The sequence below is a fragment of the Calypte anna genome, chromosome 3, assembly GCF_003957555.1.
Source record: "Calypte anna isolate BGI_N300 chromosome 3, bCalAnn1_v1.p, whole genome shotgun sequence".
NCBI classification, from domain to species: domain Eukaryota; kingdom Metazoa; phylum Chordata; class Aves; order Apodiformes; family Trochilidae; genus Calypte; species Calypte anna.
The window spans coordinates 38,781,876-39,070,233 of record NC_044246.1 but is presented as its reverse complement, the minus strand read 5'-3'; the positions used below and the strand labels follow the sequence as shown (position 1 = coordinate 39,070,233).

Sequence of the window (288,358 nt, the reverse complement as noted above, 5' to 3'; positions counted from 1 at the left end):
AGCTAAAGGAGGATAAGAAGTTAGGAGTTCACTCGTTACCTCACAAACTAAAAATAACTAAGGTGCAAAAAAAAAAGGATAACGTGGTTGGTAGCCAAAGGCTGCTGCAAAGCCAACATTTGATATAAATGTCAAAGCTGAGAGGCTTTTTTTAGGAAAAACTGGAACATCGGTGAGAAGCTCTTTTTTTAACAGGTTCCAAAGTTGTGAAATTCTTAACAGCTCAACAAGGCACACAGCTAAATACTGAGGGATGTGTCCTAGGTGCCCATCTTGATGGCTCCATCCCTCCAAGTGATCTAACAGTGCTGTATGTGCAGGTGCTACTCTGTTATTTATATATACATTATGTAGGAACGAGATCCTTGTATTTAGTTACCAGAGATAAGTATCAGTTTAATTTCCTTTTCTTTGTGTCACTCATTAGCCAGATTGATTTTAGGCCGGGGCCAAAAATGCAATTATTGCCTTAAATACAATTAAAGGTAAGGGATTTCTCAGGAGCTGACATTTCCTTTAACCACAGAGCTGTTTTTCCTTGATCACGTCTGCTTTTCATTGATTTGGCTGCTAATTTCCTGGTCTGTGCTCAGAGATGTTTTAAACAAGTGGCTTTAGGCCCAGCTGGTACCAACTGAGCCTCCACTCACTCACCCCGCACTGTGGGACAGGGAGGAGAAAATCCACCTCAAGGCTATGGTAACAGGCAAAAAACAGATGGGTTCAACTTTAGAAGAAAAAAAAAAAAAACAAACTAATGTAATCTACAAGGAGAAAGAGAAAACACAGCCAGATCTTAATACCTTCCTTCTTCTTCCTGGGCCCAAATTCCCACACTGCCGCCTCCCCCTCAGGGCACAGGGCGGGGGGGGGTTTAGGGTCAGTTCCCCACACGGTGTTTCTGCCACTCCTTCCTCCTCAGGGGGAAGACGCCTCACAGCCTTCCCCTGCTCCAGTGTGGGATCCCTCTCATGGCAGAGAGTCCTTCAGGAACCCCTGGGACATGAGTCCCTCCCACAGGTGCAGTCCCTCAGGAACTGCTCCAGCCTGGGCTGCACACACAGTCAGGGCTGCTGCGGAAGCAGTCACCTCCTCTGGCAAGGGGTCCTACATGGCTGCAGATCCACATCTGACCCTTTCTGTGATCCTGCACAGGCTGCTGCTTCACATCTGCCCCACCTGTGACACTTCAGGGGCTACAAATCAACATTTACGCCACCATGGTCCTTCTGGGACTGCTCCACCGTGCTCCTCCATAGGCTGCAGAGGGACAGCTGCCACCTCACGATGGGGCACTCTCTGCTCAGGCACCTTCCCCCTCCTTCTTCACTGATATTGGTGTCTTTTCTCTGGAATTTCTCTCCCATTTCATCCATCTGCTCTGAAAGTCCTATTTTATATATATTTGTGCAGTTTCTTTTTCCCTTTCTCAAATAAGTTCCTCATAGAGACTCATCCAGCTTCCCATTTCTGCTCAGCCTTGGGCAGAGGCAGGACAGGAAGGAGCTTCCAGCAGCTTCTCACAAGAGCCATCCCTGTGCCCACCCATCTGTGCTTCCAAAACACCACTGCACTAACCCAAGACAACAAGTGATGCTGACACTCTCCAGTTTATCATGGTGAGTGCTTTACCCACTTTGCTTGTAATAATAAAACCAATGCATAGAATCATAGAATTATAGAAAGTTAGGGGGTGGAGGGGACCTTGAAAGATCATCAAGTCCAACCCCCCCTGCCAGAGCAGGGTCACCTACAGCAGGTGACACAGGAACACATCCAGGTGGGTTTTGAATGTCTCCAAGGAAGGACACTCCACAACCTCCCTGGGCAGCCTGCTCTGGTGCCATTTAGTGTAGACTTCACTTTTTGCGGAATTGCTGCAGACTAAGAGCATAAATTGCAAACCTGCAAGATCTGTGTAAGAAAATGTGCAACATGAGAGGGCTAAAGTGATTTTTCTCAGGGCTTTCAGATGACTTCAAGGCACCTGTTACTTCCTTACCTTGCCCTGAGAGTCTGTGGACACCATTATTTAACTTCAGAAGGAGAAAGCTATAGGATTCATGCGCAATGTAGCTTGAGTAAAAGGCTCCGACACTGTTTGCAGAGCATTTAACATTTGCATGGAGCCCATCTCTCTAGCCTTTAGAGACCATATGTTTGTGTCCAGATTTTTGTCTGTGTCCTGATGTGCTTATGATCTTCTTGCTTTAAAACAGAATAGAAGGTCCTGAAGGTGACAGTAAATTGTATAAAGTGAGCACAGCCCTTGCTCCATTCACGTACCTGATAAGCAGATGGAGCTACAATAGCAGGACAAAGTTTCAACCTGGTTGGGATGATCATCCTGTCGTGAAAGACCACAGACTTGTGAGTTTTGACCTTTTTGTGTGATGAGATGGATATGAATGCCACTGCATGTCAAGAAACCAACTGCTTCTGGGCAGGAACCCAGAAGACAGGATTTCTCCAACACCACTGGCCAGTTGACATCTTGACCAAAAAATGGGCTGGCTCCTGCAGCCCCTGCTTCACCTTGCTTTGGGGCAGCAAAGCATTTGCCCCCATCTCTGCCTTGCCTGTATTTCATGGTACAGTTTATCCTCCTTCTCAACACCCAAAGCACTTGCTGCTGCTCATTCAGGGTCTTGTGCTGGAGGTCCATGATACCTCCTGGACCCCCAAGGCTGTGGCACATATCTGTGGTAAAATTTCTTCCCAGGTCTTGCTCTGTGAGTGTTGCAATGCCCCAGACTTGGGATCAGCATCCAAAACTGCATGAAAATTTCATCCTCTTCTGTCATCTTGGACCCAAGCAAAGCCTTAGTTCCTGCCACCTGAAGTAATGACATTCTCCCAGGAGGAATACTGGGAAGCAGGTCATAAGACTCTGGGCAAAACACAGTTTGCTGCAACACTACAATATCCCCCCACAGATCGCCCTAGATTCCTCCTAGGGTAACAAGTGGTTGCAGAGGGAAAGCCAAGTGGGATGTTGGGTCCTTTCCAAACACCAGTGGGATAGGCTGGTGGGACACATTATTAAAGCAAAATCTGAGAGAGTGACCAGCACTGAGATGCAGGATGTCTCAGCCATGGTGTAAAGAGGTAACAGGGAGTGGAGGGGGCTGCCTAGGGAGGTTTTGCACCTTTCCAGCATCCTAGAAACCCAGAAGGCTGCATGGGACAATTACCTGAAGCAACCCAAAATATTGTCCCTGTCTTTCTCACAACTAACCTGTGGGAGTCTTGGTTAGACCAAATAACACCGAACAAGAGCTGCTGGTCCTTACACCACTTCTGACCACCCTCCCCCCACAGAGGATGCCCCTGGTCCCCTGGGAAGCACAACCAGTTGTGCCAACACATAGTTGGCTCCTGCCACAGCTAGAAAGGAGATATGTGACTGGAAAACAGTATTGCTCAAATAAAATAAAACAAAACCACCAAGAAGGCCAAATATAGCACCTAAGTTGCAGCCTTCTGTGGTTTAGCCCATGTGGGCAGCCTAAGATCCTATTTTATCCCCATGTGGAGTGGAGAGAGGATCCTTGAGCACATCCCACACCACTTCACCCCACTGCTGAGGCCAGAAAACAAAAATCTCTGCTCTTTTTTTTTTTTATTATTATTGCCTCCAGGGTGACTTTTCTTGCTACTTCAACATAACAGCTTGTGGCAACCTTTGCCTGGCGTGTCTGTGTCCAGGCAGGAATGCTCTTGCAACAAAGAAAGAAGGTGACATTTGCCAAAATAGGTGTAGATAGTTATGAACTTTATATATGGTTGACATGCTTCTGAGAGGGATGGAGCAGCCATAGCCCCAGCCGGCCCAGAGCAGCCATGCAGTTTCCAGCTTAAAAAACACAGGCAAGGAGCCCTTCACGGGCTGCAGCTGGAAATCAAGGGAGGGCTCTACAAAGTTATTTTTCAATTTCATTTTTTTAAAAAACTGTTTTTTACTGTTTTTCAACTGAACTATTTTTTTTAACTCCTTTTTCAGCTGGCCCAGCCTTTGTGGCAGATGCAACATCAGTGGGAAGCTGGGCCAACACAGAGAGAACCCACAAGCAAGGTGGTGCTGCCACTGCCTCCCAAACATCCCCAGAGTTGTTATTTTCCTTGGACAGAAATAACCCCTGCTCCCATTTGCAACAGTCTGCGATGAAGACGCAAACCTGAACAACAGGGCCATCGATTAATCTCCTGTGTCAATGCTGGTTATTCCTCCAGCTGCTTAATTATCCCAGACCAGCTTAGGGCTGGCCCCAAGATGGAAAGGCCCCCTGAGCAAACTAGGTGAGTTCCCAAAAAAATGTGGGCTGGTGGGGACTTTCCCAGACAGGGAGGTCAGAGCAGCCCTTCTGTGAGCTGAGGAGGGCTGGTCCCAAATCATTACCTTCCCCTACAGGGAAAATGCTGCTTTTGTTCCCCATGGTCTGGGGAATAAAATGGAAAAAAACAAATAAACAAATAAAAAACAAAACCAAAACACAACAAAAAAACAATGGGGAAAAAATAGAAAAGGATAAAAGGGGGGAAAGGTAAAAAGGAAAGAATGGGGAGAAAAAAAGAGTAAGGAAGAAAAAAGATAAGAAAAAAGGAAAGAAGGAAAAAGAAAAATAAAAAAAGAAGGAAAAATGAAGGAAAGAATGAAAAAAAAGAAAGGGAAAGAAGAAAAGAAAAAAGAATAGGAAAAAGGGAAAAGGAGAAAAGGGGGAAAGGAGGAGGAGAAGAAGAAGGAGGAAAAAAGGGAGAGCTAAAAAATAAAAAGGCAGGTAAATGATAAAAAAAAAAAAAAAGAAAAGGAAAAAAAAAAAAAAAAGGAAAAGGTAAAGCAAAGATTAAAACCAGTATGCTTCTAAGTCTGTCTGGTAGGAATATACCGGTTTTTCTAGCTGCAAATTCACCCTGGCTTTCCTCCCAGCCGGGCCAGCACTAGAGGTAAAAACATACCATGATTACCAAATACTCTTCTCCTCTCAGGGTATTAGTGCCCAGTTAATGAGTAACCTCAGAAATTCACCACCCTGGTTACTGGCTGGAGGCACATGCCCCTTGCCACCTCACCTCCTGAAGGAGTTGTTTTCCCTCCCATGTTGGGATTAGGGCTTTCCTGGAGGAGCAGTTCCACTGGAGGTTTGGGAAACATCAACATCCTCATCCCTCCCCAGTCAGCAATTTCTGTGCCCGTGGCTGAGTTCAGGTGATGATCAGCCTGCCCAGTCCTGCTATGTGCGCGTTTCACTCAGGCTGGTGGCCAAGGCCAAGAGCAGCCATCACTCTGCCCTGATGGCAGCAAAGAAAGGAAAAAGAAGAGATTTCCAGCTTTTTCAGCTGAAAGTAATGGAATGTGATGGAAAATGAGCTGCACTCTAGAGCACATTGTAAAGCACGTTTTAAAAGAGATGATGGAACTAAATACCTACAGAAATCCTTTTCAACAAAACAGTTTTTAAATGGAGGAGATTATGCCTACCATACCTAGAACCTGTGAGCTGCTGCTTTTTTTTCACTCACTTAATTCAGCATTACTCTGATGAACTATTTTCAAAAAAAAAGAGGAATTCTTCCCTTGTGTCCAGTTCTGGAGCCCCTATTAAAAGAAAGACATGGACATACTGGAGTGTATCCAGAGAAGGGCCACGAGGATGCTCAGAGGGCTGGAGCACCTCTCCTTTGAGGACAGACTGAGAGAGTTGGGGTTATTCAGTCTGGAGAGGAGAAGGCTCCAAGGAGCCCTCATTGTGGCCTTCCAGTATCTGAAGGGGCCTACAAGAAAGCTGGTGAGGGACTTTTTAGGATGTCATGTAGTGCTAGGACTAGGGGGAATGGATTCCATCTAGAGGAGGGTAGATTTAGATTAGATGTTAAGAATAAGTTCTCCACCATGAGGGTGGTGAGACACTGGAACAGGTTGCTCAGGGAGATTGTGGAAGCCCCATCCCTGGAAGTTTTTAAGTCCAGGCTGGATGGGGCTCTGAGCAACCTGATCTAGTGGGAGGTGTCCCTGCCCATGGCAGAGGGGATGGAACTGGACGATCTTAAAGGTCCCTTCCAACCCTGAAAATGCTATGATTCTTTCATCCTATGATATCTCTACTAATACCTCCCAAAGCCAGTTTTCCATTGGGAACAAAGGTTAATAAGTGTTCACAATGATACACAGGGAAACAGACTCTGAAGGAAATCCCAAGAGATGGAGAAAATGGATCCCTCACCCTGCCTCAGCAGATGGAGGCCATCTCCCCTCCTTGCTCATAGGCCCATCTTTTAGTTATAAGCCCAACACAACTCTGTGAGCCTTTCCTCTTCTGGCCACAGACTTTGGGATGTTGGTGGGTGAGAGGGTTGGTGGCCATCTCTTCAGTATCAGGAAGGTTCTCAAGCCAGGCCCAGCTTGGGTGAAACAGCTGTGGAAGACCTGGGAGGACTCACATCCAGGCAGGCTCATCCCATTCCCAGCACAGGTCCCACCTTCTGCCCATCCTGAGCAGGAGGAAGAAGAAAAAAGGTAAAAGAAAACCCTCACAGCAATGATGCCCTGGCCACTGACCCAGGCACCCCAACAAGCTGTTCATTCTGGTAGGAAGAAACCCAGGCTGCAGGCAGCTTTGTGTTCTGCAAACCACTGCAAAAGTGATTTATATTAAAAATAAAGAGCACACAATACCAAAGTATTTGGGGTTTGTCTATTAATCTCTCAGCAGTCAGCTGCAAACCTAACAAATCCCCTGAAACAGCAGCGGGGAGCAGAGGCCTAGCTCATTCCTCCCTGCCCCCTTTTACAGCTAAAAATAATCAATAACAACTGTCCAAAACAAGGAGACCAAAACAGTTTTACAGGCTGTGGGACTATGACTCATATTTTCACTCGTGTGCTGGCTGGGCACAGGAATAAAAAAAACCCAACCCACGGGGCTGTGTTTCCCAGCGGGCAAGGTGGAAAATCACCTGCAAAGCACCAGAGACCCAGATAGAGGGGCTGGAGGGGCTGCTGCTCTTGGAAAGAGCTCCTGCATCCCTTCCATTTGCCAGGATCCTGCCGTGATGCTTTGCAGGGAAGAGATGAAAATAAGAAACGATGTAGCTGGGTTGAGAGCAGCCTTATTCCCTCTGCTTTATGCAAACGAGGGCTAATTGAGCCTCCAGGGAGCAAAGAGCCCCGAGGAGGCAGTGGTTGTTATTTTACTGGTAATTGGTGTTTTCAACCACTATAGGCAGTGGTTGAAAAGGCAGCAGAAGGGACTTGCTCAAGGCTTCCTGGGGTGGCAACAGTGCTGGAGAAGATTTCTGTCTGAAACCCCATCCCAAAAGGGCCAGCCTTCTCCTTGGGCAGTCACCCTGCTCGGGTGGGTCTGCCCTCCCTCTGCCAGGGCTGCCTGCAGACTTTTTACCTCGAGAAGCAACAGCATCACCGAAGGAGACACTGTCAACAGCCAAACCACAACCCTTTTCCTCTGTGGCAACCGTGCTTCAAGAGCTGGTAAAAAAAATTAGTGTTTCCCACCCTTCTCACTGCCATGAGGAGTTGGCCGTGGAGGGCAAGATGCAGCCTCACATCTCTGCATTGACCTCACCAACCCAGAAAAAGCCCAGTGCCTTGGGGTGTTCCCCAGCCTTACATATATTTAGCTATACTGCTCCTTTTTGCCACAAAATAGCCTGCCCTGGGCTTGGAAATGGTGGTGGTGTGATGCCAGCACAGTATTGAGCAAATAACAGATTAGCTCCTTAACAGGTTAGCAAACTTTCTGGATGACTGTACCTAGGTCTGTGTGCTGAGAAACAAGTGACTTCTGCAGTTGTTCCCCCTCACCCTTACCACATTTTCCTTCCCCATCACACCCTTGCAGCAATACTCATGGGTGTGAGGTACCCACCACCCTTTCCCATTCTTCTTTGTGTAGGTTCTTTATTGCAAAGCTGAGGGGCAAAAAAAGTCATGATCCCACCATTAAAAAGTTAAAACATCTGAAAAAAAGAAAAAAATTTAAAATAGAGGCTAAAAAGGCAGTGACCAAATGGGTATGATTTGCTTCCTGCCTACTCAGGAATGAGTTCCAAGGGGCTGCACAGGTCCATCCTGACCTCAGCACTCATTACAAAGAGGGATGGGGGACTTTGGCCTGAGGGTGCCTCGTTTCAAGCCAGCATGGCTGGAGCAATGTGCTGGTCTGCACAAAGACCAACCCAGTGCAGCTACAGATAGGACTGGCAATCCTGGCTGGTGTCAGAGCAAACCATCCCATGAAGACAGGGCTCTAGGGGAGATATTTCCCTGAAGCTCTGGATGAACCTGCACAGACCTGGTCAGGCAAGATCCCATCTGCCCTCAGTTACCTTGCATCCCATCATCTCTTGAGGGGGTCTTACACACAGAATCACAGAATCATCTGGGTTTGAAAGGACCTCTGATCTCTGAGATCATCAAGTCCAACCCTTAGTCCACTACCACTGTGGTTACCAGATCACAGCACTGAGTGCCACATCAGTCTCTTCCTAAAAACCTCTAGGGATGGAGAATCCACCACTTCCCTGGGCAGCCCATTCCAATGCCTGATCTGTAAAGAATTTCTTCCTAATATCCAACCTAAACCTCTCCTGACAGAGCTTAAGACCATGCCCTCTTGTCTTACTGAAAGCTGCCTAGGAGAAGAGACCAACCCCCCCCTGGCTACACCCTCCTTTCAGGGGGTTGTAGAGAGTGATGAGGTCTCCCCTGAGCCTCCTCTTCTTCAGGCTGAACACCCCCAGCTCCTTCAGCCCTTCCTCATAGGACTTGTGCTGGATCCCTTCACAGCCTCCTTGCTCTTCTCTGGACCTGCTCCAGCACCTCAATCTCCTTCCTGAACTGAGGGGCCCAGAACTGGACACAGGACTCAAGCTGTGGCCTCACCAGCGCTGAGTACAGGGGAAGAATCCTTTCCCTGGACCTGCTGGCCACACTGTTCTTGATACAGGCCAGGATGCCATTGGCCTTCTTGGCCACCTGGGCACACTGCTGGCTCATGTTCAGCTTCCTGTCAATCCAGACTCCCAGGTCCCTTTCTGCCTGGCTGCTCTCAGCCACTCTGTGCCCAGCCTGGAGCTCCCCATGGGGTTGTTGTGGCCAAAGTGCAGGACCCGGCACTTGGCCGTGTTGAACCTGAGAGTTCACACATTCTTGCTTCTGATGCTCAGGGCAGGTAGGCAGGGACAGGGGACACATCACTGAAATCTTGAGCAGATGAGTGCACCAAGCTGGTGTTGGTGAGCAAGGGCTGGCTGTGGTCTCTGCAGGCAATGCCATTACCTTGCACACAGACATGCAAGGCCAAAGAGTTTTGAAGGCAGAGGCAGTGACAGGATGCACAGCACCAACCTCTACCAGATGCATTCAAATATGCTGTATTGAGGCTCTCCCAATAATCTCTCCCTCTTCCTGCCTCCTTTGGTCCCACCACAGTCAGCAGCTACTCCAAGAATCACCTTGTGACTCTGCATGGGGAAAAGTTTCATTTCATACCTCCTGCTGCTGTTGCTGCCACCAGCATCCCTGGGCACGTAGTGAAGTTGAGACTGGAAGATGCTGGAGGAAGGAGCAGGGGTTGCTGGCTTGCGAAAAGCTTCCATGATGCTAGCAAAGAAACCAGCACTTTGAGGGTATTGTTGCAGTCAGGAAGTGGTTTAAGAAATAATGCAAAAGTTCAAACCTAGAACACATCATCACTTTTTAATTTAACACCTCTAACTTCACACAGTTCAGGGGAATGATGTTATTCCTGGTACTGAGCTACTGCTTCCTGCTCTTGCTGAAGATTCTGGCATGGAGAAGAAGTGAAGTTGCATTGAAAATGTAACAAACAAATCATAAAATGAAGACAAAGCCAAACTCTGAAAGGCTGCAGGAAACACTGCTCCATAATCCCGTGTGATGGAACCACCAAGGGACAGCAGCAGCAAGGCCAATAAGAGATATGAAACCTTCTTATTGCTCCACAGAGACGGCAAATGGCTCCCAAATTTCACATCTGACATCATCAAGGTATGAGCCATCACGCTTCCAGCTTCAGCCAGAAATGGGGTAATATTTTGTTGGAAATCCCCTGAGGAAGGGGCTGCTCAAAAGCAGCCCCGTTGTGCATGCACAGATGGTGGTCAATGAAGCCAGCAGAAAAAACTCTGCTTGATTTCAAGGCAGACATGAGCTCACCCTGAGAAGTCTAAATTGCAGATTTTCTCTGTGTGCTTGCAGAGGTCATGATGGGGTCTGCACTGGCAGCAGCCACCACCCTCAGCATCAGAAAAATCAGAAGCATATCCAATTCCTTCAGCAGGACGTTCAAATGACTATGCCAGCAATGTGAACATCCTCAAGCAGCAGACTGGAAGAGCTACCAAAGGGGCTTCAGCCTGAAGTCTCTGTTACTTTTGCTGATGACGTCATATGAAGAAACCTAGATGTTAAAAATGGCAGCTGGTGTGTAACCTTCTCCATTCTCCTGGCCAGCTGGGCTGTGAAGGAGCCCAGAAGCAAAGGCTCAATGAAACCACAGCTTGCATTAGCCAAACGACTGCCAGCAGTAACACTGGTTCCTCAACCAAAAAGAAAAATCCCACCTGGGGCAAATCAAGATGGTGGTTGGTTAAAAAAAAGGACAGGCTGAAAAAACATCAAAGCCCTTTGTGGCTTTGAAAATTAAATTTAAAAAAAAAAAAAAACCAAAAAAACAAACAAAAAGCCACTAAGATGCATGTTTGGAAAGGGTATTTGCAAAATGGTAACTTGACCCCCACTTCTTTGGGGCTCTGTTCAAAGCACTTGGGCTGTGAGTGCCTGCTCTGCTGCAGGGGAGGAAGCTTCCATCAGCCATCTACGATGGGCTAGGGAAGAACTTGAGCACGAGATAACTCTACAGGAGTCAATTCATCTGATAACACATATATATGTATTCTTAACAAAGAGTTCTGTTTGCAGAGGAACAGGACCTTCCATTCACTGCTGAGGCTGGATGGTGTCTATTGGCCACTAACACCCATCCAAAAAATCCCCATTTTGGGGTATTTGTGCCCAGCTGAATGTTGTTGGGCTCGTACAACCTCAAGACTTTTGAGGTCTTCAGCTTGGTTGAAAACAGCTCACCCACCACCACCACTCTCAGCCCAGCAGTGTGCTTGCCATGGAGTAGAAGGGCTGTGAGAATTGTCCACATTCTTAAAATACAGAAGTATTTCAACAGCCAGGATTATGGCAAATGATCCTAATGAAAAGCAGCTGCCTCGTGCCTGTAAATAGGATTTTGCCCTACTAGAGTAAAACCAGAACATGGGAATTATATATATATACATATACACACACACACATATATATAAAGACTTGCAATCTCAAATCTAAATGTCACTGACAGGGCAGCACCATTGGTTGGAGGGAAAAGGTTTAGAGATGATCATTTACTGAAATATTTTACTCAATTGTGTTTACTAAAAGCTGAAGCCCACCTGAGGCTTTGCTCTGCCCACATGCCCCTGGCTTTGAGGGGGGTCCAAGCATGCAGTGTCTGCTCCAGTCCATCCAAAACATCTCAGCCCCCCCAGCTCCACTGTGCTGGGAGCTGCCAGGCTGCAATTTCACCAGCATCTGGGGACAACAGCCTTCAGTCAGGGTAATGGTGTTTCAGAAGATGACCTGCATCTGAATGCCCTGGCCTCTGCAAAAACTCAACACAGAACTGTCAAGGGACCTCAAACAGCCTTAGATATCTTCCCCCGCTTCCAACCACTTTGTAAATCCCTCTGGCAAGCAAGAGACACTTTAGACCACACAAACCTCTTCAGTCCCAGATGTCCCCCCCTCTCCCAAGCTGGTTTCTCTGCCAGGACCTTCCTCATGGGCCTCCCTGAGCTCTGGCTGGTGGCTCAGCCCCAGCTGGGTTTGTATCATGCAGCCATGGAGAAATCCTTCCTCACTATGCAGTCACTCATCCCAGTAAAAACTCATCCCCAAGGCAAAGTCAGAGTAAGCTGGGGCTGTAGTGTCTGCCCAAGGCCAATTCATCTCCATCCAGGACAACAGTGGGTGGGTATGGACATGGATGGATAGAGCAGCAAAAGCCTGTGGGAGAAGCAAGGAATGTTGCTGTGGGGCAAGAGTTTGCCCATCCCATCCCATCTTTCCAGGCACTGGGGCAAACCACCTACCAATTTCCAAGTGGCCTTTCCTCCCCAGGCAATTACAGAGCCAGCAACACCAGCTGAGAAATAACATTTACTGTTTTCTCCAAGGGTATGGTATCCTGCAAAAGGAATGAGCAAGAACCAAAGCATTACTAACAGAAACCTCAAGTATTAGCTTAATAGTAGACACGTGAGCAATGAGAACAGCTACCACAGAGTGACACCAGCTGCTTCTCTTTCTTCACTCACTTCTTGCTCAAGAAGGTGGAAAGTTGTCTGCAGAGCTAGAGATACTCTTGCTACAAAAGCTTGAACTTTAGGGCTGCTCTTCTGGGGACCATCATCAAAATGAAAACAACAAAGTAAATGAGCACTGCCTACATGAAATGGCTTGTTGGGAAAATGAGGAAAATAATTATCTTCTGAGTTATTACAGAGTTGGTGTTCTTGCATGTTACACTGCTCATAATTACCAAGAATTTTGTATATTAAGAAAAAAAAAATGACTTTTTGGGCTGGGTTCCGACAACACTGCTGAACATGAACATAGGAACCAGCACCAGTTCAAGCCACCCAGATCCATCCAGCCCCGCCTTCACCTCCAACAGCAGCCATGAGCAAATGGCCAGAGAAGAGTAAGAACAAAACAAACATAATTTGCCCCAAAGTGCTCTTCTGCCTTCAGCTGGTTCCAGCTCAGATATCTACTAAGACCCTTGCTTCTTGCTTTTCTAGACTATTCATTATTTTGTAGCCCTCTGTCATGCCCCTCTTTGGTCATGTCTTTCTGAACCCAAGACTCATACTTCACATAGACTGAAGATGCTCAGTGTGGATCCTGGTTGTTTCCTTCTGTCCTTTCAGCAGTTCTCCTCTGTCCTTTTTAAGTGAGGAAACATAACCACGTGCATTACTGAAGGTATGGAGGGACTGTGGACTTACAAAGTGCCATAAAGACATACCTGTCACTTTCCTTGCTGTGTTCAGTGTGCGACTGGCTTTGACCACTTCACACCACTACCTACAGCAGCCCCCAGACCCTGCCCCATAGTGGCAGCACGTTACACTACCTTTCCCCCCTACTGTGTCATCTTCCACCTACCTTACTTTACATTTTTTAAGCTACTTGCCCTCCTACAGCCCTTCTGAACTCTCCCCCAGGGCTGCCCATGTCCTCATAACCACCACCCTCAGAAACTGCACCCCATGAGCAAGATGTCCCATCCCTCTCCTCACTTCCATTTTAGCATGGATACATTAAAGATCATCTTGGTTCCTGTAAGAAACTGTTTCATATTCACCTGCCTAGGACCAGAGATGGTGAGTGAGAAGGATGGTCCAAATTTCTGTTACAGACTGTTTAGCTCTTCTCCAGAATGGGCCTCTGCCAAATCCTTTAGTCTCAGAGCAGGGCCCAGGATGAGCTCAAAATGTTAGGGAAAAAAAAAAAGGTATTCACTGAATTTTTGCCCATACTTATGAAGCACATCTCAATTTATCTTTTCAACAGTAGCTCCGTGAGTCAGTGTGGAAGCATCCTGGAGCTGAGTTTCAGAAGTTATCCTTTTTCCCCAAAAAATGTCAGCCCAGGAGGATATAAAACATCTGGTAAAAGCACCGAGCTCTTCTAACCCTTTATCCTGGTTCTTAAATACCAGACTATTTTCCCTCCAAGGGTGTGTTTATAAGGATTTTCAAATCTTAACATGAACTAAATTTCCCCAGAGTAGAGGCTGGCATCACGCCACACTTCATATTGTTATAAAAGACCAATTCCAGACTCTGGGATATTAAGAACAGGCCAGAAAGAAAAGGAAGAAACCCAGGGGGAATTTAAAGAGATGCTGGTTGGAGGGATGCTTAATATAATGTTATAGCAGCTCTCGTGTGTTTCAGTGAACACCTGGTGACCAAATGAAATGCCAGTCCTAGCATTCCCCTTTTGCACGGTTTGGGCCCTTTCATTCCCCAGCTCTCCCTTCTGGGAATGGAAACAATAATGTCAGCCTCAAAGCACCGAGTTTATCTGCTCACCCCCACAGAACAAAAGCCACATGGGTATTCTGGCAGTTGTTGAGCCCCTGGAGACTTGCAAGGTGTAAAGATACACTGTATCTAGAAACAAACTATCTACAGGGCTTTTGAAACCATTCTGCTTCACCAGAAATCACAGAAGAGATCCAGACCCAGGGAGGGGAAAAAAAGCCACTCAGATATTTCTGTGCATCAATTGTCATTGATTTATTTAAGTTGGAAAAAAACCTCTAGGATCATCAAGTCCAACTCTCAACTCACCACCAGCAGCCAAATAAACCATGTCTTCAAGTGCTATGTCCACACATTTTTGAACACCTCCAGGGATGGTGACTCCATTGCTTCCCCCGGGCAGCAAGTTCCAATGCCTGACTGCTCCTTCCATAAAGAAATTTTTCCTAATATCCCATCTGAACCTCCTTTAGTGCAGCTTGAGTCCCTTTCCTGTCATCCTATCACCAGTTACATAGGAGAAGAGACTAACCCCTATCTCACTAAAATTCACTAAAGCCACAGCTTTCTCTGTGGAAAGGTGAAGCTGCAGCAGGTTCCCTTGCTTCTCCTGGCAGGAGGCACAGGGATGCTGGGAGTTACACAACACCAAATAAACAGGGAATTCATTTCATCAAGTGCACTCGTTCTTTGGAGGAAAGGATGGCAAAGTACTGAATCATAGAGGTGGGAATGCAGAACTCTTCTAATTATTAAGTACCATTAAAAAATGTCAGTGCAAAACTCATCTGTGTAATTAGGTCAGTATTAATTACCCTGACTAAATGGTCCTGGCACTAAACACCAGTTACATACCACAAATGCCCTAAAACAGGGAAAATCCAAAACAGAACACCTGAGAACAAGCAAAAACAAAGCAGGGGAAAGGATATTAAACTCTAAACCACCCAACTCCGAGCAGAGGAGGCCCAGCTTCTTGTGTGCCCTAAAACTCACTGAAGAGTAGGGGAAAAGCACAGGCACACATGAGAGGACCCTCACATGTGCTGGAACCACCTGGAAAGTGGCATGAAAGACCAGGAATCATCTGAGAATTACTGCACTGGGCCCATGCCAGTTCCTTCTCCCAAGGGAAACTTTCTAGCAGGCAGCTGCAGCTACCTCACATACTATGGCTCAGGAAACACAACAAGAGAGCTGGAAAATACGACAGATTTTGGCATATGCAGATGCAACTGCGGTGTAGCAAATAATGGCAAGTCAGTTCCAATGTTCGAACAAATGTCAATATTTTTAAGATTTTAAATTTTTAAAAATTCAAGATGCCTCCCTTAGAGGTCCAAAGACATAACACCCCTACTGTGGCACTCGCTTTCCAGCAGCCCTCAACCAAATTTTCTCACAATTAGCACTCTTTCACTTGTAGCTAAAATGGCTTCCAACTTGCTCCCTGTGAGGAAGAAAGAACGGGAACTAAAAAGCAGCAAGCTAGAGAAGGATAAATGAATAATCAGCCACAGAGGAGAAAAAGCTCTGTTAAATGCATCATGATTACATGATAACTACAAAGTTTTCATTTTCCCTGTTATAACTTGTTACTAAAACATAAGAAGGGCATTAGCTTTAAGTTACCAACATCCACTGAGGATGGTGGAGGGGTTCATTCTGAAAAGATACAGATAGATACTAAAATAAAGATACCCCTGACACTAAATTCACATGCCTGGTGAATTCTTAGAGGGCAACACCTCCCTCAGTGGATGTTTCCATGCTGAAAGGGCTTCAGCAGAATGGTGAGGCTTCCACTGAGTAGGGAAGCTTTTAGATTTCAAGCTTTTTAGATTTTCAAGCTTTTAGATTTCTGGCTTTGATTCAGGAGGGTTAGTACTTGTGTTCACTCCCAGTTGCAAGGGAAGGAGGAGACAGGTGACTAATGATTTTCTCATTCTTGGAGTTACAGATACTCAATTGTCATACGGCACATAATTATTATCTTTGCCAGAGCATGCACTGAAGAAAAATAATAATAATTAAAAAAAATGCCTGGAAGCTATTTAGATATTTTTGTTGCTCATCACTAGCCACCATGGTCTAGAAAAGCAACTTCTAATCATCATTAAAGGCCTTCCCAAGCTACCAGAAGCATTTTGTGCTTCCTCTGAGGGGCCTGAAGGACTAATCTAGCCCCAGTTTGGCCCAAAATAGCTCTTCCTAGAGTTTAAGAAAGAACAGTTCAGGTTATACTTATACAGAGAAAAAATGATTGAGCAACTTATTCTTTGAGCAACCTGGTCTAGTGGGAGGTGTCCCCATGCAGGAGGGTTGGAACGAGATGATTTCTAAGGTCCCTTCCAATTCAAACCATTCTGTGATTCTATAGCAGCTCTAATAACAAGAATAAACTCTCAGACAAGTTTGATTGAGGAACCTCTCTCAAATCTGAAGGGCATAAGCAAAGACAGGTTGTGTAGCTCACTTCTCTTGAAACTCATCTCACCTCTAGATGTCTTACAGCATGGCTAAGCTTTCAACTCTTGATAATTATATTAACCATTATCTTCACTTACATACCATTAGTATTTTTGCTAAGCAGTTGGAATTTTATCAAAACCATGTAGGATATATTGAAGCCAAACACAATTCACTGGCCTCTCTGGCATTTATTTTCACATAAGCAAAGTTGTCAACAACTAACAAGAGGATAAAATTCTCGCTCTCAAGTCTGTTGGGCAGCTGCCAAACCTACGTCTAAAGCAGAAGTCTGTTTCCTCCCATACCAGAAAGACTGAAGGGAAAGGAAAATAGACTAATTCCTTTGGGTTTACATCTTAAAAAAAAATTTCCTCACGCTTCACCCTGTGAATAGGTCCATCTTAGCAAGGAGTCATTTGTTCTTTCAGCTTAGCCTGGTATTTCCTACTCTGGCTATTGCTTATCTGAAAGCCTTTGCAGTGTCTGTAGTGTGGATTTTTGTCCTATCCCATCATCGTGTGTGTGTCCCCATTTTTTAATTATTTATATATGCATGAATATTGGACAATAATAAATGAAAGCAGTAATGTAGATTTCGGAAAAACAAATTAAAACACAAGTGGTCTTTAGGTACACAAATGTGCTTCTATTTTCTTCAAGAACTTCACTGAAGAATATTTCAAATCTCAGTAGAACTTTGGTCTAAAATTGGCTATTTTAAATCTTGCCTCTTCTCACACAGTGAGCTCTCAGGTTTGATTTCTGTAGAGCTGACAAACACCTGCCTCCCTGCTTGGCTGAGTAGTTATATAGGCTGAACATAAAACCCACCACTGTTTCCAGCTTCACCACAACAGGTAACAATTTGATGCTCACAGAATCACAGCATTACCTTGGTTGGAAAAGACCTTCAAGATCACCAAGTCCAACTGCTAACGTAACACTGACAAATCCTTAACTAAACCATAACCCTAAGTGTTATGTCTCTATGATTTTTAAATACTTGCGGGGGTGTTATAGGATACCAGGAAAATAAGACCACAAAAGAGAATAAAAACATTAAGAAACTGTGTGGCTCTACGAGTAAGAAAGCAGGAAAGAGAAGACTTGAAGGATGACACTGATTTCTGAAGTTACAGCTCAATTTTATTCTACAAGTGAAAAGCTTGTCCTGCTAAAAAGAAGACACAGGTTTTAGGGAGGGCTTTCAAACACTCATTGCACACCCATTCTGGCTGATCTGTCAGCATAACTTACGTGTGGTGTACCTGCCAAAAAGGACAAAATTCAGACCATCATGAGATAACTGGCTTTCCAGGAGAAGGAGAAGCAGTGGCAGTGGTAGCAGGAGCAGGGAAAAAACAGATGACAGATTTCAACCACATGAGGAAACACAAATGAATGAGTCATGTACACATCCCCCTTGTGAAGCAGGAACAGCAAAAAGCAGGATTCAGTCACAATTTAGCCAGAAGGATAGAGGAAGGGAGGAAAAGGACTCAAAAATACAGCTGCAACAAATATTAAGCTGCAGCTCTTGGCTTTAAAAACTTAACAGGGGATATTTAGGCATTATTTCTAACCCTTGTAGAAACTCCCTCGAAGTCTGCCCAAAGCAGTTTTGTTTAAAGAAATGGCAATGGCAGCGACAGTAGAAAAGCTACCTTCAAAATCAGAAAATTTATAGTTCCATTTGGAGATCAGCACTTTAACCCCCCCACTTGGTTCACTGAAAAGGTTTCAAGCAGGCTCTGATACAAGTCAGAGATTTTTTTTGTTTTTAAAAGGCTGAATTTCCAGTGAACACTGTCCAAACTGTCTCTTTCCCCCATACCCCAAGGATCTGCCACTGAACATGAAGCCACAAAAATCAGATACCTTAAATTCAGACCTAAGGAACTAGAATCCATCTGCTAGAGAGGGGAAATATTAATCCATTCCTGTGAATCCAAAGAGGTGTTTCTGTTTCTCAGTGAGCTCCCAAGTCTACTGGAGAAGAAAGCACTTTATCTTCACCAACAGCTGAGGAAGCAGGGGATAGAGGGGACAAAGACATACCAACAAGGTAAGAAGGATTGGATGCATTTAGGTAGGGGCCTCAGGAACAAAGACTGTCAGAAGAGTGATGCAGGTCACTTGAAGAAGCACAGGTAAGTCAAGGACCCCAGAAATCAGAGAACTGATTGGGAATTTTCTGTACAAAAATTGAGATTGTCCAAACTTGATAAATCTTTGGCATAAGATTCAGTTTGTACTCCTAGGAATCCCCACTAGGGTAAGACAGAGAGATAAGTGCCTGACTTAAGATCAGTAACTTTACAGAACTCAACCAACAGCAACAGGAGACATCTCAAAAGCAGAGACCTTATTTCTTCCTTGTTCTTCAGGACTGGATGAATTCCCTTTCCACCATTACAAACCTGACAACCCAGTACTCCTAAGGTCAGAACCGAGTGACACTTATCAGGCCTCTGCAACAGCCATCACACACCAGACAAGCTATTGCTGACCTGAGCACAAATTTTGAGCTGCAAACTTAACACAGGCAAGTTCTGAGGCCTCCCTCTGCAGTTCTTGAGGTGCTGCATGCTGCCAAGTGCATCAGTCCCTGCAGCAGGAAAGGAGCCGAGTTATGGGCATGTAACTCACAGTCTTAGGTCCTTAGGCCTGAAGGTGATAAATAAATAAATCAGTAGCTGTAATAACAAAATATAAAAACCAGCAAAATTCAAGATCACACAGATGTGCTCTGTACTTACGTAAGTGTAGACACTGAAAATAAGGCTGACACACACACACACACAGAGCAGCTTAGGTTCAATTCACCTTGTTCAGTCAGATGCTAGACAGGGCACAAATGTTTTCATTAACACATGAAGCCAGACTGTAAATCAGAGAATTGTTTTACTTGGAGAAGATCTCTAACATCATCAAGTCAAATGATTCCATCTTTTGAAAAGGTTAGCACGCAACTACCACAAGGTGCTGTTCAGCCATCCTTCAGTGGAGTAAGGCCACAGTTGTTCAAACACTACTTTTGAGCAGGCTGGTCCAATACAAATATTATAAAGTTTGATTAGCAACCAGAGACCTGGTCTGAGCACAAAAATAAATTCAGAAAAAGGAAAAAAAAAAAAAAAGAAAAAAGAAAAGAAAAGAAAGAAAGAAAAAAAAAATAAAAAAATGTAACCCGTTCAGTATTTCATCACTCCTGACATTTAGAAAATTTGCTTAAATCTCTCAACATGTACTTTGAAATGTGAAGTAGAGCTACAGGAAAACAAAACAAAAACGTTCCTGTGAGGTTAAGGTAAAGACTGGCTCTATCTTTTCTGAACTTTCCTTCTTGGGAAAACCATTAGCACTTCTCTCCTTGCGTAGCATGAGGCTTTTTAGCCATAAGCTGGCTTCTAGCATTGTGCTTGCTTGGAGAGTTCCCACTCCCACTCCTCATCTTCATCCAGCAAGGAACAGGGCAACACCTTTAGAAAGCATCAGGAAGGGGCTGAAAAGAATTCCAAGTGATGTTTCTGAGCACACGGGGATTGCCACCCCTCCTTTCAGAGCACCTCCATGCATTAATGTCTCTAAAAGGGATCCATCAAGCAGTTCTCTCAGCCCTTTTTGCTTCCTAAGTTGGTTTCGTGAGTATTACCAGAGGAAGAAATAGTTGAGTGTAGACATGAACTCATTTGGATTGGTGCCCTTGGACAAACACAACCGAGCCCAGAAGGGAAGGGAGGTCAGATTTCAGGGAGCAAACTGCTTTACCAAGCCCGACCAGCACAACAGGGGCACCAGATTAAGAGCTAGATTGCTCTTTCCCACATCACAAAGCTCAAAATTAAGAACTACTTGCATGTGGAGCCTTGTAGAATTGCAGACCTAGCACTGAAATTTTACTAAATTCTAGTCTGTGTCTTCCGGGTATTCTGCAGCCAGAACTCCTTTCAGTTTTGACACTCAGTGCTTCCAGCACTGAAAAAGCAGACAGGATTGTCAGGAATTCTGTCATCACCAGTCTTGTCAAGTTCACTGAAGTCTACGTTGGAAAATCAAACTGGGTGGGAGAAGAAGGGATCCAAGTCTGAGCACATAGAGTCCAAGTAACCAACCAGCAGAAGTCTATTTAGAAAATAAAAAAAAAAAAAAAAAAAGGGACTCCATCCTCTAGAAGATAAACACTGTAATTTGTACATTAATTATAGCTCATTTACCTTTCTTATCCAAAGGCTTGTATTTCCTCCTCCCACCTGGATTTAGAAGCAAAGGTCTGAGCCTTTATACACACAGGCTAATGGATTCTAATGACTTACCCTGATGCAATGTCATTTAATCACAACAACACTTAATTTTCCCTGCTCCATTCAGAAAAAAAAAAAAATTAAAAAGCCACATCTATTTAACTGTCTTCTCTAAATACATTCCATTTCAGTTTTCAAATTCCATTATTCCCATTATTCTCACTGTAGTCAAATTTTTTCATGCTTTCATCTTGCCCTTAGATTTAAGAAGAAAAATAATTCATCTCTAGTTCCCTGGACTTCTCACATCACTTTTCACCAAGTAATTCCAAAAAAAGCCATTTCATGTATTTATTTTACAGTAGTTCCCAGTTTTGTTCATTTTTTCCCTCAACTCTAAATATGCTTCATTGGAAGTTAGTCCAGATTAAAAATTTTTTTAAAAATAGTCATTCCTGATTCAATTAAGCTACTTTCACTTTTCATTTGAAGTACCTAGTACTCAAGTAATGCTCAAAAAAACCAGAAACTGGCAACCAAAAAAAACCCCACAGAACCCAACCCAGATACAAATTAATGCTATATCCACTTTTTAAGGATTTTCCGTCTTCCATTTCCAGCTGTTCCCAAATCCTGTTCCTGCCACATGATGTTTCTTCTGGTTGCATTCCACTTCCTTATCTCTGTTTTAATTTATTTCACTCACTCTTTACTCCACACACTCAATTCCTTTTTCATGGGAGTTGACTGGATACCCAGTCAGACCATACAGTCACCAGTGCTTCTCCACACCCAGAGCAAACAAAGACTGCTCTGTTCCATTTCTCCTCCAGTACCTTTGCCCCATTTAGCCCACTGGAGCCACTTGCCAAGACTTTTCCTCTTTTCTCCAGTAATTTCATAAGGCAGGCAGATGCATTCTCCTTGGCACTGGCACTTCCCCTTGGAAAGTACCACTCAGCTTGGCCTTCCTATTCTCAGCTATGTCCTAACCAGCAGCCTGTTTTTAATCTCATGGTTAAAGGAAGGGTGTAAAGTAAATAATTAATGCTGCCACTCCACCAATCCCACCCATTTCACCAACAGGTTGGTATCACGTGTGCACTCCACCCCATCTTACTCATAACAATGTAATTCTCATTTCTTGTCCCTTTGTTTCTGCAAGACACCCTTTGTGTTTGATCCTTTCCTATAACTCAACTCAACCTTCAGTGCTCACCATCCTCTCCTCTGTCCCTTTCCTCCTCCAAGTCTTTGCTCACCTACAGTACCCTCCTTTTCCTCTAACCAATGTCAGTTATTAATTGAAATAAGTAGCAAGATCTCCAGTCCACAAACACTCTTTTAACATCACATCTTAACATGCATTCTTCATCATAAGCCTATCTTTCTTCACGCTTGGCCCAAACTCTTGACAAAAATCCCACTAACATTTAGAAAGAAACAAGGTGCTTAGTGTGGCTATGAGGAACACAGTAGGAAGCAACACACACACACATACACACACACACACACACACACACACACACACACACACACACAGAGTCAAACCTGCAGCTCTTTCAGAAAAGTGTAATTTCTCATGAGGAATGAAAAGCCACAGGGGCCAAACCACATGATCAATACCACAGTTTGTCTTGAATTAATCTGCCCTGGGGCAGACAGTGAGTATCTGCAGAACTGTGAGATGGAAGTCCCAACCAGCTCTCTCCAAGTTAAAAAAAAACACAAACAAAACACTACATGTTTTTAAAGGTAAATGAAAGAACAAGCAAGCAGAAGAACAAGAAGCCAAAGAATTGTAGCTGCAAAGTTACTTCAAACAAAAACTGAAGTGCCAGCCACGCAATCCACTCCTTTACTCCCTTCAGTGTGTTACTGTACAGGTAATTATTTGTGTACAGAGTGTTTTTCCTAGGGCACTTAATGTTCCCTTGCTTTTGCCTGAGTTCTCCATCTATTACAGCTTCCAACAAATCTATGCACAAGTGTGAGTCCATTTTGCTGATAGACTCCTGCATATGCATGAGGGTCTGAACTTAAGAAACTTGTTACCAAATGCCAAGCAGTAGAACACAGCTGCTCTGCAGGTCAACACCGAGTGTCAGATCAAGCATTACAAGAAATATTCAAATCACATTTTATTTTTCAAATTCAAAAATAACAATTAGCTTTATTTAACATGTTACACATCTCACAGATTTAAAATACCATGCTCTATTTAAATATCTGAGTGACAACACTATACAAATAAAATGTTACACAAAATATATTTAAGAAAATGTTTTGGTCTTCAATCTGAACAATAAATAGACAGGCACTTCTACATATACAAAGGAAGCAACCACTATTTAGAATAACTCTTATAAGCAAGATGTGGAAATACAGAAGAGAATTTTGAGTTTTGAGAACATGTTTAACTCTACATGAGGCATCATGCAACTTCAAAGTGTGTTTCAAGATTTGAAACTCTTAGGATCTGCACAATTCTAGATTTGCTACTGCTTGATAGGAGAGCCAAACCACGCTCTCGTAAGCAATGTGCAATTTCAGTTATTTGCATCAAATTAAGCTACCTGATCACATTTAGTGCCAAAACAAAAAAAACAAGGACTGACCAGAGTAGCTTTTCACATAAACAACATGAGTAACAAAGTCAGCTTTACCCCACACAAGCCTGGTTTAGGGGGCAGACCTAACTAAACCTACTGCCCAGCCCAAAACAAGATTTCTTCTTTCTCCTTATATATTCAGCTCTTTTATGTGATGTTTCAAGGAGTATTATGTTTGGGTTTTTTTTTTTTTTTTTTTTTTTTTTTGGTTTGTTTTTTTTTTTTTTTTTTTGGGTAGAAAAAAGCATCTAGTTAATAAAAGGGTAAATCCTTTAGACATAGGCACGCTTTGCACAAAAGGGAAGGATAAAATACTGTTCCAGGGTGCAAAAAACCTGAAAACTATAAATTAAATAATTCAATAGTTAAAGTCTTATGAGAGTGTTTCATAAAGTAAAACTACATTCCTCCAATTTGTGAATTTTCAATTTACAGTGGTTTCCACACACAAACACTACTCAAGGAAAAAAATTTATCTTCCACCATCACAATTAATGAAAGATGCATTGTAGTAGGTAATCCCTGTTTCCAATACAGCTAACCAGTCACTGACAGCTAGTTACATACTTGAAGTCCTTTGTAAAATTAAGACAAATATTGAAACATAATGACCACCAGAGCAGTGGAAAAGTCAGGACCAAGTCTTCAAGCCATCCCCTCAAATTTTACTATTATACTCATTTTCAGAAGTATGGAAAAAAGTTTCCAGATAAAATTAAACAGAGCTTCAGTGGTCCACCCAGAAAGTCAGACCCCAACTTGGAAGCTTATTTTGACTTATGACATTTATGCACATTACTTCAACAACTTAAGTGTGGATCTTGCAAGCGTGTCCAAATCTTAATCATTTCTTGAGGTTTTCTACTGTGTACTAACATTAAGTTTGTGTAGGAACATATGTTATTTCTGTATTTCTCTTCGATGTCAAATGTTTTGAAGCCTTTGTGTTTTTCCGGAGCAAGCCCAAGCTTCTGAAGGCACATTCCAGTATAAACATCATCAATAGGGTAAAGGAGTACCTGGTCTGATGCATTGTTCAGTCTTAATGCCAGATCACCAGAGTACAGAAACCCACCACCCCCTGCGTATGGAGGATACGAACCTTCATAAACACTTTCTGGGATGTAGTACTTCAATTTTTTTTCTCTATGAGGTCCAGCATCTTTGATCACATCACCTATAAATAAGTCTTTGGCTTTTTCCTTTGATAAGCTCTTCAAGTAATCCAGGATCTGATTGGTATTCACAAAAACATCATCATCGCCCTTAAAAATAAACTGGACATCTGCACAACTGCTGCTGACCCACTTGAGAAACAGCACCTCTTTCAGAGTTAAGTTGAAGAAAGTGTCTCGGTAGTTCCAGAGGAGAATGTCTTGGTGGGTTTCACTCTCAAATTTTATCATGCCTGAAAGATCAGGGAAATTATCCTCTGGTGGGGTCTGTCCAAGTAAGAAGACCCTTTTGACTGTCACATCCCCTGATTGTATTTCCTTCCCCCAGGATTCCCTAATTGCTTGCCTTCTATCAAAATGGGGTGTAAGCGACTTAATAGCCAGCAGCAGAAATGGTTTATGTTTGCACTTGTTTGGCTGATCCATTAATAATGAGTAATTTCTACACCTCAAATAAAGTAGAAAGTCTTTGAATCTGTCTGGCAAGGTTGCAAAGTCACTAACCTCTGAATGTACCCATGGGTCAGGATCACAGGAACTGAGAACACTCGAGTTAGAAACCAAGTTCTCTTCCACAGTCATATTGGAGAGCAAGGTCAGAATAGGGTTGTACAGCAGCTCAAGTTTCTGTTGCTGTCTGTTCCAATAAGCTTTGTGAGGAGTGTATTTTCTCCAGAATTTGCTGCGTGGTATAATAACACGGCCTTTCGCATTCTTCTCTTGGCTGCTGCTTTTTGAGACTTCCACAATCACATAAATAAAAATGTTTACCATCATCAGAATTCCCAGCAGTTTTAATCTTCTGCGTCCAACACTCATTTCTCATATCTGAAAAGAGGAAAAAAAAAAAAAGGGCAGATCTTTAGCATTCTTCCTATCAAGTTCTTCATCTCATAAAAATGCAGACTAAGAATGTGCAAGTCAGTAGCCTAAAAACAGAGGTTTGCTAAATGCCCAGAAAAGCAAAAACTAATCTAATACACGCACTCCCTATAGCTAGTAGGGGTTTGGGATTTCATCAGCAAAAGAGAAGCTGATGCTTCTCTTTTGTAGGAAGGTGCAAATTCCATTTGCTATTTAGGAATTTTACATAGCATTTCACAGCACATTTAAATTAGCCAGCGGTTCTTGCTCCTCATTTAAGCCTAATTCAAACACTGTATAACAATTGGAATCTTAGCTCTCAGCCTGGCAAAGGCAGGCAGAGAAAATTTTTTTCTACCAGTAAGGTGAGCTTAAGGTTATAGAATAAATGGCTATAAAAAAAGGTCAGCTATTTTTACGTTGTTTCAAGCTTTTAAACCTGTGCTCTTATACCTCCTATGTAGTAGGCAGAGCTTAATTTTAAAGCATACAATTAATTTCTGTCCATTTTACTTGGCTGTTCCTTGGGAGGGGGGATGACAACACTGGTCAGCTGCATAGCTGGTATTCACATCTTTGCAAACACAAGAGAACATGAATTTTGCTAATGTTTTGTTGTTGTTGGCTTTTTTTTTCACCCCCAACTGGAAAAGGAAATGAGCAGCAGCAGAAGGTGAAGTGTAATTATTTCTAGGAAGGAAAAAGAAACTGAAGAGAAATAAAAAAAAGAGAGGCTTTCCATATTTGTAAGACCAGGAATAGTATGTGTATGTCTCTTTGTTACAGGAAAGGTTATTCTGTGACCAATCTCTAGTTTTTACTGAGAGAAAATGGATCAGTCCCTCTTTCTTCCACAGCTGACAGAATGAAAGTTGTGAAGTACAAGCAGCAAAATGAAAACAGCATGTTCCTCTGAACTAAGGAGTACCAAGCTACTTACTAGCCATGGAGGATGTTAGTGTCCAAACTACACAAAATTTAACAAGCCATTCTAAACCAGGAAGTCAGACTAGAAAATAATTCAGAATCAAGAAAGTTAGTGAGACTACATTCAAGTCAGATACAGAATTCATTACTGAAGACGCTTTCATTTGACAAGAATACAAATGATTACTGGAAGCACAGAAAAAACTAATGAAATGAAAGACTTGTAATAACTGTTTAAAACCAAGCTGTTTAAAACTCACAGAGCAACAGCAGCCAGGAAGGTACACTTGAGAAGCACTGTTTGTACTTGCTCTTTTTTTCACTGTATTTCCATCCATTACCAGAAACCCAAGGAAGACTGACCTTTGGTCTGTTCTGGTTTGACTAATCTTTTAGTTGTTTACTACTCAGCAACCTAAACACAAAAGTCAGTAAGAAAGAAGCAGGTAAATAATCACTGAACTTTTTTTCCTCAATTGACCCCTAGAGACTTCATCAAACCGAAAAGGGGGCTATTTTTGAATTTAAATAAAGAGCTACTTCTAGAAACAATGGACTACTCAAAGAGAAAAACCCCTACTCTTCCTTCACTTGACTTCATGTACTATCCACATGTTTATCTTTGTACACCCTCAGGCCAGATCTACTTTAGCAGCTTCCACTAAAAACAGATCATTACATGCTATTTTTCTTCAGTTCCCTTTCAGTACACATAAAAACACTGTCTTGTGTTTTGTACTATTCCACACAGTTCAGCACACACATCTCTGCTTACCTACCTGCTTCTTCCTCAGCACCTCTCAGTAGAACAACAAACAGTGTGATATTTGACCTGTGATCCCAGGACACCAGGGTGAGAAGCTCCTCTCCAGGAAAAGCCAACATACACAGAACTGCCAAGAGCTCATCCGGGGCCTGATATTCAGCACATGTAGCACCACACAGCTCACCTGTTCAAAACCCCAGCTACTCAACAGCTCGGGTAAGTCGTCTGAATGCTTGGCACGAGATTGCTCTGAACATGAGGCACCACTTGCAAAGACTTTATTTCAGTCACCTAACAAAATCTATCAAATCTCTTAATTCCTTAACTACAAGATCTTCCTTAATCCTTCTGTTTTCCACTTGTAGCCTTGCAGCTCCCTACACCAAATGAGACACACAAATCTCCACGAAATGTTAGGCCTAAGAGAACTTTCCATCAGCAAAAGTACCAATCTGTCAAGATGATAAATGGCTCCACCACACAACGTACAGAAAACGCATTCAGTCCCACATGTAAATACTTCCAGTATAATTTTCAGTCTCCTTTTTAAAAAGCTATCCAATATTGGTCAAAAAAAATAATATTCTCAGAAAAGAAAGAGGTAACAAGTGACATTCTGTATCAATAGAAGAAACAGTTTTATAAGTTATAACATCCCACCTAAAATTTCTTTCATGGAAGCATTCTCTTCTGTAATCAAAAGCTATCTATGCAAGTTGTTTTCAAATTGTTAAAAATATATCTCATTAGGAATATCAAACCAAAACTAAGGGATAACAAGGAAATAAGGATCAAAACTGCTCTATTAAAAAAAAAAGTGCTCTTTTTCTAGACTAGACAAATTGTATTAAACATGTTCACAGCATTATATTGAGGTTACTGAACTAAAAGCAAATAGTAAACAACCAGGGTTCAGAAAGGCTTTTGCTGTGAACCGAAATAGAAGCCTCAATTTTGCAATTAATATGTATTAGCTTTAATCATAACACCTGAAAATGGAAATCGATAGAAGCATGCCAGTTCGGCAAATTCATATCAAGTGAATTAGTTTCATCACAAAACACAGTATCACAGCCCTCACCACGATGGCAGACTGGTTGTTGCATTTGTAACACTGTTGCTAGTGGGGATTTTGGCAGTCTTTTTTTTGTTTCAGGTTGTTTGTTTTGTTTTGTCTTTTTTTAAGTAAACACAGACCATGCCTCAAGGTAAATCTAATTATTTTTTTTTAATCTGCTTTGCTGACACTGCAGTGATTGACCACCGTGCCAGCATCACTGAGATTCTGTGTGCTGGGCAGCTTGCTACAGAGCACAGCCTGAGACAGCACCCATTTCCTACTTACTGCTTTGTAACAGAGATCCAGACAGATCACAAGAACGTTCCCCTGTTCCAGGAACAGCTTCTTCTAGCAGCATTAATATTACAAAAATTCCCAGCTGCCCCTTTGACTGCTGAGAACATAAGATCTGGTAGGGAAACCAAAACTGAACTGAAAGACATCTGGTCCGTATTTAAACTTATCTGATGAATTTTTACATGGGTTTTGTTGAAGAACTGAGATCAGCACTACAAAGCAATACTCTCTGAAAAAAATCCTGCTGCTTTAGGTGTTAAAAAAGAGCAGGGCAAAGCAGAACACAAAAGTAAATGCTATATGCTGGTAAAGCAAATTGCAGTACACAAAGAACACCTCAGTAACAAAAAATATTGCAGAAATTTATTCTAACTTAGTGGATAAGAGTTACCTATGCTCAAAGGTGATCTGACACGCTGCTTCCCAAAGCCTGTTTTCAACTTCTCAGCTACACTGATACAAATACCCTTTTAGCTATCATTTCAAGATTGTACAAATCACATTTCTGCTTATGCAACTTCCAGCTGCACGCTTGTGTGTCAACATCACTGCATCCCTGAAGTCCAGCAGTTCAAAACCTTTTGAAAACATCCACGTGGCTAGAAAGAGGGTTAACGTTAATCATACCTGAAATAAACCAAGGTTTTGCTACAGATACAGTCTTTAGAAAGACTGATTCTACATAACTGAGGGAGGAAAAGGGAGGAGTTGCCCTCTTCAGTGCCAGTCCACTCTCACACTTCACTGCAGTTGAAATTAATGTATTGACAGAAGGGAAAAGACTTGTGAAGCCACAAAAGCAGCACTGAGATCAAGAGATGGGTGGAAAAGACACACCAGCAGAACTTGTCAAGAAAACAGCTTCACTGTGAGGGCAGGCAGACATCAATAAAACAAGATGAACCACAAAAAAACACAAAAAAAACCCACACAAAAAAAAAACCAACAAAAAAACCAAACAAAAAACCAAATCCAAACAAACAAAAAAACCCCACAACAAAAAAAACACCAAAAACAAAAAACAACCAACAGGTATTACAAAGAAGCCATAAGTTTCAAGAAAATAGTCCCAACACTCAAAAAAGCTTTAAGTCCAAATAACATTAATACAAAATGGTGAGAAACTTCACATGTTGTTTTTCAACAGTGTAATTTTATGCTTTACCTCAAGAGTGAACGTACTAAGAAATCCTGTAAGGAACCTATTCAAAAGTCTGGAAGAGGTGGTATGGGATGAGAAACACAGAATCACTCTCCTGAGCTACAAGGAGAGTCAATGAGGATCACTGAACTCAAGTCCCGACTACCTACAGGGCAATCTTAGAGTTAAACAATATATCCAGGACCATGTTCTTTAGTAATGAGAATACTCACCTGTTCCAGGAATCAATTGTACGAGGCACTCTTTTCTGGAAACAGTAATTTACAGAAACATGGCCCATGATGTCCCTGACCAAATACAGGGCTACATTTGGAAGAGGCCGAGCTCAAGGTCAAAACCAAGAGTAACTAAGGGCACATGTGATACATCAGTTTGAACTTCTGATTAGCCCTGTTACAGCATTTGATTTTTCTGAAATGATTTCACAAAATTAGTATTTGAAACATGTGATGACAGGTTTTTGGGTTGGTTTGTTTGGTTTTTTGTTTTTGGTTTCTTTAACTGATGCTCATAAGATTTTGCTATCCACAAAAAGGAGCCTAAACCTCTACTGGTGTTCAGCTGTAGCAGACAAAATGGCAAGAGGAAGAGGCAGATGTTGAAAAGAAGTGGCTAAAAAAAATAAAAGTATATTTAGAAGTTCAGAAAAAGCAATTCTTTCTAGGACAGAGGCAATGAAAAGCAGTATATTATGACAGTACACTAACTAGTCTTCTAGAGCAAGATGTCAAAAATAAAGATTGGCAGTCACTGAGTACAGCCCCATATAATCAATCCAAAAAAAAGTAATTCTGAAGCCTTGTAACTTGCTTCAACATCCAGATTTTGACAGATGCTGGACATCACCCTGAACTGTGAAGCAGTTTTTCTTTCCTGCAGTTTTTAAGCAAGGCACTATTTCATTTGAGTTTTGAGATGTTACTATACATGGTAAAACCTTCAAGGTAGGACTGGCAGGTGCTCTTTTAGATCATAGAACGGGCTGGGTTGGAAGGGACCTCAGAGATCATCAAGTCCAACCCTTGAACCACCGTTGCGGTTGCTAGATATATCATTCAAAAAAAGGAAGGGCACTGACGAGTATGAAAGCAAGGAGCAAACAGATAAATTTTGACTGTCAATCCTACCATGATTTTACCAATGAAGCAACAAAAAAAAAACCAAACTTCTTTCCTGAAAAGTCAAAGTCTGTATCTAACTTACTTCATTCTGCTTATATTCAACAAAACACACACTGGATGTTTAAAATACCAGAGGATTAACTGCTTGCTTACACATTAGCCAAGATATCTTAAGACAACTTCAGGAACAACACTTTCCTAAATGAGTAGAACTTTTTTATTCCAGGTTTCTACTTAGCAACCTGATTATCAAAGAACAATATATTCATACACCAAATATTTATCATAGTTGTTGACTGTTACTAATGTTTAAATTCCTGTCCAGTGGAACCTTCTACTAAGGAGGCCAAACTGTTACATACTGTAGCTTCTTCTGCAGCACTTTACACAGCCTCAGTCTCTGCAGAGATGGATACCCCATTCCAAGCTACCCTGTGCAATTCACCAACAGCACACTGATAGCATGAAGCTGAAGAACAAGCCTTTAGAAGAGAGCTACAAAAGGAATAGCAGCTGTTAACTCATGTGTCTTAATACTGATGGTAAAGTCACCTTGGTATTCAGCACTGAAGCCCAGAATGAATTATGCAGAGAGATTGCTGGCGAGTATTAAAGCTTAACACCTAAAAAGGTCTGATTTGTTATCACAGGAGGGCTCCATCATTTCCCTTTCAAATAAAGTGCTAAATTTTAATAAAAACACCACTGGGCACGATGCAATGCAACACTACTTGGCAAGGAACTTTAAAAGCAGTTTCAGGTCAGGGGATGGGGAGGTTCACAATGCACAACCCTGAAGAGTGCAGAGGTGCAAGCTTTGCCTTCAAAAAGCAGGGGAGCCTGCAGCAGCACTGTGACCCATGCTGCATTCCACTGCACAGCACAGGCACACCTACAAACTCTTCTAGCAGGATGAAGAAAAGACAGTATTCCTCTTTATTACAGAAAGCTAGTTTCAGGGAGCAAAAGACTGGTAAGACAACATCCATTTTCAAGGTTAGAGTTCTACTTGAAAATAAGTTTAAATGGTGTTTCTAAATGTAACAAGCATCAATTTCTTCACTCCAAGAGTAGTAATTTGATATTAAAACATTCTTTATGCTTTTATTCATCACTAACGTCAAGTCTCAACATGAAAGCTCAGCAGCAGGAGAAGTGAACTGTGACTACCAGCAAGCAGTCTCAACAGCAGTGTATCACATAGATTTACAGCTAAGCAAACCACCCAAAGCAGAACTCCCTCAGAGCATCTCAAAAATTTAGTATTGACAGTTAACAACTCCCCTGAGAAAGTCAGGCCAGATAACCTAATGCAGACTACCTCAGATGATGTTCCTTCCCACACAGCATGCACCTGCGCAAACATTCTTGCACCAGCTAAGTGCTCTGCAAGAGAAGCAGCCATAGTAGCAAATACAGACTTCAAGGCACTAAACTAAACCATGCACGCTCGTGCAACCCCAGAACAAAGGAAAAAAATATGTTTAACCAGACTACCTGCCTCACTTGCCTCCTGCAGCAGTTCCAGGCCCTGGATCCACAAGCAGCTGAACCGATAATAGCCACCTGACCCTTCCTTTTTATGAAGACTCTCTCCTCCTCCCTTTCTGACTCCAAGAACTCAGGCCCAGTCCCTCCCTCCCTCCCACTGGCTCTGGTGTTCTGCCAGGCCTCTCTGTAAATCAGCAGAAAACTAACAATGACAAGAGATGCACACCAGATAAGCACCAGTGCAGCTACAGCGACAGCACAGAGCAGAAAGATGGGGAGCAGACACATCTCCCCTCACAGGCAGGCATCACAACACACAACAAGGAACTGAGCCTTGGCTCTGGATCCATAATCTCTTGCACCCTCTAGCAACAAAGCTAGCTAGCATCACAGCAATGATAACATTATACCTCTACCCTGATACAAAGAGTCATGCAACACCAGCCTTTGAACAGATCATAGACACAGGGTGAAACTGCTAGCTTTTTCTCCTCCTTCAAGTCCCACAGAAGCCACGACCTTTAACTGCAAATACTTGTACCTTCTACTGAAGACAGGAGTTATGCAGTATTTTCTTAGTGGGCTGAGTAACCTGTCTATACTACTTGACTGCCAAACCCAGGTTCATTTACTTACTGGGGCTGACAAAAGATTAAACAATCCTTGCTATCTGCAGGTATGACACCTGCCACTCTACTGGTTAAAGACTAAACTATCAGGAATATGTCAAAACAAAGCCAGTACTCAGGTTTTAAATAATTACCACCTTTCTCCCTTTGCAGAGACTGGTATCTAGATCTTACCATGTGCCTTAATTTTGAAGCCTGACATCCCTTACAGCAGTTGGTACATGCAGCACAACTTCTGGTAGTGCTAGCAACAGTGCATGAAATTGCAGCATTATGGTTCTGAATAGAATTTTTTTTTAGCTACTGCTATTACTAGACACATCACAAGCCATATTCAGTCCCTCTAACCTCCTCTGAGATGCATCAGTTCTTCTAATACCTCAGTTCTGTCCAGTGAGTCAAAAGGAGATCCCTGGATTGATCAACAACAGTTTCAGAGCATGAACATGTTGTTAAGAGCCCCAGGCTGGTGTAACAAGTCTGTGCTATTTCCAGCTTCACAGAACTTGAATACTTTGTTTATTTTTCTAACTACACACAACCCTATCGCTTTTTCCCCTCAAAGAACTTCACACAAGTCCACTTTTACACAATAGTAATTAAGAACATCTTAAGAACTGGCAAATATTCAACAGATAGCAGCATTCTGCTTCTGCACAAGCATGTCACAACATGGTGGTTACCACAGAGCCAATCTTTTCCCTGTTCTTCAGACACCACAGACAGTCTGAAACAACGATCCAGTTGGAGTAAAGTTACCAAGGTAACAACACATTACCCAAAGCATCAAAGTGTGCAAGAAAGCTCAGAGTAGTTTATGTTTATTTTAACATTATTTTTAATTTATTGCATATACTTCTTTTGAGCCACCTTTCAGCATATCGTTTAGTTTTGGAAGAAATTCAACTCTCACAATATTTTTACACCAGAAGACACCAGTGCAATGTGGGCACGGAATTTCAAGGTCCAAGTAAGTAGCAAGACTAGGAAGGATGTGTTTGTATTTTTTTTTTTTTTCAAAAAATGCAGCCTAGGACATAAAGAAGTATAAAACATCTGAAAAAAGGCCAATCTAACTTCATGTTGTTTCCCAGTAGTTATATTTAGCACATTTTGCTAAAAAAAAAAAAAAAAAAAAAAACAAAAAAAACAACAAAAAACACAACAACAAATAATACCTCAAGCCCAATAAGAAAGAAAAACAAAAACAAACAAATAAGCAGAACAACAATAAAAAGCAGACAAAAAACCCCAACATCCAAAAAAAACCACTGGTACAGGGAAGTATTTCTCTAGTAAGGTATGAGAGGGCCAGGAACTGCCTTTGAACCAAGTTTAATTACTGGTATTGAACCTAATGTCACTTTGTCCAGTTCTTCTTTGAATCTGTATTTTCAACTTTTATGAATTCTGCTGGTGATTTATTCTGCAATTTGTCACATAGAATGACAAATTGAACGTACTTGCTTTTGTATTACCTGACAAGAGGGGAACCCTCAGAAAATAAAAATAAAAAGAAAAAATGGCACTATTTCTCTATGTAGACTTGCCTTATCAGGTATGGACTGAACCTTTATCTGTCCTCTCTTCCTTTATTGCCATGAGAAAAGTCCTAGTAATTTCATTTCCAGAACTATTTTGCACTTCCAACTATCTTTGTCTTTTTTTCCACTCACTTACTTCTATTAGGCAATTTTAGATATGGCATAAAACACAGTCACTTAATACCTAAAGCTCACAGGTGTTTGTGAAGACTTTTTTAGAACTACGTTATCAATGGGGCTTGGTATAAGGTGCAAGCCAGACAGTATACTCAGTCTCAGTATATATAAGGAGAATAACTCCAAAATAACCCCAAATTTTGAACAAGAGCTCTTCCCCCATTATCTCAGCATCTATCCATTAGCTTAGAAAGCTTTCTCATTTGAAGCATCCCCACATGTAACTGGTTATTCAAAACCCTTATGGCAGGTACATAGTGCTGAGCTTTTGGCATTTCAATTTTCAGGAAAGCCATCAGCTTGTGACCCATATGAAGCTGGGTCTTCCCAATTCAGTTTCCAGCACCCATAAATTTTAACACTAAAATTATCACTAATGGATATTAATTTTGGTTGCTTAGTGTAAAGATTAACTAGACCAGAAGCTTCAGTGTTCCTGATAATACACTTAACTGAACCAGTTACTCCCAGACCTGACTCTGTAATTTAAGGGCATGAAGCATACACTGCACAGAATCATAGACAGTTCTGTGATACATTTTTAAAAATTACTTTGCTTATCTTACCCATGCCATTACTCCTTTCCCAGATTCTGCTCCTCTCTCAGTTCTGAGATGGACTGATGAAAACAAGTAGTAAGATCCCCATCAGTATTAAAATCAATCTGCAACTGCCCCTGTGAGAGAGGATTCTTAGTTGCCAGTCTCCCAAGGGAACAAGCATTTTTGAGGTCATCTGCTCAATTCTCCCTTTGCCTTCAAGGAACTGCTTCCTTGTTACTCACCATTTTCCACAAGCCCTTAACCCTGATCCATGCACAGATCTGGTTTACAAAGTAGCTTTACAGTAGGTATACAATAAACTCAGGCTTTCAGCAGCTCTGCTACTGGTGTATCTTGTAGAAATTTAACTAGCACACTACCTTTTTGAGGTCTGAAAGAGGTACAGAAGGACAGAAGCTTCTTAAAGAAAATTATGTCACAACTTAAAGCATTGGAGCTATTTATCCTATGCATAATAAAGAAGCTCTAGCCACTGCCCCTCCTTTTCTGACAGGCCCTTCATAGCCTTATTCCTCCAGAGGGGTTTTCAAATATGCTCCCCTCTTGTTGTGTTTTCAGAAAGTTCCCTTTCCAATTACAACAAAAACTTCTGCAGCAGTAGCAATGCTGGAGCTACCTACAGACTTCAGGAAATCATTGCACCATTCACTCTCAATGCATCTGGCACATCACATTTGCAGTCACAGGGATAAGAGCTTAGGCCCAGCTTCTAAAAATATGCTGAAGAAAACATATGTTCGTACACAGATGGGTGAAATAACATCCTTTGCAACTGAAATAGTGTTTAAAAAGGGAAAGATATACTGTTGCAATTTGCCCCCACAGAAAATGTCTCAATCCAGGAGGCACTTAATCCAGTATTCTACAGAAACTTCTTTTTTTCTTTAGTGATTAATATACTGAAGTAAAACAGGCTGATGTGAGAATATTATATGTTCATCAGCCCACTGGTGATTTAACTGTCTTGGATAAAAACCTTTAAAATGTTGTAACACAGCACTCACAAGGTTCGTTGTTTTCATCATCAAAACAAAGCTCAGAAACCATTTTCACCAACCTGAATTTTGCTATTATCTAAGGAAAATACACAGTGAAGATAAAAGAATGTTTCTATAGTCTGTATATGAACAGTTTTGGGTTTTTTTTCATTTACTCCTATAAGAGCTACCATACTATAAAGGTGATATTCCAAGAAGCCTATCTGAATATGTTTCCCATAGTGGATTGAATGCAGCAATGAAGGAACCACCTCAAAAGCACATAAGGTGGTAATTCACATAGCCTTTCTATCCATTACTACATAAATAAAAATTATTTTATATATATAAAAAGTTTATTAAGGTTACTATACAACCTATGAAACTGAGAAATGCAGGAAAACATAACTTCATGCTTTACATAATTTTAAATGCAGCAGTCCATACAAACCATGGCATTTTCTCTCAATACAACCTAGAATTGTAACTCACAGCTCACTTTTGTGAACCACCACTGGCTTACAGAAGTTACTACTTGACCTACAGAAGAGATACGTATCTTTTTCCACATGGGGTGAATAGTGACTGCCATCTGGCACCATGTAAATGCACCCAAAATAGCTTTGTTATGTTAGTTATACCACCTCATGTTTCCTATGATCCATAGAACAACTTCCAAATATTCCAGTCTGATGCTTCCAGAAAATCTGAGCAAGTAATATAGAAGGAAGGCACAAAGACAATACAGTCATTATGCACCCCACACAAACTGTGTGAAGTTAAAGAACAAACACAAGACTCCACTTGCACCCTCTCAAACCTCACCCAAGTCATAACCACAACAACGTGGGGAAAACAAGTTCCAACAAGGTTGCTCTTACAGCAAAAACCAGATTTGACTATACTCTTTTCACCAGGTCTCACTAAGACTCCAAACCACATGGATCATGAGTCAGTCTTCTTTAGGCAAGAACACCATCCTACAAGCTTGCCAGCAGACAGCTGATCATTGAAGCTGACTCTCCCCTGGCTGCAAGTCAGACAGACCCTGCAGCTATCTCAAGGGATTTGCAAGCACTACAAACATTTAAATTTCTTCAACTACTACTACCTAATGTCAGCAGGGTTCTTCTCTCCAGCCTTGCTTCTCCAAGCATACAGATAACGCACATTTAAAAGGCACTGCTCTAAGCAGGTATGATGAAACTCAAGAACTTGTCAGAAGCTGCTACAAAAAGGTAAATGCCTACTTAGAATCCAAAACTCCCTATCTGTAATATCCTTCTTGACTGCTGTTCTGAGACTATTGACGTCAGCTTCTGACTGTGGTGAAAAGACTCAATCGTCCTTTCATTCACTACTGAATGGTAAAGTTCTGAATATCTGAATCCCCAAACCTTCAGAGTACATTACACTACTGCTTTGTTTCCTGTGACCATTTTGACTTAGTCCAGGTGCTTCCCTCCCTCTACCTCCTCCAGTAGGAAAGAGAAGTTACCAGAATGACATTTTTTAAGGTACTCTAGAGAAGTTAATGACTGTGAAACAAAACTTGTCTTGACTTCATATTGCTTTATATTCTACGGGATACTGCAGCAACATCCACGAAGCTTGCATCAAATTATCTTTACAAAATAATTCATGGCAGTAAAAACTTATTTTTAACTTCATTAAGAGTAGTTTATGTGAAATTCCTGCCTGACAGCACACTTACAGATAGAAGAGATACCACCAGATTTCCACCATCTCAAACTGAACACTTCCAGCCTTGAATCAAACTGATAAACCACAAAACCTTCAAGTGGAGAGTAATCTATTTTTCATCCATTTTTAATTAGAAAGTCAGCTACTTGTTGTCACATACCAACTGGTGGACAACCCAGGGAGACCCAGGCAGGACAACCCAGTGAGACTCAGAGTGGACTCCTTCATAGAGAGAACCCAAGGTACAGTTGGATCCAGTCCTCCTGTCCCTCTCAGCTCAGGGGTAGATAACCTTTTCTAACTGCCCTTTCTAACTGCAGGGTTATCCCTCTCTTAGTTGATCACTCTAAGCAACCCATTCAGCAAGAATAACCTCTGGAATTCTCTGCACAGTACTCTAAGAGTAAGACCACTGCCCAGGCTTACACAGCTTAACTTAAAATTGGGTAAGGTTATGAAGCTTGTCAAGAAGCACACAACAATATTACTCTCAAGGCAACGGGTTACAACTAGCAGAAGTTATCACTGTAGTGCTCTCAAACAACAGGTGTGTCAATCAGCAAAAACTTAGCAAACTTAGAAATGTTACCCTTTTGTGCAGAGAATAAGGCTAGAAACAAGAAAGAGACAGAGGGAGAAGGAGAGAAAGAGATGAAGAACAAGGGGACAGAAAAGATACCACCACCCTTGGATCCAGTGATGACCTCAGCATGACACTGTGGTCCTTGGATGGCAGGCAGGTATGCACCCAGCATTTCAAATCTGCCTCTTGTATACTACCTGGCCCCACCTCTCCTGGGTGAGGCTCAGCATGCTTTGCACAGACTCAGTGTTGGGTTCCAGAATGTTCTGGAAATGAGTTGGTGAGCACGGGGGTCCAGGTGGTTACTTGACCTCCCCCCATTAGGTTGACTGAGTAGTGACCCTCACGTCTGCACATGCTCCCTGTTCAGCAGCCTCACATGGGATTATCACCAGAAGGTGCTTTGCCTCTTCAAGACCCCACTTGCTGAATGCTGTTCCTTATCAAATAAGGACAGTGTCCTGCTTATCAGGATGGCCACTGAATAAGGGGCTCCTCTTGGAAGAGTGGTGTACAGGTGGCTTATCAAATGAAGACCCCACACGAGCACAATGTGAAGTATGTCAGGATGCCTGTTTTGAGACAGTAATTTCAGAACTCTACACCTGTAAATCACTCAGATCATCCCAACTCTTTGTATATTTTTAAGTTATTATGGGTGTGTATCATAAAAGGTCAGGATTTAATTAAAAAGATACTATTTTATACCTATTCAGTGCAAACTAGACCAATTTTTTTTCCTGTTAAAATTACATCCTTGAATAGGTTGAAAGAAAGTTCAGTTCATGCTTGAATTGTCTCAAGCATTCCTATAGGAAGATCAAGTTATATGCAAGCAAAGCAGTATGGTCATGATGAAAAGTTTTCCATATACTCAGTCCTGGGTTTAATGTCTATTTAATGTCTGTTTAATGTCTGTTCCAATTTCTCTATGAATATAAACACAAAGAGTTTGGCCACTATTTTCTACAGGGATAAAAAAAGCAGCAGAGATCCACATGTACACAACATCTACATATGGCAAATGAAATCATAGCAGTGCCCCTATAAATTAGTACCCTGTGCTAATACTACCATTCTATAGTGGCATACCTGCAGCCACACCAAGTATCTATGGTGTTCCTAACTGCATGTGCAAAATAACTTGTGATAAAACAAGTCTGGTTTCTTTATTTAAGAGTAAAAAGGGTCTGCATTGTTTCGTCTGATGGGTTTGTTTTGTTTTGTGTTTTTTTTTTTAGCAAACTTAGATTTCACACTTGACAACTAAGGGGAAGATCTCAACTTCTTATAAAAACTTGTAGATGTTAATACCTCAGTATTTGAAGGCCTACGGTAGTGACCTGTTTTTCCTGATCTAATAAACAAACAACAAAAAAAACGTGTCATTTTAAGGCCAGTTCAAGCTTTGGAATTATGGCATTGTGTAATTTGATATGAATAACTCAGAGCTGCCAGTTTCTGATTTATGAACTTCAGGTCTTAGGTACCTCTGAGAAGGTTTCAGCTTGAAAGAATAGTAAATTATAAAGAAATCAAGAATCAAGACAAGAGTTTTAACTGGATGGCAGCAAAGAAATATTTCTTGGCAGGGAATTGTCATTCATCACATCCATTACAAGTCAGGAGGTAAAGTTCCACGTCAGTTTTGAAGTTTCAGTCATGACTAACACATTCCTGTAATTTACTCCTTCCCCTATAAACTGCAGAGCCCCATCCCACCATTGCACTGAGCTGACTTAGTTCAGGAGAGCTAAGGAGGATGACAGAGAACCTAAGCCATAAAGCAGCAATTAGTTTTCAGCTGGGTCACCTCAGCAGATGTGCTGCACAAACAGCAGCAGTGCAGAAGAGACAAGATTTACAAAGCCAAGGCCACAGGAGATGCCACTTTCAGTCACCTTAAGCTTTCACATACCAGCAAACTGGCACTGCGGTCTGACTCTACCCATCTTGTTGCCACCTTTATCCACAGAGCTCCAACTGGCAGGGCCAGACAACCACAAGCACTAGTCCACCAGAAGCAGCTAGCCTTTGGGCAACCTCAGCCATAACAAGACACACCCTGGGATTTGAATTTCTCTAACTCTTTTGGTAATCCAGTCAGCAGGTTAGCTATTGAACTGGCATGACCCACCACTCCCACTGCTCCTACTGTCGTCTGCTTATTTCAGTGTCACCTTGCCAGTGTTATTTTCCTGTAATTAGCAAAAAGCTGAGGAAGAAGATAATGAACTACTTTCCTCCCAGATACTTAGCATATGGATCAATGCTAACTCTGGCAGGTAAAAAAATGAAGAATGGGTAACATGTTGAAAGCATTAGCTGGGTTTGCAATGGACATTTAGAAATTTAAAGCCTGGTGGAGAGGCACTGGTTTTTTTTTATTTTTAAGGTGTATATGAAGTAAAAAAGGTGATTTAGTATGCCCATTCAAGATGCAGGCAACGGTAACTTCCACTTAACAAAGAATTCATCTCCTCCTGGCATCTCTTCCAGCTTTATCTTAAAACCAGTGATTACTACTGTGTTAATCATATTCCAACCACCTTCATGTCTGCATAAAGAGCATTCACTGTTTAGTCAATGCATTAAACCACCCCTTGCAGCACCATACTTCAAGTCATCAAATTTTACCTTTGCTTTGACTTCTTGGCCATCTTAGACATAAGTCACACTACTACAAAGTATGTTTCAAAAGTAAGGACACTGACTTGATACATTTGATGAGGCTACTGCCCCCAGTGACCACCCCATTTTGGGTTAGAAGTAAAAAGACACTGGTTTTCAATTTGATTTTCACGAGATGCCTCCATTGCAGGCAGTGGCTGGGTGATGGGATATACAGGATGATCACTTTCCTGGTCATCTCCAGTCATATTTCCCTGCAAGTGCTACGCAGTGAGTCAACCAAAAGCCAATTCAAATCAAATATATACTGTGAATATTCAAGTCAGAACTGAGACATGGCTCTGGTTTTACAATACTGAGCCAAATGAAAAGTTTAAGAACACAAATCCTACATTTTAAAATGCAAATACATGAAAAGATTTTCACTTTTAATTACTTTATGGTAATTAACAAGTAAAGGGAAAAAAAAATGCAGGCTTCATCTTTCTGAACAATTCATTTAAAGTTCAGCAAACCAGTGGAATTGTAAGCAGGGAAATTAAGTTTTGCTCCTTCAAACTTGTAAAATGGAAGAACAGATCTCACTCCAGCTTACAAAGTTTAAGGAAAAACCTCCCCAGCAGCTGAAGATACATTTAAGTATCAGAAGGATTTTGTAAAAGATTTGTAACCAAGTTAAACAGCTAGCTCCCATTTTTGTTAATTACAGATAAGCACCTAACCCGATTAGAGACTTCTAAATCCAAGCAAGAGCCTCTTCCATACCTGTTACTTGCACACCAATGCAAAGTAGGAGTCAGGAGGAGTTTGAATAATCCAGGAATGGTCTGAGTAATCAACTTTGAGCCATTATCCATGTCTTTCAACTTTTTATTCAAAAGCAATTCAACAGTAAGTATGCAATAGCACACTCCACCTTAAAGACAACATGCCATTACCACCTTGAAACACCCAAGTTATCAGACTTGAAAATATCATTTCTCAAGTAAGATGAAATAGCACTAAATTCAGGGTAAAGTCTGACATTCAGCCACCCCACTCCTTAAACTGAATGTAAAAAATCCCACCCTTCCCAAGCCCATGAATTCCCCTATTTGTACAGCTTGCTGAATTACATTACGTATTACCCCCAAGTCAAGCAAACAGCAAGGTTATTTCTCAACCCTTCTGGTTCCTCAATCCAGCTCAAAACACAGCTGCACAAACAGCTACACCAGCAGAGCAGACTGGGGGCTGCTGTACCTCCAAACTGCAGCAGCCCACAGAAAGGATGCTACCAGCAGGAAACCCAGTGCTGGGGCAATGGCAGGTGCCTGCAGCAGGAAGCTGTGCATCCCACAGGCACACACACACCCTGGCAGGGCACAAAAAATACCACACTGCTACTGTACAGGTAATACAACTGTGCACATAAACTATGCAGAATGAATGTTTTACAGAAAAGTAATATAATTAGGCATGCACAGCCCCCCACCCCCACCTCGCCCCCCAGTACCAAGATTCCTTGCTCATTTGATTTAGATAGATGATCTACAAATTGTGGTATAATTGATTCACTCTCAAGAGCAACTCTTTTGTAAGTTTATGATGAAGCAGATGCTTAATTTACAAGTTATTTACAAAGATGAGCAAAAAACTAGTTCCAAGTTAAATGATTTTCAACTCTTACTACTGTGTTTCTCTCCAACAACACAGCTTTCTTAACCAACTGCTGATGAAATTGTTTCATCAATTCTCCCTTTAAAAATCTCTGCACCACACCCATCACACACTGAGATTCTCTTCCTTATTTAAATGCTAATTGCTTCTCATGAGACATCAATTCAATTACTCTTTTGCAGAGTTCATCACAAGATGTTTTAATGATCCAGCCTTTTCGCTGGGTTTTTACATGACTGATGGAGACTTGGGGAGATTTACTTACTCTTCTTTCAAGTCCTGAAAAGATCCAATGAAATCAGTGAAAAGGATACAAGAGAAATGCAGGATCAAGCCCGAGATACCTCTCAGTTCTTCCTGTATAAAAAGCAAAATCTGCCTGAACAGATCAGGAATAATCCCCAACTTTCTGCTTGGGACTTGTTCGTTCTCTACTAAAATAATGGGAAGAGACTGTATTTCACTCTATCGTCATCAACTTTTTCTTGGCTATTTTTTGCTGATTTTTAAGCACATAAGGATTGTGCAATGCAGCTGTTAAGTAGCAGCAGACTGACAAAAACATCTATGTATTTGTGAGGTCAAAACATGGCCTAACAGAACGATTACATTAGTAATTTTTGTGAACTGCACCCACAGGCATAAAAATCTCTAAATCACATGAGGCATTTGCCTGAATATAGCCTAGGACAAACCAGAAACATTATGTGCTAACTCATCCAGTGATTTCTCATGCACACAGCCATAATGACTGTACCTTCTTCCTAAACTAATTCTTAACACTTTGGCTAAAAATGCTATTTTACAAACAATCACTAGGGATTAAAATTGGGTATGTCAGAAAAATATTATAAAAATTTAAGTCTGAAAAGCAAATAGATACCTAGTTGCTTAAAAATTAGCTATGTACTACTGCATAGTAATACAAAATACAATATATAGGCATACTAGGAAAAAAAAACCCTCAGATCTACAGCCTGTGAAAGATGGTTTAACTCTTTTGGAAGGCAATCAATTCTAAAGGCCTTCCAGAAACATTAACATGAAAACCAGACACATTAAAAAGCTCATTTTTTTAAAAAATAAGCTTCATCTTCTATCTGTATTCTGGGCTTTCTACAAAAACAAAAACCCCAAAACAGTAAGTAAAACAGATTAAGACCCTGTTGCCACAGTAAGCAAACTTGTCAGCATCTTTCCCCTACCCCCTCTTCTTCCTACTTTTGGCAAGTTTTAGAACTCTACAGTTTAATAAACTGCAAGTGTGTGACCCATACCTAAGAGAAAGCTATAAGGCTCTACTATCCAGAGTGCAAATGTTTTTTTTTTTTTCTTCCTACAAAAGAATAAACTACTGGGATTTTTTACAGCAGGAAGCATAATACAATCCAATAAAAAAAACACAGACATGGAACATCAGCCCTCGATGCACTTCTGACAGATCTGCTCAGTCACTATCCATCAAAACCCACAAGCTTGACAGCAAACAAAAAAAGCTCATCAAGTAACTAACTTTATGAAGCTTCACAAGCTGTCCACTTTGAAGTAAAGATTTTACAAGATAATTTGACACATACCTATCAAAAATGAAGTCAGCTGCTGAAAGAAAACACGTTACCAAAGAAGTTGGCTGCGGATTTTAATTGATACTGCTAAATCTTTTCTTCTCCTTCAGTTAATTTGGCAAAATACAACACAGATTCCAGTCAAGTACACTTATCAACGAGAACCCACCCCTGCTTCTTGAATGTTATGATAACGACAATATTGGCTGTGGTAGGAGACATATGACTATGTCACATGTTTCAACACCATCAGCACTGATACAGACTTGTCTGTTTTACACCAGCATTTGCTCTCCTTCAAGTAAGTGGTTTAACACAGCCGACAGCAAAAATCAGTAGGAGAGCTTGTCTGTCTACTAAAATAACTGCACCAGGTGGCAGTAAAATGACAATTGCTAAGGCCTTGGCATCCTCAATTACCACGGAGGACCACTTCTCTGAAAGACTTCATCCTCCAAGGAGCCTGATGGCAGTAACTTATTCACACAGGCAATTGCACATATTTTTCAGCACCGAAACAAAACCACTTCATCCACTTCCCATTTCTCATCTCAAGCCTTTCTGAGCAAGCTCTACTTTTACTCTCATCTCAGCAGCATCTTCGTTACCCAGAAGTATTTAAAAAGAACTTTGGAGGATCTTACAGGAAACAGGAATAAAATTTTGGAGCACATTGTGTTCATTAGGAACTACCTCTAGGGAGATTAGTGACCTGTATCTGTTATGACACATGCTAGCTAGCAGTCCCACTCATCTAAAACATGACCTTCAACACAAGTCCCTTCAGCAGAGTTACCTTGCTGCTGCACGTCGTTCTCCTCGTCTATTTATAGTACATAAGAAACAAGCAAAAATCCAAGCAAAACCAGTTTACAGAAGACAAAATTGCTCACAGCATACTGTAATTTTTGATCTCTTTAACTGGTGTGTCCATAGCTTCCTTATAGCCACACCAGTATCAGATATCTCAGGCTGAAAGTCAGGCATTCAGAGCAAGAAGCAAAGAAAGAGCTTACTTTAAGCCAAAACCTTTTCTTCTAACTGACAGCGTATTCTTAAATACATAACAAAATATTCTGCATTTTAATTCCTGCCCACTGCCAATACTGCTCTTTTAAGGAGCCTGTTTCTTTTTCCAGTTGTTCACAGCACCCGGGAAAAAAAACCCTTGGAAATTACATGTGCTGAACGAGAAAAGCCTATTCTCCTACCTCCACGCATTTGGCAATAACTCGGAGCTACTCCAACACCTCCGATGGTTCCAACAGGCATTAGGCTGGGTCACTAAAGGTGACAAGGTAGCCGCTGCCAGCAGCCAGTTCCTCCGCTCCTCATCTGAACAAAGCACCGACTGTCCCACTCACCGGAGTGTCATCTGCTCCCCCTTCCCCCCGCACACACACCCCTCCGTGACAGCACGAAAATCTGACGCAAAAGCGGAACTGCAAGACGAACACGAATCCGCTTTTAAGCGACTGTAAAACGGAGCTGAGCTCCAGGCTGTCGCTCTTCAGTGCGGAGCAGGAATAATTAACCAGAAATTTCCCCAAAGGGGAACGCTATAATCACGTTTCCTCAGCAACGTTCGGATTATTTAGGGTGTCATTTTATGCATACGTCCTTCCACACCCGGAATAAACTTTTCTTTGCCCAAACTCGCTATGTCGAAACTAATTATATTTAAAACAAAACAGAGAAGAAAGCAACGGAACCGAGTAAACTCTTAATTTGCAGTTACAACTAAACATCAGTGTTTAATGATCAACTCCAACAGCACTGTACATTTCGGGAGGTCGAGCTAAAAGGGTTACTCAAGTAACTTTCACCATAAATTTTTGCAAGATGACTAATGAATTGTGAGCTGCAGCTTGGCCACAAATCACAGAGTAACCTGAAGTCCCCTCCTGATGTGGTACAGTATGTCTCAGGAAGTTTTTAAGGGGGGGGGGAAAAAAAAAGCAGTATCTAGTGAAGGCACACCTATATTCAAGGCCACCTCTAGAGAAAATACCATCGTCCCGCTTTCAGGTTCACTGAAGTCCACGCTTTGGAACCACCACCTCAACACTCTACTGTAACAGCGAAATCCTAACGCTGCGCAGATATTAATGATTAACTCACAGCCGGCTAATAATGAGCACGAACTCTGCGTCTCTCCGCCACCACCCCGAAAAGAAAACCCGTGCCGTGCCCTCCCCTCTCTCTCCTCCAGCCAAGGAGAGGATTGCAGCAGCACCCAGCACTGCAGCAACCTCGCGTCTCAGCTTTTCTCTGGGAGAAAAGCTCACCGTTTCAGCATTAACTCCTCCTCCCCACGCTAAAAAAATAAAATTAAATAAAAAATAAGAAAGCGATGATAAACATACGGTCACTGAACTGGAGCTGCGCTGGCCTAAGTTTCATCCATGCCAAGAGACTGCGCCTCTGCCTTCCTCTCACCGAGTTTGTTGCAACATGTGCCGGCTGCCGATGCTCCTGTGAGCCAGAGGAGAGATTTCGCCTCCGCGTTTTAACCCCACCCTTTCCACCGCCTGTCACCTCCCCCATCAGGGGAGGAGGGGTGGGAAGATTTAAAAAAAAAAAAAAAAAAAAACAAAACAAAGCAACAAAAACCCAACCAGAAAAACATCCCCCAAAATCTCGCATAAATATTTACGTCCCCGACCATTCGCCTCCCCCCCTCCCCTCCCCTTCCCGGCCATTAGTTGTCAGTACACAAATAAGGTAGGGGCTCCGGGAAGAAAAACCTTCCGATGTGGAAAGAGGGACGAGGTAAAAATTAAGTTTAAAAATAATTATTCCCCTCCGCGTCCTTCTCCGGCCCCTTTCGCAGCGCCGTGGAGGCGCTGGCGGGGTCGGCAGCCGAGCCCCCGCCCGCACGTACCTTGCCAGGCTGCCGCAGGTCTCCGCCGGTGTTCTTCCTGACGCCGCCTTCACATCCACCATGCTTTTGTCCGGCGGCGGGCTGCCTCCACGCGGTGGGGGTCCTTCCCTCCCGGCCCCCCCGGCGCCGGCCTGACGCCCTACCACGGCCCCAGACGCCGGCGGGGCTCCATGCCGCCGTGCTTCGCCAGCCCCCGCAACGGGCGGGGACTCCGCACCTGAGGGCGATACCGGGGCGGCGCCGAGGAGGCCACGGAGGGCTCGTCCCTCCCGTCCCACCGCCTCCACACGGGACGGCGTTCGCCGGCGATCTCTCCTCAGGGTCGGCCGCGCCCGCCCCGGTAGAGCTGCGAGCCCGCGGCGGCCCCAGCAGGGCTGGGAATGAGAGGAGAAGGGATGCGGGGAGGTGGTGGTCGGGGGGGTGGAGAGGGGAGGGAAGTGAGAAAGAAAAACAACCCCAAACGCAGCGCTGGGCTCCAGCAGCGGGGGCGGGGGAGCTGGGCTGGGCCGGGCCGGGTTGGGTTGGTTTGGGTTGGGCCGTGCTATTTGGGGGGTGGGATGGGATGGGGGTGGGATAGGATGGGATGGGGAAGGGGGGGGAAGCGCCTCACTTGTTGCCCTGTGGCAGAGCCCCGCGCCCGCCTTCCCGCACCAGCCTGGGCGCGCGCGCGCCGGCGCGCGCTCCCCGCCACAGCCTACCGAGCCGAGCGCCGCACCGCGCGCTGCCGCGGGAGGGAGCGAGGGAGGGAGGGAGGGGATGGTGAGAGAGGAGGGGGGAATGAAGGGGGGGCGGGGGGCCGGGAACGGGGTAAAGCCCCGCCCCCTCCGCGCCGGCGGAGCAGCGGATTGGCGGGGCGGGCGGGGCACGGGGCGTGTGGGCGGGGCCTCGGGGGGTTGGGGGCGCAGGGTCCTTTGAGCTTGGGTCGTCCCCATGGCTGTGGGATTCTCGCGTATCTGCGGGCGGGTTGAAGGGGGAGGACTGGCACAGCCGCTTCGTGGTTCCCTTCCCTAGCTGGATATAGCGTCCCACACTGTCCTCCGCTGCCCCCCGGCTTGCAGGCAGCACCCTTCCTCGCCACGTTGGCCCGCGGGGCCGCCCATCCCGGCGTCACGACCCCGCTGCCGCCACACCCGCCCTCAGCCCCGCCTCCCGGCCGCCATGTTCTCCCTCGACGCCTCAGCCATTTCCTGACGTAAAATTAACCCCCGAAAGGTGGAATTAGTGTCTCTTGGGTGTCCGCAGGCACCCGCAGCTCACGGCAGAACACACCGGTGCTGACTGTCGGTGGCACCAGGACCGTCCCTCCAAGGAGAGCATATGGCTTGGAGCCCCCCGTTTTCCTGGAGGGGGAGCAATGCTTGACCCGGCAGAAAAGCAAAAACCAGCACACTTTTGTCTCTTGGCTTCATGGGCAGGAGCTGTTGAGGTGGTGTCTGCTTCACTCCCTCCTGCAATAACAAAACCACATTTTCTGAAGTGAATAGTTTTATGGGCTGGTGGCCTTGACAGTCACAGAGGCAGCTAGTCAGGGCTACACAACATCTTTCCTTTTTTTTTTTTTTTTTTCCCGTGTGGCATCAAGCAAAGAGGAAAACCCTCAGCCATGCTGAAAAATGCTGTTTCACATAATTTCTTTCCTCCTTTTTAAAGCAAAGTGATTTCAGCTAGCTCAGTTTTACGCAGTGCTTCTCAAAGCTTTTGTTACTGAATCCAGGGGGGAGAAGAAAAGGGCTGGTTTAGGCTGACGGTACTTCCCTTAGTAAATAGGTTTCTGGGAGTTTCAGATTTTGGAAAATTGCCCTCCAGAGCTGATACTAATCACGCATGACTCACTCATTAGTAACCCACTTTTTGTTGTTGTTGTTTGCTTACTTGCTAAGTTGATGAGACTACAAATGCTGACCAAATGTCCCTATTAAAATAAACTAGAGAAATCTCCAAGACCCAGAATGCTTACTGGCTCTTGGAGCGTGCTGTTAAACCAAGGACTGCAGTCTTCAGTCTCATTGTGGCCAGATCAGTAGCAACCAGCAGACAGATTTACAGTTCCCATGGACTGTGAACCTCATAGCTTTTTGTCCTATACAGGAAGAAAATGAATACATGCCATTTGTTTCTATTTTTAGCACCTACATTCTCAAACCAGTATAAGGAGAGGCCCAACCAAAGCAATTATCTTCATGTTACCTAGCACGGTCATTTAAAAAATGTTTTCACTGCAAAGGGAGAGGTAAGCGTATTTCCATGATTCATGAAAATACACATTTATGCACTTCCATTTTACAGTGCTTGTTTTCACAAAGACTTGGCAGCTGATGTGCAGAGCCATAGACATGACTGGCTTGGTAAACAGTGTGTGTCTCCACAGGACATACCAAGCTCCCATACCCTCTGTTATTAAATATTGGAAGCCCATAGAACACCCGCAGCGAGTCTCCTGGAGCTGCTCCAAAATCTTGTTCAGGAGTCTGGAAGGAATGTCCCCATCTATGATGCACTGGGAAGGACATTGCATATTTCTTCCCTTTCAAAATACTTATGTATGTACTTCATGTTTGAGTAAAGCTGTCCTTTTCATCAAAGTGGAAAGATAAAAGCAAAGGGAGGAATTACCCTAAATCAGTTGCTATCTTTGTCCATGAAGTAACCCAAGGCACAAAAGGAGAGAACTAAGAACCTGGCAGCCAGAAGCTTCCCTCCACTTCACAGGAGATTTCATAACAATATGTTTAGGGATCGATTAAAAATTACAACAATAAAAAAAATAATTAGAGCCGTGTGCCACAGAACACTGGGTGCTAAGGAGCCTGGCAAAACACATGCAAGTGGAAAAGCTTGGCCAACAGTGAAAGGGTTTGCTGTCTTTGGGGGAAAGATGTTTGTCCCTCCCCCTGGTCCCACAACCATGGCCGTGCCTGCTCCTCTGTCATCACACCGACTCAACTGGTCACGGGGCTGCGTTGTGAAACCTTAACGGTGGGGAGGTGTTTTCATCCAAATGTATTCCCAGATCCAATTGGCAACTGACCCTCAAAAATCATCCGAAAGGGAGAGAGGGGGAGAAAGACCTAAAACTGAGATTGCCACTAAGCATGGTGGATTCTCAAAGCACTGCCAAGCTGCGATGCCTCCGCTGTGTTTGGCTCAGCTACACCCTAAAAACCTCAGTAAGGGATAAGGCAGGAGCTCACTTTCAACCCCAAGTTCCCCTAAGTGCAGTCAACTTGACCTTCCCTGAATCCATCCATCACACCAGCCAAAGTGCTAAGCCTGGGGAGGTTTCTTACCTGATGCCACCAATTATCTGGTCCCCAGTACTCATAACAGTGGATGTAGGACCACCCCAGGACAGGGGCTGCAGGGATTCAGTGCACCTCAGACTGCTACAACAGTGTGAAAACTGCTCTAGCTTGAAACTCAGATCACCTCTGTCAGTCGTCAGGTTTAATAAAGTTTCATTAGCACAAAATAATTCCATGAGGCAGCTCCCCTTTTCTGTCCCTGCCACGTCCTGTACCAAGGTGACAATCCTCCCTTTAGGCTTCACTCCAAAGCAGACTTCTTCCCTCCACACCTCCTCATATGTCCCTATCCCCTTCAGGGTTTAAGAAAGGGATCTTGTTTAAAAGCACATTGGTCACATTCAGATTTATTTGTGTTTTATTTATATCTCTTTCTCCCTTTTCAGCAGGCCCTGTTGCTTACAGCCACTGAGATAAGAGGAAACAATGCTGTCAAGCAAGGATGCGATACCAGCTGGTGTCCTGCCATCCTGTGTCATGACCTGATACTACCTTATACATTAATTAATGGGAACTGGTTCTTACCAGCACCCAGACGTGCTGTTCCCAGGATTTTGCTGTTGTTGTTGTTGCATTGACAGGGCCTGTTGGGAAAGAGGGTTTTGCATACTGCGGTTGAGACAGGTAGTGGGGTGCCAGAGTAAGGGGTACTCTCATAAAAATACACTTTATGAAGCACTAGTCATGGACCTGATGGTCACTGTCAGGGAGTACAGTCCCTGATCCACCTCCAGCATCCGTAGTAAGGATGAAGCAGGACATGAGGGACCACATCTAAACATCTATGTGCAACTGCTCCTGGATGGCTGGTTGTGCCTGGGTAAAATTCAGGAAGCCCTGTTACAGTTGTTCTGCAGTTCCCGAGAAAAGAAGCAGGATTTTCATGTTCCAGGTCTGTCAGGCTGAGCTTTGCTACAGACACAGCAGTGAACTGATTTGTTTTGTTTTGTTTTCTCCCAAGAAAAAGAGCAAATGCTTTTGATTGCAGCTGTTGCCCGTGGCACATGCTCACTAATTTGGTCTGAATCTGGATAACTTTGTTGCCTGTATATTCAAAAATACCACCTTCACTGCATCATGATGGAAATTAGGAGACCCAGTTTACAGCCCTTGCCAGTGAGCACCAAATCTCTTCAGTAGCTGTAACAAGGGAAGTTAGGTCATTCCGGCCATTGGTGTCATGCCAGTTGGTGACATGAATTCTTCTTGCCTGAGCTTTTCCATCATTAGGGTGACAGGCACAACAGCCAAGAAAGGGAGTCTTTTCAAAAGATTCAGCTCTCATTTTTTTTTATCCAAGTAATTTCTATTTTTTCCAAACTATTTATTCATTACTGTAATAGCAATTGGGTTCGGTGGAATGAAAGCTGGTTGGGGGACAACTGCATTTAGAGCTATGGAAATGAGCTGTGTACATTGGCCTTTTCTCTAGTGTCGGACTGTTAATTAATAATTGGTACCTTGCCAGGAGCAAAGGAGAAGTACACATGAATCCTGGGTCATAAAAATCTTCAAGGTTATCTTGCTTGCTCGCCCTGTTATCACAGCAGCAAAGCAACAGTGGGCAGTCAGACACAGCCAGGTTGCAGTGAGACAGGGCCCAGCTGGGGGGTGCTCACCCCTGGGGCTATGGACTGCTCTCCGGGGCACATCCCACCCTACAGCACATCCCACCCTACCACATCTCCCAGTCATATCCTGCCACATCATTGCCCAGCCTTACCAGGGCAGGCACACCCTCCCCCACCTACCAGAAAGCAGCAGGCACTGGATTTTCCTTTGAACCTCTGTATTTCCTGGGATTCCCAGGTGGCTTGCGGCCACCCTAGTGAACATGTGCACATCAGTGCCTTCTCCCTGGCAAGCAGCTTGCAGTGAGTGTCCAGCCCCTGTCCCACCAAATCACTGACTGGCTCCTTTCCAGAGGGAGTACCTTGTAAGTCCAGCACAGCTGTTGGTCATTTACCCAAAGGAAGTGCTTCACCCAGACCCCTCACACACCTTATAATATTAATGAAACCTATTAGCACTTACAGCCCCTGCTCCAAAGCATGTACCTGCTACCTAGGCCAAAAATGCTGCTGGCTGCAGGCTGCTGGCTGAAGCATTACCCAACCTCCCTCTTGTAAACACCCACCTAATTCTCCTGGGTCAGATACTCCCATATGGCCAGTGCAGCTGGAGTACATTTTCTGTGATGGACCAAAGCTTATCCAGTACACAAGTCTGTCTGATGTTTGCAGACAGACTGGTGTGGCCTGGAAAGCATGGGACTAACCTAAGTGTGCTTCTGAGAACAAGGTAGATAAGAACACAAGATAAGAGGTGAAAATTTAAATAACAGAGCCTAGAGATTGCTCCTGTGGCATGTGAGCACTTCAGCTGGCAGCCCTGACTTTCAAACACTGAAGATAAGAAAAAAGCAAAAATGCAAAGATGACATGCAAATGGAGCTGAAGCATCTCAGTTCCTTCAGGAATGAGCCCAGTTTTCCCCACCTCAACATGTGAGCCTGGAATTCAGCCAGACCAAAGAATCTCTCCCTGGGTAGGCGAGGTTTGTCAGTGTCATGAAAACAGCATTTCAGTGGTCTCCTCACGCTGTAGTTTCCTTCACTTTCCTCCCCTCAGCATATGCATGCAAACCAGCACAGCAAGAGCAACACCTGCAGAGATGTTTGCTCCATTTCCCTTTGCTTTTGTGCCTTGGTGAGATGGGGAGATGCAAGTGCTGTGTTCTGCTTTGGCAAAACCCCTCGAGTTGAAGAGACTGCCACATGAACTATGTCTCCCAAAGCACTACTTTTTCTTTTTTTTTTTTTTTTTTTTTTTTTTTTTTTTTTTTTTTTTTTTTTTTTCTTTTTCTTTTTCTTTTTTCTTTTTCTTTTTTTTTTTCTTTTTTCTTTTTCTTTTTTTTTTTTTTCCTCTGGAGCGTTGCAGCTGGTAGGCAAAGCAGGGCAGGATAGTGACAAGAAACTCACCCCTGCTACGGTGTGTGCCCTCATTTGCAAGCTGTGGGTAGAGCTACACTGTGTCATTTTGATTCACCTTTGCCAAGAATAATTACACCCTGAGGTGCTTGGATTAAAGTCCGTGTTTCCCTGCTCTAGAAGGACATACCTGCCTTTTTCAGCCAAAGGCTGCAGGGACTAATAGCATTTTCTTCCCAGCGAGGCTTCTTTTCCTTGCAGACAGAAGGCATAGCAGTGCAGGCAAGAGGACGGAGAAGAATCCACTTGAAATTAAACTTCTGTATCAATAATAATTATTTCACAAACAACAGAAAGCATCTTCTATGTACAAAACACCTTTTCAGTGTGTCCAGGAAACTGGAAACCCTTATGCCTCTCCTTACCACAGCATTTTACAGCATTTTACAGCAAGACCTGAAAAGCTGTGAAAATGAAACCTGCCAGGCAGCAGAGGCTGCAGCCAAATCTCTTTGAAGGTGAGAAAACTGTTTACACTTAGGAAAAAATATACTGGACCCACTTCAGATGAACCTCTTTTTAAATTTTTTTTCTTAATTATTTTTAATTTTTTTCCTAGCAGATGCAGTTTTAAGCACCACCAAAGCCCCCAGCAGTGGGAAAATCATCAGTCCTTACATGTAACTTAGATTTTTGAAGCCATATTGACTTCAGGCATCTCCTGGCTGAGGCTCTGCTGCATAATTTCAGTCTCTTGTGGTGCAAGCTGGTAAGGTGACTCCAATTAAAACCAGTGCTGTACTTGGAAGGGTGCTGATGTCCAAGCTGGCTGTTTCTGGGTGGCAGAGGAAACTAAGCCAACACCGTGCATAGGAGGTTTTTAAAGACACTCCCAACAGTTTGGCAAAGTGCTTGCAACCACCCCTGGGGTGAAATCTTGCTCAGCCCAAAGGATTTAACGTGTGAGTGTTTCATCACAGGGGCTTGGGGCTGGCACCCCTCACTGAGGGCTCCTCCTTGCAAGACATGAGCAGAGGGGGCTCCAAAACCAGGAGAATGGCCCTGTCTCATGGAGGGCAGTGGTGGATGGCTCCTAGGGTTTCAAGGTTGGTGTGGGACCAAGCTGGGCCATTTGCAAGCTTCCTCCGAGGCATTCACCAGGTCTTATCCAGAGGGAGTTGCAGGGCATCCTCATTTTTCATGCCATCTCTCTGAGGACCATGGCAGAACAGTGGTTACAAGCCCTGGTTCTGGCCCTGCTGCTCCCCACCTCCTCCTCTGTGGTTGTCCCCGGGTGCAGACACCCATCCTGCACCTTGGACGCCCAGTTCACGGAGTACTCAGGGGCTTTCTTCCAGCTGGGAAACTCCTGCCCTGCCCCATCCAGCTGTTGATGGCTTCTCAGGGCTCATCTGGTTTTCCCCCGGAAAACCAGATCCCTGTGGTAACCTGGTAGATCCCTGGTAACCTTTTTACATGCATTTATGCTTGTAAAAGCCACCTCAAAGGCCACAGGCTGTTTGTTGTGCTGCATTGCTCAGTTACACACACCCATTACCACCCAAACCTCACTGCAGTGAGCAGAAGCCAGTGGTAGCACCCGGGGTGCAGGATGTGGCCCCCAAAGTATCAGAATTACAGTATATCAAAGAAGGAGATCAGAAAACTTTTATCTTGCTGTTGTAGGATCTGCTGATAAATGTCAGAAATCAAAACCAGGGCAAACGGAAATGAAATAATCCACAGATCTAGTTTTAATATCCAGCCTCATACCTACAGGTTACTGAAAAATGACCTGGAGGGAAGATACCTCCTGCATTAGGGACTCAGATCAGCAACATAATAACAGCAAATGAAGGGTTTTTTTCATGCCACTCAATGGAGAAGTCTTTCTGACATGGATGTGCTCACTATAAATAAATAAAACTTCAGAACCAGCACACAGCACAGATGTGATGTAGCCTCATAAATTAGTGAAACACTGCCCCATGTACGAAATCACTGCAGGTATTGTGCTTGTTCTTGAACATATTTAACCTCCCCCACATAAACAGTCCTCCGAAGTGAAGGGAGCTGTACTAATTTGCAGTGGCTGAGGATTAAGCTGACAGGGTTAAGCCTTTCTGTTGGCTCTGATTACAGCACATTGTGGTTACACAGCTGATGGATGACTCGGAGATGCTCCTGCTCTGGAAAAGAAACATCCATGGCCCTCACACTGTGCCACCAGTGGCCCCATCAGGGTCTCCCTTCAGAGTCAGTGTCCTCAGACAGAGAAATCCCACTCCTGCCCTTCAGAGGAAGGTGCAGACATTCTGTTGGGCACTGCAATGCAAAGCTGGTTTCTCTCTCATTCTCACTGGGGACGTGCCAATGTTTTCCAGAGACCGTTTCATTACTATTATGCTGCTTGCAAGCATCTTAATTTAAATTACATTGTAGATGCACCAAGGCAAAATAATCTATCCCCAGCCTAAATAATAAGCTCAAGTGAAAACATCCTTGGGCTGTGAGAGGCTGGAGCAAGCACTAATTGAAATGTATAAACTTACATAACATTATTTATAGAAAGGAGCCCGATTGTCAAAGGCCCTGAGAGAGCTGGAACATGGGAATGTTTGTTCTCCCCACAAAGAAAAATTAATTATGTAAGTTTATAAATTCCAGTTGCTTTGTTTGCTAGTCTCCTCATGTGCCTAAGGACTGCTTGAAAGGTATTTATGGTTCATGGCTGCTGCTTCTTGATGGCGTTTTTTAACGTTTTGTACTTCTGCATGCCACTGCCTCGCAGCATCTTGGGGCAGGGGATTAGCTTTACGCCCTGTGTTCCTCGGGTGTAGAAAAATGCAAGTTTATCCTGAGATGCTCCAGTAGCAAACTGATTTTAGGGAATGCCTGGAGGACAGCAGGGCTCACCAAACTACCAGATATTTTGCTGGGTGGTGGGGTGGCTGCCCTGTTCTGGAAGCACAGGAAGAGAGCCCTGCACTATTCAGCAGTGGCTGGGAAGAGATGGACACCTCTCTCTTCTTGAGCTTTCCATTTCCTCCTGATGTGGCTTTGCTTATTCTCTTCTTTCACTGCCAACAACAGAGATGCCATGAAGACTCTAATGCTTTTCATTGTTTGACTTCCAAGGCAGGAAGAGTGCCACTTACCACTAAAATGAGCTATATTGTATAGTTTCCTGGTAATGTTGTATTTGGCCAGGGTTGCCAACTGGCCAGAAAGCCCAGGAAACATGGCAGAGAAATTACCTATCATCAAACCCCAATGATACGAATGTTTCCTCCCAAGCTCCACTCGGAAGCACCATGGCAGTGGGTTTAGTGCCATGATCACTGCTTTTCTCCACCCACCCCTGTAAAAGGTCACTCCTCAAGGGTTTGAGACACTCACCTGCATCCAAAAATGCCATTTATTCCATTATGTGGTTTTACTTGTTCCCCAACACCATGTCATTATCAAAGCTAATGGCTGAGTGCTGGGGTTTCAGCACAGCTGGCTGATAAGTGAATTAAAATGCAAGGTTCAGGTCACTTGCACTTAGGGGAGACAAGAAGCAAGAAAAGATCTTTGAAGAAATACCTCATACCTCCCTCCTGGATGGCCAGTGTCCTCCCCAGCACTCCATTTTAGGGACATCCCCTTGGATCCTGCTTGCTGCAGGGACAAACGCTGTAGGCAGACTCCATGGCTGCTCTGGCCCTCTCCCTCCAGCCTGCATCCAAAACCATTTTCCTGCAATTTCTTGTATTTAAAGTCTGTCTTGCTACCAGCAAAAGGAAGAAGAAAGGGCAAGGCATTTGGGGATTTGAGCATGGGGGTGATCATCTGCTATGAGGATGATTAAGTGACTGGAACACCTGCCTTATGAAAAAAGGCTGAGAGACACAGGGCTTTTTATTCTGGAGAGGAGAAGACTGTGAGGGGATCTAATTAATGGGTATAATTAACGTATGAGGGCTGGGCATCAAGAAGGAAGGGACAACCTCTTGTCACTTATGCCCTCTGGTAGGATGAGGGTCAATGTATTCAAGATAGAGCACAGGAAGTTCCACCTCAACATGATGAAGAATTTCTTTACTGTAAGAGTTACAGAGCCCTGGAACCAGCTCCCCAGAGAGGTTGCAGAGTCTCCTTCTCTGGAGACTTTCAAGACTCATCTGGATGCATTTCTGAGAGACCTGTTCTAGTTTTGGTCCTGTTCTTGCAGGGGTGTTAAACTCGATGCTCTTCAGAGGTCCCTTCCAACCACTGCCATTCCGTGATTCTGTGAGGAAAGCTTCATAGCACCAAGCAGCCTCTACCACCCATGGGGTTTGTGCTGGGACAACAAGCTCTGGTGATACCCCAAAATAATCCTACCCAAGTGGTACCAGCAGTTCAGAGATGGATTTGCACCAGGAGATGTTGTAGCTGCATTCCCCTTGCCACCCTTTAATAGGAGGTGACACATGGGAGGACCCCTCTGGGGACTTCCAGTGGCCTCAGGGATCACCTATGGGATTCGTGCTACTGGGAAAAGGCATTTTTGTTAGTGTATGTGCATCCCTTTTGAGGAAAGGGACTGATCCACAGCTTTGGTGAGGCTTGGCTAAACAAGGATGATCTGTATGAGGGTGAAACCAGCTTTATTTTGCTGCACTGAGGGGAGAAAGCATGGAAGGTGATGGCTGCCTATCTCCCTGTGCCATCACATCACCTTTACCTCCAAGGCAGATCCACGTGCACAGTCCAGCCTCCATGTTGGCTTAAGTGGTTACTCCAAGCCCTGCTTCTGTGGGATTTGGGAATAATTTAAGAGGTGGATTTGAACAGGCCCAGCTCCAAAGCAAGGAGTGGTTGTGTCTTTTTCCAGTCAGCGCCTACTGCGTTCCCCCTGCTTGGCCATCACTGCCTGGTACCACTTTCTTTCAAAGGCTCCCTCTGTCCCTGGCACCAACTGAGTACCTCTTTATAAATATTTGGAATACATGGATAAACTGTTGAAATTGCTCAGTAGTGGAAGGAAACATTTCCATGAGCAATATAGGGCAAGTGTGAGTCATCAGGTAAAACTTCTCAGGAGACCTGTGCATCTACAAACATCAGTAAATATCTAAATCAGGAAATCTCAAAAAAATTGTATTCAATTTATTTTATCAATAGGTAACAAACCATTGATGTACAGAAAAGAAAATATCTCAAAATATAAAACATTTAATCAAAAGGTTATAGCACAATAAAATCTTAAGGTCATGGACTCCAGTGAAAACCCTCCTGTGAAACACACTAAAAGCATGTTAATTCTGATATTTACACTTGCAAAAAGGACCTTTGTATCTTTATAAGAAATAAAGATAGAAAAAGAAATGTAAAATAAAATGAAACTAAGTGACTTGGCCAATGGGACACTAAATCAATTCCAGTATAAAAAAAAAAGTATGCCTTGTCATCTGCTGCTTTCCATGGCACAAAGTTTTATGAAATACAGCAGCATTTCATTGGCTTAGACTTGGAAAAATACAGTGTGCCTAAACTATTACCTTTTTCAAATACAGATATGCCTAGGAAAACACTGAAAATTCAGCAGTTCTGGGAATACTTAGCCCAAGAGAATTGTTCTAAGAGGAATTGTCTTGCCAAGCAGAACAAGTGCAGGACTTGTGTAGTGTGTGACTGAAAGCAACAGAACTTGCAGATATTTTAGGGAGCACCAGCTCATAAAGGAGTATCAAGCTGGAGGAATTCCCAGAAAACAAGGAGCAACTGCATGAATGTACTGCCAGGCATTTTAGTGGTGCAAAAGATGACATCTGAGGAAGAATCACCCGAAGGCTGCAACAACACATGGCTTCTGCTTGTGTGTCTTCAAGAAGATGCAGCAGAACTTGGGATGGGTGGAGTTACATACCTGGAGTCACACGTCTGGAATCACCACATCCAGGGTGCCAGAGCTGTGGCAGCAGCCCTTGCTCACTGCCAGGCACATGCACTGTGGCTTTGGTGAGCCATCACCCAAGAAAGCACCAGCAAAAACGGGGCTGGAGGAAACTGCTGGTGCTGCTGGGTGTTATCCTCTGCCTGAGCAGTATCTCCCTGGTGGCTCCTGGCCATGCTGTGCCATCATGATGCAGGGTAAAATAAATACCCAGGCCTGGATTGGAACCAAGCTTGCCCCAAGATGGCAGCACATAATGTAGTCCCACTTGCAAGTGGTTTTTAGTTGTCAGTAAACCAGGAAGGATGGAGATCAGGCCGATGACAGGCAGGAGTATCTGCAGGGGGACAGGTGTGACGGGGAGTTTTCTGAGGTTAAGGACACTGGAGCATGGCATAAATTGTGTCCCAGCTCCTTCCCAGGTTGCTTTTAAAGACCAAGCAGGGAAACCTCTCCCAGGTGGGACTCAGGCAGGGGAACTCCTTCAGCTCTTCACCCAGCTGCTTTCCCATCTCCCTCACTTTCCTCCTCTGGCTGTGCTGAGCTGCCCATGTTAATCCTCCTGTTAATCTACAAACTTCCCATCAGGTTGCCCGGTGGCTCAGGACGTGCTGTCACATGGTTGCTCCCCTGAGGGAAGGAGGAAGAGGAGGAGGAGGCGATTGCCTTGGCATCACCCTGATGGCATGGCTCAGCATGCAGGCATAGGAGCTGGTGCCATGGTGGGCAGTGGTGGTCTCCAAAACAGGATGGCCAAGGGCCAAGGGGGTTGTGCTGGGATGTCTGCACGGATAGATCCATGCAAGAGGTCAACACCCACTCATGGACCCAGTCACAGCAGGAGCTGCTTGGCCATGGGCTTAAGCCAAGTCTGGTTTACACACGGGCTTTGTGGAAGGAATTTGAAATCTCTCCTGAAGTGTGATAGCAGCAGCTTTCATTTGCCAACACCACAGAGATCTTTAGTGGGATCAATATAGCTCATAACACCTATAGATCCCAACAAAAAGCCACGGATGCTCGTGTTCTTCACTTAAGGAAGCAAAACAGAGCAGCACTGGAGGCCTCTTTTCCACCAAGTTCATCCAAGAGTGGCCAGTAGGTTGAAAACTCCACTGAGAGGGATGGACGGATGGACCTCCACATAAACCATCCCAGCAGGAAGGCACAGTCCTACTCAAGGGGGGCATGATTTGTCCTCCGTGCCTCAGTAAGGCATTACAGCACTCTAGAGAAGCACAGCATCCTCCTTCCCTGCCTGTGTCAAACCTCATGAGCAGAAACCATTTTGCTGCCCAGTGACAGGCCTGTGCCCTAACCAGGGGCTGGACAGAGTGTGGTCCTCAAAATGCTCAGCTTTTTTTCATCATTTTCCACTGTAGTTTACAATGATCCATCAAGAAGGAAATCAAGATTATTATATATTCAGATTTGGAAGTGAGAGAAGTGGCCACACATAAAAACATGCCCCTTTTTAATTTCTAACCTCTACTCAGGAAGTATCCAATTATTTCTTAAATGACCCTGGTATTTTCTGCCTCAGCCTCCCTGCCTGCTTAGCCATTTCACATATTTATTATTCTTTGCATGAAATAATACTTCCTGACATCTGTTCCCAGTTTGTTTCTCTTTAATTTCCATTTATAGAAAATTTTCCTATCCTCTGACCATGTTAAAATAAAACAATAAGTATGTTTGACACAGTGCAAGTTACTTAAGATCATGATCCTTCCATGACCTTGATTTCTTTTTTCTTTTTCTTTAACATCCTCTAAAACGCAGGAAAAGAAACATTTTAATGAATTGTGATGAAAAGGCAAGTGGAAAAGCTCAAGATAATCCGCAGCCACTCAGCATTTCACACCCGTGCCAGCAAACAGGTACCCAGAGACCAGCATGAGGATTGGTTGGTAAAGTCCAGTTTCTCTCTGACAAGTATCATCTGGAGGCGGAGAGAAAGGAGCAGCACTGCCCCTCCAGGAGATGGAAGGGAGAACCAGGTGGCCTTAAGAGATGAGGAGACAATGGGACAGGCATGGGAAAGAAATGTTAATTCCCAGTGCAGTGATACAAATTGGATTGAGTGATGCTTTCCCTTCTGACCAGGCAGACGGGAAAAGGTGCCCTTCCCTTGCTCTGAGGAGATTTTGTGTCCCAGTACAATTTGGCATCTCCACAAGCAATAAATTCACAAGGCGAAGCAATGAGGAGTAATTTAGTTGCAGCACAAGAACATTTTATGTTGTCATCTCTATCTTGACACAAACTCTCAATGTAATTTTAGCTCAGGAGGAGGTTGCATATGAAGCTAAAATAAAATTGAAAGAATCAATGCAGCCTCCAACCAAGTATCTGTGCACGCCTTCCCGTTAAGTAACAAAGCAAAAGGGCAAGCCTGTGCCATCTCCAGCTGGTCTGTCACCACTTAATGGACTACCAGGCAGTTTTCCAGTAGGGACAATCATCATGCTCTACACAAGCATTAAGACTGCTCAGAACAGCCCCTCCAGGTCCTTCTGAACTGATAAGCTGGTGAAGGTGATTATACATCCTGCTGTGGAAAGGCTGACAAGGTTGCACCCCTGAATGGGAACACCTGAACCTGAAAACATTCTGTGGTCTGGTGTTATGGCAGAGAGATACGTGTGGCCACAACAACCAAGAGCCACAGCAGCCTGGGTAGTTTCGATTGTGGAGACTTGAATGTATCTTATCCACCCCTGGAAGCTTTCATTGCACAACTGTTTTATCACTAGGGCTTTAACCTGCCCAGTTACCACAGGCGTTTTTCCTTTACCCCAAGCCCATGCTGAACATGAACACACTACAAATTGTGGGTTCAACCTGGGGCTCTTTTTGAGGTCAAGACAAACAGCATGACAATCAGGAGAGCCAAGTTAAGCTGTACTCTGACAAAGCACTGTCCTCTCAAACACACCATGCAGCTCAGTGCCAGGGCTGCAGCACCACAGCTCAAGAGCCAGAAGGCTGATGAGGGTGAACAGCCTTTGGGGAAGCAGGTCAGAAGTGATTTTGAAGGCTTGCCAGCAGGCCGCTGCAGCAGGTGCTTTGCACATGCTGGAGGGCTGCTCCTTTTGGGAAACCAGCATTACCTCCCATTACAGCCCAAGAGATGTTCCCCTGACTGTCCCCTGCTTCCCCAATGGCATCAGGTAGGTGCGACTGCACGGGCCAGCAAGCTTGGCCACTTCACACCCTTGGGAACCATTTAATCCTCAGCAGCACAGAGACTCACAGTTACAGAAATGTATGTTTATGTCTCTGCTCCCTGAACCCTCTGCAATTCATCTCCTCTCCTGGGCTTTAAGCTCTAAGCAGGCAGAGTTCATGCAGGTGGATTTGTCCTACATAGCCCATGGTTTGGAAGGATAAACATGGGTCCCCTCAAGTCTGCCTGCTTCTTCTGCTCATTTCTCCTCTACCCCAACTGGCAAATTTACCTTTGCTGTTCATCCAACCCAGTATTTACAGCATCTGGAAGACTCAAAAATTGGCTGAGGGGAAAAAGATGAAAGTTGCGCTACACTCAAAGGCCCGATCATGCAAATTTTATGCAGACAAACAACGCTGATGCTGCTTTGGAGAACAAGCCTGGAGGAAAGGACAGAGAAAGAAAGCTCCAGAGTAAGAAAGCTCCACGGTGTGGTTTAGCCCATGGTTGGTTGTGAACACACTGTGCAGTTATAACCGGGTTCTGACAATCATTACCTATTTTATGTGCTGAAACAGGAGTTATGAAAAAGTACCAAGGGTCATTCATTTTCTGAGTTGCAATCTTTTTATTTTGTTAGGTGGTTTGAGTCAACACAGTCATGCTCTCCTCTATTTCCGAGAGTTTCTTCAGCATCTGGCTCACCTTGGCCTCATCAAACTCCAGACAGAGAAACTCCGATTCCTACAAAACAAAAGTGCAAGAACAGTAGTTGAGAAAGACAATGGTTTCTCAGGCATACACTGGATGCAGGATGGTGAGTTCTGATTTCCTGATGATTTGTGTCCCATGTCTCCTTTTTTCCTGGTATCACTTAAATAACCTCACTAGACCCAGAGGTTGGCTACACACCTTCTGAGCCAGAACAGGACATGCTGGCAGGCCAGCCAGCAGCTGCCAAAGGGCTCACAGGAAGGCTGAGCTCTGCCCACCTTTCCTTGCAATGTAGGCATTGGTCTGGGTCTCTCCTCAGCTGCAGGCTTTTGCAAAACTTGCAGAAATCTAATTATATCTGAGACTTCCACTTTTCTTCCCAATCTCGTGATCACCACAGCTGTTACTGTGGACGCTGGGAACTGCAAAAAGGTTGGAGCCACTGTACAAAGCTCATCACATGCAAAAACCAGATTTTATATCCAGGAAAACAAGAATCCAAACCAAAAGTCTTGTACAGGACATTGCAGTCTGGAAGTTCAGGGGAATCCACATTCTCTTACACATGGGCTCTAGTGTCAATACAAACTTAAAAACGACCTAAGAAGCAGCACTGATTTGCTCTGAACAGTCCTGTCACATACTAAAACATAATTACTCCCTGACAAAATGGACATTGGGATTTGGCAAAAGGATCTCATCAAAGGCCCAGAAAATAAGGAGTGTATATTTTAAAAAAAATGGTTATGTATGTGTGCATATATATGTGTGTGAAGTTCAGATTATATGGAACTCATTAATAAACAAAATGCAATCTCCAACCTATTAGCCTTAGCTACTGGTATGTCTATAGTTAAAAAGTATTTCCTCCAGGGAGCCTGGCAAAAGAAACCTTTGACACTGTGCAGAGCTTGCCTGCATAACTAAGGGTGATTCCAGGTGAAGCACCATCAGTGACAGAGAAACAAATTAAAAATATCTGAAGATGAAAATGCAGATAATATGGAGGGAGGTTTCCTTAATGAGACACTGGAATAGTTCTAGTGTCAGAATAATCAGAATCAGTGTATATCCACTGAATTTCTAAATGTAACACAGACTCTGTGGTGCTTATAAAAGCAGAAGGGATCCTCCAGGGCTTGTGTTTTCTGCCATATGAAAATTTCTACCATTTTTTCAAAATATATTTTTTCCATACAATTAGCATCTACCCAAACCACCACAGCTTCATCCTTGACATTTACAGAATTAATATTTAATACATAAGGATAAAATCACTGGACAAATTAAACGCATCAATTTTCACTAAGTACAACTGCTACAAGCATTTTCCCCCAGGCATCAGGAACAGTTTTACCTCCTACCTTCTCTCCCTCTCCCACAGATTCCTGCATTCTTTCATTTTTTGTAATAACCAAACCAGCAAGTTGAGATATGAACCGAACACTGACAGAAGCAGCAAGGGGATAATTTTGTGTGCAATTATTGCAAAAGGCACTGCCAGAAGTGCTAATGGGAAAGAAGCAGAGTGCCACAAGTCAGTGATCAGGAAGCTGAGCATGTGAAGTGCATGGAAAGGTTGTGCTGGATATCAGTCACGTGAGGAGCTATCACAGCTCAAGGCAGAAATCGAAAGAGTAACCTTAACACTTGAAACTTTCTAAGAAAGAAGACCTTGTTAAATCTCATGTGCACTTTAAACTTTTTTTTTTTTTTATTATCTTCAAATATGACTGTCTCTCCCTCAGTGCTGGTACTTCAGGGTTGGGAAGTCACTTGCCATGGCTATGTGAGCCAGTCTTGGTGAAACTTTTGTCTTAGTAGAATATACAGATGACTGTGAGGACAGACCTTTGCCTGAGCAAGCAATTATGCTCATAAATAGCATCCTATTGCAAACTACTACTGCAGGTTGTGGATTTTTTTTTTAATTAAATTAATTGTTCATCTCTAGAATATTTCTTGGTACATTCCAAAACATCACAAAAGTCACATTAAACATTCATGATCAATAACAACACAGATAGGAAGTCTATGACTTGGAAGCAAGGGCTTTCTTGAACTATTTTTCTTGTCCTTGACAATGGTACAAGACAATGTCCTTGACACATTGTACAGAAAACACCCTGTGTAAAATAGCTCTGCAAGAGTCATTACAGCAAAGCATAGTTGCAGCTGGTCACTGTGCAGAGAAAAAATCTTTGGTGAGGAATCTGACAGCTTAGCTCCATTGGGCTATGGGCTTTCTTGTAGTTTCCTCTCTGATTAGGAGTGCACTGAAAAAAATCTAGGTCAGATCTCCCTGAAGATGTCTTTGCATCAGAGTGCATAAGAAAGCCTGAACTGATCCCTGAATCTCTCTATCCACTCCTTTTTTACGAAGCACTGGAAAAGTCAAATCTCAAGCAATCCATTAGTTAAGCCCTGAGGCTATATGAAGGAGTGGTGTCCCCCAGGGATCAGTGTTGGGCCCAGTTCTGTTCAATATCTTCATTGATGATTTAGATGAAGGGATTGAGTCCATCATCAGCAAATTCACAGACGACACTAAGCTGGGGGGGAGTGTGGATCAGCTGGAAGGCAGGAGGGCTCTGCAGAGGGACCTGGACAGACTGGAGAGTTGGGCTGATTCCAATGGGATGAGGTTCAACACAGCCAAGTGCCGGGTCCTGCACTTTGGCCACAACAACCCCATGCAGCGCTACAGGCTGGGGACAGAGTGGCTGAGAGCAGCTAGGCAGAAAGGGACCTGGGAGTCTGGATTGACAGGAAGCTGAACATGAGCCAGCAGTGTGCCCAGGTAGCCAAGAAGGCCAATGGCATCCTGCCTGTATCAGGAACAGTGTGGCCAGCAGGTCCAGGGAAGGGATTCTGCCCCTGTACTCAGCGCTGGTGAGGCCACAGCTTGAGTCCTGTGTCCAGTTCTGGGCCCCTCAGTTCAGGAAGGATATCGAGGTCGTGGAGCCGGTCCAAAGGAGGGCAACTAGGCTGGTGAAGGGACTTGAGCACAGACCCTATGAGGAGAGGCTGAGGGAGCTGGGGCTGTTCAGCCTGGAGAAGAGGCAGCTCAGGAGAGACCTCATCGCTCTCTACAACTACCTGAGAGGAGGGTGTAGCCAGGTGGGGGTTGGTCTCTTTTCCCAGACGACTTTCAACAAGACAAGAGGGCATGGTCTTAAGTTGTGACAGGGGAAGTTTAGGTTGGATATTAGAAAGAATTTCTTTACGGAGAGGGTGATCAAGCATTGGAATGGGCTTGCCAGGGAAGTAGTGGATTCTCCATCCCTGGAGATATTTAAAAAGAGGCTGGATGTGGCACTCAGTGCCATGGTCTAGCAACCGCAACGGTGGTTCAAGCGTTGGACTTGATGATCTCTGAGGTCCCTTCCAACCCAGCCAATTCTATGATTCTATGATTGTGCTGAAAGCATATCACAGACCCTTTCTCCACTGAAATAAGCAAAACAGGCAGCATGAGCCCAAGCAGTGCAACTGCTGCAAACAGGGACTGCAAAGCCAGTGCCTCTTGCCATTCCCCTCCCCCCCCCTCCCTAAATTTCCTCAGTTTTAGCATCCTTGTTTTCCTGAACCTGACCAGAAGAGAGTTTTGAGCTTTGTAGAAGAGATACTGCAGAAGCTTTTCTCGCCAACCTACTATTGTTCCAATATCTGTAACATGTTACAAGTCTTGTTTCACAGGCAACATCTGAGAAAAGCTCTTCAATCTGTAACCTGACCTCTCTTTCCTCAACCCGTGTGCCACAGCCACTGGATAATTTCTATCTTTATCTTACAGAGAACAAGCGGCAGCACCACCTTACACAACCATGGGGCATTGCTCTCCACAGGGCAAACTCCAAGGCCAAACTCCTGTTAACTTCTGTAGCTTCCTACCCACAAACGCACACCCTGAGCCATGGGAGCCCAACACCTCCCCAGGTCTGGGTTTGCTTTAAGATCTGCATAGGCTCTTCTGGCTTAATCACACGGTGTGAGAGGACATGAGAAGATCAAAGTTCCCACCTCTGGTGAAGAGGTTTTTGTGTGAGCCTTAAGGCATAAGGATTTTTTTTTTTTTTTTCTTTTTCCCCTCATCAGTTTTGGCAGTCAAAAGGAATGTAAACGAAGCAAAAGGTTGCTCTTGAGTTAAACCAAGTCTTTTCTAGCCACTTGATGGAAGTGCAATGGTACTCAGAAAGCATACTTTTACCTGTAAAGCAGCTAAATCTCTCTGATGTGGACTGGATGGTATCTAAACAGTTATCACTCTCTCACATGGACCAACCTAAAATGTGATTGAGAGGGTTGTAAATCTGGCTGCTCGGAATTAGATTTTACTTTTATTTAATGCTTTGTTAGTTTACATCCTCCATGAAGTCCCAAAAAAGGAAAAAAAAAAAAAAAAAAAAAATAGAGCTCCTTCCCACTCTCCAATAAGGTGATCTCCAGGCACAGGATAAATTTTATTTCTCCACTCCTTCAGAGCAAGAAACAAGACCCCTTTTGATACTTCCCATTGTTAAAAAAAAAAAATAAATATTCAGCCCTCATGGATCCACTGTAGTTAAATAAAACCAAAATGGAACAAGCCATTCATTGCCAACCAGACCAGCTGGACATCAGCTGAGCTCCTCATGCAGATGGACACAGTCTTTAGATAAAGGTGTATGAGCAGGGCTCTTAGAGTTCATGCATGTATGATGGAAACAGCACACCCATCCCCACTTTTAAGAGGGAAATCCAAGCCTGAGGCTCTCAGAAAGGTATGGGATGTCTCTGTCCTGCAACTGTCTTGGTTTTCTCCCCACATGCTTTCCCACCCCTCCTCCCATTTCCCTCCCGAGCCTGGGCTATAAAAAGGAGCTGCAAAACAAACATCCAAGAAGCACAAACTCCCCTCCCCCCAAGACATAGATTAGGTCTTCTAGGTTTTTTTCTTTTTCAGAAATAAGATAGAACTGCAAAAATATTTATATAAGACAGTAGGAGAAGCATAACTCTCTGTATCTGAATAACTACACTTAAAACCCCATGTATTTGTAGAAAACTAATTCTCACACATTCAAACTTCAAAAAGTAATTTACAATTGTTCTCTATTGCAGCAGTTTGACCAGCTAATTGAGATGGTTCAAAGCAACTCTGATACATCCAGTATTTTTAAGTTCTAGCCACTATACTGGGAAAAAAACCCCAACAAACCTCTGAATTTATATATAATTTTATTCATATTACACTTCCACTTGATTCAGAAACCTCCTACAACATAAAGTGTTCAAGGAAATTGGTCACTACTGGGACTGAAACGTACGTGGGAGGTGAATTTGCTTTGGATCCCAAGGAGTCTTGGCTAAGGTTTGTTCCAGGGGCATCTCCTGATGCAAATGTGAGGAATTCAGCTTCATTAGCAAACTGGTTGTAAGGGAGATGCTGGTAGAGGTGCAGTCCGTGGGATGCCATGTCTTACCCTTGCTGGCCCAAGGACAGTGAAGTTCGCTACTTCCAAATATTTGCCTACCCAGGTGGAAACATCTCAGAAAAAGCTTTGAGTGAAGCAAGAAGAACCCCTTGCCAAGGGGCAGGAAACAAAAATTGCTCAGCAACTGAACAAAGACACCAAGGTGTTGATGGCAGCCTTAACAAACCACAGCCCAGGTGGGTTCAGAGGACCAGGGATTTTCTTCCATTAAATCAGAGAAAGGCTGCCAAGAAGAGCTGGCCAGGTGCAAAGAGAGCAGATCTCCGTGGTTCAGGGGAGAAGAAGCCAGCTCCACCTTCACACAGGCAGCACTCTTCAGCATTCAAGGAAATGCAGGGTTTGTCCAGTTAGATACTGTTTTGTTTAAAAGCAGCCACAGTTTGAAACTCTGCACGAAGACAGCACGGGTGATGCTGTGTGCCCATCCTAACCCCTGAGGATTTCAGACACATCTGGAGCAAGCCCAGGGTCCGCATCCTGTGGGAGCAAACCCACTCACAACTGCTTGTGCGATGGGTGCCACTGCTCAGGGGCCTGCAAGGGGCCTCCTTCAGACCATGTGGAAGTAGAAAAGCTGAGATGCTGGGAACTGTGACCTAGAGTGCTTGTGCTGAGTGACCAGGGGTTAAAAAGGAACCTCAGTGACAACCCATTGTGGGCAACCACTAGCCAGTGTGCCACTCCCAGGCATAAAAGCCTTCTTAACATGATGCAGTGCTCCTAAGATCACTAATGGCTCTTTGCAAAGGAATTATCCAGTATTTCCTCCAGTATTCCCTCAGTCCCCTCACTGTGGACATACTTCAGGAGGAACTAGCAGGCAAGCAGACTCTTTAAGCACCAGCTGCTGATGCCTGTGTGCAAACAGAGGATGAGGAACGGGTACAGACAAGGACTTCTGTACTCAGGCAGCTGCTTCCCCTAACAATGGGACTACTGTGGTTTCTTAGGTCTTAAATGCAAGCAGCGCAGTAATTTTCTCTGCAGAGGGTGAGATTCAATGTAATTTCATTGTTCTGGAAGATATTTTTTTTCTCCTGGCTTAGCTTTTGCATTGGATTAGGACATTGCAAAGATTTAGCTGCCCCTTGCGTAAGTAAAAAATCTGTAATGTCACCAGAAACCCAACTTGCCTTCAAATATCCTGGTACTTTTCACTGGGATGTAGAACCTCCATTAATTTTCAGCCTTCCCAATTTTCTGCTCAACAGAGACATTAAGTGGGTTTGTAAAGGGCCAGCTGATAAAACAGTTTTACATCTGCAGTTATGCGTTTGCTTGCAAGGAAGGAAACTTTGTTATCTGTATTAACACTTTTTGCTACTGCGGTAAGTAAAGCGCTTTAATTACAGAGGCTTTTTTTCTTAATCAAAAGAACAGCGGAAGCCAGAATTTCAATAAAAGTTATTAACAAAAGTAGTAGAGTTCAGAAGTGATGCCTCCTAATACCGAATTGCAAAAACAAATAAAGAAATAAAATCGGTAGGCTGCAGATTTAGGCAGAAATCAGTATTTTGTCTTTTTCGTTGTTTTTTTAATTAATGCATTGGGGTGCTGAAGTCCAATGATTTAAATAAAAAGGAAATTATTTTTTCACTTCTTGGACAGGTGTGTGTCAGGGTGAATCAAGTAAATTTCTGGCATTACATTTCCTATAGAAACAAATTTTGCTGCATTTTAACAAATTCTAAGCTCCTCGTGGCTAGTAAGTTTTTACTACTCCATGTGACTTTTCAGACCACTGGATAGCCTGCAGCCAGGCAATCTCCTACTGCCTCTGTTAACCAGGAAAAAAAAAAAAAATCAGGTTATCTATTAAGCAATTGAGTGCATCAATGGTAAATAAAGACTTTGGAGTCATGACTGTCAAACCTCTCAGCATTTCTTGCTAGTTTGGATAGTACAACCAGTGGGAAATACCTGCAACATGATATAATATTCTACTGTAATGTGCCAGGAGACAACCACATACAGTTCATGTAGTTCTCCACCTGAGCCTTTGGTTGCCCCTCTGCAGAAGAGGTGGGTGGGCCAGGAGTTACCTGCAGACTGCATCTGGCTCAGGTGCCCCAAGTCAGCCCAAGACGATCCAGGATTTGTGTGGCAGCTCGGCAGGAGCCAGGGAAGAGAGAAAGGGGCTACTGCAAGCCCAGCAGGGTGTCATTGCACCTCTGCAGGTGATGCCAACTTCCCAGGCAATTGCACCCAGCTGCTGGCACCCTCCTGCTGCAAAATCAGGTGCTGGGCATCTTGCTCAAACACGCCTGTTCTTTGTAGAAGGAAAAGTGTAGAAATGCCAACAGAATGACTTAGGAGGACTTCAGGCATGGTTATACATCTGAATAATATATGCCTTATATTCAGAAAAAAGGCATGGACATAAAAAAGCACATAGATAACAAGCTAACCAATACTTTTCTTTCAGACAATATTATCTCTGTAAACAAATATCTAAAAAAGACCTTTGACTTTTATTCTAAGCACAGGAAAGAAAGCACGAACTTTGCTTACATCAAAGCAGCAGGGCTGGGGTTAAATCAGTGATGTATTAATACCAGATTAATACCTTGCAATTCACAATACATGCAAACTAGATTGCAAACAGGGAAGCTGCCCGGGGTAAATAAAACAAGTGGTGCAGGACAAGGTCACTAATGCATTCTACGAGCCTCAACTTGCAGTCAGCTTGCACTGTACAGGAAGAAGCACCAAGGCAAACATGCATGGGAACTCAAAGCACCTTCATCTTCTCCGGCAACACCCCCAAGCAGAAACGAATGTCCCTTTGTTTCCAATGCATTAATTAAAAAAACAACGAAAAAGACAAAATACTGATTTCTGCCTAAGTCTGCAGCCTACCGATTTTATTTCTTTATTTGTTTTTGCAGTTCGGTATTAGGAGACTGCTTCTCTGGAGTAAAAGGAAATACAGGCATAGGCTTAGGCGTAACCTGCTTCAGCAGCCTGAATGTGGATTAAAAAAAAAAAAAAAAAAAAAAAAAATCTCCTGTTTTTTTCTGAAAACGTCAACTCTACCACTTCCTCCAAATTTACTAAGTCCTTTTAAATACTATTTTAGTAAAACACCTGTAGGGACTGCACTGTAAGTAATACCCCAAATCCAGGTGTTATTGTGCTTCAACAGGACAAGGAATAATGGGCAATTAGCTCCCATTTTAGCATCAGCTCCCATTTTACACCGTCCTGCCCTTACGGAGGTACCAATGCTTTGCTTCCCTTCCCTTCTCGTCGGATCAGCACCAGCGTGGGTTTTTCCTGTGCCAGCTTCCCATTCTCATAACCAAAAACTCAGTCATCCCTTTTTCTACTTCTTAACTACGAAAAGATTACAACTGCAGTTGAGAAGAAAGTGCCTGGAAATACCCAGCGATTAAACGCGGGGAACTGGCAGAGGGGTAGCACCGATAACTGCACCTTAACGAGAAAAAACAGCCCCTTTAGAACATATATATTTTTTTTTAACACGGTTTTCCGTCAAGGGTCACTTGGCTACTCTTTTAAATCGATACATTTAAAGTAAAAGGTGGCTTCAGCCATTCCTCAGCGCTGCTGGGGGGCAGGGGGAGCGGAGGGGGCTCCAAGTTTCCTGCGAATCCCTCGGGCTCCAGGGCTACGAGGAATCTGGCAAACAGCCCCCAGCCCTGCCAGCGACCCGGGCACGGCCAGAAGGTATTAATAGCATGTTTTCCATGTTAGAGTTACTTCTTCAACACAGTCAGAAAAAAATAAGGTATCACCTTCAAGATTTTAGCTATAACTGCTCTGAGGTTTGCACGATGTAGGAAATGCAGATCTCAGCTTGAAAATAAATAACTATATTTCAAACACCCTTCCCTCATCCCCCTCCCCACCCCGGAAAAAAAAGGACAAGCAATAATAATAATAAAAAAATAATTTCCAAAGTTTGAACAGGAAATTAAATGCTTTATTTAAAGAGTTCAAGGACAGACACACTGTCCTTGGAAAAGGGACATCTCAAAGTCATTTTTGCAATGATGTTACCAAGCTCTGTCACAGAAGCCTCCCTTCATGGCAGACAACTCTTACTGTCTCATTACTGGGCAAAACCTGCTATTGTTGTGTCTGACGCTGGAAAACAAATAAACCCTGATAAACCGACCTCAGAATTATTATTACTATTAATTGCTGCCAAGCCTTTCTCTGGAGGACCTCTCCTTGATACCTGGTGCATATAGTTCAAATGGGACCCACCCTGGTATTGCTGGGAGACCCTGAAGGGCTGCCTGGTTTAGAGGTATCGGGTTTTGTTCTGCTATATGGTCAAAATAAACAGCAAGCTACACTTGATCGATGACCATCAGGGTGGAAGATCCTGGTAGCACAGAGCACTTCTTTAGTGCTCCAGGTTTACTTCTCTGAGGAAAGCTGCTCATGCCATTCCTAGCAGGATTGTAGGGTGAGGGAGACAGAAATGAACTGCATAATTCATGCTTAAACACAAGCCAAATAATCCAAGATAATGCCAAAAATTACCGTGACAATTTTCTTAAAAGCAGGAAAAAACAACCCTAAAAGAAGAAAACTATGGGATTTTGAGCTTATTTTTATTTCTTAAGAATCAGGGCAATACCACATTGAACAGGGTGACTCACTCTAAATGGAAATACTTTTTATGAGTGTGATTTATTTTTACTGCTTTGGTTCTCAGACTAGGAACACCTGATAAATGGTAAAAAGAAGGAAAAAAAAAAACCCTAGGCTGCCACAAACTGATGCAGGGTGATAAAACTACAAGATGTCGCATTGAATCTCCAATCACATTGCATCAGTTGTGACCCCACTGCAAAGTTATTTTTAGATTTGTTAATATTCTGCAAGATACACTGGGGGCATGAGGACAGCAAAGTCGAGATAAATCCAGAAAACCTGGAATGGATGGCAATCTGCTGATTTCATACAACCACATTTATGACAATAGTAAATTCATTATTTTTAATTCGGTTCCGAGCTATTTTTGCAACAAACCTATAATTCCGGCTTTCAAAAACTCTAAGATAAAGTGCAATAATTTCCATGCCACCATACAAAATAAAGCACAAATATTTGTAACTGAAAGTGCCTTCTAGTTCTTCTACATTATTTTGGTATTACATGAAGCAATATCTCTTAAGCAAATGATGATTACATCCACATAAAAATAAAAGTTAACCCGCCTGCAGACTTTTTAATACATTTAATGTATCATCAAGCCTGTAATATCACAGATTAAGTAGATAAAGGATTGTGAAAACTGGAATAATTCCAGGAGCACAAGGCTAGGTCTCTGATGCCCAACACTCTGATAACAGCAAACATCATTGCTTTTATGAGATCTAATACGATCCATCTAGTGTTTTATACCTTACATGAAAGATGACTATGTATGGCTTTAACCAGCTGGCCTTTGTGCCATTTGGAAGCACAGGTTTCTTTTCAGATACTGTTACAGGTGAAACCAAACAAATAACAAATCACATTTTATTAGGTATAACTAATTAGAAGGAAGTTTATGCTGAGGTTCTTATGCACTTCACACCCTAAAGAATTAGTAAGAATAAAGACAACTTAATACTTTTATGCAAGCTTTATATACTTTCTATATGGTTATGCTGTTTTCAAACTGGTACTATCGACCTCCATTGGCTTCTGTAAGCCTTCCAACATTCTTTTTTTTTTTCTTTTTTTTTTTCTTTTTTTTCAAATCACTTTGATTTGTATGCATTTCCTTTTTTGAGCCGTTTTAACCTCAGGCATTCCCCATATCCCACACAGAGAGCAGCATCCTGTCCTGCGTGTTCCCCCTGCACAAACTGTATTGCAGGGGTTACTTATCCACGTTTCCATTAACAAATATTATCCCACAATACGTAAATACAGAGGTCGAGGTCGACAGCGAACAAACAGTGTATGTCTAACACCGGTAATTACCCTGCGTTTGTGATTAGCGATCTCCTATTTCTTTTCATTATTGAAAGAGTGCTCAGTCATAACTGCTGCGTCCCAGATGCTGCTAGGACACTGCTCGTTCATTATTGATGTCTGTTAGCCCAGACCCTCAGTTGTTTTGGAGACAACACCGCAAATGTCTTTCCTAGGAGGGCAAAACACATTCAAATACCCCAATGCTGAGTCACCTCATATGGCAAATTGCTGTGGCCAGAAAGATCATAAAACCCATAAAGTTCTGCTGGTTAAACCACACACACACACACACAGAAGACCTGGTTATGTTCACAAAACCCTATTTTTGTTCTCGTTTACTGATGACTCTTTGTCAGATTGTACCTGTCATGTTTTATGTGGGCTTACCTGATTGATTGCCACTTGCTAAGCTTGCTTACCCAGTCCCTCCAATACTCTTTTACAATGTCTTCCAGCAGCTGAGACTCAAGTTACCCCACAGCATGCCCTCCCACATCTGCCACAACCATCAGCCATCCTGACAGCTTAACCCAATGAAAGGCCTTTTATGGCTCTCCTTTTCTGAAGAGCACCATGTATTTAAATGTACATAATTCACACAGAATTCTGGCTTCCTGTTCACACACAGTTTAAGTCGTAAAGCTGTGAATTTGATGGGGAATTCCCGGTGATTTCTGCAGCCCTGTAGTCAACCAGCTTCACAAATGTGGAGTCATTGAAATGCGTTAATAAAATTTGTTTGAAAATAGCCCGGTTTGTCCTCCCAAGTCCCACATGCCAACACTGAGCTCCAATGCTAAGGCTGCCAAGTCAATCCTCCCCAGAAGGATGCACGGACTTCATTCCAGCACTTGGCAAACAGATGCAAAACCCAAAATCCCTCTGATGTAGCCACAGTTTGAGGTATCCAGCTCCTTTTTCAGAATCCTGGGGTGTTTTTAATAGTGCTCCATACCATCTCAATGTAACTCTGCTCACCTGTGGCTGTAACTGTATGGCTATTTGCAGATTTAGCTGCATCTGCCCTGGGCGCCCTGAAAATGGGGAATATCTCATTAGGAAATTAATCTGAAGCACTCAGCTGTGTGCAGCTTCACCAAGCCTCAGCCCAGGGCTTTGTGGACTGGAATAAGCCAGGAGGTTGCCTTCCACTGTCTTACACATCATATTGTCTCTTGTCTTTTTGGGTTGGGTAGCCTGTTCATCAGCCTGAGCCCAGAACTGGCCATCTACAGTAGCACTCCGAGCATCCAGAGGCTGCATTTCCACTCTGAAACGTGTTCAATTCAGGCAAAATCCTCTAGGAACTGAGCTGTTGAACAAAAGCTGTATCAAGGATGCACAAGCAAGATTTTCAAAAGCTCCAAATTTTTTAAAGCATTTTTTTTTCTCATTAGGACAACAACAACCATCTTTCTGATGTTGCTGTAAACCTTGAGCTAGCTATTTCCAAGTTGTGTTGTTTTTTTTTTTTCCCCCCAGGAACATTATGGCACTTCCTATCTGAAAACAGCTTTACAGGAGAAACTCCCAGAACATTTTTCCCTCCGATTCACGATCTTAGAGATGGACAAACCGGTTTGGGGATGGATTTAGTCTAGCAAGGGAAATACTGACCATGTAAGTTAGTCAAAGCTGAAGGCCATCAAATACAGAATTGGGTAATCCTAACTAAAGGCATTGTCATTGCTGTTGTTTTCTTTAAATGGGAATGGGGTTGTGGCAAGAAAACAGAAAGTGTTACAATCTAACTCCTGGTGCAGGAAAAGTGAGACATCCCTATATCTAAACCGATTTTTAAAAATTAATGCAAAAATAACTTCCCCCAACTCATGTCTCTCCCCACGGACACTATTTTGACACAGAAAGCACGTCAAGACTGTTTTGAATTTAACCCCAGCATCTTTGAAAGCACAGCTGAGCTCAAGAGCTCTTTCAACCTTAAAACAACAAGCATGGGATGTTTAATATTTAACAGAGGCATTTTTCTCCTGCTGCTTGACTGGCTTGAAAAAATAGCTGTAACAGGATGCAAAATAAATCACTTCACCTGCTTAGTCTGCTGACATTTTCTTGGTGTTGCTGGTATGGAACTCTGGTTGTGTCTCAGCTTAGCTGTTATGTAGAAAAAGGTGTAAACAAGCAGAGTTAAAATCACCACCTAAGAAATGCATTTGCCTTCTAACTACTCCTTGCACAACCTTTGGTCCCCTTAGGCAAGCATAAAAGACCTCTGTGCAGATGGGCTGCAGAGATTTGTTTCTATTCACATGCATATGAAGGAGAAAACCCTCCTCTTCCCCTGCCCTACAAGCACGTCCCTGCCTTTTCCTCCTTACAAGAAGAAGAAAGGGGCAATGCAAGTCTAGAGAGCTGGGACTCTTCAAGGTCGAGGCTTATTAAGGGAAAATTTATTTTGGTGATTCTGGTCAATTTTTGGAAATCACAGAATGTTTCGGTTTAGAAGGGATCTCTTTAAAGGTCACCTAGTCCAACACTGTGCAGTGAGCAGGGACATCTTCAACTAGATCAGCTTGTTCATAGCCCCATCCAGCCTGACCTTGAATGTTTCCAGGGATGGGACATCTACCACCTCTCCAGGCAACCTATTCCAGTGTTTCCCCACACTTCTTGTAAAAAAATTATTCTTGAAATTGTAGTCTGAATCTATACAGATAGACTGGTCATCACTGGTGTAACCCCTGTTTGGGAGACGTTACATAAAAGCTTTATGTGAAATCATGTTAATTCAGTAATAAACACAGTTGCCAGTCCCCAGTTACCCTAAAAATGTAAGACTGAAAGTTTCACTTTATTTTTCCTACTTGAGAAGAAAGCTTTTGAGGATCACATGCGATTCCATGTTTGTCATAGGATGCAAGCTTAGGGAAATAGGGGCTGGAATACTATGTTTATCTTGCTCTATGTGAGTGCCCTAGTGCATAGTCATAGATATCTGGCAGGGCTTATGATGTTATGATGTTTCAAAAGAAAAAAGAAATATAATGATACCTGCAAGTTTCACCAAACTGTACAGAGAATCATATAAAACCAGCATTAAATAAATAAATTCCCTTTGTATCACTGTGCAATTTGAATCAACTTATGTATTTAAAAACTACAGGAAATACACTTAATTGCTGGCAGGGTATCACGTTCTCATCTTACTTCTTAATCACATTTTTCTCGAGCTCCTCTCAGCTCCCCCAGCACTCCCAGCACTGTTAGTCCTTCCACTGCTGGTGCTCACAAGGGTACCAGAGATTAGAAACCTCCATCATCATTTATTTGAGCTCTGCTGTGTCAGCTCTCAGCTAACAGAGACTCCGTCAGTGGAACCACTGCAAGGTGATGTACTTTCCTCCAAAAGTCCTTCACAGGGGACCTTAAAGGGTAAATGTTCTTCCTCAGTTATGACTGCTGCAGTCCTGTGCTGGTTTGCATTTTTCTATTTCTAACTTGTCTGATAAGGGTGCTTGTGTTTCCTTGTGACACATTTTGTTTGGTTGGGTTTTTTAAAGGCTGCTTCACAGAGATGAAGTGTCAGCCTGGAGCTTTCTCTGTACAAGTTTAGTCTCCAAATATCGAGGTTAGTCTCTGTTTTTCATTTTTGTAGCACTTAATTGCAATATGAAATTAGTCTCAGAAAGAGAGAGCCCTTATTCGAAGGGCTAAATTCAAATTGCAGCATGAAATTATTCTCAGAATAAGCTCTAACTTCAGCTTCTCCAGTGAGAACATTTATCAGACCTGGAATTCAAATTAACCACATATTAACTTCCCTATTATCTAACACAAGAGTCATTGAGGAAAAAACAAAACACCACTACCCCCAAAAAAACCCTAACCAACCAACAACAAAAAAACCCAACCCCAAACCAAACAAGCAGCAAATAAAAAAATCCATACCAACCAACCAAACAAAAAAACCCCACCACCAAAACAGTTCTTTTCAGAACCAAGTTTCAACTACTCTCTTATATTATTTACCATTTTCTAAAACGTATCAGGAAGAACCCTACTGTAACATCAAGCCTCTGTGCCACTGAGGCTTATTTTTGTTACAGGGTATGGCCAACACTGCAGTTTGCAGGCTGTGCATTTAGATAACCTAAAAATACAAGGAAATTTCTGCACTTCTAACTTAAATGTTTATTCAGCCAGATCAGTGTCAACCATCTCCTTCTCCATTACTGCAACATATACTGGCAGGAAAACAACAATGAGTTGTGGGGTTAGGAATGGCTTTTGCACCAACCACACACACACACAGTTTAAGTAATCTGCATTTAAAAATAATCTCACAATGAAAGAATACATTCAAACCTGAGCAGAGAATACCTGACCTTTAGGATCCTGGCTGAGAACACTATCAGCTTGCAGGCTTAGTGACTTGGTTAGCATCCCCCAAAACAGATCTCTCCTGCTCCCTCACAGCTCTTTAAATGTCTTCATTTATGTATTATATAAAGGATTCAAGTGCCCATTAGCATCCTGCCTAAAACTATCAGACCAAATATAGAATCTGAGTGGAAATTAATACCCTAAGACAGTTTAAGTGGCCTTATTTCCCATCACAGCAGGCAATGCTGGCTCCTGTTGATGGCAATGACTACAAGATCTTGGCTTTCCAACTCCAATCTCTCTTCAGCCAAGACTGTACCCGGTTCGATCAAAGAAGAGACTGAAGATTAAAATTACTTTGAATCAGCATTTTGGAATAAGATGTACTTAAAAACTTTTTTTCTGCTCCATTCTGAATTGTGAGTACTTGCCCTGTGGTGTAAGAATCACCTGGATAGCCTGAAACAGTGAAGCAGAAGAGAGGATCACAGGCATGTTGCTGAAGAACTTCCACAGGCAGAGCTGAACAAAAAGTACAGCAGTGTTTATTTTGATTGCTGCAAGTTTCACAAGTGGTTAGTAAAGCCCATGCAAATCCTCTGCTGATTTGCATCTCTGAAGAGTGGCAGACAATGCCCTCGGGAAGTCCCATAGCCAAAAAGTCCCTATATTCGTGGACCAAAGCTCTTAGATCAGCATGACCCAGCTACAGCAAACACGTTTGTGTCCACAAAATGGCATTTTTCATAAAGTAATTTTTCAAGGGCATCTCTTCATGCACATCCACCCTGGCTGTTACAGGCATCCATTTGCTCCAGGGTATTTTACCACCTGGAGAGGCAGAGCACAAAACCTGGCAAAGGAGATCCTGGCAGATACACACACCACCGGCAGCATCCCCATCTCATTACAAAGACATTAACCCTCTGTCCCTGGCACACCACACAAATCCGGAATTACACAGAATATGCCTCTAAATGGACAGTGAACAATTACTCTCATTTGGGCAGAAGGGCTCATCTAAAAATATGAAAACAGTGTACCAAAAGCTTGAAAATATTCCTGCAGTTCAGCGCACATTCAGCTGGGTTTTCCTTCTTAAAATAATGTAACAAGACAAAGTGGTCAGGCCAAACAGGGTTGGTTTTTTTTTTTCTTTTTCACTCTGTTTTTAGAGCATTTATCTATACCCTTTCTGACGATCTGAAAATAGAAATGATGGACACAAAAGGGACTACTCAGTTATGTTGCCACTGCAAACACATATTCTCAGTAGGACCAAAATAACTATACATAGCTTTTTTTAGTAATTCAAATGTATGAAGTTACAAAGGGAAAAAAGTCAAATAGGAAAAAAACCCGTTTTATTTATTTATTGCTATTTTTTCCCCATTTCTTTTAGAATGCAAGCTGCTGTCTTTCAACTTGCCACCAGAAACCTTTCATGGAACAAAGGGCAGCCATGTATTAGTCCAGGCTGGTTTACAGCCCCTCCAACCCTGCTGCTGTTGCTGTTCACAAGCCTCAGGACAGGCACAACACTCAGATTTATAAGCAAAACCAACAGCTCTTGCTGTGCACAGTGCAAAGCTCAGTAAAGATAGTGGGAATCTCTGCACTGACTTCAGTGACCTTTGGATGTGCAATAAAATATCAGCATTACATGCCAGTAGGGAGATGCAGGAGGAATATAGCTAGCTCTCTGGTGAAAAAATGGAGAAGCTACAGATTTGCTTTTTTTTTTGCCTTTTTTTTTTTTTTTTAAATACAGAATATGTCCTTGCTAATATTTGCTGCATGATACGCTGCTCCCCTTTTTTCATCCACAGCCTCTTTCCTTGTGTAAGAGGAAAAGTAAAGGCTCACAATGAAAGCTGAAGCTGTAGGTGCAATCCTGCAAAGAGATTGTGTGGGAGGACACTTCTGCCTGTGCAGAATCCCACTGAAGTCAAGGGGGCTGTGGGCTCTGCCCACACAGCTCTCTTTGCCTCAGCTAATATTACAAGTTTGTTTTATTCAAGCTGCAATTTCTGCAGAAATGAATACAGGGAGTGTAAGACCAATTCTGCATGACAGTCAATACACCCCACCCAGATTCATCCATTTAAAAGTCCAGTCAGGACAGATCAGGACACCAGCTCCCAACATGATCCCAAAATCAGCCTTGCCAATAAAGATTCTTTTAATGCATGGCACCTCACAGTCTTTTTGACAGGCATCATGTTGAACCGTATCGTTTTTTTAAAAAGAGAAAAGATTTTTTAAAAAGTTACCCAATTTTGGCTGCCCTCTCATTCTCAATTCAAGGGCAAGTGGTACTGAAGTAGGAATAATTTCCATAACTGAATTGTAAAGCAGTCATTTAACAATTAATAAGTGATCTGCTTGGCATATGAAAGCTGAAGATGAAAATGAGCATGTGAGAACCAGAGATACCTCTGCACAAAGAAAAGCTGAAGCTCCTCCATGTCAGATACTTAACTTAATTGGTTAGTTCTTTCTTTTTCTCCTCATGAACAAGGGAGGAGAGGGCGATGAAATATAAAAGAACATAACCACGTTTCCAGAGGAAAATGGAGATGATATGAACAGCTCATTTTGCTTTCTGTGTCTTTGAATCAGAGAAGTCTCTCATTTTTTTTTCCTCTCTCATTCTTTTTTTTAATTCTCCAGAAGAGAAACCTTTCTTTTTCAGTCTGCATCCACAGTTCATACATCCAGATTTTGCAGATCAGATGTATTTCTCATGGGCAGTAAATCTGTAATGCCGCAGTCCTGTTCTCCTGCATCAACAAAATGTAAGATTTGTGACCAGTTTCCCCTTGACAGACATAAGGTCATAATTTTTGCTGTAGGACTGCAAGAAATAGGACGCGTTTCACTTCCTCTGTGTTCCTGCAATCAGGCCCATGTCCTCCTGGGAGACCAACCCCAGCACCAAGGGCCTTGTCTTGGGGACCTCAGGCTCATCATGGCCATGAGGATGCAGTGACACCCTCTCGTGTCTTTTCACTTCTGATCCTAATTGGTGAGACATGACCCAAGTCATGGTTTGCAGCAGCTCCAGATAAAAGAGAAAGGAATTGTGCTGTCATTTAGGGTAGGGAGAGGAGCAGTATTACGAAACCCTAAGTTTGTTTGTTCATTCGTTCCTTCCTCCGAAACCCAAGGCCCCTCCCTCCTCCCCTCCCTTCCTCCAGGAAAAGGAGACCATGCAATGCTGTTGCCTGGTTTTAGACAGCTCTCCTGAAGTGGAAGTATAATAAAATTCATGAGTGGGCCAGTGTCCTTAAATGTTCCTGCTTCTCCTCCTTTCAAACATTAAAGTACTACACCTTTTTCAACTTGCCAGCCTAGGCATTTGTACCAATGGCTGATCTTTCAGCTGTACTCTTGACCACCAGAAACTAATAAAGCCAGAAATAACTGTAGTAATAAAAAAATACTTGTTTCTGATGTAAATATCTTGCTTTTCAGTATTCCTTCTTCTTGTCTTACCAAAGGGCTGGGAGGCAGGCAGGAGAGACTGTATGGAAAAACTTGGGACTATTTTGAGTGCGGGGGGAACAAAAAGAGGCCTTCATATAAAATAAAAAATGGCAATGACAACAGGGAACATCTGCTTCCTCTCTCTGCCTGACGAATTTTCATGTCTCTCTCACCCTGCTAATGCCTATTATGTCTTTCTATGTCTATTACATCTTTAAGATTAGAAGACAAGAGCTAGCACAGATTTTGCAGCAGCAGTAAATAAATACATTTTCAAGTTTATTTCCTCCCATTTTTAAGCTTGCTTTTTTTCTCCACCGCTGCTGAATGCCAAACAGGGACAATCACTGACCTCTCAACACTTGCACCTCCAGCTTTCCTTTCCTATGCAAGCCTTTACAGCTCACACGGAGCTCAGAGAAGTTTACAAATACAAAGCAGTGATGCTCCTTCTCCAGAGCATCACTCCACCTGTCCTACAGAGATTTGAAAAAAAAAAAAACACAAAAAACCAACTCTTATCTAGGCTATCGTAATCAGCAAAGCTGCATTCAACCCATCTCAGCTGCTGTTTGCAGCATCTACCACAAAACAGTAGTGATTAATTTCCCAGAGCCTGCCAAAGTTTGCAGGGAGAGCACAGGAGTATGGATCAGGAGCACTGCAGAGGAAGAGAGAGGAGCACGGGGAGGGCTGCAGGGTGAGCACTGGCACAAGAGTGCTGCCATCATGCTTGATGCAAAGCCAGAAGTGGAGTTTTCATGGTCAAAAGGACTAGATTCACTCATAAAATGGAAACCGAGCTTGATAAATAACTAAGAAGGTCCCAAATAAAATAATAAAAAAAAATAAATAAAGGACACAGTGGCATGCAGGGCTTGTTGCATTCATTCTGCTCCGCTGTAGGCTTGGTGATGTACTGATGGACTTCATAAAATGTGCCTTAATTTCCTTGGATAAAAGGATTATCCTGAGATAAAGTATGACAGAAAGAAGCTTTACATTTGAAACAGCCTTCCTCCCCACAGGCCCAATTAACAGTTTTGGAAACCAGATGTAGACACACGAAGAAAATTTTACCACGGTGATATTTTCTAAAATGTCAGCCCAGGTTATGTAAAAGATGCTTGTACTATAATTAGCTGCTAAAATAAACAGACATTTTTGGCCTCCTTTGATTGATTCTCTAATAAACAACTTCTTGATGAGAAATCAGCATTACCATTTAATTGGTTTCTGCTACTTCTGTATGCGCTCATTTAACAAAGGGCTGTAATTAAATGCTGATAAAATATCTTATCTTGACATTACAGACCTCAGCTTCTCATTTCAAACCAGTGTGGTGGCAGCAATAGGTTTTTGTTTGGGTTTTTCACTGCTGTGGCAGCAGAGCAGGGGAGGACACCAGGCACGCTGAGCATCCACTGCACAGAAGAGTAACTTCTAGAAAAATAACTTCTACTGTAGCTTTGAACAGAGCCAGACACTCACACGAAGAAATCAAATAAATTTTGGTGTGTTTTAAAACCAGAACCACACACCCCAGCCAAAAACCACCCCAGAGAAGCTTTCCAGAAGAAACTTCTAATGTGCTGTTGAATCCTGTAGATTGATAAAGATTTCAGGACACTGCTGAATGTTCAACGATTCAATAGTTACAGCCAACATTAGACTTGTTCTTTCTTTTTTAGCCTCAATGGATTTTTCTTACCCCATTGCTCTTCTCAATATCATTTCACAACACCCTGCAAATGCTGAAGGGAAGAGAGGCTAGACAAAATTTTTCAGTGGTTGTCTCTGAAGCTGAGTATATGGCTTGGCTGTCTTGATATACTGAAATATATATTTCTGTATTTCTTTGTAGTTACCTCATCAGATCGGAGGAAATGCTGACAGTCATTTTTGCATACCAGTAAAAAACAATGTCATGAAACAACAACAACAAACAACAACAACAAAAAGATTCAGAACCATGTAAACTCTGTGGCAGAACTACCAGTAAAGTGTCTGCAAAAGCTAGCAAAAGTCTAACATGTCTTCCTCTGTCAAGAGGAGTTGTGCTTTGGTGAACTGGGGATACCATATTTTCTTCTTTCATTTTCACTGTAGCTTCAGGCTATCTTACACAACTTTTGGATCTCCAAACAGACTTGGACACCGCCAATGTTGAAATGAAATTAATTCAAGAGATGGCTGCAGAGTGTAGTGTAACAAGGCAACCAGGTGCCCCTAATTGCCAGGGAGTGGGCATGAGCTTGTGTCAAGCCCACCTGTGCCTAATTAGGGCGGGCCCCCACTGCGCATGAGCAGGACCGGGGGCCAATAAAAGGCACCGATTAGGGGCACCTGGTTGCCTTGTTACACTACAGCAGAGTTATACCAAATGGTCAAGGATGATCACCCCTATCCTTCATTTGGCCCAAGCACATCAGACACCAAATTCTTCAAGCACTCATGTTTGTTCTGACATGGTTCTGTATTATGCCTTGAATGCTTTCCCCTTCTTGTCTTGGTTCATCATCTCTTTTCTGAGTCAGTTAGCCTGTGTTTTGAGGTCTCTTAAAAGCAAAAGCTGATCTATAGCAAAAAATAGGTGCCTTCATACATACACACTTTGTATATATGTGCCACAAACATATACCTACAGGCACCAACTTTTGTTCATCAAGATGCAACAGGGAATCAATGTTTCTCTGCCTCCACTTCCAAGCTTCCTTACAGGTAACACTCCCTGCAAAAATATAAAGCTCTTTTCCATTGCTACCACATAACTACCCCAAAGAGTTGTTAAAACCATGCCAAAGGTTCTGGTTTTGACATGAAAACCTTTTCTGCATCAAACTTTAGCATCCATATGATCTCTTGTCTAGCTTTTGTGTGTACCATTTGTGGCAGGTGGCTTTCTCCAAAAGGAGCTCATAGCCAGTCTCTTGGAGTCGGCCTTCAGGGTGTCACAGGCACTGGAAAGTACAAAGGGAGACCAACATTGAGGAAGAATCTTGACCAAAAGTTTAATTGGCAGCTGAGGGATTAGCAGTCAACAGGGAAACAACAGGAAAACACCTTAAGGGAATTAGGAAGTGTCTCTCTTGGAAGGTGACTGCTCAGCTGCTGTGCCTCTACACCAATGCTCACAGTGTGGGCAACAAAGAGGAAGAGCTGGAAGCTGCTATGCTGCTGGAAGGCTACGGCATGGTGGCCATTAATGAAACCTGATGGGATGAATCCTAAAACTGGAGCATGACTATTGATGGATATAAGCTGTTCAGAAGGGGAAGGAAGGGAAGGAAGGGTGGAGGTGTTGCCCTCATCCCTAGAGATACTCAAAGTGAGGCTCTGAGCAACCTGATCTAATTGAGGATGTCCCTGCTTACTCCAGAGGGATTGGACTAGATCACTTTCAGAGGTCTCTTCCAACTCAAATTATTCTATGAAAGCACATTTTAGATGAGAGACAAAGAGCCTGAAAGTGTTCATTTAGAGCAGCCACTGCTCTGCTTCACAGGAAGCTGAGCCTGGGAGAGAGCAGTCACACCCTGGGCTGGAAAGACTTGATAGTCAATCCTGAGTAGCAACTTCATGGATGCATTTGAAGCTCTAGACAGCATGAAGCCCTACAGGACTTTTCCTCAAGGGAAAAACCAAACTGGGATGAGAGTGGACATGACTGCTTAGTGCTTGAGAAAAGGGATCAGGGATTTCCCTTGCTGAAAACCTCTGCCAGCCCCGGGTGAATAATGTGCTTTCCTCCCACCACTGTCCTCCAGAACTGCTCTTGAAGAATGCATGTGATGAAATCTCCACTGTGTAATCTCCCCAAAGCCAAAGCCTTCCTGAACAGGGAACTAGAAATGAGCCTCAAAACCACACAGCAGTGCTTGCATTGCATTGCTGTAGAGCAGTTGAGAAGGAAGCAAGAGGGTCACTACCCATGACTTTGTCATGGGCCAGGTTAAAAAAATACCCCACAGTATTTTCCATCTGGATCAGTCCTCCAAAGCAATTCCCTTTTTCCTGCTAGCTTTTGCTTGTCTCAGATTCTGCATTGTCTCAAAATGCCCATGGACAGGAAATAAGAAGCAAACAAAACTTTGCAACTTATTCCTACCGTGTGTTATGCATCCTTTATGAGCAAAACCACGAGGACTTTAAATTGTGGTGAAGCATATTTTTAACTGTTACTAAAGATATGGTGAATCATAATGATCTGGGTGCCAGAAGACTGTGTTTTCTGAAGTCATCACTGCTCATTATTTCAAGAAAACAATTAAAGCAAAATTAAAAATAAAGCCCTAGAGCTTCCAGGAACTGGATACTGTTGTTTGAATCATTCATGAACAGAATGAAGACAATAAAAGCCGTCTGGACCACCCTTTCACCCCTCTGTAATGGGCATAATAACTAGAGACCATTCCATCAGAAAGGGACAATAAAAATATAGATCCCTTTCAGGAGCTCCAGATGGGGAGGATGGAGAGAAGGAAACACTGAAAAATTATTTTTATTTACTGACCTCCCTGTGTTAAAACTCCAAGCTACATACTATTTATTTTTAAACAAGAGTCTTAAGCATCTAAAAATAATAGCCTGAGACGAATACTCATACTGGAAAATCAAGGCAGTAAGTTCAAATAAAAAAAAAGTAGTGTTAAGAACCAAGATTAGACTTTTCCAAGGCAACACACTTAAAAAATAGTGTATTGCCAGAAACAGACCAGAACTGAAGCCACTTCTTTTCATTAAAAAATGAATCACCATACTTTTCCCCAGCTACAATCCATTTATCAGACTATAAAGAGAAGCAAGCATTTGATGTTCTAATCTCTACAGATTCACCGACTAAAATATAACCACTGCAGGAGCAAAAAGACACTGGTACCTGGGTCTAAAGCACCGGTAGCACCATCCAAAGTACTTAAGTCCCAGAACAGCTGTATCCATCAGGACAGAAGCACTCTGCTCGATGAGATTTACTGCTATTAGGTAAAATGATTAGTAAAAGCAGCTTTACTAATTTTTTTGTGTTGGGTAAAAGCTTTAATCACTGTCTTCTTAGTTTTCAGCTACAAAGGGCAACACTGAGGGGGGGAGGGGAGGTTGGGGTTGGTTTTGTTGGTTGGTGTTTGTTTGGGTTTTTTTTCCCCGGAAAAAAAACAAAGAAAGAAACAAAAACATACCAAATCCACCATATGTCTGGAGTTTTAGTTACATCACCCCTCCCCATGCCTCTGCTGCTGCAGCAAGATCCTGCTGCAGGCACAGCCATGTACCATCAGCTGACAGCTCCACCACAGGGGAAGCAACCAGAGCAGCTGCACACTGGGGGATGAATTACCTACAGAAAGGAAAATAAAAAAAACAAACAAACAAACAACAAACCTGGTTTATTCCTCAGAGTAGGGTTAGTGAATCTGGAGCATGGAGCCCAGGGAATATTTTTCCCTAAAGGCAGCCTTCCGTTTGCAACTTTCTTCCTCCTGTCCTAGACTCTCTCTGACATGGCTTGTCCCTCTGCAATCCAGGGCAGGCATTCTGGGACTCTTCACTGACAGCAGGAAACAAAATTATTTAAGTGGAAAAGACAAATCCTCTACAAAACTGAGTTTCACATCTCTTCTTTGGAAATGATGGCATCAGCACACCCCCCAAAAAGAGATCATTTGAATGTGTTACATTCAATTTATACCTGAAACATCCCCCTTGATAACTTCTTGGCATCACAGTTGTGATTGCTGAATTTTCTAGCAGTGAGCAACAGCTCTAATGCCAAAGTTAAAAGCACAGAAACATTCTAAATGTATAATGAAGCCTGAGAAGAGCTGCTTGCTGTTCTTCCTGTTGGTTCAGCCATCACACTTTGCAGTCCAGAATGTCCCATGAGACCCTAAGTAAGCAGCTGGCTGAGGATTAAATCTAACATTAATTCCAATGCATGGTCCTCTTTTTTCATGTCAGTGGAATATCCTCTCTGGTCTGCATCTTATGTCATCAATATGACAAGCTTCTCTATTTAGCTTTCTTGATGAATATCTCATCCTCCATCTCTGCAGAAATAGAGAAAACCATGACTTGCTGCTTTGATCACAACCCCTCTTCCTTGGGGACAGCTTTTGCTGTATGCTTAAGACATCTTTACTTTCAAATTGCAATGCAACACTTACTTCTACCGGGGCAACTATGTAATCACAGCAAATAGAGCAGGAAGAAAAACTTATGCAAAGCAACAGCATTTATTATTCAAAAAATAAGTTTGTTTCTTCCTCTTAATCTTCCCTTGTTGCTTTCCATTAGCAGTTTGGTAACTAGAAATAATTTCTTACAACACATTTACAACATGCCTAATGCAGCAGGTTTGACCCTGGAATCTCTGAACTACTTCCCAAGTGATGAAGGGGAGTTAATGAAGAAAAATAATTTGATAGTTCTGCTTTGGAGTCATCCACATGTGACACTTCCAAAGTGTCCAAAACCTCCAGCAAAATATTTCAGGCTTTGGAACTCTAAAAAAAAAAAAAATAAATTATTCCATGTTACAGGTATCATTCTAAGACTATATTGAGTGGAAAGGGGCTTAATACCAGCATATGCTATACTAATTTTGAGATCATGTCACTTCTGTCCCTAATACTGTTGTTCATTTTTTGAGTCCATTATCCACGGACTGAGCATCTCCAAATGTATTACAGCAGACTAATGCCCCTCCAATGCAAAACCCAGGCATTTAGTAGCAACAGGATTGAAAAAGCAGTTCTACAGCTGCTGGTGGATCTGCAGGTTAATATTTATACCTCAGTTAAATGCAGCTTTGAAACAGCACTTTTTCAGCCACATATATGAATGTTAATGATTAATGTGCTTTTGCATGAAGAGGGGAAGAGGAACAGGTGTAGCAAAAAGATAACCATAGTAGGTAAATAGGTTGCTAGGGAAAAGAGCAATGGTCAAGAAACAGAGAATTTGTCTACCATTAGAGCTAATAAGTGTAGCAGCTCACAGGAAATGAAAGACTCAATGCTTTCATTTTGCCAGTCAGTAAAAACCCCTATGACAATTTTCCAACTTACCAAATTGGTCCAGCAACAAAACTATTTTTCAGGTGCTTTCGCTGCCTTTCATTTTATGTTTTTAAAGGTGATAACAACCAGGCAATGTTCTTTGAAGTAAATACAGAAATGTGTCTTGTTGGGAGGGAAGAAAGCCCTGCAAAACCTTCACTGCTCCTTTCACATCACTAGAATCAGGACCTACAGATGTAACTGCCTAGCACACACAAAAGACTGAAGAAATTCAAACTAGCATGTATTTTCTTCTTCTTTCTTTTAGTGAACAAGCAGATATGACAGGGCACCTAAATGAGCCATCTAAGATTTAATTTCGGTGAAGCACAATGAAATTTAAGATTGAAACACAAAATCCAAAGCAGCTTTTAAACAAAGTCTGCTGTCTCAGAAATACTCATCAATGCCTTAGCATGATTTTGAAGGTTTGTTAATGTGTTAAAGTACTCTTTGTTACACGGTATCCATCAGAAAAAGCCTCAAACATGATTTGACCTTTCAGAAGTTTTGTTCTTCATGTGACAAAACACCATTCCAGGCTGGGAAGGGGAGGGCTTCTTCTGAAACAGGACTATCAGAAAGCTACTACCTCCTGCTGCAGGGTGACAAAATTGCTCTGCAGGACATTTTCCTCATCTACTTATTAAAAATTTCCTCTTGCTTAACCCAACAAGTTCTTAAAATTGCCCTGTCATGTGCCTAGAGTGCTTAGGAAAAGCACAGGCAGGAAGGCATGTACAAAGCACAACGCTCAAAGGGAAAGAACAGCAAGGTATCTTAAATGTATCTTAAATATATAACCAAAAACCAGTTCTACTGTCACAACTTTATATTACTGAGAATTTTTAATCCTAAAATTTTATTATCAAGGACTGGTTTTATCACCAGAATCTTATGTGCTGCACTATTTGAGTGTACTGCCCAAGAAAGTAAACACCCCCAATTGAATAATGTGAATCCTTTAGGAACTACCACAGAGAGGAAGCTCACACCAAACTCTTGCTTTAATGCCTGAGCCAGTCCAGTCATCTGAAACAGAGATGGCAGTTCACAGGACAAGCTGACTACTTTTAGAGCTTCAAAACCAGAAATTCACTAATCTATTAGTAGCCATTAGCCTTTTGCTCACGGATTATCCAGTTTAGTTAAAAGTTGTAGACCGGGCGGCATCAGACTTGTAGTTTACAAAGCTGTAACACATTCAGAGTGGGAACAGTTTGTGCAAGATGGCAAACTTGTTGCATAAGCTTTAAAGGGAACTGGATTGCACGTGGATTTCAGTCTATTTGGTCTGGAATTCAGTTTCCAAAAATGCCACTGTAGTTTCTCTCTTTGTAAGAAAAACTACCTGAAAACACTTGAGATGAGATGATGAGATGATGCTTGCTACGAATAAGAATTTTTGCATTGGTAATTAATTAATTTTTGCATAAATATTTGTGTTGCACTTGCTTTTTAGTTTTCCTTCAGAGTGAGTTTTATATTACTGGCAGTACCTATAAATCCATATTGATTTCCACTTTAAAAAAAAGAAGAAGCATTTTAAGGCATCAGGAAAGAACCTCACAAATCAATTGCCTCTGTCAGATGAAAACAACTTGCCTTGTTTTTAAGTAACTGGACTTGTTTTTAAGTCATGGTTTATCAAGGGATCAATACAAGCTGACAGTGGGAGCTAACTGCCAAATCCAAGCTCAGATGACTTTTCAGACCTGCAAAGATGGGCTTTCTATCTTAACTCTTGGAGAGAAGTGAAGGGATGTGAAAGAGCCAAGATTCAGGCCAAAGAATTTTTCAACTCCTCAAAATCTCCAGAAGAAAAATTTAATTTGAGACTTGCCACCTTAAAAAATTAAATCAGTCTCCAGCAGCAAGCAATTCCATCCTCCTCTCCCTCCTCCCATCCAAATCAAGGAAAAAGCAAGTGGCAACTCTTTGAAGCTTTCTGCTGGGAAGGGCTGATCCCTAATGACCAGGAAAAACAATAGGCAGAATTAAAACAATGTGACCAGCTCCTGCCTGCAGCTCCAGACCTTGTTCTAGGAGCCTGAAGGATTTTAAGTCCTCTTGCTTATATTTGACTTTTTTTTTTTTTTTTTTTTTTTAGGGGATGCTTATGGGTGCATCCAAGCATCAAGAAAGTACTTGTGAGGAAACCATCTGGCCTGACAAAGGGATTTCTCCTGTTTTTCAGTTTTTACTTGAAATGTTCTAATCTTTTGAAATTAGTTCTAATCAGAGAGCTCTTTCCACATCCATTAGAAGGCAGAAAACCAAAACACTACACACTTCTGCTATTACATCTGGCAATCTTGATTAATTTGAGACCTGAATATTCTCAAGAGAGAATAAGGAAGTGCCCATGTAATGCCCTACACTGATGTGAAAGTGCCTTGCTCCAATGCATTTTACTCTTAGTTTGAATGTTTCATTAGCAACAACTATGTCTTTTTAAGCTACAAAAGCTTATTTTTCTTGTCTTGAACTACCTGCCAGTAATTTTTTTCTTGGAAAAATCAGTATACTTATTACTTGCACATCTTGGAAAATCTAACAGGTTAAAGACTGACAGACCAAGACATTCAATATCCTAATCAATATACCACTCAATGTGTAAAATTTTCAAGAGGTTGCAGTAAAATCACCCATTAAATACTACTTGAGAATCTCAGTGGGTAGGTTAAGAAGTGAGCAGCATGGGAGAAGAGAAACCCCTGGTTTCATTTGATGGTTTCATCCCTTCCTTCTCCCAGCCAAGTAGCTCATCCTTTTGCATATACAAAATAAGCTTAGCATCACCAGAAAGCTTCAGCATTTCTTTTTTCTGTTTCTTGATTCCTGTTCTAAAACACTTAGGAAATGGAGGTCTATGAAATCTGCTAATGAAAGGTTTATTACATTTAATCGAGGCTGATGTTGCATCTGGGTTGGGTTTATTCATTCATGCTGTTACATACAGATGAGCTATTGTATCATTAGCAAATTATGTAAAACAACCAATATTCTGTAACATGAAGAGCAGAGTTATTTTGAGCAATCAATGTAAAAAAAAGGTACAATACATCTCCATAGCTCTTTCAATTATGCTCACTGAGTACATTTGCTTTCACTGCTTTCCTTGCTATCTACATCCTAAATCTTCTTACAACTGTGATCCACAAAAACACTGACAGAGTAACTAAACACAGATTTCAAGTTACAAAACAAAGTTGTTCACATTTATGGGCAAAAGAATCCCTGTTCCTGTCAAGAGTTAGCTTCAAAACACCTCAGTTAACTCACGCTGCAGATAAAGTTCTAAAAATAGCTTTGTCCTTAAGAGAGTTTCAACCAAAACAAATTATCCAGTTTAATAAGCATCGTTCCCTCCTTATCCTCCAAACCTTAATGCCTGCCAAAGGAATTAGAAACAAAAATAGCAGTTTTATCTTCCTCAAAACTACCAAACCTAGAGGTTCAGAGGAGGGCAGCAGCCTGAGCTATATGGTGTCAGAAATTAAAGCCAAAAAATGGTTACTTAGCCCTTCAAGTATCTGAAAGGAGAGAATGTATGACAGTCAACAACTCCACAAGCTCAATCTGAACTCCTGGTTCTGGTTAACTGATCACTGGCCCTCTTCTCAAAATATTTCCCCCTGGAGTTGGTCACTGAGCATCCTAAATAAAGTCTACAGCAAACCCAAAAGTGAAAACATTTGAAGTAACAGATGACTGTGAAAAATGCAGCATGAACACAAGAAAAAATAGTGACTTTCAACAGGGCTTTTCACTAAAATATTGATGCTTCAACATCAATAATACAACTCTGTTTTTCTCCCACGTGTTGTTAATATGCTTTAATAAATGTACTGTGTATACACTTAGACTGCAATAGTGGTTTGTGCTGCATCCTCTTGAGCTCACAAGGAGCCATGCATCAACAGTTAAAAAGTTTCTGCAGCAAAGAAATGTGCATGTACAACACATGTACTGGAGTATGCAATGAAGCGAGCAAGTCCACAGCCAGCACTTCCATGTAATTTACCACCTCCACTTCAGTCCTCAGTATTTTAATTTCTTCAAGAAGAAACAAGATTAATTCTTTTCTCAAAGGGTTCACTGTGAGTAAATAAAAAGGATGCCCATCTTATCAATGACATTCATTATTCTACAGAATAACACAAGTGGGAAACTTGTGAGAGTTTTATTATGGTAAATCAAGCAAGCCAGAGGAAACAAAAAACTTATTTAATACATGACTGAGGGGCACCCAAATGCACTAAAAACTTCTCCTAGAAAGTGAAGCTTATCCCCTCAGGGATGGGTGATGGACATCTCACATGTATTCTCAAACTGGGCACATACTGGTGCTGAGGAACAGTGCTGCTCTTGCTGCTCAGAACCACTGGTATGAAATGGAGCAGTCCTTGTGCAACAGGGACAGTGTTAGATAAAAACTTATCACAAGCTAAAAATAATTTGCAACACTCATCACTAACTTCTTATCAGGTCTGTAATGGAAACTTTCCAAAACAGTTCCTGATTTCATTTCTGAAGTTGGCGGATAATTAGATTTCAGATATTTTAATTTTTTTCATTCTCCACAACAGCATGGAAACCTAAACACATACAAAAACCTTGATACAGTACAAAAAGGTGTAGCTCACCTCAGCTTTCTTTTTGTTCATAAACCAACAAAACCCCAGGGCACTGACTGAAACAGCTTCATGATGTGCAACCTCAGAGACTTTGAATACTGTTAACAAGCAGCACAAGAAAATGCACGTGAAGAGACTTCAGCCCAGCCAACAAGAGGAAAAAGCATTGCCAAATGCCACAGGTTGTAATCTTGTCAAAGACATGTTCAAAATAAAGAGACAGGATCTGCTGCCGAGGTGAGTCTGAGGTAACTTCTTCAGATGATGGCAATATGCTGTGTTTCCCCACTACATTTGTCTCTTAAACTAAAGGACCGTGTTGGTGCGTGAATAACTTCACGAGAGAAAAGCAAACACATGACTGCCAATAAGAGCCTTGCCATGCAATTAATGTTTGCTGCCCAAAAATATACAAAGTACAAATTAATTATGTTTATCTGAACAGCAGGAGATGGGACTTTTCCTCCCCAGCACTGGAAGGTGGGAACGTCCCTGACACCCAGGGCTGGGCTGGTTCACACTCTGAGCATGGCTTCAGGTCACGTAATGAAGGCTTTCTGGGTGACCTGGATATACCATACTTGAGGAAACACGTGGTACCCTGATATGGGGACATCATGGGTGCCTACCATGACACCAGCACAAGGTTCTGGTGCAACAGCATAGTAGGCAACACCTTGGATAAAAACAGCCTTCTCCCTGGGAAAACACACCCCGCCCCGAAACCTTTCTCAGTGATTCATTTGTAAATTGTAACAGGCATCAGCATCTTGATGGTTAAGTCAGGAATAAATGGATGGAAGCTGCTACCCTGTCAGATACCATCACAGTTGAAAAACCAAGTGCCTGCAACTGCTGCCCAGCTGGCCAGACCATCCTGCTTGCCAGGGTTCTGTCCTTCTGCACTTTACCAGACAAAAACGTCTTTCTTGGGAGATGAGACTTCGTTATCAGGCGCTATAACAAGGACAGCAATTCAGTGCCCAGAAAACAAAGGAAGACTTGATCCTTCCCATGTGAATGAGCTGAATAGCAATCCGAATAAATAAAGTGTAAGGCAAGCTAAGTTTTAGCCATCAGGCCAAAATGCACAAAATTTAGAAAGTGAAAATAAAGGAGATGCTGTTCCAGTTCTTCCTCCTGAGATGCTCTCCCGCTACTATTCTTTCACCCGGCACCAAGCAAGCCAACACTAGACAAGCCAAATTCTGTAGGAAAACACCTCTTTCTCTGCTGGAAAGCGCCTCCTTTGGCCCCCAACTGCACAGCTGCCACAATGGCAGGAAAAAAGGCTTGGTCTCTCTCCCAGGCTTCATGCACATGAGCACAGCACTACACACTTCTGCAAAAAAACCACTTTGCAGAGTTAATATGTGAAATGTTTTACACCCAGCATTGAACCAACCTTATGCATGCGCAAATGCCATGATAAATTACAGCATGTGCGTGTGGGACAGAAGGCAGAATATCAAATGACAGAAATAGCCCTGTCTCCTTCATTGTTTATTGTTTTTCTCTAATTTCAATTTAAAATGTACTTTAGAGATAAGCATAAAAGACTTTTTTTTTTCTCTCCCAGGTCAGATACAATGAACTTGCCTCGAAAGAATTTAACCTTACTTTTTAGTCCTACTCAAGAACCACTTCAATAACAAAGCTTTCCGCATGCTGGGCAGAACAGAAACAAACTCCAAGCTTTAAAAACCCTCTGTCCTGAACTGCAGCCCTCCCAGTCTCAAAGTCAAACACTTCATTTGTCCTTGCCAGGCTGCACTGCTCAGCTACCAACCATCACCTCAACATCTTTTTCTCTGGTGTGAGGGTTCTGTGCAAACACACGCAGAGCATGACAACAGAGATGCGTGGATTTTGGGGCGGCAACATTAAATGCAAGGGTACAGCTTCTCCCTCAACATGTGGGTAAAAGGCTAAACAGCAACACCGTGGCAGGGTGAAGATCATCCTCAGTGCAATCACACAGCACCTGCAGGATGGGCAAGGGATTAGACCCAGCCAGCGCAGCTTTAGGAAGGGCAGGTCCTGTCTGACCAACCTGATCTCCTTTTATGATTGGGTGACCCGACTGGTGGATGAGGGGAAGGCTGTGGATGTGGTCTACCTGGACTTCAGCAAGGCCTTTGACACCGTCTCCCACAGCATCCTCCTGAAAAAGCTGTCAGCCCACAGCTTGGACAGGAGCACCCTGTGCTGGGTTAGGAACTGGCTGGAGGGCCGGGCCCAGAGAATGGTGCTGAACGGGGCTGCATCCAGTTGGCAGCCGGTCACTAGTGGTGTCCCCCAGGGATCAGTGTTGGGCCCAGTCCTGTTTAATATCTTTATTGATGATTTAGATAAGGGGATTGAGTCCCTCATCAGAAAATTGGAAGACGACACTAAGCTGGGGGGTAGTGTGGATCAGCTGGAAGGCAGGAGGGCTCTGCAGAGAGACCTGGACAGACTGGAGAGTTGGGCTGATTCCAATGGGATGAGGTTCAACAAGGCCAAGTGCTGGGTCCTGCACTTTGGCCACAACAACCCCATGGGGAGCTCCAGGCTGGGCACAGAGTGGCTGAGAGCAGCCAGGCAGAAAGGGACCTGGGAGTCTGGATTGACAGGAAGCTGAACATGAGCCAGCAGTGTGCCCAGGTAGCCAAGAAGGCCAATGGCATCCTGGCCTGTATCAGGAACAGTGTGGCCAGCAGGTCCAGGGAAGGGATTCTGCCCCTGTACTCAGCACTGGTGAGGCCACACTTTGAGTCCTGTGTCCAGTTCTGGGCCCCTCAATTTAGGAAGGATATCGAGGTCCTGGAGCAGGTCCAAAGGAGGGCAACCAGGCTGGTGAAGGGACTTGAGCACAGACCCTATGAGGAGAGGCTGAGGGAGCTGGGGCTGTTCAGCCTGGAGAAGAGGCAGCTCAGGGGAGACCTCATCACTCTCTACAACTCCCTGAAAGGAGGGTGTAGCCAGGGGGAGGTTGGTCTCTTTTCCCAGATGACTTTCAACAAGACAAGAGGGCATGGTCCTAAGTTGTGCCGGGGAAGTTTAGGTTAGATATTAGAAAGAATTGCTTTACGGAGAGGGTGATCAGACATTGGAATGGGCTGCCCAGGGAAGTAGTGGATTCTCCATCCCTGGAGATATTTAAAAAGAGACTGGATGTGGCACTCAGTGCCATGGTCTAGCAACCGCAACAGTGGTTCAAGGGTTGGACTCGATGATCTCTGAGGTCTCTTCCAACCCAGCCAATTCTATGATTCTATGAAAAGCTCTAAACCACAGACTCTTCAGTATGTCCTTCCTGAAGAGGCCCCTGGTTGCTGCTGCTCCTAAACCTAGACGAGGGAGAAACTCGGAGCCTGGTGTTGAGAAATTCCTCAGCTTGACCTACACTGCAGATCCTGTGCCAGCAATCCTTCCATCTCAGTTGCTAACACTGGAATGTGAGAATTTGAGAAGTCTTTTCAAGTTGGAATCATTTGCACTACAGGATTTGAGTAGACAGCTCCTTCCAGAGAAAGCCTCACACTGAAATCCAGGAAGAGTTTTCCCCTTAGCAATGAATTAGCTGGTATGTGATTTCAAAGATAAATATTTTCTATGTACAAATCCCCAAAGAAGCAAAAGCACACAAAACTTTTAGTCTGGCTTACAACTAATGGAAAATACATTTCTGTAAAGTGATAACAATAAAAAAATTGCCAATAAAACCTTGAGTAAAATTTCCCTCTTTCTGACTAGGCTTCTACTTGCATATTTTTAAAGGAGCTTTCTGATCTCTGGGTCTGAGCAGGGTTGCTCTCTGTCACCAAATTCCCTTACTCAAGGAGTGCACAGGACAAACAGGCAAACCAGACTAAGTCAAGATGGAAGTTCAAGATGCAGAGAAGGCAGCAGGCATTCCTATGGATTTATTCCTGATGGCAAAACCCTGCAGATAGTGTTAGCCACTTCCTGCTCAGATGGAAAGGAATCAATTTTACCACTGCAGGTCATGTTTGAAAGTTCAAGAAATGGCTTGGTTTTAGGATACACTGACATTCTGTCAATGAAAAGGGTTTAATTCTGTGTCTTCACAGCAGTGGTGTTGACAAATCAATTCCCTCCTGACCTAAACACCACATGGTGAGCAATATGACACACCACAGATTCCTGTAGTTTTATGACAGAATGTTTAAGTAATTTTATTAACCCTATGATAAGTTTTTCTTACCATAAATGGTATTCACTGGAAGAATATTGATACGATATTAAATTTAAATTATTCCATGTTCTTAAGGTAGAGATATATACTTGCTAAAGATTAATAAAGGCAAAACAGTCTAAGAAAAAAAAAAAAAAGAAAAAAGAAAGAGAAAGGAAAACAGAATTAAAGAGGTTTAGCTGTTTTTGCAGAAGACTTTACATCTTTGATTGCAAGTTTAGAAAACAACTCAGAGCCACACAGAAATACTTCAGTTCATCAATTTCTGCATTATTTGGTTTCATTTAGAGAATTATAGGAACAGATTCACTTCTCTGTGTGTAAAAAAGAGGATTTCTCCATTATTCATATTACAGACTCTAAAAATGATTAACCTTTATCACAAAATTGAACTAATTCTGAGTTACTATCCTGTTTTAAAAACTAAAAAAATCAAAGTGTAAAAGGCAAAGTAATACCACTTTGCACGGGATGAAATAAAACACCCCTCCAACACTGTAGAGTAACAACCAACGAGCTTTTATTTAAGGATGAGGTTACAGGCACAGCTCTTACAATGTCACCAACAACATGAGACAAAGAAATACCTCACTGAAACTTCCTTTTCATAGCACACCCTTCCTTTTGAACCCCTTCTTACCACCAGCAACAAAAATACTAAAGAGTGTGACATACCAAACGAGATGAAGGAAACTGCTGCCACTCTGAGCGTGAGTATGTGTGATTTTGGAGAAAGACAAGATCAAGATAGGAAAAGATGACAAATGGTCACCTTCACTGAGGACAGACTGTAAGCTTAGAGACCAGTACCACAAAGAAACTTCTCTTTACTGCATCAGCTGAACTTGGAACGTTGCTTTTCAAGATGCTAACTGAACAGCCAACAGTCTTGGTACAAATACTTGCAAAATAAAACACAGTGAGGAGTATTCACGTCAGGTCCAACTAGTTATAGTGCTTAAGACAGTCTTCATCAGGCCAAATTTGCCCTCTGAATCAACTCCAGACACTCTCTGGAGATGCTTCTCCCTTCACTGACTACAGAAGCAGCCTATGCAGATGAGACTCAACAGATGCAGTTCAGAAGCTATTTTGGTCACCAAAAGTAGGTAGGAAATGAATCTTCCAGCTGTCACCTTGCCCTTCTTGGAGGCATTTACTTGATTTTTTTGGTTAGCTGTTGTTTTCTTCACTGTTTTTATTCAGACAGTCTATTAGGTCATGTTAATTTTGAATCCCCCTGGAAAAACATCTTTTCCAAGGTTCTCTCTGGCACCCTGGATACAAGCCCTACGAACATGTTCCCACTATCAACAAACTTTAAGGAATAGCCTAGAGGTCTGGCAGTGTATCAGGATCCATAATACAGACAAAAAAACCACACTTTACTTGCAGGTCCAGCTTGGCTGCAGGTCCAGATAAGCTGAATAAGAACTTCTGTCTCAAGAGAACAGCCTCCATCACAAATTTTCACTGATGTTCTGGCACTGTACTTTGAAAACAAATCATCTCCTTCAGCTGCTGGCAGGAAGCTGAACAAACTAAGACCTAAGTAATTCCATTGATTTCACTATAATTCACATTTTCAGATACTACCCCAAGCCCCTGGGTAGCAGTAAAGCAGGCAACCTGTGTAATGAGGCTACGCTAGTATCTCACAGAAAAGCTGGAACTGAAGTACTCATAAAACCATTGCAATATTCTCAAAATTCCTACTCTAACTACATCTCTTTGTGCAAGTGCTATTGCCAGGTTTGTTACATCCTCAGTGAAATACAAGCCATTAGTAAACAGACCTATAATTCATTATCTAGAGCCTCTTCTCCCTCTCTCTCTGTACTCTTTTGAAGAAAGCCAGGACAGTCTTAGAGATGGAGTGTTAGGTGAATGAATTCAAAGAAAAAACAGTGCTTTGCCCCAATAAGCTTAAACCCAGGTAGGTGTTGCACGGTCTGACAGATCTCTGCAGAAATGACTCAGCAGGGCTGCCAGCAGCTAGATACTCCTTTATGGGAGGCTATTTTGCTGTAAACTCAACATCTCTCATCATTTTAAATTTGTAATTCTCTGCTCTTCGTATTGTATTCAGCACCCTGCATCTTCACCCAGTCCAGCAGGACAAGAGACAAACCTGAGGTGCCTTTCTCCATGGGAGCTGTTGAACACATGGCATCAGCCCTGGAAAAAGCCTCCACACCCACAACCCCAGTAAGCACGAGGGACAGAGAAACAACAGGATCAAATATCTGCTTTCACTAATTCTTAAAAGAGTTTATCTGCTGGAAAAGTGTTTTATCTGATTGTTCTCTGTATACTTTCACTTGTTTCTATAGTCAACTCCATATACTCCTGATGGCTGTTTTGTTTTGTTTTTTAGCTATATGTATATGTCATTCTTCATTTCTAAATCTGATTATTGCTCATATCCTTTGCTTCACTTCTAAGCTCCTCATAAATTCACATCAAAACAAGATCCTTTCTGCAAAATTCAGTAGGACTATCTTCCCCAAGCCCATGGCAGCAAGCCTGTGACTTTCTTCTTGAAGGAGGAGAAAAACAATTATTTTGCATCTCAGATCCTAAGAGTAGAAACAAATAACCGTCCCAGATATGGGTAAAAAGGACCCCTTTTACTTTAGGAACTGAAAATTAGCCTTTGTCAAGGCAACATGACAAGTTATTGAGATAGAACCAGATTTTCTGTGTTTTGATGCTTGTATTCTTAGAATTCTACTAGGAGAAAGCTATCCCACTCAACAGATTTATTTCCCACCTTCCTCTCCCTCCCCCCAGCTTCCTAGTACACAGTAAGTTAGTTTTTAGTGCTTCTGGTCATTTGGTACATGGAATGGGAGAAAGAAAAGAAAGAATTACAGCATGTTTTTAGTTTAAGTTTCCCTGACTTTCTCTTCTGACTTTACCAAACTTAACAGCTCCTCAAAATAAATCTTCAGCTTATATTGACTGGTGAAAATAGAATATGCTTCAGGCTAGGAAGAACTAGTAATTAAAGCATCATTCGTTCTGAGACAGGATGAACCCTTTGGAATGCCAACCATTACTGCCAGCTTGCGAGCACCATCACTTAGAGCAAGTTTCTAGCAGGGCATCCCCGAGTCACACAAGGGTAGCCAAACAGAGGTCCTCTCTCCCTTTCCAGAACATTGGCCTATGTCAGATTCTGGAATCACAGGAGGCTTCGCCACACTAGGAAGGAAAACTATCCATCCCTTGGAGCCACCAGCAATGTCTAAACACAATTCTGAGTTGGTTCTGCTCTCACGGCCGTGGCTGTGGCCTTGAGGTCTGTATGTAATGCGTTTTCCCATGTTTTAAAAATTTGTTTCAGGTTTCAGAACAAGGCCATTAAGAATTACTTCCAGAATAAATTAAAGGCCAGAGAAACCAGCAACATGCATTGCTTTGTATTTCTACTTTCCAAGTAGAGGTACAAAAGAGTTCCTTAACAGTGCTCATCTGAAACACATTCTTAGAAGTAAGGATCTGTTTGTATTAAAGTGAGCAGCGCTTTTGAACAGGCAGATTCCCATGTCAGAAGCTGTCTTCCTAAGATGAAGGAGTACAAAGGAATAAGGCACTGATAAGTACTAAGCAAATCATTAAAAATTTTAGTTTCTTCTAAGGTAAACAGCATTGACATTGCAGTGGGAATTGGATGTGCTTGTTGTTTAATTGTCTTGGAATCAAAGCAATAAAAAAACCTTATAAAAATTACTTGACAAGTACATGCAGGCAGTGTGACAGTGTTTAAGATCACCATGGTACCTGACTGCAATGCTGTCGCAATCACAGTGACAGAGAGCCAGAAATCTGGAGGTGTTTCAAATGAGACAAACTTTGAGGATGTTTTTTACATTCTGATTTCCTTGGGTGGAAAAAGAAAGGGGAGGAAAGTGCACAAAGAAAATATATTCTTGGTATTATTTACTGCAGGTGAAGAGATGTTGCAGCTTGGGGTAGGGTGGAACGTAGTAATTTCCTGTAGCATTCAGCAAACCCAGTGGTGATGAAACAACTTGAGGGTGATTCAGCTTACAGTAATAAGCAATTTGGTACTTTAAAATCAGTATATACCCCTCTCCCCTTAAAGCATTCCCTTAAATTAGGAATTACTAGAAATGAAATGCTAGAGAAGTAAGATCTCTAAAGAGACACAAATATAGTACACAAAGGCATCTTTGTAAGGATAGGATTAGGATCCATCTTTCCTAAACATGACATATGGGAGTAGCCCAGCTGTCTTCCACATCCAGAAAGAAGTGAAGAATCTCTGCTTCCCTGCACTCCTGTGAGGAGCAGGACAAACAAAACAGAGCTGTGGAAAGGGAAGAGCCACTATGGTAAATATTTAATGCAAACACTCAGTTTGATAATGAACTAGAAATGATAAGGTCTGTGTTCCCCCACTTCTATCCCTAACAGGGAAACAACCGTCTGTATCCCACTCCTGTGACGGGATACATAAGAATTATTACCCACATGTGACATTTTTAATACAATAGAAATAAAACATAAAAGGGAACACATAAAGATAGCACTAGTACTCACATAAGTAAAGCAGACTTCTGCATTTATTTCTAGTGACTACTGACTGGACTTTTATTGAAATAACCAGCTTTCCAGCCTTGCAGGAACCTCAGAAAAAACACTCCCTGGGTATCTCTGGGCCTCCTCCACCCTTGAAATTTCCTTCAGCGTTAGTAACTGATACTCTGCTCCTGGCACACACACACACACATACCTACAGCAAATTGCCAGGGTGCAGCCTTGTAAGCTTGAACACAGCTTTCAAAGTAAGACAGAAGTTCATAAGCGTGGATCTTTGTGAGGGGGTGAGTTACAAGGGCACTTGACACACTGCCATGACTCAAATCAGAGTGAAAATTTCAGAGATAAGAAAGGAGACAAAGTGAAAAGCAGGAAAGGCCATAATAACTGTTATGTCCAGATGTTTATGCAAATGGTCAACAGCACGCAAAACAAAATACACTCAGAATTTATAAGGGTCACAGAGATACGCCATTTGCTTTTTTTAAAACTTGACTTGTTCTGCCCATGCACACAGAAATCTGCTAAGTGAACAGCACAGCACTTAGTGTGCATGAAGACAGCTTCACTGGTGATACAACCCCCCTGTAACTGTAAGATGTATTTTTCTGTTTAGGTTCTTAGACCACCACTTCCATACCCACAAACAGCCTGGAAGCACATGAAAAAGTCCTCCTGTTCATGCAGAAGTATAGATTGTATAGATAAACCATTTGCTTTGATTCCAAAAAGACCAAACCTTTTCCTCAACGTCTGACTCTGCTTTCCACCTGGTTTGTGTCTAGTAAGTTCCAGTAAAATCTGAAGTCTAAGCAATCCCATGCAGCCTAAAGTTGAAGACATATTTGTACAGAGGAGAGAGAAACTATAGACAAAATGCATCTTCATAATTTCAAGGGTAAGAGATGAATGTGTTTGTTTTCAGCACAAAAACTCATGTTCCATCCACTCTGGAGACCCAACCCCTGCCACCATCAAAAATATCATATAATGTCAGTCAACAGGATGCTGGGCTTTGCATTACAATACTTGTAGAGTGAAGTATGTTTACCACAGGGGAAAGGAAAAGAAAAACAATATAAATATATTTCCGTATGCAACATGCAGAGCTAGTCTTCTCTAAATAAATAGACCTGTTTGTTCATGTATGTCACAAGTATGTCTTAAGTTCTCAGATTTTATTTTTCAAGTAAGTCCAACTCAAAAGGGCTAAAGAGGAAGATTTTTCATGAAAGTCCGATAAAGTAGGGGGGAGAGATGGAAAGAGATGAGGGTCCTTTTTTGAGACATCTGAAGACTTCATCCAGCACATGCACAATCAATTCTCTCCTTAAATCCATTAAAACCCTTGATGGCATCCTGTTTGTAGCTGACATTGCAACGCAATCCACTAGTCCAAATTGAAAAAAACATCAGAAAGAAGAACTAGTGCCCTCTCACACCTCATAGCAAGCAGTACCATTTGTAGTCTGACATCCAATTTGATTGAGAGTGCTTTGCATACCTTCATAACTACAGCTCACTTAAAATACAAATATGCTTACTTTTAAGCTGCACTCTAACCAGTTCTAGCACCATTGCTCATCAGGTCTCCAGGGTTGTACGCCTGTGCTGTGCTCTCGGGTATCTCAACCCGCAAAGCTTATTCTTTGTATAATCAAAATTACACAGCCCAGCTATATAAACTTAGAACATAAAGCTCATTATTTGTAATACATTAGAATATGCAGGTGTCAAGTAATTACTTTACTCCCCTTAGTTGTTTCTACAGCTATACTTTGATATTGCAGTTCATTAAATCCACAGAATTAGTACAGACAAGGAGTTTCATGTGCAGTTTCAAGAGATTTAACATCCTGCTTACAAAAACCCAAACCACACACAACCCCAAGAACACAACATCATCTATTCACAGATTCCTAGAAAAATATACTTTGCCACAGAGCAAAAACACAGCACTGCTCTCAGTACAGGAATGTAGAGAGATAGCAAGTAGAGACACCCCATGCATATCCAAACCTTCCCCAGGAGAGCATCCATATGTTGACTTGCTCAAGGGTAGCTTTGACCTGGGATGGTTCATGGTCCTCTGCTGCGCTGCACAACTCCAATAAAGAAAAAACCCAGGTAGCTCTGCTGAAACAAAACAAGGCACCAAGTTTGAGAGCGAGGAGGAAGCCAAGGGGATGAAATAAGGGAGGAAAGAGACAGAGCAGCACCTTGAGGGTGGGGGGCTAATGGGAAAAGAGAAGAAGCAGAAGAAACAAAGGCACAACTGGCAGAGAAAGTCAAGGGAGAAACAGGAAGAATCAAACATAGCAAGAAAGGTGGTCTGCATCTTACAACCTGCTAGAGTCCAAGTCTTCTCCAGGACTCTGGCCCAGGCTCTCACAAGGCAACTCTGCTAGAGCTTCTCACTGCCTGCTGACCCTTCTGGAGCAGTCTCCTATTTAGCAGCTAACCCTGGAAACAGTCTCATCATAACTGACATAACAGCAAACCCATCATAACTGACACCCAGGCAACCTTCAAGCAATAACTCATAATTTAGAAAAGCAGAAGAGTAGTTCAAGAGTACATCCTGGATGTTGACATGACACACACTGAACGACCTTCTACAGATGTTCCAAAGAAAATGACCTTTCTCCCCTGTCAAAGATGACAGATGCTTCCTTAGCCAAACACAGCCCAACGCGAGCTGTTTCATAATGTGCTTCCTGCCTGGCTTTCCTGCCTTGCAAAATACACATTTTAGCCAAGAAAAAAAGAGGCAGCACCTGCTGCTCCTGTACTTCTGTCGCAGCTGGGCAGGCTTTGGTTTCCAGGAGTACCAGTGCATTACACCTACCCTAATGCACCAGTATAAATTAGATGGTTCTGGATGATTACCTGCTCCCTTAGTTAAGCCTGAGACTCACCTTACTGACTGAAGGGCTTATAATATAATTGGATTATTACATTTCACTATGAATACGATGGTATTGCTTACCACTTCCAAATCTGGAAAAGGGAAAATGTGAAGAAAAGGATGAGTAAATACACTTGCACAGAGCACAAGTCCCTAATGAAACCATTTTAGATAAAAAGGCAGCATTTGACATATATTCTAACAATGAGAAAAGAGGAGCACTGAAAGGCCATTTCCCAGATTTCAGACAAGAACATATCAGTATTCTGCTCCAATGCACCTCCATTTCAGATTTTCTTTTGCTGGAAGAATCCTCCTAATGTTTTCTCCAGTGCCTTATGAATACCATGAGTGTTCTGCCTTTAGCTGCACACAGCCATTACGTAAACTTATTTGCCCACAGGGAAAAGTTTTTGTTTGCATACAGGAGATCCAAGCCAGGATTTTCTACGTACATAATCTTAAGAAACTCTTCCCAACCCCATTCTTAAAAACTGTATTAAAGAACAGGAGCACAACAATGCAAAATTATCAAGATACAGAAAGTGACAGAACTACAGCTGAGAAGCAACCTTAAGAAGCCTTCCACCCTCTTGCATGTGCACTGTAGCTGAGACTGTCATGACAAGATCCAGTACTATGTATTTTCCAGCCAAACTGGAAAATACAGGCAGTGCTCAGGCAATGATTGGGGGCTGTGCAGAGGAGGCTGTGGGCTGTGGGCTGCCCAGGCTCACTTGCATTGCAGAAGCTGGAAGTTGCCAAGAAAAGCAAATGAGGAACTGCAGAAGGAGAAAAAAGGATCTTATGGGTAAAGCTGCTGAATGATACCCTGGGGAACTGGGCTGTGCCTTTACAGGAAAGCCCATTAAACAGCAGGCAAGTCATACCAAAAATGTTTCTTCAGGTGGTCATTCACTCTGTGTTCCCTGTTTACTCTGGGCTCAGTCTAAGGCACCTGGAGCCTGGTTTGCAGCACTGATGTCCCTCGCAGCCATAGCTGTGTGATCCGAAATGTATGCTGGCTATACCACCAAGTTTCGTACCCCTGGAACTCTGGTTAAGGGGTTTTCAAACTGGACACCAAAATTAGTGGAAACCCTTACATTTATGTTCTCTCCCTTCAGACTGCATCCTTGAAATGGGAATTATAATACCATCGTAACTGGTTATGACTATTTATTTATGAAATTTTTATGGCAGTGAGATGCTTTGGATAGGAGCCTTAAAAAATCCCAAACCCATATTATAATAAACTTATTATAATAAACCATGAAGAAATTCACAATTTCATAATTTCAAAGCACACTGAAAATGAATGTTAAGCAAACAAAGACAGAATGAATGAAGACAAACTACTTAGCAGCACCCTTTCAACAAGCCCCTTATTATTCTGGACAGTGAATGAAACAGAGACTGTGTGGGAGAGAAAACAAACACACAACCAGAGCCAAGCATAGGGCACACAAGAAAGAAGGATGTAGAGGAGCTGTGTTCAAGCAGGGAACGGTGCCAAACAGAAAAGGCAGTGAGAATGCAAAGGGAGAGCCCTGGTGACAAATCCCTGCCCGAAGGAGAAAGCCCTGTGCTCCTAGTGGAGGGAGGGTTGTTGGACATTGCTCTCATTTCTTAGGATGTCAGACCACAAGGCAGGCTTACCCAGAGTACCAGAAGCAACTGAAGCCATATGCAAGCTCCTTGCTGACAGCAAATTTCTCACACCCAGTTTGTACTTTAAAGTGCTTGCAATACTCAGCTCTTCAGCTCAGCGATCTGCTTGCTGCCCCGAGAGGAAGGTGTGAGTTGACATCTCTCCAGTGAGCCAGGAGAGCTTGTGGAGAGCTCTGTATGTTGTCATGCAAACAGGGGATGCATAAAGGGGCAGAAGGAATGAGGGTGGGTTGCCGGCTTCAAGCACAGCATCACACATCTGACAACCCTTTCCAAAAATCCTCTTCTAAAAAACAATGACTGAAAATGCAATGTACAGAGCTTTTTGAAATAAAGTATGACATGTGCAGATAATAAGACCATGGTTCAGAACAAAATACAGATTACTTTAACACAGTTCTCTTACCAGGTTGCTTCTGCACAAGGATCATGACAAGCCAACATACCCCAGACAACTCTAAGACCACCAGGACATGGCAGCACTGTCCAACACCACAAATCCATCAGCTAAGGTCTCCTTCAGCACTCCAGGGGGACAGTCTCCTCCAGAGATGAGCGACTCTTTTAGATCTCCAAGCTCTGTGCCTGGAATAACAAGCCTCTCTCTTTTCTTGCCTCCCCACCCCAAGAGAGAAGCTTCAAGTCCTTGAAATCAATCTATTTGTCCACCGTCTTTCAAATCCTTGCTCTCAGCTGGGGATATTGTCTTTCTTCTGTTTGTTCTGCCCTACCATCCACTAAGCTTGACACAGTGTGTGTTTGGCAGAGGAAAGTGTTACAACCCAAAGTGGTTCAGTCACACACCATACCCGGACCATAATGACACTTCAGTGCTCTTGGACCAAGGCTGATCAACACTGCTACCAGACATGCATAGCATTTGGCATTTTTAAATCTGCAAGTACTTCTGCTCTGCAAACTTAATGGCTGTTTAATATGACTTTTTAAAAAAAGAAACAGACATTTAAAGAGGGTTTCTTTATCCTTTCATTTATATCTTGCACTTACCCCAAGAGTTTTGATTTAATGCAAATGAAGGTCTCTGTCACTCAGCAGCCTGCACTTCTTTGGCTGACAGAACTTAATGATGTTCACTCGACTACTCTTCCCCCAGCATAATTGGAGGAGCTGCCTTTCTCTTCTTTTTCTTCTCTAGAAAACAAAGGCTGAGACAATTTGCATCATGTACTCTGAGCTGAACCAAACAGCAAGGTTTTACCCATACCCCTCATCTGAGAAGAGTGGTTGTCAAGCCAACACTAATTAACATGCAGTTCAGACAAAGGGTGGGATATATCTCACCAAACTTCAGGTCCCTAGAGCTGAGCTAGTAATGCTTGCTCTCCTTCGGAGTCTATGGAAACAGATTATTCAAGGGAGGACTCCAAGGCAGATACCTAAATTGACCCAAATTTACCATCCCTCAAACGGCTTGAGTTTCACCACGTGCTCCCTGAAGAGATACCAGTATCCAGCTGGACACAGACATGGCTTATTGCTCAAACTCCGCCTGTGGCAACCTAAATACCACTGGACAGCAATGACAATTTAAAAAAAAAAAAAAAAAAGGCAAAAAAAAAGGCATGTTTTGCCTTTTTGACTGGATTCAGTCAGCGTATTTTCTCTTCCACTGAAAACGGTCAGAAAGAAGAAAAACGATACAGGAAGACGCTGTTGCCAATGCCTGCACCTTCAGTGAGAGCATATGAATCAACAGCTTTTTCACAGCCTCACAGCAGTAGGTATCACAAAAGCCAATTCTGTCAAGTGTCGTGTTTGTTCTCATTGTATAATCAAGATATTTGTAGGCAGGAACAGGTTCCAGTAAAATTAAGTTTGATCAGACTTGAGCTTTTTCCCAGACAGTCACACTTTATAGCCGTCTCCGAGCATCACAGTGATATTTACTGAGAAATGCAAGTGCTCTATTTCCATAAAAGCAGGCAGTTTAAAATTAGCCACAGATAACTCAAAGTGACTGCTTAGAGCAGAAATGTAATTTTCTGAAAGGGGTTATTGGTTCTGAACATGATGCACTGCACTCATGATCTGTCATGCCTCATTACTTCAGACCAAGTAAGTCGGGCCAGTGTAACTGGATATGGCAGAGACTCCTCAATGCAGAGTTCTTTTAAGATGCTGCCTTCCAGGCTAAAGTCTTTAAAAAAAAAAAAAAAAAAAAAAAAAAGAAGCCATTATCCAACTCATTTTATCAAGTCCTATAGCATATTTACAGGTTAAATGGAATGATTTTTTTTAATAGTTCCTAAAGCACTGCTCCACTTTTGAGGGCGATTCAACAGAAATGGAATCAATTGACTTTAAAGTTTATTGCCTGTAAGCATTCAAGTATCAGTTCAGAGGTTTAAAGAAATAGATACTACAGCAGCTTTGCACGTTCAACCAAGGTTTAGAAGCTGACACGGAATTTTTTCCAATTCCAGTAGTAATTTGCAACTACCTCATTTGGTTAGGCCACTGCAAACTAAATATAGGGCAAGTACACCCCTGTTTTGCATTGGTGAAGCTTAGTTGTATTTTGAACACAAGGAAACTTTGGTTTTTCCATCTTGTATCTGCCTATCAAACTTCACCTCATACAGCTTGGGAACTTAAAATTTCAATGCAATAATCTTCACCAGGTCTCTATTGACACACTTTATTACAATGGAATCAGAGGAAAAGTGACAATGCATACAAGAAGGACTGAAATTCAGCACAAAGGTCCTTTGGTCGTGCAGAATCAGGGCAAAAAACAGTAGAAACTTGCTTTGTCACTAAACCAAGAGGCTTTATACCCTTCCTTGTGACTTAAGATAAAAAAATCCTGAAAAAGTGGCATCATTTGTGTGGTTACTTTTAAAAGCAGGACTACATACCAAGCATTTATTAACCAAATGAAGCATATACAATTTAAATTATGTTTTCTTTGTCTTATTAACATATTAATGAATATACATCAGCAATTCGGACTAAAAATATATCACATATTTGCATGTCTGATTATCTCTGCAGAGTTTTGCAAATGACAATTTGAAAGGATGACGTGGAAAGAAAAAACTTTTGTCTATGCAAAATTACAGCTTAAAGAGGTTTCTTAATCAAAGGGTTGTTTTGTATCTTTTAGAAGCTAAAATGAGACTCTCTAAGTGAAGAGGACTTACTCTTGGAATTACGTTCAAAGTAGTAATTTCCTCAGCTTTTAAAGCAGTGTTGGAGTGTTGGACAATGTCTCAACCAAAAGCACTGCCAGTGATCTCCTCCCAGCCATCTCCTTTCAGAGAAAAGCAGGGAAGCTTATGCTGCAACTCACTGCCTCACTCAGTCAGTACTCTCAAAACAAGCAAATAGAAGGAAGAAACCACACAGAAACCCACAAGGAAAGAGGGAAAGCTACTTTGACAATGAAATTGTTGACAGCAACCAACTTCTTTTAACCATTTAATGAAAAAAAACCAACCAAAAAATCAACCAGCTGATTTGTTGAAGCTGTGACTAAATCAGAATTTGTTTGCTGTTCAGCTCTTCACATCACTGTTCCCATACTTAAAACAACTCAGCCAACTCTGCAGCTCAGTTTGCCATATTTCCCACCTAACAGTGAAGAAAATAAATGGACAAGTAGTAGGACAAGTATTTCAACCATGCTCCTCATTAATAATTGTAGCTGGGAAATATTCTAGAAACAATGATTACCAAATCCTCCTTAAATACAAAGATTCCTCTATTCTTGCAATCTTCGCAGGTCTCCACCTCCAGATAGCATTTTTGATCATTTTGAAATCAGATACCTTTTCCACTCTTCTCCAGATGAAGCCTACAATACCAAAGCCATCCAACAGCTATGCTTCTCATTTTCTATTCCTCCTCCATTCTTTGAAAAAAAGTTGGCACTCAGAGACATTTCCTTAGCACTCAAGAAAAGCTGCTTTACTTGTTCTAGATGCCATTAGCTACTATTAAAATGAGTGATCCTTTGAACATGTGTGCTTAAATAAGCACTTTTTTCAAGGCAAGGCATAGATCTCCAACTCTTCTGTTCAATTTTGCCCTCACCTTGTCCCTTTGGCAAATTAATCCAGATCAAAAATAATTTGGGAAAAAAAAATTAAAAGGGTGGGGAGGGAACAAAAGAAAATTTAATTTGGACTCACTCAACCACTTTTAAATCTGTGAATGCATAACTACAGGGGTGAGAATGAGTACCAAGGGTCAGGAACTCTGCTAAGTCTACATTGCTGCTGTAATTTGAAACTACCATGGAAGACCCACATGTGCTTTTCCAGGGCAGTTCTACTTCCTGCCTTCATTTCAGTCTATGTTTTTAATAAGAGGAAGCAAAGGCCGGTGTACCAAGGTGCACCTGTAAGACAAATCCATTTAATATGGAGGTAAGTGAACCTGCAGATGACATGTTTGGGTTTCCTTGATGCAAAATCCCACCAGTCATCTCCTGAAAATCTGACCTATTCAACTTGGAAGCTGGCATCTGCAAAAAGAGCCTTGTTTCCTACAGTCTTAATTCATTCCCCTGAGAAGAAGTATTAACACCTCCTACATTTTTGTTTGCTGGCATCCAGAAGTCCATACTAATAGTATAAACAGACAGCAGCAGGAATGAGAGTTTGCTTTTATACAGACACGGCACGAATATTCCAAGCATTTCACATGTTGTTTAACTACATTTCTGTACAGGGAGCTCACAATACCTCAGCATTAATGCTCCGATACCAGTTGCCAAGGGCAGTTTTATACACCAGCAAATTCAGCAGCTACCAGTGAAATCCCTCAGTTAGAGATTTTGTAAATGGCATGATAAGAAGAAAGAATGGAAAAAAGAGATGTCAAGCTTTTTTACATTTTTAAGTATGACAAGACATGAATGGAAGCACTGGAAGGACGGAAAGCCACAGCTTGCTAGAAACTGGAAGAGAAGTATCTCCTTGATAAGATGATATTGAGAACTGCCTGTGAATTGCATTCTCCTGTTGCCACTGCCTTCTGCTGCCTTAAGTATTAATAGAACTGCTCACCACATGGGAATTCAGTTCATGAAGAAAGGTGAAAAAACAAAACTGCTGGCCAGTAGCATGCAAGCTGCTCAGCAGAAATCATGCAGGTTCACACTTCCCTCAAAAGGTTAATATTTGCAGAGAAACACGGCAAGTTTGTGGTACAGTTTGCGGTACTTTTGCTTTACTACTGTGGACTGTATTGGGTTTTTTGTTGGATCTAGCACAACCAAAGCTGGCATCCAGGTTTTATATATATAGTCTTTATCTTTAAGAGAGAATAAAGAGACTCCTAATGATTAAGCAACAAAGAATGCTGCAAATTGCAAGCATTTATCCCAAACTATGTGCCAGCTTTCTGATACCTTCTCCTGCAGCAGCTCTTCTTAATTAAAATGAAGTGATTAAGAACCTGTTCTTATTTACACCCCTGAATGCTAATATTCAGGGATCTAAAGAGAGACCAGGACAAAGCTGGAAGGATCTTCAAAGTGCTTTTCAGTGGTAAGGTGGCATATTGTCAAAGAATGGGAAGGCTGGCCAGCTGGCAAAGCAACCATTTTAAATGGTTTTATGGTAAATGCAAATGGTTTTACAGGCCAGGCTAGGCCTGTAAAAGCAAGATGCTTTGTCATTCAATGCAGTAGGCACTTATGTTCATAACAACTCCTTTTTTCCCCTGAGTTTTCCAAGAACAAATTAGTTCCTAAAGTTGACATCCAAGTCCTCTTAAGAATGCAGATGTCCAGCAAGAGTGGAGCCTAAAAGGCAAAAAAGGTCAGTTGCTTTGATTTGCTGTATACAAACTGTCCGACAAAGAAATTACACTACCCTTTTTTTTTCTTTTATCAAGTAAAGCATTCACTTTTATTAAAAAGCAGATGAATACCAATCTTGGTCCTTCAACCACGTTCCCCTTCCTAGAAGACCTCCTGTACATATCATGTATATCATCAAATGTATTTATTCTGGGATTTATCCTGAGATAAATTATTTCACAAAACAGAACACAATCAGTTTCACACCCAAACTACATGCTTACAAAAGCTGGACAGTGTCAAAAGAAATCACCAACTCCTATCTAGTTACCCCTAGGAGTCCGCACACCAGCAAATACCCTCTGGGTCTTCGATAGCTGGCAACAAGGCAGCCAACAGTCCCAATCTTTGCATTGCCAAGATGCGTTTTAATAAGCCAGAAAGCAATCACATTGGCCAAGCATGGTCCCCTCTGCCTCCTGCCCCAGGCTTGGTACAAGTACGATGAGATGTGGCAGCAGCATTTTAACCCACCCTTTTCATTTCACTTTTATCTCACCTTCTGCAGATCGCCAAAGACCTTCCACTTCATATACACAGCTCCTTCTTTCCAAGCCTTACACTACAATTGGAGCTTGGTTTTGCTGCAGCAAGGTTGTGTCTCTAGCTGGCTGGTAGATGTGGGAAAGGCAGAGTTGCTCCTCTACCCTCCAGCAGCAGCCCAGGACAGGGTATGTGCCTGAAAAAGGCAGAAGCTCTGACTAGGCTTAAGTGCAGGTTATGCAGCCAAATGCTACCAGTTCTGCATGTGGCATTTTCTGCAAATGCAATGCTTTAATTTGCAGTCAGTTACTATACAGGTCCATGTTTATGGTAGTGGGGAACTGCACAAACTGCAGTCACCTGTGATTAATTATACGACAGCAGTAGTGCAAGCATTATGCTGAAACTGCCTCAAACTAAGCAATTCCTCTGGTGGTAGGGGCTTCACAATTTAGGGTCTCTGAATTACCCAGTTAATAATGAGAAAGTACAAGAAACTCATAACCATCCTTTAAGCTCATTAGTCACATGGGAATCTTTTCATTAGAGAACACAGACAGAGTTGAGGATGTTTTGAAGCTCATCAGCCACCTTTACTTTCAACCTCTGCAATGTGTTCTCTTAAAACACCATGAGCTTCATTGTGCCCCTCCAACACAACATCCGGTGTCACAGTTCTCAAACAAATGCCCTCAGTTTGCTGAAATGAAACTCCTGATTGCCTGACCCAGAAGTTCAAGCATTCAGACTGAACAAAAGAGCAAAGTACAAAAAGCAAAAGAAACACACTCTTAGCCCAATCTTCCATGTGAGGTTTGGTGGATAGAGAAGGAACTGAAATGCATACAGCGACCGGATGAAACCAGGAGCATGAAATGATCTGTTTCACCTGGCAGTCTGCGGGCTAAATGCTTGGGTCTGTTGTGGTGGAGACCTTGACCATGTGTCTGATTGTGCTGACTTTATTCAGCTTGAGTCCTGTGATCTCAAGGCATGCAATGTCACAAACTCGCAGGGTAACCTATCCCAGTTGCTGCAGGAATAGGAAAGAAAAGGTCACAACATTACAGAAATGCTTTCAGTAGGGGAGCCAGGACTGAGGGATGTTGGCTAAGGGTACAGTGGCAGTGGAGTACCAAACACTGCTGGGGGCAGGGAGCTGGTAGAAAAATGGGTGAGAACTTCCAGGAAATCCATAAGCAGACAGGATAAAGTAGGGATAAGAAGAAGGAACAACAGGTCCTTCTAACTAACTCATAAACATGTAGCATCGATTCCAGAAAAAGATGTGACTGAGTGATGAAACATATTTGCTGGAGATAATTTTCAACAGACAGGCCCATTGAACCCAGCTGTCCTTATCCCAGCCTCATTACAGTCTACAACCCAAGGCTGCAAGAGATCAAAGCTACACAACACTTTATCACTGCATGGGAACGTTAGATTGATGTTAGATTGCAAAATATTTGTTGATCACATGAAGTATGTAACAGATGACAAATTCCCTGCCATAATGTCCAAGACCTCAATACATTTTCTGAGAAGGCAAAATATTTCAAGTGTCCAGGAATGAATACGAAGTTAGGCAGACGAAAGACAGTAAGCATGTGCTTTTACAATAACATTTATTTTCACCCAGCTCACCATCATTAAACCAGAATTCTCCCACTAATAACCTGAGATTGACTACTAACAGAAATCTATGTCTCACTTAAGTTATTCTATTTAATTACTCCAGCATATCCAGTTCCAAAGCCAAAATAATTGACAAGGAATATGTATCTGTGTGCGTGCTCATGCATGCCCTTTGAGTGTATACAAGGCAGAAATGAACAAGGATGGACACTTAATAACACTGACTGTAAAATATCCTGTCTTCGTACACAGGATGAAGAGATGAGGTGCTCATCAAAATATAGTCAAATATATACAGAGGAAAAATGACAATTCAAGTCAGACAGTTGACTAATATCCCAAGGTAACATGCTCTTTGCTCTGCACTGTATTACACTTAAGAATCCCAATGGCCACAAATAGCAAACTTCTCAATCGCCAAATTTCACTTTGCTTTCAGGAGAAGGCTGACAAAAATTGAACTGTCAAAGTAAGGGCTACTGAGCATGCCATGCAGAGGATTAAGGAAATAACTGCGTTAAGTCAGTCAACTGTGTTCCAGTTTTCTCTGTGCCGAGTGACCCGTTGCCCTCTCTGGTTTTTATTTGCTTTTGCACTGTACTGCCTTATGTAAGTGTTCCCTCCAGCTCATAAATTTCCAAGGTGAACAAAAGCTCAAGTGATTACATTCGGGTTGGTCACAAAGGTGATTTTTTTCCACTACCTTCTACTTATTGGGTTTCATATTTTTAATAACACAAAAAGTACTTAAGTCTGTTGTGGCTCAGTTCATCAATGGGGCTTCCAAATGCCCGCACTTTCCCGTTTTTGACTGGAACAATAGTCCCGATAAAGCTAGCAACTACAAAGACTGAAATGGATTAAGGCTGGAAAGGAAAAACTATTTGGTGGTTGTTTTTCCTTCCCCTTCACAAGCCAGGCTGCCCTCATTTTGCTTCGGGTACCTGTAGCTGCTTTTCATCTCCCTAAGCATCTATTTGCCTGTACCAGTATCCCACAGAAGGCAGTCTGTCTTTTCAGGATCCATCCTAGATAAAAAGGCCTGGCAGTACATTATCTGAAGTTATTTTCAGTTATAGCTCTTAAAACAGCCTGACCCGGAGTCATGCAGAGGCAAGTGCAGAGGTAAAAGCAAGTGCAGTCATAATCCTTCCTCCCTATAGCATGAGTTTACTCACGACGTTTTCTTAATCTGACCTTTCCTCAGTGGTGAAAACTACTGCTGGAGAAAACTCCAGCCTCAGAGGAGACCTGTGCTTACAAACACATGCAGAAAACCCACAGATCCTGATTGGAATTCACTCTGTAATCCTAGCAAGGTAATGAGATTTATAGAAGCTAAATCTTAAGATTATTAATTTATTTAATTTTTTTTTACACTGTGAAAGTATGTTCAATTTTAATATTAGCGATTTCCTCAGGTCTTTCTGGGAAGAACCCTGCAGTGGAATTCCAAACTTCATGTTAAATTAGGGTTAATATTCTTTGCTCATAAAACATCCCAGAAAATTCCACTAAAAGTGCCATTACATGGATTACCAGTATCTTCAATACTGAAAAGAAATGCACGTGAAAATGCTCACTCTGTAAATAAGTTCAAGCATAAAAGCCAAGAGCAAGTACTCAGGCCAATTCATAGCATTTGATCAGCCCCTGATACTAAACTCCAAAATATATAATGCTGCAAGAAAGTAGAATTTATTGACCAGGCAGCCTAGAATACTGGTGGGAAGAACACAGCCCCAAGGGAGAGGCACATCTCATACACAGAAAATGACACGGCAAAGTTCATAAAACAGGTTTAAACCTATCTTCACGCCAAGACACAGTGCAAAACCAACGCATTGGGGTTCTACTGATGCCGTGGTCAGATGTAAATCTGTGACTAAAATCTGCAGGTAACCTAACACTGAATGGCAGTGACTGTTCACCACATGGAGCAGTGTTGATGCAGAAGGGCAGGAAGGGCATGAGAAGGGCGACTCTTCAGCTCACCTCCCTGTCCCTGCCGGCAGAGATGCGTCCGGTTGAAATTTCATGCCAAAAGAGCTTTACAGCAATGCTCAGAGAAGGAGAACAAGATTAAAAAGGACATTAAAGAAGGGAGCTATAGATGTTTTAAGAGAAAGCCAGCAAGGTATGGAGATACAGGAAGATAAAATCATTGTGCAAAAGAAAAGATGGGCTGTTGAAAAGAAAAGATGGGACTGGCAGTGATGAGTGCTGAATGTCACGAATAGATGAAGATAAATGCAAGCTAAAGTGCAACTGCTTTGGGATTTTATTTTTATCACATTGTTAAAGAAAATGTCTTTCAAAGCAGAGTATCTAGCAGGTTCATCTGCTTTTAAAGGATGTATAAAGACCACACATCACCAGCATAATGGAAACTGTAACTGTTACTGTAAAATCTTTACTGATGAAGAATTCACACTACAAGTTACAGATCCTGAGCCAAACTTCCCAAAGTTTGAAGCACCAGTGTTTCTGAATGCCTATCATTAGAAATGTTTTTAAGAGCATTTAGAGGAAAGGGTTTCTTCTATTACCAGTAATGCCAAGGATAGTTAAGATTTAATTCATGCAAGTTGTAATGGGTTCTCAAACCCAGAAATATCACTCCACTGTCTGAAAACATTCACGATATTTGACATAATTCACTGAAACTCAGTCTACTGACATTTATGAACTAGTCACATCAAGTTCCCTGTTTCTAGCCAGATTGGCTCTTACACAGATATTCTTTCTGTCATGAAAGAACTGTCTGATTAAAATTCAGAGATGACAAGCAGAAAGCCAGGTTACTTATTGAAGAAGAAGGAGCAGACACTTCACTGAATTGCCCAGCCTTTGGCTGAGATCTAAATCCAGTCCAGAGACACCGAGAAGAATCAATGAGACTTTAAATTCTGGAACAGTACATTTTCTAAAGGGTATTTCTTTTCTTCTGTAGAAGCGTATGAAATATTAATGCCAATTGATTAGACATCAATGCATTTGTATACTCCCCTGTTATCAAGTGTCCAAATGAAAACAGCCTGTTCTGAATAATTTACTTCTGAATCATCAGCCAGCTTTCTTCTACAAATCCAGGATATCTCCAGTATTCACCAAATCACAGCTATGACTGCAATCTTTTAGAAAAAATGTTCTCTCTGTTAAGTGTCACAAAGGTACCAGCATACGTGTATTTGATGTTTTACAAAACTTGGTATTTAGAACAGATATAAACGTAAGGACTGTATAACATAGCATGCAAGAACAACTCATTTAAACTCCAATAGTAAAGTCTCAGTGACCTTCTTTCCAGGAGGTCCCAGAACACATGTAGGAAGAGGCTGCTCACAGCTGATGAACTTTTCTGGCAGCCCACTTGCTCTTGTTCCAGGCCTCCCTGCCTCAGCCCATCACAGGAGCATGCAGTGATCTGTCTCAGACAAAAGCTCTTCAGCAGAGAACCTATTTAATCCAAAGCTAAGACTATGCAAAACCACAGCTCCTTAAAATAAACTCCAATTTTGACTCAAGTGGTGACAATCCTAATTACTCCATGATTATTTCTGTACGTACCAGTCTAATACCCTTATTCACTCTGAGTGTCAAGACTTGCTGACAACTCACTACTGCATTGTCCTCAGCAAAGCAGACAAAAGTTCTGCCCGATGGCAGTTCATAAATACACTCACACAATCCCTTCCCGTGGTATGTCTGAAGTATGAAGCTGCACTGCTAAAATACTACATTCTGGTTTTGTTGTGGGGCTCTCCAGTAAGAGACATTATAGTGCTGCAGAAATGTGTATTCTTCCTTCATGTTAACCTTTCCTTTCTCTTGCTGCAGAGGGTGGAAGAAATATAAATGTGCTTGCTGATTGATGTTACCATAATAATCCATTACTGGGGAAAAAGCAATTTCAAAAGAAGAGTCAAATAATTCCCTTATGAAACAGTGGCTCTGAATTAAAGGATTATTTTTTTTAAATGAACATGAGTATTTTTCCCATTTGCTCACTAATGCACTCTTTCTAATGTACTCACTGTAATATTCTTATTTTTTAAAATTTTCCATTTGTTACTAATGGAATATAATTGCCTCCAATCTCAAGATCCTGAGCAGAAAACCCCTCTTTGTTTAGGCTAGGAGAAAAACTAAAACCACATGCCATGATTGCATTGGTCACTGCAAAGATATGTGAGTGGAAGGTGGAGGCTCAGCACTTAGGAAAGGTAAGCTTTCAAAGATTGAAAGGAAAAGTGGACTAACAGAATAATTTCAACAAGATGTACTGTCTCAGTGGGATCCCAGTTTACTTGGACTTTCATTCTGGCCTTAGTAGAGCCACACAGTTTCAATTAAATAATTCAGTCTGCACAGATATACTCCAGGTGTGTGTTTATGTGTGTTTGTGTATACATGTATCTGTGTGTACACACACATAGATTTAGGTATACCTCAGCCAGCTACATCTTTGCTATAAACTACTAAAATATAATGAAATCCAAGGAAATTTGCTAAATATTAATTATTTGCATCAAAACTCCCAGATTAGCTTCTGGGATGATTTGCAGCAGCTACTGCTAAGAAATGAGGTTTTAAATTTTGCTAACACATAGCAGAGGAAAAAGAAACCAAATTAAAGCATATTTCCTGTCAAAAAAAAAGACAGAAAAATGAAGATGGGAAGTCAGGCGTTTAATTGCACATTCATACAAATTATAAACATTAGAAAGAAACGCAGTGTTCAGCAGTGACAGATCTATGTATCTCTTTCAGGCAGATAAGACCAGATTGCATAATGTGACTGGTAATAAAGATGTACTTGAAACATGAAAACAGCTGTTGTGCAAAATAAAGAGGAATCTTTTCCCTTATTTGTCCTAAAATGTAAGGGATGCTTGATGGCCGTAATTTCTGTACTTTATTCTTTTTCATCTTATTTTTTGCAGATATTACCTAATTTTAGTATTTGATTAGGAAAAAAAACCAAGCCACAACAAAGCAACAAAACCCCTAATCAACTATGCAGTGCATGAAGTACAAATAACATTTCAATATAATTGCTAGTTTGATTTCTGTGTCCTCAGATTTTCCAAGCTCAGTGTCAAGTGAGCTGTCAAAAACTGCATTCACCACCCAGAACGTGTTTTTTTATCCAAAGATGGAACACAAGTTCAAGTCCATCAAAGGCCTGGTGGTGAAAAATACAGAGTGATTTGGATGCTGGGGATTCAGCAACAGGTAAAATGCCTCAGAATATATGGAGCTGAATCAGGTTTACCTATTTTGCAAAAGAAAGCTTACCTTCCCATTTCTTCCCAGTTCCATTTCAACTATTGCAACAGGAGTGTTTATCTGATCAACGTGTCTTGACTGTGACTTTAGATCCACTCGCCAGTTCATGTTTTTCAAGACATTATCCCAACGGCTTTGGCTGATCAGGCTCTCGTGGATTTTTACTCGGTGGTTCTTCCAAAATTTTGCAATGACTGCAGCTTGGTCGGATGTGATGCCACCTTGTTTTTTGGTCTGGGCAGTGAGAAAAGCCTCCAGCTGATTCAAATCCATATCCGCTGAAGCAATTGACTGCAGGGAAAATAAGTGGTGAGAAAGGGAAGAGATTTTTCAAAAATACTCTTCAACAGTCTAAGTTGAACAATCTACCGAAAAGTCACCAGCCTCTTTAGGGCTTTAAAATACCAGATTCTAAGGGGACAGTACAAACAAAGCTGGGTTATGGAAATAACCATATGGAAACCCTCAACTTCTACTAGAATTCAATTGGCAAGTGCCTACCACTTATCCCAGACTCCTGCCCCAGGACAGCTGGAGGGGACATTGGCGACAGTGATGAGGAAACTGGGACTGCCTTTGGGAACACAGTACTGGTATGGGATAAGGAGGCTTCTCTGGGCCTGCCTGGCCACAGTGTCACCTATGCCTACCTAACTGGTTGGTGCAGGGGACAGTCTCAGGGGTCTGGCACAATACTGCTCTTCTGGAGGTCAAAAAACTGGGGCACATAATGGCAAGCCCTCAGCCAAGGCTGAAACCAGTGAGGAGACATTCCAGCTCATTGCATCACCCACAGCTTCATCTAACACCTTTGCATCACAGACAAGGAAGCAGAACTGGCAAGTGCTGGGCCAGTAAACCTGGCTCTGCAACACTGGCCACAGTGGTGCATGCTGGCTGCAGCTGCAAGAGCAGAGAGTCCATATGTGCATGCAGCCATCCTTAAGAATGTAACTGCAGCTACTCCCAAAGCATCAGTGGACTCAGGATAAAGAATGTATTTGTGTTTTGCAAGCGAATGTTAAGGGGTCATTTGTTCTTCCTCCCTCTGCAGCAATAAAAATTGTTCTTCCCAGACCCCCTTTTTAATAGATACCAAATTTTTCCATTTACTTTTCCAAAGCTGATAATCCTACAGCCTCAAATTTGCCTTGCCTAACTGGCAACAGTTGCTAAATATGGATACGAAGGGAGGGCAGGATGGGAAGGTGGGGAAAGGAAAACTGTGTCTGTTTCCCCATCATAGTTTCAAGCAAACACTTTTGCTTCCTTCTCACCCAAAAGGAACTCGGCTTACCCTAAATGAACATGCAACCTCCAAGCACAGCAAGGTCAAGTGTGGCCAAAGCTGCAATCCTTGGAATTTGCCTCAATTTACTTTTCCTTGACATGGCATTCCTGTTGCTGTACTCTGTGAACTCAGGGAAATGACAAACTCAGTCCCAAAGCCACGGAGGTGCCAGCATACGATTTTTCTCTTCACAGTTCCTGTTTGCAAAGCAGGGTGTCACTTCTCTAAAGACTGATGGGTGAGTGCTCCCTGAGCTGGCCGAGGATCTGAGAGACTTTCTGCTCCTCCCCACTGCATCAGCAATGAACTAAAACTGTCAGCAGAGTGAACTACCAGCAGGCTTTGCTGCCTTCCTCTAGACCAGACAGATGTCAAAGTATGCAATCCCACTCACACCACACCAGGAGCAGAGTGAAAGAAAACAAAAGGTAAAACTAATTAAAAAATTAATAATTAAAAAAACCCCAACCAACAGGAACTAGCCCCATATCAAAGAGCTCCTATTTATCACATAGGCAATAGAGAATAGTGGTCTCTGAAGGGAGAAAAGCCAACAACATGACGTGCCCAACCTTCAGTAGATGCACCAGCACATCCTCCTTACCCTGAATCTTTCAAGAGAAAAGCAAACCAGAAACAACCCCCCAACATATGCAGTCTACAACAGTTACACTGCCTTTTATCACCTGTATAGGATCTTTCTCCGAAAGCTTTTATTGTACTTTTTAAGAGAGGTGTGCTACCTTCCCTCACTCTCACAATGGATTAGCTGCCATCTGTTAAGCGATCAAGAAAAGGAATGGCAATCCACACCAAAAGTAACTTTTCAGCTGCCTCAGGGTTCCAGCTTAATAGGAGAATCTGCCAATTTATTATAAAATTTGAGATGCCTGGTGCCCCTTTCTTGTTTTTTCTACAGGGCATTTACCATATCTGTATATACTGTTTGCTTTTATCACAAAGGTGTTTAAATTAGGAGGCAATTATTCTGTAATACCTCACTATGCTGCAAATGAAAGCACTTTCCAATCTTCAATAGAAAAGCTATTTAGACTTTAGTCCTATCCTACATGCAAGTCTTACATGAAAAGGACTACTGTCTATTAACAAGTGTGTGGAATATTTTCTGGTTTAGTATTTTTCATTTCACTACATGTGTGTAGATCTGTATGCATGTGTGACACCACATCCAGCTTACATACACCTTCTGTGTTGGTTTAAGTGATAGAGAGAAGGAGTAGAGGTGAATCAACAACCTCAGCACCTTATATGAGCCCTGTCAAGACCAAGATCAAGTTGAGAAACAGACTTCCTCTTCAGTTCAGCTGTGCAGAAAATTGTCTTCTGTTTTACTCCTGTGCAGGAACCATCACATAAACTGCATCCCCTGCACTGAATTAGGTGTCAGAGAGACATCTAATCTGAATAAAATGTGAAGCTAATGTGGAGTCACTGGATCAAAAAGGTAACCCTTTTCTCAGCTTGATTAAAAAAATCTTTGAATATATCCCATCTGTAATCCTTTTAGGGGTTTCTTTTAACCTCACCCCTTTCACAACAACTCTTTCTGCAAGATGCAGCAAGATCCCCGGCAGTGCTTTCCTAAGCTGTTAAAAACCACACACAGAAGAGTCCCTTATTGTGCTTGACAAGATACAAATCTGACTTCTAAGTGTACCTGACAGTGGAAACTTATGGCCAAGCTTGCAGTTTTAAGCATTATGATGACAAAACAACATTGTTAGGGCTTATAAATGACAGCTAAGCTTGACTTTTTGACAATCATCAATAGATTATTAGTTAAGATCCAGCACGAGCTACATTTAAACCCTTTGTATGTTCATGCACTATAAGCACTCTAATACAGTTTGCTACCAAAATGCCATCACATATAATAGAGGAAGGAAACCACATATCATAAACAGCAGTCATTTCTCTCTCACAGACATGCATGCACATATATACACACAGTATGGATAGCTTAATACTGGATGTGTATACAGCTAAGAAATCAGAAGATATACACCATACTGTATTTTGTTGGAATACTTAATAGATAATGTATGCTTCAAATAACATACCAGCATATTCCATCATTCAGACTACAGTCTCTCTCATCTTGGAAACAGGACTACTAAAAACTACTGAAAACCTAAAAAATAAATTTTAACTGGAAGCAGGTAATGAGTAATCAAAGAGTACTACCTCAGTATAGCTCCATGAAGATATTTGTAAAACCATATTTTCTTTTAAATTCCTCAAGAAAACTCACCAGCTCTAAGGGTTTTCAAGTCATGGAACAGCAACAGATTTTAATATTCTTTTTCATCTTAACTTGGAAACACTTTATTTTGGACAGGAAACCTGATGCAAGTTACAAAGAATGAGAGAATAATTAAGGTTTGTGCAGATCTGCCATCTCCAGTATTGTAAAAACATCCTTTAAACATCCTTTAAACAAGCATAGTTCTATTCCATTGTTAGTATGACTGACCACAGTTAAATTTTGGACTTACTTAAACTTGAGAAAATGTTTTAGTTAAAAAAAAAAACAACAAAAAAACATATTTCCATTTGTATTATGCATAGCATTACAAACCATTCCTCCAATTGCTTTTAACAACGCTCATCTATTACACAGAATATCAAATTAAAATATTTCTAAAGAATAATTTGAAGTTAAAACATAAGAGGTTACTCTGTGACTGTAACTAAGGACAAATATATCTGATTATAGGTCTCCCTCATGATTTTCAACCTTAGGTACTTTGCATGAGCATTTACCACCACCCAGACAATGCCCAGCTGCTGCCCAGCTCCCACAGCCATAATCAAGATGGTTTCACTGCCAGAATAAACAACACAGGCACCTTTTAGCATCATTGCTGGTAACTTCTCAGGACTTACAGGTGTCAAAACCTATTTTATCTGCCAGCTCCTACACTGAATCCCTGTCAGCACTGGTTCAAGAGGGATGTGTCTCATTAATGCCAATTACTTACACCAGGCAGACCTTAACTGCTGTACCTTGAGTCACTGCACTGTCAGTGACACATGCAATTATACTATATAGACTTCAATTCAGAGGAAAGTGTGTGCACATGGGGGTCCTGCCTTAGCTGTTCCCCACCCTGTCTCTTCAGCAGTCCTCAAAAAGCACACTTTTGCCCAGCCCCTTTTTTATTTACAGAATGTGCCATCTCTACGCAGTTCTACAAGAAGCAGTGTGTTTAAAGTACAATGCCAAGGGGGGGGAAAAGTTATGTAAGACCTGACTCCAGCTTTCACTGGTAACCACAAATTATTTGCTATTTCAACACTGAAATCTCCAGCTAACAAAAAGCAGAAAAGTTTTCTAAGAACGTAGAATGTAAATCATAGCTGCTCTGTGCCAGTGGGTAATTTAATTTATATTACTATGATCATTCACCAAGTAAAAAAAAAACCAAACAAAAAACACACACACAAAAAAACAAACCACCAAATTTATTTTCTTCTGTAAAAGAACACCATTAAATGTAAAAAATTTCCTCACATTATGTATTTTGAGATTAAAACATGCTTTTTCTTTTTGTTTTTTCTCCCTCCCCCCTCCGCCTACCACTAGGAAGTACTGCTTATGGAAAACAGACCATATTACAAGCATACAAATCCCATCCCCAGCAGCTGGTTACACCTTTCTTTCCAGAGGCTGGGCAGCTGCTTTCAAATGACAAGAAACAGATTTGGTCATGCTGACTTCTTGTATTCACTTTCAACACATACCCACTGTATCTTCAAGTATAATTCAGCCACTAAAAATATGACTTCAAATACTATTTCCTTAATGGAACAATATCTGATAATCTGGAAAGTTTTGTATTGGCTTAATTAGATCCATTAGACATGTGCCTTGGTACACAGAACAGGAAAACAGGCTTAAATTCATTATCTCATTTGAGAAATAAAGCCTGACAAGCATGCAGTACTAGTGAGAAACGACAACTGGTAAAACCCACTGGGATAAAAGAACACACTTCATTTCCAGAAATAAAACATTACTTGTCAACCACTATGGAAGAGCTCCAAGAGCTGGCTATGCCAGCATGTGCAGGCATTTTCTCCAGCTGACCCTCGAAATTGCAGGCTGCTGCCAGCCTGAAGCAGAAAGAAATCACAGGCTCAAAGAAACAAATAATTCAGTGTCATGTCCCATACTAATGAATTTGCCTCTTCAGGATTTTGTTAGGTGGGGGTGAGAGGGTATATCACAGCCCTTGTAATTCAGACTGTTGGAGCATATGGATGGAGAGAGTGGATCAGCTGCAGACAGGAATACTGTCCCCAGAGACCCTGCTCAGCCAAAACACTTTGATCACTCAAAGCCAGCTGCTGTTAATGTAAGAATACTGTGCATTTCTTTCACTTATGATCCTTAGAACAAAAATTTACCGGATTTGGGGCAAACAGGGGGTGTCTACTGCATGCAGCTTTGGGGTGTGCAGCTTCTTTCTTCTCGTCTAAAAAGAAAGATAATCCTGGAAAAGCAGCAGAGGAACAGAAGCATCTCCCATCATCTTTGGGGACATAAAGATCCTAGTGACAGTAACCAATTTGTCCAAGTCAGCTCAGTATGTTCTTCTGCAAATAGTAGCTTCAGACAGGAGGAATATGAGAACATCTCTGCAGCCCTGTGGTTTCTGAGTCCTCCCCTGAAGCATGTACTAACCAGCCTCTCTCCCAAAGGCTGCCGAGATATCCAGTCCTGTAATAAATAAGCTGTTCCCATAGATGTCCCCTGGACATTAGTTAGTAGACTTTCCCACGTTTCTGGAGACAGCGGAGGTTTTCAGATAGTTGGTCGGTTGTGCCTCCCAAACACTGTTTATTAAAGCTCAAGAGCTCTCCTGAGAATTGGAATTAAGATAAAATTAGATGCAACAGCCTGCTTGTCTGCACTTGAAGATGGTGATCCATCTTTTGGGAAAAACCCCAAAGCTACAGGCCTCTATACTCCCCCCCCCAAAACTTCAGAGTCAGAAATCACAAGTGTCCTTAACTATACATTTAGTAGTTCTACATCAGAGAGATTTTAACTAATCTTTACATCTTCATCGAATACGTGGGAGATCACACAAATTTCTTCCATTTGAGTTCCATACTATGTCCCAACATTATTTTACTTATTACTGAGCTGGAAGACACAATTAGAAGTGAAATGGGACTGTTGATAGAAAAGAAATAACTGTGAATCATTAAAAGGACAGCAATACATATGCTGTTTAATAGCCTGTAGTTTATTTTTTTTTCCCTAGAGTGTAATAGATCTTCTGCAATGTCTATTTCTCATTCCAACCTATTGATTCATTGCTGAGGAGACGCTAAACAGGTCAATGGACATTCAACAGACCTGTAAATATTTTTTAGTTTGAGTTATTCTGAATTCCATCAAGCTTTCTTCTTGGAAGGGAGGACTTGAAACAAACAGCAACAAAAAATTATGTAATTGCTACTGCAGATGGGAAAAATGTGTGTGCATGATGAAGTTTCAGACAAAATTACATCCTTCCTGCATTTCTAATCTTATTAAGCTTGATTCCACACAGACTTGTCAAATGTGCCCATGGAAAAAAAAATCCTTCTCAATGGATCACTTCCATGCTTCTCGACTGACTCCTCTGTTTTCTGCCCAAAACTGGTTCCCACCAAGAAGAAACACCCCAAAACCCCCATCTGATTTTTTTTTTTTTGTGTCTGCAAACAAGCTCACCAAACCAAATGTTCTATGCTAAAATTACTTCTCATCTGCACATGAAGTTCAGTAATGGAGGAGTAGACACACGGTTCATCTTGGCCTTGCTTACAATTGAACACAAAAGTGATCTCAGCATTAGTTTTCAAAAGGATCTCAAGTGACCATAACAATTTTCTTCAGCCTGCCTCTGCCATTTGTCTGTGTGCCTCCTAGAAACGACCAGTCTGAAACCCTCTTCCCATAAAAGACCACATCCTAAATTTATTTGCAGAAGGTGTCCTTTTCCTATGGCATGAAGTCTCATTTGATGACCAAGGAGGATGAAAGTTTGCTTAAAATAGGCAGTCACCAGACAAACCCCAACCTATGCCAAGCTCCTGTGGTCAGATCTTACTACCTGCAAACCTGCCTGTGCTGAGCCTAAAAGACTGCTGAGCTCCTCCCCACCCCAAGCTTCATCCTAAGAAACATCTTTAGCTGAAGGAAAACTGAGAACCACAGCGATTAAGTCTGTCTGGACCTACTTAGAGACCCTGTCTAGGCTGTATACCACTTAGAGAACAAGAATAAATAAATAAAAGAATACAACGAGCCCACCCACTAATAATGTTAGTCACAGCTAGATCTCCAAACGATGCCTGCTTACTCAGCTTACAAACAGAAATAAAAGCTTGAATTTGAAGCAATAAGCATAAAAAAGGAAGTGCCATCCCCTCTCTGAATACAGTTTCCAAACTACTTAAATTAGTTAAAATAAGAAGAGGAAGACATGTACAAAAAAAAAAAAAAAAAGGCAATGGGAAGCGTTTCTCAGGGAGCACAGATAGGCAGTGGACAGACAAGAGGGAGATAAAAGAGGGAACTGAAAAAAACATGGAAATGTTCTATTAATAACAGATATACTTGCAACTACAAAGGGCCATACAGAAGGAACAAACAAATACATTAAGAGGAAAAATATAAACATAAATTTACCATATTGGCCTATACTCAACTGAATTACAGCAAAAAAATCCCAAGCTTTGCTACCAGTTTTCTTCACAACTGAGACAAATTCCTTGCTACCATTTAGAAAGCATTTTGCCACTAGGGGTGGAAATAAAGAAATGTCACGTTTCCAGCAGTTCTTAAGCATGCAGCCCTGTTACAGACATATTTGATAGGTCAACCTTTTTTAAAATGAATGTGCATACACACATGCTCCTTGAACTGTGCTTTGGAATAAGTAAGTTGATTTCTTGGAGAACCCTCAAATCTCTGCAGGTTATGCTATTCAGTCTAAACTGGCTTCTTCTTTGGTCCTGAAGGACCTGGTTTCAGAAATAAGAACTCTCAACAGATGGAAGCCATTTATTGCTAAAGACAGAAAGAAAAATAATCTAAATCGGACAGAATAAATACCAGATGGCAAATAATAATAAAAAAAAAATACAAAGGAGGGAGTAAAAGCAGGAAAAGAGAGACAGACACATTGACAGTCCCGGAACTGGTGACATGACCTATACTTCCCTTAAGAGACCACATGGTCAGACTCTTTTTTCTGTTATTCTGTCCTCCCACAATAAAATAAGAGAACTGTGTTTATCAGGATTCTGCAATCATTCTGAGAAAATTACTTGCTGGTGCAGACTACTGCTTCATGTTTAGTTTCATTTCACTCCACTCAGAAAAGTTAAAAATAGAAGCTGGAGCAGCTCGCATTTTGAAGGCACATAGAAAAAAAAAAAATAAATATCCTAGCCCTTTCTGAGTGCAGTAATGGTGTAGATATTAGCAGAGTTCACTATAGCACTCTGCAGGCAGCAATCCTGCCAGTGAAATCAGGCAAAGTGTAAAGTTGCTTTATTATGAACCAAGCAGAGAAAATGTAATTAGCATAAGTAACTAAATTTCAATTTTACTTAGCCTATCTTGACTTGCATCTTAAAAGTTAATAATTAATTCGGCTAATTTCCCCCTCGGTTTACATTTGGACACCAGCTTCCTTTATAGCAATGCACAGATGAGATGCTCCAGCAGTGAGCAAGAAATATGTGGGTCCCCCTCTCAACTCTATGGTATCTTGCCATATACTCTGAAATTGAAGCTGAATTCTGACTCCAGGCTCTGCTTTCCTTCTTTTCACAGCACTTCTGTGTATTACCTCCATACTACTATTGTGTATATATACCTGTGGATTAATATCCTAGGCAACAGCTGGAGTTAAATTTTCCTACATGGAAGGAGAAGGGTTTCTGTACACCTAAACCAGGCTCACACCACAGCCCATCTTGCCTTAGCCCATAACCCTGCAGACATATTTCATAGCAGCAAAGAGATCAGCAAGTGAAGGAGACAAGTTTACAGACTACAGTTTCAAGGGAAGCAAGCAAGAGTGCTTTACCATCTGGTCACTCATCACCTCTTTTGACAACTCAAGTTACACATTGACAGGTTTGACAGGCGAGAGGTAGGCTTCCAGTGGCAGCATACAACCCAGCAGGTCTTTTCAGCATGGAAAAAATGGTTTTCCCTCCTGTCAGCTCAGTGAAATACAAAACATGTTCCCCAAACTTGCAGCAGCTATGGTGACTATTAACAGCTGAACCTTTACAGGGAAAAAGAAGCAGCAGGTCAAAGGCTTCCCTGCAGGAATCACAGCTGCTCTGAGAAGGTCCCCACACCTGCCCTGGTGCTGCGAAACAACACTTGGTGAGGAGCAAAACCCAAACCAGGGAGCTCAGAAGAAACCCTCCCTCAGTTCACCATAAATATTTAAATACCGTACACTGTATCAATAACACTCTTACAACTACATGTAATAAATGTTCTTGGGAAAAAAAACCAAACACCACCACCTAAAGACTTCATGAAAGAGCCAAAACATCCATCTGAAAGTATTCTCCAATAGAATCGCATGAAATATTAATGACAGCTTTAATTACCCCAGAGGGGGTTCTCTGTTTCTATTGGATTAGGTTCCTGACGAAGTCATCTATGGTGAGAGCTGGCCAAGGAATTAGGTTTTCCAGCAAGCTTGTAGAAACCACACCCCACACAATGTGCATCACTCTCAAGAGCCGCCCGTGCACAACAGTAGTTTGCAGAGCTTGCAGACACACACACACACCACTGAAAACAGTTTGGTGCCAAACAAAATCTAGCTTTTTGAGGCTTAACAGGTAAAAACTTTGACACTCAAATGCTCTAAGACACTGCAGTCCATGCCATCAAAAAGAAATCAATTTTTCCCATGGGCTCTCTTTTCCTTTTAGGCGAAGTAGGAGCTACCGATATTTAATAAACTCCCTACCATTTTCCACACAAACTGGAAAATGTCTCTTGCTCTTTCTATTCATTACAAGACTTTTCATAGATTTCCTGACATGTCATAAAATTAAACCTGTGGACAAAAGGACTCTTCCTGCTGAGCAAGGAACAACTGACTCTCTTCCAACTGGTTCAAAGCAAGCCTGAGAGCCAAATCCTTCTCTTTTGGTCATGCAGGAGAGACTTTATACAGTGGATGCAAAATAGAGGCATGTGCACAGGTACAGGGAGGAATCCCTAGTAACTGATGGGGGAAGAGTCCTGCAGAGTTGCATCAGCCACTCATGCCCTGGGGCTCCTTCAGAATCCCCAGGAGAGGACCATCTTCGAGGTCTCAAGAGGTCTGAAGAGGCTTAGCATCCTGTAGCCTGCCTCTTGAGGGCCCATCAGTAAAGCACAGTTCAAGCAACCTACCCTGTGTCACCTGCCTACACCAGAAAGCAAATGGTGGGCCATGCTGCAAGACCCTACACAGCCTCAGAACCACAGCACATCACCTCCATCCTCAGCAGTGTTCAAAAACTGTGTCACCAGATGGTGTTAGAAGGGCACTCGTTTCTGACCTCTCTTCTTATCGCTCCATATGTATTTTGTAAACATGCATCACGTGAACAGCTGAACATCTACTCATATAACAGCACGCTGCCTAAACATGCCATTTCTTCTGCAGAAAATGGGGGTAACATGTATTCTGCTCACTTCAAAAAAGGTAAAAATTGAGCCCAACAGAAAATGCAAAAGAAATCACAATTCAAATGCATATAATATTTGTATAATGTCTGACCCTGTAGAACGACAGGGTACTTTTACAAACTGCTTGCTAGAACAGAATATAAACTATTGTTGCGCCAGAAAACATTATAAGAATGGCACATCTGATACAACAGCCTGAAGAGAGACAACAAAGCCATGTGTAAATGTCAGACAAGGAGTAAAAATGTCTGTTGCTTACTTGCCTTTTACACAGACCCTACTTCAGTGCCTGCATATATATCTACAAAACACATTTCATGATCCTGGCAAGATAGTATATAGAGACTACAAAGGAAATAAAAAATTACCCACTAAGCTGAGGTAGGAACCTTTTGGCAGAGATCCTGAAACATCTCAACCAGAAAAAAACCCTAGCCTTATTTGGAGAAAACACAGAATTTCACTCAAACTATATTTGCATTGCCACTTGTTATTGTCAGAGGAGATACAAAAAACATTGCTTCATAAATATATTAACGTATGCAAACAGAGATAATTATAATTTTTTTTGTTAAATACTTAAAGTCTAAAAATTGTTTGGACAAGTTGATTATTACCTCATATTTTCTCTGCACAGTATATTTCATATGTTCTTTCAGTGAGATTACATTGTAGTCTTTCTTATGTAGAATCACAAATAAAACATCATTGTTAAGAAGTAAATAAAGAAGATGCTAGAGAATCAGAGGGATGAAAAATGCATTCCAAGATGAATTGTACCTTTAGAAGTAAAACAGTGCTCAGGGAGAGCAGATAAATGGATACAAAACTCCACAGGACGTTGAGAAGGAAGTTACAGACTTGTTATAAAAATATAAAACTACCAGCTTTGTAAAAGATCAAATACTCTGAATTATATCTTGGACTATGAGCTATAAGCAGGTGCTTATGCACAGTGTATGAAAGGTAAGTCCAACTTCCTTTATTCAAAGAGTCCAATTTTAAATCATTGGTACAGGAGTACAATGTACAGAATTACTTAATTTCCTTGTATGATTTGTAAGATTCAGTTTCCCTGTATATGACTGCTGTATACAATGGAAATCGTACTGTACATAAGCTTCAAGTGTTTAGAATATATAATAAATGCCTCAAAAAAGAAACTAGTTTGGTTTTCCCAATAAGGAACTCCTGATCCTTCACAGTGGACTATCTGTTTTCCAGTCTCTTTTCCACTTCTAATTTACTCCACATAGTAATCCATATATTTGTAACGACAAACACAGAATTTAAAAATGGGAAAGTTTAGGCTCTGCCTTTAAAGAAATTCACTCCATTCATCTTGATCTAAAACCAATTATATTCTAGGGATGAACTTGGAGCCTCCTCTGTAAGTTGTAGCCAACCCTTCCTGCCCAGGGAGGCTCACAGGAAACCAATAGACTGGAGTGCAAGTTGCCTGAAGTTCTTAACCTGACAACTTCTGCTCAATGACTAAAAAAAGCTCAATGACTAAAAAAAGCAGTGAACAAAAGACTTCATGTAACAATTGCAGTGCCTCTTATTTCTTTTATCAAATAAACTATCGCAAAGATCGATGTAATCCAAAGATGTTGAAGAGTTTACGACTCCATCATACTAGGTCACCAGCCTGGAAGAAATCCAGAGAGTAGAAGGCTGCAAAGTGGGATCATTACAGCCACACAGCATTTTCACCATATTAAATTTTTTATATAATCAAATTTTTTTTTAACAAGTTGCTGGGTATAGCGCATCCAGTTGCTATAAGCTAGTACCATATAAAAAATAACGTATATCATACTAAGACTATAGGTGCTAAAAACTACCAGGAATTGAAAATTTCAGATGTTCAGCTTCTAAAAAGGTTGACTTCAGTCATCCAGATTTCCTTTTCATATGCTAGCTCTGAACTTCAGTGGCTCAAGTGAATGCCACAGCTCTGCATCTTTGCTAGGGTATTGCTTATTCAGTGCATCATCCCAATGTAAAGAATACATTGACTAGAATTTTTTCCTTAATCTTTAATTACAATGAAAAAGATATATATATATATCTTGATGAAAGAAAGAAGTCTATTATCTGCTCATCTGTGTGGCAGCCTCACATGAGACTGGCAAAGTTGGATTAAGAATTTTTACTCCATTGCCAGTAACAGTACTCTCTTGGAGCGAGGAAGCACTAATCTTCCTTCACAGAAGCTGTAACAGATGCAATTTGAAAGCTTTTCCTTTTAGTCCTTCATTACACATGAAATTGAAGAAGAGAACTCAAGCTCTCCCCTTCTCATAGGCCATACTTAAAGAGGAAAGACAACTCATACTAGGCTAGAAAATCACCAGTGCTGAGATGATGGCAGTGAACGTCATTACCCCCACACTTCAGGCAATAAGGAATGGAGCATTAGTGTTACTGAAATAAAGGCATGAAACTACATGTGAAGCCCAAGGGACTCTTTTCCCCTTTTCAGATAAATTCCATACAATATGTGTTTGATGAATACTAATTAAGTATAGTAGAAGCATTTAATTTGTAGTAATGGACCCCAAAGGCAAGCTCCAACTCCCCAGTCTTCAGTCAGAGTAGACTTGTTAAATTCCAGGGAAACATTGGAAGAATCAGATTGGACCAATGAATTTAAGCATCTTCAAAATACTTGTCCCTCTGTGCACATGTGTGTGTACAATGACAAACATATGTATTCACAACATAGGCTAATCACACATGTACGTATATAACTCATGGTAACCATACCTGTATGGGATTGGTTTTTTTTTAGAAATTAAGAGTCCATTCAAAACTTGCTGGACATATTAATGATGAAAATACTGCTTACTGGCAGATGTTCTCCAAATGCAACAAACCAAACCATACATTTGGATGGGAAAAGGGAAATCAACAGAATACAAAGCACTGCGACCACCAAGGAATTCAACCTTCCCAGCAGCAGGCAGGTTCTGGAATTCCATTAACTCCCAGTTAGCAGATTTTCATAGGGCATTATAAAACTAAGACGTAATGCAGAGTCATTATGAAAATGAAGAGCCAGCACTGACCTGCCTGCTCTAGATGTGACAGATCGGGCAGCCCCCACCTCTGCAACTGGGACAAAGCAACTAGATCTCTACTTGCAGAGATATAATCAACACTGTAATTGAGGACAAACACAGAGAGAGACTTGCTTCTCGTTTGAGCAAGAGAGTTTACCACACCTATTACACATCAATGACGCAGGCCTGCCAACTTCTTTCTATTTACCTTTTTTTCCATAGGAAAGAAGAGGAAAAAGTAGTATGTCACAAAAGGTCAAGTAAACCATCAAACGTAAGGTAAGTCCTTTTCACTGAAGTGGCACGGTTATAATATATTGACACTCTATAATCTCAAACAAAGTAAGTCTTGGATTTGCCTCATTAGGTAATGACCTTTCACCTAGGTCTCATGCTTGAGTTACAGGAAATGCTAATTAAATGAACAACAGTATTATGATGCGAGCACTCCTGTTTCTGCCTGCCTGCAGGATTTTCACTTGCAGTCACACTGCAGCAGGAAGACCAAGAGGCTTGACATGTGGCAGTGTGGGTTTCTTGCTCACACACCACTGTTCAAACAGCTCAGTTCATATAGATCTGTTCGCAGAGCATCACACCATCACCTCCACATCCCACAGCTGCCAGCAGTAACACCGACTTTTACACATCTCTGCAGTAACTACAACAGCAATGAGAACAGTATTGCAAACGTGAAGGGCTTCAACAACACAAATACCAACTTTTGCAACTGGAGAAATCACCAAAAAAGGGAGTATTAAAAAATTCAGAACGATGCAGGTACATTTTTCCTTCTAGCGGATGCATGTGAGCAATAAATTGCTGCTCCAGGCAGTGAAGCACTGATCTGAATGCTCCTGCCAATGCTCTTCAGCCATGTTACATCTTGAGGCCAACCTTCCTCTCTATTTCATTCTTTTGAAGAATTTTACCCCTCTGCTTTGTATTACTTCTACAACTGCCAGCTGCACAAATCCTTATTTGATCTGACTGCACATACATATACCTCAAATCTAAAATAACTCCTTCTGGAAGCAGCAACAAGAATGCTTTGAGGGCAGTATCCATGAACATTTTCAAGACCACAATACAGCAGGTGCCAATTCAAGTAAGCATTCGATTTTCTGCCCTCCTAAGATGATGCTGAAATAAGGTTGTTGCTTCTTCTTTGCCCTAGGTTTGCATACTGAGAAGAGAAAGTGGATGCTGCAATACCAGACACTGCAGAAGCAGTGATCAAGCTGTGCTCTGATTAATGAGCTGTAAAAAAGGAGTGTTTCACTAAATTAAAAAAGACTAGGATTGTTATTTAGTTGTTTCAGGCAAACACCAATTGATAACAATAATTTTCTCAGGTATATCTGATTAAAACATTGTAGACATTCCCTCCCTCCCAAAATTCTGTGCAGCTATTATATTCTTGCCCAGTACAATAACAAACACAATTATTCATAAAAAGCACAGCTGCTGGAGTGAAAGGTAGGACAAATATTTGGGTAGAAAGCCCCTCATATGGAGACAGTCCTCCTTGATCCTGCTTTACAAGTGACTTGCTTACTTTTACCTGAACTGAGAAGACTCAGTTATCTTTTCAGTAAGTGGATGGAGGCAAATCTGCAGTACTAAATGGCAGAAAGCAGGCAGTCTCTCCTATCAGCTCTTCCCCCATGATTTCATCTCAGTCTCAGACTGAGGCTGTTCTGCCTCTCAGTCTTGCAGAAGCCCGGACAACTGCAAACCACTTGAGAGTTTATGACTCAGCTCACACACTTGAGGAATCACAAGGTATCTGGGGAGACAATTCTTGTCCCTTATCAGAATACTCAAGTCATTTATCTTCTTGCTGAAGAAGATGCAAAGGCTTTTGCCATTCTACAACTTTTTTCTGCTTTGACTTTTTCACCTAAGGGCAGAGCCTTTTTATGAAGAGCTCCCTTTATGAAGTTGCTCCCTTCTCAAAGAGGGGCAGTAATGTTTTGGGACCTCCTCTCTTGATAACAGTGGCAACTTCATAAGGAACAGACTGCAGATCCTGGCAGGAGAGTGACAGTCTTTAGGGACAGACAACTCATGATAACAAACACTGACCACCCTCCAAATCACCCAGAGTTTGCTGGTGTGTTTTACAGAGCATTTTATACAAGTCGTTTTATCCACTGAGTCTTTCCCCCCCATAAGCCTTTAAATCAGATTTTGATCAAAAGATTTCCTATTCAACAGATACGATCCCAAAGGCACCAGGGAAAGCAATCACTAAAAATAGCTGAGCCTTTGACAACACAAAAATAGCTACAAGACAAGCCTTACATACACTGTCCGTGCCAGTGGCACTGCAGAGCCAAGTAATGAGAGTACCATCAGTCTCTTGGCTGAATGACAGCAAAATGGGACATGACAGTCATTAGAAAATCTGGTAGCAACACAGGCACGATTTCTAGTGAAAACAACCAACAAGCAAGGTCTAGTGAATGTTATAAAGACATAGAGTCTGGGTGCATCTTACATGTTGAATGTTAAGCTCTTGGTTCTCACATATTACTTACTTGGAGTCTGATTAGTATTTTACCAGTGACACACCAGTGTATTTATTACTGACAGTGAAACCCTCGGTATTTGTAGAAATAAATACATATAAATCAAACGTAATAAAATATTTAGGCTCCTCACGACGAAATTTTTATTGTCGTTTAGCCAATGTAGTTTGTTCTGCAGCAGAGGAGCAAACCAGGACACTTCCAGCACACCAACAAATGATCGGGTTCAGTAAATCCAGTAGCCTACTGCCACCAAAAGGAAAAGAGTGGAATTACTCCACATAAAAAGTAACATCCCAAGAGGAACTAACGTAGTAAATTAAACTTATGTAAGATGGAGATAAATATAGTATTTTAATCAGGATTACGAAGTCTTTGAAAAAAAACAAACAAGCAAAAAAGCTGGGGGTGAGAATTTGCAAATGCTGACCATACCAGTTTCTCAATGTTCTGAAACCTTATGGTATATAGGAGGCTGGGAAGTATTAAGGCAGAGAGCAAAAACGATTGCCAGGAACATAGCAAGGGTACAGTTCTCCAAGGTCATCCTTCCTAGAACTCTGTTCTACCTTGCCAGATATTCCACACTGGAAAATAAATGAGATTTTTTTTTAAAGTAAGTTTCACTAGAGGTAAATGTAATAAGGTCAAAATAATTTCTCTATAATATAAGTTCATCATTTTAGAGATAGGTCAGATGATGAAAGCACATTGCAGATCTGCGGACAGAAGAGGAAATGGCTTTAAGAAATACATCATCATGACATATTTTATAAATACAAAACCAGGACTATTCTATATATAAATCAGGGGAAAAGGAATAGTAAGATGCTTATTGCTGCGGTAAAAATTACAAACATTTATGGGCACCATGTTTTGCACAGGTGGAATGCAGAAGGGTACAGGAAGGTCCTTCACCTGCACATACAAGCAAATGTTCCAGATCTATGATTATTGCTTAGAAGACATGAAGTACTACAGCAGTAAAGTCACATGGGCAATGCACCTCTCTCCTTCTAACCCCATCGAGAAGATGGGTGTCAGAGCAAAAATGTCCTCAGCACTCAGGAATAAGGCATTAACCTTCTCATCCAACCCTGGTGCTTACACTCCCTATGAAGTCAACAGAAGACAGGATAAGAAGGGACTTGAGCACAGACCCTATGAGGAGAGGCTGAGAGAGCTGGGGTTGTTCAGCCTAAAGAAGAGGCGGCTCAGGGGAGACCTCATCGCTCTCTACAACTCCCTGAAAGGAGGGTGTAGCCAGTTGGGGGTTGGTCTCTTTTGCCAGATGACTTTCAACAAGACAAGAGGGCATGGTCTTAAGTTGTGCCAGGGGAAGTTTAGGTTAGATATTAGAAAGAATTTCTTTACGGAGAGGGTGATCAGACACTGGAATGGGCTGCCCAGGGAAGTAGTGGATTCTCCGTCCCTGGAGATATTTAAAAAGAGCCTGGATGTGGCACTCAGTGCCATGGTCTAGCAACCGCAACAGTGGTTCAGGGGTTGGACTCGATGATCTCTGAGGTCCCTTCCAACCCAGCCAATTCTATGATTCTATGATAAGACATCTCATGTTTCCCACGCTGACCATACAAAGGATCTGGGCTTTTAAATTTTGTGTTAGTAAACAGCATGGCAACCTCCCAGAAAATGTATTTGGTGTGATTAGTTATTAAATCCATGAAGATTTGGTGTGATTAGTTATTAAATCAATGGAGACATAGAAGTTACCCATCTTGTGAATTTCAGATGCAGATCACTGCAGACAAGGGAAAAGGCTGCATAAGCAGCTACTCTGGCTTTCTGTTGCTCTTCTGTTTGCTCCCCTTCCTCCACCACCCAGAGGGAGATGGAAAAAAATAGTAAAAATAAAATCACAAAAAGAAAACGCAAACATTGCTGTTATTTTAAACATGCAGATTTTTCTCAGTGAATTAATGTCATGACTGGAATAAATTTGTTGAGAAATTCATGTGACGATTGACAAGAAAGGGGCAACACTTCAAGTGGAGCTCGCTAGACACACTAGCATACAAGATGTGCATGTCCAAAGACTAAGAGGTTATAGTAAACACAGGGGAACATTTGCAAAGTGTGTTATTATCAGCAAATAAAATGTAACACAAAAAACACCCTTATTTAAATTCACAGAGATACCAAAAGTATTACAGTCAACTCTCAGAACACGTATGTGTTTTGCAGTTCTCAGCTACTCAAAAGATTTAGCAACTTGCAGGGCCCAGACAGTTTTCCCCACACCCTCCTCCTGCCAAACAAAAGGGAACAGCTCACACCACATCTTGACAGAATCACAGAACAGCTCCAATTGGAAAGGACCTTAAAGATAATGTTTCCAACATCCCTGCATGGGCAGGGACACCTTCAAATAGACCAGGATGCTCAAAGCTCCATCCAGCCTGGCCTTGAACACTTCCAGGGATGGGGCATCCACAGCTTCCCTGGGCACCCAGTGCCAGTGTCTCACTACACTCACAGGAAAGGATTTCTTCCTTGCGTCGAACCTAAATCTCCCCTCTTCCAGCATTAAACTATTACACCCTGTGCTTCCTATCACAACAGGCCTTGCTAAAAAGTCCCTCCCCATCTTTCCTGTAGGCCCTCTTCTGGTACCGGAAGGCCACAATAAAGTCTTCCCAGAGCCTTCTCCTCTCCAAGCTGAACAACCCCAACTCTCTCAGTCTGTCTTAGTAGGAGAGGTGCTCCAGCCTCTGATCACCTTCATGGCCCTTCTCTGGGCTCACTCCAACAGCTCCGTGTCCTTTCTGTATTGGGGGCTCCAGAATTAGACACAGTACTCCAGGTGGGATCTCACAAGGGCAGAGGGGGAAAAATCACCTCCCTCGACCTGCTGGCCACGCTTCATTTGATGCAGCCCAGGATACTGTTGGGGTGCAACTTTCTGGGATGCAAACGCACACTGCTGGCTCATGTTTTGCTTCTCATTAACCAAATGCCTATGTGATAGCTTCAGACAAGTCAGTTCATGCAAGAGTCAGAGATTTCTAGGGTAGCTGAGAGAACTGAAAACGAGGTAATGTGAACAACAATGAGGACAATGGATTTTCCCACTAGGTGGGTGGAAGGAAAGTTTAAGGTTAAGCCTCTCTATTTCCAAAGCACAATTCCAATAACCTTTCCTCCCCATATTGGGAGTCAAGAAAAATAGAGCCCTTAAAATTTCCAAAGCCAAGGGATTTTTTTAGGATGCTCTAGAAGAGAGATCCCATAAGTAACCACAGGACTTAGGTGTTGATTCCTTAAAATCATGCACTAGAAATAAGCACCTCAAAACCCATGCATACTTTACATCAAGTTGTATCTGCACAAAGGAGTTTAGGCATTACTTAGATCAAAACTTAAAAGTTGAAGTGTGCTGAACTTCATTGGCTTTGGTTATTTCCCAGGAATTCTTTCCATAAGGAGTGGGGAAGAGTGGTGGCCATGAAGACCGTAAGACACCCCTGTTACAGCGAGATGATCATTTACATTCAAAGGCAGGACTCTGAAGACCAGAGCTGTTAGTAGTTTTTATTCTTAAAGAAGAACGTGATACCCTTTCCTCAAAATATTTTCATCCTCCTAAGCATATGACTGTGTCACAACAGTAAAATTATCCAATAATTTTAATCAACTGCGTTCTCTGGGGCCTGAATTAACATTATGACCCCAATATAACATCTCAACAGTCCTTGAATAAGAGTTGTCTTTGAGAAGGAAAGAGAAAAAAACCCAACAAAACAGAACACAGACAAAACCAGAGAGTCTCAAGTCCTACGAGAATCAGACTTTACGATTAAGTTGATAGTACCCATTCCTGGCTTTTCAGGGCACCATCTGAATTTCATCAGTAAAGAAACAATGGATTCTTAAAAAAAAAAAAAAAAAAAAAAAAAAAAGAGAGAGAGAATGTAAGTCCAAATTGTTTACCTAAGTTTCTCCAGCTATTTCCACTAGATGTGGCACTGACTTTTCTTCTGGTCTCAAACACATCATATTGACTGAAGAGATGTCACATTTCAGTGATGGCTAAAGAACTACCCATTTCTGCAAACAGATTATTTATATGAAGTTATAATTTATATGAAGTTATTATACTGCAGTATTGCATTGAACTAAGCAGAAAAATACTACTTGTGTTTGCCAGTTACTAGCCCCGTCTCCTGGAGGTAAGTCAAAAGCACCAAGGGAAAAAAATAATAATAAAAAAATATATATAACCATTAGGTCTGAAAAACAAAATTACTCCAAGAACAAATACGATAGGTATCACAATAAAATTTTGCTCACTCAGATTTAGAGAGGAATCTAATTCCAAAAATAAAATTGAACAAAGAATCAAGAATTGAACTGGAATCTACAGCAGTGTTGAAGTATCAACCAGAATGCACAGTAGAAAAAAAAAAAAAAACAACAAAGGAAAGATGTGGGCTGTATCTTTTTCTAAAAAAACATAACACAGCAGCAAGTCCTTTTGTTTGTTTTTTTTATTTAGTGATGCTGAGACTGACTGTCAGCAAGAACTCCAAACTACGTCAGGACTCCTCACATCTTTTAGCGATGGATTCAGACAGTGATCCTCATTGAGATTTTGTTCTTGGGTCCTAGTAACACAGTTCACCATTACCTCAAGAGATACAGCAGAGAACATAGTGTGACCAATGCTAAGAATCTCTACTGTTCAGTGTATCAACAGCCATTGGTTTCAGTTGATTTCAGCATGCAGGCAAAACAGCTACTGAGGAAAGAGCACATCTTACTTCCCTCTCCCCTTCAACTCCTGCCTATGCAGTCCCAACTGTCCTCTTTAATCATCTCTGACACTCATCAGATCTTTTCATGAGACAGTTCAAATTCAGGAACTTCACGGGAATTCTCTTTTTCTTCCTCCCTTTGAATTACTCAGTAACCTCACAGAGAACTGTCAGCTCACGGACAGGTCCAGCAAGTACCACAGCTGTCAAACTTTATGAATAAGAGGCACTGGATGTGGTGAATGTGGCTAGACCCCCCCATTTTGGCAGAACACGTGGCAGATGCTCTGCCCACCCAAGGCAGTTGTCCTCGGGCATCAGCAGCAATAAAGAAACAGACACTTGAAGTGGAATGCTCCACACCTGCAGTCCCTTAGCTGATGCACAAAGAGGGAGGCTGCTGCTATCAGCCCACAGCGTAGTTATGAGAGAATAAGCCTCCTTCTCTGATGAATCTAGTGATGCTGCACTTAACCATTTGGACATTTAAAGCAGCAGCTAACTCTTCATCTTCTGAGCTAGCATGTGTGCTTGCACTAACATACTGACTCCTGATACAGAAGCACCGATATATAGAGAATAAATAAATAAATACCTTGTAACAAATAAGAACACGGATAAAAGGAAGCAAAGCCAATTCCTTTTACGCTTTCTGATACTTTTCTCATCATACAGACTACTAACACAAGGGAACCCTAGGTATTCTTCAGAGAACAGTAATCCAAAAGATAATACACTGGAAAAAATGAAGCAATACAAAACTGCAGCAATACAAACCTCATGCAGTAAAAATAACGTGTATTGACAGGGAAAGTAAAGCAAACAAGTATCTTGCAGCTATACAAGTACGTTAAAAAATGGCCACTTTAGAAAGGGAAAAAGACACTACAATAAGCTCACTGTTGAATTTGGGAACAAAAAAATCATTCAGACAAAACCGTGCTATTGCATTTAGTTATTTTCCTCACACGAGCGTATTAAAAACCTATCGACCAAGAGTCACCAACCCCGCAAAACAGTGGCAGCTTTAACCACCGGGGGGCAGCGGCCATCCAAGCACTCTGCACCTGGAGGCTGCCTGTTGTGCTACACCGAGATGCTGGAAACGACACTGCACTTCTCCCTCTGAATGGAGGGCGAAAAATTCCCATTCCGGAGAAAAATACCTTCTCCTCTCTTCCACACAAAGCAAAACCCGATTGCTATTGAAAATAGCTTGCTTCATAACTGGTGATGCTTCTCCCAACGCACAGCTTTCCTGTAAGAGATCTGTATTTTGCCTACAAGCGGGCACTTCAGTAAGAGATGAAGCCAAAGGTAAGGAGGGACGCCTTCCTCCTTCCGAGCAGGGCAGGGCTGTGCCAGAGACCCCGTCCCACCACCTCCAGCCCCGCACCACGAGTGCCCGGTACCGCACCCCCGCACCAGAGACCCCCGGGCAGGAAGGGGCTCGTCCTTGCGCGGAGGAGTACGCCGCGCACCCTGAGGCCGACGAAACAGCTTCTTCCCCCAAAGTCAGCCCCCCAGAGCGGAGCCCCGTCCCGGCCGGTACCTGGAGGAGGCCGCCCATCTTGGCGCGCAGGGCGCGGAACTCCTCCGGCGCCGCCTCAGGGTAGAGCTGCCCGCGCAGCAGCTCTTCCGTGATGTCCGCATTGCCGTAGTAGGTTGTCTGCGCGATGCCGCTGAGAAGCCCGCTCAGCAGCTTGGAACCCTCGGGTGGCGGCGGCTGCTGCTCCGGAGCCGCCATAGCGAAGCGGTGGTGATGGGGAGGAGGGAGGGGGGCAGCGACCGTTGACTCCGCCCGCTGGCGGCGGCTCGTTGTACGGCGGCCGCGCTGAGACAGTCCCCGCGCCTTGCCCCGGCGGGCACACGGAATTCTGACCGGGACGAGCGGGATCGTTGTCCCCCCAAGGGAATCGGAACTACCACACAGCGAACGCCGTGGCTCTATCATCCAGATGAATTTTATTTAATACAAATATTTAAGCACGCGCCACCGGGGAACTGTACATTTAGCTTAATATTAACACAATGAATGACAGGTGTAAAGACGCGCAGCAGCACGGAGCTGTGGTTGACCAGTGCTCTCCCATGCCCTGGTGATTTCATAGAACGTTTCCAAGGCATCTGTGATTAAAAATTAAAACAAAAAAAAACCCCACACCTAACAAACAAACAAACCAACCCCCAAAAAAGCCAAAACCAAACCAAACAAAACCCACCAACCCAAACCAAATCTCAATCGCTAGGAATTCACCAAACTACACTGTTTGGGTACAGTAATTTTCTGCTTGCTTAATTCCTTCTTTGAGAAAAGTACTCCATTTTCCTAAATATTGAAGATATGTTAAGGAAACACCCATAGGATTTGCTGTGTGAAATGCAGTGTAGACCAGAAAACATGAAGACAGCAAAGAGAGAGGTACTACTAAAAATCAAGTGTTTTCTCTGTGCCCCACTCTATACAAGTTTAAATATAAAAAAATATTAAAATGCTTTGTATATACAAGCCTATGCAGTCACCAAAGAGACTGTGTGCTCTCAAGAGATGTCTACAGCAAATTTTCTTCTGCTAATAGTGGTATCATGAACCACTTGGTTTCATTTAAGCCCTTCATAGCTGTACTCTTTAACGACGTAAGAAATCACCTGTTGCTCAGAAACAGAAGTTTACGATCAACATGATCTGTCCTGCCTAGTGCTTTATTCTGTATTTTGTTTTAAGCAGAGAGCAGGCAAATAACATGTGCAAGTTGTCCCAGCTTGAGAGGTATTACAACAGGCATCTCCAGAAGGCAGAGGTACAGGAAGAATTAACAGTATATGAATCTAAGTTTCTTCCACTCCATTCATTCAAACAATATCTGAAGCATCCCTTTTTCTCCCATGATACTTAAGATTAAACAGCATCTTAGAAGCTTTAAAATAACCTGGAGAGTTTATTTCAATCACTAGAAAGGAATATATAGTATGAGGAACTCCATTTGGGTACTCTTCACCGCACAGCTGACCCTTCTGAGGCTCTAAACAGGCGAGTCCAGTTCACACTTGCCCACAGTTGAGGAGAAAAGGGAGCAGGGCAGTAATTCTCCGTTGCTTATTGGCACCACCGTGGAATACAAAGTAAAATTTCCAGTGCTCCAGTTTAAATTTCTGAAGATACTGCTGCTTGATGACATGCTTTCTCCTGCTACAAGCTGATGACATTAAGTCCTAATGAGCAATGCTGGTTTATTGACCTAGGCTGAGGTACAAAACAAAATTTGCTCTCATAAATTTGCTTTTTCTTCTCAGAGCTCCATCTACTTCAGTGCCTTGCACAAAAATGGCCAAAAAAAAGCTGGTAAAAAGTGCAGGTTTTTACTCCAAAACCAGTATAAAACTATTCAGAATGCACATGGCAGCAATCAGTAACCTGTGTCTTTAAGAATATTATTTATTTATTTTTTGTAAACCTCATTTTTAAACAAAAATACACTGAAAAGTCTCTATATATACACAGTACATGTTCAAACTTCCCTTCATTGTGATGCCATGGTTTAAGCAGAAAAACAGTTCTTGATCCAAACCCAAGTTGCATTACAACCATCTTCAGCAGTACCACCACACTGCCGAGACCTGGCCCCTTCAGGAATACTTCATTTGTTATTTATCACCTGAACCGTTTTTCGGCCATAATGGTAATAGCTGTACGCAGAGGTTACCGTGGTCAGAGCTGTGATGCACCTTTGGGGAAAACAGGTCCTGTAAGTCATTTGAGTCTAAGTATGGTAACAGAAAAGTGTCATTTTAAAATGGTTTCCCTATTTTTCAGTACACAGTCATAGACCATGTCCTACAGAAATGCAGTTTACATGCTGAAATACAGTGCTAAGTGGAGGATTACATGAACAAAGGAACTGACAACCAGTGCTTAGTTGCACGCTTCTGTTTAGTTGCACACTAGAGCAAATTTTTACCATATTAGCACTTGTTCCAGAGAAGGGAAGACAAAAGATGCAGTATTTGTAGCCTTCATAACTTTTGCCAGCTTGAGAACCGACTGATGTGAGAAACTGGTTCTTAGTGGTAAGAAAGGGGAGCGTTCATATCACATGAGACTGGAATTTTATCATTATACCAAATTCCAAAGCTAAAGCACCAGGTTTTGGCTTCAGCAGCTTTTGTTTCCTTTCCAGAAAGCTGGGTAATAACCATATAGATTTCTAAATTAGCAGTGCTCCTCTGTGTCAAAGGCTGACACTGTGCAGGTTTGAGTCACTGCAACAGTCCTGCCCTCTGTTGCAGCTGCCCCCCTGGACACAGTTTACAGAGGACCCTGGTAATAGACATCCAGCACTTCTCCATTCCTCACAACATAGTAACTCCTCTCACAGGGGTCCAGACAAGTAACAAGGAAAGCACCTTTCACAGATCCAGATCTGGCTTTCCAACAGGATTAAAAAAAAACAAAAAACAAACCCAAAGCAAATAAATAAACAACAAAACCCCACACTGACTGTTAAGATAAAGGTTCCTAATTCCTTAAAAGCTTTGAGTTTTGTTTTTTTCTTTTTTCCTAAAACACAAGCAACACTCAATTTTCCACTACTTTAAACTAAGTAATTCTGCTATCTGCTGTTCAGCCTCTTTGTTCTGAACTCTAACCTCACTGCTCAGGAGAAATAACTACACTTTTGACACCTGACCTTGGCTAGAATTCAGCTACTATTCAAGAAGAGCAGTGAAATTAACTGCCATGAAAGGAGGCATGCTCCTGTATGCCTGTTTTCATTTCATTCTTCCTTTCCTTCCTAGCAGGAATCACTGGATTTCTTCAGAAGGTTTTCAAAGAGGCTTCAAAAACCTAGATTTCAAGATAGCAGGTAAGATGCAAAAATGAGAAAATACATCCCATCTATTTTAACTGGTATCAAGACTGGTTTATCAAGGACACTTACAGCATGGACAAACACAGAACCCACACAGCCTTTCTTAACCCTCCATTTCTCTTATTCTGAATTTAAACTTTGCCTGTGTACACCATGCCTGTTCTGAAGACTGGTTTTTAGCTATTATTCCTGGACTTTAACTAGTTTCATCTGACTACTCTTTGCTTGTACTGTAAATCAAAAACCAGCAAATACCTAGCTCCTGTGTCAGTTAGGAATAAAATTGTAAAAAATCAGCTGTATGGGTTGATTACATCATCTGGGCACAGACTTTTTGTTCCACACAATTAGATTAATCCCAATTACCAGTTTCTTTAGGAGTACATTTAATTATCTGAAAAAAAGTGAAGAGATAAGTTACCATAAAGTCTGCAGATACATGCTGTCCACATAATTGAACACAGGAGCTGCTAAAGAAGCTGCCACCAAAACTAGCTGAACCGCTGTATTCATCTGATAAAGGCAAAACAGGAAATGTGACTAAAATGAAGACGTGTGCTACTCCAGGAATACCAATATACACTTTTATTACTGGTTTAAGTATGAGTCTATATACAGAAAAAATACTTAGAAAACTCTTTTAATGAAGCATCATACACACTCAAAATTAGCATATGCTCTAACAGAATATAGTTGAAAAGTCTCAGCAGTTAAGTTGCCTTCAAATTAGTAGCCACTATTTTGAAACTGCACTCAGGAGTAGTAGTAAACAGCTACCTCCCTCCAAACTATACATCACCCCAAGTACCAAGGAGTTACCTTTTGTATTGAGTTACTACTCTTACCTTGCTAATGAATGTTGGTTTTAGTTGGGCAGTAGCGTAACAGGGGTTAAAATACCTACTGAGGGTCCTCTGTTGGGAAAGAAAAGACAAAAAAGGCAATTAATAGCATATTCAACTTGATATACCTCTTGGCATGATACACAAGTCAATCGAGGCACTGAAGAAATATATTCCTACCACTCTTATGAGTTATTATACATCATACGCAGAAAAAAGTTATCAGTAGCTCTGACTCATCTTTATGAAACCTATTTTATGAAATAATGTTCTGCTTATAAATCTGTCTGGTGAAAGAACAAGCACAGCATTACACCTTAGGCTATCCACCCAAGTTTTGAGCAACCACAGCCATCTTTTAATCACAAGATTAAAATCTCTTGGTTGCAATTTTGTTAAAGGCTCATTCATTTTTTTTCATGTATAGGACTTAATAAAAATAAAATTATGACATGCTTATACAATTTTGTTTAATGCTATACACTTACTGGTGGAGAAAGAGTTTTGTATCGCACATAGAAAACAGCAGCAATGAGCGCTACATCCCTCAGAATTATCATGGAAGTAAGTGAAACTGAAAAACCAAGCCAACAGGATCTAGTGAAAAATCATGTCCATGAGTAGAAACAAACAAACAAACAAAAAGCACAAAATATGAGGCAAGGATAACTGCTCTCAACTTCTGAATAAGTTTTATGCATGACCAAAGATTTTTAACGTGACTTCTGAAGGGATTTAATCTGAAGTCTTCTACCAGCCCAGCCTATGAGAAAGTTTTTGCTATACCTACTAACTACTGCTGCTTGAATAAGAGCACATTTGAAAATGGCAATACACACTAGTTCGTTTTGTACATGGCAACACATACTTCTTGTGAGGTCTACTGGGGGAGTGTTTTAGTATTCAAAATAGGAGCAAACAGCGAAGTGAAACTGGCAAAGCACGAGTTCACAATATACAGTTTTCCTTCCAGAAACACATACAAAAAATTACTTTGCATAAAATTAGCTTCTTTACATTATATAGTACATTAAAGTAACATTTCCTCACCTGGGATAAGATTTGCACAACTTAGGCTTACATAGAGCACACTGATGAGAATTTTATCAGCCAGAGGATCAAGAGCACTTCCCAAAGCTGATTTCTGATTAGCCCAGTTTCGTGCAATAAATCCATCCAACTAGGAAAAACAAAGTTCAATGTTTCTCTGCTAGAAAATTAATAACTAAAATATCTTACATATGTTATTGTTACAGATATATTTCCTTAATGACATCACATAATACACATAGTTTAACTAAGATGATATTTCTATTACACTTTTTAAATTAACGCTACATTCGAGATTTTCGAAGCCTCTGAACACACTCAGTTCTCATTACTGAAAAAAAAAAAACAGGGAAAAAGGAAAAAAAACACGAGGAGGGACATTTATAAGGGCATGTACTGACAGGAGAAGAGGTAATGGATTTAAACTGAAAGAGGATAAATTTAGGTTAGACTTCAGGAAGAAATTCTTCTTTAGTGTGAGGGTGGTGAGACAATGGCACAGGTTGCACAGAGAAGTTGTGGATGCCCCTACCCTGGAAGGCCAGGCTGGATGGGGCTTCGAGCAACTTGGTCTAGTGGGAGGTGTCCCTACCCATGGCAGGGGGTTTGGGATTAGATGATCTTTAAGGTCCCTTCCAACCCAAAGACAAACCAGTCTATGATTCTATGTTAATTGTTGTTCTAAAAAGTTACACAGCTACTGTCTTGATGGGCACATCAAGTACACCTCCGCTGGACGTAAAAGCACTCACCGGGCAATGCCCACCCAAGGCTGGGCAGGGAACCCTGATAACCCCTTTGCTCCACCAGTATTAATTCCCTTTCAGCTACCTGCGAGCTCTCTTCGCTATGTTGTGACGATGTATATGCTATTTATAGAAAACAATGAGCATAAAAACTAATCCGTTCCATTATTTCCATTCCACCTTGGAGTCTAAATTTCAGCGCACCTTAAAATGAATCACCATAACCCACACTACCCCTGAAGTATTTCCGAAGCGACATAAACATACCAGATCCGTTACGCCAGCCAAAACAAAGACACCTAGTGCAACATCGAAGTTTTCCTCAACAATCAGATAGCCTAAAACTGGCGCCAAACCCATTCTTGCCATTGACAGTATATTGGGGATCGTCCAGGGGTTTTCATACTGTAAAGCAAGAGAGCAAAACATTCAGGCCAGGAAGGCAAGCCCTCCCTTGGCATGCAGCACAATTCTTCAAGCCAGAAAGCCAGACAGGCACTTTTAAGTTGAACTCGCCAGAAAGCCGCGATAAGCTCTCGTTTGCACAAGACACGCAGGCACTACAAAACGCTAACTCGGCCTTCAGAAGGCGAACATATCGCCACCGAAGAGACCCAAAAAGCCCGCGTTTGCCTGGAAGTTTGGCGGTCATGCGGCTTGACTGCCACCGGGACTGCAGCCTGACCGGGCAACAACCGCCCTCCGTCCTCTCTCCCGCTGAGAGCGACATCCCCCGCCACCACGCTCCCCGCCTCCTACGTCCCTCCCGCCCCCACCCCCACCACCCCCCCCCGGGTCACATACCAGCTCGGCGTAGCGCCCGGTCACACGTTGCTCCCGGAGGGGCTCCGGCGGTCCGACTCCGCTGCTCCCCGCACGCCGGGAGCGGGACCGGGACCCGGCCCCGTCGCTGAGGAGGCGCCAGGCGGCAGCGGGCGCGCGCAGCAGCCGCTGGTTCTCGCGCAGGAGCCGCTGGTGCTGCCGGAGGGCGGGCGCCTCGCGCGACCCCACCGGTGCCCCCCCGCCCGCCACCAGGCAGAAGACGCCGCCGTTGCCATGGCAGCGGCCGCCGCCCGCCCCTCCGCCGCGCCCCTCCGCCGCCGCCACCCCGGGCCGGCTGGCCAGAGGCCTGGCGCCGCCGCCCGGCCGCCTCCGCCCTGCGCCTCGGAGAAGCCCCCAGAAACCCCTGCCCAGCCAAGCGGCGGCCAGCATGATGTGGGGTGGCACCTGCCCGCTGGCCCTACGCGCGCTGCGGCCCTGCCCGCCGGAGCGAGCGGCTTGCCGCCGGCACCGCCATCCACAGCCCGGGCAGACTGGCGGGGGCTCGGGGACAGGGTACGAACGGCGGGGTGTGCGCTGTGCGGCGAGGGGTGGGGGGGACGTGCGACTTTTTTGCGTCGCTTTACGGCAGCCCCCTCTCCGCAGGGCAGCGCGCTTTACGGCAGGGTGCTACCTGCTGCGGGCCCCGTGGCAGAATTATAGAGTAAACCCCATCTGTGAGGAGAAAGACGGAGGGGATGGGGAAGGATCGCTTTTCCGCCGTTTTCCGGCCTACCTGCCGGCAGAGGCTCTCTCCCGAGGGCCCCCGGGAGTGGGCTACGGTGTCCATGGCGGCATGGCGGGCGGCTGGCCGCGGTCACCCCCCCTCCTTGTTTGTTCCCAGCTCTTCTCTTAGAAGCCCTTAAGGGAAGGAGGGAGGCGAGGCTTTGCTTTACCTTAAGTGGCTTCTCATAGGATCGAAGTAGGCTGTTATTCGTGGTTCTTGCTCTTCGCCCACGTTTACTTTAGCTCGAGGAGAAAGAAGAATTTACTTCTTGAGGTGCAGTCGTTTCTTTGCTCCTGAGTCTTGCTCCCACCCACCTTCCCTAACACTCAGGCGTTGTTAGTTTTCCTATTTCTGACACCGGTTTATCACACAGCTGAGACTTGACTACCTCGGTGTTCAATCACCTGCATTTTTACCCACAGTCAATAACTGGCAAAACAAAAGGGAGGCTTTAAAAAAAACCCAGAACAGCCAAAAATCCAGAAAAAAAAAACAACAAACAAACAACTGATCGTATGTAGAATGTGTAACTGCTGCTGCCACCTATTTTTCAAAGAATCAAGAAAAACGACCTAAAATGCATGTGTGCTTGTTCATTTTTTAATTCCTTTACCACATATCAAATTAGATGCAGTTGCTTTTCCCCTCCCTTTTGGTTTTTAACTGCGGGATGGGTGAAAGCTGGAGTAGAAGCATCAGATCTGGGCCCCAAGGCAGGGTGTGGCAGCAGCACAGGTGGTACAAAAGCTGGATGAGAGACTCATAAACCACAGGGTCACGGTGCCAGTCAGAGGGACCTCACCAGGGATGATAATTGGGGTGAGAGGGACCTCAGGAAGCTCAACAAGAAGTGCAAAGTCATACAGCTGGGTTGGGATAATCAACAACTGCAAAGTGCCTCTGCAGAGCAGCTTATAGATGCTCTTGCTGAGGAGATACTAAAAGTTCAAGTGGACGTGGGTCTGGGCACGTGGTTCACTTGAGCAGTGGCACCAGGTCCTTTCCATTGCTGTCATTCTGTGTCCCCAGAATTCCAGAGAAAGGGAGGTGGAACCCTGCTTCTGGACTTCCAGTTCTATCCTCTGCATATATAACCTTATGTCCTGGTTATATCGCGTGAGTTTGTGAAGTATGAGAACGCGGAGGGATTTCTTACACATGGAAAGCAAAACAGAAAAGCCAAACACCGCAGTAATCTATTGGCAAAGGTAAAAAAAAAAAAAAAAAAACAAAACCACAAACCAAAAAACTAAAAGAAGTATAATAAGTCTAACACCTACTTCCCATTGGTTGATGCAGTAGATTGCCTCCTCCTGCAGGATTAACTCCCAATTTGCAAGGTGTATCTCTGCTGCTTAAATGTCAGTGGCTCCAGGGCAAGATGACAAATAATGTATGCTCACACTGACTGACAGTTCATGCCATTTAAAGAAGGAAAAACAAACAAAAAACCCCAATCTGGGAAGAGCATACTGCTTGCCACTTAAAAGAAGCTACATACTGCTTGCCACTTAAGACAAAAGAAGCTACAGCTGTATGTAGTAAGTCTCTCATCTGTCAAACTAGTTTTCAGTTTTAAGTGTTTTGAAATAGATTCATACGGAAGCAGTGTGGAGCAATTTACTGTTCTTTCACATCTGTAAAGCTTGGATTTTCATACAAAAACTGCTACAGAAGCATATCGTACATCAGCTTAAAAAAAGGCAAAAATAATGAAGTAATGAAGTTTATCTTACCTTACAATACATGTATCTTATCATATGTTAGAAATAAAAAAGGAAGAGAGAAGTATCAGCAATGCACTCTACAATTATTTTTTTCCAAAAATTGGTGGTGGTCCTATTTGTTTGGGTTTTTTAAATACTTCTTTTAAAAAACTTCTCCTTGGCCATTTTATTGCACCAGCCCACAAATCTGATTTCAGAAAAGTCAGGAAATATTCAACACTTGTGGAACATACAATCTTCTGTGGCAGGAACAGAGTTACACAGAATCATACATATCATATTCGTGTAACAGTCACTAGCAGCCACACCAGTTTTCACTGTTACTGTATAAATACTCTTGAGCAAAATCACAGATTTCTCATATAGATGTTTAATTAAATATATAAATAAAATCAAATTCCTATTTCACAAATTAAATATTGTAATAAGGATATTTTCTTAAATCACACTTGCATTTGAAATAAAACCTCAGCTATAAAGACTAATAAATACAGAACTGCAAAACAGAAAATTGTCAGTTTCAACAAGGTATCACTTCTCACAGCTACAAAACTCTCGCATCAACCTGAAGGTTCCCAACTTCGAAGATTCTGTTGAAGCTTCTATACTTCAAACTCCTCATATTGACTACAGTGCTAAAAACACAACTCATTATTCTTTCATGAGAGATTTCTAGCTTTACATTCGCAGATCCTACATCACTACGTTTGGAAGTCAAATCTGTTATTGCACTGTGATAATGTCAATATAAAACACACCTTCCACTCCTCCAGGAAGTCTGTTACAGAGTCCCTGTGGGGCCAGCAGGCTCACAGGATGAATCAGAAGCAGCAACACCCACCACGTGTTGCTCATTCTGTGGCAGCTTAAAAGAAGCCCGCGGGCACTGCGGGTTTCCCCAAGGGATTCTCACACCTCGGGAGGCAGCAGTGCACTGACTGCTGAGCTGCAGCTCAACACTCCGTGCTGCTGCCAGCCCATCCGCCCAGCCCAGGTGTAACAACAAAGGGCTCTCAAGGAAGGTTATCACAGCGGCTCTTTTCACATCGTCTGAAGCTGGTAAACTCGTGGGCCTTTTTTCAGAAGATAACCCTGATCGTTTAGGGATCCAATAAAGCCTTCGAAATCAGCTACCTGGGAAAAGAAAGGAAAGGCGAAAATAAATGTTAAATTCGAAGTATGACTTTTTAATCTGTCAAACAAAAGCAGTTGATAAGAACTCTGTGACATAAACTCAGCTCCAAATAGATTGGTTTCCTTAGGAAATGGTTGACCTACTAGGACGTGGCATACAGGCAGCTGCACCCTTGTGTGCTTTTCTTATAGGCTGCTTTTACTTTGGTGTTGCATAGAACAAGTGTTCACCTCTTTATGAGCTTCGCAAAGTATACAAAGTAACCTATGCGTAAATCTAAGTTCTGAAACGCAAGTGTCTGCCAGAGGGAAGTCTGATTTCTATAACTCTCGCTGATTTCAAAGCACTTCATACAAGCGTAGAGCCCTGAATGGGCAAAACATATTCTATATATGAAGGGAAAAGTAGAATTAATTGAATTAGTTTTAAGCAGCTAGTCAATGAATTAATGAATGCTTATGTGAGAAGAGATCTGGCGTAACATGTTCTGTCAGACAGGATCTATGCCTAATCCAAATTTATGTACAGTCAACATTTGCACAAGTTCTGAAGCAGAAGACATCTTGTCCCAGCAGGTGAAAGGAGGGTAACCAGGTAACAAGAACAACAGTATTATTGCTCGTAGTAACTTCCACAAAGTCATTATCACTACTTTTCACTCATTACACCGAAATCCAATTTTAAATTGGCATTGAAAGGTTTTTATCATGCAGCAAGAAGCAGAATTAGCTGGCAGAACTTTTGTCTGTCAGAACTCACCCACAAGTACAGAATGAAAATCCCTTGCAGGGTAAAACACACTTGTGGCCATGTGTCCTCTTTAATATTCCTATCAAGTTACAACATCAGGATGCTTGAAGCAGTAATGAAAACCCAAAAGGCCTATTCGGGCCAGAGAAGGCCAAGCAGATATGTCACTGAGCTGCTGAAACAGAACACAGACACCACAACAGCCTAAATTTGGAAATTAAAATAGGTGTGTTCCCCAGGGAGCCAGAGGAAGTCAGGTGCACTGAAATTAAAAATGCCTTTCATAAAACAAAGCAGAATCTTGTGAGGGATGAGCTTCAGAAGCAGAATCAGTTCTTTCTAGTGGCAAGTTGTTGTTACTGCCAAACAGCTAGTAAGACTAGTAAAGCTTATGAACAAAGGCAGCTCAGGAAGAATCTTCAGCCTAGAAGCAGCCATTGCTGCTTATTTCTGTTCACTGCAGAGAGGCGCAAAAGATGTGCCTTTTCCAATTCCCATTTTCCAAAAGGTAATTTTGACTGGTCCTGTAGGTTACTGGTGAAGGAATGCCTGATTTCCAGACTTACTCGTATTTGTAGCTCCTTGGCAATCTGTCGAAGCTGTTGCAAGTCAAAGAGGTTGTTGTAAGTTCTCTCTGCAATACTGTTAAGGGCAGACACAAATCTTTTTGCTTGTGACCGATTGCTCATCCCAGACCCATGCTGTGAACGTTCAAAGTCCAGTTTTCCAAACTCATCTGAGTAGGTTCCCAGCATGCTAAAGAGAAGATCAAGAGGAGGTAAAAACAAGAGTGCATTCATTTGCTTCCTGAAACATAACTGCTTGAGCAATTAAATTCTCTGAATCCACATCAGAAACCATGCCCTATTAAGAAAATCACTATCTAGGGAATTTAAACTAAGGATCTGCCCACATAATTTCTGAATTTAAATTGTTCAACCACAACAGAGAGGAATCATACAAGGGAAAAACAAAACAAAATCTTTGGCAGGGCCTCCTATCTAAATTACTGTACAACTCAAAGGTCCCAGTGATCACAGTTTTTAAAGATGTAACAAATTTGAATATTGGTATCATGGGCCTAAATTCCCAAGGTAATTTCTTCACTGTGGTTGCATATCTATATTAAAAAAAAGCATTGGTGTGATTGGCACAGCATCGTGATGATTTATTTGTAAAGAAGTGTGTATTACCTATATTTCATTATTTCTATTACATCCTCAGCATCTTCCTTGGTAGATTTCTCCCTTAATTCCAGTCTTGATCTTGCCTTAAAACAAAAAACCCATAAAGGTAAATTTAAGATATAGTATAGCTGATGTTAAAATAGGCTAGAATCACCTTATGAAAGGCAAAGATTTTAGGAGCAGAGACAGAACCTGTGCTTACAAGATTTTGGTGAATATTCTGCTATTTTTTTGATAGCATTTCAATGTCATCTCCCACATTACTAGCCCGAAGCTTGGAGTTTATTTGCTTTTTAACAGTGTATTCTTGGTAGAAAGCAGATAAACTGTGCTATTAAGGTACAGTGTTTGTGAAAACAGCAGTGGTTCAAGGTCAAAATGAGCAGCAGTATGCTCCTGCCTTCCCCTACTTTTTCTCATTTTGGGAAAATGTGATTATATTCTCTTCCCATCCCCTCAAGGGTGTTTTACTTTGTAACAGGCTTTAAGCAATAACAGCTCTTAAGCATTTCTAAGTATTCTATATTCTCACTTTATCTGGTTTTGTGGGGGGGTTTTTTTTTGTTTTTCTGGGGGGGTTTTGGGGGTTTTTTTTGTTGTTTTTTTTAACACAGCAAACTGGAAATTTAAATAGAGATGTGTGTCCTCATAGAGGGAGCCAGAGGAAATGAAGTATACTGAAACTGTACTGAAACACAAAAAAAGCATAGCAGTGAATAAGACATCAAAAATTATAGGATACCAGTAATAGCATAGGAATAATCTCTGTTTTCAAGCCCTTAAGTATCACAGCTTGTATTTACCTCTGTAAGTCGGATCAGTGACTCTAGCTGCCTGGTGGTGATTGGTGTGCTGTCTGCTCCTTGGTTCTGTTTTCGGAGCTCAAGGTAGAATTCCTGGAGGACCTGAGCAGCTTCTGGAGATAAATTTGGGTGAACGTACTGCCGAGCATATCCAACATACTTCCTCAACAGCTGGTGTGGAATGGCATCAAAGTTTTCTCCTGGTAAGATCTAAGCCAATTACAAAGAGCTTAGTTTTCTGTCAGAATCCTGTACAATGCAAATTTTAACAGAAATCTTCATCTTCCATGCTTTATCTGGTGAAATCTTCACTGTAAAGACTCAGTGCTTGGTATATTGAAGCATGTACTGAAAAGAATCCATCCGATATGCTTAGACATATCATTAAACATGCTTGGCCATTTCAGAAAAAGCAGATGAAACTTCTCATTTGCAAGCAGCAAGCATAAGATAAAAAGCACCAAATAGAATTTTTAATGTAGTTAAATCATTTCTTCAAAGAGAAAATCCAGTTTCCCAATTGTGATAACATACAGTTCCACAGAAAATGAAACCATCATGGCTGATAACACATTTCCAAAAGCACATGGCTTTAGCTCCAGTAAGGGATACTTCTCCAAAGACCTGGCATTTGATAGTATGAGCCCTCAAACTGATCACATAAATTTAAGAAGAAATATGCTTCCTCTCCTATGAACCCCAAGTCTGTCATGAGTTGCATATGCCCAAGGATTTCTTTACACACTGCTTTATTCACATTCAACACTTCCCAGCACATCGTGTTATCTCAAGTTATTGTATCCAGTCTACCTCTGTTGCTTTTTATTCACTTAACTAACACAACAATTTTGCTTTGGAGCACCTTAAGCTAGGTGTCTCCTCACTCCTGTACCTGAAAAAGAACCCAGCTCAGCTAGTAAATTCTCTTCTGTGTGGAGAGGATGATGGCCTGAGACACATCTCTAGCAGCTGCAGAAGGGTGGGTAATGTTAGCTACAACAGGCAATTGGTAGAAACTGTTAGATGGAGCCTTTAATGCTTCCTCTGATTCAGAGCCAATTATCAATGGGAGTGGGGTCAGTGGTGCCAGGACCCAAGGCAAGGAACGCTACCAGAAGGAGCACAGCAACAGCCAGAGGACAGGTCCTACCTTCAGCCTTTCAAGCAGTGGTCGATCTGAAACAACCTGGAGGACAGAGTGATCCTGTGAGCTGGTACGGGTGACAACAGCGCTGCTGCATGCTGCCTGCTTCCCAGCCCGGATGGCCATCACATGCTCAGACAGCAGGTGATCATGGTCTTCATTTGGGGTGTCCAGCAAAATGAAAACCAGGTCAAACCTCGACAGCAAGGCACTCCCCATTCTAGAGGAAAGACAAGAAAACCACATAAAAAAATTAAAAAGTGGAAAAAATTACAGCAACTCTACTCCACTTGAAAGACACTTAGAAAAACCTCCTATGCCATTCAGAATAAAATAAAACAGCAATTTTTCTCTCAAAAGCCATGGAAAATTATTACAGTGCTTGTGCTTAAGATCCAGAAAACTAAAAAGCAATTATATATAAATACAAAACTGCCAGAGCATCTACTCCTCAATGTGAACTATATAAGCAGCATTTCAGAAAGTGCTCACTTTAAGTTCTCAGACACCGTTTTGGCTTTATTGTAATGTCCTCCAACTGGGTTTGCTGCAGCAACAATAGATGTGCGAGCCGGCAAACTGCAAACGATACCAGCCTTGGCAAGGCTGATGCTTTGCTGCTCCATGGCTTCCAACAAAGCCTGATGCTGGTTTCCCATCTTGTCAAACTCATCTATTCCACAAATACCTGGAAGCAATTAACACAAGACTTAGAAAACACACTGACTGATGGACAAGTGTATGCTACAGCCCAGTGCTGATTGTATAATCTGGTAGACTGTATGTTACAATCCATCAGAAGTCCAAACAAAAGTCTTAGGAAGTGCAGGAGACATCAGACCAAGTCTCTGTTTCAGCAAGGTTTGTTTTCATTGCTGCTGCAGCTGAACAACTCTAAAGCTGGCCTGGCTCACAGCAGCAGTGTCTTCACGACACATTAAGAGCTCAAAAAGCTTCTTAAAAATAGAAAGAGACAAGAAATCCCATAAGCCAGTAATTTTTCTAAAAACAGTAGGAGTCCAGCATCTGCCATTAAGTAGAGATTTATCAACAAGAGAATCCTAGCTCTTTGACACATTAAGTAAGGCTGGCATATGAATTGCAGAACTCCACTTTCATGCACATCCTAAGCCCTAGGAAAGCAGGAACCACCTCCAGGTAAGTCACTGGAGACGCTCAGAACTTCCCAGGGTTTACATTTTTAGTCCACGGTTACAGAAGCACTGCAGTTTATCTTCAGACTCAGCAGCACACACATCCCTCCCTCCCATATACGGTGATACAAAACCTGTAGCATTACATGTATTACCTTGATCTCCAAGAACTAAAGCACCAGCTTCCAAGGCAAAATCTCCAGAAGTGCCATCTCTAGAAAGCGTCACGGTCAGGCCAGAGCTGGTGGAAGTATTGCCACAAACATACACACCTCGAGGAGCAACATTACACACTGCCTAGAAGAGAAAAAAAATGCTTTTTTATTTCCCCAGGGTTAAGACTTCCACAAGTCTTATTCTGGAGAAACATTTCAAAGTAAACCCATATTTGTTTCTTTCTACTTAGCGTGGCCCAAGAGTAAAGTTATAACTTCTAGGGACGTACTTCTGCAAAGCAGTAGGAATAACTTGGGCTGCAATCCTTGCAGCACAGTCTACTGTGTTTTCAAAACTGTTAGGACACTGGGAACAACACCTACCTTTGAAAATACGTCAAAATACTTGGGAATATGCTATGCATCACAGAACTGCAATTATATAGTTTCTGTATCTTCAGACCCCAGGATGTATTTAGACCAATACGTTGTCCTAGGTGCACAACATGTGCTGCTTCAGAGAAAGCTCCCCACAGCTAGGGGAAAAAGGATAGCCCTACTCTTTTCCATGCTTCTCGTATCCAGAAAGCAGACTACAATTTGAAATATGAACTAGAAAAGCAAAGCGTGGTAAGCTTGAACATAGACATGCTGCAGATAAATTTACCTAAAATAGTTACAACTGTATTTTCCCAGTAATTATCTATAGTTTATCTTTTATCTTTATAATTATCTTTTAATAATTATCTTTTAATAATTATCTTTTAATAATTATCTTTTAATAATTATCTCTTAATAATTAATCTGTTTCAGTTGATAGGTAGCACTCAGAGCATATTTGGTTCAGTACTGGACATGTGACAGGCAGTGAGTACTGAAGAAAAAACAAACAAACAAAGAAACCTTGTTTCCTACTTAGCTTTGGTTTTCTCCTTGGGATTTTTTTTTCCCTACAACTTATTTGAGGAACAAACAGATTATTGTCTTTTCTTGAATGACATTCTGTTATCTAGTAATCATGTGAAAAAAAAATTATTTACTGTGTTATCAAAAGAGTCCTCAGTGAATGAAAAAATAAGTAAAAATTGTTTGCTGAGATGCTTGCGTACAAATACATCACTTTAGTTAAATTATTGCATAGTTTAACATCATATTGGGGTTGGTTAACATGGAGTATGGTTAACATAATATTGTCCACACTACAGATTCCTTTACTAAACTGGTTTTGTCCGTCATACAGAAATGCCCACCAAGACTAAAACCCAAATGCTTTTCCCAAAAATCCAAGATCTCTCTGCTAGCAACACAGAAGTAGGGTAAAAGAGAACGGAAGTAAAAATTCCAGAAGGTAAGTGGCATAGTATTTAAATCTGCATTAGTTCCAAAAGTGTACTTATTTCATTTGACAATGGATCAGCTAAATGAAGATAGGAAGGACTGGAACTCCTCACCAGGGAAAAGGGCTGGTGGGAAAAAAAGACCCAAACAACTATATAAGGACAGGACAGCAAGCCTGTACTTGAAAGCTCACAGGTTTGACCAATTATACTTGAACTGGTAAGAGTTTTAACAGGCTGGATCCCTTCTGCAAGGCTCCCTGGAAGGAGAGGTCAGCAGGACAGTACCCCTTTGGGTACTATCCTATATTTCAGGCATGCTACCTAAAAAGATAGCTAGAGCCAGGCTCAAGTAAAACTCTTGGATGTTAGCACAGCTACCCTATCATGCTTATAAGAAGTCAAAAAGCAAAGAAATAAGAGAAAAATACCACCAGAGAATGGAAGTAAATCAAACCATACTTGCAACATTTGACTTTTTCCCAATCCTGGATCTCCAACAACCAGAACATGTGGGTCTCCTCTCACCGGGATTCTGTTCTTGTCATCTACAAACTTCTGACATCCTCCAAATAATGCCAGGGCCAAACCTGCCTTTACAATCTGTAGTGGTACATACAAACAGCTAATAAGTATTTGATCCTGGTAGCTTACACTGACAGCTCCTCAGAAATCACTGAAATAACCCTTTCCCTCTGGACAGCTAAACACAAGGATACAAGGCTGCCACTTCCCTGTCACTATAAACACAGCCCCTGCCCCTTGCCCCTACCCCAGATAAGCTTTATAAATCCTTTAGGACTTTATTGTGGCATAAACATTTCAAACTGAAGTTGCAAGCAGAACTGTTAAATTACTTGCCTCATGGCCATAGATTGCAGGACAAAGAGAGCTGAAAAACAAAGAACACTGACATAAGTGAGATACAAATCTTGTATTACTATTGAGTAATCACTTGTTCTGTCTCTATTATCACAAAATACCTCTATAACCATAAAATGTTCAGTAAGCTGCTGCTGAATATTCTGACAGAATACGTTTAAATCAGCAGCGTAGAATTTCTTGAAACTTTCAGATAATAATTTCCAGATGCTTGAAATAAGGAAAGCCTTTAATCTGAGTATACAGAAGCACAGAGGAAAAGAAGTTTCCCAATGGCTTGTGCACTCTGTCAATCAACTACCTGTAACCCTCCTTTGAAAGGTGAGAGTTTTGTGTTCTTTTACTCTCCTGGGAGAGCCTGAGGGACACTGCAGCTAAAAGAGTACTCTTCAGTTTGAACTGAGAGTCTTCCACATCCTCTGCTCAGTTCTTACACTTCTTTCCCCTGCTGCAGGACAGAGAACCAAATAGAGCTTCTGAGCTGAACTTGCTCAATGATGAGCAAAATTAACTACTTAATTGCTTTTTCTATTCTTAACTTCTCTGTATCCTTTAAATACCTCCCAGTGTTCAACCATTTCCATTGCAATATTTTCACCTCCTCCCAAGCCCCTTGTCCATTAAAGACTGTAAAATCTCTGATATCTGTGGTAGACATTTCATAGCTTTAAGATTAGCTGCCACAACTGTTTGAAGGCAGTCAAGTGGATATAGAAGTCTAATCCTAGACCTAGTCTAGGCCTCTGACACAACTTACTTCACAATGAGCCTGAACAGATTTTCCTCAGCTTGAATTTCTTGAACAGCATAGAGGTCTTTAAGTGAAAACTCCATGAATGATCTTTGAAAAGTCTCATCATCAAAATTCTTTGGTTTTTGTCCTTTGCAGTTGCTGACAGAATTTGCTTCAATGTACAACAAGAACATACACTTGTCATTCTTGTTTTTAGAAGCTCCTGTTAAAAAAATTGAGAATGGATGAAGGAGTAATTTTTTCTGTCATTAAGTACTAATGTTATTTACAAATGGCATAGCATAATTCAGAAATATTAAGTGCAATATCTGCAAAATGGTAATGTTTAAGTAATTTAACATCTGCATTAAAAAAAATTGATGCAAAGGGTTCAGGGTTATAGCTATATTTGTTCTTTCGGTTCCCTCCATGAAGGTACACAAAAAAATATTTTACTGCACTAGGAGGGCATATGTACATTGAGAAAATTTCCTCCCAGAATAGGTTGCTTTTTCAAGGAATTTTAAATTATTACATTAATAAATTGAATACAAAATGCTTCCACTAAATATTTAGAGGAAAAACATCCATTGTGCAGAAGAATTAAATATGATTTTCTATACACTCTGGTTATTACTGAGCAGAAAACACAGTCTCACAGCAAATGAGTCCTATATATATATATTGAGTCCTGCAATAAATGATTCCTGCAATATATTCTATTTCAGCTGTGTGAAACACGTTTCTTCACTTTGGGAAAAAAAAGATAATAAGATAATACTCTTTCACAACAGTGTGACAGTTTTCCTGGGGGACGTTCAAGGGAAAAGACAGTGGGCTGTGAAACCCCCTCTCATTTAGTGGCCATCAGACAGTGCTCCTCTTGGAGGGCACTGCTTCTGGCTTTTTCAAAATAACTAATTGATATAAAACTGTGGGAACTTCTGAAGATATATACACTTAATGTGTTTACAACTTTGAGAACTCAAAGGGGGATGGTGGTTGTTGTTCTTTTGTAATCACTGGGAAAATCCCCACCCTAGGGAAAAGGTGTTCTCGGGTAATTTACCTTCCTCTGTGCTTGATACTTTCACTATCCCTGTAATTGTGACCATATCTCCTGGGACACAGCTGTCCACAAGGTCTTGAACCAGCTCACACTCAATTGTGCGAGGGATTCGGCCCGCTTCGCGCTGATCATCTGACATGAGCTCCTGCACCCTGCAAAACACAAGGTGAGCATATGCTCCACAAGTTAACATTTCCAGTTCCACAATGGCATTCAAGACCTGCAGCTGTATGCTTCTAACCAATCCTTTCCAAGCTGAAAAGGGAGACAGAAATGCCCTGATAAGCTCTAGAAACAGCACCGCTGAATTTGGAGAAACAAACTTACTCAGTGCAGACTTCAATAAGTGGGTATATATTATGCATAAGCACCAGAAAAAAAACCATAACTATGATCTCCAGAAAGAATAATAAAAGCTGAAATTCAGATTTTCTAGCACTTATGATGATATTCACATAGAAATAGGTACAGTACATGAAATGGACCTCATACAAAAACTAAGAGGTCAGACATTACAGCCCTGATGAATGCTTAATTGGCATTCTAACCATCTCAAAGCCTGAAATTCCTCAGGCCATAACAAGAAGAGTAGCTCACTCTCCGTATAATTGTAAAAGGCTAACAAGTAACAAGTTCTTTGTAAGGTTCCAGTTTTGGCTCTACTCCTGGGGCTGATAGTTTTCCTTGAAGCTGAGTCAAGCTTTTCTTCAGAAGCATTGATAAACAGCACCCTCTAGAGCTCCTGGCAAGGCTGTCAGCAATATTTTTTTTACAAAACACATTTACATGTCATTAGGCCCAGTAAGACTTCTGGTAAGCATGTGAACTTACAGAATCTGAATGTGAAAAGGGGGGAAAAGTATGCAGAGTCCTCTTTTTTCCAAGCTGACAGCCTTACTTCAGAAAGCTGACGTGGCAGACAAGAAACAACACAAACTCTTCTGAAAGTGTGTTATGGGACTGGAGTAGGATGGTTATAGTGCTAATAGAACATAGTAGGATGGAAGCAAGCAAAACCAGGTCCACCGTCCACCTTCCTACACTTTAAAATTATTAATTTCTGTAGAAAGAGTAACTTGTTCCCTGTTACAAAGCTCTCACAAGTTTTAGGCACACCTGCTTGCTGATTAGACATCAAAAATAGGTGAATGGGCAGGAGAAGCACTACTTTGTTTACTGAATGTACCTTAGGGACTGGGAGACACAACATCACTTCAAAAGATGATGATCTTTAGCCTTTAAATTTCTATTCACATACAATGTCTTTTAATACAGCTTCTCTAGCCAACTTACAGCTCATTAAAAGTAATAATTAATAGATACAATTAAAAAAAACTGAGAAGAGCTGCAAAGAACACAAACTGAGCATTTTTCAAATAACTCAGTTGTGGTAGGAGGGATTCCCAAGAAGCTATTGCACTGAGTAGGTTGAACATAAGTATACTAATTCTTGACTAAAACAACTGCTTTGTAACAAACTTTGAAGAGTGCTTGCCACAAAAGATTATGTAAAAATCACTCAGTGTAATGTGGAATGAACCATTCTGTCACTTTTTGACTGCTCTGCTGCAGACAGACATTTTTGTGCAGAAAATGAGAAGACTTGCTTACTTAACAGACTGCCAGTCCACTGTAGTAGTTAAAGGAGAGCTTCTGTCAGCTGTGAAGGATCGGCCTCGACACTCAGGAACAAGGCACTGCAACAACAGTAATTCTAATTCACTCCAGATATTATCTTACAATGATAATTTGAAATTGCCTTATTTGGTTAAAAAAAAAAAGCAAAAAAAAAAGCAAGCAAAGCAATGTGATTCATTAAGACCATTTCAGGAAAGAAGCTGGTTACATTATGATTACAAATTAGTATGTACTTAATTAACCAAGTGCTGTCAACCACTGACACCTGAACCCTGACTTTCAGTTTCCAGAGCACATACAGCTGAACTGCATGATCCCTGTGGTGAACTGGTTTGAGGGTGAGGTTAAGGTTTAGGCTGGGGGAGCAAAGGGTGGGGGGTGTGTTTTTGTAGGGGTTTTGTTTGTTTTTCATTTGGTTGCTGTTTGGTTAGTTTGGAGTCCTTTTATTACTTGCAGATGCTGCAGAGGAGATAATATTTTTCACTTGAGTGCATTAGGTAACAAAGTAATTGAGCACCTTCCTATGTCTAATGAGTTTTTAAATCCAGATTTAAAAATGGTGAAATTAAAATAGAAAGCTCTAAACAAAACACACAAAACCCCCCAATGTAAACATACAGAACACCTCAGCAAGCTGAAGGCAGTTTTTTAAAGTAGTGAAAGGGAAGTTAAAAGAGACTTATTTTTTTCTAGATTTGAGGGAGTTTCTATCTTGTTTCAGCAGGATAGAATTCTCTCCATTAACAAGGGCATGGAGCAATCCAGAGCTGCATGGTACACTTATTTTTTTCTAGTGTGTGAGTTGTTTAATCTAGCTTTACATATTAGATACATCAATTTTTTTAATACCAGTGATGCTACTTTTAGCCAAATCACTACCAATGAGAGAAAAGCATGAAGTGGCTTGACCTTACCTTAGTGGGAAGCGTGTACTTTCCATCAGGTAAAGAAACAGCTTGAACATCTCCACATGTGCCACATACAAAAGCTAGCTTGGTGCAGAGAGGCTTAATGTTACTGACACGCACAACAGTCCCACGCAAGGCAATGTATTTTCCATAGCAGTTGGCTCGGACGTTTTTCAGCTGCGTCAGCGGATCATAGTTGTACACCCTACACAAAAGCAAAGCTTTAATAATCTGAAATACTTATCATAGAATCATAGAATTGGCTGGGTTGGAAGGGACCTCAGAGATCATCAAGTCCAACCCTTGAACCACCGTTGTGGTTGCTAGACTATGGCACTGAGTGCCACATCCAGTCTCTTTTTAAATATCTCCAGGGACGGAGAATCCACTACTTCCCTGGGCAGCCCATTCCAATGCCTGATCACCCTCTCCGTAAAGAAATTCTTTCTAATATCCAACCTAAACTTCCCCTGGCACAACTTAAGACCATGCCCTCTTGTCTTATTGAATGTCGTCTGGCAAAAGAGACCAACCCCCACCTGGCTACACCCTCCTTTCAGGGAGTTGTAGAGAGCGATGGGGTCTCCCCTGAGCTGCCTCTTCTCCAGGCTGAACAGCCCCAGCTCCCTCAGCCTCTCCTCACAGGATCTGTGCTCGAGTCCCTTCACCAGCCTGGTTGCCCTCCTTTGGCTGGTGAAGGGACTCGTGCAGAACAACAAAAAAAAACCCTACCAAAAATCAGATAAAGAAAGTCCGGCACCCAATGACAACAAAGGTTTACACATCAATTATTAACAGTAACCCAGAGCACTGATTCAAAATACTTTGTCTGTGGCACAGTCTTTGATTCCTGTTCTAGAAAGCAGCATAACATTTAATTTTTCCCAAGTGCATATACTTCGACAGCTGTACCGGTTTTTTTTTATATAGTGACACCTTCCTCCTGTAAAGAACTGAGAATAGTGATACAACAGAAACTACCTTATAGTAATATCTAAGCATCTCTTCAAATTATTTCAGATTAAAACCAGAGCTTAGACTTGCAACACAAAAGGATCAAAGATTTGTTTTGCTTGTGGCCCAAAGGAAGCATGAGTTTTGCATGTTTCAAGGACATTTGAACCTGTCATTGGGTACAATACACTGCACCCTGTCAGGGATGACAAAACGTTCAGAAAAACAAACTCTGAACAGAATGGAATGGGCCTCATGAGATTTTCTGGTCCCACCCTCAGGCTCAGGCAGGGTCAGCTAGAGCAGCCTGCCCAGCTACACACCCAGTTGAGTTTTGAGTAAGTTTGCAGAGGGAAAACACACAAACTCTCTCACAATAAAATAATGCTTTCTTGTGTTCACATGAGAGAGGACCACAGTGGGGTAAAAATGTGGATTTGTATTCCCCAAATTGTCACAGGAGGGCAGACGTGAAACAGCCTGTGCTGGATCATAGAGAGGGACAGATGTGGACCCTTTCCAAATCAGCTTCTTTATGAAGACCAGACTTTTGCTAACAAAGGCCAGATCATAATGCCTTCCCAATTTTCCACTAAACAGCAGAAATTTAAATATATTTATCTGTTTTTAATTAATATGTGTGTCATAGAGGTGTAGTTCTACTCATAAGCAGCTTTTATTTTGCTTTTTTTCTTCACAGTGACAGTTTAGCTCTTGACACAGAAGAAAGACAAAACAAAACAAAGTGTACCCTGCTTTTCTGGAAACAGCTTCAGAGTCAAGTCTCTCAATTAAGTAAGCAAGGCTTCAGCACAACACAGGGACACTGACAACCACTAGACAAGAGGCGCATACACGCTCCTGAAAACACCAAGACTCAACACCCATTACCTAGCATGAATGAGAGGCACATTTATTATAGGTTCTCCATCAAGGGGTAATCCTTCTTGCACCTGTAGCTCTGCAGCATGCCTTTCAAGGTCCTTTGTTAGCACCTACACAGAAGAGAAAGGCAGACAGGGATATAGTATGGACGCAATTTGTTACTAAGTTTGCCTATTACCCCTCAATGTTAAGCTCCCTGCTGAAGTCTAAACAACCCTCTGCTGCTCAGTGACTCCCCACTAAACAGTGTTTTTCCACTTCTGAAGTTCGAAGCTCCAAATGGAGTTTAAAAATCAACATATTAGTTGCCTTTCTTTAACTAAAGAGAAAAAAAGGAAAAACAACACACAGGGTAATCCTTAATGCTTGTCAGTGTGTGGAGTTTTGTTTGACTGAAGCACAAATTTGACAACTTGCCTCTCAACAACAAGCAGTCAATTGCTACTTTTAAGAGGCATTCAGAAGAGCAAGGGATTCTTGGATCTGCTCACCATTCACCCACCCAATTCTGCTCACCACCCAGAGTCACGGTTCTGCTGTATGAGGTTTGACACACAGCACAGTACATTAAAAAAACAAAGCCACAAAAAAAAAAACCAAGCAGAAATGGGAACTCCTATTAAGGAGTCAATAAAAGTTAGAACTATTCTTAGTTTTAGTCAACTCCTTTGACGATGAATAAGCAAAATGCACCAAACCCAAAGTATTTGCAGAATGAACCAAACCCAAAGAATTTTCAAAATGCACCAAACCCAAAGCATTTGCAAAATAGTTTTGTAGCCTATAAAGAAACAGTGGAGAGATCGAAGTTTTGAATTAAGAGTAACTTTCTGTAAGACAAAAAAAGAGAGTTGAGTTTTGTAACAAAATTGCCTTAAAATCCCAGTGATTCTTTCACATTGTGAAGTATATGGCTGCAAATGTTGAAACATCATATTTACCTGGTGAATTGCCAGACCCATGCAGTGCAGTATTATATGAGGCATGTCCCTTAATTCAGTAGATATATTTGGTATTGATTTACTTAATTCTTTATCTTGTATTAGTTCCTTGTAATCCACGAGAATACTTCCTTTTCTTTCTATTTCATCCTGTGAAACATTTTCAGTTGTTAAATACATTTCAAATTATAAACATAACACACCCAAACCACAGCATAAACATTTCATATCTATGATGGAGAAAACACATAAAACCTGTAACATTACTGTACCAACAAGAGGTTGGGGAGGGGGGGGGATGTTTTGGTTTGCTTTTACCTTATCATAAAGCTCAATGCGTTGCATGAAAAACTTTTCAAAGGCTTGAGTCTTCTGGACAAAAGGAGACTTGTCAACATAAGCTAATTAGAAACACATTGCATTAATAGTTGATAACAATAATTAATTCAATTTCACAAAATAACACAAACAGGCAATTTGTTTTCCACTAGCTTTCTGCATTCCAAAACTGAGGAAAATAATAGACATCAAGAATATCAGCAATGTTGTAAGACTTGTGACAAAACAGAACTTTACCTAAGATAACATAGGACAAGCACGGCAGCCTCATGTATGTTCAAGTTTTTGATAGACTTCAGGTTTTACACAACTGATTGCACAGGTTTAAAAAAGATCATGTTTAACACTCTTTTAAGATGCCTTTCCAAGTTTTGGAGCCCACAAAGATTACAGTATATTACAGACCAAAAACTCTACTGTATTAATGTTGTCATATAGCAGATATGAATTTCAGTTTCTTGCTGTTGAACTTACCCCCTCTTACTCATAACCCCTTCCAGGAAAAAAAAGAGAATAAAATACCTGCTACATATAATTTTGTTCTAAAAATACCTTCAGAGAAATAAAGTTTCCAGCCCTTATAGGGAATAAACTGGTCCAACGTTGATTGAACTAGTCGAGATTTTACTAGAGAAAGAAAAAAAAAAAATATATAATTGTGACTAGAGCCACACAGATACTAAAACAAGTTTTACTCTCAATGATCCTTTTGGCAACCGGGAAGCAACTAGGTATCTCAGAGATAAAAGCATTACTGCTTCAGAAAGCACGGAGAAGCACAGGAGCTGACTCACCAGGTTCAGGCATTCTTTTCACCTCTACCTTCTGACCTCTGCCGCGCCATCCCCCTCGCCATCCCTGAAATCCTCTTCCCCGGGCACATCCCCGACCTCTGAGGTCCCGACTCATCTCCCTCCACAGGCACCAGCTTGGGGACGTGACGGCAACCCCGGCTAAAGAAACGGAAATTTTAACGAATAAACACTTTATTTAAATTTAAACTTGAACTACCATTATTTGCCAGGGTTGGGGGGAGGGGGGGCGAGAGAAGGGAAGAGGAAACTTCACCGGCGCACCGAGCGCTCCGCGACACCACCAGCGCCCTGAGGAGAGCGGGCACCGGGGCCTCACCTCAGGATTCCATTTTGGCGCCGAGACCTTAAACTTCCGCCTCCGCGACCAATCCGGAGAGAGCATGCGGCGTTGCCATGGAGCAGGGGGCGCATCCCACCCGCTCTCATTGGTCGCCTCTCTCCCTGACGTCAGAGTCTCAACCCCGGTCACTCGCTCCTTCCCCTTGCGCTTCACTGCCTCCACTACGCATGCGCTCTGCCACGCCCCACCCGTGACGGAAGGCGCAGGAGCCATGGCGGCCGGGCGGAGGTCAGGCCTGCGTATTTGTGAGGGGGATTGCGCCGTCCTGAAGCGGGACGACGTCTTTAAAGCGGTTCCCGTGCTGCGGCGGAGGTGAGGGCCTTTCCCCGGGGGAGGCGGGAGGCTTTCGATCCCCTGTTTGGTATCTCCGCCCTCGGCTGAAGTTTGCTCCTCTTCCCTCCCTCCCCGCGTCTCTGAGGCGTCGCGCCTGAGGAAAAGGAGTGGGGGGAGGGGAGTGCTGTCTCCGTATGGCCCATGTGGGCCACAGTTTTCCTGCTCTGCCTGTCAGAAATCACATCTTTGCTCGGCTGATGTGACAGAATTTTACTGGTGCCTCGGTTTCTGTGACTACAAAAAAAAAAAAACCCAAACAACACCCCCCTCACAAAAAAACCCAAACCAAAACAAAAATAACCCAAGGCCATCCACAGAACCCCAGGGGATCTGCTGGCTGCGTTTCTTGTAAAACTTTGAAAGGTATTAATTACGGTTTTGTGTTGTCATTGTCAAACTGGAGATGACTGAATAGGAGACAGAGTGGAGCAAGCATATTTTACCTGGCTGTGGCCTGCAGTTTATGCCAGGTGTAGCATCGCTGTGTTCATAACAAGTCCTGTGAGGAAGGGCTGAGGGAGCTGGGGCTGTTCAGGGAGACCTCATCACTCTCTACAACTCCCTGAAAGCAGGGGATAGCCAGGGGGGGTCGGTCTCTTCTACCAGGCAGCTATCAGTAAGACAAGAGAGCATGAACTTAAGCTCTGCCAGGGGAGGCTTGGGTTGGATATTGGGAATAAATTTTTTATAGAGGGTGATCAGGCATTGGAATGGGCTGCCCAGGGAGGTGGGACTCTGTCCCTGGAGGTTTTTCAGAAGAGACCGATGTGGCACTCAGTGCCACAGTGGTAGTGGATCAAGGGTTGGACTTGATGATCTCAGAGGTCCTTTCCAACCCAGATGAATCTGTGATCTGTGTGACTTCAGGGTTCTGGCTGGTGAATGCTAGTTCTGGATAGTTACTGCTTTAGAGAGGATGCTCTGAAAGGTCTCCTATTTTTTTTTCCTAGGCCAACTGGCATAGCAAGAAGCGCCTGCACCCCAGCAGGAAATACTGTAAGCAGTGGATACAGCCTGGGCTCTTCCCCTTGCAGCAGACAATTTTATAGACCAATGTGTAGAAGTCAGTACTGGGTAATGTGGCCAGACATCTGATTCAGTAGCGTGGAGATTTAAAGGTACTATGCTTGAATGAGACTGGTTTAGAAATGGCATAACTCAGACCTGGAAATTCAGGAGTACTGGCTATTGACAGGCTTTATGTTCACCAGTAGAGTCTGGCACCAAAGTCAGGTAGTTAAGTTATTAGCCTGCAGAGCGTTGTGAAGATCTGTTAGGTCCCCCTTCAGTTTTTGTTTAAAACCCCTCTCATCAAAAGAAAATAAGTCAAAAGACTAAATACTGTTACAGGAGACAAAATATCTCCTGCATTATTTTCTTTTTAAATTTGATGAGGGTAAGGGTACTCCAGGACCATATGACAGTAGCTCTGGCCAGATATTCTGTTGAGAATGGTTATCAAAATGAAATTTGAGCACATGCACACTATTTTTTATCTACCTAAATTATTTTCAGCCATTTCTAGTCTTTTATAGTAATTACTCTTTTAAAATCTGGGTTAGCAGGGATCAATAGCTTTTTATAGGCTTAGTTTAAATTCTGGATTGTATTTGGGAATACAAATAATATAAAATGTGTGCATGAATTGCATACTTCAGTTAGTAGACAACTGGAAATAACAAAATCAAGCTTTTACCTTAGAATTGCTGTTTAATATAATTGGCATAAGAGCTGAAATGGGTTAAGTCTTGATTCAAATGTGAGTGTGGCATATACACTGGTAGCTATTTCACTTAACAAGATGGGTATTTCGCTGGTCAGAAGGAAATATTTCTAGGTCAGCCTGAAAGCTACAGGCTCTGTGGATTCTTCATTGTGTGTTTTGGCCCTGCTCTGTCAAGGGGGGTTGGACTAGATGATCTTTTGAGGTCCCTTCCAATCCCTAACATTCTGTGATTTCTGTGAAGAAGTAAAAATGCAAGTGTCCCTCAATGCAATCAAAATGAAAAGGATAATAAAATCCTTTTTTTTTTTTTTAATTTACTGGCATTAAGCATTTCCAGGATTACATTACATTCTTTGCTGTCTGTTTCTTCAGAGTTTTTTGACAAATGTTATTTCAAAGGAGCTCTGCAGAATACAGGTTCATGCTCATCTATCTGCAACAATATGCAAGACACAGCCAAAAGTGAATATACTTCAGACTAATTTCATTCCTTGACTTGTTCTGACTTTCTCTGTCTGGAAAGATACTGTATAATTCAGGTGCTGTAGCCTTGTTTTATTTTAGAATTCTTTTGAGATGAAAAAAAATTATTTCTTTTTGTATGCACAATTTAAGTTCTTTGTTCTTTTGTTAATGAGCTTCAGTTTAATGTGGTTTTGTGGTTAAGTTCATTTTTTATGCTTGTCTTGCTTTTATGTGAAGATACAGATATAAATGGCACATGTAAAGCTAAGGTTAACTTTCAGCTCTTGGTGGTTTCAGACGTTGTAAAAATTATGCTTTTAATATCATTAACTTTGTTTTTATTCCAGAAAAATTATTTTTGAGAAGCAGTGGTTTTATCTGGATAATGCCATTGGACATATTTATGGAACTACATTTGAAGTAACCAGTGGTGGAAACCTCCAACCAAAGCAAGAGGTGGAAGAGACTACCACAGGTATTTCTAGGGATTATCTGTTTTTTGAACAAATTAATTCAAATTAATTAATTTATTTGATAACCGAATATGACAGAAATGCTTTCTAATAATCATTTGTTAACTTAACATTACTTATATTCTTTCTGTCATAAAAGTGCACGGTTTTGTCTTGATCTGTTGTTTCACTAGTCCTGTAACAAATAAGCTTTTTAATATGGGAGGAAATTTGCACCTTAGTTTGGGTGAACATAGATACTAAGCTGTATTTTACATACTACATTTCATTGATTGCTTAGGCAATGTCTTGTAGGATCATGAAGCATGCGGGTTTAATCTTGAGAAATCTGCTTTCTATGAAACTAAAATAGTATGTTTCTCCAACTTAAAGATACTTGGAGCTAGATTTTACAAATCTATATCCTTTTCCTTTAGAAACAAAAGAAGCAGGTACAGATAATCGTAACATAGTTGACGATGGAAAGTCTCAAAAACTGACTCATGATGACATAAAGGCTTTGAAGGACAAGGGTATTAAAGGACAGGTAAAATAAGGTTTTGGTGTAATTTCTGTGCTACCCTGATGATTATATTTAAGTTTATGCAACAGGCTATTCTTTTTATCTGTGCATAGACTTCAGTGCTTTTTCTTTGTTCTTCTGCTCAAGTCATGTTTTTCCTAAAGATTTGTTTTTACAAAAATGCAAAGGCTATTTTCAGAGAAAACTTCATGTAAGGTTGGCAGCTTTGTCAGTAGTACATAAAGTATGCGTTTTTAGGGCATCAGAAGTCAGACAAAAATACTAAAACCTTTAGAGAAATACAGATTGCATTATCACATTTTAGTTCTATTTCTTTTTAAGTTTCAAAACATTATTTCTATACTACAGATGTATTAATAACAATGATTAAACTGTCAAAGCTGTAAGAAAGGATAATGGATAAACACCAAAGTATTAACAATTAACACTTTGTAACAAAGAAACTTACCAGTGACGCTCTAGGCAGTACCTAACAAACAGGTATGATGCCTGTGTTTAATCTGCACCTTAAAAGCTAAGATTGTTCCAATAAATCAGTTCTGTTCATTTAGAAAAGAAACTGCAAATAATTGCAGGCAGTTCTCTATGTTACCAGTAAAAATTGTCTCTCATCTTCAATTTACCCTTTCTAATAAAAATAAGAAATTGCTCATGCTTACATCAAGTTCATCTCTTTGCATCTTGCTGTTTGTTGCTCCTTCCCATGGCAGCTGCTCTGCTTTTGCCCACTTAATACTGGCTGGGTCCAAGAAGTTTAGAATGGTATTTCTTCTGTTTCCATGGTTGTGCTGCTCATGGTGTTACCTCCTTGAAAAGAACGCACTAATCAGCCTGATAGCTTTGATATTTTCTGTTCTTTCCCATTATCTGTGGCAGAAGATCACTCTGGCCTTTTTGTATGTTGTCAGCATGTCTATGCCATATATCTTGTAATACCTCAGGGTATTAAAATACCTTACTTTGTTAACTCTGGCTTCTGACCTGTAGCTGAATATTCATTTTAGGCTGTGTTGTATCAGCAGCAATAGACACTGTTCTTCCATAAATGTCTGGGAAATAAAATCTGAACTCCTGTTTGTGAATGGCATGTCTTTGTGACTCAGGCTCAGTGTGGAGATGATTGTTCTTGGAAATAAAGCAAGCCTCAGTATTAATTGGGGCTTGATTTCCTGTTGCTTTCCAAATCCTTCCCAGATCCTGAGGGATGGGTGTTGGGATGGAGACACGAAGTGGCATGTACTCCTAGGGCGCATAGTGCCACAGCTTCCTGTTGACTTTTGCTTACTCTAGAGAAATATTACCCTTTCCTTTTTTACTGGAACAATTTAAAAACCAAATCAATCCAAACAACCTCAACACTGTATTTAACTTTTTTTCAAGAATAAATAAAGCTGTTTGATACCACTGATAGTATATTTTAAGTGTTTGAGGGACTTAAAGAAGTCATGGCTTGAAAAGCAGCAATAGCAATTAAGTTTTGAAGCACACTCTTAAAGCACAATGCAGTGCCCACATTGAAAATATTCCTTTTGTCATCCCCCACAACCATCCTCTCCAACCCCCTGTGAGGATAGCTTATAATAGTGCTCTTCCTGTGTGTTCAAAAGCAACTTAAAGTTTTAGCAGTTTAACTACTTTGATCACAACCACTAAAATAGCACTTCACAGGATTTGTTCTTGTCCCTGTGCCTGCAATACAAACTCTGAGAAAGGAAAGCTTCTGTTCTGTTGGAGGTCTTAATGGTCCCTCCAGCTGGAACCTGAAAGTATGAATAAGAAGAGTTGGATTAACAAAGGGAGGAGATCAGAACAAGGAAACTAGGAAAGAAACCCCTGGAATTCTGGCAAAACCTGGGAAGTAGAGAAGGAATGAGTTAGAGGGAGTGTTGTAGGTAATAGTAAATGCTAAGGAGTTTGATATTGTGCAAGGAGCTGGTACAGGAGTCTAGCATGATTTGGGAACCAGAATAAATAGTGTGTAAGAGAGATGGCTGATAGCCAGAGTATAGAGAAAAAGTAGCAGAATCTGTAAAAAGCATAACTCTCAAAGACAGAGATGCTAAAGTCAGGTAAGAGACCCAAAGAAGGATTTGGATTAAAGTAAGTCATAGAATCATAGATTGGTTTGGGTTGGAAGGGACCTTAAAGATCATCAAGATCCAACTCCCTTTCATGGGTAGGGACACCTCCCACTAGAACAGGTTGCACAAGGCCTTGTCCAGTCTGACATTGAACACTTCCAGGGAAGGGACAGCAACAATCTCCCTCCACAACCTATTCCAGCATCTTATGACCCTCACAATGAAGAATTTTTTCCTAATATTTAACTTAAATTTACCCTCTTTCAGTTTAAAACCATTGCCTGTGTGTCCAGTCACTACACACCCTTGTCCAAGGGCCCTCCCCTGCTTTCCTGTAGATCCCTTCAGGTACTGGAAGGCTGTTATAGTGTTTCCCTAGAGAATTCTCTTCTCCAGGCTGAATAGCCATATTACATGACATCAGGTTCCTTGTTTTGGTTTGGTTTTGTAAAATATATTTGCCCATATAGCTTCACACAGGACTAAGGGTACTGTCATGCAATCCACACAATGTTAAACTGACAGAATATATAGTTGTCTGTAGGAACTGCTAATAAACATAGCTAAATAAATTAAATGAAAAATAGCTATTCACTTAGCAAAAGCAAGGTAGTCTTGTTCAGATTCATCATGGGCTAAGAATATGTAGGTACTGAGGTTTCACAGTCAGGGTGGAAGTAATGGGTTACTGATGCTGAAAGGAGCAGTCCTGCTGTTTCTTCATTCCTCCATTTGAGTCTGCCTTCTCTTATTAATTAGTCCTGGCATCTACCAGACTCCTTCCACACAAAATTATCATTTTTTCACTGGCTTTATGTATTTAAAGAACAGCTAGAGACAAAAGTATGCGATTAAGCTCCTACACACAGTCAGGTTAGTGCTTCATCTGTCATAGTGATTAATAGAACTGTGCTTTGCCATTAATGTTAGTAGAAGTTAATGGTATACAGGCCTCTATTGGAGGAAAATATTTTCAATGTTTGTTTAAAAAATAGTATATGTGAAATGAATGAGAAATAGGTACCACCTATAATAAAAATAAATTATCTCTTCCAAGGAAATAGTTCAGCAGTTAATAGAGAACAGTACAACATTCAGAGACAAAACAGAATTTGCTCAAGACAAATACATAAAGAAGAAGAAAAAAAAGTAAGTGGATTTAAAATGTGTAAAATACTTGGTAGTTCCCTAAGTTGCTGAGCTTGACATAAGACTATGACTGTGTTTCTTCCAGGTATGAGGCAGTTATTACAATTGTAAAACCATCCACTCGCATTCTTTCAACAATGTATTATGCAAGGGAACCTGGAAAAATAAAGTAAGTATTCAGTTTGTTTCTTTTTTCAAATTATAACAGAAAGCTATTTTAATATATTTCAAAATACCTATATTTTACCAGAGTATATAATTTCAGTGACCGCTTCAGAGGTCTCTCTTGTCTGGTTTTGGGCAGTGATAGACTGTCTCTGTTTTCTGGCTCAGTAATCAAAATAACAAGCTACCTACCAGAAGCAGGAATTCTTGTCTTTAATGTGTGCAGGATTCAAAATCTTCTTCAGTCAGAAGTTCCCAGAATTTGAAAACATGGTTAAGATTGGGGGGTGGGAGTGGAGGAGCAGTGACAGCAGGGTTCTAGTTGTGGTTGATTTTCACTTACCTAAATTAAACGATACATTGCTACAGACATTGTTTCAGGTGGACTGACTCCTGTTCTTGAGGTAGTAGATGTAGATCTAGCTGCTGAGATGGAAACTCCTCAAATTTATGTTATTTAAGGCTTCTCAAACCCTTTTCCTTCGCCCATCTCCTTCACTTGGCTTTATACATCTATTAAGATTAGTTGTAATTTCCTTGGCCATCACTGAGTCTCTTCAGTGTAGGTGCTCCATTCAGGAGAGTTAGGGTTTGATTTTGAGTTGCAGGTGTTGGATGCTGCTGGGAAGCAGATGAAAGTCACTAAGGATACCTTACTGGACTAGGAAATACATTAAAATACCATTTGTTCTTTACTAAACTGACTTGCCAGAGAAAACATACAAAAAAATGAAAAGTTTGGTATGTTTTGTCTGTCTGACACAGCATGAGATGTCCACTTGAATATACTTGCCCTACTTCATATCCTACTTTTGCTATTCCCTGCTAGTTTCTTCTTGGCTCTGGTTCTAATGCTTCTTTATTCCCAGCTGGTTAATTAAAAGCTTCAGCAGGGTGACTCTGAAGGTCACCGATGCTGTACCTCAAAATCTACCTGCAATCCAGCTTTTTTTTTTTTGCAGGCTCCTGAGCTAATACCCAGCATTTCTAACTGTAAGAAAAGTAATGTGGTGTTTCTTAAAACCCCTCTGTCTCCCAGCCACTTGAGATATGACACCCTAGCTCAGATGCTGACCATAGGAAACGTCCGTGCTGGCAACAAGATGATTGTCATGGAAACGTGTGCAGGTCTCGTGCTGGGTGCCGTGATGGAGAGGATGGGAGGTAAATAACACAGGAGCTTCAGTGATGTACAAGCTGAGGGCCTACTTGAAATTTAAGAAGTAAACTTCTCTGTGATACTTCTAAAAGGCAGCACTTCAAAATGCTTGCTTAGTTTTAAAAATCTCTTTTCACTACCTCCAGTGTTCAAAGAGATGCATGTATTTCCATGAGAGAAAGTTATATTTTGAATATTTCAGTTGGATTTATTTTCCACTATATAAAAAGGGTACTAAATTTAACATTGATGTTGCTGTATGTAGATCTATTTTATTTTCTGTCTTAGCATAAAGGTATTGTGTTCAGAAAAGGCTGTAAGGAGCTTGTATCCAGCTTCTACCCAGGCAACTGGGACATCTAGGAAAGTGAATATCAGAAAACAGGAGTAGTAACACTGCAATTCAGACAGCCTGCAGCACTGAAAATGTTGTCATTCATTTTGCCAGAGTGTGTCTCTTCATTTTGCCAACAAAGTATTTTAAAAGAAGTATATAACATTTTCTTGCTCGTATTCTAGAAGTTTGACTTTTTTTGTTTGTTTCTCAAGCCTAGTGAATCAGTTTCATTGTAAGTCATCAAATACACTAGGCAGAGGTGGCAGTTATATTCCAGAAGCCTGGAAAGGTAGGAAGCATGATGTAATGTTGTGAATCCAGACATGCTGTGTCTTGGCTGAGAACTACACAGGCAGTTATACTATACACGGGTTTTCTTTCAGTAGCTTTTGGCCAGTGACATACTTTCTGAAGTAAATTAAAATGCAATTTCAGTACAAAACCTGAAAAGTTATTTTTAGTATGTACAAGCCCATTTGACACCTCTTCCTTTAGCAGGGCAGTCTGGATGTTGAGGAAAATCTTTGCTTATTAGTGCTGTTTAATTAACTTTTTTTTTTTTTTTACCAAGACCACTCCATATTTATAATTAGCTAGAGAATACTAGAGAACTTTTTTATTTTTTTATTATTAGTTTAGCTTTTCTGTGCTAATCTGTGTATTTATTATACACATTTATTATACACATATAATCTTTGAACTACCTTGCCCTTCTGAGTTGCAGTAACTGTTGTCCTTCCAATAAAGATTTTCCATTTGAGCCATACTTCAACACCTTATTAAATGTGATGAAGGTTAGATGAAGAGCAGGCAGTTTACTTAACTGTTCTTAAAGGTGTGCCTCATTGGTCCCAGAAATCCTAGTTTTCCAATGTATTTGATTCTTTTGCTCTCACAGGCTATGGATCCATTATTCAGATGTATCCAGGAGGAGGACCTGTTAGAGCTGCTACCAGTTGTTTTGGATTTCCAAAGCATTTTTTTGATAATCTTCATGAATTTCCTCTCAGCAAAGTGGATAGTCTACTCTCTGGAACAATTTCTATAGAGGCTCTGCCTTCAGAACCTGAAGATAATTTCCTAGTGGAAGAAGAAAGCAATGGATTGAGTGATGAGAAGCAGACTTCCCTCCAGGAAACAGAAGAGGAATCTACTACTGAAGCAGCTATGGAGATCAACCAAACAGAAGAGCAAGAAACAATGGACATAAATGCTGAAGATACAGAATTTCAAGACAACAAGGGAAAAGAAAATAAAGAAAATGTAAGAGCATTTACTGCGGTTATTCAAGTTTTACAATATCTTTATATGTAAAGTTCTGCTGTCTGAATCAGACATGCTGAAGTGCAGCCTATTTGGGTGTTAAATGGAACTCTGAAAGTTGTCTTTTGTCTTACATTAAGCCATCTAAGATGAGAAAATGAAAATTCAGTCCATGCAACAGTGATCCTATATATAATTACCATTTAAAGGGCAAACTATTTGTTTTGTTGTTCAAAGGTTCGGGAAAAGCAAAGAAAACAGTGGGAGAGAAGGAAAAAGCTTGTAGAAACTGCTGCTCTGTTGAGAGAGAAGAATGCTGATGGGTGAGTTTGTTTGAAGGCAGAAAGGTCTTTTGTTTGAAAACACATCTACAGTAGATAACTTCCTTCTAAAAAATATCTTTGTTTTAAAAATACCCATTTTTTTTCTTAATATTTATGAGTCAGTTCAGGTGTGTCTTGGGTCTTGTCTGGTTACCTGGTTGAGATTTTTTCTGTTATTGAAATGGTTTGAAATTTCATGATCTAAAAGTCATATTTTCCAAAATAGCCATGAGTAAACATTAAAAAAGAAAAATCTATCCAGAGTTAAACAGAATCTAAGTAGAATGTTCTACTAAATGACTGCTGATAAAGGTCACAGGATTCTAATTGGCAAAGTAGAACCTGAGGTTTTAAGAAGTTGGAACCAAGTTTATTGTTTTGGGGGCTTCTTTGGTTTGTTTTCAGAAACTAATTTCTTTCTTACACAGGAAAAAACTTGTAACTTCATTTTACCTGGTTTAGCTAGGATCAGTTGCTGCAAACAATTTCATATGAAGATTTCCCATCAGGAAGTTAAAACCAATACTATAAACAGATCCCTAGAAATTCTGCCCTATGGTAGTGTCAGATCATTCGGTAGTTATGATGGCTGTGACATTTTCATGATGTCCTTAGGAAATGCTAAAGGGATTTGAGTTAATCAAGTAACATTGATTTAGTTAATTTAACAACTTCCCTATTAATTTTTTCCTCCTACAAATATTGGCTCACTGGGAATAAAGCCTCAAATAAAGCCTCAAATATTCTGTTCAAATAAATTTCAATACACTTTTATTGGTTATGTTTAAATGCTTGTGTATAAATATTTGTTACTATGCAAGGTTTTGACTCATGCTCATGCATATTTTAGTGTATCTCATTTGGTATACTTAAGTGGTAGAATTAGCTTTTTCTATAAAGATACAGAGATAGGGCAATGAAACAGGAAAAGAGATTTGTAAAAGTACAGCATGTCTGTTTGGCAGCAGCAGGACCTCTGGTGATTAAACTGCCTGACCAGTGGTAATGTTTTGTTCTGTTTTACCATTGTCTCCTCACCCATCATAATTAATGTCTGTGCATGGTCTGGCAAAGCAAAGATTATTATTTGAGTTCACTGGAGCCTTCCTGTCATGTAAAATAGTATATTTAGGTTGCTGATTGTGTTTGAGTTCAAGGAATCCTATTTAGTATTTGTATCTGCTCTGCCCCCTCCCTGAAGTGTTCAGGGCCAGGTTGAATGGGGCCTTGAGCAACCTGGTCCAGTGGGAGGTGTCCCTGCCCATGCAGGAGGCTTGGAACTAGATGGCCTGTAAGATCCCTTCCAACTCAAACCATTCTGTGATTCTATGATTTTGTTTGTTTTCAGTCACTTGTGCATTTCCTCCTAATGCATGAAAGCTCTAAGAAATCACATACTTGAAGGACAGAGTGATTTCTTGTTTTGGGAAAACTTCAGCACCAATGGGGGGGGGGGGGGGGAAGGAAGAAGTGTTTGTTTGCCTAAAGCCAGATGGCTCAGTCAGAACCACCTTTCTTTAGTCATCTGCCTGCTATAGCTCACTGTTTGTTTAGATCCATAACCACGGGGTACATACACTGCTAAGCTGGGGAAAATTGGCATGGAATAAAGAAACTATTCCAACTAACAGCCTGGAATGTAAGTGGAAGGAGGCAGGGAAGTTAGGATGTTTTGTTTTGTTTTGTTTTGTTTTGTTAGAGAGAAACAGGGAAAGGAGAGGTAAAGCCAACTTTGGAGGTGAGGAGAAAGCTTAGGACTTACTGATAAGAGTAGAGAAATACTGGTTCTTAGGTCAAGATGGGCACCAACTTTAAGAGAGTTAATTCTTGAGGTCCTGAATTTAATAACATTTGCTACTTAATATAGAAGATACAATTTTAATAGAATTTCCATCTTATGTGCCGTTCTGTGGTAAAACAGTGCTTCTAGTAACCCTGTTTGTTCAATTCCATTTAGGAAAGTTTAAGTCCATCGTAGGTCTTTAATGGAGAAAGAGGGAGGAGTTCATTAGGGATTTGGTATTCTTCTAAAGAAGACTTTCAGATAGACTGTTACATTTTTATAGTATAAATGGCAATTGGTTTATAGATACACCACGTATTCAGAATTACATCCCACCCTTCTACCCTTCCTCTGCCCTTCCTCTGTCTCCTCCTTCTCCCCTTCCACCCATTACATTAATTTTGTGGCTGGCCAGGCTGCCTGCTGACAGCAATATGTGCTGCCATACGAGAGAACAGCATTTGGTTCTTCACAGTCTGTCCCATCTCTCCCTCACCTTCCTGTTGCCTGGCAGCCTGCCTGGCAGTGGCAGTGCAGCACCCCAGTCCTTCCCAGGCACAGGCCAGTAGTCCTTTTTTCTTTGTGATCCATTTAATTAATTACCAAACACAAATTATTTGAAGTTTGGAGTTAAGGTTAAATATCTGTAGCCTGCGGGGCCTGGGCCAGCAGAAAAACCAAGTTGCAAGCAAATGTAAAATTTCTTCACCCCTTGATCTCTATTGTGTTCAGAAAATTGAACATATGTTTTTACCTCCCTTTTGTCAGGTTATTCTGACGGTGTCACCAGTGCTGTACATTTCCTTGGAGAACAAATGTTAGTTAATGTGTGGGTCTTTTCATACAGTAGCTGCAGAGTGGAGAAACAGCTTAACTCCTCCACTCTTTCTGCACAAGTACAACTTACTAACTCATTGAATCTCAGCCATTTTTTCCAGTATAGTTAAGCAGCAATTTTCTCAATACAAACTCTTCGATATCTGTAGATGATCTGTAAATGAGAAATAATGCATGATATTAGAATGAGAATGAAGAGTTAAAATATGAAGCTTTTAAGCTGATTAGAACATAATTTCATTTTGAAAGATTTTTAGTCATGTCCAGTGAGGGACTGTTTTCTCTTTCACTAGTAACTTTTTTATATAAAACATGTATTTAATTAAGATGACCCAGTTTAAAGAATTGCAGCTGAGGTTGCATTCTGCCCAACAATAAGCAGTCACAAAATTTAAATTCTATTTGGACAGTGTTCTTAGGGAGGAGAAAGCAGCATGCAAATTCTTGGGTGGTAAGAGTTACCGTGGAGCTCAACACAGCTGAAATGAGCACTTCTGCAATGCATTTAATATACTGCACTTTAGGGAACAAGTGTTTTACCCTCTTAATTATGCAAATAAGAAAATATGATTTGGTTGTTTGTTTTTTTTTATTTTGGGGAGTTGTTGGAACCACAAGAACATACTGGTTGGCAGCATTTAAGCTATAATTGATTGCTGTGCTAAGTAGGGGAAAATGCAACATGATTAATAGGTTTGAGAAGCAGAAAACTAATGTGTGTGAAATTCCTTTTGCAGCTTAATTGTAGCCAGCAAGTTTCATCCCACTCCTTTATTACTTTCTCTATTGGAATTTGTTGCTCCTTCGAGGCCTTTTGTTGTCTACTGCCAGTATAAGGAGGTAAATCATGTATGTTACTTTAGCTATTACAGTTCAAGTTTGAGACTATTCTACTGTATAACCCACTGTTTTATATTTTTTAAGCCATTATTAGAATGCTACACAAAGCTGAGGGAAAGAGGCGGAGTTATTAACCTAAAGCTGTCTGAAACTTGGCTACGAAATTATCAGGTAAGGGTTGCAGTAAATGGCTGTCAAAACTCTATGAGTACTGCAGAGCAAAGCACTTGAAAATAATATGGTTTTACCTGAGAGCAGTGGGAAAATATTCTGAAGTGTTTTAATGTTTCATTGCTCCAATTTCCAATGGAAAGACTTTATTTTCTTCTTACAAAGCATTTCACTTAAATAAACCGTTGCTGAAATACAGTAGCACACTGACAAACCTAATAGTTGTGCTGCTTTAGTAGCTAGCCTAAAGTGGGGACAACCTAATGGCATGTGTTCAAGAGATGTAGCAAAATATTACAAGTGTTTATTCGTTTCCAATGTATTTGATAGCTGAAAAGAAAACACCTGGGAATGGTAAGAATGGTGGTGACTTACAAAGCCAGTGTCTTCAAATAACACGTTTCCCAGCACTAAAGTAACAAGAAGTTTCTGATCTGGGAACTGAACAATGAAAACAAGAGGAAAGGGGGGAAACATCTCCACAGTGAAAAATGTCAGTGTCACTTTGTTTGAATAAGATGTTTGGAAGTGTGGAGTACCCTCTCCACTATGGAGAAGCACGAGCATGTTTAATTTCTAAGCAGCTTACCAGCTCTGAAGAGGTTCTTGAATTTTACTGACTTTGTCCTTGCCCATAAGCTTCTGGAGTCTGTAGGGAATTGTTATTTAGGGAATGACTTAATTCAAGGGTGGCTACGAGTACCAGCTATTGATCAGGCAGCCAAGTTGGGAACGATTAGGAGACTGACAGATGAAGATGTTCACTGAAGTTATTCTTAGCAAGGGTTCCAGATGCAGTTAGGAACAATACTGCATGATCTCCTGGACACATCTAAACTGGCTTAGACCCATTTTGGCAGTCAGAGCAAGGAGGAAGCCTGACTGAGGGGAAAGCACAGAAAATTGTGATGTAACTACAAGTGATGGTTTATTGCTGTGTCTTTACCTTGAGAGTAGCCACTTGAACATTACAGTGACAGAACTGGAAATTACTTTATTACTTAATGCTGTTGTGTTAGAACAGCTGTGGTTTCTTGCCAAGTACCCCATTCTGAACATATTAATAGGACTTTCATGTAGCCCAGACCTTGACTTTATAATTTTTCTGGAAATGTCACAAAGAAGTAATCAGTAAGGCAGTAGCCTGTATTCTTATGTCTGTAACTGGTTTCTGGTACACAGATACTCTGCCCTTCAAAGATAAATACACTTTCCAAATGGCCATTTGTTATGGTGGCTGGGGAAAAAAAAAACCAAAACCATAATCTTGCTTTGTAAGCTTAAATGACACAATTTGATGTGCATGGGCAGAGTGACTTTTTACTTGTTTGTTTGGGGGGTTGGTTTTTTAAAGGTCTTACCAGATCGAAGCCATCCAAAGCTGACAATGAGCGGAGGTGGAGGGTACCTTCTCTCTGGTATTACTGTTGTCCTGGATAAAAGCAAATCCGATGGCAGTGACTCAGAAGCACTGAAGATGGAAGAGCCTTCATCTAAAAGATGCAAAGTTCAAGACCTTAATTGTTAACATTTGAAGAATTGATTTGGTTTTGAGATCTCAGGAGTCCTGCTGTTAGTAAAATAACAAGTAGACTTTCTGTGTTCTTGACAGAATGGAATAGGTGCCTGTCATACACCTGTCAGCAAAAGGCAGCATGGGGTAGGGAGGATTCTCTCACTCTTTACCAGTTTATCTGATCAAAATGAGAACAAAAACCTTTGGAAGCAAACATCCTACTGAAACGACACTGACTTCAGAAAGTAGAGAAGATCAAGAGGAGCTTAAAACACCAGTGAAGGCATATTCTGTGTTGGTTGCCAAAAGTGGATGCGATGAAGTCATCTTTTCAAAGGTTGGGTCTGAACCAACACACTGCACTTAACTTTCCATTTTCCTAGAACAGCATCAGGGTAAAACTTCTACATGGTGATCTGCCCCCCTCTTTGAACACAGGACCCACCTGTGTTCAGTACTTAAAGGAAGCAGAATAAACAGCTAAGAAAACACACTTTTCTTTACAAAGAAACAATAAAAAGCAAATACTAATACCAGAACTTTACAGCACGACCCCATGTTTTCCTGAAAAAAAGTAAAGGGAATAGAGAGTTTATGTTCATAAATTAAAATATCAAATATTTAAACAGAATGCCTGTCATTTTCCTGAAAGTTATTACATGTTTTTAAGATGCGACTATTTTGAAAACTGCTCTGTGTATATATATTTATTCCACTGTTTTATCTTTCATGATGTGTAGCTTTTCTATAATTTTTTTTAACTTCGCATTTGCCATTTCAATTAAAATCAGGATGTCTTTTCCTAATGATATTTATTTTCTTTTTCTTACTTTTTCCTCTTTTTGGGAGTAAAAAGGTTTAGGAGAGTCTTCAGGAGGAGAATACTCCTTAAGTGTACTGGCTGTACCCCATTGAACCTTTAGTCCCATATGTGAGCTTCTGGAACCAGCATGTCTTGGCTTTCATTCTTGAACTTACTTGTTGGGGGAATCTGGAGCTTTGGGATCAAGAATTCATACTTCATAAAGCTGTAAAATTCTGTATATTGGTAAGAGTAATGCTCCTTTAGGACACCATTAGCTCAAAACACATAGGAATTATGTTTTTTGTAAAGCAGCAGTTCAAGATTTCTGTTGGAGGGGAGCAGGTATGGTTTATCTTCAGGTTTTTGTCTACCTCTGTTCTGTTCTTTGTAAACTTCCCATCTTCACTTTCTATTTTTCTGGAAAGTTTTTCTCCTCTTACTTGGGTGAAAAACCCATAAATGTAGAGATTGTGGGTTTCACCATCTCTGCATTCCAGCAAGCATGTGGGTATGAAAAACATGCTTTGCCTCACTCTCCTTTCTGACCAGGGAGTGTTGGAATTCATGCATAGGGAACAGAAAGGTGATGGGTGCATCCTGTAAGATCTTAATGTAAGTTGAAATAATGGATGTAATGAAAAGCTGAAGAGACAAAAGGAGGGTGAGGAAGAGGCAGGTGATGCTTGCATACCTGTAATTAGTCTCCATAAAGTGTAGTTCAGGAACCTGGTAATCCCTGAAGCTTCAGGCAGGATGTCCAAGGACTCCTTTGTGGAGGTATAAAAGAACAATACCAATAAGAAATGGGTATTGTTTAATTTTGGTCAGTGATGTGCAGATAAGGAGTAGGGAAGGGCAGTCTTTTAAACCAGAGGTGGTTTCCTTAAGGTAGGATGAACATTAGGAACACTGAGTTTCGCAGACACTGTCCCTTTGAAGAGGAGAGGGATAGAACATGATTTGGATGAAGTGCCAACTTCCACCTGGGCTCACATGGGGCTGGCAAGTTATGTGACAGCAGGAGCAGGGCCAGGGCCTGCTCTGGTAAAGGCATCCCTGTGCTTAAGAGACTCAGGAGCTGGTTTATTCCCACCTTTAGTCACAGAGCAGAACACAAAACTCAGCAAATGCACTGAAAACAGGAGCTGATCGGACAAAACAAGTAGTTACTGTTCCTGTGTTTGACTTTTTAGTGTAGTTTTCTACGCATCAAATTTAACCACCATTAACCAGGGGTGCATGGACCAGAAATAAGACAACACTTCTTCAGAAGCCAGAACCACTGTTTCTGCTTCATTTGATTTCCTGGAACAAGGTTATGTACTTGATGATCTCAGAGCTCTTTTCCAACCTGGCTAATTCTGTGATTCTCTAATACACCAGTGTTTGTTTTAAATTGTATCACCTTGTTTCAATGCCCAAAGCAGGTGATTTGCCTTTAAATAATGCAAATTAGTGTAAATTTAAAAAAAAGATCTAGTTTTAGCTATCAAAAAGTCTTGAATAGACAGTGCAAATGTGTAGGTAAAAATGGAGCAGGCAGAGTGGTCCAAATAGCTCCTCAGCTCTCAGTGCTGTGGCAGCAGCCCTGCAGAGCAAGACAGAAGGACAAGAGATACAAGGGCTGTTGCAAAGTTCTTAGAAGCCACTGAATGATAATTGGTTTAAAAGTTTTTCAAGGTACATGTTTTTTAAGCAAAATGTTATTGGAAAAAAACCAAAACCACCATTGCTGAAGTTGCACACTTGACCAATTTAGAAGGTTTCCTGTACTACAGATAAAGATATTTGCTTCTAGGTGCTCACATGCTTTCTTTCATGCCAGCTGGTGGCAAAAAGCTACAACGCTGCAACACTGAATTGTATAATACTGTAATTTGAAGACAGCAAACAAATTCTGCAGCTGGGACACTTTCTGACTTTCCTACTGTTGCTGCAGAAGCCTGGTGAAGCAAGGGTCTTCCTGAAGTCAAAACTGTGTCAGTGTCACGGAGCCAGGACTGATCTCCACCTCCATGAACCGAACAAGATGAAACATTTGAGTGGTCTTACCAAAACCTTTAGGCAGAGACGTGCTCACACAGTTCAAGGATTAGTATCTCTGAGTGTTTTCAGTTCATTATGCCCTACAGTTAATTGGAGAGTATGTATATGTTCTAATAAGCAGGTGGATTAAATGGGTTAAGCTGGGATCATGGGTACTGTGCATTTGCTGACAGCATGACTCAGGTGCCACACAAAGAATTCAGCTCTCTCCTCGTGTGTAGTTACACAAGCACCAGAAGACACTTGCAGCAGGAAGTCTGTAAAAAAACCCACATTTGGATAAATTAAACTGAACTGAACTCCAGGTATTTGGAGTAAGATAATTGTTGTAAGGTTACCAAATGGCTCCTCCCACACGCCACCCGCTCACTCCCCGCAGCATCAGTACCACTGAGTACCCAGCGCCCCTCCTGCCTCCAGCTCCTTGGCTGCTGAGAAACTCACCCTGTGGAAGATCCTCCCTGCTCCAGTGCAGTGCTCACACCAGCACCTGCCTCCCTGCAGTAAGTGGAAAGAGGCATGGTCAAGAGGAGATGAAACTGACGGAACCACTGAGACCAAATTAGCAGCAGAACCGACCCACTACCAAACGAGTTGGTTCTGAAGCACCACCTGCCTTCCAAATTCACAAGCATCCACTTGGTGTTGCAACCTCTTTGCTCCCTTACTGACCTTGTTTCCAGAACTAAATAATTCATGGAATGTTTCCAAGTTACTGGAGCAAGTTAATCGGGATTCTTTCTTACCTCATGCTCCTGCTAACTGGCAAATAGAAGGCACAGATATGCTCCTTGTAACTAAAAAATAAAATAAAATACTGGTGAACCACAAGTCAGCTCTCCATCTGATACAGCTTATTTTCAGTTAACCCAGTCAGACAAATAAGCAAGGAGGAAGTTTGGTCGAAGATCAGTGTTTTTTATTACTTCAAACTCAGACGAATATATTTCTGAAGAACACTAACACAGTTATTTTCACACACATATTAAAAATATCTGCCTTGCATGAAAAGTTATAATACTAAAATTCATGCTATTCATATCTCAATAGCATAATAGCAAATTAAAGACATTTTCAGCTGTATAAATCACTACACTATAGTGGACAGTAAATAGTATTTCCTGGTTTTAGGGCAAACAACAATCCAAGTGGCAGTGAATTTACCACAAAATACAGGTATTGTGAGTACAGCTACTATAGCTACTGAAGACCAGAGCAGATCATATTCAGCCTCTCCTGTTGTCATTAAACTTCTCAGCTATTTTCTGCAGCTCCAAATCCATAGCAGCCAGGTTTTCCAGTTCTTTTTCCTGTGGGGGGGGGGGGGGGGGAAAAAAAAAAGTGTTTTACACATCAAAGAACATTGCACGTGTTTTGTTCCAAAAATGAGAGAGACCATCATTCAGAGGCAGACATCTCCTGGTGAGGAAGGAGAGGGGCAGGGGGTGTTAGCATCAGTGCAGCACACACCTTGGAGATTTGTGCAATTTCTTGCTTTTAACCAAATTAGGTCTGGGGAAAGTGTAAGTGTGCATTAGACACAGTGACATACATGAGGAGCATCCCACTGGTAAGTGTAGGCTGCATTTTATTCGTCTGTAAGACCCTGGAGGGAGAGGAAGGGCTCAGAGAGGAAGAAAATCTCCTCTCTTGTCTTGAAGCAAACAGAAGATAATGAGGATGCACATTGTCTTTATTTTACAAACTCTGCCCTGGGGTAGTTCCACTAAATCCATGCAAGGAAAGCAGATTGTTAAATCAGTGAAGATCTGCCTCTCAATGTGACTTAATTTTGTGTTTTTCCATGAACAGTTTACCAGCTGCCCAGGGAAAGGATTTAGAAACGTGCACGTAATGTCAGCTTCCTCTGGCTTTTCAGAGAAACACCTGTATACATACCTCCTCTTCAGTCAGGGGTCTCTGTCTCAGACTTCCTCTGTCATTCCTGATCAGGTGGTGTTTTTTCAAGTCTTCTCCAGAATTGTATAGCTCTGGGAATTCATCTGATTTCTTCCTGTAATTCAGAAGCTGTGCAAGTTGATCAATCTTGTACTGCCTTTTCATATCATATCTCTTCATTTTGCCAAGATTATTCTTCTCGGTGCGTCTGGGGTTCAGAGCACTTAGGAATTGCTTTTTCTCCCACCGGTCATAGTCATCATATTCAGGGAAAAGACTCTTCTCTTTCAGGGTGTGCCTGCCTTCCTCTTTCCCCTTCAGAAGCTGCTCTCCTGCACCGTTCCTTTTCTCAAAGCGCTGGCTTTTCCACCACAGCAGTGGATAGAAAGAGCTGTAGGATGCTATGGTTCTCTTCTCTGCTGGGAGACTGCTTCTGTACTCTTCCCTCTCTGCATATCTCCCCTCCTCCATATTCTCCTCTTCATTTTCCATCTGATCACTGCTGCGAAGCTTTTTTTCTACTTCCTCCTCCTCGTCCTCCTCCTCACTCTTGCCAGGGTAGCGTTGCTGCTGCTCTACGCTCTCCTCAGAGCTGTAGTAGTTTCTCCTGGCCTCCCCTTTGCGCTCTCGAGCATACACTTTCTGTGACCCTTCATCTTCATTGTCCCACAGCCGTGATCTCCCTCCCGCACGATGCTGCTTGCCCTGGCTGCTGCTCCCAAGATACCCGTCCAGCTCTTCCTTGCTTTCATCTCCAAGATACGTCCTTCCCTCAGAACGGTGCCTCCCTACCTCATGTGATCCATCACGGTGCCTCCTGTCCTTGAACCACTTCTCACCACTTTCTGCACTGTAGCGATGCCTCCTGTCTTCTTCACTGCTCTCTTCGCTCTGCTGCCATCTTTCTCTGTACTCCTCACTTCCCTGGTCTGCATGCTGCTTCTCCGCCACCTCTTCAGACCCATGCCTCCCATGGTAACCACTCTTCTCCTCACGCTGCTGCTCAGACTCTTCGCGATGTTTCTGACGGAAATTCCTTTTATCCCAGAGACTGGTGTCCTCTGTATTTGATTCCTCAGCTGGTTCCTCCTTCTCACCACCGTAGCCTCTCTTCTCGTCAGAGGAGTCACCCATGCTGTGCTTCCCATGATAATGTTTGAGTTTGTATGGTTGCTTTTCCTCTTCTGTTTCTTTCATCTCATCAGATTCTTCATGCTCTTGCTGACCGCGCTCCTTAGACTTCTGGTGGTATTCTTCACTTCTTTCTTCCTCTCCTGCTTCACCTTCATTAATTCTTTTGTAAGGGCTCTGCACGCCCTCCTCCAAGTGCCAGCGGCCCACAGGGTGCAAATCATTCCCACCAGGGAACTCCTCTGTGCTGGTGCCTCCAGAGTGGGGCTTCCTGTAGAGAAAAGCATGCTCTGCCTCTTCATCATGGAGCTTCCTCTCTTTGCTTTCCTCTTCACTCTGGTAACTCTTTTCCTCCTCACCTCCAATTTCTTCATAGCTTTTCTTTTCTTCTGTATGAAGTCTCTCTTCCTGAATGGGTGTGTGGTGTCCATCCTCCTCTTCCTTGCTTTTACCTTCCTCATGAGCAAGTTTCTCCTCAGCACTTCCCTTTGTGTACTGTTTAGATACCTCTTCTGTCTGACCCTGTTCTTTCTCTACACTTCCAGTATGATGTTTTTCCATCTCTGCTGGGTCTTTCAAACGCCTCACTTCAGGCTGTTTGTTTTCACTTCTGTCATTTCTACCACCTGCAATAACAAAAGAAGCATAATGAAGTAATCCAACTCTCCCATGAAGCATTATTTCAGTTTAAATAGGTAACTGTCTTCTCAAAATAGCAAGAAGATTTAGACGGAATTAATTTTTAAACTCTGCTTTTAAATTCAGTCATCTAATATTTTTTATGTTTCCTGGAAAACCATTACCTCATTAGGCATTTTAAAAGTTCAGTGAATTTTCCAGGATAGTTTTCCCCTTTAGCTTTTTAATTGCTTTGTGATCATGTTTTTAGTACTGAACTAAAAGAATTCTCATTCCCATTAAAAGTCAACAGGATCCAGACTTGTGTTCAGTTATTTGAGTGTCAGACTTTATTGACAAAAAAGCACAACCATCTTTTTCAAACTTAAATATTTGTGAGCCTTAGCAACTTCTAAAAATTCTAAATTGATTGGGGAAAGAAAAAAAACAAAAACAACCTGCTGCTTTGTAGTTATGTTTAATGATATTTTGCACCTTCCAGTATTTCCAAAATGCTAAATGAAAGTCTGATTCTAGCCACAATGGTGCCAGTATATTTGTATTAAGATATTTCCGTTTCCCTTTTGTTGGAGTAACACATGGAAATAAATCAGAAATAAATCACAAATCCTAATAGCTTTCAGACAATAATGTCATCTGCACAGATTTAAAAATAGCTCATTACTTCTGAACATCTTCTCCTTATCCAGTATTCTGGAGAAAATCTCTGTAATGGCAAAAATATGCTCCCCACCTTCGCCTTCCACTGAAGGCTTTTTTTTATTTTTCAAAATGTGGAAAATAACAATCTTTTTTATGAAACTAACAATGTCATAAACCAGTTTGATGCCTGATAGCATTCAGCATCTCCTGTAAATTTGTGGCCATGTTAGATACAAATACACATATTCCCAAGTTCATACACCCACCACCTTCTGAAGACTGTATTAGGGCCATGCATTATTCCCTCTGACAAGGAGGAGACAGACATGTTTCATTATTGCTTCCTGCTGGCAAGTAAATTCAAGAGCCTTTTAATTGTTCTGTAATCAAATAAATATAACTGGGCAGAAAAGAAAGATGTGCTTTGGGCATCTTGGCACAGCATCAAACTTAACCACACTTGACTACAGGCAGTGATCAAAGTGGCCTCCACCTCCCCATCGAGGCAGCTAGGCAGGATGCTGCAAGAATCAGCTCCTCTGAAACAAGCACTTCCACAGGGAGCTTCCAGCACATGACTTCAGAATCAGTACCACAAATTTAATCATAATTTCTGAACAGAGCAAAATATTTACTCCTCCTAAGCCGGGTGCAGATCCAGTTGCCACTGGGTGCAGAAGCCTGGGTGATTTAAGGGGGGGGGTCACGCCAAGGCAGTTCAAAGAACCCTCTGGGATGCATTCAGCAGGTCCAAACCTGGCCCCATTTGCTGACCTCTCAGGCTACCTAAAGAGCTTGTCTAAGTTCTCTCAGACTCTCCAGGTGGCTGAAGTAGAAAGTCAGACTGTGTTAGCCAGGTATTCCTGACAGTTCCCAGGTCGGACTGTTTGCTCTTTGAGCAAGACAGACTAAACAGAAGGAAGTCAGAATTTTGACACAAAAATTTGGAAGCACCGGCTTCACATGGGCTGAAGTAACAGTTCACCATCTCCAACACGAGAGATAATCCATCTAAAAAATTCCTTTTACAAGTGCAGATAATGTTGTACTTACTCTTCTTCAGAATTTCTTTGCATTCAGGATTAATTGGTGGCGCGTTTGGCTTAGATAGAGCATTGGACAGAACTTCCACTATGCACCGTGTTACCTACAAGAAACAAAATAGGAGAAAAAAAAATTCCCATGGTGAAAATGGAAATCCTTCTGACCCAGTCAGTGAGGAAATCCAGTTTAGGATTAGAGTTCAGGCTAATATTTATCAGTTTTAAGTAATCCCCAGCTCTACCACAACTTCTGGCACATTAGGGCAACAAGTGCTTTGCTCCTCACTCCCATAACAATCAAGAAGAGTATAGTCAGACCTTCTTATCTCCCCTTCTTTTTGCAGGGGTGACAGGCTCCTTTTACATATCTTTAAATATTAAATACCCTATTCAGTACAAATGGGAGTGAAAAAACATGTGGTAACAGCACCCTACCAAAAATAACCAACACAACACCGGCCAAAGACGGGGATCATCCTGCAGGATGCCAATAAACCAAACACCCCTTGGTAAGTGACATGCTCCACATTTTTTCAGGTACGTGTGCTACAAGTCTCCCTCTTTTAGTGCTCAGTGTTCACCTGGGTAGTGTTCTGGGAAGAAAGGAAATTGATTGATTTAGGAAAGTCATACAACCTCCTCTAATCCTAAGCACTACCTAAGTAGCTCTTCTATACAAATTCACACAAAATGATTTTCAGATGTTGAAGCTGCTGGTTGTGAGCAAGTGCTCAGATTGCCAGGGGTACAAGAGTCTCAGGCTGACCATCTGGATGGCTGGGTGGGAGTAGACAATAAAACATCTCCATATCCGTTTGTCTTTTTAATGCTTTTAGTTCCATTACACAGTTGGTAACTGTAGATATTTCAGCTTTCTTCAAAGCTGCCATCTCACTTTTTACAGTCCAGTAACATGTACTATGAAATAATATTTCAGATAAATGTTTGGGCTGCTGTACAACGCTGAGTTTCAGAAGTACCACACTGACACAGGAAACCAGCTTCCATTTTCATCAAATGCACCAAAGTGTGTGCAGGTATCTTCTGACAGCTAAAGGGACTCCCAAGTTCTTCATCACTGATGATCTCATAACTGTCTTACCTTCCAAAAAAAAAAGCATTACCCTGACCATTTGATGACAAAACATGGAAGCACATGACTAATATTTGCTGAAAGTTGCTTTGATGTACAGCTACTTACCATTTCTTCAATGTCATCTTTTTCCACTGGAACTGTGCTGACACCTAGAAGAAAAATTATTACAGACTCATTAATCCTAGCAGCAAGCATCACTGTCACTGGAGTCCTCAGTCAAATCTGTCTGATGGGATAGATTGAGTTTTGGGCAATACAGAAGTGCAGCCTAGCATGAGAGAAGAAGCATGTTGACATTTCTAGCACAAAGAACATACACCAAAAACCAGAAAGCAATGCTCCAATTCCAAAACCAAAGCTTTACTGCAAGTTAGGTCTTTATGTAGTTGTATCTGTTTGGTGATAAAAACCAAACCAAAACAAAACCAAACCAAACAAGGCCTGCTTGCATCCCAAGAACCTTTTGACTTCTGCAAGGGGCTCTGTGCGCCCCTTCACCACCTCCCCAGTAGGAGATCATTCTGCAAGGTTTTCAAGTAACTATTGTCTCAGTCCTACCAGAGAAATCCTGTCTTGCTTGGACAGCAGGCAGCTGCCAGAAGGAAGAAGAGAACTATAAGGGACAGGAAGATTTCCATCACTGTATGGTCCATTATTACCTCAAGAAATAAGAAAAAAAAAAAAAGTCCTTGTGGCAAATACTCTGGCACAATCTGTAGTCTCTCTCTGTTCTAAGGACATGTGGGGCAATTGAGACCTCCTTGTACCTGGCGCAAGGTATTTCTTTTGGAAAGAAGCTGTTGCAAATGGAACTGTGCTGCCTTACTTTGCCATCACTGCTGCAATATGTCTCTGTCTGGTTAATGAGCTTGGTTGCTGTGCATTATTAATAAACTGTGCCAATTCTCATCCACCTTGAGATTTGCACAAGTGAAGTTAAACCAGCCACACGTAAGTACACAGAAGCAAGGACTGTTGTATCGGGGCTTCACAGACTCACTGTGTACTATATAATCACAAACATACAGTACAGTATGGGGTGCAGTACTGAAGTTTTTACACAAGTCAGGACAGTCTTACATACACCCCTCACCCTCTCTGCAATACTGCTTGGCTGGGACAATGAGAGATGTGTAGCAGATGAACACAAAACAGATTATGAAGATGTAGGGGGTCAGTTTACCTCACAGCATCAGGAAAACTAACGCTGCCTCGGAGCTTGCAAAGCAGACAGGAGCATGTGGCCTTGCACTATTTAAAGTAGCAAAACCTTGCTTCTTTTCTGTGCCTGCAGAGAAAGCAGGCATCCCCTGGAGCACTGACTCTGTGTGTAATAACTGAACACAACACAGTAACAACTCCTGATATTTCTACTGCCCTCTATTTTTGCTCCCCCAAAACACATATATAGGAATGTGCTTCTGCAGCCCCCGTCTCTTCTCTGTTTATACAACTGCAATCTCAGAAGGGAACCCACGCGAGGAGAGCACAGGAGGGATTCCCCTAAAATAGCATTACAGCCCCACCCCATCATTCCCCTAGAGCACCAGGTGGTGTGTGGGGGAGATGGTGCTTTACAGAGCCAGAGAGAGGCTCTCTACCTTTAAAGAGGTAGAGAGGATCTCTCTACCATCTTTTGCGTTCCGTGCTGACTGAGCCAGGCTTTAGGTTACTTTATTTACTAACCTAATATGCAAATAACTATCACACTGCACAGTGCTGATGCTGCTGCAGTCTAAGCTGCCTGCACCCTCCATCTGAGCACGGAGGATAAGGATGTACGTATGTGCGGGGGCAGGAAACTGGCAGCAAAGTCCCTGATACTAAAAAAAGTGTTCTTCACTAAAAGAACATTCTCCCAATCCCACAGGAGTTGGAGACACTGCTCTTAATGGCAAGAGCTGCTCACAGTCACCACTTACATGTAAGCAGAAGGCCTGAACCACTCCATTGCCTCTTCTGGACGAGGCTCCCTCTGGTCCTCCAGACCAGGAGAAGTCACGGCATGCACAAGGGCAAACATCTGATTGTGTCCTTTTAGGGATGCTGCCCCAGCACATCTCCTGGGAGTTACACACAGTTGATGTGATAAAGCACAGCACAAACTTCTGAACGTCTTTTGCTACTAAAGATGCCAACTTCAGACTCCCTGTTGAAAGGTAAGTCAGTGGTGCAGGAATACAAAGTCAGGCTGTACTCACTGCCTTTGTCCTGTCATCCTGGAACGCTCGCCTCTCCAAGGAGATTTCGGATAGATTAATGACCATTAGGCAAGTGTTCAGCTAATGATGAAAGCTGACATGCACAGACAAAGGTAGTATTAGGCTATTATAACAATGTCAGAAGAAGCAAATGGTATTAGACATATGTCCAATTAACCTGCCCGGAGGAACAAAATGAGTCTCTAATCCATCTCAGAGCCTGAAATAATATATTGAGGCAGCTGCTCTGGCAAAGCTGAGATAGGAAGCCCGTGGGGAGCCAGCATGCCCCACTTTACACTGGTGCTGGCAGCACTAGCCCATGCCAGCTGGCGAGAGCTCCCTTGGGGCCACCTGCCAGCAGGAGATGTTTGGCCAACACCTCTGCTTTCCTCTCCACATGTGCTCAGGTGGGGTGAAGCCATCACCCCGGCAGAGTTGGGCAGCGGGGCACCCACCCACCCAGCTTGCAGGGACACAGCAGATGGTACAACCACAACCACAGGGTTTCACAGCAGAAACGAAAGTGAGAGCACCCACCAAGATGGAAACCCTTCCCCTGCCCATGTAGGAAAAAAAACAGATGAAAGACCCACGAAGTATAGCAAAGCCTGGGGTTTGCTTTCCAGTCCTGAACCAAATCTACCCAGGCAACTGCAATCAGATGATTTGATTTTGCAAAAGTGCTGAGGGCTGATGGAAATCACAAAAAGGATGAGAAATGCAGGACAAATTCATGTGACTTTTGCTACTATCTCCAACATGGGGACAGATATTTTGCTGGGTCCCTGGTGCTATCCTCACGTGGCTTTGTTTCATTAATGCTGATGACTCAGTGCAGTGCCATTGCTCACCAAAACGTCAGCAAAAAACCTTTCCTAGGAAAGATCAGGGAAACTTTGGCATAATGATTTACAGAAGGAGCACTAGAAAGTTCTTGAAGTTAGTGTTTCACTGATGCCCAGACCCAAACAAACTCCTCAGTTCATTGATTCTGGTTGACATTCGAAAGCAAAACCCAACATAAAGCAGTACCTGGGCAGTTTGATGGGAAAAAATACTTGGCAAAAAATCCCTACAGGGTTTGTAAAATAAGTCCAGTGAGACTCTCTGGATTGGGGCTTTACCCCCAACCTTCCACCCTCCCCTTTGATTACAATACAGGCACTTGAAGGTAGTCAACTTCATTACAGAGTTTCTATGCAAGTCCCAGAAGCACCTGCATGTGGAGACCTCTAATAAATCAAAGCCCAACCCATTGGTTCTTACACAAAATGAAGTACTATGCAGAAGAAGCTATAAAGCTATCCACCTCACCCTGTTGTGTTCAATCTTCATTTCACGGTGCAGTTTTAATATTTAATACCTTATGCCAAAACAATTTTCTGTTTGTTACAGCTGCAGACCTGCCACTTTACAACCACCCCCCAGCACCATGAACTAGCTGGCCAAAACCTGGCAGCACCCCTCGAGTAAAATTACACTGAGAAAAGAAAGAAACTTGCACTTGAGGGTGATAAATTAAATTCAAAGTAGCCGACCAGCCCTTGCCCAGCTTGCGGAAACAGGCTGGGGGGGGGGGGCTGCTGGGGCACCCCCGGGGGCAGCCCCGCCGACCCTCTCTCTCCTCACTCCGCCATCCCCCCGTGTGCCGCCGCCGTCCTCCTCATCCCCGGTCCCACCCCACCCTCCCTCTCACCAGGCCGAGTGAGGGGGGCGACCCCAGCATGACGCAGAGCGGGTCGAGCATGACGTCACACACCCACCGATGCCGTCACCGGTCCAGCAGCGGGGCGCTCCACGGCTCTTCATGTGCCACCCCCTCCCCTCTCCTTCCCCCCGCCCCTCCCCAACCACCCCGTGCCCAGTTGGGCTTCCGAACCCCATCTCCCTCACGGCGAGGGCGGGCTCCGCCGGACCGGCTCTGAGGGAGCTCTACGGTCTCCCGTCCCCCGCGGAGGTGGTGGTGGGGGGGAGGACGGGACGACGGCGCCTTCGCCCCCGCTCACCTGCCAGGGCGGCGGCCCCCAGGAGGCTGAGCAGCGCTAGCGGACCCATCCTCCGCTCCCCTCCGCTCGGCGCGGCTCCGCTCGGCTCGGTACCGCCGCTCGCCGCTATTTAAAGGGGGTAGCGGGGGCGGAGGAGACGGGCGGGGGGCCCCGCCGGGAGCCTGCGTCACTCCGAGCCCCCGGGGGCGGTGCCGCCGCCGCCAAACACCCCCCAACCCAAACCAACCCAAGCCGCCCCCCGTCCTTTCCCTCACAGCGGCGCCGCAGCCGAGGGACCCCCGTCTGCAGGATGCCCCCTCCCCTTCATCCCGGCCCCCGCCAGCACGGGGGAAGCTTCTCCCAGGCTGGGAAAGCGGAGCTCATTTCCCCTTCCTTGGCAACAGCCACATCTCTTCCTCCTGCTCCCCGCGTCAATAAATCTCTCTAATCCCCCTTGACACCCCCATCCCCTCAGAAAAGGAGAAAAGCGGGTTTTCCCTGTCCCTTTCTCCATCTCAGAGGATGCGGCATCATCCTTGGGTCTTTCCCACCGTCAGAGGATGCTGAGGCTCAGGCTACAGGGAGGAGGTGCGGTATTCCATCCCTCTGGAGCATCTCTCTCAAGAAATCGCCGCCGTGCTCCCATGTTCATTTCCGACCACAGCCCTTCCAAAGCCTGTGTGCTACAGCGGGCAGCCTTTTATTCCCCTCCGCCCGTCAAGGTTCCTGTCCCGTCCATTGCCTCCTCCTGCACACAACAAACCCAGAACCAAGGATGGACTGGAAAGTGATTCCCACACTTCTGTCAGCCAGTGAGTGAATGACAGGCAGTGTTCCTCAGGAGTTTTACCAAGGAAATCACTGCTTTTAGCATCCATCTCCACAGGCAACACCCTTATTTAATGTGTTGGTGCTCTGGGGAGCCAGAGCAAACCTACAGAGAACAAGTTTTAAAGAGTTTTCCTAAACTCCTCGATTACCCCCACTACCTCGATTAGTTCTTGATGGACTGGAAAGCACAAACGATAAGCTATGATCAGCTTTCCACAGAGCAAGTCTGAACACTTCCCCAGTTCCCTTCTCAGCCTGGCAAAGCTATATGCCCACGACTTGTTTTGCTTTTCCTTTCATTACCTCTTAAGGGGCCATCTCCAAATTCTGTGTATTTTTCGGCTCTTCTGTTTTTGTTTGCTGTCTGTGCTTAACAGGTGGCTTTGTAATTGCCAGGGCTCATGAGGGACAATGGAACTGCTCATCAGATAGCAGTTACCTCTGTTACTGTTATTGTTCTGTGTACTGACTAATATATCATGGATTAACAATGTTAGGCTGCTATAACCATAAATCCTGTAAACCTATAAAACAGGACCCAAGGACACAACACCCCAGTAAAACTCACATGCAGCTTCATCTGTGATTAAAGGAAGCCAGAAACTTCAGCTCCTTGTGAAGCTTTTTTCAGAAGATAACCTTTAACTCCAGGAGGAAAAACCAGGTACCTTGGTCACCTTGCATTTAGAGAACAGTTTCTGCAAAATAACACAACTCAGTTACCTGGCCACTATGAAAAGCAAATCAATACTGCAACATCTTCTCTACTTCCTCAATCTCTGCCTCCTGCATGCTGTTCCTGTATCACCTACACAAGCCCCATCTCCGCAGGCAGATGCTTCTTTGGAAATCATCAGCCTTGACTGTGGGAAAACAAGATCCTGAGTCAAAAGTCTATGAAGAATTTCACCAGCTCCAAAGCCTCTGTGCCAGCCCCCATCTGTGTGATTCAGCCTGGTCTCAACCTCCTCCACAATAAAGACTTTTAGGTGAAACATTTGCCATTTAAGCATTATCTGCTTCCCCAGGCATACAAGAACACTCTCTGGTCTTGCTTGTGTAACTGCCTTAACTCCAGCATTTGTTTGGCTATACCTATTTTGGATGTGACAATAAAAAGGGGCAAGTGCTAAAAAGATGATGAATAAAAAATAGGCAGCTATTTCAGTATTTGTGAGGTATGCATACTAAGTACCTGTACCACACAAGTCCTGGTGACAATTAGTACAACTACCACTACAAACATCTGAGATTAAGCAGTCCCCCACCCCTGCCTCATGTGTCATCCATCCCTTGCACCACAGCAGTAATCACTGGTGATTCATGGCTGTTTTCTCTGTGCTGATTGATTTATTTATATTTGACTTGGATTTCTTTGAAATGCTCTCTCACCTCAGCATTACGTAGACCAATGCCAAAGACTCATTAAAGCCTATTTTTGCCACAGATAAGAGAAGATACTAAAGCACTGGCAGGGCACATTTTGCCCTCAGTTAAATCAGGGTCTACATGGAAGCACAGGTTCAGATTTGATCAAAATCAAGCTTAAAAAGATTTGCAACTTTTGCAGGATGTCACCCAAGAGGTCCATTACAGAAGGGACCAAACTGGAATGGAGTTTCTAATTCCAACTCCAGCACCCAAGGACAGGATTTAAAAACATAATCCCACAAACTTTTCTGCCAGAGCTGCAAAACCAGACAGAAAATCCAAGCATTTTTGCCTGCAGTTAATTAAGTCAGCCTGTATTTTCAAATTAATATTGCTTCACATGGACTTCTACAGCCAGGTATCAGCTGTAGCCTCAGATTAGGAAAGAGATATGACTACATTAAATCAGGATTACAGCAGGTGGTAGCATATTCACTTGATGGGTTGTGAGGGGCACACTCCAACCTCCCTTCTCAGATGTGTCAGTTCTTTGATTGCAGCAATCTACATGTCTCATAATGTTGTGACACACTAGCACTCTATCAATAAACAGTATTTATCCTCCTGGATTCTCTTGAATACCAACACTTTAAAAAAATACCTGTTTAGCTCATCCTAGAAGGTAGAACTTCAAAGGCTGACAAGTGAGTTTCTGTGTCTAAGCTCCCTCTAAACTGAGAGGAGACTGTTTAGGGAATCTGAGGATTGCTTTCCTCTAATTAGATGTGCTAGTGGGATTATCTTCATTCTTGGATGCCAATTAGTTTTCATGGAATGAAAATCCTGCAGTCTAATTCACAAACAAATCTCTCCTTCATTCAGAAGGTGCTAGCTGAGGGGATGGATCTAGAGAAAAACACCAGTCAGATCCAAAAAGCCAGCACCTCGAGGGACTTCCTCTCTCCAGCTTCACTAATGGCAGCAAAAATAATTTCAGAGGTCTTATGCATATGTAGTGCTGGTTTCAAAACACTGGATAATGGAGCTACACAAATGCTTAGGATTTACTGCTGTTATATCTTGCCATATATATATATATTTATAAATACCAAGTGTTACAGTGGCTTAGAGCTAGTGCAACACATAGTTGAATCAAGCCCCAAGAATTCATTTATCACCTTAGTAGCTCAGGATCAGGTGTCTGGCTCATCTCTTTGTTTAGTGACGGACTTCAGAGAAGTTAAAATCTATCAGGCAGAACCACAGGAGAGGGAACAGGAGAGTGTTCAGCTGGATCTCATCTGAGCTGCACCCAGACAGGGGGCCTGGCAAGACAGAAGGGGTAACCATTCAGGGTGCATATGCCCATATACACCCCCAAATCTTTGCATGCCTCCAGATGAAGCCTCTGTGAGAAGCAACAGCCAGGACCACACTCAGACCTCCTCTTTCTTATTGAGAAAAGACTGCCCTGTGCCAGGCACCTGCAGGGATGCTGAGGAATGGAGCTTGCTTGTTGAGCTACGGGAGGATCTGACAAATAACAGAAACAGAGAAACAGAGGTATCAGGAACAGTGTCTGCTTGAGCTAAACCTGTGGGAGATGAAATGAGACTGCTATCAGATAAGCCAAAATGCTTCTAAGCATAGCTGGTAGCTGCCTGTGCTTGGGCAAATGGGCTGGTACAGTTTGTAACTTGCAATGGGTGGTCAGTGTGCATGTTTTGGTTTATCCTCTCCATCATTTGAAACCCAATAGCAATAAAAAATGCACCCTCATAGCAGAACTGAGTCCATGGAATACAAATGACCTGAACACACCAAGATATAAACCCATCTAATTCTGTATTTACACAACAACCTGCTTCCAATTTAAATCTAAAAAGCACATATTTTACCTCCACTGTAATATTTTTGCTTCATTTCTCCACTGAAAGCTAAGAACACTTGTCATTCCCTGCGGCCTTTGTTTGTGGTATCAATTAACTTCCCAGCCAAGTGACCTTCAGAAGAGAGATGGATAAGCTGTGAAGAGACTCTGTGTGGTATAGCTGCATAATTTTTGTAGTGTGGGCAACTTTCTGTCTTTCCTTTCTTAGACTAATTCACACAGTTTGTTCACATCATGTACTCTCGGGCAGTACAGTAGCAACTTCTAGAAACCAACTAATAGTCTTCAGTCTCACAGACTTTCTTGAAAGAAAACCTAAAGAATCCACAGGTTGCTTCTACTCCAGAAGTGAAAGAGCCTTAGAAGTTCAGGTCAGCTCTTCTAGAATTGTCTTTCTCAGTCTTCTTAAAAAAAAAAAAAAAAAAAAAAAAAAAGATATTTCTCACTTGTGACCCTCTTCCATGCAGGATCCTTCTGGCTCCAGCTCTTCAGTACTATATCCATACCACAGAAATTAGGTCAAATGTTACACGGCTGAACTGAAAAGAGGTTTAAAATATGCCTATAAGACATGCCAGAATTGTTAAGGGGTATTAAAAAACCCAGGCATTGACTCTGCTATGGGCTTCTGGAAAAAGCCAGCTGATACAAATCTTCAGAGCCTCTGAATACACTCACAGAATACAGAAGCTGCAAAGATATCACCACAAAATCAAGCCAAACCCAAAACACAGTGAAGTGAGAGAGGGAAGACCAAGTCTAAACAAAACTATTTCCCCAACATCCCAGGATTTCCACATGAACATCTCTACATATTGCACTTATACACACCTGTCTGCCCGCTGCCCCCCCCAAGTCATTCCTCTCTCAGTGTTTGTCAACTCAGATGGGAGAAAAATTGGAACATGCTGCAATGCAAAAATAAACACATACATAAAAAGCAGACTCTGGGGGCTACCAAACAAGTGACGATTTTTCCATACTGCCCTGTAAGCATGATTAGCACTAAAAAGCAGTGCCACTTCCTAGGTTCTTCCCTGACTGCAACTCACCAGCCCTGCTTGCCCCAGGTAGTAAATACATCTTAGTTCTTGGTACAGCACCCATGGGAAAGACACTGATGTGAAACAAGTATGCTTCCAGGCCTCCTGCAACAGAGAGATGGAATTTGCACTGATCGGATTTTTAGTCTCAAGTCTCTTCATTTTATCTGTGCTGCCACTTCTCACCTTGGTCTGAATTCCTCATTTGCTCTCAGAAAATGATGTGTTGGAGTCCCAGTCAAACCCACCACTCCAGGTGAACCGATCACCAAGCCAAAATGAATCTTTGCATCCACAGCAGCTCAAAAAGCTCTCACATGATCACTCATAGCTCTATGAACTTGGCTATGACTACACCTCCTGCTCTCAGCTGCAATGAAACTGTCTCGCTGACAACAGGAGCAACCCCCACAGCCCCAAATGCCTCCTTGTCTGCAATGGGGAAATTACAGCAGCCCAACACCCTCCTCACCAGAAACAAGCTCTCAACAATAAGCAGCCCCCAAAAGCTGCCAGCATGTCTCCCTGGCCTGTCTTCCAGATGCTCCCTGGCAGCAGATGCCCAGAGAGCACCCTGAGAGCTATGGGGCCTCTCACTCTCCAGCCGTGGCACAGAGAAGCTGCACACTCAGGCCCTTCCATTGCCCCATCCCCCCCAGCAAGAAAAATGATCCCCATTAAACAACCCTGCCCATCCCCCCATCCCCAAACATTTATTTTAAAGTACGAAATTAACCATGCTGGTAATCTCACCGGTGAAGAAGTCAGGGGCTTGTGGAGTAGACTGTAAAAGTGGATGGAGATTTTTTCTGCCAACAAAATGCTGACTTAAGTTCCCATACTTTGCTGCTTGTCGTTAAGGAAAAATCACTTTTACAGTTGCCTTTGCATGGCAAATAACTTCATTTAGGCAATGAAACAGCCCCATTCAGTGTTTCTGCCTGCATTTTGTCAACTGTGCATGTTCCGTTTAATATTTACAGACTGGGGCACTAGCCTGGCTTACTTAGTAATTAATTCCTTTAGATATCTAAAGGACTTTTACTCTCAGCAAGGGTTCTGTTTGGTAAGAATAATATTTTTCTCTGGTTGATACTGTCATGGAAACTTCAGAGGCAATTTTCAATTTTGTAAGATAAAAAGGTACAGATTTCTGCAGAACATATTTCAAAGGAAACTTTTTATTGCTGACTTATGTTAAAAAAAAAAAAATCCTACTATGCCCTTGCACATAACTCCATAGTGAAAACACAGTGCTAAGAGATCTTTTTCAAGACACCAGTGCAGCAAAACGAATCATCAAAGAAATTTTCAGTCACCTCAACCATCACTAGAACTAAAAACAAAAATGCAACTGCAAAATGATCTTATGAAAGAGAGAGTAAAACCTGCAAAATGCATGAGGAGTTTTTGCTAAGACCTCTTCCCAGTAAAAAATCCTTTTTTCTTTTGCATACCAGGCTCTCTGTGTGAAATGCTGTGTGCTTATAAAAAAGGCTTAAGAGGTCTGAGTTTAAAGGCACCCCTGGGAGTTGAGAATACCTGGCAGATACTCCACCAGTGTAAATTTTTCTAGTTCTATCGACATTCAAATGATACCAGTTGAGAGCCAGGACCAGAGAGCACATTCCTGGCCTGTCATTTTAGGTTTTAATGTAGACGTGTGAGTTTTCAGGCATTCCCTCCTGGGTAAGATGATAACTACATGCATTTGTGATGTGGGGACAAAATGCCATTATGGACAAGATAGGGCCTGTGAGGGATGCTGCCTTCCTCACACACAGCACCCCCACCCCTGTTCATTGGACACCACCATCCCTCTGCTCCTGAGTTTTTTCCAGTCTCATGTCCCCTGTTATGACTCCAGGGACCTCAGATAACTCACCCCAACAGCAAGGCAGAGGAAGCACAGGAACTGCATTTCAGTACTCACCTGGCGTTTTGCAAAACACCCTCCCTGCCACTGCAGCACTGCAGCCAGGAGAGCAACCTGCCCTGGCTCTGGAAAAGCAGCCACCATGATACATTAATCCAGTAGGAATGAGCAGCTGGGAGTAAGAACAATGAGTGGGGAAAAGCACAACAGGGAGCAGCTCTGCAAGCCATGTGGTAGAAGCTAATGCTACTTGCATGAGGAGAGCCCTGAGTTTGTCTCCCAAAAAAACAAGGCTTTCAAATGCAATGTAAGCCTTCCCTTCAATCCTGCAATCACCAAGAAAGAACCCTCTCAAGGATAATCAGAATCTTTTCAGAGGAGAAGAGGTACTCTACAAGAGGCAGAAATAAAGTCACATTAATTCAGTAATTTTGAATGTGTCCCCAGTAATCTTGAATGTTTCTTCCCATCTTGCTCCCGCATTCCAGCCTGGAGCTCTACCTGCTCCAGTGCCCTGTTCCCACATCCCCCCCATCCCTCTTGTCCCAACAATTTTGGTGGGGTATGGTGCAGTCTGGACCTGTGCCAGTGCTGAGTAGCCAAGAGCACAAGTGCTGAGTGGACAGCTGGCAGGATGGACATGAGCTGATTTCATCAATTGCCCTCTCCTCAAGGAAGCCATTAATTTGCCTCCCTCTTCCCTATCTATCTGCCAGTAGCATTAATTTAAATGCTTCTCTTGAAACACAGATTGTCACAAGCCTTCTGGCTTTGCCACCTCTGTACAAATAAACAGGCAGCACTGGCATATGAAAGCTCCAAGCACAGATGCTACATTTGGATCCCATGGTGCCACACCAGGGCCACTGCTCTGTCCTCTCTACAAAGATGTCTCCCTGTAATAAGAGCATGGTCTGGCAGAAACTCACCTTCACACTGCCTTCCAATTTCATCCTTCCCAATTTCATCCATCTACCTAGTCTCAATGAGAAGCTGATGACTTAGTGGCTGCCAGAGAGCAGATATTGGGTTCCTGTTGTGCTCCCTGGAAAAGCACCAATTTTCAAGGAGTAGCTCTTACTGCAAGGAGTGGCACCTGACAGCCTACAAGGCAGGACCAGGCAGAGAGCAATGGGCATCTTTGCTGACTTTCAAAATCCCATCAGACACATCTGCCTCTGCAGCTTTCCAGACAAAAAAACCCAACTTGTGATGTGCAGCAGGCAGCATGCCAGGGATGCAGAGCCAGCACATAGCCTGCCAGAGAATATAAAGTAAAGCTCTTTCAAGATTAAATGTCCTCACAAGGTGGAAGCCAGCAGATGCCAAGAGCTATGAACTGTTATTCAGGGGTACTAATGTGAGAACCTGCCAACACTTGCCTTTCCAGACCTTGCAAAGGTGGCCTTGACCAGCTGAGAGCCAGGCTCCCGTGGGAAGACGATGGTGTCAGCTCTCCCTGGCATCCTTAGCACTTGGATGCTGCACAACCTTGTCCTCAGAAATACCTCTTGAAAAAGTAGGTGTGAGACATTCTCTTTGGCACAGTCTCTCTGGTTTTCCAACAAGCAGCCATGCCTGCTCCCTTGAGCTTGACCCTGTATCTCAGCCTTAAGCAATACCCCAGGGCTTCCTCAGCCTTTCTGCTGGCAACTGGTGCTGGCCACACTCAAGACAAAAGCCCCCTGCAGAAGACTCAGTCCAGCTGCTCCATGTGACATTTGAAAGGCTGAGTAGAAACCATTTCAAATACTGGGAAGGAAAAAAACATGTGGATGCCCTGACAAAAGGGCCAGCATCCAGCCGTAATCCTAGGGGTAGAGAGGTGATGCAACTGAGGACAAACAGAAGAAGTGACTCTGAAAGACACTCTGCAGAGTCTCTGCAGAGCTCTGGAGAAGAGCAAGCCACAATGTGTGGCTTTGCCAGCTGTCATGTGAGGTGTATTGAGCCTGCAAAGTGTCATGCCCTGGCTTTGGGAAGAGATAGCTCCCACATGGCTCCTCTTCCATGCAGACTAGTGTTGGGTGCCTGCCTCAGAAGGGATGTTTTGGTTCAAACAGGTCAAGTGTGACAAACTGGGAACAAAACTAAGAGGACAGCTCTACTCCAAGGTTAGGAGCACCCAATGCTGGCCGGGCAGTGTATATAAATGACTGTCCCACCCAGGCTGAGTAGCTCTGAGGACAACCCAGGATGAGGGCTGCTGAGGGTGCCTACTGCACTCCCACTTTGAAGAAGCAGCACCTGCACTTAATCGGGTTCAGCTCCTCTCACCAAGGGGTGACAGTGCACAGGCACCACATGGTAGCAGGAACAGGAGGAAGAAGCTCAGAAATCAGTCTGATCTTTGTGCAGCACATCACAGTGTGTTGAGCTCGATCCACTGCTACCCCTGGACAGAGCCATCTAACCTTCAAACTAGCCTTTAGCTACAGTCTCTTTCCTCATCCCAGAAGATACAGGTTTTTTTCAGTAATTCACACTTGAGCACCAGACAACCAGCATTAACATCCACGGGGACAAAATCCCAGAGATGGGACTTGTCTACACGCACACACATTTCTCCTCACTCCCTGTGGTACCCACCTCATGGGCACCTATTTCTGCTTCTACCACCAACACATCTCAGAACTAAGACTGACCTTTTCTTACTGAAGTGAGAACTCAGATCACACAAAAAAAGCTACCTCAAAATACAAAACAAAGCAACTCCCCTGTAGATCCAGCCATCCTGTGGAAGAAGTGCTTTGAGAAGACATAGGCAGATATGGCTGTGTCTTAACTCTCTTGGCCCACAGTGCATGCCCAGAACACTGATGCTCCCTCAGGGACATCCAAGACTCAGGGTGGATGAGGGGACAAGGACACAAAGCCAGGCCAGCATCACAGAGCACATGCTGAGCCACTCCTTATACAAGGATGTATGGACCACAGACACAAAACCATATTATTTCAACCTCTAGCTGCATTCTTTTTAGGGGAGCTGCTGTCAGACTATGATGTGCCTGTAAATGTCCTGTCCTCTCACTTCTTTGAAGGTCTCAGACACCCAGAACAAGATGCTGGGAACTCAGAACAAACCAGTTTGTGAAGGTCACACTGAAAATGTGTTGCAGTGCATTAGCACTAATGTCCCCTGTACTCACATCGGTATCTTTAATCACAGAATTGCCCCATTTCCCTGGCAGGAGGTGCTGATTTTAGCACACATTTAGCAGCAGTCCTGGCCCATGTACCACATCTTACCCAGAAATGCCATGATTACAGATAACACTGGGTAGCATTACCTGCCCTGAAGTTGACTGACATTTCTCATTACAAGAACTTACCTTCTAGCAGGAGTGAAACTTTGTTCAGCTTGAACTGAGGTGAGATTTTCCATGACAGATGTTTTCTCATTACAAGACTTTCCCTCTTAATTCACAGCACCTGCAAATAAATAGGCCAATGCAAAGGCAATTTCAATAAAGATTTGACCTTTCAGCCATGAGTTTTCTGGCTTTGGTTGGCTCCAGCTACTATCTTAATCACATCTTATTATTTCATGCTCTGTGTGCTATGTGCCAGTTTTTACTTTTAAGGAAGAAATGCTGGCATATGTTATTGTCTAATAGATATGTGGGGGAAAACACTCATTAGGGAAAGCCTACAGGACAGGGTATTTTTAAAATGAACTTTTGTGTTGTGGGAAAACATATGCCCCACACAAAATCACCTACACTCAATAATGAAATAGACGCATTTTCAGAGGATGTATTCTGCCTGTTGTAGTCTGATTTTAGCAACCATATGTCCCGATATACCCACGTACACCAAAACACCCCAGACTCTTTGGGAAAGATTCTCTGTTGGTGTACATTCACAGGCTGGGAGCTATTTCATCAATGCCTACTGAGGATCTGTTCTGGCACCTCTGTGTTGCAAAATCTCAGCTTTCTCCCTGGCTGCCTTTCAGCTCCAGAATCGGGCAGGTCATTGGTATGAATCAGTACCTCCCACCAGCCTCTGTGTGGGAGGGAAAATAAAAATTCTGTTGGAGTAGGCATCGGCAAGGCCATCAGTACCAAGTATTCTGGAGGAGCTCTGAGACAAGGAAAGCAGGGAATGACTTAATAGCAGAAGGATTCGTCAAGAATGACAAAATACTTTGGATCGGCCATTTAAGCAAGGTACATTCTGGGAATAGAGAGGCAGACTTTGTTCAAAGATGAGTCCCAAGGCAACGCAGGCAGCTGTTGCACACAGTCAGGGGTGCTTTGTGCCTGCAGCAGTGGGAGTAACACCTCAGACACTGAGGCACAATGGTCCAGTTCACCTGGAAAACCATAGAATCAAAGAATTGTCAGGGTTGGAAGGGACATTGACAATCATCTGGTTCCAACCCCCCTGCCATGGGCAGGGACACCTCCCACTAGATCAGGTTGCTCAAAGCCCCATCCAGACTGGCTTTAAAAACTTCCAGGGATTTTTTTAAACCAGGGATGTTTTTCTAGGGATGTTTTTCCACCACGTCTCTGGGCAGCCTGTTCCAGTGTCTCACCACCCTCATAGTAAAGAACTTCTTCCTAATATCTAATCTATATCTTCCCTCCTTTGGATGGAATCCATTCCCCCTAGTCCTAGCACTACATGACATCCTAAAAAGTCCCTCACCAGCTTTCTTGTAGGCCCCTTCAGATACTGGAAGGCCACAATGAGGTCTCATTGGAGCCTTCTCCTCTCCAGACTGAATAACCCCAACTCTCTCAGTCTGTCTTCACAGGAGAGGTGCTCCAGCCCTCTGATCATCCTCATGGCCCTTCTCTGGACACACTCCAGCACATCCATGTCTTTCTTTTAATAGGGACTCCAGAGCTGGATGCAGTACTCCAGGTGGGGTCTCATGAGAGCAGAGTAGAGGGGGAGAATCACCTTCCCTTGACCTCCTGGCCACACTTCTCTTGATGCAGCCCAGGATCTGGTTGGCTTTATGGGCTGCAAGTATACATTGATGGCTCATGCTGAACTTCTCATCCACCAGCACTCCCAAGTCCTTTTCCTCAGGGCTGCTCTCAAGCCAGTCACTGCTCAGCCTGTATGAGTGTTTGGGATTGCCTCCACCCAGACACAGGACCTTGCAATTGGTCTTGTTGAACTTCATGAGCTTGGCATGTGCCCACCTCTCCAGCCTGTCAAGGTCCCTCTGGATGGCATCCCTTCCCTCCAGGGTGTCAGCTGCACCACACAGTTTGGGTGTCATCAGCAAACTTGCTGAGGGTGCACTCATTGCCACTGTCCATGTCACTGACAAAGATTTTAAACAAGACTGGTCCCAACACTGATCCTTGAGGGACTCCACTTGTCACTGGCCTACACCAGGACACAGACCCATTGACAGCCACACTTTGGGTGTGGCCATCAAGCCAGTCCTTAATCCACTGAGTGGTCCATCCATCAAACCCATGTCTTACCAACTTGGAGACCAGGATGTCGTGTAGGACAGTGTCGAAGGCTTTGCCCAGGTCCAGGTAAATGATGTTGATTGCTCTTCCCTTGTAAATATATATAATGTCTATATATAAAACACACAACCCAAAGTGCACACCCCCCTAACCAGCCTTGGCTGGACTTTGGATCTGGGCCACGCAGCAGGGAAATCCCTTGGGCACTGGCTGTTAAGTCCTCACCACATCCGAGTTCCTCCTACTTGGCAATGGCACATTAATTTTGGCTTTGCTTGTCATTCCCTATGGGGCTGATGGCACTCCCCTTCTTTTTTTTCCCACTTACACATTTCACATGTATACTGACAGTCCTGAAGCATGTTGAGGGTTTTATGTGCAGTCATAACCCATAGTTGTAGCACTGCTCCTTTGCTGTGAGTCAGGACAATTTCTTGAACAAGCAGAAGGAAAAAAAAAAACCCAAACCCTTGGATTTGATCTGTGGTAGAAAGTACCAAATCTCTTAGCAAAACCAACCTCCACATAACGCTAAAGTGCACAGGGGAACAAACTGGGGTGACAGAGAAGCCCAAAACCCAGGCCCAGCTTACTGGGAATAGCCCTGTGCTGGAGCAGTGCACACAGCTGTGTGGGCTCATGCAGGGAGGCAGAGGAGAGGTGGGTGGAGGTAACATGGGCTGCAACGAGGGACACCTTGGCTACTTCAGGCAGTGTCATTGCAACAAAGGAGGTAACAAATAACTTCCACGAGTGCAGCCTTTGTAACAGGAATCAGAGTCCCTGCTCTCCCTTCTGTGCAAACTGCCAGAGCTGCAGCAGTTTGATTTAGGGAAAGCTAGGAAAATTCCCTCCTACAGCTCTTGAAGGGGGCAGGAAGGAGGGAGCTGGAGGGCACTGAGAGTGCCTGGGACCACCCTGCTGGGCAGCTGTGCCCTGGGATCATGCAGCCAGCCCCACTGAGCAGCAAGTCATGTTTGGGGAAGAACAAGGGAAAAGCAACAACTCAAGAGGAATGTTTCCTACACTGCAAAGGTGCCACTTACAAGCCATCCCACACAGAGCGTGCACACAGCACTGGAAACAACTGGCAGGAGGGTTTCAATAAGACAATAATTTCAGGCACATTGTTTTGCCAGGTAGCTTTATGTTCAGTGGCAACAGCTAAGTCTGCTTTTGAAAGCTGAACCAAAGCAGCCCAGCTGTCTACTGAGGTCCCAGTGGTGGAGCACGTTTGGGTACAAAGCAGCCCAGCATAGCCTGGTTCCTTGCCTCCAGGGAAACAGGTTATTTCCTGCCTTAAATAATTCAGTGGAAAAAAACCAAAATGATGGGGTGTGTCATAGAAGCAAACAGAGAAAAAACAAAAGCAAAGGGCCCCTGAGAAGATTTGTGCTTTGCTGAGCACTCAAACCAGGGAAGCATAAAACCTAAGTCAAGTGTAAGACAGGCAGAGAGGAAAACACTTCACCCTTCAGAAAGAAATGCAGTTTCCCAGTTTATTGCACAGACTGGGGAGGAATGTACAGAGCATGAGACATTTCTGTGAGGGCCTCCTGCTGCTCTTGGTGATTAAACATCCAGAAAAAACAGTTCTTTACCTGAAAAGAGACATTATTTATCCACCCATGGATAGCCATCTTCCAAGGGCAGATAAGCAGAGTTAGATCAAAACTCATGAGCCTCTGACTGTGCTACTGTGGCTTCTTCAAATAATGTAAAAAAAAAACCCAAAACAACAAAAAAACCCACCAGCAAAACCACCACACCCAAAAGGCAACAGGGCTAAAAATTCTTGGAATACTTAAAATTCAGGGAACAGCAACATGAAAGGAGATGGCAGACATTTTACATATTAACAGACACCCAGATAGTATAAAATCAGTACTGTGTATCATAGGTCATGGCAGCAGCAAAGTCAGGACATCATCACTGGGAGAAGAGATATCTAAGGGCAGGAACATTTGCATGGAAGTGTTCATCCTTTTCTACAGGGAAGGAAGAGTTATGTCACTTCAAAAGCACTGGGCCTTAGGAGTAAGAGCCTGGCTTGCTTGTCTTCGGAAGAGGTGAAAAATGACCACAGTGCAAGGCCTTCCTATATGTAAATGCTACAACTATCTGAACTTAACGTAGATTCCCTCCCACCCCAGGAGGAAATTTCAAGCTTCCCAAACTCTCATTTGTTTTCTAGGAATGTGCTCCAAGTACCTAATTTCTGGTTTAATTCTTAAAGGTCACAAGTTTCATCTCCTTTGTTTTGTAGCAAGTGTGGGGGCTCTGTCTGTGAAGGCAGTGACCCTAGAAGTGATTTGCAGTAGCATTTCCAGTCATACAAAGAGAATCACTTTGGCCAGCTATTGCCAAATCAGGATGCCAGATTATTACTTGCTTAAACCCACCTGAACTGAGAGTCATTCCCTATCCATTTTCTTTGTAGGTTAATCTACCCTTCCTCAAAACCTAGCCTGTCAATCCATCACCTACTGCTTAAAGCACCGTGGACACAGGGATCAGACTCATACTCCAAATGAATCAAATACAGTTAAGAAAAAAAAACTTCTCAAAACAAGACCTGTATCAAAGTTATCACCTGCTCCAGAGATGTTTATTTCAAGGGGCTCTGTCTTTGCCCTTCCTTCTGTCTCAATATGAGACACACATCAATTTTGGCAGGCTTAGCGGGTATCATACCTGGAAGTGAGCAGAACAGAGAAGAAATACAGATGCTCATCACTGAGAGGGGGTGTAAACTTTTCCAAAGACTGTGTGCTTCATTAACACAGAGCTTATCATACCCTCTGCAAGGTACCAGCCAAGATTTGTAGATATGAGTCATCCAAAATTTTCAGCTGCATCCAGCCTGTTCTGCCTACGTTGCTCTTAAAAAATGAACAGCTTCACGCTCACCTCTGCCGGTATCCATCTTCATGCTCTTTCAGCAGCCACCCATCTTCTGTTTCGTCATTGCTTGCATCTTACTTCCTATAGGGCTGACGAATATAGGGCTTATCCCTTTTCTTGCTGCATGAGAAATTTCCAATAAGAAAGCTCGGATATTAAAGGCAGTGGCCACTCCAAAAAGCCCAGAAGAGCTGCAGCAGATGCATGACCTCTCCAGAGGCACCATGCCTCCTCCCAGCCCCTGATGCGTGGAGAAGAGTGGGACCCCAGATTAACTTTGTGCATGGACAGACACCTTCCAAAATAAGATTGCCAGATTTTGTAATAATTTAAAATCCTTAACAACAAATAAACAGCTACTCCCTTCAATGTTTTCTAAATCTCACTCAAAAAAGCAGCAGCTCAGGTTTTTGCAGGCCTCAAGAGAAGCACCCCGCACATACCCTTTTTCCTCTCAGACCAAAAAAAAGGGGCTCCCTACAGATGCCTCACATCTGCTAGGAGGGAGGAAGGCCACATCTGGCTCTGGGGCTGATCTAGGGTCAAATTAGAGTCCATTAGGGCTTCTTTTCTCCTTCATCAAAACCCATCAGGTATCTCTCAAACATCAGTAGCAGCAGCAGTTTCCTAAAAACCAGGAACCTCTTATTTTTTTCTGAGTTTTCTTTGCAAACATTGCATGGGTTTGGCTTTTTTTTTTTTAAACTTTTGTTTTATTTTGTTTTTAATATAAATGGGAGACCAGGTGATTTAGAGCTAACACAATGCACAGACCAATTCATCACCAAATCCAGTACAGCAACAGAAGGATTCAGATGCAGTCCTGACTTCTCCATCTCTCTGTTTCTGCGAGATTGTTTTGCTTAAAATGGCAGTTAAAAGGTTTTGCACAGCAACTCATATTTAACTGTGTGCAACAACATAAATGCTGCTGAAAAATTACAAGCAGCAATATCTGATTCACACTGAAAACCTTCTTTATATACCCTGGACTTCCTAAGCAACAGTTCCCTACACCTGTCAGTATTAATGCCCTTGCAGATGTGACAGATCTATTGTGGTTAAGCAATGCAAGCTGGCAGGGAAAGGTGGGTACTGTTATTGTAATTATAGCTAATGTACTCAAAAGCATGTTAGTTTTTTTCAGCTCTCTCTCTCTTGCTGAAGCTGTTGGTATAACCTTTCTCCATAACTTTTGCCTGCAAGATGCTTTTAGTTCTCACAGACCAGCACCTGCAGATATATTACTACTAAAAAATTATGCTGGATTCTCACATCAACTACTTTTGTTTCTCCCAGCACCATCAACTTGAGTATCTGGGGGAGCAGCTGACGGTCTGGTCCAATATTTTGTGTGCCCTCCAGCATGCACACAACACCACTGCCATAAAAGCAAGCAAGCAATACATCAAGCAGAACCACCACAAAGCCAGATGTATATTGGTTTTATGATGACTCATGGACTGCAACCTAAACGCTGACAATTCATTTGCAAAGGGAGACTGCACCAAATCCAAAGATCTTGGCCACAATTTGCATCCAGCTGGACCAGCAGGGTCTCTTCCTGCTTTGGTTTGAAGTCAGCAGCCAAATTTCCATTGCCTTTGCTGGAAATACCTGCAGAGCACAGCAGCTGTGACAACCTGCCCTGGGCTGTGAGGCAGGAATAGCAGCCCCATGTGAAACTGCATCATGGAATCTGACATGCATGAAACACAGGCACTGGTGCTGGGATCTGACCAGCCCAGAAAGTGAATGCATGAGAGGTCTCAGGCACTGGGTTGTCAGGGTAAAAGCTGTCTCCAAACTGTAGTGCTGAAGATCAAATGGTAAAACTGGTGAAAGTATGCTGGCTGTACTGAAGTAACTGCATTAGCTGGGAACATTGATGTTGACCTTTGAGATCCCAACTGTCCTTCCTTCTTTGCCCATATGCTGTCATCTGCAGCACATCCCTTCCTTTTGCTCTCTGTGCTTCCTTGAACACGTTCAGACTGAAGAAGGAATGTCCTCCCCAGTCATTGAGGAAGATCACCACAGCAAACCACCCTTTCAGTGGACAAACTACTGTGAGGGACAGATACACAAAGGCACACATGTTCCAGGTAGAGGGAGTAAAGCAGCAAAGAAGCTACTGAGCCAGAAGGCAGAAGGCCTTCAAGAGAGAGATCTGAAGTGGTTGTGTGTGGGTTCATTCCTCTGCTGCTGACTGACACCAGGCTCTGTGGGCTCAAAGAGATCTGTTTCATTTTAAAGGGAAAACTCCTCCAGGGATCTCATTAATAGCATCATGGAAGACAGAAAGGAATGGAAGGCTGGTGGAGAGGTGATGGAAGGGAGGGAAAGAGGACAGAATTGCTATCAAGCTGCATTTAAAATGGTAGGGGAAGGAACCTGGGAACATTCTAACCTATTGGGATGGCCTCACTGCCACAGGGGAGGGCTGCCTCCTTCCCCTGTCTGCAGGGTGAATGTAGGGATGGAACATCCAGGAGAGCAGACGGCCAAAAGCTCAACCAGAAGCACCAACTCACCCACCTGCACTCCTGGGGCAGTTTGCCCCCTGCTAAATCCCTCCTCCTCCCTGTACTCTCAATCTTCCTGGGGTAAGTCCTCCTCCTCTCTCCCATCACTGACTGGATGCTTGTGTGTGTGGGAACCAGCTCTGGCCAAGTTTGTGACTCTACAAGTGTCAGCAGAAGACAAGGCACCCGTGGCTGTGTTTGCAGCAGTGGAAGGTGCATCAGTGGTGTTACACAGGCAACCCAGGAGTGGTTTAACATAGAATCTCAGCAAATCTACACATTTAAGCTGATTACTCCCTGAAAGCTGCTTTCACCTTTCCTAAGACTCCTGTGCAAGAAAGGGCAAAGTAGTCTGTGAAAGAGCAGTTTAGTGGATCAAGAACACAGGTAGATTCCCCTCTATGAGGCTGAGAAAAGTCACAAAAGCAATACACAAGAAAACCAAAGAGCCCACAAAAATAGGATGAAAAAAATTGCCAACTGAGATAATTTGAGGAAACACACCTAAAATACAAATGCAAATCAGCTTAAGAAAATCAAATGGAAAATCAAAAGTTAGGTACCCTGTGCTCACCAGGGGTAGTATTTGTCACTACAGTTTCTTCTGTGTAGCACCATAATATGCCAAATAGGACTGTGCTTCTGTGAAGTACAGCCTGTTCAAAACAATTGGTGAGTCTTGCTTGGAACACCTGGCAAAGGGGAGGGATGCATTTATCTTCCCCATGTCTTGAGGAAATCGAGGAGAGATGTTTATCAAGAAAATGAGTAATACAAATGGTTTGGCTTTCGGCAGACTTGGAAATACATACAGCAGCTTCCAGCACAGGTTCATAAAAAATTAATTAGCGGTGAGTGGGAAAAGGAGTGATGAGTGTTGTTCTCTGTGCCGCTGTACTGTTTAACTCAATAGAAGTGACTGAACTGCAAGATGACAGTGAAACACCTCCTAAAATTAAGTGTTTCTCCAGAAATGGAGCTGCTAGTTTCACAGTAGGAATGATAAGGTTTTCTAAATTCCATGTTTTGGCTACTATAACCAGATCTCTGATAAGACGTCAGACTGCCTATAACATTTAGCTTTTTTAATTATAGTTAAAAAACAATGGGATTTTGGAGCCTAATTTATTCAGCTGACCACTTCTTTGCTTCTGTAAGCACCTAAAATATGAAAATCTGCCATAAAATAATTAGGCTTATTCTACATTTTAATGAATATTTAACAATAAAAGTTTGGAGAAGATAAAGCTCTGAATTCTTCCAGAAAGTTTCTTTGACTTGCAAACCCCTAAACAATCTGTGAAATAAAGCAAAAAATCCATCAAAACAGGGTAAGGACTGGTAAGGACTACCATATCTATATTCTCCCACCCAACCGTCTCTTTTAGAGTCTGATACAGAATTCAAGACCAGAACATTGGTAAGAATAACTGCAGTAAGTAAAAAACATACCTTTAATAACTGACCTGTCCAGAGAGGCATCAGCAGCTCTGCTTGCTCCTGGCTGACCACTTTAAAGGGCTCACAAATGCTGAGCAGAGGGGCCTAAATTGTGGCCTTGCATGACAGCAGCACCCTTCCCACCAAGGTTTTGACGGAGGGAACCCATCCCTCATGCATCTGTTTTCCTTGGGATTCACTCCAAGCTTCCAGAAGCACAAAGCAAAGGAGAATTAGGCCTGCCAAACTCAGAGCAATGCATCAGGGACAGAGCACTTTAAACTCCCCAGGTGACAGTGATTAAAACCAACTGCTGGGTTAATTAACATCACAGGGCAAGCAGTGGTCACCACAACTCAAGCTGGGCACCCAGTGCACCAGGACAGTTCCCACTGTAGCCAGTGGTGATCTTGCCAACTAAACCAGAGCAAGAAGCAAACATTTGCTGTAACCAGTGCCAGATGATCCCTTCTGGACAGCAACCACCTCAATGCTTGAAACATCTTGCAGAACATTTTCTTTCATCCATCAACACACCAGGAAAGTACTCACAAGGTCTTGTGCAGTGCCAACAAAGTTAACAGAGTGTCCTCAAGCAATGACCATCAGCTTCCTCTCTGTGAAAGCTCTGAGCTCAGACCCCTTGGTAGCAGAGGTCAGCAGGGGCTAATGGGTAGAAAGAGAGCTGAAGAAAGCAGCACTGCCCCTACAGAATCAACTATGCAGCCCACGGGCTTGGGCATGCTGAGATCCATCTACTTTTCCTAGATATACCACATCTTACAACAGGCAGCTACCAGGGCAGCTGCCACCGACCCTGCTGCTTCCCCATGGATACCTCTGCAGAGCCTTTACTCATTAATCTTTTTCAGGTTGCTCTTATAGCTCATATAAATAGGAAAAATTCCCCAGCCTGCTCAGCTGGTGCCTTTGAAGTGATAGAAACATCACTAAGGTGAAAAAAGCTTTTCTCTTTTTTTATTCCTCCAGTGTACAAAAAAAAAAAAGAACCTACTCAGAAGCTTTATTTCCTCTCTCTCATGCACACACGTTTTTTCTGTCAAAAAATGCTCACCTACATTATAATCATGATCTGTGTGGTCATATGGCTGTTGGCAAACACACATAGCTTTCAGGCACCCTGTGAAGGGAAAGGTATGACAGTGTCAATCAGGTACTGAACAAAATCTTCAAGTTTCCTCCCTAGGTTTGGAGTGTACTGTGCCAACCTGGTTCAATCAGTCTGTTACAGTCAACAGCACTTGGACATCCATGCCTACACAGGGGGCTGAATTTGGGCTGTGCCAGTGTTCAGATGGGGTAGGGATACAGGTTAGTTTAAAAGCCTTCTATGTAGAAATCATCATGTTTGATGTCCCAGCAACAGACCCTGTATCACCCATCACCCCATCCCAAGTAGCCAACACACCCCAAGCAGTTACACAGGACCACATATGCTCCTTACATGGTGCTGCCCTGCAGAGGTCAAGGTGGCAAGGGTTACTCCAGATGAACCTCTCCATGGAATGAGTATGTGGTGTTGAATGTGATGCTAAGAGTGTCTTTCCAAGATAGTCACCTCTTTTTGGAAGGAAAGCCAAGCTCTAATGACAGGAACAAACCACATCTTGTTCACTTGTCATGTGGCAGGTCAGGGCTATGTTCTGTCTGTGTTTGTTTCATGAGGAATTGCAGGACATCATCTGAGAGTCCAGGTGTTCTCTTTCTTTCTTCCAAGACAACTTCTCCCTCAGCTGGCTTTGAAAAACAGGGAGTGGTAGGGTGGTTTGGAAAGATTTTACATCCATCTCTGTTCAAGACCACCTGGGCCATTTGCAGGCAACGTGACACATATTTTGTTCCATCCTGGTTTGCTAGCTCTGAAATCTTCTGTGACAGACATTGTGATGCAGCCTCATAGGTGGGATCCAATCTGTCTGGATGTTTTTTGCAATACATTTTGTAGAAGCCATCAAGAGATTTCCTGATCCTGGTATCTTCCACTCTGTCATCTTCATACATCCAGGAGAGAGCAGCATTGTGAGGTTCAGTGGGCTCACACAGCCCTGCTGTTGGAGAACATCTCACGTTTGCTTTCTCAGAGCCCTCAGCAGAAAAACCTGGAGGAACTGCAGAAGGTAAACTGTTCTGTCCTGCAAGCACAAGATCAGTGAAGTTCATTAGTCAGCAGGTCACCCCTGTGGCAAAACCTTTTTTTGTCCCCTCTCACTGCTGTCTGGAGAGGAGGCTCTGTGCAGGAGTGAGCTAAGTAATGTTCTAAACTCATTTGGACTGCCAGAGGGGCTTGCTGCATAGACTCAAAGATGATGGGCTGTATCTGGAGATTTCATACTTGTCCCAGAAACCAACACTGTTACAATGGCTGTATGGATTTTGGGAATGGGGCTTCCAAAAGGGGATCTTGTGCTTCCCCATGAAGTCCCATTTTTGCAGCCCAGCTGCACTAAACACTCTTCCCACTTCCTGCAGGAATTTTTATATATAACATTTATGTAAAGGTCTCATTCTTATCTAGCTCTTCTACTCCTTCCTTGCTGACCCACATGTCTGGATAACAGTCAGGGCTATGGTTCTCTTCTGCTTCAATGCAATCAAGAGGGATGCTCTGAACTTGGACATAATTAACACAGGCAACAGCATCACCAAGATGGTCAGCAAGCCACACACAACCTCTAATATGAAAAGCCTCCATAAAAAGACCTTGAATAGAGCTCTGGTACCCAGGGAGTGCCTCTAACTGCAGACTCATCTTCAAGCCCACTGCACCAGCCTGTTTGCCAAGCACCTGAGTCACCAACTAAAAAATTTTCCAGGGCTCAGCCAGAGGTTGCACAGCCACCATCTGCAAATTACGTAAGCAGGATGCAGGGAGTCAGAAAATAGCTTGGTCTTTTCTAATTCTGTGAAATATGAAGCAGAGTAGTTCATTTTGGTAAAAGACTATGTTCAAAGGAAATCACAGCGTGGTGGCAGAAAGCTGTTCGTTCCTTCCCAGTACACAAAGAGCTACCCTCCCCTTCCTGAGTGGTTAGAGATTCATTAAAATGAAGTTAAGATGTCTGTGCAGCCATACTGTACATTGACTCTTTCTTCCTCCTCCTACTTTCTTTGATCTTCCTTTTCAATTTCACTTAATCTCTGATTCTGCAATTTTAAAGAAACTTTTCTTCCTCTTGCAATGTGACATTTCCAATGCAGAGCAAAAAAAAAAGCATTAACATTGATACATGCCATCAGAGCAGCAAATCTGAGCTAACCAAAGGGAACAGGTCCATTTTGCCTCAGTAATCTCTCAGCTTTCATGCTCATGTTAAAACTGAAGGCTCGTGCATCTGACAATTCAATCAAGTGGCACTTGCTTTCCAGCTCCTGTGGCAATTGCAAACCTCTGTGCTGTGCTTGCTAATTCTTATACAAGCTCACAGCTGTATTTTGCCAAAGAGCAGCAGCTGCCTCCAGCTATGTTTCTCAACCCTACCTGATCCAAGAAGAACAAAATCCTGCTGGTTTCATGGTGTCAGGAAAGACCTTTGCAATGCTGTTCTGCTTGCCTCCTGTGATGGTAAGCCAGCATGACTTAGAAAGCAGCCACCCTCTGTTGAAGCACAATCCATACAATCCACTGAAGAAGTGTCTGGTGTTTCAGGGGTTGATTAGTCAAAAAGTACTCAGTCATATTACAGGGAGAACAGTTTTCTTTCAGTCACTGATTCGAATCTACGTATTTCTGGTTTTTTAACAGTAGGCCCTATCCCTTTAGTGGACTGCTTTTTCAGGAAAGCATTTTTTAGGCAAGACATGGAAAGTTAGACAAAGAATTCCGGAGTCAATTTAAATTCCACAAAGCTGCATCTTTCCTCATCTTTACTGACAATTTCCCAGTGCCTCAAACTATGTGCCAAGACTGACCTTTGCAAATATGCTTGACCCTTTTGTTCTGTTATCAGTTGAGGAAGAGATGCTTCAGAGGGTGCTGACACCCTCTGAAGAGGGTGAAACTGTTATAATGCACACAGCTCCTGAATGATTTACAAACCACAGGGCACAAGCTAACACAGAGTGGCTGGATGCCTGCAGGGTTCAGAAAGACCTTCTCAGCTGGGGCCAACATACAGCACACAAGAATGCCACATGGGCCAAAAATGTGCAACACTAAACTCATCAACCCCTTTCCCTCTCCATGCACCTGCATCCCTCAAGAAGGCTGGGATTCCCTGATAATACACAGTAGTATTGCTTCAAAGCTTAGACCTCTCTGGCCAACTCTCAACAGCAGGAGAAACATAGTTTTGTAGCTTCTTTGTATTTCCATGGCAAATTTAACAACACATATGTCACACACCCTTGTGTTAGCTTGATCCATCACCCACAGAAATCAATGCAAAGATGAACAGGGCTGAAAACTCATACTCCATTCCCTTGAAATGGAGTTTCTTCACCTGAGAATCTGGCTCAAATTACTTTTAGCAATTTTCACCCATTTATATTACCAAGCGTGTGCTTAAGGGAAAAAAAACAAACCAACCACCCAAATAAAAACAGCCCCCAAACCTGAAACAGGTCATTACTCATGTCTCCATTTCATTCTCACATGATGGATAATCATCAGTAAGAGCATATATTACTTCATCTGTGCCTGCACTCCATGCTAATTGAAGTTCAGCATTTGCAGCTTATTAGTAAAAGACCCGGGGGCTGATAAAAGGTTACTCTTTGTGTTTATAAACCCACTGATGGAAATTTAAAGTCTCCATCTGGTACAAGCACATCACCCCAACTGCCCAAAGCATACAACCAAATCCTGCTTTGGACCTGGGCCACTCTAACTGATGCAAAAACTCTGTAATATTATTATTTATTTGCACTTCTACAACCCCAGCTCACATAACAGTGTGAGTCTGCACGTAACTGTGTCCAAGCACATACAGTCAGAATGTAAAATAAGACATCCCTCAAATATCAGAGCTCCTACAGGACTGGCTTTCTGGGGAAAGGAATCACACACCCTACCCCCCACCTCTTCCAAGTTCAGGTGGGCAGCAATCTGCAGCTGCTTCATTAAGAGCTGTGTTGCTGTGATCTCTGCCCCTTGCAGGGGCTTAGCTGGATGCCAGCAGCTGCTCATTCTCTGGTTACACCACCTGTAGCTGGATTTGATGAATCCTCCTGCCCTCTCCCACGCTGTCTAGACTGCCTTCTGGGGACCCTGCTTGTGGGATGCATGGCTCCCTTCCTGCCCAGTCCAACAAGGCCCATCCTACTATCAGGATCTGGGAGACTCACACTTGAGATTTGAGTATGGGAGAACTAAAATACAGTGTTTGTCATCAGCAGTTCTGTGAAAAGAGCAATTACATTACTTATTTTAGGGCAGGAATCATTTGCCCTGGGATTTAGGAATGACTCAGCCCTGGCACAGATGGAGGTCGAATACAAGCTACCAAAATCTTTCCTTTGGTGAGACTATCCCAAAAGTCACCAGTACTTCACCTACTGTCCCTGGGAGTAGATGAGGCTTAACATAACTGAACACAGCTTTTGTTCACAGTAGTCGAAGAGCAGAAGCAGAAGACCTGTTCTAGTTGGGGAGACAAACTCTAGCATGGACTCCAATGACAATTTAAATAGTGCCTTTCCTGAGGCACCACAATGACTTCATGTCAAATTCAAGATCTGCAAGAGGCCACAGATCCTGCCTCTATGCACATCATAGTTAATTGGTGCTCCCAAACTTTTCCTCAGACAGAAAGACAGAAGACACTTATCTGTCCACCCCAAAGTCAGCAACTTCTTGCTCTGGACAACCCACTTGCCTTGGACCTTGACACCTGTACCTCAGCATGCTTTCTGCTTACCCACGAGTCTTCTCCCTGTGACTCGTTACAGCTTAAGTCAACAAATTCTCAGCATCCATAGACAATGATTAGTCACACAAGAACAACAAAGGTTACTAGCTGTTTTGGTTTATGGACGCATTTAAAAAGGGCCATTCAGAAGTTCTCACAGACTGTATTATTTCTCTTTTTCCATCAAGCTGCCAGCAGGTACCTGTGGTGAAAGCAATCACCCACAAATAAGACAGGATCCCTAATTTTGTGATTGCTCTTGGGCAATAAGACAGGCACACATAGATGCCATCCCTGAGTGTTGATACAGCCCTCTTACTGCTCCTAGAAAATCCCCTCTTGCCTCTACACCAAACATGTCAATATGTCATGGGGAAGCTCAAGCAGAGGAAATACTACTTGGACTTGAGCAGAACTCCCAAATGACAGCAAGTCTGTGCCAAACCACATAATCTGGGGGATGCATCTGCCTGCACAGGAGGCAAAAATAGGTACCGAGTTGCAGCAGAACTCCCTACGTGTCCATGCACCCTTAAAATTGACTGTGTTCAGCACTTGAGACAGCTAATACAGAGAAAACTCTTTTTTTTTTTCCTCTCCATCTGACTCATTTCCAGTGGTATTGCACATATCATCATGGCAATTCCATTCTGGTCTGGGAAAAAAGAAGAAATTTAAGGATAATTTAGCAGGAGCTCATTATACCCTAATCTCACACAGCACCTCAGCCTGCCAGTAATCACATACCAGAGTGCTCAAGCATTGCAAAGCTAGATCTTTTGGGACCAAATCCTATTCCCCTTACTTGCATTAACACAATTTCCACTGATTACAACAGTTTTACATGAACTGTAATATACTTGCATTGTATGGTTTCTACTACTAACATTTAAATTGGAATAGCATTAAAAATCCAAGTATCAAAAGAACCAATCATTCTGCTAAGTGCTGTATGAACACCTATCACTTTGAGTAATGACATATCCTAAAGCCTGCCTTGTACGGTCATGAAGAATTACAGTAGAGTTTACAATTTCTCTGCACACGTTTCTGCCTTGCAGAAAACAGCTGCTTTCTGTATGGGACTGGATGGAGGAAGCATTGTAATCCCTCCCTCAGACCCTCAAAGCCTGGTCCACAGAGAGTGGGTGCCAAGCCACTTTTGCAAACCCCAGAACAAATCCTCATTAGCATTTCCAAAGGGACTGCAGGAGAGGAAGGAGACAGATAAGGGTCTGCATATGGTCTAGGCCCTGCATACAATAGAGATAAGGACTGGGGAGCCAAGTGGGTGGAGGTCTGCTCTGGTTATTCAATCTGATATGTCTCAGTCACAATTACTAAGCAAAAAAGGCCTATAAAATAAGAGGCTGCACTGGTGGGCTTTGGGAGTTCCACTGACATCAATCCCTCCTCCAATGGCTGGCCCAACACTGGACCCAGGACCTGTGATTTTTTATTCTCTCTTTTCTTCTCCTACTCTCTTGCTTTATCATTCCCTTTTCTAAAATTAAGTAACCATGTTTTCCCTGGTTAATGCAGCACTAACATCCCTGTATCCTGGTGGGTTTTTTTGGTGATCTAAATAATCAGCCTTCCTGATTGTGCAGCCTGAATATCAGAGTATCTGCTTTTGTGCTTTTATTCCTTCATTCCTATATGTATATACATACACACACACATATATACTTGTGGGTGATTTGCTTTCCCTTAGAATTGCTCAAAAATAACCTTTAACTGTTAGAGCAATAAAATTGCTAGTTTGTTTGCAGCAAAATAGACCTCGAGTGTTATTTTACCTTAATCTGATCAAGGGGTATTAGAACAGTTGGAGGGGGCTGTCACTCTATGGTTACCCTCAAAGGGTAACTTTTCCCTCATAGGTAAACCCAAGCCTGAGAGATGGCATCTTCTTGGCTGTCCTCTGGGTCAGGTCACCACACATTTCTTCTTGCATTGTTGTTAGGGAAACTTTCCAGTGTTTAAAGCTGAGGCAAAAAGGGAATTTTCAACAAAATTATCGTTCAAAAAGACTGTTGTAACAAGGGAAATTGTTTCCTTGTGGGTATTTAACTTGTGAACTGAAGGTGAAAATAAGAACATAATAAGCCTTGCTACTTTGTTGTCTCCCTGGTGACACACCAACTAGCTTTCTCCTACCATAATATCTAGAAAGCTATATAGCTCACAGCACAATACCTGTGAGACTACAGATGACAAAACCAGCCACATTCTTCATCCACCATGCCATGGGAGAAGCACATGTCACTGTGTCTGACTCCAGAGGAGCTGGCCAGGAGCTGTGCATTTAAGTGCTGGGTGCTGTCAGGAGACCTGAAGAAGGTGAGTGTTGGAGGATGGGCAGAAAGAAAGCAGAAGGGAAGGAAGAGGCTGAAGGGATTTGGGGACTGGAGTAGAAAAGGGAAGAAATGGTAGAGGAATAGCACTGGGTATAGCACAGAACTGAGTCCCTGGCTTTTTTTTTTTTTCTACCTACTGCACATGTGTGGTGTGAAAAGTTAAGGTCAGGGGGCTTTAAGTTGCTTGGAATAAGACATAAGCAGTTTTCTGGGAAAGCATGAACCCTATCTCCCTTAGAATTTTGAAATTCAAGAAAAATAAAAAGCCTGGAAAATGGTAAAGTGCTTTTGAAATGCAATAAGGTGGCACTGCACATTCCCCTAGACACTCTTTCAAATGTCACACTTGTTAAGCTCTGCCCTGCTCCAAGAGCTCACAGCTGACGCCAACTGCACCTTACTTTTAAGGCAGCTGAAAAACTCAGCTAAATGAAATCTTTCAGAAAACACTCTAGTTAAACATGCCAGATTTAATAAACCACAGAGTGAGCCAGCTACAATATGAACACCAACAAATGAACACTGCTTATTTGCTGAGAGTCAACAGACAGACACTGCTGTTATCTCAAAAACCTGTTCCTAAGCAACCAGGCTCCATGGCACAGCGCAGTAGGTATGGGTAAAAGCACCAGCAGCACCATAAAGACCATCACTTATGGCTGTGCCTCAAGAACCAGCTGAGAGTATATCCTGGGTGAAGCCTCAGAGCAATGGACATTGGATGCAACTCTCTCTGAACAGCTGCTGTAAGTGCGTTACCATAAAGGAACATTCCATATTGTAAAGATCCCAGGTTTCTGGAGAGATGGGCAGCAAGACAAGTGGAGTGCCAGGGATTTTATTTTTACAAAGAAAGTTCCTGACTTGGAGCTCATCACCATTCTAAAAGCAGAAGTAGCAAAGTTAAGAACTCTTAAAATATCTGTATTTAGAGAGATTTAATTGACACTATTCTGTAGCCAGCAAAACCCCCTAAATCATCCCATTTTGTCTCAAATCGTGATTTTAAAAAAGCTTCTTAAGATAAAAGGTTAAAGGTTTTACTATCCTTTAAGAGTAACCTTTCTCTGGAACACAGTTTATGTATCTGAAAATGTTCACTGTCAGTTTAAGCTATCATCCAGCAGATGAGGCCTTCAAGGGGCTTTATGAAATTTCAACTCTCTGCTGCTTTCCTATTACATATGCAGTTTTGGGAACTGACAGCCAGACTCATGCTTTCTATGTTACACTAAAGACACTCATTTCCAAAAATAAACTCTTGACAAGGATTCTTAAGCTAGTTGCCCAGCCTTAGGTGTTAGGAGAATGCAGGGAAGCAACTGCAAGAATAGCACCACAGATGTTCACGGGCACAGATACAGCAGTGCTGTGCTAGACCAGCCTCTCACCCACACAAAACAACCCAATAGGCTGTCAATCTATGACAGACAGGATTCCACATGAGCACCTCAAGCCAAGCCTCTGCCTTCTCTGCAGAGAACAAGAAACGTCCTGTCAATTCACCAGGACTACAGCATTGCTCTGCTCACAGGGAGGATTCTCACCATTTGAGTAAAGTTTGACCCCTTTCCTCTGGCAAGCAGGCAGAAGCCTTTTATTAACAAGATTTATTTTTACTACTTCTAACCAGTATGCTGTTTTTTGATCCACAGAAGACTCTAATTCAGCTCAAAATCATATTTGTCTTGAAGCTCATCTTATTTCAGAACAAAAGCAAAAGTCCAGAGCTTGAAACCAGTGAGAAACAAATCTGCTGGCCTGTTTTAACTTTTTTTTAAATTATGATTCCAGAAGAAGCTTTCTCTCTCGATTAAAATTGTACAGCTAAGCTTGTCTCCCTTTGTATTTTTTGCCTGCCTAAAAATTGCTAAATCCAGTCTAGTTTCTTATCTTTTTTTTTTTTTTTTCCCAGCTGACTGTACAGAGTAAGGTCTTCACAAACTGCTGACTTTCTGATGTAAGAATTTCCCAAAGACACCTAATTAAGAATTTTTATTCAGCCCCAGGATTCAGTTACTAGCGAGTTTACTACAGATTTTGGAAAAGGATTTGTGATGCCCACCTCTTCAGCTAAGGAGCAAGTTAAGGGAACATTAACTTCCTTAAGTTAAGGAACGTTAAGTGATCCAAGGAGAGTTCTTGAAGAGATGAAGAGGGACTGATGAATGACAACACTCTTCATAGTTCTAAGATAAAAGACGAGCAAGACACACAAAAGAAAGAAACTGTACTTCTAGATGTTCTGCAGATGTTGTCTTGCAGAATGGATAAGCCTGTGAGCTGCAATTAAAAGAGGCCTTGAACATCTATCTGGGTGACAATTAATGATGACCGTAGGCAATTCTTGTAAAAAAAAAAAGCCTGGAAGAGTTATTAAATCCCATTCTTCAGGGCTTCAACAAATCCTCTGCTAGAAGAAAGAACAGGGCCCAACAGATAGGACATTTTATGGTGCAGACACTCAGTTTAGAGAATGGGGATGAAATAAAGAGAGGGAAACCATCTCTTATTCTGAAATATTCAGTAATGACCACTGCCAAAGACAGGAAACAACTCTAGATTACAAGTATTACTGTGTAAAACCATATCACTGTATTTGCAAGTATTAAAAAGAAAATAAAACCCAAAGCAATATCATTTCCTGATCTCTTAAACAGTTTGTCTTTCATTTAGAGTCACACATTTTAATTTCTCGGGAGGACTGACAATCCTCAGCTGATGCTTTTGGCAGGAACAGGAATAAGCAGACAACTCTCACTGGAGATCAATAGCTCAAGTATTAACATAAGTTTACAATAATTCTACCTTCTGCATCTTCTTGCAGGGTGACATGCATGCCAGTTCGCCTGGCAAGACCACAGTGCTATTCATACTGCTAAAACAGATGAAGAAGAGCCAGTCATCATAGTATTTTTATAATGAGAAGAACAGACTAGAAGACCAAAATATTATATTAAAATTCTATAAAAGGTTTGCTTTATTTACAGATGGTGTGAACTTGGAAAAGGAGCAGTGCGGGAGACTGTTCTGTGTACATTGCCATCCCTTGCCATTATAGGATCTGAAGGTCCAATTCATTACAATGTTAGCACCACAAGCATACACACAGTTTATGTGGCATTTCAGCTCTGCTTCCAACAAGCTATGCACAGCTGTGGACAAAAGTAACCTGGGAATCATAGGCAGAAAGGCAGTTTCTAGAATGAGAAAATACTGACAAACAAGATATTTTTAAAGCACTCTTGAACTTTAGGTAAAATTATACTATTTGTTAATTATTTTTGAGAGCAAGAAGGTTATTACATGTAATACTACCATTTAGCCAACTGTGTGGGAGGCCCTACCCTTGGGAAGCCTGAATCCTGATGTGGAATTAATTGATGCCTGGATACCACAGGGCATCTACTGTGAAATGGCTGATGTGGGGTAGAAGAAATGCTCTAAAAACTGTGGAAGATCAAAAGTGAGTCAAACAAGGCAGAAGAAAGTAAGTGCTGACTTAAACATAACTTTCTCCCAATTCCTTAACCTGTACAACCTGCACATACTTACGTTTTTTAGTCAAACGTATTTATGTTTGTTCAACTTTCTATCAACTTTTTAGGTTCAGATCTGAATCAGTGGATTGACTTTCAGAAGTACTGAATACACAGATAGTCTCATCAAATTTAAACATGCCATAGAGCTTTTATATCTTTTAACAATGCCATTAAGCTTTCACATTACTAATTCTTCAGCAGTAGACCGCCAGAAGCAGTACAACAGAAAAAACAAGTGAGGGACCTTTCAGTTCTCAGATTTTATGATCCTGATCTTTTTTGTCTAAGGCCAAATCTGTAAGTGTGAGAATACCACAATAAATGCTTATAGTTGGACTGATTCTCTCTAGATGTGATAGAAATAGCTGAATGTGTGCAGTCTGTCTCTCTTCAGATTAAAGTTCTATACCTCCAGTCCGGATTGATCTTTCACTAAGAACAGAGGAACACTTGCAGAGGTAGTTTACTGAATTTACTTGCAGTAAGATTATTTTAAAACCCCGCTTCTTGCTGAAAATATGCAGCATGTCAAGACAAGCACAAAGGCTTGCACATCTTTTAGAAGCAGAAGTAGAAAAGAACCCTACAAAGATATAATCTTAAGAACAGGTAAATAGCAGGTACAAAGGTAAAGTAATCTACTCATATTCTGGTGAAGATTTGAAGGCAGAGTGAGGCATTTTCCCAGTCTCCCTGCAGGCCTGGTGGGCATTTAACAGTTTGTGCAGAGATGTAGCCAGCCCAGAGTGCCCTGGCACAGAAAGAGCAAACCCAGGTCCTCTCCCCAGCCCTACTCTGTGGGATGTGGAATCACACAGCTTGGGGCTGTTTTTCCAGCATAACCACTGAAGCTTGTGCATCAGATATTTATCAGAAATGAAAAAACAGACTCAAAAATAAGAATGGAAGCAAGATACTGATCTCCACCTATTTGTTTTCCACAGGGTAATATAAGGAACATCCTTATATTGAAGAAATCTGAGAGCTGGATATATCAAACAGTCATCAAGGAAATTTTCAAGAGATAGAAAATGCAATTTCAATAGAATATAATGAAAAGCAAGATATACAAGTTTAATAACTTGGAGGTATTAGCTCATCACTAGTCTGCGGCATTTTGGCTCGCCACGTTACTGAAGAAACATTTGAGCCACCAAGTTTAGCTGCAGTACTACTTGAAATCAAGTAATCAGTAGAAAGATTATTGGACTAGAGCAATAGGCACATTTATAGACCATTCACAAGTGCTGGAGGCTTGAAAACCGCAAGGGCTTATTCTTAATTATCTACATGATGTTTTGGGAATCACTGAAAATCTCTTCCATCACAACCAGCTTGATAGAAAATTACATTTTGATCATAAGTATTTTGCCATTTAATCAGTGAGCTTTCTATAAAAATTGCTGCATTGCTAAACACCAAGCACCGGAAAACTGAAATTGGAAATGGTTATCATGTAAGAGTTGCACTGGCAGTGAATCCTCAAGCCCTTTTTGGGCTGCACTCACCTGCCAAACTTTTCTCAGGTGATGCTGTGACTCTATGACTCTGAATAGACTGAAAAAAACCTGCAGGGCAGAATGGAAGGGATAAAGGAGAAAGCCCTTAAAAAGGAGTATGATTTTATAAGTTAAAAGGAGAAAAAACACTGAGCAAGCAACTAGAGCACCCTCCATCCCTATCTCCTCACTTTGTCCTCTCAGTCATGAGAAAGATTTGGCAATAAAGGCCTTTCTCTGCTACATTTCTGCTTTGCCCCTGAAGGTCAAACTGTTAATAGGTTCCACATTTGCATCCTTTTAGCTGGCTGCACAGCCCACAAGTTCTGCTTTTTAAGGAATTTCTGAGCCATTAGCAAATCTGGGTCCACTCAAACCCCTAATTTCTGCCCCAAACCACACAGTTCACCTGCATTACTCATGAGCACAACTCTGGGTAAACTATGAAGGTCAGTGAGTGCCCAAATCCATACTAGTAACACACAGCAATTCTGCACCAGGATGGCTCTGCTGAGAAGCTTCACATCCTTTATTAGGCGAGAGCCTGGATTTGTGTGTGAGCCACTTCCTTGGGCAGTCTTTCAGTAACAGCTTCAACTACTGACGAACTGTGGTTAGTGATAGTTACTGCAACAATGCTATGTTTGTTCACCATACTTTTAAGGACACAGGTGTCACACAAGAAAAAGATCTTGCATCACATGTAGCTTGAAAACATCTTGTGATGTTCACAGATACTTGTGAACAGAAAAATAATTCATTCTGGAAAATAAAAGCAAATAAAGGACAGATAAACCTATTCAAATAAAAAGGCAAATGTTTAACATAATGAATACCTTAATATTGGACAATTTTATCCAATGAGAAAATTGGCTTTGTATGATACATGTATGATATAAAACAGTTCCTTAACAGTGAAAGCAGATTCCATTTTTCAAATAAAACTGTAAGTTTACCACTATTTAATTTCCTATATCTGTGCTGGAGATATTCCTGACAGCTGTGTTCTATAAGGATGCAACAAGGATGCGAAGGCTCTGAAAGGCATAACTTAGGAGGAGTGGTTGAGGTCACTCGGATTGTTCAGTCAGGAGATAATGAGGCTGAGGGGCAACCTCACAGCAGTGTATGAGTTTCTCATGAGGGGAAGAGATGGGACTGGCACTAATTTCTTCACTCCTGTGATTGATGGCAGGACTGTGGGAAATGGTATGAAGCTAAATCAGGGGAGGTTTAGGTTAGGTATCAGGAAAAGGTTTTTCACCCAGAGGGCAGTTGAGCAGTCGAACAGGCTCTCCAGGGAAGTGGTCACAGCACCAAGCCTGAATGAGTTCAAGAAGCATTTGGATGATGCTCTCAGGCACATGGTGTGATTCTGGGGGTGCCCTACACAGGGACAGAAGTTTGATCTGATGATCCTGATGAGTCCCTTCCAACTCGGCAGATTCTATGATTCTATAACAAGTTAGACTCTCCTGGTTATTTGAGATTTGTTGGAGTGGGATTTGATGGTCCAGATAATCTAGCTGATCATACATTTGGGCAATTTTATTTTAATTTTAATTTTTTTAACACCCCCCAATTTATCATTGGCTCAAGAATTTTGTTTTAAAGGCTTATAGAAAACATAATTCAAACAGGCTGCATTATATGATTATAGTAAATATATGGTATATTTACAAAGAAAGCAGGGAATTCTGAAACAAAGACTTCAGTGAACAGTTTTAGCTCAGATTTTGGGACTGGTCTTCATAGGTTACTTAATAGGGTGTCTTAGATCAAAAGTGGACAACATGAGGAGATAAGTCATTAATATGTATTCCACTACCTTGACAACCTGCTCTCTTTCATTTTCTTGTAAGCCATCCCCAAAGCCTCAGTACCTTTGTAAAGGAGGACACTTCTGCAAACTTGTTCTGCTTAAAGAAGGTGTACCAATAGACATAAGAGCATACTAGAAAATGTTCATATCCAAGAATGACTTGGACTTGAACATTATTAACTTACAAATAAAGTGGGCAGGTGAGTTTCCCATTAGTTAAACCAAGTCAGGAACAGCTGTCAGAAAATAAAACTGATACTTAAGGGATCCTCAGCTCTGAAGTTTTAAAACCTCTATGATCATAACACTACAGTTCTTTATTTCCTCCACTCTACAAAGAAATCTACTTACCACTTCCACACAGTTCCACTGCCTCTTGGTTACAATCACTGCTAAAGATTAAACATAGCTCTTAAGACAAAAGATATATATGACTCCTCCTTTAGCTGGAAAAATGTTTAATGCATTAAGGGCACAAAAAAGGCTGGTGTCCTTGAATAAGCAATTGAATCAAGATAAACTAAAGGTCACTGAGAATTAAAATAAAACAAGTACCTCTCTGTCTGCCCAGAGGCTCAGCAGTGCCCTTATTGTCCCTCCCTAGCACTCGTTCTTTATAATAAAAACGTAAGAGGCCAGTCTGCTGCAACACAGACCTTAAAAAATTCAGAGATTAAGATATTCAGAGGTGGAGGCAAAGGGTACATTTTAGAGACAGCAGCACTTGTCATCTAATGCCGACACATAAGCACAGTGCAGAAAGAGCTAACAAAGCAAAGACAACCTGAAGAAGGCATGCAAGGTTAATCATGGGGTGTGATCCTGTTCTTTTTAAACACAACTGCACCATCATGTACTGCAGCAACTGCATCAACTGGCACGTACTGCATAAAGAGTTGAAAGGATCTTCAGGTTTGGGTTTTTTTTCATTTCTTTTCTTTATTTAACTTCCAGTGCAACAGTGAAAACCTATTCATCGTCCTGCCAAGCCATAAAGAAAAAGAAGCCCAAGAAAAGTTATTTAAATCTGCTCCTGATGAACAAAACACTGATACTACAGGGAGCACAGAGTCAATGTTAAGACAGCAAAGGAATGGTTTGTCCTGGAGAAGCAGAGCTTGTGCAAAGCAGAGAAAAAGACATAAGGTGTTTGTTCCTTGCAGAGAGTCTTGGCAGAAATTACTGCATCTGTCCATGCTGCCTCCTTTCAAATCCCCACTCTCTGTACCAGTTTTCATACTGTGTGGTCAGCTGCCTAATGAGCATTCCCATGGTTAAAACAGTGCATGCATGTGAGGTGCAATGTTCCTCTGGCCAAGGCCCCAGGGAAGCCTTCAGAGCAAAAAACACATTCAGCACAGCACTGCCTGTGCCCACCCTGTCAGCTGTGATGCTGAGGAAGAAGGCTCTGCTGCTCTGGACCATGAGAGAAGTGGTGCTCTCTGCCACTGTTTACCCTGCACAAGATGGGATTCATTCCCCCAGGAAACCCCAGCTAGATACTGAGTTACCCTGATCAATTTGCCAAATCTCACTAAGGAAAATCTCTGTTGGAAATCCCACAGTGGAGTGGAAGTTCACTGCACATTTCAGATGTGCTTCTAGGAAGAAGGTGCCACCACCAGCAATGGCTTTCTGATGTCCACTGACCCTCTCTACCTGCATGCACTTACATCCTGCACGAGTGTCTCACTGTGTTTGAGACCACAGATTCCCAACACAGATATTCACAGATTTCAACAAAGGTAGTAGTAGTGCTTATCTTCTCAACTACATCATAGAATTTTCCCTCACGTTACAGGACATGAATTCAAAGGAGATTTGAAATAAATGCAAATGATGGCAGTTCTTGGGTTTGTCCACAAATCCCTAAGCTTTTCAAATGCGATTTATATGAAAGGAGACAAAAGGATTTTGTACTCTGTAGCAAAATACAGCCCAAGGAAAAAAAGGTCATTGAAAAGAAATTACATCATGGCTACAGGTAAATTATATTATAGACAACTATTTGTCCAAAAGGAACAGTTTGGACTGTGATACACATCAGAATAACCTAATTACCCTTAAAAAATCAGAGAATCTGTAAGTTTACAAAAAAAATAGGACAGGAGCTTTTAATTGTTTTTACTGCAGACACAAACGAAAGACACTGATTAACTTACTGGGCTCAAGAGAGGTAATTATTTTTCAGCAGATGCATCTGTAAGAGCAATTCTGTGACAGCTCCAGATTTAATTTGCCTTTGTTTTATAAAGACCATCTGCACAAATTATTTTTTTCCCTTAGATTTTAGGTTTTGAGATTAACTCTGCTTAGACAAAATGCAGAACTCAATTACAGACCAGTATAAGGATCTCCTGATGCTAGAGACACACACTACAGGCCAAGAAAGCACCCTAGGTGAAAACAGATTTAATTTCCTTTAAAAAAAAAAACAAACCACCATGTCCCAGTTTTGTAAAAAATATTAAAAAGATGATGGAGAACAGATTACCGAGCACATATGAAAGGGAGAATATTTTAAGTTTTCTGCCTTGAAACAAGCTATGATGTATTTTAATAAAATACTCTCTTACAGTTTCACTCTGCAATATTACTCAAAGAGCAGATAATTTAGGTAACAATATCATATTATACTGTAAATTCACAGACTTGGAAAAGTGTTCAGCAAGAGATGCCTACATCTTCAGATCAACTTTCCCAATGCTGTTTCTCAGATCACTGCAGCCTGTACCACTGATACCCACTCTCGTTATGCTCGGTAGAAGTAGAGGAGGAGAAAAGTGCAATATCATCCCACAGTAAGTGTGGATTAGTGCAGAAATTTATGGCACCATGCCAGCCCATCCTAACCAGGGTGTCAAGTTCATCACCAGCAGCTACTGACTTTGCAGACTTTCATACAGGCCAGCTCACCAGCGTCTGTTTTATGATGAACTATTAGGCCAGCTCAGGGTTACCTGGCTGGCTTTGGCACTGGGCAGACCCACAAGCAACTCAAAGCCCCTAAAGTACAGGGAGCACTCTAGCTCCAACCCAAAAGACTGGCCATAGGGTCAGCACAAGAGCTGACTACGAAGAAAAAAAGCCTTACCAAGAAGAATTACTAGAGTCTCCAGAAAAGCAGAGGAATCCTTCTTTGGACAGCTGTCCCACAGATACTTTTAGCCCAACAGGCTTTGGTATCTGTGGGATCTCACTATTATTTTGAAGGTAAGGCACCAGGTCAAAGTTTCAAGGTAGGAAAGGCAGACCTGCTTCAGCAGTTTTGACAAACAAAAGCATTAGCTGTGTGTGACCATTGTTCCCAAATGCATTAACGGCTGCTTCTGAGAAAACTTGTCATCTCCCCTGCGAAGCTTGACTTCTGCTCCAAGCACCCGTACCCCTACCCCTCTACCAACACTTGTCTGCCATGTATTTACTTCTTGGAGCTCCACAGAGATAGGAACAGTGCAGTAGGTTTTATTTACTCAGATTAATCCACTGAATGAACTCTATCATCCATGCTAAGTCTTCTCTAATAGGCACTGAGCATCAGGATTTCAGGAGGCATCCACAGAGTAAGACACCATACAAAACGAAGTGAGCGGTACTTGGTTTCATGCTCTCCTTCAGGTGTATACGTTCTGCAGAGTGTCACAGCCTGTATGCCATCCAGCCCCAAGAGTGCTCTTTGTATCAAGGTGTACCTAAGGTACAACAGGTGGTTTATTGCACTCGTTTTGTCTTAGTTTTTTGCCTTTAAGCAGGACTTGACGTGCATCAAAGCACATTTGGGACAGTGTTATTTTTCAAAGACTGCACTGAGCTTCAGGGAATATTGGCATAAACCTTAATGAAAACTGAGATGATCCTGTAAACATTCCCAGAGGAAAAACAGATGGGTTTGGGCAGAGTGTTATGGAAAGGACAAAGCAAGAGTTAAATCAGCAGTCACACAGATGATGTTCTAACAGATGCAGTACTGGGAACATTTTCTTCTCCAGGTTACTAACAGAAAGATGAGGCAAGGAAGACAGAGCAGCACCCAGACCTATGGTCATGGTCCAACCATGAGAAGAGGAAACAGAGACCAAAGGGCAATACCTGGCACAGCACCTCCTTTTCCATTTTGGTTCCTCTCACTGTTGCAGCCTTACTATCAAAGCAACCTGCCAAAGGTAAGGGCAGTATGCATTCCAGGTGCATTATTCCACAATATCTGGACTCCAACTAAAGTTTTCTAAGGCAAACAAGCATCTAGAGTACTGAGCTGATAGTTAGTATACTCATATTCTGAATAACATGCATTTTATAGTCCCGACAATGTTTATTCTCAAAGCATTACTCCTCCTTATGCAAGCAGGAAAAGTGCAGAGAGGGAAACCATGGCAGGAGCTGTATGCAGCAGAGCAGTGGGATGCCTGCAGCATGCACACAAGCCTCAAGTCCTTGTCTGGTCCCTGCACCCCCAAAGAAGATGGGCTCTGCTTTTGCTTCACTGCTCTCTTCTTTCATCACAGGTGGAAACATAACATGGAGCCAAACCACAGGGATATTCAGATACGTATCCAAACGCTCCATCCAAGTTTCCAGCAACAGGTAATTTCTGTGGCTCATTCATTAGTCATCAAACCAAGAGCTATTAGGGATACTGTGGTGTTCAGAAGAAAAATCCACAGGAATGTTCAGGATTCCTCAAAGAGGAGCAGAAACAACTGTTTTCAAATTGGCAATAAATGGTGTTTTGCAAAGGGAAAACCCCAGACACATGATCAGATGTAACAGCTTCCAAAACAGAAGTGAAGGCTGCTTATTTTCTCATGTAATAATTAAGGGAGAGAACCAGAGTCCTGCAACAAGACAGTAACTTGCTGGCTGAGAAAGGCTATGGAGGTCTGTTTGAGAGATGAGGAAAATGGGAGGGCCCAGCTGTTGCCAGGCTGGGCTTCAAAAACCTTGAAAGACTTAAAGTAAATCCCTCCACTTAGACTCCTGAACTGAACCAAATCAAACTTCTTGTCCTCTCTTTAATTTTGGTCACCCCAGTGTTTTGGGACCACTCTGGTCTTAGTAATACCTACTCCAAGATGCCACAGGAATAGAGCAGGATCTTGAGGCACAGAGAGTAACAGCATTTCAAAGGAGACCAAATTTGCCCCTTGGTGCAGCAGCACAGTTCTGGTATACTGCATTTCTTTCCATGGCTTAGCTGCAAAGAGAATTTGACTAAGTTTGACCATGACACACTTACCAAGTACCAGTTTGGGAAGACAAATTCTGACTTTCATGCATAGCTGAGAAAAGGTGAACTGTCAGGAGAGACACACCCTTTCATAGGGATTGCCTTCTGAAATTATCTTAATTCTAAGAAGTGGTCAGACTGGCCTACTTTTTGTTGTTGTAGGAGGGTCTAGAGCAGGGAAACCATTGCTATCATCCCAGAAAGCACAGATTGCACAACTCCAATACAAATGCAATTAGATGTTGGAATCTAGAAACAGCACAGAGATCTTGGTATGTGCTACAGGATAGAAGATTTGGCAAACTAAGGATGTAACAAAGCAGGTTACTAGCCTGAAATATTAAAACCAGTCAAATACACTTTTTAAAGGTGGACTGTTGCCTGGAAGATACCATGAAGTTTTATATCACCTCATTTTATGTCTAACTCTTCAGCACACAGTAGAGACAGCAGTTGACTGATCCCTACTTGAACAGGAAGGTTCAAGGTTAAGAGAAGGTTATCAGGAGTAGCCAGCATGGATTTAGCAAGGGGAAATCTTGCTTGACTAACCCGATATCCTTCTACAAAGGAATGACAAAACAGGTAGATGAAAGGAGAGCAGTGGATGTCATATACCTTTACTTCAGTAAAGCTTTTGACATGGTCTCCCATAACATAAACATACTCATGAAGTGTGGAATAGATGACTGAACCTCTATCATCTACCAACAGTCCTGGCTCACTGGGGACATCCCAGATGACTGGAAGTTGGCAAATGTCACGCCAATCCACAAAAAGGGCCGGAAAGAGGACCCAGGAAACTACAGGCCCGTCAGCCTGAGCTCAGTGCCTGGCAGGGTCATGGAACAGATCATCCTCAGTGTAATCACACAGCACCTGCAGGATGGGCAAGGGATTAGACCCAGCCAGCACAGGTTTAGAAAGGGCAGGTCATGCCTGACCAACCTGATCTCCTTTTATGATCAGGTGATCCGACTGGTGGATGAGGGGAGGGCTGTGGATGTGGTCTACCTGGACTTCAGCAAAGCGTTTGACACCGTCTCCCACAGCATCCTCCAGAAAAAGCTGTAGAGGATTGGCAGAAGTAGTGGAAGTAGTGGATTCTCCATCCCTGGAGATATTTAAAAAGAGACTGGATGTGGCACTCAGTGCCATGGTCTAGCAACCACAACGGTGGTTCAAAGGTTGGACTTGATGATCTCTGAGGTCCCTTCCAACCCAGCCAATTCTATGATTCTATAAGGTGGATTGATAACTCTCTCAAGAGAGTTCAGAGGGTTGTGATAAGTGGTACAAAGTTGAGTTGGAGGCCCGTGGCTAGTGGTGTTCCCCAGGGATCAGTGCTGGGTCCAGTTTTATTCAGTATCTTCATCAACAACCTGGATGAGGGGATGGAGTGCACCCTCAGCAAGTTTGCTGATTACAACACTTAGTGGAATCATAGAATTGGCTGGGAATACGAAGCTGGGAGGGGTGGCTGATACACCAGAAGGCTGTGCTGCTATCCAGTGAGATCTGGACAAGCTGGAAAGTTGGACAAAGGTTCAGTAAGGACAAACGTAGAGTCCTGCATCTGGGTAGGAATATCACCAACCACCAGGTACAGATTAGGGGATGTCCTGCTGGAAAGCAATTCCATGAAAAAAGATCTTGGAGTTCTAGAGGACAGTAAATTCTCCATGGGTTCAACAATGTACCCTTGTGGATAAGAGAGCCAATGGTATCCTAGGTGCATCAGGAAAAGTGTGTCCAGTAGATCCAGTGAGGTTCTCCTCCGCTACACTCTGCCCTGGTGAGACAACACCCGGAATACTGCATCCAGTTTCAGGCTCCTCAGTTCAAGAGAGACAGGGATCTACTGGAGAGAGTCAGACAGAGAGCTATGAGGATAATTAAAGGTTGAGCATCTCTCCTATGAAGAAAGACTGGGAGAACTGGGGCTGTCTAGCCTTAAGGAAAGAAGGCTTAGAGGGCATCCTATTGATGTCTATAAACATCTGAAGGGTGGGTGTCAAGAGGAAGAGGCCAAACTCTTTCCAGTGGTGCCCAGTAATAGGACAAGGAATAATGGGTTTAAGTGAGAACTTAGCAAGTTCCACCTAAACATAAGAAACTTTATTACTGTGAAGGTGATGGAGCACTGGAACAGGCTGCCCAGAGAGGGTGTGGAGTCTCCTCTGGAAACTTTCAAAACCCACCTGCATGTGTTCCTGTGTGGCCTGCCCGTCCTGGTTTGGGCCAGGATAAAGGTGATTTTCTGTCTTGTACTTTTGCTTTTAGCTAAGTTTCTCAGATAGTGTGTGCTTCTAGGATTGATAACACTTGATGTTTATAGTTACTGCTAGAGACTGGTATGCAGAGCCAAGGACACTGCTCAGCTCTGAGGAAAACATTTTACCGTCCAGAAGGAGTAAAGAGGTCCCACCTGAACCCTCCTTTGGGGAGGAACAGACAAGATAGATACCAGAATTGACCAAACAGAGTATTCCATCCCATATACGTCACACTCAGTATAAATTTGAGGCATCATGAGGGCCGAGCCAGATCTTTTCCGGATCTTTTCCTGATTTCCTGCTTCCCTTCCTTCACCCGGCATCCTGGAAGGATCCCGTCCGTTCATCTGCCTGTGGTCCTGATCCGTGCCAGCCCATATCTGTGTGTTCCTGCCTCCGGTTCCCAACTGCTGCCGACTCCAGGAGTCCAGCCTGGACTTTCCCAGGGCTGCCCTACAGCCTCGGTGGTGACGTGAGAGTTACTGGGGGAAAGGAGGGGGGAGGAATGTGGTATCCATTTTCCTGTATATTTGTATATATTTAGTAATTTTTCCTATTTATCATTACTGTTCATTAAAGTTGTGTAGTTTAGTTTCCAACCCATAAGTCTCTCTCCCTTATTCTCTCTCCTTTCTTTATCAAGGAGAGAGAGATTAATAGAGAGCGTCTGTTATTCGGTTTAATTGCCGGGCCAGTGTTAAACCCTGACACCTGCCCTAGGTTATCCTGCTTTGGCAGGGGGGTTGGACTCAATGATCTCTAGAGGCCCCTTCCAACCCCCTAACATTCTATGACTCTGTGATCTAAAGATATTTTGTTGCCAGGTATTGTTCATATTAGAGAAGTTACGAGGAATTTAAATGACTGAATGTTTTGTGCATGAGTGTGGGAATAGCACAGGCAAAAATCATCATTTTCTGTCCTGTGCGAAGAATCACATTTCACAACAGTGCCTGTTCACCCTCTTTCCCTGTATGGTTTAACTCATCCTCGTAGGTATGCATTTCACAGTTGCTAATTACAGAGCACTATGTTTACACTTTGAGTATGAGATCAATCATTTTTGCTTTCATGATTCCTTCTCTTAAAGGAAAAAAATGCAGAGCTAGATCTGGGTTATGTCATTCAGATACTCATAAGGAATAAAGCACTGTCTCCAATAACTATCAGCAGATTATTGAAAGCTAACAGCAATAAATGATTTCTTAGCGACATAAAAATATTTCCCTTTATATTCCAGCATTGCTGGGCTGAAGAATCCTAATATTTCCTCATATTCAGTCTAACACAGGAACGAAAGCCACTGGCACAAACTCAGTGACTCAGCCACTGAAGCTAACTCCACTTCTGGAATGCTGCCACAGACTTTGCAGATGATTCACACAAGCACACATGCTATTAGACAAGTGCCTCATGTAAAATAATAATTATCAGCAATTACAAACATCCTACCACAAAGCAGTGGTGCAGTATGAAATGGATTTTCTCAAGCTATTTTCTTTTACATCTTCTGTTGCCTTCATTATATTTTAATTAAAACTGCATCAGGAGAAAAATTAACCTAGGAATAACCTCATTAGACAATCAGAGAAGCAGCAATGTAGAGCAATGCTAAATTCATCAGGGATTGCAGATGGTAGCTCTTATAATCAGGTTCTGCTTCAGTTCAGCACTTCAGTAAAAAGTTCACTCCTTCAAGAAAATACTGCTAGACTATAAGATGCCACAAAAGAGATCTCTCTTGTGCTGCACTGTGAACAGGAGTAAAAATGATCTATTTCTAATTTTTATAGACTATAATTGCTTAAATCATTACATTCAGAATAAGTTGATACTATGAAGAGTAGAGAAGGACTTGTGGCTAGGCACTGGGTCAGTGTATAATGGGTGAGTAATCCTGAGGTCTGCACATGTTACTGTATAAGTATGCCATGTGTGGATTATCCATTAACAAAGTTAAAATACCACTGTAAAATCCACTCATACACAAACATAACCTAAGCTGTGAACCAGAAAAAAGTTCGTCCTCTTCTCCAACCCTCCATTGCCTGCTTTTCCACTGCAACAACTCCCTTGCTTCAGTTTCCCTTCTGCTTCTGGGCAGGTTATCCAAGGATTTATTTTCAAGCAACAGACCTTCAGGAGGTACAGACTATCAAAGGCAAGAGTTGTATGCATTAAAGCATTGGTATCAGCTTTGGTATCACTGGTATTTTCCTATCTGAAGAATGGGAATATCACTTCCTCTTTTCTAAAGGGGAAAGGAAGGCGGTGTGAGGCAGGATTAGATCAGAAGTATATGCAGTCTCCTAAGTTAGAGACTGGATGTGGCACTCAGTGCCATGGTCTAGCAACCGCAACCGTGGTTCAAGGGTTGGACTTGATGATCTCTGAGGTCCCTTCCAACCCAGCCAATTCTATGATTCTAAGTTCCTGCCCCTTGCAGTCTGTTCCAGGTGACAACGGGGAAATCTGACATTGGTGATATGTAGGTGATCTGACACTTGAAAAATTAGGCAGCCATTAGCATAAGCCTTGATACAATAAGGTATGTATCCGGTATCTCAGCAACATTAGTGTCAGCAAGAACTATTAACTCAGCTTGTTCTTATTGTAAAAACCAGTTCATAATCTTAATATTAGTAAGCTCTCAGCCTCAATAATTTCCTGTAGCATTGAATTTTATAATTTAATTGCCTGCTGTGTAAGGAAGTGCTTGATTTTGATTCAATTACCTTTCCTTTTCCTATCCTCCAACACATGCAAAACTAACTTCTAGATTTACATATTCCTCTCTAGTTCATTATTATTTTCTGGTTTTAACTTATAAAAACAAACCAAACAAGTTTTGCAAAATTATTTCAGGCAGAAGTACACATATAAAATGTGCTGCTACAGCAGTGCCAAAGCCTCAGTTTATCTAGAAGATGTTATAGTGTACTTACATGCTTTCCCACACTTCTTTCTGGTTCTTTTTGCCTCACCTGTCCATATTTTAAAAAACCGTCTTTGCCTCTCAGGCATCACAACGTGTAAAATACTGGGACCTCCTTTAATAATAACATGCATCATGCTATTGCTTAGACATGTATAAAGTAGTCTGCAGGCAACTATGGAAGGCAGGAAGGTGAAGGGCTTTCTTTCTGGACTAACCCAATCTTCTGGAATCAGACAATCTCTATAACATAGGTAGTGCTATCTTTATTTAAAAAATAGTCACTTTTCAAAACTTGAGCTGCCACTTGCACCTACCTCCACACAGGAATGAACGTGAACAGTGCACAGCTAAGAATCCCTCAACGTGCTGAAAAGAACAGCAAGCAGCACATAGCACAAAATACTGTCATTTGCTTGCCAGTGTTTATTACAGCAATAAATAACCAGCTGCCTGCTACCCCTCACATATAGACCTTAGTGTGGAGGCTCATTGTAAACACAGAAGCACTGCTCAGCCTGACAGCATTCCATCTGTGTGTGGAAGAGATTTTATAGGAATATATATGTGCATGTGTAAGCCAGCCAAGGAGCTTTTACAGCATACAACACCAAGAAGGGAGCAGGATGCAGTGGGGGGTTGATAAACTCATAAAATGAAGGAAGAAATCACATGCAGGAGGGCTCCAGGATAAAACTTCATGTACTATAACCCACACTGATGCTGAATCACTGGCCTATGTTGTTTTGTTGTAAAAAAAATTGTGGATGATGAAAGTGCTATATTTTATACTCACAGTCTGCTACTAAAGGGTTATGAGTCACTACTTTTTGTGATTTTATGCTGCAGCTTTATCATCCACACACCAATGAGCTCAGTGAAGTAAAACAGAGAAACAGACAAAAAAATGAGGCTTGAATTAAAAGACACAGAGAGCTAGTTTAAATCCAGTGCCAGATTCCTAACTGACGTCACTTATTTTTGTGATAGGGGCCTAAGCTGGGAGGCTTTAGGAATATTTCATCTGGACCCAATCCATGTGGTACGGTACAAACCAGATGTTACAGAGAGGAAGCAAGGAGACATTGAGAGCAACATGTGAATGCAAAGGCAGGGACTAAATAACTGCAAAGAAACCATGCAAAAAACTCCAAAATGTTCCCCACAATCCTGAGATTGATCCAGGCCACATCACTGCAAAGAGCAAGGACCTCCAGTCAGAAGATGGTAATGGCTATCCAGGTCATAGTGCTACATTCCTACCTCATCACAAGGTCACAGAGCATCCCCTGCAACACTCCAGGCACCGCATCCACTGTAAGCTCTATCATGCACAGGAAACAAAGACATCCCTGCTCACAACTTCCTTTCTCCAAATTTGTCATGGCAGAATTAGGTAGAAACAAGCTGCACCCTCTCAGCACTAAGTGGCTGCTACACTAAGCAGGATCCTGAGAGCTCATCAAGGAACACAGCTCCTCATTTCAACAGCAACCAGAATCACTTTTTCTCCCCCTCCCTGCCACCAGCCACAGAGGAGATGTGTTTCTCTGTTGCCAATTCACAGCAGCTTCAAAGAAGCTTCAAAGTCAGGTAATAAATAAACAATAAAAGAGACCATGGCAATTAGGCCACATGTATCCCATTTTCTTTTGGCGTACCTCAAGGACAACTCTTAGTGCAGAGCCTCTTGGGTGCAATAAATTCTAGATAATTTTTCTAGCTCACAGTCATGCTATATGCTTGAGAAAAGGTTTGAATGACAGAGATGTTTAGTGAAAGCCTCCTGGCAGAAAGGAGAAAATCAGGCTGTGCATAAACAAGCATTGGTGTAACAGATGCCTAGAAAAGGCTGAATTTCATGTGGAGAATTTAGGCCTCTGGGGGTCCATCAAGGTGTTTTGTGTAGCATCACAGGCGAATCTGACAAATTACAAGGCAAAACATCTACTTGTAGAGTAAGACCAAGAACTAAAAAGAGAGTAAAAATCTCATTAATAGAGTAATGAATAAACATCCTTCCTTACTGCACAAGAACATTGCTTAGGCCATGCAGCTGCTTCATATAGGCTCATATACCTTATCCCAGTGACATTCATCCCATGCTCAAGAGAGATGAGTGTTTCAGCACACAGTGCTCTGGCACATGTTGCTTACATAAGCTACCCCTATAAATTGGTAATATAAGAACCTTCTCTGATTATTTATTTATGCAGCTCCTGGGGGCTGTTTGCTATCACAGCAGTAACTATGATGAATTACATAAAAGCACTGTCAAGAGTGGGAGGAACACTCAGGTTCAACACGCTCCAACATCTGGCATGATGCAAACCACTGTCTTTCTGAGGACTGCACTAGAAGACAAAGCTTTCTGATGTTAGCAGTGAGCTTGGGTGCAGGGCAGGTGAAACATATATCCAGCAGATAATTTCAGCAAATCAAGCAGAAATTACAGCCACTACCAGCAAAACAGCATATGTAAGAGAACAAATATGGAAACAGTTTTTACAGGGACTTAAAAAGTCACATTTCTTATTTATGTGCTATATCACCACAGTATCAAGTAGCCCTCTAAACTACAAACACTGCTCACAGCTGGACACAGATGACCCAGAGCATCTGATTAAATGTGTCAATCTCGGGGTTTACTGGAAGGTCCACAGCACCACTATCAGGGTTTGCTGCTTTGAGGAAAGCTGTTATTTCAGGCCAATGCACCAGTACTGCTTCCCCAAATGCTCATGCTAACCTGCATGACCCATAAAGCACTACGCTTTAAACAAACACCCTGGCAGGCTGGCACAGGATGGTTTCAGCATAGCTTTCCAAGTCAGTTTGCCCTTTGCATTGTTCTGTCATAGCCAGACAGCCTTTATGGTTTAAATTGGAATTTTTGAAGACATTTTCACAGATCTTTACCACCCACACATAAGTGATGCAGCTGACAAGCTGAGACACCAAGGCATGCTCTGCAGACAGCAGGGAAGGGTTATGATGGTTTTACATAACAAAATTTTTGCAATCATTTCATGTTTTGCCACTTGCTGGCTGCTCAACACAGCTATGTATGTCTTAGGTCTCTTTTGCAGTACCTGCACTACAACATTAGACCAGAATGCTAAGCTGCAAAGAGCAGCTTTACTATACAAAAAAAAAACCACACACCTTGGGTGCCTGTAGCAAGACGAACCTCTTTTAGGGTACAGCACTTCAAGGTCCAACCAGGTGTTCCAGTAGAGACTCATGAATAGTGCTCTGAGCCTATAGCCCTCAGGGCTGACTAGCCTGGATCGGTGCTGTTGCTCCGGATTTGACTGACCTCTCTGCTGGCTAGCTCAGGACTGAGCTGAGCCTGTGCCTCAGGCCTCACCTTTTATTGGCCCCCTAATCCTGCTCATGCGCAGTGGGGGCCCGCCTTAATCAGGCACAGGTGGGCTTAACACAAGCTCATGCTCACTCCCTGGCAATTAGTGGCACCTGGTTGTCTCATTTCACTACAGGTACCCCACACAAAAGAATCTAACACTGATGAAAATATGCCATGGATGAGTGTCCAGTAAGACGAACAGTAATACCCCTGTACAACTTTCCCCAGATACTTTTATTACTTAAGGATTCATGGCATATATTTTCATTTTTATTCACAAAAATTTGAAGTATCTGATGGAGATATTTCAGCAGTACTGTAGTACTTGCACTTCAAAGTGACTGGAAACATTCATATATACACCAGTGTGTTTCACAGCTGATATTACTGTATCATAACTATAAAAACTCATACCCTGGCTTACAGGCCTCGTGATTATTTTGTAGCTTCTCCTACAAAGAACTACAAGGAAAACTGGTGTTCCACTGACAGCACAAAAGATACTTCTCTTCCTTGAAAGCAGAACTAAAAACGGGACAAATCTAACCTACAAATCTAACCCTAAAGCAGGAGCTCCAGGAGCTCCAGTCCAATCCTTTTGTCATCTCATCCTCCTCTGCGGTCTTTTCCCCTAGTGTAACTCTCATGCCTGTGAATCTTTTATGCAAACTTCTTACATGATTTTAAAACTAAACAAACACCCTGAAGGTTTTGGTCCTTTAAAGAAAAATGAAAGCAAACCTTCTTCTCCATAGTAGTAGAGAAAGTGAACTTCTCTCTTTATCTCTCAATGTTTCAAACACAAAGCACCCACTGCTCAGACATACACTGAAATCTAGTTCATATTATCCTTGTTCAGACATACACCAGTATGAAAAATCCACCCCAACTTTTACAGGAACACAGCATTGCAGGAGGGATGGACCACCTGCTGGATTCCACATCAGAAAAAAGTGGTGAAGGGAAACAGACTTTCAGTCTGCTGTGGTGAGTGAGCATCTCCTAGATGGACAAGAACAGATTTGGAAGGTTGTGTTCATCTCCAAGACCTGCTCTCTGGTGTCAGAGGCTCTGTACATCACATCATGGGGAAATCATGTCAAAGCTTTGGTATGGTAAAGAGGAGTCACCTTATGAAACCCTCTCCTATGGGTCTCTGGAAAAGAGGTTCTCAGAGTTAGGAAACAACACAGCAGAGAAGGAAAGACTGTCTTCTTTCAGTATGGCCTTCCTCCAGACTCTGCAAAGAAGCATGAGAGAAAAAAACGATCCTGCTGCACACAAGTGACATCCAAATACATTGCTACATCAGGAGAGCAGAGGACATTCTGCCAGCCCTCTGGACTTTGCTTGGTGAAATCCTTTTGGATACTTGGATCTAAACAACATGAACATACTAATCAACTTCTCAATGGTAAGAAGTACAGCTATGGAACGTTATTTAGGAATTCACTGTATGAACATGTAACTTGTCTGAAAAAGACAAAATTTACTGCAGTTAAAATGCAGTAATCAAAGGTGACAGGCTAACAGGTGACTAACCCAAGGTGACAGGCAGAAAGGGAATGCTGCCCAGATCCCACACATTTGTAAAATAACCTCTCCATCACTGCCATTGCTATCCAACTTCCCATACTCTTCCAGCTCCACAATAACATCAGTGATTGTTCCTAGAGCTCGTTCCTTTGAAATAATGACGAAATTAATCAAAAGCAGTTAGGTAGAGATGAAGCAACAGAACCCATTTTGCACAGGATTCATGCCCTCTCGCTCAACCTCACAGACATTTTCATTTCCTGTTTCCCTTTCCTGAACCTTGCACTTTCATTCAACCCATATCCTTTTTATTGGCACTTCAGCATCCTTGCACAGAGCCGTAATATTGTTGAAGGGAACAGAACTGGGCAGTGAAACAGATGATGATCTCTGCAAGAGCAGCCTGTGCTTTTGATTCTAATCATGTGAAGGAAATGCCTCCCACTGCCTGCTCAAAGCCAACACCTGAGTGAGAAGCAGGTGGTGGTAACAGACCCTGGAGAAGATCAAGCTGATAAGGCAAAACAAAGCATTTCTCTCTTTTACAAAAATCCAATGGGAACTTGAATTTATACTACAGCTTTGCATTGAAATGACAACCACAGGAAAATAAAGATTTCTAACCCCCATCTCCCTGCTGTCCCTGGCCAGACATGTTCACTCTGGAACATTCAGTAAATCCTTGTAGCATACAGAGAAACATGGAAAAGCACCAAAACCAGTGACTGGAACTGGTACCATGGACATCAACATTCTGGAGTCAGGCTCTTCAGGGACTAGACAAGGAATGATATTTACTATAGTTGAAATACTGTTCAAGACCATGGCTCCCATTCTGGCTACCCAGAGACAGACCAGATGCCACACAGACCTATTAACAGTCTGTCTTTCTCCAAAGATTTTGGAGCCCAACTAAAGCCAATTTATAGACAATTTCATTTCAGATGTGAGCTCAGTGTAGTGAAGGTAGCCATCCAGAGCAGACCTCTGTCTTACAGGGGACTGTAGCTTGAGGAAGCACTCTGCTCCCTCCTGCAGCAGCTGACTGCCAGCATCTGGCATCCAGTTGCTCCAGGACAGATCCATCTCCACTGATGACTTGAAGAGGAAGAACAGAGCTAATATTTTTTATAAAGCTGAATAGGGCTACAAAAGAAAGCTTCATGAACAGAACCAACTTCCCAGTCCATACGTGATAAGAACATGTTTACAGAATGGGGAAATCCAGGGAAGCACCCATTAAGCAGGAACCCAAAGTCAGGATCAGCTTTTCAGTAATGTCTGCACTATACTTTGCAGCTTTACAGAGCCAGTAGCATCTGGCTACCCAAAGACATCCCCATCACAACCAGATATCAGTCTGTATCTTGGTCAGTAAGAATTCCTGAGGTCTTATTTTACTACCTTAGAAATTCCTATTTGTCCCCACAATATTTAATGGCATTGTGGTGGTTACAAATGATGGTTGAAAGGCACAGGTGTTATAAAATCTAACCTTGTCTACCATTTCTCTGTAAAACACACAACTGAGTGGCTTCTGTTCATAATCTACAACCTTTCATCTCAAAGGAGTCCACACCTTCAGAGGATGGAAAATGATTCATAAAGAATTGAATAAAGTCTTATTCTCTCTAATTTATTTACAGAATTTGATTCTTTCTTATTTAAATGGCTAACACACAGTAACTGGCCTGATAAGATATAACAGTATTGGCACAAGTATGTACAAAATTGCCTTGCAGTCACTTTAGGAACAATTGCCATAATGACATTACTGCAGTCTGAATTAGATTAGGTCACAGTGATGGACAAACACTGACAACTAGAATGACAGAAATGAAAGCCCAGGTTGGGATGACAGTTTACATAAAGATAAGGAAGAAATGGCCCACAGAGGCTCTTACACCACAATTGCAGGGCCAGGTGAGATTAAAAGACCCCAGTCTCGCTGCCTGGCACAGATGTGTCCTGATAATGGGGCTATTACTGCCAGCAAATGAACTAGACACCTCACACCAGACAACTGGTAAAAGATTAATGAGATCTCAAATAGATACATATTGTTTCCATAAGCCCTAAATGTACTTTTAGAGATTCATGATACTCAACAGCTAACAGCCAGACTGCTGTCTTCAGTATAAAGCATTCATTGTCACCTCCAGCAGATGGAGCTTTATGAAAAGCTACAAATGCATTTGTTATAATAATGAAATAAGCTATATGGCATCTTGAAAGCAGGCAGGAGCTTTTGTGCAGCCTGCTTTTTGAAGTGAATGACAGTAATGGTTTGCTACCATGACATTTCATATAGATAGGCAGCTTCTCCTCCTCACTCAACATTCAGTAAATCCCTGCACTGGCTACTGATGTGCCATCACATTTATTTTCCTGACCCTGACTCATAGGCCTATCTGACCTTTTTAAATCACTAATACACTGCCTTCACATTTCAGTTACACCATTTTAAGTTTAAGTCAAAACCTTGAGCCCTATAACTAGGAAGGACTGGAAAACCACCTTGGAAAATACAAGGATTACAAGAATAGCAAACATCAAAGGCAAGATACAGAGCAAACATTCTATTGGAAAATGTGCCAGCAGGGTTTTGGAAGTAAAGCCCATAAAAAAACACGGTTTCCCAAAACAAAAGTTCAGCAATAACTGTTGATTTAGGGATCATGTTGAAGACTCAGCACACAGTACAGAGTGGGAGGATATCATGTAAGACTTTCAGTTTTTAATTATAGGCTCACAGAGAAAGTAATTCCATGCTATTTTGAGGACCATCTACTGAAAGGTCTGTATACTTTTTGGCATAAAAAAGAGCCATGTTACCCAGAATTCCCAACAAGTCGATGGCTGTACATGGGGAATGGAGACATGTAGGGGAAAAAACACCACCAGAATTTAGCACAGAATAGGAGATAAGGCAGTGAAAGGACAAAAGCAAGATTACTGTACGGAAAGGAAAGAAGAGAACAAAGCATGTGAATAGACCACAGTGAAAAAAAGACCAGGAACAGATCAAAAGACAACTCTGACCTACTTGCAGGGTTCCTAGACTTCTATTACCAGCTAGTAAGAAACCTTTCAAGAGAACACCTTTTCAAGACCACTGTACTAGCCCAGACATGGTTCAGTGTCCAGAAAGAAAAGCCTTACCTTCCTCCAATACAGGTACCAAATTGGAAGAAAAAGAGAGACAAAGAAAAAACCTAGCAGAACAATGCACAAAGAACTAAAAGCAAGAACAGAGTGCTCTGAACCTACGTTACAGGCATTGCATGGTGCATGATTCTTGTTTCCATATCTCTAAAAGATCATTAACCAGCTAGATGGGACGCACAAGAAGGATAGTCTAAAGCTGCCCGAAGTCTTGAAATGGATTTTCTTTGAGATAAAAATAAAAATACCAGGCTTCTTTAACATGGAAAATTACAAGGAGAATGTGTAAGATGTCTGCGAGACCACAAAAGACTTGGAGAAAGAAACAGGGCTCACACACAGAGCTTTTTTGCCTGCAGGAACTGGGGACATTCAGAGGATAAAAGGAAGCAAAAATGCAAAGCCAGCGGTTCCCCAGTCCCACTCCCATATCAAGAGAGAAAGCTGGGAAAGCAGTTAGACAAATTCTTGGAAAGAATCAGGAACCAGTGACACAGTGATATGCCATCTGTGTCTCCTAAACCAGAAATCCTGGAAGTTAAAGGCTTGCAGGACTGGGATCACTTCTGTTTGTACTGCTCTTAAATATCACTGTTACTTGATGTTGAAGACGAGTCACCACTCAAGCAATCTTTACCATGCTGACCCACTTTGGGCATCCTCATACCCTTTCCTGAATTTTCTTCTTTGAAAATGATTGCTGTTGTATTGCCTGTCAGTTAGAACTGACAAAACTGCTTAAATGAAAAGTTCAGTTGTGTCAGGTCTTGTCAATCAGACAGAGACACCTCCTGTCTCCTAGCAAATTGCCTCACTATTCGCAGATGAGGAAACTGAAGCATTTATGAGAAATCTCCACAAAATGAATGGTGCCTGAAAAAAATAATTTGATGAATTTTTGCACAAATGAAACCAATCCCTTACTGAACATCTTTTAGCAATGTAGGGCAGGCAGCAGCATACATTCAGTTAGCAAGCCTTGCTATGTATAAGTGAATTTGGTGACTGAGTATCCAGGTTCTAGATGGTCTAGTGCACCATAGCAACCCTGCATCATCTTCAAAACATAGGGACTTCACATTTAAAATGCAAAATAAGAGAAAAAAAAAAAGAGTTATGGACTACTTCAGAAACACACCTTGCATGCAATGGGGAATGGAACAAATGTGTTCTCTGATTCATGGCTTAATAGTTCCACTGGGAGTATTTACTGTTCCTTACTCTGAACACTTGTTTCACTTTCTCTAACTGAAAAATGACTAAATAAACTTCCTTCCAGAGTTTACAACACCAGGTTGTTTGTACCTGGGTCAGACAGGTACAAGGTGCCACTCTGTTATCCCTGAAGGCAGCTACAGAGCTACTGTCCCCTGCAGAGCAGATAGCTATGGAGCACAGGATGGCTGCTGCCCCATGGAGCTGATCAGCTGCACAGGGGAGCCCACAAAGGTACAAGAAACCACAAGAGACCACAGCAGTGAAGAGCCATGCCCAAGATCACAGAGCAGACCAGCAGCAGTCAGTCTGACTGATTTGGCAGGAGCAGGACTGTAGGAAGGCACAGTAAGAGCAGAATTTGGCTTTGAACACATTCAGTCCTGAATGTGTGGCATATTTGTTAATTTCAATTTATCAACTGGTACAGAAATCCTAGGCATAACATTCTCTAATTACATGGCAACACCTTTTCAGCTTGGTGATTTAAGGAAAAGAAAAAGAACACCTCTGGACTTCTGGCTCCAATCTCAGATTTAATCAGTTTTATTAGATCTGACCTGAACTACTTCCTGGGTAAGAAAGTAGAAAATCTGAAGGTGCATGCATCTTCAACAACAAGGATTCCTCCCTTCCTATCAGGACTTAGCATTAAATACCAGAAACCAGGTATGCTTTGCTAGCTTGTAGAAACATATCGGTGCAATGCACAGAAAGTTTTCAGTCCGGCAGGGAGCTCAGCAGCCAACCCTTGGACAATCAGGGGACACAAAGTCACTGCTGTGCTCTACAAACCCAAACCAGTATCAGCTGGCATCAGCAGGGAGCTCTGGGTCACTCTCTACCTGTTAAAGTTCTTGTCCAGCACCAGAAACAAAAACTTCATCTCTGTCATCCTTATTAGAACTGGAGAAGCTCTAAATCAAGTACCATAAACATATGCATACATGTATCATTAAAAAGAGCCCTCAAATCAGTATGCCCTTGACTTCCAGTGACACACAGTCTGTTGCAATGATTAACAAAAGGTGAGTCATTAAGCAATGACAATCTGTTACAGATCAGGCCCACTCCTAAAGCAGCCATGCAGATGATCTCCAGCTCCTAGCTCTAAAGTAATCATGTAGTAGTTCTCAGTACAAGGCTACAGTGTTCACTTTCAAATTTGATAGGCAACTGCTTAGGACTTGCTTTAGGGAGGAAACAAAACAACTACAAATACTTAGAGCCACTTAGAACAGCTAGAACCACTTAGAAAACACTTCACTATTTAAAAGTTTGATGGGAGTATCCCAAATTGGAAATCATTCTGTTTCTGCTTCTACACAGAAAGGCTGACAAAGATTTAATTAGCCTATACACTCAATTAAAAGAAATAAATGAAAGGAAGCAATGGTGATGGTCCCTCAAAATTACCCTAAAATATACAAATTCCAAGTTCTGTATTGTGTCAGCACTCTTTAAGGATTCAAGGATAACATGCAGAACACGTATTATGCTCCTTTCCATGCTGAAAGGCCCAGTAATTAGACTGGTGGATAGAGCTGAAACTGTGTGCCTAATGAGAGCAAACCTACCAGGTCCTCTTTTGCTGGGAAAAAATATGAGCAGAGCAGCAGTATAAAACTGTAAGCAGAAGATGCAACTCCAAACAAGTCAATACAGAACCTCATACTGCAGCACTGAGTAGCACTGCACAGTTGCTCCCTAGCACCTCTGAGAGAGAAACTCCCACACTCTCCTTCATGCACAGAACTGCAGAATCCCATTAGACAACTTCAGCCTGTGTATGCAACTCCTTGTCTTTGTTACTGAAGCACTTCCTCTGGAGTTGATTTCTTATTTATGGTTTAGTACAAACTGTTCATTCTCACGGAATGCAGAGGTACTCCAAAGCATTAAAGTCTTAAGAGGCAAGTCACATGTCTCAGTTGTTTTCCCTTACTATTGCAAGTACAGTGCTCTAATTCTTCCTAAAATAGGATTAGTTTTCTTCCTTAGCCTGTGAAGAATATAGTGCTGTCATTTTCTCTTACGGGATTTATTTTTGGCTTGATGCTTTACGTAACATTAATTCACAAAAGATATAAAACCTTCAGTGACTCAGTGGTACTGAGTGCTTTAGGTTTTGTGCCATGTAGTTTTCCTGTATTCCTTTTACGTAAAAAGTAGCATGAAATCCACTTTGCAGCTTTGTCAATATTCAGTGCAACTGGGCCAGAAAGAGATGCCTGGAAAATGAACACTGCCAAGCTCACCAGAGCCATGTAGTTACCCAACCCAAGGCCCTGCCCATGACTTCAGTGGAGCTGCACATATTCAAGATCACTGAGCATCTGTCCCACTGGATCATAACATCTGTACAAAAATTATGAAGATTTGAAACATTTTACCTTTTTTCTTTCCTCTTGAGAAGACTAGAGTATTAAGAAAACTCTACTATTTTAATATATCTAGTATTTTAATAATATATCTTTTATTTGAGAGTGTACAGAATCGTAGAAATAGAGAATGGCTTGGGCTGGAAGAGACCTTAAAGATCATCAAGTTGCAATCATTCTGTCACAGGCAAGAACATCTCCCACTAGACTCCCACTAGGCTCAAAGCCCCATCCAACCTGGCCTTTAATACTCCCAGGGAGGGGGCATCCACAACTTCCCTGAGCAATTTGTTCTGGTGTTTTACCACCCTCACAGAAAGGTTTTTCATCACAATAGTAAACATAAATTTAACCTCTTCCAGTTTAAAGTCATTGCCCCTCACCATATCACTCTTCACCCTTGTAAAAGTCCCTCCCCAGCTTTCTTGTAGCCCCTTCAGGTACTGCAAGGCTGCTCTAAGTTCTCCCTGTAGCCTTCTCTTCTCCAGGCTGAACAACCCCAACCCTACTCTTCACAGGAGATGTGCTCCAGCCCTCTGGTCATCTTTCTGGCCCTCCTCTGGACTCATTCTACTAGTTTTAAAGTCATCCCTTAAAAAACAACAACACTCACTTGAAAATAGGAACCTTTTGCTTTTGATAAGCTAAACAAGTCCCCTGCCTTGATAAAAAAACTGGATGTCTATTCCACTACCAGGGATAAAAGAGAAAGTTGCTAAAACCAGAACTGAAAAGGCTAAAAAAAATTACACTTGCACCCAGAAAAAGCATAATACAAGCAAGCTTTAAAGATTCTTCCCTAACAAAATCAGATCCCAAGGGCTACAGTTGTAACAGACAGAAGTAGCAAGGCCATTATTCCCAGACACTAACAAACACTTCATCAACAGGCAGCATTAGCCACTTTTTCCGAAAATCCATGCAGAAAACAATGAGCAATCAACATTCCTCAGCAGTGCTCACCCATCAGCCTGGGTATTGCTTAGCACCATTTCTCAATGGCAGCAAAGCAACACAGGATTAAACTACATAAAGTGACCTACAACCCCATCACCAGCTGGAAAACAACCAAAAAGCACCAGCCCTCCAAGTTCCGAACATGGAAGGCTGGTGGTACCAGAAATGGGTAACATTGCTCACTAGAGGGCAGCAGGAAACAATCCAAAACCAATAAAAACCCACTGCTTGCCCAAATAGGGGCCACGATCTTTAGCAAGGCTAAGATAGCTAAGCACAGTTTATCTACAAAAAAAGTCCTGTAATTCCGGTGGTGTTTGGGATCACAGTTCAAACTGAAGTGGGTTTGCAAGTGGGAGAGCATGTTAACTTCCTGCATCCAAAGGAATCTCTTCATAACAGCATAAAGCACCCTTATAGAGCACCCTCCCTTTCACATCCAAGCAAAAAAGTAAAATATTCTCAAGGTGATCTATTTCTGTTTGGTAGGGGAGACTACCAGAAGCTTCTATATCTAACCACAACAGTCAGGAGTGCAAGTACAAGTCCTTAGCTCAGCTTTGGCTCAGTCTGAAAGTGATTTAAAATAGCATGCATGTTTTGGATTAGGAGTTTTTGATTTAAAAAGTTAAAATAGACCTCTCAAATGAGACTATATGTAAAGGTTTTGAGGTCTTAGGCTATCTTTAGTATCACCAGACAAAAAGCAGTTTTGAAAATCTGGTAACAGTTCTGGTAACAGTCATAGCTGATGGCCAAGCTGTACTTTCTACACCAAGAACTGAATGAATATACTAATTTCTGGTCTGAACTTAATCTCGAAGCACCCACCAGGTGCCAGCCCCAAATGTTGGCTGCTGACAAGTACAGCCTGCTCCTTTCGTTTTCAGCTTTGACATCAGCACTTGTCCACAACGCCCATCCAGCAAAAACAGAAACCATGCCAGACTTCAGTAAACACGACCCACTTCTGCAAAAGAGATTAAGCAACTCTTGACAGGCAAGTGGACATGGTAAACAAGAGAGAGCATTTAAGGACAAGTCAGAACACATGCAAGAACCTGAATGTGACTCCTCAGCTGCTAATAAAAGATGTAACAAAAAACTGCAAACCTAAGCATGTAAATTCACTGCCTGTGTGTAGCATTTTTTTTCAAAGAGAACACAATCACCTGCAGATCTGAGAGCTGTGCTCCCAGGCTGGGTATCTCTGCTTTGTTTAACATACATCCAGACAGTGGGAAAATCATGGTGGCTTTGACTTTCAAACCGGGATAATCTTGTGGTAAAGTCTCCTCTTCATGTGGACAGCAGTTTCAGCAGCAGTGACATGGCCCAGACTCACTGATTTGCCTGGAGCCAGTGAGTTCCTGGTGAAACAATTCTGCTCCATTTCCCCTAAGCTCTCATGACTTCTTCCAAATGGATTATTTTTGAGGGAAGCCTACAAAAACCCCACAATCAATCAAAAAGAATCTCTACAGCCTGGGTCCCTACATCAGAAAAGCAATTTTTCCAGAAGCCACCATTCTGAAAAGACTTTAATGTCACATGAAAGACAGGACACGTGGTAGATGGCCGTATCTTGGCATATACCTGTGTTGCTGCCAGAAAGAGCAGCTGTCCCTATCCCCTCTACACTGATATTCACGTGGCTGCCCACCAAGCTGGGTCAGTTCCCTGAGCTGACTCTTCATGTGGACACCTGAGGAATATGAATAAGCAGGAATAAGAAGCAAGGTCAGAGGCAGCCTGGGACTCTTGCTGTAGGAGAAGTCAGGGCAGTCGATGGTAAATAACCAAAGGTAAACCTGGGCTCAAAACTGAAGCAAACTGCAGGATCAGAAGTAGGCACACTTCTGAAGAAGTAGAAGTTGCCTTTCACACAGGCAGCTGAAGGTTGAATATCCTCCCAAACTGGCTTTTTCTATTCCCTTAAAAAAAAAAAAAAGCTAGCCAGCTTCTAGATACACACAAGCCTCTCCAATTACAATGAGAACTGTTTTCCTTCACCACCCCATCTCAACACCATCCTTCCTCTCCCACTGTCATCCTCCCACTGTTTTCACTGTTCCTCTGACACTAATCTATGCACATACCTTCCTCTCCCACTGGGTGACCCTCTCTTACCCTAAGGACACAGCTTTTTAACTACTTTTCACTACAAAGGAAAAACGATTAAGGGAGAAGCTGCTGAACAAACTCCCCAAGATCGCTCCAGGGAATAGCCACACTGGCAGATGAGGTTGAGCTCTGCCCGTCCTTCTGACAGGCAGTCTCCCAAGCATGCTGTCTCCATGCTGAGCTCATCCTGAGCTCTCAAACGCTGCCTCCAAGCAGCACCAAGTGATGTCTTGGTGACATCACTCCAGGGCTGCGATGGCAAACCCAGTTCTGTTGGACCATGCAGCACAGGGAGAGCACAGTCCCCTGCCTGAATCACATCCAGAGTCTATTTTCTAAACCTTTTTTTTTAGGCTGCAATTTTTCCAGGCAAAGTATGTTTCCACTGTCCCTGGTATGTTCTGTCTGAGTGTGCTACAAAAAAAAAAAAAAAAAAAAAAAAAAAAAAAAAAGAACATTGACAGCGACTTATTTAATTGTAAACAACCTTTCAAATATTGATACAAAAAACTTAAAGACTTCCCCTACACACACCCCTGAGTGCTGCCAACTAAAAACTTCTGCTGGCAACTTCTTCCAGTCCAGAGAAAGGAGCTATAGAGTGATTCAGATTAGAAACACTATTAAAAATGACATGGTTTTTAATTATTCTTTTCTAGTATGGGGTAGAACCAAAAGGAAGCATACTAAAAAGCTCACTGATCCAATTTAATTTTCTCAGTCTATTACTGCTTAACACTTGAACTCTATGACAATAAGCTGAAAGTATGCACATTTGTTGTAAGAGCAGAAATCATAAAACCATTCATTTATAAAGTATTTAGTAGCATTACCATATGACTACTGCTTTCTTCCTACTGATTCCTGCTTTCACAAGGTCCTCTTTGCAGGGCTAACAAGTACTACCTTTTGCTATTAGAAGTGATTGAGCTTCTCTAGACTAATACAACCTATTACAAGTGACTGAGGCACTACGAACACCTCCATATCCATTTCCAACTGAGGCTGGGGTGGCACAGTATTTCAGTCAGTGTCAGTCCAATACCTGTGACAGATGTCAGACAGTGCTGTCAGTCTGCTGCTTTGCTAAGAAAGTTATCGCATTTCCAGAGACCTAATGGCCTTTTGGAAATGCTTTTGAATCACTACAGAAGATCCCCACTCCTAATAAAAATCTTTCAAATTTGATGAGAAGACACATCATCTCTCCTGCCCAAGGCCCAGTATGAAACCTCCTGGTCATACTGTGAGGTGCAAACTATAGCTACCCTCACTCTCCTAATTCAACTTGTGCCACAGCAGCAGTTTCCAACATCTCACAACAAAAGAAATAAGCATAGGAGCTTCATTTTGCAATATATGTTTGACAGAACTTGGTTTGTCAAAAACATCTGACAGAGGCAGACTGTTTTGTTTTTGTTTTAACCATCCTCATGCCTCTTCTGCTATCTGACCAAACTCAATGGCTTAGAAAGCTACAGTTGCATAAAAAAATCAAAGTTTAAACAAGTACATATATTGGTTTGGTACTGTTACAAGGCGAAAGGAACCAAGATGTTCAGAGCATGGGTTATTTCCCTTTCAGGAGCACAGGTAAGAAACCACTTTATAGCATGCAAATCAGTTACTGCCAAGTAGTTCCAGTTGTGAGAGGACTCTAAAACAAGGGATGAAGGAGCATTTACAGGCTTCATCTGCCCTCCTCAGCACATCTGGAATCCCTGCTGACACACCAGGGGGGTGTTGGAGACAGCAAGGAGGCAGAATCTGGCCTCTCAGCATACCTTGGTACTGAGCTTCATCTGGCCCAATGATGTCATTGGGGCTGCTTATCTTCATTTCTTGTCACTGCTGCTAGGTGTCAAACGAGTCTTAGGACTGACGAGTGGTCATGCAGCTCATCTGTGCACCCTGTTTATCAGAACAATCAGTCCAGTTGCCCTGAGCCACATTAAATGGTGTTTGAGCCACTAAGCTGCCTTACACACATTGCAGAAACAGCTCCCAGTTTCTTCATACCTACGACAAAGAGCTTGTGAAATCTGAGCAGAGAAATGCCTTCCAGCCTGTCTCACTGTCAGGAACTTCCCCATCCTCCTTGCCCATGACAGCAGAAAAGGCTTCCTCAGGACATTCCTGAGGAATGTCCTGGTCACCACTTACATGTGGTGATGGTCATCACTTATATGCACAACAAATAAAGCAAAATCTCTGACCAGATATACCACTGTTCTAATGCAAAATGGACCATGTTTTAAAGTAGAAGTTAAAGTGAAACATTTGTATCGTTGGTAACATAAGACACGTGAGCTCCTGGTCTGCATACAAAAACCAAAGCGAAGATTGGTATCTACAGATGCCAGATTTCATTACAGTTCTGAATGTCCCACGATTAGAGGTGAAGACAACTGCATAGGCAGGCAGTCAACATAAGCAGAGATACATTAGTTTGGTAAATCCTGCTGCTTACCTGCTTAGCATGTAATATAATAGAATTTCCACTGAAAAAACTCGCATGTCTAAATCCAAGCCAGTTTCTTGGAACTAGGCCAAAGTAAACCATACAATGCCAAACTCCACAAGCTACACTACTTAAGATGCCAAAGCAACCAGAAATATCATCAGTGCTGATGACTGTCACCTGCTCAGGTGCCTTGACAAACTATCTCTTCACATCATTTGCTGATCAGGTTTTGTTTTCCCCTTATCATGTTAAATGCAATTATTACAGCTTTCAGCCCAGCCAGTATGAACAGCATCAAGAGCCACTGGGCCAGTGCATTTCCATTTCATACTTCTTGCCATATAGTCACACTGACTAGGCTGAGGGGTACAGTAATAAGATTGTGCCAGCTATGCTTTGACCTTTCCAGATATACCATTATCCCTAAGAATGTGAAATAGTGGCTGACCTAAAATTCTACTTCTGCAGGAATCAGTCCTCCTTCAAGTGACTGTTGTTTCCCAAGAGCTGAACCAAAGCAGTTCTCATCACACTTCTGTCATTAACACAAACATTCACTGTTAAAAATTTAAAGCAACAGGCTACAGAGGTCACACCCTAATATCTTGAGTGGAAGACACACGATGAGCATATGAAGAACATAAGTTTAAAATCATTTTTTTACTCCTTATGAGTAATTTGAGACAGCATTTCCTACTAATGCCTGAAGGACTGCTTTGTGGGTTAGTTCAACAAACTCTCTGAGAACACACTAAAAATGAAGAAAGCATTGTCAAAACATAAGCAGATGATAGTATCCTTTTAACTCCTCTCCCCTGTCCCAACAACCTACAGTTCACTCTGTACCTGTGGAGGTGGAACAGACTGCGGTTCTAGTAAACCATGTTTTAAGGCAAGGCAAATGCATTGACATCAGACTGCTACACAGAAAATGCACAAGCTAAACGAAGAGATTGTGGAGAGGCAGAAGCTGTTACCTGTGGGTGGAGAGGGAAAAGTATCCACAGAACAAAAGAGTTCCTCGCTGATGTTCTCAGAGCTGTGTGGAGGCAGAAAGCGCTCTGCGAGGTCACAGGCAGAGGGTAGGTCCAACACGCTGCTGCTCTCTTCCAAGTGAGAACTTAGTGACCTCTCTTTTCCTTCCGTCGTCCCACTGCAGAGACACAAATGCAACTGAGATGGGTTTTTAGAGCATGAAAATCCAGGCAGAAGTAAGACAAATGATCTGTCATCTTTGTATTGCTTTGTGAGCTGAGAGAAGCTGTTCAAGCATATTGGTACCTGATTCAAGAAAGTAAGAGCGCATTTAAAGATGTCAAGCAAACACCCCTTGGCCTTAAGTATGATTACTAGGAACTCACAACAAACCTGGCATTCCTAGAGGCTTCCAAGAAGTACAGATTCAGCCCCCAACACTAGAAAGCTATGGATTACATTCCTTTCAGTGGGCAGTTCAAAAGAAAATACATCCTTTGGGGTCCCTGTCCATTGGTACATCTACACACAACCTTCCTGATTCATCATGGTCACTAACAGAGGGAAAACACTTGGTAGCCTCAACCCCACAGGGATTACAAGGATTTCCTGGTGTGTAGATCCCAGGACAGCTGTGCTGTATACCTTGTGCATAGCACTTTGGAAAGCTGCAGGTGAAGGACACCCACATACTGACACCTCTCTCTTGAGCTCCCTGAACCAGTCCACCACCACAGAGGACAGAAACGCACAGCTGGGTGGAGAGCAGGGCAGGTGGCATCCAGCTCCACACCAAGGGCCACAATCGATGGAGGATTCTTTTTGAGAGAATGAAACTAAAGCATTCCATTCCAGCAGCTACAAGCACAGCCACACAAGTGCCTGGGGCAGGAGAAGAGTAACAAGCAAAAAGTTGGTGGGGGAGGAGCTCAACGAATGACAAGAACAGAGGAGCAAGCAGAAATCCTGGGCCAAAGCATGAACAGCACTGACTCAGAGGGGCTTCTCTGTAGAATAAGACTGCCAAAGGCAGTTGCCAAGGAAAGATGTTTCCTTCCAACACCCTCAGTTTCCACCTGATCATCTTAGCCACCAGACCTTGGCCACCCTGCACCTTTGTCAGGCACCTGAGACTCTCCACTAACAGTAAAGGCTGTGAGCAGAGCACTGCTGAATTCCAACGCACACATCTACCACCACCAAACTAGGGAGGAATTGACTCAGTCCTTACCACAGGGCATTATGCAAGAAGGCCTTGCAGACAGGAGCTTCACTAAAAAAATCCACTGAGAACTTACTGAGAAGGGTAAATGAGAGCAGACATCATGTTTCTTCCCCTCACCCACATCACAGATGATGCTTTTCATAGAATAACACATGGAGAGAAAAAGAGTATGTCTCATTAAGTGTGTTCATTTGCAGCTCTTACAGAAACTCTAGGATAGATTTTGTGCTAGCTTCTTCCTTCACTTGCTTGCTTATTTACAAGCAATAAAAATAAAATAATGCAGACTGTGGCTATCTGTGCTGCCTCAGAAGAACCAGATTCAGTGGTCAGGAAGTGGCTTGGAATCCTGCAGGCTCACATTTACTTCCATAAAATGAAGAGGACAGCACACCCTTACCTCACAGGTGTCGTCTCTGAGAAATGTTACAGCTACAGGGGCCAAAGAAAGTATACTGAAAGTACTGAAAAATGAGGAAAATACCCCATACAGTTTATATGCATTGAGAAAACTTGTAGCTATGATACACTTCTGACCTTTGCAGAATGCTGGCCCACTAGTGATCAGAGGGGACATGTTGGCTGTGATAATGGAGACCTGCTGCCTTGCCTTGGAGGGACAAGAAAGGTCAGTGCATTCCCAGGAAGTTTCCTGGGAAAGCGATGTGGAAGGTCAAAAACAAGACAAAGCACACACACAACCCTCTGCCTCCCAACAGTCACTTCAGAGTAAAGTCTCTCCTCCTTTGCTCTTCATGTCCAAAAACATGGATCTATGCATAAGAAACACAGAGAATAAGAACCTTTCCTCAAATGTAGTCTTCACAATTTGTGCTATTTTAAGTACACTAATATTTTAGAGAACAAAATTGCCTATTTCATTTTTTGGTCTGGGAAAAAAAGAAAACAAAAAAAAAACAGCTGTGGAAGACTATAGCAAGAGAAGCTGCTGTACCACAGCAGCTTAAGGCTGTCATTGATATGGGCTGCTGTGATTCTAGCAGTCTCTGCCCACTGCCTGTACTGGCCTCCTTCCTTTTATTGCCACGATGGGGCTGAAAAAAACGTGCAGTCATGTGATGATCAAGTTCAGACAAAAAACACCCACAAAAACCCAAAAACAAACAAACAAAAATGAAATCACACTGTAAAAAAAAAAAAAAAGTTTCCTTCGGATCAAAAATTTCAGAGTACAGTTTAAGTCTAGAAAACAGCAGTCCTACTGTCCTACTCCCATGACTGAGACTTGTTTGGAAGCTAAGCAAGACCTTAGCTCAGCCCTGGGCCTTCAGGCATGTGAGAGAGACACACTACTACCTCTGTGTCATACCTGGGAACAGCACTGATGCCTAAGCAGTCCCTTTGAACAGAGTCTGGGAGCAAGCAGTCTGTCACTACTTCAGGATCCTCTCCTCCTTCCTTCATGGTTTGTCAATCCCAGCTCACTGGAATGAAACAAACAGGTTGGTTACATGCTTCACATCAGCTGATAAGGCTGACAGATGTGATCTTTCAAAGCACATATGCCTACTGATGTCAGCTGTCAGTCATCACATATGCCACTGTTTGTCCAGGCTGGCACAGAGGAAAGTTTGTGCTAGGAACTAGAAAAAGCACATCTAGTAATGCCCTTGAATCCTTCCACAGAGATGGAGACCTCCTGGAAAGGGGTCAGCACACAGCAGAAAATAAACCCAAGGTCTTCTTCACATGAAGCTGTCAGATGAGCTGTTTACTCAAAACCTGTAAAGCAGAGAAGTGAAATACCGCAGGCGTCCTTCCCTCCCTCTTGGGGAGGAACACATATTTCCCCTACAGGTGTATCTAGCAGTGCTCTGATGCCAACACTGATAACCTGCACTGCGTCAAAACCTCGACCAAGAAATGTGTTTTAAGAGGCCCACATAATCAACCCAGTGTGTGGAGCAAGCCACAAGCCCACAAAACCAAAATCCTGTTTGCCACCCCTATTATCTTCAGCAAGCAACCCAGAAAAACATAACGTTCAGAAGGAAATTGGCTTTTCCTCCAATTTGACTGGTGGCACAGGGCTGCTACCAGGAACTTCCTGGACAAGGGCAGCGCCACCAGTCCTGCAGGAACAGGCCGGGTCGACATCAGGCCAGAGGGTGTGGAATGGGCACATCAGTGGGTGCGCAGCACAGGCCTTACCCGCTGCCCCGCTCAGCTGGTTTGGGGAGACAGAGGAGAGGGGGTTCTGTTCCTCCGGATCTCATTCCTTTCCCCCTTTCTTGCAGGCAGAGAAACGCGTTATTTCAACACCCGCTCACCTGGCAGTGAAGGGAAACAAAATCAACACAGGGCAGCCCCCCCACAGGCCCGGTGCTGGACAGGGCCCCCCTAAAACCCGGAACCCCCCGCGGCCTCGCCATGGCTGCCGCCTCTGCCCTGCCCTCCCCCGTCCCTTTCTGAGTAGAGGAGCAGCCTGTAGCACCCACAGAGAGCTCAACAGGGCAGATGAGAATAACAAGGAACCCGATAGCAACCAGCGACTGTCCAGAACCGTACCCCACGACCACCCTTACGCCCTCCTCTCCGCTGCCGGTGGGGGAGTCTGTCCCGGGCAGAGCCCCTCCCACCGCGGCCGCCATGTCGGGGAAGGGCTGTGTGAAGCGCACGGAGCCATTTTAGCTGCGGGAAGACGCGGCCCCTGGGGCTCCGGGCACGGCATTGCGGGGCGGAGGGGCGGGCGCGGCAGCGGCGGCGAAGCCGGGGCCGACACGAACCCGGGCAGCGATGGCGGGCGCGGCGCCTCCAGCATAAGAGAGGGTTTGGGCGGCGGAGAGTCCGCAGTTGGGGCAAGGCACCTGGAGAGGCTGCGTGTGGCCTTTGTGGGGGGGAAAAAGAGAAAATAAGGGAAAAGTACCTGCAGAGAAACAAGCGGGGACAGGGATATCAAAGCCGCTCGCAGTCAGTTTTTTTGTCAAACACACATTTAAGTGGGTTTAACTCTGAATTCAGGAGGTTGGCACCGCCTTGGGCGAGGCTGCAGCACCATCCCATGCTGACAGAAGGGCTTTGAGATCGTCCCGTTCAGGACGCGCTGCGGTACCAGCCCCGACCCAGTAGCATGGAAAAGCCCTGAGCTTTCCACCCCCGGGGGCCGCGGGGTGGAAATCCGTAGCAGTGTCCGGGAGAAAAAACAAACGCAGCTCCCACCCAGGGTGTAAGCAGTGAGTAGGCTGGGGATGTTTTGCAAGGGCATGTAGTGATAGGACAAGGGTTAATGGTTTTTAGCTGGAATAGGGTAGATTTAGGTTAGACATTAGGAAGAAATTCTTCAGTGTGAAGGTGGTGAGACACTGGAACAGGCTGCTCAGGGAAGTTGTGGATCCCTGGAAGTGTTGAAGGCCAGGTTGAATGAGGCCTTGAGCAACCTGAAATGGTGGAAGGTGTCCCTGCCCATGCAGGGGTGTTGGAACAAGGTGAGCCTTCCAGCCCAAACCAGTCTATGATTCAATGAGTTTTGCTCCTAGGTGTTACAGGGGTTTACAGAACTCCACAATAATTTGTCTGGGAGGCAAGGAAACGTGAGGCCAGTCATAGGTTGCTGTGCGCTACAGGTGTTTGTGCTCTCCTGCACAGCACCCAGGAGTTCTAACAACTGCGAGGTGGAAATGTAGCAAACCCTGCTGGGGAAGAGGGTGTGAACCAGGCTGATTTGTGGCTTGCACTTCACTTTGGCACAATCACTGTGTGCTGCCATAGCTGTGGGCAAGGACTCCTCAGTGGAAGTCAGGGAGGAGCAGCACAGCCATCCTGTCCTGCTAACAGGGGTGCAGCAAGTGCCCCCAGACACAATTCAGATGCTTTCCCAGTAAAGAGAATACATTGCTGTGCTGGCTGATGGAGCATGCATGCACAGGCAGGCATCCTAGGACACTACTGCCAGTGGAGGTCTGGGAGCAGTCCCTGTTACTGTCCAGAAAGGCAGTCGGGAAGGAAAAGTGCCTGCCAGCCTGCTGAAGAGAAGTGCTGCCAGGGAAGAGCTGGCTGTGCTGGTTGGCAGGCATGATGCCAGTAAGACTGAGGGAAGACAGTAGGAAGGAGCTGATTATTTTTTCCAAGAGTCTTTGGATTGTGAAGGTACTGGTGGCAAACTGATGTATGCAGAAGGAAGTTGTTAAAAGGAAGAAAATAAATTGGAAGTCCCATGGCTGCCAAGAGGGCTTTCTTTTTGTTTTTTTTTTCCAGGTGAGCTGGCTCAAGCCAGTGAAGGTTCCATAGGGAAAGCCTTTGAGTCTGCTTTTCAGGCACAGCAGCAGTGACGCTGCCTTTCACTTGCAGAGGCTCCCATGAGCCAGGCTTGGGCCTTTTGGGTCACTACTCATGTAGAAGTGCAAACCTAGCTACACCCTGGGCTCCAACTAGATCCAGATACTGCTCTAGTGGCCAGACTACCTCTTGCCATTCACCGTCTGTCCCCAAGAACTACCCATACCTCTGCAGAGTGGGATGGCACCATTTCTGTGAGCTGGAAGGCAGCACCCCAGTGCTTCATTTTCTTGCAGGGGCGGGAGCTGAGCTGAGAAATGCAAAACATTAGCTCTACCTTATTTAGCTGTGGGAACCTGTACAATATTACAGCATCCAGAAACCACTCATCTCTGTGATTTCAAGCCCATTGTATCAGGCCAAGTCTCTGTCATTAGAAAAATTCTAGCAGGAGGGAACACCACTGGTAGGTACTGCTAGCCCTGGAAAAGCAAGGAGCTTCAGTATACAGAACTGACAAGAAAGCAGTAGTGCTTATTAACAAACATCTCTAGTTTACCAGTTTTAATTTGTCATGGTAGGTGACGACTAGATCTTTGAATTTATCTTCATTTCCCTGCTCTCCCTCACCAGAAGGCAGAGAACCTGCTCCCTGCTGATAGAGCAGAGGACTCCCCTGGTCCCCCTGCCATTGTAATCTACACTCTTTTATTCCTTATAGACTGCATTCTCAGCAAAAAAACCTCCACAAACATTTGTCTACAGTATTTAAGGCAAATCTATAAGTGTGTACTATGCTCCTTCTTTTTATCAGTGTGTTAATGTTAGCTCATGATAAAACCACGCCAGCAGCTGTATCTGAAGCTGAGGAAAGCGGAAGGTACATGAGAGCCAGGAAACAGAATTAAACCCCACACTTGACATTTACCAAAGATCAAACTATTGAAAGTCATGCATGGGGCAAAGGAAATACATTTTTTGACTAATGCACGTCTGTCGCAATGTGATTTTTCAGAGTCTTAAGGGCCAGAGTCTTAAGGTGTACAATTTCACGGCATTTAAGCTAATGTGTATCTGCTGGCTTACCATCTTAAAACCTTAATACCTAACGTGAAGAAAAAATATTTGTCTTCATAAGCAGCAGAACTAGCAAGTTCATGTATTTTCAGTCCTTTCCCACTGGCATACCACAGGGGTAACTCTGTCTACTCACTTCCTTCTTTCACAACATCTAGAACTGACTTTAGTACACGAAAACAGTGACAGCTGAATAGCTTCTATTCAGCAGGAAATGCTCAGGGCAGAAGGGATACTAAGTAGACAAAACAAGGTTGATTTTCTCACTGTTGAATTGTTCTGTACAAAGATTGTTCTCTTGTTCTGTAAAAGAAACAAACCAAAGTTTGTAGGCTACATACTTAAGTGTTTTGAGTTCCTCACAGTGAGCTTCTTCCTAGTTCTGGAAACAGAAAGCAAGAAAGAATATCAGTATATTTAAATTTATTACTTGCCTGTGTTTTACTTCCCAGCTGTGGAGACTTTTAACTGACTAAAATGGATGAAGGATCAGGCTCCCCACTCTGAAGTTCCCCTCAAGCCCTGCTGACAGTGTGTTGGTAGCCTCTGCTCTGCAAAAGCCTCTTGCAGTTACCCCAGGAACAAGTATTTTCAGGCTTAATGTAAACCAATCTAAGAAACAGCTCTGAACACATGATATGAGAAACAGCAACCAGTAACTCATCACTCCTTCCAGACCAGTAAGGTTTGCTGGTGGTACTGCAAATAGCAAAGGGCAGAGGCATGATGGAAGAACTCTTTTCTGCCACCCCATAAAAGGTAGAACACCTGGCATTCTCAGGTAGCTTTTTGCCTGATTACCCTCCCTTCACCTATAGCCATACCATTTGTGTGCACACTACAGTGCAGCATGGAAGGTGCAGCTCACCTACAGAGGCAACAGACATAAAAGCTGCATTATGACAGCACACATACAAGGAGTATCTCCAAGCTCCCAGGTGTATTATCTCTAGGTGTATTATCCATCTGATTCCTACCAAGGTCAGACCCAGGTTAACACACGTGCTTACCTAGAAAAAAAAACAACATAGCTGTGCAACCCTAGAATAAAAGGTTTGGTTGCCTTAGAACTCAGTGATTTATCCATCTGTGTTAGCTGATCAAGTGCAGGTATTGCCAGTCCTCTGGGATTTGCCACATTTAGGTTTCTATGACTGCAAAAAAAATCAATGTGTGCCTCGTGTTGCCACATCGAAGGCAATCACTCAAACCAGCAAACCTCTCTCTAAAGGGTCAGTTCCACTTAAACTGAAATACTTCTGCTTCTCATCCTGAAGAATGCATCTTCATGCATTCTCAGAAATACATCTGCATCTCACCCAACAGTGATAACTGCAGGGATAATGCCTTGCAGAATTTGGACTGAACTATCACAGAACACTTACTGCTGATTCAGGCTCCTAATTAACACTCAAGTCATCGTATAAGCTACCCTACTTGTCTTTCTCATGCATAGTCAAGTAGGCATCTACCAAATTACCCCTACCTCATAAACTCTGCTCTGGTAACTGTACTTTTGTTCAAGACAGGTTAAGGTTACAAACAGCCAGCAGATGTCTGCATTACAAAAAGTGGATCATCTAAGCATCAAAAAAATTCTTGGCCTTCTCTAGCCATAAGACAACTAATTCTTTATGGCTCCTCCTTCAGCAACTTGGAGTTTAAGCTCTTTACTTTCTGTAATCAACACCCTGAAGTACAGGAAGTTTCAAAGTCCAAATGTTAGTTCTGCTGTAATACAAGTCAGCAAATTGACTTCTTTTTTCTTTTTTTTCCCCTCCAGGGAATCTGTTGCTGTGGGACTACCAGCAGTGTCTGACTTTTTAAGGTGTGACTTCTAAACTCAACATGAAATCATGGGAGCCATTCATGTATTAATACAACGTTCTGGAATTTTGTGATTTCAGGAGAAAATTGCTCTCACGTCAAAAAGTAGTTTTCTATGTCAAAGGCTTGAAAATGTTGATGTTGGGGATATTGCAGTACAAGCAGGAGACAATTTTTTTTCTTACAATGCTTTGCCAAATCCTGTCAATCTCCTTAGAGAGCATTTGCTGTAATGGGTGCAGAAGCATTGCTTCTGCCTCTCTGACTGATACTTCTTCTGTTACTTTTGGGCTACACCCTTTGCACCTGCTGCTACTTGAATCCAGCTTGAAGGAAGCCTTTTTAGGATGCTTGTTCTGCTTAAGCTTTTGGCATAATTGATGCAGACTTGGGCTCAGTGGGGCTTCATTTCTTCCCTACAAAGAGCTTTTCTGCATTGTCATTCAGTAACCATAAAACAAAAGCGTTACATGACTCAAGAAAAGACATGCAGAACACTATAATTTAACTCTCACCTTACACCTAAGCACAACTTGAGGCTGTCTCAAGTGGCACTTTATTTCCTTCTTCCTGCCTTCCCCTCTTGCAATGTATTTCTATTTAAGTCTCCACACCCACGCTCTTCCCTTGCATTCCTGCTACCCAGTGATTTTTTAGTATTGTCATTGCTCAGCCTGTGACACAGCTGCTGCCCGATGGTAAACTTGCACTTTGCAGCCGTGATGCAAGAAGTGTGAAAGAGGTGAAAAAGCAGAGTCACTTCAAGTAACAGAACAGCTCTTATCTAAGTTCAACTCTTAGTCTCTCTTTGGGGTGAAATAATCCTTTAAACATTTTTTTATCCTCTGTTGTTTTTCCCCATTCATTCTTTTTTGTACCCTAGGAACAGAGCGATCTACAGGCTCTTCACATTCTTAGTCACCATACACACACCAGCAACTGGACTCCTTTAATTTTGGCAGGGAGTGTATGTCTTGAGTTTCCAGTTCTTGTACTCCTGGGATCTGGATGGAAATTGTTACATCTGGACCTGCATGTGTTTACACATAAATATATACCAAGGATTTGTCACGTTCTCATGCTGTTGGGCCTTCAGGGAATTTCCAAGAGATGCTTCCAGCCTCCCTTGAAATAAAAAGTCCCAGGAGAACAGGAAATAAAGTCTGGCTTCTTTTCCAGTGCCTGTTATAGTATGGAGGTCCTTCAAGAAGTGTTAACTACAGTATTCATGCACTTCTCTCCACTAAAATTCTCCAGTGCTCAAAAGCTGAGCCACTGCTACTAACCTTCTACTCTGCTAGGTTCTCTCCCCTGTCTAGTAGTTCAGGCTCAAAATTAAGAGAAAATCAAAAAGGCTGGTGTCCTGTGAGTGGGGTTTGATGAACAGATTGAGACTGAAAGCCAAAGAGCATGGAGTGCTGGAAGGAAATCACATTCTGCTTGCACACAATGTTATCTTTTCTGTCCACTGTATTGCTTCCAACTAGTTGTCAGCACATCATTTTACTTTAACTGAATTCTCATTCATGAGGCATAGGATTGACAATGGCTTTGGTATTAATGTTACACATCAGTCCGTGGAGAGCATCTTTATAACTTAAAATGGAGGCTCCATTCTGGTCCTGTATTTTGATTTGAGATTATAGTCTGCCCCATATATTATGGTGGAATGGATGGGTAATGGGCTTTTTTTGGAGTAGTTACACTTTTTTTTCCAGTAGTTTTTTTCTAGGAGATAATGCCTGCTAAAGCCTGTCCCTCTGCTAAGGTCTGTTCAAGAAATGTCCACTTCTAGTGCCTAAATCTAACTGAGTCACAGATAAAGAAATAAAGCCCATCAAAAGCCAGGTATATATCAGTATCTCTACATAAAAGGGGCACTTGTTGAGCTCTAACTCTGCAGAGACATGGTGCTAATGGAAAGCGGCAAGAAAAAGCTCACAGAGCTGTTGGCTTCCATCTCTTCTCCAGTAGTTCACCGGGGAAGGACAGGGCTTTTTCCTGAGTAGTGAAATGCTCACAAAGTCCTGCTGGTTTCCCTGGGAGGCCCAGCAGTTATGCCAGAAGGAGAGTCTTGTCTTCACTGCTACCTTTTTGCTTTGGGATATTCAGCAGTAAGAGAGTAGTTTTGGGCCTTCCTCTTCTGAGCTGTCAGTGGAGTAGAAGCATAATGGAAATTGTCCCCCAGCCTGGGAACTGAGAGGCAAGCAAAGTGAAACCTGGAAGAGTGATACATTAATGCTTAAAATTATTTTCCTGTCAGTTTCTGGCAGCCTTCAGCTTGCTTGTGAGTGTTCACAGAAGCTACCCTGATCCACTGTCACCAATACTGAGAACAGGCTCTTGTCCAATAAAATGACATGACCACCTCTCAGAAGGATCACCAAGCTATCACACTTGCCTCCAGCTTCAATCCTCACAGCTCCAAAAGCCCCCACTGTAACTGAAAGATTTAAGCCAGCAGTGTTTTGTCTTTAAAGAGATTGGATCCTGGGAGAGGGAAGAAGAAAGCTTTGGACATGGGCTGAAGAAAGAGAACCTCACAAGGCTTTTTCCTTGCTGCACCATGATTTCATACACTGTATTCCTAAATCAGCTGCACACAGGCTTGAATACCTCAGGTAAAAGCATTGGACTATGACTGCTTTAGGCTCTGAATATGAACAGAGACAGGAGAGACATATGGCTTATTGCCTAAAAGCTTATTTAGGCAAGAACAGAGACAGGAGAGGCTTATTTATTGCCTAAAAGCAAAGATAGCATTGCAGAGAGAGAGCACTGTTCTTTGTCCTCAGACTCCAAGGCATAAGCTCCTTAGCTGCTTTTCAGGAGAGCTCCCTTCCTAATCTGTTATTTTTAGATTAGCTATTTTTAAGAGATTGCTCGATGCCCTTTGTATGCCTACTTGGATGGTTTTGATGCTCACATTTCTCAGTACTGCACGTTCTGTTTTATCTGCAGTTGTATTGCACCAGTTCATACTCTATTGACTGCATCACAGCATTAGGCCTAGGCAGGCACAGGACCAGAGAACTCTAATTAAAAAAAAAATAAAAATCAAAGCTGAATAAGCTCATTCACTGGCTCACATTTCTGTGAGAACAGAGCCAATTCTTTTTTGAGGGGTGGTGAAACCTGCATGTCCTGGCCTTTCAGCACTTTTCAAACCTGGCCACAGTAGGCAGAACTTGATGTATGCCCCAGGGCTATGTTCAGCTGACAGGCAGTGGATATTCCTCTAGTACTTTCAAATGTAGCTTCAAACTTTCAACTTTTCCCCCTAAGAAGTGGGGGAGTAGCAAGCAGAGAGATCTCTTCATTCCTGTGCAAAAATAAAAAAAATAAAAAAAATCCACATTTGCTGGTAGAAACTAGCTACCATCTGCAATGACCTGTGGGACCAGCATCACCAGCTTGTGGCACTGGCCATCTCTTCTCAGCACAAAACTCGTCATTTGTGCTGACTTTCCCTCCTGTCCTTGCCAGTTTCTCATCATCCCTAACTTGGATGGCCCTGCAAGACTCCTTTGAGGGATACCCCAAATCTGCACAACCTTGACTTTGCACGGGCATGACTTTCTTCTGTGTCCCATCAAAGCTTAAGTGGCAAAGGCTTGGGTTAAGTGTGGCTAACCGCAGTGCTTGGTATCTCTGGGGAATTTCTGCACTCCTTCCTTACACAAAAACAAAACAGAAGTGTGCCCAGACAAGGGTAACATTGTGTTTTTAATACCAAACTGCAAGATGATGAGTGAAGTAGTTTGTCACCCTGTGTTGGCCCCAGAAGAGCACCTTGAGTGCTCTGTAACCCAGGCTTGCATGTTTTTTTGCTGAAGGTTTCCATTAGCTGTCATCAAGTCCCTGATCTCAAGACAGCAACAGGCCCAGTGTTTGTTAATGGGTTACCACATTTTTTTCCCTCCCAGTCTTGGAGTAAAAAATGTCAGAGCTATGACCACAGCCTGAAACCTGAGAAGTCTGAGGTGGCTATGGTGCTCTGCTTTGATCAGGTCTCCAAAACCAAGGTAGGGCAGCTCCAGGACCTGGCAAACCACAACTCCTCTCCAATAATAAACAGAGAGTCTGGAGTGTTTGTGTTTAGAGGCATCAGAAACAGCTGAGAAGTAGGATACACGTGTCTGCTTCTCAGCTACCCAAGCAAAGAAAATCCCAGTGTATTCATAAAACCTTGTCTTGTCTTGTTACAAGTCCACAAAAATCCTATCAGACTGCTACTACCGATTTTTCCTCCCAAGGGAGACAACATTGCTGGATCCCAAGTGCTCAGCTTCACAAAATCTCCTTTCTAGGTGGAGAACACAGCAGTCTTCTGCCTTTTCACCACAGTTCTGCCTGGAAGTTGCACAGAAACCAACCATGCAGGCAGGGACTGCAGCTTTGCACTGCAAGGCTTTCATACCCCAGCCCAGATGATCAAAGTCAAATGTTTCCAGTTGTATATAAGGGTGGCTGAGCTGACAAGAAATGCTGAATTTTCATAATGCAGACATTTTGGATGAAAGCTTACAACTTTTCAAGCAGCTATTAGAGCAGATGAAGTTCCATATATAATTCATGTATAACACACATTCAACCTGACAAAGGTAAGCTTAGCAGTTTTTTGCTAATCATCTTGAGGAAAAACAGCCTACAGGAGAGCTTCCAATTCATGATCACGACATCATGGGAATCTGTGTAAGAAAAACACAATACCCCAACTACACCAAAGAGAGAGACAAAACTGCTTTGTTATACTGCAGAAGCTCTACTAGTCCTGTTCTGACGCAGGTTCCTTAGGGCACAGCACCAGAGAGCAGGTGCTGCTTATTGCAATTTTTGCAGCAACTCTGAAAGTTTCAAGCCAACAGTTTATTCCAAATAGCAGCTCCAGTACAAGCAAGCAGACCAAGAGATTTGTAATGTATTTCTGAAGACCAACAAAGAACTAAAGTAATTATTGCAGGTAGGCTTCCACATCACTGCTGAAGCTTTTATTTAAACTATGTGTAGGGTCTTCTGTACAGTATCCATTTTTACTGTTGTACTGTGGTTTCTTCTTACTAGAGCTGATGTACCATTCTTTCTCTATTTGTCCTGTGGTGGGAAATACCTGTTTGCTTTTCCAGCTGGAGTTTTGATACTTACCCAGCAGCACAAGACACTTGAATCTGGGAGAGCTCAACCAGTTCTTACTTTGGCCACATGAAAGTCTGTGCCTTTCTTTTCCATCATCACAATGATGCTGAGAACACAAGGCAGCACCTCCGTCTAGTGCATGAAGTGGTTATGCTTGCCATGACAAAACTGTCACAGTCAAACCATCTGTACATCTGTAGCTTAGAATGGCCAGGCAGGTATTTTTATCTACATTTGACCTTTTACATCAGCATTAGAGCAATGAGATATTTCATTTTGGTGGGTTCTGTCCCTGAATCTAAGAATGATCTGGTCTCTGGAATAGCCCGTCCACCTACCAGTACTGTAATGCCATAATGAATCTCTTTAAGTAGCCACAGCTGCTCAGGAGGCATTTTATTTTACAGACATTAAAACAGCTTCATGATTCATGCAAGACGATTGCTCTATCAATGCACACATCCTACCTTCCTTCATTTTCCCTGCTCCCCCAGCCCTCTTCCAGTCTCCATCCACCAATTTTTGAGGAAGAAGACAATGTTGGTGAAGCAGACTTTGTTCCCTTTACAATATCCTGATTATTCCTTTAGACAATTCTTTTAAAAAAAATAAATTAAGAAAATATTCAAACATGATAACAAAAGTGTAAAGCAAATGGAACCTGAGAAATACTGGCAGGGGAGTGTGAATTTGATATCATGAAAGTACTGATGAAGGATTTTGGTTTTAAGTGAACAGAATTCCACCTTCCACTTCCCTCATAAACATCATGTCTCATGATGCTTCCCTCCCACTCTTAAACTCTGCATTGGCATTTGCTTAGCAGTTTCCTGGCACTAATACAAGTTTCCATAGCAAAGGATGTTAAATGAGACTCGAGGAACTACTGAAAGGCAATAAAACCAGACACAAAGCAGCACAAAAATGCAAAATATCCCTGGAATATCCCAGCTGGGAACTCCCTGCTAGCACTGAGAGATTGTGGGAAAAATATTCCCTTTAGAAATCCTTCCCTAAGCAGAGCATGCAGAAGTCTGTAAGCCACAGTTAAAATGACAGACTAGATCTGAAGTCCAAAACTATGACTAAATCAAAACAGACGCTAAGGACATAAACTGTGGTTATCTTCTGTATAACTATTACATCCATCGAAAATCTTGGGAAAAATTACACTAAAACTTAAAAATCTATGGGACTTCCCTTGCAGAGCTTTAAGTGGAGCACTGAAACCATTGGCCATCAGAACTCAAGCTGGCATCCGCCAGCATGATTAATGGTCTTCAGTATAAAGGAGGCTTCAGGAATGAATAATGCTCTATTTACAACTCTTAATGCCCCTTAAATGGGCTTCTGTTTAAGAGACACCCACCTGTATTAGTAGGAGCATCACTCAAAGCATAGTTTAACGCTCATGGCAGCAGAAGGAAGATATTCCATCCACATGGATGGGAAATAGTAATGTTTCTTTGTCTGCCCAAGTAATTTTCAATCAAAACTTGCAAGGAGTAGAAAAAATACATATTGTCTTCTCATTTTTTTTAAACAAGCAGAAGGCCTAATGCCTAATGCCTAGTGGGTGGAATCTCCCATCATCAAAAGCTACTGTGAAGTTTATAGGGGTGTATGTATATCCCGGTCCAGATGTATTGCAGAACCAGTTGCTAGTCTCTGCTATTCATGCTTAGAACAGAAATGAAAACAAAACCATAAGGAGCTAAGAATCAAAAGACACCCTGATGATGGTCGCAGAGGATGAGCCATTTCAGTTTTAAGCAGGGGTCATAGTAACAAGAGATGTTGGCAGAGGGCTGTAACCTTTGTCTTGAGCAGCTCCAGAATTAGGTCCAAGCCCAGGATTATATGGGATTGCTGCATTCATGGCTGCATCTCAGCCCCCTCCATCATGGTCCCAGGGCTGTGAGGTGCCATTTCACACTGCAGAGCCTGTTTCACAGCTTGTTGCCACCAAAGCCAGCAGTCTCACCCTATTCCTTACACCAGCTCCTGTGTTCCTTCAGCCTCCCTGTGTGAGGACCAGCACGGCTTTTCTCCCCCCACAGCACAGCTAGTTATGTGCCAGGTAAACACAGGATTAGAGGGGCTGAAGAACCATTTTGGGGGAAGAAGGTCCTTGGCACTGGGTAAACATTTGATCACCTGCAGCATCTTGCAGAATCTCACTCTTCAGTGCAGCAATGGCATCTTTAAACACTTGCCAACTGAGTGCTCTTGCTGGACCACTGCTGGTGGGCAAACCCCACGGGCTAAAGCCTTTTTTACAGCCTGTAGCTGAGTTTACACCCTGTGTTACAGTGGCTCAGGATATCCATGCTACATGACATGTAGGAAAATAGATCCTAAAGTGCTGAAGGCAACAAGACACCCTGGGTTCAGCTGCAACAGCCAAGTCTTTAGGATCTGGGTTGCTGAACTCTTATGGGTAGGACAAATACTTCAGCAGGGAAAAGAGCACAGCCAAATCTGCCCCTTCAGCTCTCAAATGGCCAGGGACTTCATGCTGAAACAGCACAGAGGGGTCTAAACCAAGGTCCCCTGACCCTGGTGACATACATGGTGCCTGCTCCAGAGGACACACAGCTCCACAGGGCCAAGAAGTGAACAAGGGATGGAATTGCACAGACCAAAAGCTGGTGCCAGAAAACCCCTTGCACTGAAGGTTGTGAACTGATCTAAATAGCCACACAAATTTGCCTTCCCACCTGGCGTATGAATACCTCACCATGCAGAGATTGCTTCTTGATCCTGTTGTCTAGAACTATCTCTCAGCAGGAAAAACATTACTTCATTTGGGACAAGCATGAATGGTAATTCATTAATTCGACACTAGTATGTAGCTAGTGCTACATTTAGGTCCCCCAGAATCAAGTGCAGTGGATTTTTACATTAGCACTAGTAACAGTTACCCATACAGTTCCCTGCAAGGTTCATCCAAATTTCCCCCTTGAAAATACAGCTTTGTGTTGTGGAAGCCTTTAAAATTATAGAGAAGGTTCCATCTTCCCAAAACCAAGGGCTAGCATACAGCTGCCTCCCAGTAACACGTGCTGCCTCTGTTGTGCTCCAATTCCTTCCTCAAAGGCGAAGCACACTTTAAATTAAGCTTCATCACTACCTCACAAAGAAAAGTAAGATGATATATTGTTTACATAGTGACTTTAAGCTTTTCAGCTGTACATGCTGTCCTATTTAAACTAAGATTCAAGACGGTAATTTCACTTCCCCATCAGGAAATAACTGACCATTGGTTCATTATACAGAATGCCAAAGCCACGAACAATCTGTAACAATATAATGATAGCTATTTTTTGTAAATGCATTTAAATACAAGTTTTGGACAAAATTAAGCCAGATGTAAGTAGGCTCAAGATAATGTGTCACATGCCTCCGAGGATGGTGCTCCATTTTCTAGAGGTAATACAACCTCTGAATTATTGCCATCATTAGCCTTGACCACTTGATAGAAGCTAATACCTCACACGTCTGCATAAACTGTAAACAGGTACACCTGTATGGTGGAACAGAGTGCAAGCTGCCTGGGAGCCAGCCAGTATCTGCTGCTGTTTGGGTTCCTTCCTTCCTCCCACTACATGGGCTTGTCAGACCTGCCAGTCACAAACCCACAGGCTCTGCCCTAGGGCTTCCTGTAGCACAGGCCAACAGGCAGTTGTCACCCCATGAGTGTTTGGTGGGAAGGAACCTTTGAAAGTCTCTATTCCAATCAGTATCAGGTCAGCAGAGACTTTAACCCCAACGCCTCTAGTAATCCATACCAGGGCTGCACACTTCTCCCATGAGGAAGTTTTTCCCCAGCACCCAACCTGAACATCCCATGCCATGATTTGTGACCTCTGCTTTGTTTGTTACGCCATCTGCCACCACTGAGAAAAGTTTGGCTCTGTCATCTTTCCAACTGCCCTTGAAGAGGTTGAAGGCTACTATTACATTGCCTTTTTGTGTCCTGGTCATGACAGGACATTGTTATTCACACCACAGATGGGACATTCTTCCCTAAGGAGGTCACCAACAACATCCTCCTGCGTTTTTGTGGGCACTTGGCACCTTTCATCTGGAGTATTTGCAAACAAGCCACATAGCATCCACACAAGTGGGTGTGTGCAGACAGAGCCTAACACTCGTGCTTTGAGTTAGGGTGCCAAGGGCAAGATTCTCTGCCAGGAATCTCTTGGCAGCTGCCTATTCAGTGTGCCTGCATCTCTTTTGGAGGGGAGAGGTAGGAGATAGTATTTCTTTGATTTCTTTCATCACATACCAAAAATCTGCAGTGAAGTCAAGAAGTGTCACTGAAGCACATCTCTTTCCAGGACCAGTTTAGCTCAACTATATTCACAGAAATCTTGTGCAAAAACATGCTGAAAGATCTGTGGAGCTCAATCCAAACCAGCATCATGGGGAAAAGGTCCAGTGTTTGGGAAGTACTCATGGAAGAAGACAGGAAAGCATGGCTCCCCGTGTGGGCACAGACACCACCATTCAATGCTCTCCAGTTTTAGTGACAGAGCTCATGGGGTGCCTTTCTTGAATGGGGAGAAGGAACATACAAAGCATGAGGGGAGGAATTTTATATATTTTTTGTGGAGTGAAATGGCTGTGAGGTTCCACTAGAGGAGTGTATAAATCACTGCTTATCTATGGAGTGACTTAAACAAGGATGTGATGCTCAGCTGCCAGATAATAGCTTGCTTCAGTGATTCCAACAGAGCTGTTTGCCTAGTGAGTCAACATTTCACAAAACGTGGATACAGGATCTGACTCCCAACCACCTTGATGAAGCTGTTTATGAAAAGGAACAGATTCTTGCAAGACTAAATCACTGTCACTAACTATCAAGTTAACTTGATACACTAATTTTAAAATTATGTCTTTCTGTACCCTTCCAGTGGTAATAACTGCACTTTGCCAGCTGAGAGAAAAATGATGTAATGCTGAGGAATGGGCAAGGGATAGGATGGTCTGACTCTGCAATAGTGTGATGGTGAGTCCTTTCATGTCCTTGAGCCTCAGATTCCTGCTTATGAAATAGGATTGAACTAAAACCTCCTTTCTCCCACAGGTTATTCAGCCTGTTCAGATGGCTAACTTTTCAAGACAGGGGCAACACCAAGCAAAACACAGCTCACAAACAGCAATAATACAATAATCAATGCCCTGCATTTCTTGGCATCAGTTTGCAAAAGTAATTTGGTGGTTATAAATAGCTGTGTGCCCAAGGCAAGAATAACAGAGGGCTCTGGTTTTTGGAGATAAGGAGAAATCTGGTTTTATATGAAGAATTTAGAAATGATCAATAAAATAAATCATATTTTATCTTCCTAACAAAAAAAATCAAATAAAATAATTTAGTGTTATATTTTCAGTAATGGGGGAAATAAATAAAAACAGAAGTTATTAATTTGAGACACATTTGATTAAAACAAATCAGGGAAGAACAAGAGAAAGAAAACCAGATATAATTACAGCCTCACTAAAAAGATTACAAATTATGATTAGGATGCTTCTGTAAACCCAACACATTTTCCATGAGGTGCAAAATACTGTCCCCAAGAGTACAGCTCTCACAAGCAACACTAAGCCAAAAGGGACTGAGCTCTAATTACCCATCTCTGAGCCTTGATGACCCATCACATGTCCTGAGCTAAACTCATGCATAATCCAAGTGCTTGGCTTTTTCCTCTTTTAAATCAGGCACATCCATGAAGAGGCAATAATGCTTGCCTTGGAAATTACTTCCTTATTTCTTGCGAGTTCACTAATTTCTTCTCAATTGCTGATTTTAGTGCTGTGGATCACATGGGAGGAGTCATTAAATGACCGGTAATATGGATGCTAAAAGATCCATAACTGGTTGATGTCAACTTCCCCCCGATTGCCACTTAAGCAACACTTTAAACTAGGTTGGAGCATTAATTAACTTCTGCATGAAATCTCTCCTCAGGCCATCCTGCTTCCCATTGGCTAGTTAATTAAAATCAGCACCAGTAGGGAAAAAAATTGCTAGTAATTATCCTTTTGGGGAATAAATCAGTTGTGAGTTACTATGTCTTAATGTTCAGCTGCTCTAAAATCCAGAATCCTCTCTGTTCTGCTTGGGTTTCCTGAATGTAAGTGGGTAACCGAAGCACATGCCTTGGCTTCTCCCTTTGCTGTACTTCAGCTTGGCAAATCTTTGTTGAAGATAATCTTAAAAGTAGTAATAGATAATCTTAAAAGCTAGTTTCTTCCAGCTTTCTTGTTGAAAACTGGGTCCCTGAGCACCTTGCCAGGACATAGCTGGTCTTGGAAAAGTCTGAGTTCAGATTTGCAATGAGCTTGGCTTTGGGTTCATTAAGCACTAGGGGAGATTCATCTGTCTTTATTTGAAACACCAGTAGTGTAGGCTCCTGGATCAAGAAAGATGAGCGGATTTTCAGCTGGTAGAGGGCAACAAGCATGTCTGACTTGCTGCTTATTACATCCTAAGGGAAACACCTAACCATTCCAGAATAACCCTATTCTAGAAATGCTTTCTTCCCCTTTGATGAAGAGGAGAGGGCAAATGAGAGGTTTGACCATAGGTAGGTATTAGGTGCTGTGGAACAAATCTTATTCTGAAGAGCACTGCTTTTCTTGTGGGGTAAAATGATGTTCGTGCCCTGTGTCATTCCTGAGAGAAACATGGCAAGATCACCATCTGCCTCAGGGTCTTTTTGCCTCTGAGATGTAAAAGACCTGTGTGACTTCAGGAAACTGTAGCAGATATTCATGGTCAAGGAAACATCCACGGCTTCCCTGAATACACAAAAGGACAGTATTTATAATTAGTGGCTTGAACTGCACTCACCTGGCTCTGGCAGCTCCAATTCTTGTTCTGAAGTTGGCCAGCTAGGCTGCCATTCCTCCCTTTAATCTCAAATATGAGATTAAAATCAACTGGCAGCTGATGCCCAAGGACAGAGAGACAGAGAGTGCTTCTTGAAGTCACTCATCTCACCAAGCAACTCTATGTATAAATATAGCTGCTTTTGTTATATATGATAGGAATGCAAAAAAGCTGTTGCTGGGCTTATTACGCTCATATCCATGAGCTTAAATTTGGCATCTGAACCTTTTTCACAGCTTTGAAAAAAGTCTAAGAAATTGCAAGATCTTATCACAATTTTTGAAGTTAACTCCCTGCAACTGATCTCCAAAGATGTGTAGACAGACAACAACTGCAAACAAAGGATTTGGGATTTGTTGGTTTTGTTTTGTTCCTCCGCAGCCCTGTATAAACTTGAGCTTTTTCAGCCTCTTTTGTCAGCTTCTTCCTTTGCCATTGTGTGTACCTGACTGCAAACCCAGGTAACTACTTATGCAAATAACCAAATGAGCTGAATTGTTTGTTGGAACAAGGTCTTTGCCGTAGTGTGGTTTCTTTCAGCTTGGGAATTGTGCAGGCCACTCCATATCAGAAAGCACTTACTTCCAGGAACACAGCCCTGTTGCAAGGCAGCACAAATTTTTGATGCTGGTTCTGGTCCATGTTAAAAGCAGAAGTTTTACCAGTGAGCTCAATAGGAACAGGACAGAGGTTTCAATGAAAACCAAGCAGAATTGTTGAATTCACCATGACATTTTCAGCACTCCTCAGAGTGGTCTTTCCCAAGTTTGCAGTCTTTCACCAGCACTCCAAGAGAATCACATGGTGTTTTTTGAAAAACCTCTCCCTAACTCATTTTATTTATCTGGCAGACAACATTTCAGACCTTTACTTGATCATCTTCAAAACTGAGGCATGGTTTCTCTTGAGGATTGCTGGCCACCCACTGCATGCTCCTCCGCAGGTTGGCCTCAGATGTTTACTGCTAAGAAGTGCTATCACAGCAAGGCAACCCCCACCAGATGTTGCTAGAGTTGCCTTAGCAACTTGTGTGCAGCAATGCTTTGGTGAGAATTTGCTTCCTGTTTTGGAATAGGTCTCTGCCACTCAACTCCCAAAAAAGCATGCCAATAAAATGTCAGATTTCCTGACCAGAGAATTTAAATGTTGAAAGACGTTTCAAAGTTGAAAATGCTATTTTGTGCTTTGGATGTGCAAGGAAGAACTTAAGAGATCAAACACGGTAACTGTCAACGTATGAAACTTAGAAACAACACGGCAAGGAGATAGGCTGGGGATTTAGAAGACAAATGTATTGGAGGCTCTCCCCCAGCTGGCCATCGGCACCATTTCCCTGCAGCTGAACTTGTCACCAAAAAACTCCTGGGATTTGAAGGTGTGCATTTTGTGCTGACGGTATACTTGAGTCCTAGAATCAAGCACAATGTTCTTACTTCTTCAAATGTACCTGTTACTGGCTATCTCCACAGGAATATGCCTTTGTGCATCAGTTCTGGGACTGACCATAAAAGCAGTCACTGAGGAAAACCTGTGGCATTGCTGCAGAGCAGACTTCTGCTCAGGGGGAAATAATGCTCTGTGGTCAGAGCAAAAGCCTCCATGTGGGCTAATAGGTAGTGGCAAGTCTTGGACGAGGCTGTCTCTAAACCTCTGTGAAACCATGAAGACACCCATTTGTCTGCTTGTCACCTGGAGAAAGCAAGGGCAAGAGACATCACTGCCTACAACTCTTACCTGGTTTGCTTTTCTTAAGCCCACGGAGCACTGTGTTCAGGACGCTGCTCTCAAGTGCTGGCACAGCACAGCTGATGCTGCAGAGCCCAAGTGCTAGATTCCAGCACTGAGATTTCTAGGAGGGGTCTAATGAGATTTACTGAGGTTTCTGAGATCCAAATGCTGCCTACGTTGCCATGTAAACTTTCTTTTTGCCTTTCATAGTTTGTGCATGTTTAACACTGAGAGGAAGGGGCATGGTTTGCACTGCTGCTCATCCCTTAAGTGGTACAGAGTATATGTGCTGTGATGCAGCTCTGGGATTGAAAATTACCTCATCTTACTCCTGAACCAAAAGCAGAGCACATTCCCCTGCTAAATTATACAACTCATATATATATATATATATATATATTATATCACTCATTTAACTTACTTTTTGTTTTTTGGTTTTTTGGTTTTTTGTCTGTTGAGCAAAAGCATAACATGGAATCTCAGACAAGTGATTTCTTTTTCCAGAGATTTTTACCAAATTTATGTAACAAACTCAAAATTTACCAGTGCTCACTACTTTGTGGTGACAAATAAGAAAATTAACTTGTCTAGGAAAACTGCTTCTTCTTTTGAAAAATATTTGTGCTCTTAGGTTTTCCTTATCAACCAGCCTTCATATCCCATACTGCCTTTGTTATCCTTGTCCAGGATAGTGTTATGTTAGATAACTTAGAAGTGCAAAATATGATGTCACATTTTGTCTGGGAAAATAAAAAAGCTCTGTATTAATTGCAATATGAATATGGTAACAGAAAAACATAGCTGCTTCCAAACTCTCAGCTCTCCTGAGCTCTACTACTCTTTCCCAACTTTATCTGCCTTTGTGCAAGACTTGGTCACACCACAAGAAACAAAAGGCACAAAGATTAGACACTTTAGAAGGAAAAAAACAGTTGCAAAACACTGAGCGTCCTAGGACTTGTTCTCTTAACACAGCAGTTGCAAGGCAAGGGCTGATGTAAACAATGATAATTACTTTCTCTTGCCTTTTGAATAAAGGCAGTGGCAGTCAAAGTGATACTTTACTGCCCATAAAGCAGTTCATGTTTATCTGCTTGCATATTGTGATAAGAAGCACACAAACATCACAAAATAGAGTTAAGATCCAAAAAGGAATGTATTGTTTCCATTTTCTAAATAATGATCAATAACATGGCTTGTGCTAGTGTTAAATTTAGACTCAGACATTTATTGCATTCTTCTTGTGTCCCAGAAAGGACGTGCTTATTTAGCTCTACTTCCTTTTCCCCTTTTTCATCCTTGGGGTGTCTGAGCCATGTTCTGAAATTAATTCCTCTGTCTTTGCCAGAAGATGTTACTCCTGAATTAATTTCTCTGTCTCCTCACAACCAGTGAAAGGTGGGAGCTGAGGGCACAGAGCTCCACTCCACATCTCCCGCATGTTGTCACTTCCTAGACCTATTCCCTGCTGGTATTGTGGGCTCAGATGGGAAAAACAGTATTTCTCTGACTTAATGAATCAGCTGGGACTTCATCTGCAAAGGGAAACCTGTACCAGCTGGCTCTGACATCACACAATCAAAAAGGATTTGAGGTGGGACCTCTGGAGGTCATCTGGCCCAACCCCACTGCTCAAGCTGGGTCACCTAGAGCTAGTTGCCCAGAACCTTGTACAGACTTTGCCCAGGAGAGATGAAAAATGGATTCTTTAATTTGTATATTTAATCTGTATCATATACACCGGAGAGAGACTGAGGTGCCAAATAATCTGGCACATTCCAGCCTGATTACCTTAATTGCCTCTCCCTTCCTTTCCACTTCTTTCCTGGTCAACTTGCTCTCCTCCTGCATGGGGATGGCTCCCAGTGAGGTGTGTAGCACAGTGCAGACACAACAGATTCCTGCAGGGAAGAGGAGAAAGCCACGGGCAACATGAGACAGCGGTGATAGAGCCAAAGGCTTTGTGCCCACAGTGTGAAATGTATTGGCTTAGAGCACATGGAGGGAGGGCTTTGTATTTTGCCATTGGAGAAGGTCATGCTTGGTTCCCACCAAGAGAGGCTTTGCCTGAAGGTGGTGATGGGAAGGTGCTGTAACTGTAGCATTCGACTGTTTTGCAAACCCTGGCAGAGGAATATATTCACCTGATGCTTCTATGCCTTATGCTGGTGTTACACATACAACACCAGCCCCCTGCAGCAATGATCAGTTTACCTGAAACTGCTGACAGAAGGGCTGTCACTTCATCCCTTAAGCTGCTTCCTGGGAAAAGGTTCTGGAGATGCTTTATTGGGCCAGGCTTTCCGCCAGTTGAGTTGTTCACCCATGGCAGGACTCACCCCAGCACTTTTCCACGGAAAACAGGAAAGCAGACAAATGGTTCCTGTAGTGAAATGAGGCAACCAGGTGCCACTAATTGCCAGGGAGTGGGCATGAGCTTGTGTTAAGCCCACCTGTGCCTGGTTAGGGCGGGCCCCCACTGCACATGAGCAGGATTAGGGGGCCAATAAAAGGTAAGGCTCAAACTCACAAACTCAGCTCACACCCACTACCTGGCAATTAGTGGTATCTGGTTGCCTCATTTCACTACAGATTCCTTATTTTGGTGTCCCATCTGTCATTGCTCTTTCCCCTTTTCCATACAGTGTCTGCTCTCTTTGAGGAATAATGGAGGGAAGGTGACTACAGAGAAAAGACACCCCTGTGTGGACAAACAGAGGCCACGGGATGATAAGTGTGACCCCTTGGAAACTGCTACCACTTAGGAATGAAGGTCCTGGATTTAGGAACATAGTAAATTTAAAGTGCATAAGCACTTACACTGGCCTTGTAGGTTTTGCTGACCTGGGATGAGGACAGGGTCCTTTCCCTCATGACAGCTGTGGGTCCTGTCTCCACAATGTTCCCAACCCTTGCATTCAGTGTGCAAGTCATTACCAGGTCCCAGAGGATGAGAGACTCCAGTATTAAAGCCCAAACTAAAGCATAATGAAGTCAACACCTACTCATCAATAGATACAGATGCTGCATCAGGCCTTCAGCAAATAACTAATCACTTCTTGAGCTGTGGACAGCCAAGTGGAATATTTATAGGGGACTTGTACTACTTTCCAGTTAATAATTTATTAATATGAATAATCCTCCAGCATGCAAACAGTCCTATTGAACACAAGAACTACAATACAATTAAGGGCTGTAGGATGAAACCCTGAGGTAAGATGCAGAGTAAACAAAGTATGATCTTACAGCCATTAATTAGTGTTTAGAAACAGGCAGATAATGATGTCAGGATGGCCATGAATCACAAGTCTTCCCTGCTTCCTGAGTTTATCAGCAAAACTGTTCTTAGTGCAAAGCCATGGTTCTATTTTTTATGTAGCTACGGTCCAAAAAGTTATGGCTAAGCCTGTAGCCTACCTGTAACTGGGCAAATAAAGGTGACTGTGTCACCTAGGGCAGATAATGATGTCAGGATGGCCATGAATCACAAGTCTTCCCTGCTTCCTGAGTTTATCAGCAAAACTGTTCTTAGTGCAAAGCCATGGTTCTATTTTTTATGTAGTTACGGTCCAAAACGTTATGGCTGAGCCTGTAACCTATCTGTAACTGGGCAAATAAAGGTGACTGTGTCACCTAGGGCATGAAGTTTTGGCAGGAGCTCAGCGTTGCTCTGGGCAAGTCACTCTCCTGTATATCTTCTTAGCCATCACCAATTTTGCCTTTTATTTTTTAACATAATTAACGCCTTTTGCCTGGTTCCCTATGAAAACTGAAGTTTACATTGCCAGGCTGTGTGTTTTGCTGTTTGCCAGTACATTTTTTTTATCCATCCATTGGTTTTAGACCATAATGACAAAACAGCAAGGGCCCTTGGGATCTGCACTGGGAGCCCTGTGGGAAGATGTACGTGAGGAATCAGTGACCACGAAAAGTCTGTGTCTGCCCTGGCAGGCACCACAGACATATGGAGCATGAGGAGCTGCTGCAAGGGAACATGCTGGAGTGCCCCAGGATGGCCTGTGCTGAGCACTGGTGGGTGTAATACCAGGGGTGACCGTCCAGGCTGTCAGGAGAGGATACCTGGGTTTGTTTGTTGGGCAAACTAAAAGGCACCACGGCATGCAGGGGGGACAGAGCCTCTTCATGGATGGGTCTGCACAGCAGGCCGTGGGAAAATCTATCTGGGGTCTGTCAAGCCAGATTCCCAGCACCTGGAGGGATGTAAGTCACTACCTGTATTCCTATTGTTATTCTATTGTATTAAAATGGCTATTTTATTATGCCTCTTGTTGTCAGGATTTTCTAATTGAGATCTGGGAAAAGCTCTGCACTATCTTGCCCTCTCATCCTCCTAGTGGGGCAGAACAGGATCTTAATGT

At 42.5% G+C, this 288,358-nt stretch overlaps 7 protein-coding genes across 17 annotated transcripts; 1 reads left to right on the top strand and 6 right to left on the bottom strand.

The window, feature by feature from the left end:
• Window positions 1–22,984: 22,984 nt before the first annotated feature.
• Window positions 22,985–47,384, bottom strand: B3GNT2 (UDP-GlcNAc:betaGal beta-1,3-N-acetylglucosaminyltransferase 2). Of its 3 annotated transcripts, XM_030447777.1 has the most exons (3): window positions 47,250–47,381; window positions 46,732–46,840; window positions 22,985–25,473 (listed from the first exon to the last, which is right to left on the bottom strand). In XM_030447777.1, the coding sequence occupies exon 3, from the start codon at window positions 25,462–25,464 to the stop codon at window positions 24,271–24,273; it is 1,194 nt and encodes a 397-aa protein (XP_030303637.1). In that variant the 5' UTR covers window positions 25,465–25,473; window positions 46,732–46,840; window positions 47,250–47,381; the 3' UTR covers window positions 22,985–24,270. The 3 variants fall into 3 exon arrangements, with proteins under 3 accessions (XP_030303637.1, XP_030303638.1, XP_030303639.1); XM_030447778.1 differs by lacking the exon at window positions 46,732–46,840 and having other exon boundaries at window positions 24,271–25,473; window positions 47,250–47,384; XM_030447779.1 differs by lacking the exons at window positions 46,732–46,840; window positions 47,250–47,381 and adding an exon at window positions 45,577–45,694 and having other exon boundaries at window positions 24,271–25,473.
• A 15,798-nt stretch (window positions 47,385–63,182) lies between these two features.
• COMMD1 (copper metabolism domain containing 1) lies at window positions 63,183–144,009 on the bottom strand. 2 transcript variants are annotated; one of them, XM_030448579.1, is made up of 4 exons: window positions 143,783–144,009; window positions 120,836–121,117; window positions 67,500–67,574; window positions 63,186–63,319 (listed from the first exon to the last, which is right to left on the bottom strand). In XM_030448579.1, the coding sequence occupies exons 1-3, from the start codon at window positions 143,975–143,977 to the stop codon at window positions 67,542–67,544; spliced, it is 510 nt and encodes a 169-aa protein (XP_030304439.1). In that variant the 5' UTR covers window positions 143,978–144,009; the 3' UTR covers window positions 63,186–63,319; window positions 67,500–67,541. The 2 variants fall into 2 exon arrangements, with proteins under 2 accessions (XP_030304438.1, XP_030304439.1); XM_030448578.1 differs by lacking the exon at window positions 67,500–67,574 and having other exon boundaries at window positions 63,183–63,319.
• A 167-nt stretch (window positions 144,010–144,176) lies between these two features.
• Window positions 144,177–150,669, bottom strand: CRLS1 (cardiolipin synthase 1). Of its 4 annotated transcripts, none has more exons than XM_030448407.1 (7): window positions 150,239–150,422; window positions 150,007–150,144; window positions 148,994–149,123; window positions 148,432–148,517; window positions 147,947–148,015; window positions 147,523–147,614; window positions 144,177–145,956 (listed from the first exon to the last, which is right to left on the bottom strand). In XM_030448407.1, exons 1-7 carry the CDS (start codon window positions 150,389–150,391, stop codon window positions 145,869–145,871), a joined length of 756 nt encoding a protein of 251 aa, XP_030304267.1. In that variant the 5' UTR covers window positions 150,392–150,422; the 3' UTR covers window positions 144,177–145,868. The 4 variants fall into 4 exon arrangements, with proteins under 4 accessions (XP_030304267.1, XP_030304268.1, XP_030304270.1 ...); XM_030448410.1 differs by lacking the exon at window positions 150,239–150,422 and adding an exon at window positions 150,544–150,669 and having other exon boundaries at window positions 145,649–145,956; XM_030448408.1 differs by lacking the exon at window positions 147,523–147,614.
• A 3,228-nt stretch (window positions 150,670–153,897) lies between these two features.
• Window positions 153,898–169,935, bottom strand: MCM8 (minichromosome maintenance 8 homologous recombination repair factor). The gene is made up of 18 exons (XM_008504953.2): window positions 169,821–169,935; window positions 169,579–169,653; window positions 169,006–169,088; window positions 168,688–168,837; window positions 167,753–167,856; window positions 165,914–166,112; window positions 164,973–165,058; window positions 163,362–163,513; window positions 162,317–162,515; window positions 161,539–161,569; window positions 161,140–161,280; window positions 159,341–159,482; window positions 158,524–158,719; window positions 158,038–158,251; window positions 156,888–157,097; window positions 156,091–156,167; window positions 155,464–155,653; window positions 153,898–154,146 (listed from the first exon to the last, which is right to left on the bottom strand). Exons 1-18 carry the CDS (start codon window positions 169,933–169,935, stop codon window positions 154,054–154,056), a joined length of 2,457 nt encoding a protein of 818 aa, XP_008503175.2. The 3' UTR covers window positions 153,898–154,053.
• Window positions 169,936–170,366: 431 nt separating this feature from the next.
• On the top strand, window positions 170,367–189,003 carry TRMT6 (tRNA methyltransferase 6). 3 transcript variants are annotated; one of them, XM_030448488.1, is made up of 12 exons: window positions 170,385–170,493; window positions 171,465–171,510; window positions 173,053–173,180; window positions 173,595–173,704; window positions 176,840–176,931; window positions 177,017–177,100; window positions 178,136–178,260; window positions 179,491–179,855; window positions 180,093–180,178; window positions 183,536–183,638; window positions 183,723–183,809; window positions 185,164–189,003. In XM_030448488.1, the coding sequence occupies exons 6-12, from the start codon at window positions 177,069–177,071 to the stop codon at window positions 185,335–185,337; spliced, it is 972 nt and encodes a 323-aa protein (XP_030304348.1). In that variant the 5' UTR covers window positions 170,385–170,493; window positions 171,465–171,510; window positions 173,053–173,180; window positions 173,595–173,704; window positions 176,840–176,931; window positions 177,017–177,068; the 3' UTR covers window positions 185,338–189,003. The 3 variants fall into 3 exon arrangements, with proteins under 3 accessions (XP_030304347.1, XP_030304348.1, XP_030304349.1); XM_030448487.1 differs by lacking the exon at window positions 171,465–171,510 and having other exon boundaries at window positions 170,367–170,493; window positions 185,164–189,002; XM_030448489.1 differs by lacking the exons at window positions 170,385–170,493; window positions 171,465–171,510; window positions 173,595–173,704; window positions 176,840–176,931 and having other exon boundaries at window positions 173,131–173,180; window positions 185,164–186,106.
• A 73-nt stretch (window positions 189,004–189,076) lies between these two features.
• CHGB (chromogranin B) lies at window positions 189,077–265,756 on the bottom strand. 3 transcript variants are annotated; one of them, XM_030447442.1, is made up of 8 exons: window positions 265,607–265,756; window positions 265,250–265,328; window positions 264,408–264,522; window positions 261,855–262,030; window positions 194,732–194,775; window positions 193,541–193,634; window positions 190,076–191,832; window positions 189,077–189,486 (listed from the first exon to the last, which is right to left on the bottom strand). In XM_030447442.1, exons 3-8 carry the CDS (start codon window positions 264,500–264,502, stop codon window positions 189,403–189,405), a joined length of 2,250 nt encoding a protein of 749 aa, XP_030303302.1. In that variant the 5' UTR covers window positions 264,503–264,522; window positions 265,250–265,328; window positions 265,607–265,756; the 3' UTR covers window positions 189,077–189,402. The 3 variants fall into 3 exon arrangements, with proteins under 3 accessions (XP_030303302.1, XP_030303303.1, XP_030303304.1); XM_030447443.1 differs by lacking the exons at window positions 261,855–262,030; window positions 264,408–264,522; window positions 265,250–265,328; window positions 265,607–265,756 and adding an exon at window positions 209,160–209,236; XM_030447444.1 differs by lacking the exons at window positions 261,855–262,030; window positions 264,408–264,522; window positions 265,250–265,328; window positions 265,607–265,756 and adding an exon at window positions 198,837–199,122.
• SHLD1 (shieldin complex subunit 1) lies at window positions 219,116–244,501 on the bottom strand. The gene is made up of 2 exons (XM_030447445.1): window positions 244,465–244,501; window positions 219,116–220,293 (listed from the first exon to the last, which is right to left on the bottom strand). The coding sequence occupies exon 2, from the start codon at window positions 220,160–220,162 to the stop codon at window positions 219,773–219,775; it is 390 nt and encodes a 129-aa protein (XP_030303305.1). The 5' UTR covers window positions 220,163–220,293; window positions 244,465–244,501; the 3' UTR covers window positions 219,116–219,772.
• Window positions 265,757–288,358: the final 22,602 nt, after the last annotated feature.

Coding starts and splice junctions, on each gene's coding strand:
- MCM8 (XM_008504953.2), bottom strand. CDS start 169,935: ATGAGTCGGGACCTCAGAGGTCGGGGATGTGCCCGGGGAAGAGGATTT. Junction 163,514..164,972: donor GTGGACTGGCAGTCTGTTAA/GTAAGCAAGTCT, acceptor TGTGTTTTGCAG/GGTGCAGGAGCTCATGTCAG. Junction 157,098..158,037: donor CACTGCTTGAAAGGCTGAAG/GTAGGACCTGTC, acceptor TAATTGGCTTAG/ATCTTACCAGGAGAAAACTT.
- SHLD1 (XM_030447445.1), bottom strand. CDS start 220,162: ATGTATGAAGATGACAGAGTGGAAGATACCAGGATCAGGAAATCTCTT.
- TRMT6 (XM_030448487.1), top strand. CDS start 170,393: ATGGCGGCCGGGCGGAGGTCAGGCCTGCGTATTTGTGAGGGGGATTGC. Junction 173,705..176,839: donor ACAAGGGTATTAAAGGACAG/GTAAAATAAGGT, acceptor ATCTCTTCCAAG/GAAATAGTTCAGCAGTTAAT. Junction 177,101..178,135: donor AGGGAACCTGGAAAAATAAA/GTAAGTATTCAG, acceptor TCTGTCTCCCAG/CCACTTGAGATATGACACCC.
- CHGB (XM_030447442.1), bottom strand. CDS start 264,502: ATGAAGGAAGGAGGAGAGGATCCTGAAGTAGTGACAGACTGCTTGCTC. Junction 194,776..261,854: donor TTTTCCCTCTCCACCCACAG/GTAACAGCTTCT, acceptor TTTTTCTTCTAG/GTGTCAGCACAGTTCCAGTG. Junction 189,487..190,075: donor GACCCCTGACTGAAGAGGAG/GTATGTATACAG, acceptor CCCCCCCCACAG/GAAAAAGAACTGGAAAACCT.
- B3GNT2 (XM_030447778.1), bottom strand. CDS start 25,464: ATGAGTGTTGGACGCAGAAGATTAAAACTGCTGGGAATTCTGATGATG.
- COMMD1 (XM_030448578.1), bottom strand. CDS start 143,977: ATGGCGGCTCCGGAGCAGCAGCCGCCGCCACCCGAGGGTTCCAAGCTG. Junction 121,118..143,782: donor AGATGGGCGGCCTCCTCCAG/GTACCGGCCGGG, acceptor TTTTCCCTGCAG/TCAATTGCTTCAGCGGATAT. Junction 63,320..120,835: donor AACTGGGAAGAAATGGGAAG/GTAAGCTTTCTT, acceptor TTTGTTTTGTAG/GAATCGGAGTTTCTCTGTCT.
- CRLS1 (XM_030448407.1), bottom strand. CDS start 150,391: ATGACCGCCAAACTTCCAGGCAAACGCGGGCTTTTTGGGTCTCTTCGG. Junction 148,518..148,993: donor TTGTGCAAATCTTATCCCAG/GTGAGGAAATGT, acceptor TTGGTTTTTCAG/TTTCACTTACTTCCATGATA. Junction 148,016..148,431: donor ACAAAACTCTTTCTCCACCA/GTAAGTGTATAG, acceptor CTTTCCCAACAG/AGGACCCTCAGTAGGTATTT.